The sequence below is a fragment of the Aquila chrysaetos genome, chromosome 25, assembly GCF_900496995.4.
Source record: "Aquila chrysaetos chrysaetos chromosome 25, bAquChr1.4, whole genome shotgun sequence".
Lineage (NCBI taxonomy): Eukaryota > Metazoa > Chordata > Aves > Accipitriformes > Accipitridae > Aquila > Aquila chrysaetos.
Window position 1 is genome coordinate 16,879,435 of NC_044028.1, and position 230,404 is coordinate 17,109,838.

The following is a 230,404-nucleotide window of genomic DNA, read 5'->3' on the forward strand; positions in this document are numbered from 1 at the left end:
ACTCCTTTCCTCGCCTTGCCCCTGGATTTCGCTCCATCCCGAGTCACCTCTGCCACTCGGCCACCTTCTGCCTGACTGGCCTGTTAAAAAACATACACCAACGCTTTTTTTTTTTTTTTTTGCAAGTCAGAAAACTCCACAGAGGAAGCTCTGACTCCAGAGTGCACAGTAAATAGGCAGGCTAGCTGTGGCTGTACTCCTCTACAGAAGAAATCAGTCCAGATTTTCCACTGTTGTGTTTACACCCGGTATCTGATCTGCAAAGGTACTAAAACCAGACTTGAGCCCATCTTAGAAATGTGCTCCAGCCAATTTGATCATCCTCACAAAGATGAACAGCTTTCAAAATACGCAGATCAGGGCCAAATTTTGTCTGTCTTGACTCAGCTGGAATCGTGAGGCAACTCTCAAATGCTGGAGACATAAAAATGAGGTGGCTAAGCGCTAAAAGGAAAAAAACCCACACTTCTGAATTTCTTTTAACAGATATAAACAGAAGGAAAAATTAATTAAGTGAGAACCAGCGCTACTGGTGTGCTCACAAAGGGTCAGGTAGATCTTCTGGAAAGGGCTGAAGCATTACAAACATCACAGCAGCTCAGGTCTCTGACCACAGCACTGCCCCTGACTGCTGCGTTCGCTGGGTCAGGACAAACACAGTGTGTCAGCCACTGGCCTGAATTGAAAACGATCCGTCCAGATTTATTTATTCCTACTAAAACAAAATCCTGTTAAACAGTACGTAACTCTGTGTCTCTACAAACTCACAGCTATCTGCCAAACAATAAAAATTCCAAACTACAAAAGATGAGTTGTATTCAGTAAATATAAATGGGAAATTTAGGCTTTGTGTAGAATGTTTATCAGACTATTTACAGTGCAACACAGATCGTTTGAGTTCAGATCTCGCCAGCTTCTCTCTCTTCTGATCTCTTGGAACGAGATTTCCCATTTGTGCTCTCGTGCCGTCTCTCAGAAGAGCTCTTCTCTTTTCTCTCTCTGTCTCGTGACTTTTCTCTTGAAGATCGATCTCTAGAAGATCTGAAGTACAAAGTAAACCATCGCTATAAGCTTCACAACTAAAAGAATTTTCAGATATGCACAAAATGACAACATCTTTCCCTAACAGGGCTGTGGCATAACACAAGTTTCTTACAGAAATGTGCCTAGGTACTGCGACGTTGGGAGTGGCGTCCCCAAGACAGCAACTCTGGGCCCTCTCCGAGCTTTATGTATGAGAACACCCGTTTTGCAGCACCAAGTGCACGGCACAGCCTTTGTTACTCTCTCCTTGGAGTGATCCTTTCAAGCTGTTACCACAGAGGCTCTCTGAGGTCTTCCCTGGGCCCCTTATTAGTTTACTGGGCCATACTAAAGTGCCTGCAATTTCTTCCTCGTCTATCACTCAGCTCTGTTTGTGTCTTCTAGAGTAATTTTTCATTATGCTATAAGTTAGTGACTTTCTGCTCAACTGCTTTAAATACCAACTGTATTCTTTGGACTCAAATGCTCGCTCAGCCCTGGGCTTTTTTCTTTGCATCCTGACAAGCGCTGTCCTTGGCAGCATCCTGGGTTCAAAGTCAGGATGATACAGATTTATATTCTCAGCCCACAACACAGGCAAATCTTTTCACAGCCTGCCCAAATGACAGCTACAGATTTTCAGCAGTGCTTCACTCTATCAGCCCACACAGAATTAAGCAAAAGGCTTCATGTTAGGTCCAATCTGAAAAGGCTGTTTTCCTGTATGATTCATGCCAGCTTATCAACTGGCAGCCTTCAAAAGGTGCTGATCCTGAATGAACTCTAGCAGCCTGCACCCCTTCAGAACTAGGCAGAGGCTTTCACAGACCCTTCAGAGCCAGCACATTTTACTCTAGGACTCAGTACACAGGTTTGTCTTTACAGTCACAAGGAAAGGACCTGGCAGGTACCTTAGAGGTTCTAGCTTTCATTTGTGTCAATTGTAAGGTTTGGAAATACTGCACAATTGATGCATTAAAACCTTACAGCCTCTGTATCATGAGCCATTTCATTTTCATTAAATTGTGTCATTTAACCAGAAGACAACAAGAGTCTGTCTGATGAGATTAACCCTTTCCCTGTTCCCACAACTGCTTCCTGCCAGTAGTCCTCCTACCCCAAGACCTCCAGATCCTGTGGCAGGCTCTCCATTTCTTAATAAAAGTGACACCTCAGACCAGCAGAACCTGAATGCAGGTTTCATTAATTCTCAAGGTGAAAACAGAAGCTACACTCTTTCAGGGAACAGGGTTTTTCTGTTTGTTCTCTTGGTTTTGTTTTATTTTCTTAAACTGATCCTGGTTTCTCCCCAGTTCTCAGTAATTTTGTGCAAGTATGTCAGCTAGCCAATCCCCCTACAATCTCGATTGGCTAATTTGAATGTGTTCAAGGTTTTCGAAGTAATCCCTTACCTGCTCTTTAGTAATAGTTATTACAGGGTCTTCCTCACTTCCTAATTGTCCAAACTTCTTTTCTTTATTTTTCATGTTCAAGACAGATTTAAAAAAGGACTTTAGTATCTCAGCCATTGGAGAATCAACAGTATTTACATACCCCCCTCAATTATTAACAGACTTATTTTTTCAGACCATTATTTCCCTCCCCTTCATCAGGAATCTTTAAAACCTGTTCTTACCCCTTAGCTAAAGTGACACAAGACACCCAACAGTAGATTTGTTTCTAGAATTGTACTCAAGTGGTGGTGCCTAATTGGGTAAGACAGTGCTAAAGCACTCCCCTATTAATTAGGAGCATTTAAAAAAAGCCAGATCTAACTTCAGCAAGCACCTGGCGATAGACTTGCTCCTGGGCTTAGAAGTGCTGTAAGGAAACACAATGATTCCTTTCAATTTTTCTAATACTCCTACATATGCTTGCCTCATCCTTCCTGCAACACGGTGTTTTGCTGAGTTTCAGAAGAAACTTAAAGCCTTTCTTCAGACTACAGAACTCGTCCTCCATGACAGAAGAATGGTATACTCCTCCTCTTGGCTGCCTTTTCCCCTCCCTCCACTGCAGATTCCTAAGCAATTCTCTCTCTCTTGAGCAGCCTTCTAACAGAAGACTTCCCCCAGATCCCAAATCATACACTTCCTTCGCCATGCCAGCACTGAGAGAAAGAACCTGGGAAGCAGAAGGTAACCATAGAAATGTAACATCAAAACTGCCTCTCAGTTACTTGGCTTTTACAGGCCGGGGGGGCTCAGTTAGCTTAAGCAGGCCTTTGTGCTGTTTCTTGTACAAGAAAACCAGCAATTTCTCAAGGCTCAGCAGTGCAAATCAAGGAACCAGTTCTATCTCTTAGACTCTCCTCTCAAGCTGGGATCTCACTGTACAGTTACTACCCTACTGCTCGCACATGAGGCCATCTACAAATGGCCACTGGGAAATCCTGCTTTGGCCCAGGAGCTGGTACAGGACACTGCAGCTGCTAACTTGAGAAACCGTTCATACTCCTGCTTGCTCTAAGGGACTGGGGAGGCTCACTGTGATGCCAAGGACTCCCCTTTCCAGAAGCACTCATGTCAGGAATACATACTTGTGTTTTGAACTCCTGTCTCTGGACCCCCGTCGGTGACCTCTGCTATGGCTGCGGGAACGGCTCCGGTGGCGTCTGTGTCGGTCTCGGGACCGGGAGCGAGACTTCCGCCGTTCACGGGAAGCTGATCTCGAGCGTCTTCGCCTCCTATCCCGAGACCGTGATCTGAAGAGGACACAGATTGCATCAGGCTCAGGAGAAGGACCAGTACATCGGATCTGCATACCTGAGCCCATCTCAAACATTCCCGAGTAACAAACATCCAGAGCACCAGCACCCACCGCTGCCAGCCACACCCATGCCAACACAGAAGGCAGATCACCCACAGGGTGGGCATCTCCCTCCTGGGCATCATGCTACCAACAAAATGCCAATGGGGAAATTCAATTTGCTTGGAAGCTTTTATATAAAGCTCCCACCATTAATGTAAGCATGTGCCGATGCCTAGAGCAGAGCTTATCAACCGTGCCTCACTCAAGATGAGACCTGTATAAGTAGAAGAGAGGCCAAAGTAAGTGGCATGTGAAATTACCATAACCCATATGGCAGTCAGCCAAAAGAGAGTCTCCCTTGTGAAAATACTGCACTTTAGAAGCCGATTTGTTTCAATCTGCTCTAAAAGCAAAACAAAGGATGCCAATGTATATGGGAAGCAGTAGACAGGAAGATCTCCAGGTACATGATCACAGAGAATGCTGTCATACTGTTAAGGCAAGCTTTTCACAGAGATGTGGGGGGCTTTAATCTTGAATCTCTGTATTTTTACATCTGAGGTATTATATATGTAATAGATATATTTCAGACATTAAAACTATGAAAGTATACTACACATTTATTGAAAGAGGCATCAAGTACATTCTTAGACTCATACTCTGCAGCCCACAGCACCCTCTGTCCTGACCAGGCTAGCCAGCATCTGCTTTCTAGCCCAACGAGTGACATTAAGTTGCACAGCACCACTGAGGTGCCCAAGCAGTAGTTCCCATTTCTTTCAGAGAGCAAAACAAAGAGACTGGGGCACTGAGTGAACTCCATTTGTGAGATCCAGGAAAAGCCTCAGGAGCTAGATAGAAACACAAATATATATTTGGGAGAACTGTAGAACTGTGCACTCACCTTCGACGATCTCTATTTCTTGATCCAGACCTAGGAAGAAGAAGAGAGTTAAGCAAAAGAAAGTATGATATAGCCAGTGGGTTTTCAACAGAACCACCCATCCAACCTGGCAGGTCTTCACCAGAACACAACAATACCCCAAGTAATATGTCAGTTAAAAAAAAAGCTTGCCATTAAAACATTTAATTAGACTCAATTTGGGGGGCAGGGAACTGAAGAACTCCATAGAAACACTAGTTTCTACATGCAGAGCTTCCCATCAGAACAGAAAAGGTCTACAAACCAATTCAGTCTCTGTCAATAAAGCCCCACAACAAACCTTTCTGACTTTACGTTTGCTGTGCATATTTGTTGTATACTCTTTACCCTCTGGCAGTCTAACTTCAACTAGATCAACTCTAACATTTTCAAGAAGAAGTTGACAGTTTTCTGATTTTGGTTCCTTTGAGGTAGTTGCACATTAAAAGGGTTTTAATAAAGAGAAAACAACATTTTCTCACTCATTGTATTTATTTAACAAACATTAGAAGGAAATTTGCATCAATGACTTTTTTTTCCCCTGTTTGGGAAAGATGAGCTAGAAAAAAAAAAGGGAGACAGACACAAGGGAAGAACTACTACTGAAAAGTAACTGATATACTGAAAATCCTTCATCTCGGCCTTAAAGCCACTTGAGAAGAATCATCCAAGCCTCACTATTCCTTCTCACATTTCCATGGCTTCAGAGCTCATGGGCGGCGCTCTCAGCTTAACGCTGTAAGCATTAAGCTTTTGACAGCCTGTAAATAACAATGTCACAATTCTTTCAACTTCTGAAGCACCATTACTCAGCATCAGTTAAAATACCACTCCATGTGAAAGATACGCTCTCCCTCTTTCTCTATGACCACATTACACCAAACCATCACACGCTGTCTGAACGGTCTCTTTTTGCTTTAATTGAGAAGTGGCCAGTCTCCCTGTTTAGTGACTTAAGAGACTCACTCTCGTAACCGCTCCCATCTCCCCACTGCATACGACTCACAGGGGATGTTCCAGTTACATAGCCACAGAGCTATTCTGGCACTGTAACAGGAGATGCGGCTGAAAGCTACGCACAGACAAAATTTTAAAAAGCAATGGAGAAGCATCTATTTTAATAATATCATTTAAAACCATACCTGGATAAGACAATATTAAGAGAATCAACGTGCACTGATATTCCTTCACAATGAAATGGGATTGCTCAATCACAGTAGAAAGAAAAAAAATCCCCAAATTTAGAAAGGAATTCAGGTAGAAGGACCATAAACAAGGTGGAGCTGAACTTGGAGTCAGGCAAATGAAACATGCTCTGAGGCAATACACTAGACAACCAGATGAAGGAAAAGCTGATAAACCAGGAGAGCAAGGCAATACACACCTCCTTTTTCATGTAACAGAACCTGAAAGAGCAGCAGAACCTCCTGTAGATGCCTGGCAGGCAGCTGAATTTTTTTGGTGGTTGTAATTACTCCAAGTTCTTAATGTTCTTTTCCTCCTGATAACTTTATTCTGGATCACCGGTGCACACATCCACACAAAGCCCTTCTACATCCCCTGAGAAGCCTGGCTGCCCTTCCATGCCTATGATCTGAGCAGGAGTATGCATAATAAACTCCTGGTAATCACTCCCTAATGCCAGACTTCAGAATTCAGGAAGCATCCAACAAAACAGCACTTTCCTTACTAGCCTGAATCAGTATACAGCAGGAAACAGTAGAATACTGCTGTCCAGAGAAGCAAGAAGCTGAGCATATTTATTTTCTTCCTCTTTTTTGTCCCTGCATCACAGAGGCTATATACTGAGTTTCATAACCTGTGTTTTGTCCAACTTAATACAAAGGAAATCCATTTGGCAACTCCACCTAAACTTGTTTGCTGGTGTACTCTGGAAGCAAATACCGAGGTCTGCACTTTCAAGCATGCCACCTCTCCACAGAATTTCAGTCTTAAGAGATTACTGGGTAGCCCGCAGTCACTAGCAATACCAAACAAAGGTCTTGTGTTTATTTACCATTAGAGGTGACAACCCAGCTCACTCATTCCTTTGTCGGAATCACAGTTTAGTTGACAAACTAATAAAGCCTGTGAGAGGCAGAGTTTCACAAGTGAATCTACAGGTTTCCATAGTATGTCACAGTGCCTGTAAGTCACCAAAGACTTCTCAGTCAAGCAGTACTCTTTCTCTTCCTGAATAACACCATGAAGATGTCACATATGAAGGTATGACAAGAAGACTTAGGAAGGAAACATGTTTTCTATGGTTTCTTAAAGTATCAAGCTCTAGTTAAGAGAGGCAGACTGAAAGGCAGAAGTCACCAATTAGTTTTTGATGGAAAAATGCTCCTGTAAGCATGGTGTTGCACAGCTCCCAGCAGGTAAGGTGCTGAGAAATCAAGAAATCTGGGCTCTAATCTCAGTTCTGACACTGAGTGTCCACTGGGAAAACTACTTTCCTTCTTTGGGTTAACTTCTCATTTTGGAGAGGCAAATAATTTGACCTCCTCTGTATGACACTCTTGGCTCCTTCATAATAAGTTTTTCTTTGGTATCTGAACAAAGGAGCATACAGATGCCTCCATAGAGAGAGAGAGCAAAGTCTGGCCACAGTCTCTAAGTAGTGCCACATAGGGAACCAGCAAGAACTCAGACTTCAGGCCAACTCAATGCAGTTCTTAAACTCTTCACATTTAAAGCATTAAATAAAACATTCAAAAGTCATCTTCAAACCCCCTCATCAGATGCATCCATATATGGACTACCTCTGAACACAAGAGGTTCCTTAGCTCAACAACTGAGGGTTTGGTTTTGGGGTTTTTTTTTGGTTTTTTTTTTTTTTTTTTTTTTTTTTTTAACAACCCACAACCACAAAACCACAGGAGGAAGAAAATGAGCATTTGGGGAGATGCAGACCAACTAAGAGATCCAGAGGACTCTTCTTGAAGGCAACTCTCTTGAGCAATTTTCATGCAGAAAGGACCTCCACGAAGAAGAGGCACCATGGAGACAGACACACTGAGTCCAGGTTAGATATGGTCCTACTGTGGGTCTGAAAGAGCCTGCCATGAAGCAGCTGCATGTGAAGACACTTCTTGTTTCATTTCCATCTTTCTGATGATAGCAACAGCATGCTATGTCATAACTGCAACAGCAGTCCCTTTCGATTAACTCCTGCGCTCATCTGCCAGTTCCAGATTCTCCAGCTCCCAAATACAACTGCATTACTGACAGTCTTGCATGGATGCCAGAAAGTTGTGAGGCTCTACATAAAGTGCTGCTGTTCCGGAGAAAGCTGCAGCACGAACTGGCGCTTCATATGACACCAGGCAATCCACAGAGAAAACCCACATAAAACACCCTAACTGGAGAATGCGTAACAATTTGGGGCTTACATCTTCACAATACACCAAAATCACCAACCTGCAGACCACAGAAAACAAAGCTGCTTTGATTCTGGTATTCATTTGCTAGCATTTCCAGCAATGTATACCCAGAAGCCAGCACCATCTTAGAGCATACTGCAGTTACATGTCTCATATGCCTCAAACATGGATGGCCAAAACACACTCTTCAGTTAACACTGAGGGTCAAGAAGAGCACAGGCAGCAAGGTTGGTTTTTTTGACACAAGAAGTATAAGAAACACATGAGGTTAACTGGGGAGATGCTGTGACAACAAGAACAGCATTCCTACTCAGCCACTTCCTCTGCCTGACCACTGCAAATAACTACCCTCTCCACACCAGGCTGTTTAACTGAGCTGTTTGCACACAAGACGCCTGTTCGGTTCAAGTACAGAAGAAATAGTTTTTCCAGTTCAGCTGGCAAGATGCAGAAGAGCTTGTCCTGAGAATACCAACGTTGCAGCCACTCCCACTGCTCAAGGATTATACATATATGAGCAGAAGGTGACACATATGGCCACAACCACCAAAAGCAGCCACTCCTTGGGATCCCTCAGATCCCCTAGGAAGTGTTTTCCAAAGCTGTGCCAAAAGCACCTCAGTGTTATTGCAGAAAAGTTTTGGAGCAAGACAGGCAGCCCACCATCTGCCTCACAGATACCAGCTCCATTCTGTTGTCATCTCCTAGCCTAAAAGTGAGGAAGGCTGTCCAGGGAATTTTTGCATGACTAGTGCCTTTTGAGCAGACCTAGCCCTCACTCATCTTAAACTTTCCCACTCAGATGCATTGGATGAGGGCATTTTATTCAGATTCCCAAATATAGGACTCACATGTTTCAGATACACAATGGAGGTTAAAACAACACACATAAAATCACTCTAAGGTGGGGGTTTTGTGCATTTGTTTTCATATTTAACTGAATGCCAAGGTGCTCACACAGCATCCGGAGCACGTCCAACAGCTACTCCAGCAGCAGATGCTGCTTTCCTGCAATGCTCAGATACAAGAAATCAGACTATTTCAAAACCAACTTCACGAGCCAGTTACCAGCTTCCACTTACCGTCTGCCCATTCTCTCCTCTCGTTCCCTCTCCTCTCTCCGTCTCAAACGATCCTGGTTTCTCTTCTCTTGCTTTTCTGCCACTGTTTTCTGGGAAAAAAGTCCACATTTCAGCCATACAGTAACAGGTCAGAGAGATCTGCAGGAAGACTATTCCTACAGTAAGACAAAGGTAGTAAGACAAAGAACCGTTTCACTGCATTTTTATGTGCTAGTCAAGATCTCTACTGAGGTTCTCATTTTCCTCACAACTTCACTAACATACATCAGGGCAAGAAATGCCACTCCCTACTCTGCTTTGAGTGCTTGTGCTCTAAGAGACAAGCCCATAAGCTTTGAGGCAAGGACTGTCTCACCATCAGTGTACACAACACACAATGAAACAGTGCTCTGGCCTTGCGCTAATGATCAAATCGAGGCACTGACCTCAATATACTGCCTAACGAATAGGGCACAGGAATCACAACTCTTACTCGAGCAGGCTAGAGGTCTCTGTTTGCAAGCAAGGCCAGTACCATAACTCCAGTACAAACCATTTCAGAAAACTTCTAATCACTTCAGCTACTGAAGACCTTTTTCACTGACAGCACTATGTGAAACTTCAGTTCAAGCATTTCGTTAAGAGGTCTCAAAGTCAAAAAACCCAGAATGACAAATTTCAGCCAGATTAATGAGAAAAATACAGGCAACTATACTAATGTTCTAAGGAATAAATCACAGCAGTGATCCAGTTTGACTCATTCTGAGGGTACATATTTAGTTACCCAGAAATTACAGAACAGATCCCAAGATGAGGCTACAGGCAAACCTCCACCGGAAGTTTCAGGGATTCTGCAATCAGAAATTTCTGGGCTTTTACAAGCACTCTGCAAAGAATTCTGTATTAATTTAATGGAAGTGTTGAATGTCTTCAAAACTAAAAGGAGAAGGTTTAAAACATGGAGGATTACCCTCAGCTGATCCAGTTTCTCACGAATCTGAATGAAACCCAAGTGTAATTTGCCTCCAAAGTGGTCAGCGAGACGGCGGTCGTTGTCATGGAGACCCAGATATGCTGAACAGACTTCACACACACGGAGCTTCTGCTGCTGGAAACTGGATGCAGGCATTGAATTTCGGTATTCTTCCTAAAGGGAGGCAAAAAACCATGCAAATGTCAGGAAACCCTTGCATAGTCACAACCCTCCAGGGAAATCCCTGCAAAGAACTGCACTGCCACTTTCAAGAATCAAAAAAACACCCTCAATATAAAGGAGGTGCCATACAAAATGCTTTGCAAGCACAGCTAACCTGACAGCCTATCCCTGCAGTGACTAGTGACCAAATATTTCAGAGGACAAATCCCTTCCCGCCCCCAGTCAGCTCTAGATAAAAGTTTCACTTTATCTAGTTTCACTAGATAAAAGTTTCTAAAAAGCTTTTCTTCATCTACCATAGTACACTGCCAACTGCTTGCTGGCACATGGCTGAAACTGAAAAAGGAGGTGCTGGCAACATTGGAAAAGAGGTAGGAACCACCCAGCTGTTTGTCATGTATTCAGCCTAGCCCAGTCTGCTATTACAATTCATAGGAGAACCAACGCCATACCTCCGCCTCTTTCTTTTTTGCTCGGACTTTCTCCACTTCCATCAGGATCTTTTGAGACTCATCAACATTTCCTTCAGCTCCCAGCTGTTCAGCTTTAGCTAGGAGTTTTCCAATGTCTTCATTCAGCTCATGTACTTTCTCTGCCTAAAGAGAATAGTGTGCTTTTAATAAGACAAAAATACTTGCTAAAGCTTGCAGGATGACTTTTCCTTTTTCTCTAAAAAATATCATTTAATAAAAGCAGTTGTTGGAAGAGGCCCATAAATCTCCGAAAGTCAAAGGAGTCCCAACAAAATTTGTGGGCCAAGTACAGGCAATGCAGTCACAGACACATAGCAAAGAGAGAAACTGGACATGGAGAGGACATCATCAGTTCTGCTGCAAACAGTGGCACATTTCTGGCTTGCAGGACAGGATAGAGTCCACAAAACCAGCTTCAGAAATGCTTTGTATTGTTCCCATGAAGCAAATTCCCAAAAAGGAAACTCCATGAGCATTTGCTAAGTGAAAAGACAACAATCATGGGATGCATATACTATTCTAAGCTATTACATTAACACTGAATAGTGTGGTGGGAAACCAATATGCTTTATTGCCATGCTAAAGCAACCTATTTTAGAGCTCATGTTTTACGCTACTATGGTCCTCTGAACAAGTAAGTTTGTCACAAGAACGGCCAGAGCAGCATTTGAGGAGGATGGCTGGAATCCACAAAGCCTTTAATTAATGGTGTCAGAGACAACACAGCACCAGTGCTCTCACACAGACTTGCAGAACAAATGTTTAATGAGAGGACAACACCTTTGCAGACACTTCGGCACTGATCTCTTCCTGTGTCTCAGCCAGGCGTTTCTTGGCCAGCTCTGTTCTCCTATCACACTCTGCGATGAAGGATTCCAGGTGATCCATTGCCTGCATGTTCAGACAAAGAATTGTGAATAAAAGTACTCTCCATGCCAGATCCAGGTTTGACAGCCAACAGCTAGCTGGTAGAGTCCCTGTATAATGCACAATCAACCACAAGAACAGATGCCTTAAGAAAAAAAATACACGACACTTTGCAGAAAAAGTAAAATTTGATCCCTGCCCTTAAGGCTGTCATCCGTCTGGAACCTGACACAGTCCCTTTACTCGGACACAAAACAGGATGCTCACATGAAGACTGCTTTGCACTGGAACTTTCAATGCTAGAGCAACAGGTGCAAAGACAAAAGCAGTGGAATAACATGAAAAGGGAAGACAGAATTGTTCTTCCACTTGATTTGTTCCATTATAGAAAGCTAAATCTGGCAAAAGTGAAACCACAGAGGTTTTAATGTCAAATCTCCTTCTGGGACAGGCCACCAGGTTACAATGACCTGGTACAGAGCAGCAGGTGTGGGATGCAAGGAATGTCAGAGGAGCCTCCCAGCTAGCTGGGCTAATGGGGTTACAAGGGCCGTAATTACTTCTACAATTTCAAGTCAGCAATCAAGCTGGCATTCAGGAAGGGGAAGGGGCTGCACATTCTTGTTAGATAACACATCAAATAACATGGCTAGCTGAAATGCCCACTGAGTTCTGCTGTTCAGCCAAATAACTTCATGAGGCAGTTTCCACAAAAGTAACTTTGTACTCACATCCAGCTCAAAAAACAGATCTCTCTCTTTACTTGCAATCTCATAATCTGCTCGCAGTGCCAAGTCATGGATCTTTGTACATTCTCCCAGGTCCATTCGCTGTTGAAAAGAAAAAAGAAAATCAATGTAAGAACCCTCCATTATGGAAACAAGCAGCAGATACTTAACTCTTGCCAACTGTATCATATCAAAACACAGCTTCTTTAGGAAGAAGAGCTTCCTCTTAACCTGTCAGTAACAGAACTAGCCAGAAGAACATGCTTGCTAGAACCCCTCTTTTAGGTGTTCCTGGAACAACATTAAAACACCCTAAATGCATTAAGTCCAGCCGTACTCGTGCTCTACGTCACAGCACAGCCTTAGAAATTGCTGGGAGCTGGGAAGGCGCAGCACGCTGCAGCAGCAACTCCTTCAATGGGCACTAACTCCAAATGCCTCCTTTTATATAGCTTTGTACCCTGTTTAAGGGTAAAGCACATCTGTGTCAGGACAAGCCCTAGTAACATACTGAAAGATACCAAATCATAGAACACAGACAGAATGTTTCCTATCAAGAACAAGTGGACTTAATGGAGTAAGGGCGATGGCCAGTAGAAAAGCACAAACCCACACTCAGCAACAACAGATTCATAATTCTGCAGCTAGCCCCTTCCCACTTTCAGCTGCTGCCTGGAATTTTAAAACCTGCCCAGCAAAGCTAGTTCCTACGCATAAGCCCATCTATCGAGAGACTTCTTGAGACCATCTCCCTTCCCAGAAAGCTCTGACTTGCATGCTGCCCTTCACTCCCATTGCAGTTGATGCTATTTAAATTTGTTATTTTTCCCCAACCTAGTAGTTAACAGCCACATGAACCAAAGTTAATTATGCTCTCAAAACATGGAAATTGCATTTCAACATTATCAATATGTAACAGAGAACATTTCTCTTATTCTTAAAATAGAAAAAGAATATGACATTTTGAAAGACAAAATAATAAAAGGTCTAAATGTGAGGCACAGTACGAATGGCATGGTACAGGTCGTTGCCGGCCATCCTCTTCTCTCCCAGTCACCACCAGTCCCAAGGAGCCCAAACCTGAACCCAGCACAATAGGTGTCAACTCACTGAACTGCAGAAAAAGCTAAATACATCTAAATCAGGATCAACACAGAATCCCTGCAGAACATCACAAACTAGAGCTGGGGGTGCCAGGGACACCTATGTGAAGCAATGCACTCAGACAGCAGCAATGGACGTGTTTAGAATAAAGCAACTAAAGCAAGCTCCACCAGGTAATGCTCTGGGTTTCAGCAGCTACTTGTGTTATTAGCGTTTCTTTTTTAAACAAAGAAAACAATTCCGGATGACTTGCCACTATTTAGTCTTCCTCATTTTGCTCAGATTTACCAGAAACAGGAGGCCTCAGGCAGCAGGCTACAGAAACAGACACTGTATCCAGGAACAGTCCTGCTGAGCTCTCTAATGGTAGAAATTTAATGCCTACAAAAAAAAAGTGTTCGGTACTTTCAAAGCTTGATCATGTTCACCTTCAGGCAAGCCTCTTCAAAGAATGCTAGCGAGCTACTGTTATTTTACCACAAAAACAACTTTCCATGATGCAACTTAAATCTTTTATTCTTATGGCTATTCTACTGAGATCCCTTTCCAATATAGGGAGAAAATAGCAATATTAGATGCGATTGTCACACATCATAAGTATTCTTATCTGAACTCTTCTTGCAAGCTGAGCCACTAGCTTCAATTCCGAGAAGGGGCTCCAACCCACAACTTCAGGAGAGCCAACAGTGCGCTCCATATTCCTCTCGCTGTTTGTTAAAAGGCAACGAATCCCTCAACCTCTTCCTCTGGAGGAGAACATTCAAGTCTCACCAGCATACAAACCTCAAGTCTTCCTCCATGTCCTTGGAGATGATCTAGGTGCAAGGAGATTTTCACAGGTATTGCTCACTTGAGGTAAGACCACTAGCCCTTCTGTCTCAAAGAATCCTCTTGTCTCAGGGAGGCCTGTCATCAAATACTCACCCTTTACAGCAGTGATCATGACTTCCTCCAGTCAACGCTCATGGCTGGTTTATAATACAGGTATTTGAGACAGGTAACCAGCAGAGCCTGAGTAAAGATTTAACACCCCCCACCCCCCAACACACACAAATATTTAATACATTTAGATGCCACTGCTAATTAGTCCTGCTCACATTTGCTGAGCAATCCACATTCTGAGGTATCTCTTAGGATCTCCACTAAACCGCTAACTCACCAGAAAGTCTATTTCCATGAGGAAGGCTCTTTAATAGTAATCAGAGCTACAGAGTTTCACCCAAGTGAAAAAGGAAAGCAGAGACCCCCACAAAACAATTCTGCAAACTACAGATTTCAGCTCACTCATAACTCCCAGTGGGGGACACAATAAATTCCCTGAATGTAATTTCCAAGCTATGCTCTACCTGGGCAGCTTTCAGCCTCGTCTTTCAACTTATTAGTGGTGCTAAAATTCAGGAGGATTACCAGCTGATGTCATCTCTGAATGTGCTGCAGTACTTCCACTGACAGAAATATGCTTACCATTAGCTGCAGAGCTGACTTGGTGCAGGCCACTAACGATCTAGATGACAAGTCCCCTGATAACAGCACATGGACATACTAAACCAACTTGTGTTCTCCTGGAATTTTCCTCCTTTCCCATGGAGACCAAAAAGAGAACCATTGTAGCTTATTTAGTGACAAGTTTAGACAAGTTTCTGGGGCCAAAGGCTCTTATGACCAGGAACATAGGTGCACCTAAACAAAGCAAACATCAGCATGCCTTCTGCAGCTCTGAGGAGTATTCCAGAGCTTTACTTACAGTCTGGACTCCTTCTCTTACCCTGCACCTGAAGGCCAGTGAATGGGACTCCATCACATTTCACTGAGCACAGCGACCCAAAGGATCCAGCTTCCTGCTCGTCTCCAATCAGCCTCCCACTAAGGAATATCTGCACGCATGAAGGATGCAGCAACAACAGTGCCTTTGGGGGGAGTATGCAACAAAACCAGCACCAGAAGGCTTGGAGCATCTGTTGGAAATTTCCAAAAAGATCCAACGTCCTGATTTCTGCAATAGTACACATCCAGAGATGGACACTACCCTATCCAGCTGAGGCTGATTCACCCACAAAGCTCTTTCCTTAATGGAGCACTGTAAAATGTCAGTGAACCTGAGATCACGAGGAAAGCCTGCACGTTCCAGTTAAGTTTCATTCTGTGCTGGTAACACTGACAGCTGAGATGCTGTTCCCGTTCCAGACATCACATGTCCTTTCAGCACAGATCTGTGGCACCAATACTTTTTCTTGCCCCCAAGAACCCACTGACAGCAGTGTAGAGAGCTCCACAGCCACTTAAAGGCCACCACAAGACTCAGTGATCCACAAGATCATCTTCACAGAAGCAGTCTTCCTTCCTGCTCCTGTATGAGATTTCTGAGCACAAATTCCACAGCAAGAGGGAAGAGACGGACTCACTGCAGACAAGTAACAGCAGAAGCAAGAGAAACAGATTTCTGAACGTGCTTCTCTGCCCCAGGAGACTCACAATGCACCTGAACACTTTAGACTTCCTCCGTGCTTGGGCACTAGCTCCAACAGCCATGCACATCACTTAATTCAACCCCTTCAACTCATCATTTACCTTCTTCCTGGAAACGTGCCAGAAGAGGTAGAAGGCAGCCTGAATCTTCAAAACACCATTTGCACCACAAAAAACTGTTGTAGAATCTCGTATCAAAAAACATATGCTAAGCATAGTGACCTGCACAAAGGATGGAGGTGGGCAGAAGGTGATTTAAGCAGCTTTAAAATTCTGAAACAGAAGTGAGGTGATAGGGAGGCTGATGGAGCGATTGCTGGAAAATACATCTGAGCTTCAAATTAATAAAAAATAAATACAGAGATATATAGAGATTGGTACTCAACTCTTCCAAACCTTATTCTGCAATTGCAGCCATTGAGAAGCTAAAGTTTAAGCGCTCAAGCCAAGGCAGCTTTTGCTAAAGCTCTTTATACTAGTGCTGCCACAGAGTCTTTCTATTGCAGCGACACAAACAGAGGAAGGAGTGCCAGCCCTCTGCTTTGTTGGTATCCCACTGTGTCAAACCCAGCTCTTGAAATAGCACCAGGAAGGGCTATAAATAACGAGTTATCTTTAAACAATCTGGTTAAGTGGATGGACAATGTGAATCGCCACAGTATATAGTGTCAAACAGTGAGGGTAAAGACGGATTTCAAACATCTATATTCATCTCCATCCTGCAGTTCTCTAATACAGCAACAATTGCATAAGACATGCACTGTTTTCTTTCGAAAGTTGGACCGCATCTTTCATCTGGGTGCCGAAATTGAATACTTACTTTGCAAGATCTCACTGTTAAAAGCCCATATCACCTTTTGCTCTCAGAGAGCGTGTGAGCCAAACCTTTGAAAATTGGCCAGCTCTGTCCCCAGAGGGCAGCAGCAAAGGAGCCGACTCAACTGTTTCAAACCAGTCAGGCAGAGTGACACTGCTTAGACCAACCAACTCTAAAAGACAAAGTCGGCCTGAGCTGTAACCCTGCCATTAGCACGCCAACCAGTAATGATGAAAAAGCTGCCGTTCCATCAGGAGAATATCACATGGGTTGAGAGAGGAGACTGACAAGCTCTGAGGATTATTGCAGCTGGCAAAAAAAAAACCTTGCTAACCTGAAGATGCAACAGTGAACTAGAGCGCCCAGAACAGCAGGCTAGCTACGATCTTGCAACCTCCATAGGACAAGTTTCAGGCCCTAAACATCTCAAACAGATAACAGAGAAAAAATCTTGCAACTTCATGTAGGATTGTGAGAGAAAAACCACTGCAAGCAAATCCTAAGCGCTCCTGACTTCAGCAGTTCCATAAAGAGCTCACAGAAGCTGAAATTAAAACTGTGATCACTCCTTGGGCACAGCAAGTCTGACCTCTCCTAGGAGTTACCTACGATGCACAGATGAGCCCTGAAGAGCTGTACCAATGTCTGCCTCACCAGAATTCCTTATTACAGAGGATATACTTACTGTTCCAGCCAGGATATCATGCGGACAGCAATCCAGAAGGTGGCTCTTGCAAACACGATCGTCTGTAAACTTCACCCTTTGTCTGGTTTCATCTCCTGAAATTCATTTGTGGTTTTAAATAAGGAGACATTAGAATACTGATAAGAGAACAAAGATGACGGTATGATCATTTCGCCTCAATATGCAGATTAAAATACTTGGTGTTCCTGCTCCCCAAAATTACTCGAAAAAAGCTTAGAGGGTAACAGGATATTCTGGAACACTTATAATTGGCAACAAACATTATTTTAGCATTTATTCATCCAGTACACCATGTTAAACACAGTGTTGGCGAGCCAAGTAACGTCCAAGGCCTGTCATCCATATAAAGAGACAGCACAGCCAGAAGAGAAAAAAGGAGACAGACAGTCTGGCTCGCAGCCAAAACCTTTTCTTTCTTTCCCCCACCCCCCACCCCCCTTTTTTACTGTGAGGAAGGGGCAGGAGGTACTGAAACCCACGCTATCAGAGGGCTATGAATCACAAAACAGGGCTGTGCTGGACAGTTTTTATAGGCGATTGCTATTTGCTCATCTGATAATTAAGACATCGGTCCGTTTGGTTTGAAAACCAAATATGCAGTGTGCTTTCCAAGGCCGTCCAAAGACGAATCTTGTAGGTCTTGGCCTGGAACACGAAGCGTGCTTCCCACCCACGTCCCACCCTCAGAAGACATTTTACACTCAGGAGCCACTTAAACAAGACAATATCAGAAAAGCAAAAAAATAAAAAATAAAAAAAGAAACAAAGTTAGTCAATACACACTGCGAGCTCCAACATATACTATACCCATCTGCATTCTTCAAGACCTCAGCTGCAGAATTTTATGCCCACTGTTGAAAAGTTTTAAAGGAAAAGTTTTCTTGCCCACACCTGCAGTAAGGAAGTCAGGGGAATGATACATAAAAGTAAAGGCAAAGTGGTAATGGTATGTGACAATTTTAAAGCTCATCTGTGTATATGACACAGGTATGTGTAACACTAAAGTATGAATATAGTTTAGGATTCGCAAGCATCCAGGAATAATGTTGTGTCTACTGAAAATGTTTTTTTTTTTATTTTTTCTTTTCTTTCTAAGCTACACTTTTAAAGTTACTTGTGAAAAAAAACCAAACACTTTTTTTTTTTTTTGTTATAACAGCTTTAAAAATTGGTTGTGACTCACGGCTCGATGAACATGAGGCTTTTCTGCAACTCCCTTGCAGATTGATGTAGGCAGGCAAAGATACACTGAACCTTTATAAATAAAATAGAGGGGCCACAATTGTTCAGTTTGTATGAAATAAAAATATGGGAAGCAATTCAATAGCAACTCAATACACAAAGAAAGAAAAGCACTTATTCACTTACGAAACAAAGTGCAAAGTACCTGAACAGCCCTGCTAACGTGCCAAAGGGAATTTAAGTACTCAGCAAGTCGCAGAAGGGAGGTACAAACCGCAGCGGGAACATATTTTGCACAGGCTGTCACATTTCTTTTCTTGGACAACAAACTACAACGGCCGGCTCCTGCAGGCACACCTACCTACATGCCTCTGTACGCACGGCGTGGCCTGGGCACGGAGCTTTCCCTAAAACCTCTCTGCGGCAGCCGGGGCCCGGAGCGGCGGGCTCCTCCCGCGGCTGGGCCACGCCGGGCGCTTTCTAGGGCCAGAGCCGAGGCGGGCTCCTCCGCCGGGCAGGCCTACCCCTACCGGGCTCCCTGCGCCGAGCTCGCTAGGCCGCCCCGAGGCGCGGCGAGGCCCGGGCCCGCTCCGCACCGCCCGCTCGGCGGCGCCGGGGCCGGGGCCGGGCCGCGGCGGGGGCGGGCTGGGGCTCCGGCTCCGGCCCGCCGCGTCCCCCGGCGCGGACGGAGGCCGATCGCGCCGCAGGTCCGGAGCGGAGGCGGCGGCCGGGCCGGGCCGGGCCCCGCGCGGCTGAGGCGGCCGTCAGGCCGCGGCGTTTCCTGCAGGCCCCGCCCGCCCCTACTCACCGTCCCGGGCCGTGCCCATGAGCTGGTCCAGCAGGGCCCGCATCTGAGCCTGGGCCGACATGGCGGGCGCGGGGCCGGGCCACGGGGCGCGGCGGGCGGGCGGCTCCGGCCTGGGCCTGGGCCTGGGCCTGGGCCTGGGCGGCGGCGGCCTCGGCGGCTGCTCCGGCCTCGGCGGTGGCGGCGGCGACAGCGGCGCGCGGCGGGCGCTGGGCGGAAGCGGCCCCTCCCGCCACCGCGCGGCATGCCGGGACGGGTAGTCCGCCGGCGGGGCGGGGCGGGGCGCGGCTCCCGTCAGACCGGAGCGGAGCGGGGCGGGGCGGGGCGGGGGGGGCGGGGCCCGGCGGCCGCTCCGCCCTGGCGCCGAAGGGCCCCCCCCGCCCGCCGGTGCGCACCGGGACGCCTCGTTAGCGGCGGCCTCGGGCAGGGGGACGGGCACCCACCGGCCGGGGGGCACCCGCGGCCTGGCTGCTCGCCGGGCCGCTGCCATGGGCTCGGCCCCCATCAACGGTGCTGCCCCTGGGTGCCCCGGCACCCTTCCCCGGGGGCTGACCGAGCACGAGCCCGGTAGCCGGGCCACAGTGGCTGCTGAGCCGTGCTGAGCCATGCCAGGCCGTGCCAAGCAGTGCCAGGCCATGCCAGCCTGTGCCAGGTCGTGCCAAGCAGCGCCAAACCGTGCCAGGCCATGCTGAACCACATCAAGCTGTGCCAGGCCGCGCCAAGCAGCGCCAAACCGTGCCAGCCTGTGCCAGGTCGTGCCAAACAGCGCCAAACCATGCCAGGCCATGCTGAACCACATCAAGCTGTGCCAGGCCGTGCCAAGCAGTGCCAAACCGTGCCAGCCTGTGCCAGGCCATGCCAAGCAGTGCCAAACCATGCCAGCCTGTGCCAGGCCATGCCAAGCAGCGCCAAACCATGCCAGGCCATGCCAGGCCATGCCAAGCAGCGCCAAACCATGCCAGGCCATGCTGAACCACACCAAGCTGTGCCAGGCCATGCCAAGCAGTCCCAAACCATGCCAGCCTGTGCTAGGCTGTGCCAAGCAGCGCCAAACCGTGCCAGGCCATGCTGAACCACATCAAGCTGTGCCAGGCCGTGCCAAGCAGTGCCAAACCATGCCAAGCTGTGCCAGGCCGTGCCAAGCAGTGCCAAACCATGCCAGGCCATGCCAGACCATGCCAAGCAGTGCCAAACCATGCCAGGCCATGCTCAACCACATCAAGCCATGCTAGGCCATGCCAAGCAGTGCCAAACCATGCCAGCCTGTGCCAGGCCATGCCAAGCAGCGCCAAGCAGTGCCAGGCCATGCTGAACCACATCAAGCTGTGCCAGGCCATGCCAAGCAGTGCCAAACCATGCCAGGCCATGCCAGGCCATGCTAAGCGGCACCAAGCCATGCCAGGCCATGCCCAGCAGCGTCAAGCCATGCCAAGCTGTGCCGTGCCAAGCTGTGCCGGGCGGGCGGGCAACAGCGGGTGACGTCAGGGAGCAGACCGAAGGGTGCCCGGGGCTTATCTGCTCCCACCCGCCCTGTTTGCCCAGCGGTGCCCGGGCGGGATGGCTGCTGCTCCCGCCCCGGCGTTGCTGGTGTGAGTGTTTGGAGAGGGGAGAGGGAGCACTGCAGAGCCGGTGCCGGAGCCGGTGCCCAGCTCTGCCCCCACAGGGTGCCCAGGGCTGCTGGCCCGGGGAGACGGGTGGGTGACAGCCGTGCCCAGGCTGGCGCTGTCCTCGCCAGTGCTGCCCTATGGCAGGGGCTGGGGATCCCACCTCAGCACCTGGGGACAGCTCAGCCCGGGGTACTCAGCCCAGGGTGCTCAGCCCAGGGTGGCAGGGAGGGCTCCGGGGGAGCAGACCGAGAGCTGCGGTCACCCCAAGGGCAGAGGGACAGGACAGCTCTGGAGCAGGGCTCCGGCTGTCCCCAGCCCCAATGGCCGGTGTCCCACCCCCTGAGCGTCCCCAGCACAGGCGGTGATGGGGTCCGGGCACTGTGTCAGGCCCCCGCCACCCTGTGCCCCCCAGCTGTCACAGGCAGGCTGTCCTGCGTCCCCTGGCCGTCCGGCGTCCCCCAGCCACCTCCAGTCCCCCAGCTGTCTGTGTCCCCTGGCTGTGCTCTCTGCTGCCCCAGACGTCCCAACCGGCACGTCCCCCTGCCAAAACAGAAATGGCACCTCTGGCCACAGCTGCCTCGGGACCCAAGCTACTCGCCATCGCCACTGTCCCCAGTCCGCCACGCGCTGCGTGGGCCAGCACGGCTGCAGGCCGTAACGGAGACACGGGGCACCCCAGTGCCCCATCCGTGGTGACAATGCTGCCGTCCTAGGTGCTGTCCCCACCGCGGGGCTGGCCCAGCCGCTGTCCACATGGCATATCCCCATCTCTGCATCCGCAGGCGCTGCCTGGCAAGAGCCGCTGGCCCTGGGCACCCAGCCCCACCGCTCCCCGGGGAGCGCAGCGCCCTGAAGTGCCTCTCCCGCCAGCCGTGCCATCGGAGCTGTGTCCTGCCACCTTAAAAGGTTCCAAACCCCATCCTGGGGCTGGTCAGAGAGCCCCGCATCCACCTCGGGGAGGGGGACGAGGATGGAGATGGGGGGTTTGGACCCACACGGGGGCTGCACAGCACCTGGCCCCGCTCTGCTGTGCGAGGGACCGGCGCTGCAGGACCCCCACAGAGAGGCTTTGCCCTCTGCAGCCACGGCAGCAGCGCCTGTTTGCAGAGGCATCGCTTGATAACACAGTATGTTCTTCAGAAGATCCCTACTCCAGGAGTCAAAATAGCATGAAATTTAATTTTACGCCTATTTGACAAAGCTTGATTTCGCCTCCAATCAGCAGGGAGATAAGAGCCCTCGGCACAAGTGTGCGGGCAGTTTGGCAGCTGGGGCTGCCGATTTAATAGGTGAATTTACAGGAACAACACTTGAAAATCCCCTGGCTAGTGAACCATTAAGGTGAGCCCTGCCTTCCGTCCCCGCGTCCCTCCCCACGCCGCTCTCCCGTTGCTGGGTGCTAAAGCAAACCCCAGCTCTGTTTACTGAGTCTACTATTACAATACAGCTACCAAATATTTGCCAGCCGTCAGCTCACTGCTCCGCTATAAATACTTCAGGCCCAGGTGGAGGGACGGGAAGGGGGAGCGCCGCGGGAGCCTATGCATGGCCGGGCGGCAGCACCAAGGTGAGTGCCGAGCCGCGGCCCTGGGTGATGCCTCCCTGCACCGGGGCTTTTCTCTGTCTGAGGGTGGTAGCGGGGCAGGCTGGCTTTGTTGCCGGGGTGGCCCCGCTCCCTTTTCCCCACAGCCCGGAGGTGCATGGTGCCTCAGGAAGCTAAGCCCCCCACCGCCCGCCCCAGGGCAGCACGGAGGCCGGACCGGGGGTCCCACGGTGGGGACGGCACAAAGAAAGACGCGTGGTGACCCCAGACATGGCAACGATGCTGTCTCCTGCTGGATGCAGGGCCCAGCACCGTGCTTGGCATGGCAGGAGCAGGGCTTGTCCCCCAGGATTTGTCCCTTGTCCCAAGACCCTCTCGGGGCCAGGGCTGGGGTGATGGCAGTCCCAAGCATGTGGCCAGGGATGGCCTGCAGCGAGGCACTGCTGGGGACCCCAGGGCACAGGTATCACTATCCATAGAGGGGCCTCATCCAGGTCAGCAAGACCCAGCCATGGCTGGAGCCCACCAGGGTGGTGCGAGGAGGTGGCTGGGTTTGCCCCGTCGCAGGGAAAACCACGGGGCCATTGTGTGGGCAGGGCATGGGGCTCAGCATCCCAGGTACTCAGCCCAGGGTGGCAGGGACGGCTCAGCCCAGAGTGGCAGGGTACTGAGCCCACGGTGGCAGGGTGGGTGCTGAGCCCCATTCACCTCCATGCACAGCCCCAGGGTAAAGGGGAACATCCTGCTGCCCCACAGCTCTGGGGGACATCCCTGCTGCCCCACGGCTCATGGCTCAGGAGGATCAGGGCTACATCCCATGGCTTGGTGGGGACATCCCTGCTGCCCCATGTCCCATGGATCAGTGAGGACATCCCTGCTGCCCCACATGCCATGACTTGGGGATGTTCCCATTGTCCCACATCCCATGGATTTGGGCGGACAACCCCGCTGCCCCATGTCCCATGGCTTGGTGAGGACATTCCTGCTGCCCGATCTCCCAGGGCTCGGTGGGGATGTCCCTGCTGCCCCATGTCCCATGAATCAGAGGGAGCGTCTCCACTGCCCTCTGTCCCATGGCTCGGCGAGGACATCCCCCCTGCCCCATGGCTTATGGGGGATGTCCCCGCTGCCCTGCAGCCCCACCCTGGCCACGGCCTGGCATGCCACGGTCCACCGGCCACCTCAGGGCCTGGTGCCACTGCAGGGTGGTGGGTCGGGGAGGGTGCCGGGGTGCATGCCACCCTCACCCCACTGTCCCTGCCCGCAGGGTGAGTCCGGGCCCTGGGGTGCCCCTGCACGCTGACATGGCTGCAGGCGTCATCCAGCCCCTGGCCGAGCTGCGGCTGCCCTCGCCCTTCCCGCACGGCCTGCTGCTGCCCACGCGCCCCGAGCCCGACTTCCCCGACCTCTCTGAGGAGGAGGAGGAGGAGGAAGAGGAGGAGGAGGAAGAGGAGGCTGCAGAGGAGAGCATGAGGCCGGAGCTGGCCATCCCCAGCGCTGCTGAGACCACCCTGCGGCTCCTCAAGTTTTCAGAGCTCATCAGCTGTGACATCCAGCGGTACTTCGGGCGGCGGGGCCGGGAGGAGGCCGCCGGCAGCCGCAGCGCGCCCGAGGACTGCGGCTCGCCCCGGCACGCCGAGGCCCAGCCTGAGACCGCGGCACCGCAGGGCGGCCCTGGGGCCGTGCACAGGCTGGGGCCGCTGGCCGAGCTCTTCGAGTACGGCGTCCACCGGTGCCTGCCGCCCCGGGCAGCTGGCAGCAAGACGCAGCGGCTGGAGAGGAAATACGGCCACATCACCCCCATGCACCGGAGGAAGCTGCCACCCTCCTTCTGGAGGGAGCCGGGCCCCAGCCCTGCCAGCCTCCTCCACGCCGGCACCCCCGACTTCAGCGACCTCCTGGCCAACTGGACGGCGGAGCCGGGACCGGAGCTGCCGGGTGCTGGGCGGGAGCTGCCGCCCGAGCCTGGCCGCCCAGAGCTGGAGGCTGAGCCCTTCGTTGGGCTGTGACCCCACCGCGGCCCCAGGGGCCTCCAGCCCCGCCACGTGCCACCCGGTTAATGATAAACCCAGTGGCCCCGGTGCCAGCGCCGGGGCACCTGGAGCTGCCGGGTCGGAGCCGGCGATGGGACGAGTGAATAAATGACTCCCGCCAGGCACCAGCGCATGCGGTGTCCTTTGCTAGCCAGCACCGTGGTGTCCCTGCCGCCAGTGACAAAGGGGCCCCGCTCGGCGTGGCCCTCGGGGGGCCGCCGGCTGCCCCGGCAGCAGGAAGAGGAGGGAAGCGCGGTGCCGGCAGGAGCCAGCAGCCCGTGTTTACTCTGTGGCCCAAGTCAGTGGATCCCATCTCCTTATCTCGGCCGTGCTGGGGCAAAGGGCGACGCGGGGCCTCATAAAGCACCCGGCTGCCAGCACCCAGCAGGGACCCGTCACCGCCTTGGGGACCCGCTGCACCCCGCGGCTCCCCTGCCCCATGGCAGTACCAGGGAACCAGACCCACACAGGAGAGCAGGGCCGTCCCGCGGTGCCAGGGCAGCTGGCCCTTCCCCACAGCCCCCGCCACCAGACCTGGCTGTTACCAAGGCCCAGCCGAGGCATTTTCTGCTTTGTGGTAGCTCTTTGTTGGGCTTGAAAAGGAAAAGCACCCGGGAAGGGGCAGCCGTCCCCCACCTTCAGCGCTCCAGCCCTGCCAGAGGGCCGAGGAATGGGGGGCCTTGCCTCCTCCCATACAGCCCCCCAGCTTGTGCCCTCCCAGCACCAGCAGTGGCAACGGGGCTTGGCTCAGCCCTGGGGGGACACCGACAGGCACGGCCCTGAGTCTGGGCAGCAGCTCCAGGGGAAGAAGGGAAGCAAGAGACAGGCAGCACCACGATAAAAGTACAAACAGGCTTTATTTCAGCACAGTATCCCGCAATCAAAAGTCCCTCCAGACCCCAGGTTGCCCCTGCCCGAGGGAGGAGAGCGCAGCCCCAAGCCGGGGCAAGGAACAACGCCAAGGTGAGGAGCAAGGATGGTGGGAGGTGGGGGAGCTGAGGTGCTGGGGCTGGAGCCCTCCTCATCACCCAGAGGAGTGCAGGCTCTGCTCCCTGCCCAGATCCAGGGCTGGTGGTGGGTTTTAGGGTGCCTGGCAGGGCCTAGGCTGCTGGAAAGGGCCAGAACAAGCTGCAGCAAGTGCAGAAACACACCCGGCATGACTCTGGACCCCAGCATCAGTAGAGGGGAGAGGCAGCAGCAATGGTGGGAGGAGAGCAAGAGCGGCAGAGGGGCACACGCTAGAGACACAGGCTGCAGGACCAACACTGCCCCAGAGCAGGCAGCTCTCCCCTCCCCACCCCTGCCCCAAACCCCACAGATGTCCCCCCACAGGCAGGTTGGGGTCAGAGTGGCCAACGGAGCCAAGAAAGAGCAAGAGGCGGCAGCTGCTGAACCATGGGAGCCCTTTTATTGCACAGCCGCGCAGGGCATAGCCCCCTCCTCCAGCCAGAGGTGCAGAGACGCAACCGCCTGCCCCAGGGCTCAGCCCAGCCCAGCCAGCAGAGGCACGGGGCAGGGGGGACGGGGCCCTGAGAGCAGGAGGGAGCCCCACCATGTCCCCTCTGGTCCCCACACAGGCCCTGCCGCAGGGGCCAGGGCAGGGCTAGGGCTAGGGCTAGGTCCTGGGCAGTTCAGGCTGGGGGCATAAGGCGATAGAGGCCACGTACCATAGCAGAGGACTGTGCCCAGCTCAGCCAGACGCTTCTGCCCCCCCGGCCCACTCCAGCCTTCACCCAACCCTCAGGCAGAGCCTATGCCAGGAGCTAACAGAACCAAGGGTACTTTTTGATCCCTCGGGCAAGCAGAAGAAGGGGTGAGAAGGAGGCAGTAGACATGAGAAGGCAGTGACGGGCAGGAGAGCCAGGGCAGCACGGCCATGCCGGTGCTCCAGGCACCATGATGCCTGCACAGACTGGCCCAGTCCTCTCCCCACCTCTGCAAAAGGGTGTCCCCAGCTCCAAGGGGCCAGGGCGCATCTCTGCTGGGCAACGCCGCCCCACATCACGTCTGTGCCAGCGAGAGCTCCTCCAGGCCTTCCTTCCCCAGCCGGTACCTGGCAAGGTCCTTGCGGGTGACCATGCCCACCACCTGCCAGGAAAGGGACAGGGTACAGCCCACACTGGCATGCAGAGCCTGGGGACAAGGTCCCCCCCCACCCCTGAGGAGCCTAGGCTGCCCGCACATGGTGAGCAGGGACTCACCTCGTTGCGATTGTCCACAACCACCAGGTGCCGCAGTCCCAGGGCTCGGAAGAGCTTGAACACCCGTGGCAGAGATGCCTCCTGCAAGGTAGAGTGGGGCTGCATGGGCTGCGGCATCCCCAGCCAGCACCCATCACCCACCCGTGACACCTGGGATGCTGGGGTGTGGAGGGGTCCCTGGCCATTACCTGAGGCACAGTGTAGGGCGAGGGGTTCATGAACTCGCTGAGGTCGATCATGCACTCGCGCTCGTCCTGAGAGACATGGATGGACTGGATGGGGGGGAAGCGGGGGTAGGCGTCCCGAAAATCCTTCAGCTTCAGCCGCCGCTGCACCAGGCTCAGGTTGGCCCTTTCCACAAAAACCTTGGGAGGAAAGAGACCGTCGGGGACTGTCCTGCAGCACCGACAGGCACCAGGGCCGGGGCAATGCACAGGGGCAGATGAACCACCTGCAGAAGAACAGCCTGTTTCCCGTTTACTCAGGGTTTGTGAGCCCAGTGGGGTGCAGGATGATGCTGGGATAACCCCAGCATGGCACAGCAGCCCCCACCATCTCCCTGCGTGAGCTGAGGGAGATGACAGGGACCCTCTGCCAGCTCCGCCCAAGCAAGGCAGGGAGCAAGGGTCCTGAGGCAGCAGTGGGACAAGGGCAATGGGGCTCAGACACAGCCCAAACAGCCTCCACACAGCATCACCCACCTTGTGCTTCAGCAGGACAATGAGCTGGGAACGCAGGATCAAACCCCGCAGTCCTGCGACCTGTGACAGAGCACTGTGCATGAGATGGGGCCGGGAAGGAGGGGGGAAGGCAAGGGTAAGGGTCCCACACCATAGCCAGCCCTTGCGTGGCCAACCCCCAGCTGTATCCCCTCATAAGCAGCACCCAGCCCACCTGCGTGGCATCAGGGTTGCTCTCCACCACTGGGAAGCCATTGTGGTTGGAGGAGGTGTCGCTGAGGATGTCCACAACCGTGCCCACTCGCTCGATCCTCCGCAGGCAGGTGACAGGAGTGCTCATGACCTCCCTGCAAGGAAGGCTCGGTGTGAAACACAGCCCCACAGCAGCATGCCCCAAATATCCACCCCAATACACATGCCTCTGCAGCCCTGATGCCTCCGCTGTCCCCAAAACCTGCCAGGGACATGGGGAGGAAATCCACTGCAGGCCATGTTCCCTGCTGGGGAAGGAGCTGGGCTGGTGGTACCAGGGGACAGCAGGCTCCCAGGACCAAATTTTGTCACCACCTCCGTTTCCAGCTCAGGCCAACAGTGTGGTCAAAAAGCTGCCACCCTGGGAGTCACGAGCGTCCCCCAGCACACCTACCTGGCTGTGAGGGAGTGGGACGTCACTGGGGCTTCCCAATGCAGGAAGGGCACGCTCTGCAGCTGAATGTGCATGTCATAGAGCCCCTGCAACGAGAGGCAAGCCATCAGGAGAAGCCTGCTGAAACGCTGAGGGGTACAGCCAGGCAGCAGCTCACCTCTGAGAGGGAGCACACACTTGTCCTGGCCCCCCTATGGCTCCCCAGCATCACCAACGCTGACCCACAGGCTCTCGCTATGTCCTGATGGGCACACCAGCCCTCACCTCCACAAAGTAGTCTCCCACAATCTTTGCCGTCATCAGCACAAGCATGATAGGGAAGCCATAGGTGACATTGCCTGTTGCCTCCATCATGATGACCGTGAGACTCAGTGTCATCCGCACTATCCCACCTGCAAGAGACACCCAAGGGGTTTCGGGGTTTAGGAGGGCAGGGAAATGCAGGGTGAGAGGATAGCAAAACACCCGAGGCCCCTGAGTCTCTGCATGGCAATCCAGGACTGCCCAGACAGGCAGGGGTGCCCTGGATGAGTCCAGCCCTCACTAGTGCCCCAGCACTACCTCTGCTTGGCAGGGTCATTAGGAAGCCGACAGCCAGGCTGAGCTTCAGCTGGGGAAGAAGCTGCACCAGGGAAGCAGGGATTGCTTTTTTCCATGCCACCTTCACGCCGACATGAGCAGGTGGTGGCCAAGACTGCGCCATGGGGAACTCACCCAGCTGCGCGGCAGCTCCCATCAGGGCGTACTTCCCAGGGTCAGCCCAGATCTGAGCACAGGAGAGAGAAGAAGCTGAGTTAGCTGCTGTCTCCAGGGCATCCAAAGATAGCGGTCAGTGCCCTGGCCCCCAACCCCCCCTCCAAAGTGGGAGAGAGTGCCTGAGGCTGCCTGCACAGCTCAGCTGCTGGCAGGGCTCTGTTGGGACACAGGAAAGTCCAGACTCAGCTCAGGAAGACATCAAGTGGGGAGCCAGCCCTCTCCAGACTGCTGTGCCAAGCTCTTAGCCAGCTTCATGCACATTGCCTGCACATGCCACCTGCCCAGCGGCGAGGGAGGAGGGCTGAGTGCCACGGCTCCCACCGCCCAACACCCCTTCCCACCGAGGACTCACTGAGCCTTTGGTCAGGTACGACAGGGAGATGCCGAAGAGCCTCCCCCAGGCAGCGCCGATCAGCAGGGAGGGGATGAAGACCCCTGCGGACACCGTGAGGCCATAGGTCCAGCAGGCCAGGAAGAAATACATCAGGGTGAACATGCCCAGTGTCATGGGGTTGTAGGAACCTGAGGTGGAGAGAGAATGGAGAGTCAGTGCTGGTCCCGCAGCCCAGAGGACACTGCCATGGGCTGCAGCCATGGGAGAACAGACAGCAGCTGCCCCAGCGTGAAAGCCCCTCTCATCGGGTACACCTCCTGCCCTGGCAGCACAAGCGTTTCAAACCAGCTCTTTAGGTTGTTTCTGTCCCCTCAAGGGCCCCACCAGCTGGCCAGTGCTATCCCAAGCCCTCCCATCCCACTGAGTCCAGCACGCGCCTTTCCTCCATCTCGCGACCCGTGATGACCCATCCCCTCCCAGCCCTGTGGTTCCCAGCCTCCCATGAGGCAGCGTGACGAATTTCAAAGCCCCGAGGGACCACCAGTGCTGGAGGACAAGGTCAGGAGGACAGAGGTGAGCTGGCAAGGGTCCTATTGCCAGCTTTGGGATCAACTCAGCAGAGTAGGTCCTGCAAACCCCCTCCCATCCCGCAGCTCCCACGGCTGCTCCGGCCAGTCCCAAGCTGCCCCAAGGCACAGGCTGTACCATCACAGCAAGACCCTGCTGTCCCCAGCACTCAGCCTACTGCTATTTTAGGACTGCTGAGCAGCTCAGTCTAGTTTAAGAGTACTTTGCAACCTCTCCTTCAGAGAGAGGTCAATGGACTGAAGCCCTGAGCCAGGGAGGACCCAGCACTGCAGGGAGCAGCCTTGAGACACAGGACGATCATCACTTGGCTTCAGGTGGCCAAGCTGCACTGTCTGGGCTGACTGTCTAGAAATTTGGAGCTGTCTGCTCCCTGCCCACATGGAGCTGAGCATGAAACTCAGACCAGCAGGCAGAGGGCACACTGTCCTTATACTAGGTCCAAGGGAAATGGGAGCGGGAACCTGGGAGCCACATTGCATTTCTCAAGCAAATCCAAACCCCAAGATCCACCTCCACAACTTGCCCAGAAGGTAAAGTCATTCTGGGGCAATAGGCCCTGCTAATTAAGAAAACAGCCAGGGACATTTCCAGGACAGACTTCAGACAGCCAGCGAGGGTCATACATGCTCCCACACAACTCACAAGCAACAGCTTGCAAACATGCACAAACAAAACCAGGTCCTTGTCCACAGGCTCGCAAGACCACAGCCCTTGGCCGAGCTCGTAGGTGCCACCAGGTGCAGCATCCATCCCTCCTCCTTCCACCACCACAGGAAAGGAGCAGGCACGGTGCTTGGCTGGATCCCATTGTGCCCGCAGGGGGCTGTGCTGATCATCCCCTGCCTCGTCCCACAAGCAGCCACGGAACAGGCTGGCCACCTCACACAAGCCCAGCCCTGCTCTGCTCATGTTCAAGGACCTGCTCGCCGGGTGCACAGACCTGGAGGGTCATGGAAGAGGTTGACGACGCTCTTCTCAGGTGTGTTGAAGAAGGCAGTGGCCATGGAGTTGTACTCTCCATCAGCACAGAAAAGCTGAGGAGGAAGAAAAGAGAGGGTTAGAAGTGGCAGATCTGGGAAGGCTGCCAGGCTCAGAGGAACGCGTGTCGGCGAGGCAGCAGCTCTGGGCAGCAAGCACACCAAGACTGCGCTTGGGTCTCCAGCTCTGCTCACAGTGGAGGGCATTGACTGGGAGGTCCAGTGCCACAAAACCCAGCAGGGTCTCATCTCCCTGCTCAGCCCTCAGCCTCTGCCCAGGCTCAGGGTGCCCCCCACTTACCTGCAGGGGATATGCCACCGTGCTCCCCTGGATGGGCTGGCAGTCTCTCGAGCAGTAAATCATGACGAACCCCACAGTCGCTGTCACTGCTGCCACCAGCATGGCCTCAACCACCTGGAGGCAGGGCCGGTGGATGTACCTGTAAAGGGAGCAGAGGAGTGAGGGTGTCACCCAGGGGTGCAAGCAGGATCACCCGCAGCCTGGCTTGGCACATCACATCAGGCATACAGACAGGCTGGCTGCCTCTGCTCCCTTCCCAGATCCTGCCAGGCTGTCCTGCACTCTGTCCTCTGGCAAAGCTGTCATGGTTACCCAGGGCAGGAGGCCAGCAGCAAGAGCAGCTTTGCCCAGCCAGCTCCAGCAGACCTGCCTGCCTCCCCTGCATGGAGCCGGGCACAGCTCCCGTGCAAAGGTTGGCGTGATCTGGCTGGGGGGACAGGGCAGAGCCAAGCCCAGAAAGCTGCGGCCCGTGAAGGCCCAAGAGGAGTGACGCCCTGGAAGCTGCTGCAAGCCCTTCACCGCTCCACCTCCATAGGTCACCCCTCCCTGAGGCCACAAGGCTGGTCCTGGTGTTTGAAAAGCTGGTGACAAGTATTATCTGTGCCAGGCTGGGCTCGGGTGGCTTTAGCAGCTCCCTCCATTCTCTTGTTACTCTCAGAAGCACATAACAGTCAGGTCTGTGCAGTGTTTGCACTCCTTTGGGCCCTCGAGTCACTGAAGGGAATACTTAGCAGGGTCAGAGCAACGGTAGGATGCTGTGGGTCACAGCCTTGACTGCAGGCAGCGAGAGGCACGTGGCATCTTTGCCTCCCAGCGTCCAGGGGCTGCTGTTGCTCACGTTAAGTGTGAGATTACAGCCTTGCTCTGGCTGGGCATGGTGCTCTGAGGGAGCGTAAAATGTGCCAGCCAACCCATGTCAATCCCCTTAGTTACCCATGAGCTCTTACCTGATCCGGAACATCGTTAACCAGTAATTGAGGGCATTGAACAGGGCCCCGAGGATCCCGCCTGTGAATGCAAAAAAGCCGTGAATGAAAAGCTCAGCATGAAGGTCCCAGGCTGTCCTATGGCTGCCCAGGACACAAGGAACCTGTGAATCACAGGGAGACATCGACAACCCATCCAGCATGACCAGCAGTCCTGGGACATGTGGACACTGTCCCTGCAGAGACAGCTAGGACCTGACACCAAGAGGAGCCAAGCACCAGCAGCAGGGTGGCCAGGGGCCAGTGTCACAGCCCTGGCACTCGGGAAACAAGGGACAGGCCAACTCCGCAGGGATAAGAGCAGCTCATTTGAAAGCAAGGGGCTGCCCATGACTGCGATGCACTGACCCCACTCAATGACTTTAATCCAGGTACTGCAAAGGGGCTCGCCTTTGCTACAAGGGTAAGGGTTGGGCCAGGATCCAGCTCTCATCCCCGTGTAAGCCCCACAGCCTCTGCTCCAGAGTTTAATGGATTTCACATTCTCCCCAGGAAACTGGATCCTAAAGCTTTTTAGACCCAGACAGAACAGAGGAAATTATTCAGACTGATCAAATTGAAATAGCAGCACTCTCTTACCAACCACTCCCATAAAGATGAAGATAGGAATTTCCTGGATCGTGTATCCCATTTTCTGCAAGCAAGAAAGAAACGGGTTTCAGATCTCCTGGCCCATCTGCAGCCCTGCAGCTGGTCACTGTCTGCTGGGACAGCACGAGCCTGTGCTGGCAAGCGGCTCCCAGAGCTGCCCCAAAGTCTCCTCTGGACACCCTGCAGCCCCCAGACCCAGCAGTGGCTGCAGAAAAGCCTTCTGCTGGGATTGGTGGAGCTGGGATCTGGCCAGACCCCACAGCCTGCTAGGGCAGAGCCTGCCTCAGCCCCTGGGTGATGATTTAAGACAGACCGGTGACTCCAAGCTGCCATGGGTTGCTTCTAACCCCCCCAAACAGAGCCCTACATGGGGAGTATCTGTGCCATACCTCATTATCAAACCTGCCGAAGTTGATGAGCCCAGGGCTGGAGAGATCCCAAGCATTGCCATGGTAAACACTCAGGACAGAGTTCAGAGTGAACGTAGAGATCATGGAGGCAAAGAACTGGAAGGAGATGCAGCCCAGAGTCACTGCCAGATGCCTCCAGCCCTGCTCCCTCACCACTTGCCCCCCGCACTACCTCGAACCACCCCCTCCTAGGCCCTTGGGTAGGGCTTGGTACCCACGGTGTAGTGGGGACAAGAAGCCACATTCCCTGTGGCAGCAACTCTGGACAGCTTACACCAACCAGGGGCTTGCTCCTCTTTTCGCCTTTCCGTTGCCCCGGAGCACAGCCCAAGGCTGCTCCCTTAGAAAGTAGTTGGCAGCAAGATGTTGCTCAGCCAGGTCCAAATTCAGCCCCTGACAACCAGGGCACAGAAGGGGAGCTGAGATACTGTTCCCTGGGATGTGTTACACATGGCTGCCCAGCTGGGGCAGGGATGGCAGGAGGCCTGGGGCTGTGGGGCATCGGGAAAAGGCAATGCATCACACCAGAGCTGGCAGCCCTCAATTTACTGCTCTTGCTTTCCAGCACTTACGATTCTCCATGTCAGGAACTGGTTCCAGAAGGAAGCTCCTTCCTCCAAGCTGAAGAGGACACCCCCTGGAAATGCAAGGCACAAACACCTTGACAAGGGGCACGTGCCACAGACCCTTGGCTCACAGCACCAGCTGAGGCACCCAAATTCATCCCAGCCCACGTGCCCCACACTGCGCCGGACCTCACAGGCTCCAGCGAAGGGACCAGCAAGCCCACCAAGCCATCAGTGATGTACTGGTCGCAGTGACTGCCTTCCTCCATTGCAGGGAGGCAACATTTGGGATCAGAGACAGATGACCCCCCTCTTGTCTTCCCAAGACCTGCGTGGCATGGCAGGACAGCTTGGAGCTGGGCTGGGCACTTTGCAGGAGGGCTCCTGCAGTGCCCTAGGCAGATCCTGGCAGCTGCCTGCATGCAAGTGGGAGCAACCTCCTAATGAGATCCACGTGCAGGTACACCACTCAGCATCAGAAAGCTAAGATACATACCCACGGGGGCACCAAACGCAGCCGAGACACCAGCAGCAGCTCCAGCCGAGACAAAGTCCCTCTTTTCCGTGTCTCTGCGGAAGTACTCGAAGATCTGAAACACCGAAGCGAAGGCAGGTTTAGGGCTGGCCACAGGCATGAGTTTAGGGGAAACACAGGGTATGCCATATATGACCCCAAGTCACCAGCGTGACCCCGAGGAACAGCCCGGTTTGGGCACAGGAGGGTCACCTGCAGTTCAGCCCCTCAGCACCAACCTTGAAGTCTCGCTTTAAAGATGTGGATCTTCCCTGGGAGATCCCAGCAGCAATCACCGCTCCAGAGTGAATCATGGGTCCTTCCTACAGGCAGGAGAGCAGAGTCAGATCAGAGAAGGAAGAACCCCAGGGACAGTCAGGGATGGTTGAATGCTGCACACCAGGTCGCAGCCCTGAAGAAGCTGGCCAGGAGGATTTTCCTCTGGGAAGCAGACCTTGCCATTTTCCCCCCTTAAACCCTCGTTCTAGCAAGCGGCTCCTGTGGCCACCTCCTCTTCCCAACAGCACTCTCTCCAGCCGAGGAGACAGGGGCTTCCCTTGCCTGCCTTCAATCCCAGCAAGCTAGAAAGGTCTCAGGGGGGCACACAGGTCTCCCCCATCTAACATTTGCAGGGACAACCACCGATGGATGTAGGCTGCTGCTCTCCTGCCCTCAGCTGAGTCACACACAGGCTGGCTCGGTAGCACCACACACCCTGGGGGCCGGCACTGCGTGCCCTGGGGGCTCCCCAAACCTGGCCACGCCACAGTCACCTTGGCCAGCACACCAGGGAATAAAACTGGGAAGTCTCTGCAGCGCAGGGCTGGTGACGGGCTGTGGCACATGTGCCGGCAGTGGGTAACAACATGCTAGCATCGTGCCAGGGAGCGCTTTGTGCACATCACCTTCCCAACGGCCAGGCCGCCGACCACCGAGAGGATGACTCCGCAGACTTTGATTACCAGGGTCTGCAAAACAGAGACGACAAGCACAGCACATCATGCGTGTGGCACAAGGATCATGACTGCAACACCCACGGGGGACACAGACCCAGCCAGCCGCAGGGGCAGGAGCCAGCGACCCTGGTGAACTTGTGATTCTCAGCCCTCCATTGTGGCAACAGGGTTGGCCAACTTGCTTCTTGGCCAGAGCAAAAAATTACTTAAGGCTGCTCTTCCCAGTGCCAGCTGCCGATCCCAGGGCAGGACATTTAACTGCCTGACACCGGGGGGAACAGCTACGGAGCCGGGCAGGGCAGCAGGGTGGTCAGGAGCTCGTACCAGCTCCTCCTCTGCCGCAGTGCAGGCAGGGACCACCCCATCAGGACACAACACGCCCAGGCCAGCCCAGTGGAGGGGGCCCCATCACAGGCAGAAGACACGCATCCCACCACCTCCCGCTTCCTACCTTGAGGCGGACAACGTGCGGGATCTTCACGCCGTTGAGATAGCATTTGATCTGGGGAATGCCGCTGCCAGCTGCGACGGGCTGCAGGGAGCAGGGAGAGCATGAGTGGCTGCCATGTACAGGATGGGGACACGCTGGCCACCTTACCCCTGTCTCTCAGCACAGGGCGCACCAAGCACACCCTTGGGTAAGCTCAGAGATGAGGCCAAAGCCTATCTACAGGCTCTGGAGGTGGGCTTGAGGGAGGCACCCACTGCCTCTAAGGGCAAATATGGCAGGGAGAAGGAGCTGACTGGGTTCCTGGGGGACACTAGGGTGTTCCCACCACCATGCCATGGCAAGAGGCCCAGTGCTGCAGAAGGCTCACGCTTGGTGGCCAGGGAGAGCAAGTGTAAAGCCACAAGGAAGACACTGCCGACTCAGAGTGGCCCATAGGGAGCCATCGCCCCCTCCCAGCCATAACCGGCCCCAGTCTCTGGCTTGTCCCCCAGACCACGTCCCCGAGGCATCCAACCAGCCTGCTCTCTGCTGGCACTCACGTAGCCCCAATGTGGAGAGGCCAAGCCAGGACCAAGGCTTGCGAGAGCTGCGCCTGTGCCCAAGGCTGGAGCACACCCTCTGCCCCAGGCTGCGGCTGCCAGCGAAGGCCAGCACATCCCATCAGTCTGACGAACCCAGAGAAACTCGACAGCACAGCTGGAGCCAATGCCGAGGAACTGGGGCTACCAAGAGCCAATTTGGCAGAAGTATATTTGCTATTACACAAATTTGCATGTTTTGTGGAGATGCGATCCTGCTTCCCCCATGTAAGGAGCCATGGCAGGAGGTACAGAGATACCCCAACCCAGACCAGTTCCAAACACTTACCTCTATGAAAGCAACGATCATGGAGCCCACCATCACCACGCTGGCATTCAGGGTGGCCCAGAGCAACAGGGAGAAAGACAGGCCCCCTTTCTCTGTGAACTTGTCGATGTCTGGGGAAGCAGCTCAAGGAAAGGCAAGTATTGGTTGGGTACCATCCCTCCCACTGTGATAATGCGTCGCTAAAACGCTTCTTCAGCTGTGGCAGCGCAGCAGATCCTGTGCTCTTAGAGCAGCAGCCTGGGCTGCTGCAAGGAGCCTCCTCCGTTACGGCAGTGCCCAGCCACAGCTCAGCCCCACAGAGCAGCCAGGCACTTGGCAGCACCTTGGGCGGCAGGGTCTGTGCTGACAAACCCAGGCAAGGAAGCGCTGCCGCCTCCCCCAGCATCCCTCTCACGGCTACCAAGAGCAGAGATCCCACAGCTCCCAGCTGGCTGGTGGCCACAGCTCCATGGGAGGATACTGCCCTTCACCACCCGGTATTTCAGCCCAGCCAGGTTCTCCACCACGATATCGATAAAGCAGGCGACGAGGCCGGTAAGGATGCCGATCATGGCACAGATGACCCAGCGCTTTATCTCCACCGTCCGGAAAGCCTGAGGGGCAGACAGCCGTCAGACCCTGCTGCCACCCAGCCCAGCCCCTGCCAGCATTGAGGGGACTCAAACCCACCTGGCCACCTTCCCCAAAACAGCCCTAAGCCTGGGCAGCTCCAAGGAGAGCTGCCCAGGGAAAACCAATTCTGGCTGACCCAGGATTGCAAAGCCTGGCCACAATTTACTTGCCCCTCTGTGGGATCCCTAACAGCAGATGTGCTTTTCCAGCTTGCCTGCCTCCGTCAGGCCCTTCCTGTTGGGCTTCTTGCTGTGGCACTGACTCCCAAAGCCCCCAGGGCAGATGCTTCACATGGCTCCAGAAGGCCAGGGACCTGCCCTGTGCTGCCCAGCAATGCCACCAGGCACACCCAGGCTAGTTCCCATTGGCACCATCCTATGCTGGGTCCTTGCTCTTGAGGTTTTACAGCTTTTCACAAGCTGGTCAGTGCCCATAAATCCACCCCAGCTCAAGCGCTGCTTTAAGCACAACCTCCCCCATCACAGAGAAGCCCCCCAGCAGCCAGGCAGGGGGAACAGCTTCCCTGGGCCATCCTGGCTGCGGGGACAGTGGGCAGCCAGGTCACAGCAAGACTCACTGCGTGGTTTATCCTCCTCTCCTCCTCCAGGAACAGCTGGTTTTCACTGTTGTCATAGTCCAAGCTCTAGTTCAGGAAAGGGAGATGATGTTACCATCTAGCACAGGGGAAGATATTCCACACCCCTGTATCATTTTCCTCCCTTGATCTCGCTCCTTCCCCATTGAAAACCCCCTAGCTGGGCAGCCACGAGTCCTTGCCCCATGTACCTTACCTGCTGCATCCCAGGGAGCAGAGCTGAGACCGGGGGAGATGGGCGCTTACCTCATACTTGAGCGACAGGAGCTTCTCGTTGTGGGGGATCTCATTGGGATGCTGCCGAGGGAGCTCCGTCTCCTGCAGGACGTGATGCATGAGTTAGGATGGCCAGGTCCAAGTCCAACCCTCCCCTCTGCTGCATAACTGCTGGTTTAACACTAGTTTTTACACTCAGGAGAGGCAGTGAGGACTGCAGAGTGCAAGCTGCCTGGCAGGCTGGGATCTGCGATGATTTTCCACCAGTTGGTGGATGTATGGGATTTAAGGCAGTTGGAACAGGCGGTTGCGTGTGCACCCTCACCCACTGCCTCTCCACCTCCGGGCAGGACATTTCCCCACGAGCAGATGAGGGGTTTGCCCGGCCGGGTACCACGCTGCCATGTTGATCCGGCATTGCCTCCAAGCGTCTCCGTGCTCCGGCTGAGGGCAACCTTTCATCTCGGCAGGAAATTCCTTCAGCCGAAAGCAAGGAGCTATTTCAAGCAGGCTCACGTTTTTGGGCAGAAACCAAATTCTGTTTCCCAAACGCCTTTGACCGTGCAAGCTGTTCCCAGCTCCAAATTAGGGCATTTACCAAGGATGCCGGAGGGGCCCGTGGGGCAGCAGCACCCCGCACCCTTCCCCAGCCCCACGTTACAGCTACAGCCAAAGCAGGCCCAGCCTGTCCTCTGAGGCGCTGGATTAAGACATATTCCTTCCCATTTAAGAATTCCACAAGAAATATTTAGCAAAAGTCGTCGTCTTGTTTGCTCTTCCTACAGCTCTGAAGCTGAGGCAGAAGCAACTGGGGAAGAAAAACTTTTTGGGGGTGGGGGGGGAATAACTTGAAACCTGAGAGTTTTTGCAAGATGCCCCCTCTGCCGCCTGTCCTGTCCCCAGGGCTGAGATGTCCCCCCCCAGCTGCTGTCACACTGCTTGTGCCCTCCCCTGCCTTCACACCGAGCTGGGCAGCAGGCAGGAGAAGCAGCTTTAAGGAGCTCTCATGGCAACAAGGAAGAAATCCCTTCCCACCCCACCCGCTTGTGCGTTTGCGCCCGCGGGAGGAAGGTCCCTGTGCCGGCGAGCTGGTGCTGCCGCCCAGAGAGGTGCAGGGGACCGCGATGTCCTTGGGCCAGTACTGCGGCTAAGGGGAAGCGGCGACAGTCGAGGCAGAGCAGCAGGCAGCCCATGCCACAAAGGTCACCCAGCCCAGCAGGAAGCACTGGAGCCCTCGTGGGACAAGCAGGATGTGAGCGGGGGGGAACAAAAACAGCCGTTAGTGCCGTTAGTGGAAGAAGGGAAGGGGTCTCGGTAATGGCGGGCCCCTTTCTGTGCCACTCACCAGCTCACGGACATCCTCGTTGAGGTCCACATTGCTCAGCTGCCCGATGCGCAGGAAGGAGGAAGGAGTGAGCTGAGGAGAGAAGGAAAAAATGGGGTCAATTCCTGAACGCGCTGCAAGCCTTGGCAGAAGCAAGCACGCGGGTGCTTATGCTCTGCCCCCCTCACCGAGCTCTACCTGCCCACAGCCCGAGTCCCCCAAAGCGCAGCACCCACAGAGGACTGCTCTCGGAGGACACACCGAGGAGGTGGGACCCACCACCCCAGAGGGAGCTCGAAGCAGCAGCAGGGTTTGGGCAAGCCGCTCTAACCTGTTAGCTGGCAGAGCTGGCTCACCCAGGAAAGGTGCCAGCCAGCAGTGGCTCCTTCAGGACTGGCAGCCAGCAGCCCCGAGAGCTGGCGGCAGTCACCAACAGCCTCTGGCCGACAAGTGCAGCACCCCAATGCAGCAGCCATGCAACCAGCAAACCCATGCTGAGCAGCACATTCCACGCTCCCTTGGAGCTGGGGAGGGACAGACCCCCCCAAACAGAAGGCGCCATCTCCACAGTCACAAGCACACCAAGACATGCCGGGGCCATCCCCCCAGCTCGCGCGCCCAGCCAGCGATAAGGGACGGCCAAGGGCACGTTTGGCTCTGCCATCTGCTCCACGGGAGCAGTTCCCAGCCAGGGAGATGAGCACATCGGTGTGTTTGTCTCCCTCCGAGCAGCCAGGACCGGAGCGATGGCTGGGCTGGCTGCCGGCCAGCACACAGAAGAGGAAGCGGGGACACCGGCGCCTCTCCGAGCCGGCCCCCGCTGCGATGCTGGGAAGGAGCATTTGCATCTCCCTCTGGGGAGCAGGTTCTCCTTTCGCTGGTGACCACTCGGGCTTGTTACCGGCAGTGCAATTGCATAACACGGGAGTTTTTTGGACTATCTGGGGCACCTCTCATCTCCTGGCCGATGCAGGCAAGGGCTTGGGCTGCAGCCGAGCCCCCCTCCAGCTGGGCAGTGCCATGAGGGGATGCAGCACAACCAGGCAAGCTGCTGTCACCCCTCTGCCATTGTGAAACACAGGGACGCGAGCAGCACTGTCACTAAGTACAGCCCAAACATCATTTCTCAACCTTAAGATCTTCCCCTCCAGAGCCTCATCCCTCCCTAGCTGTCAGGCTAAAGGACTGGAGAATAAAAGAGGGATGGCAAGCAACGGCGGGGCCCTGGCATGTTGGTCTCTCTCTGCTGGCAAGCCAGCAGATCCGAGATCGAGCCCCTGCTGCTTTAATCCCCACCGATCCAGTCTGGAACGTGCAGGCCAGAGCGGCCGGGAGCCACGCACGTCACTGCAGACAAAGAATATATCCCTTTGTGTTTGCAGCCTGACCTATTTTCCCATTTCTCCGTCTGCTCCACGTTCTTATTCACTCCCTGACCTGCAGGCAGGTTTCGCCCCAGCTTCTCAAACCCTCTTTGGCGCCCTTTTGTCCTCAGCAGCCTGAGCTCACAGGAGGGGCTGAGCACAAAATGCTCCATGCAGCTGTTTTTGGACACTGGTTTGGTGAGAGCAGCCTGGGCTTTGGTTCTGGTCCGCGATGGCTCCAGGTGGACCCTTCTCCTGACAGTCAGAGCAGACCACTGCAGGCTCCTACGAACAGGGCACACCCAAAGCTGTCACCTCCCTGCGGGGACATGGATGGGAACTTACGCTGAGTCATGAGCTGGAGGCAGGAACTGCCCGTTTCAGTGCCCACTGGTGCCCAGCTGCTCTGGTGGCAGGCAGAGGTCCCAGCTGGGCCCCCACCATCCTGGGGAGGGGGGAAGGACACGGTCCTTGCCCTGGGAAAGACAAAGCTGAGACCTTGCAAGTGAACCAACCTCCATCTGGCTTCATGAAGCACAAAGATTTAAGGCTCCTATTAGATGCCACACATCCAGGGCAAGATCAAGGCAACGAGATGGAAACGGTCACTCATGCCATTGTCCCCTACTCAGACATGGGCTCAGACCTCAGGCACCAAGACCTCAGACAGGACCAGTCCTTTGGGGAAATTCTCCTTCTGCTAGCCATGGGGATCTGCAGAAAGACCAAACGTGGCTGAACTGGTGACACCCCCCCAGACACCCCTTCCCTATGCAGCAAGTGGCTAGGGCACGGCAGTTCCAATCCCAACAGATTAGGCAGCAGCAGAACCCAAGCACAGATGAAAGGAAAGGAATTGCAATTGAACCTGAACTTTGTTAGACAAACAGCATGTTTTTAATATGCCCCACAGCTCCTCCCCCTAAGTCCTGGCATCCCTCTGGCATCCAGATGGGCTGAGCCGCTCTGCGAGCGGAGGGCTGGCTCCTGTCTCACCCAGCACAGGGATCACATGCCAGGAGGACAGGAAAAAAGCTACTTCCACCAGTGCCCAACTTTTATAAGAGTGACAAGGGGGATTCAGGCAGCCAGGAGCCAAGACAGAAGGTTGTTTGTGCACAGCTCAAAGATTCACCGAGCACACAGACAGTGCTACCCTCCTTTGGATGTTTTTCAAACTCAGGCCAAGACAGCTGCTGATCTCGGGTACATATGATGTTGGTGTGACCGTGGTACGATTATCTCCACATAACAACATGCACTGTTGCCAAAACCCAGAGGACGCAGATGAGTTAACAGCTCTCCTGTCCCAGGAGAGGCTCTTGGGCCAGCTGAGCCTGCCTCCAACTGCAGCACACGAACAGCAATGGCACCCAGCCCTCGGCACCTGCCCCGTTTGGGTGGTAACGCTATTCCTTACCCATTTTGAGCTCTGCAAAGAGATGCCTGGAAACTTGATCTGGACCAAAACTGCTTAACATCTTTGTCAGCAGGGCAGTTGGTACGCTGGCAGGCAGGGCTGCTCTTAGAGGGACCTCACCAGGCTGTAGGGAACCCCCCAAAGTTCAACAGAGGCAAATACAAAACCCTGCACCTGGGATGGATGTGCCCCAGTGGTTAGAAAGCAGCTTTGCTGAAAAAGTCTTGCAGCAAGCTGGTGAACAAGTTGAAGAGGAGTCGGTGGCACAAACCTGCAGTGGAGGTGGTTGACCACCTCCTGGGTGGTGCAAGACCATAGCCAAGAGGTCCAGGGAAGAGACGCCATGCCTCTGCCTGGCACATGCAATAGCACACCTGGGACTTGGCATCCAGTTTGGGCTTCCTGGGACAAGAAAGGCATGGAGACACAGGAGCAAGTCCAGCAAGACAGTCAGGGTCTGGAGCACATGGGTAAGATGTACAAGGAAAGCTGGTGCTTCTCAGAGAGATCCTCTTGCCATCTCCGGACACCTAACAAGAAGTTATATAGAAGACGGAGCCAGACTTTCCTTGAAGCTTTGCACTGATGGGACAAGACGCAGCAGACGAAGCTGCAGCAAGGGAACTTCTGCTTAGATATCAGAGACAAATGTTCACCCTGAAGGTGGCGACACACTGAACCTGGGGCCAGAGAGGGTGCAGAGTCTCTGTCCTTGGGAATACCCAAATCACCACCAGACATGGACCTGAGTGACCTGGTCTAAAGAATCCGCTCTTAGCAGGGGCTGGGCTAGACACCTCCTGAGGCCCCTTCTCCCTTCATCATGCTGCCACCCACGCCAGCACTGCTCTGAGCAGACGAGAGCAAATTCAGGATCAATCTCAACAAGAAAAAAATCTGGCAGATCTCAGCCACCATCTTCTACTCATGCCCCAGAAGGATCATCTCCAAGGTCGGGCAGTGGCAGCTGAATGCAGATACCAGCACCAGCCCAGAGCATCGCAGGTCGGGGTGGGAGACAGCAGCACTGCTGCCAGTGTCCTCATTTGGCAAAGTTGACAAGAAGCCACACTGCTATACATGATGCCACAGCAGTGTTTTACCTCCAAGCAGAGCAGTCAAAGAGCAATCCCTGTTTGTGAATAGCAAAACGACTTCAGTCAAGGCTAAAATGCCACAGAACCAACCCGGGCTGTGTGCACGGTGACCTAGCAGTGCCTTCCAAATGTTGCTCTGAAGAACTGTAAATAGGGAGCATCTGACTGCTCCACAGCCCATTTCCACAGGGATGAGCCAGAAAAGCCACTCCCTGCAGGACATCACTCACCCCCAGCGACCACCACCTGGCATGAAGACACCCCCCCATACGCTGCCCCTTATCACCATCCTGCTGCTCACTAACGAACTGGAAGCACATGGTTTTCTGTTATCAATGAGATAAAGCGTGGCGCAGACCACATCAGGAGCCCACAGCAGTATTGCAGAAGCAGCAGGAGGGAAGGAAGAGGATTCCCAGCCCCCAGGGCCCTCTTGGCTCCAGTGCGCTCTGCGAAGGAGCCCCCGGTACCTGCTTGGGTGGGAAGAATGGCTCCAGGCTGCAAGGCTGCATCACCGGGTGACTGGCAGGGGAAGCCCTGTCACCAGCTATGGCAGCGTATGGAGGAGATGAGCTGCAGAGCTTTTGAAATCCCCCTTCTCTGACACACACCCAGAGCTGTAATGGGCTTCAAACCAACACAGCCATCGTCCCTGAAATGCACCACACCAGGAGACAACAAGGCTCCTCACCTCCAGGCCCATAAGGTGGGAGAAAGCGTCCAGACTCTCCCTGTAGCGTCACCACTCAGCTACGATTTTGCTTCCAGCCTTCCGCTGCCACTCCAGGGCACAGTTGCTCCTTGCCCCAGGAGACGCCGTTATTGTCCTGGCCCACCTGCCTTTCTCCGGGCACTTTGTCCCACGTGGGCCCTCTGCAGAGGAGCAGCGCAAGGTTAAAGCGCTGCTGCAGTCCCCGACGATGTGAGCACCCAGCAAAAGGGACTGGACTTGCTAAAACCCCTCTGCTTGGGGAAGCTCCTGCCACCACCCGAGGACAGTGGCTTTCCAGGGAGGCCAGCTCCAGGCTCCTGGCAGCAGGCAGGCAGGGGACAGGCAGCCTCTCTGCCAGCACCCAGCAGACACGCAACCTGCAGCCCATCCGTCAGAAATCGGGGCTCACCCAGGGGACTTCTCTTTTTCTCCCTCCCCCATCAAGATTTTCCGATTGCAGCAAGTGTGGCAGCCCTCCGGCATTGCCAGCCAGCCAGAAAGGCTGCATTTTGCACCCTGTTACTTAAAGTAAAAGAAAACAAGACCAACAACATCTAGAGATGCAGAACAAACACACAGGGGTTAAGAAGGATGAGCCACTCAGCAGCTGCAGCAGCCTGGTCCACATTTTGGTGACCACCTGCCCACACCCACAGTTCCAGGCACCCTCTGGAGCAGGAGAATTATACCAATCCCAAAGTCAAGGCGTTTTAGCACAAACACAGAGCATATCTTCGATGGGTAGTGAAGGAAAAGTGTTCTCTTTCAAAAAATGCCTAATGATGGAAATCCACTGCTCTTACTAAAATTGTCCACCCACTTTTCAGCCTGAGAACCGACATGCACGGCTCAAGAATGTGGGAAAGGGGCAGCCCGTGGCAGGCGTGATGGTCAGACACACAGGCAGCCTCTCGCTTCTCGATATACTCGAGGCACTAGAAAGTCCTGGCGAGAGGACGAATGCTCAGTCAGCTCCAGAGCAGTGCTCAGCTGGCCCCAAAACCAGAGAAGACCTCAGGCACAGCCCTGTAGCATCCCCTCTATAGTCACAGGCATGTTTATCCAGCCCCTCCTCACCTCCCACCCATAAGCACTCAATCTCAGTCTCTTGCAGCAGTCGGTTGGGGAACTACAGACCTGTGTTTCCTTTTGTCACTTTAAGATCATTTCCATTGAACAAGCATCTGAGAAAGGAAAGAAGCTCCGCTGGGGACATTTTTATTGTATTACCACAACCCAAGTTTAAGTCTCTTGTGAGCTAAGCAGCTCCAGTCTCTCTTTGTTCTCTGCCAAAGCTGTCCTGCCTTCCCACCTCAATCAATACGACTATACAGCATCTAGGTCAAAGGACCATCTGAGGGAGAGAAGCAGGTGCCCTACACCGAAAGGCAACCCCAGCACTACTGTGACAACCCAGCCACCACTGCCAGGTCGGTGCCACTGGCAGGGGTACCCATGGTCCGGGCAGCTGTGGGTTCAGAGCTCCAGCAAGGTACTTGCTCTCCTCCTTTGCTAAGGAAAACACCACATAGCGCCTTGTCACCAGCCAGGACCCGAGCTGTCTGTGCTGTGAAGGGACACAGTGACAATAAATCAGATTGGCAGTGCCAGGTCTCCACCACCAACTGCCCCTGCTGTAGGGTGGCTCAGGCATTTCTTCCAAGCCACCAGGAACACCCTTTCCTAACTGACCTGCAGCCACGAGATCTGGTTAATCCTTATTTTAACACCCTTCAGACCTGCAGAATTCACCACGTGGTCTTTAAAGACAACCCATGCTGTAAATACACAGGGTCCTGTTGTACCGGCTGGGAAGATTATTTTTATTTTTTACACCAGAACAGCTGCAATGGCGCAGGCAACTTCTTCCAGCCGCCATGCCCTGCTCCCGCAGTACCACGTTAGGCACCTCCAGCCTAACAAACCCTGCATTTCCCTCTAATTAGCCACTGTTCTGACTTGCCCAGGAGCAGGGCAGCACAGAATCACGTTCAGCGAGACATCCCTGCTAACAGCTGCCAAAGGCTGGCACCGCTCCTCCCTGTCTCTGCTCAAGTCTCCCAGCAAACTCTTCACAGGAAATTCAAGGACATCACCCGGAGGCACCCCCTCTCTCACCTGGTGCTGCCACAGAAGTGCCCCGTGGACCCAGAGTGACGTCCCGCCCAGACCATGACCCTCGCCTGGCACGGCCTGCCCAGCCACAGCTTCGCTCTGTAACAGGCACCGAGTGCCTTGGCCAGAGCCATGGCGTACTTCAGTTAACTGCACTGCATGTGGAGGAGAGACTGCTAGGCAGACTGCTTGAGTAACAGCCTCGGGGTACACTGGAGAGAAGTGTCTCTTCAGTTAATTACCCAAGATTAATTTGCAAGAAGGAATTGGCCTCCCTGCGTTTGCAACACGGCCCACCCTGGACTTGCTTTTTGCCAGCGTAGTTCCATCCGTACTGCACGATGTCCACCACCACGCCAGCATTAGAGATCGGCGTGTTTGAGCCCGACCTGTTGGCTTGGGCAGCAGCCACCTGCCAGGCAAGGGACTCTCCTACAGAACAATGTTTTTAGTAGGAAGGAAGAGGGCAGCCCCAGCAGGCAGGAGCAGGCCCCTGCTCAGCGCGAGGTCCTGCTGGCAGGGACGGCTGAAGAGCGAGCAGGAGCTGGCCCCGTGGAGTTGCGGCGGGGTCCTGGCGGGGCACCGGCATCGTCGTGTGCCAGCACCTCGTGATGGGAGCCGGCCTTGGCGGGACTGCCCAGCTGCACGGCAGGAGCTGGGCAGTGAGTCAGTCCCCACGCTCAGTTTTTCCCCCACGAGTGACCCGAGGGCCCATGGCTCCCTCCCAGCTTCTCCCCACGCCGGGCCCTGCCAGGTTCTGCTTTCCCTGGCCTGGGGGAGCCCGGAGGAGCCCCAACCTCCCCCCGGGGCTGCTCAGAGAGCAGAGCCCAGGCACCCCGCGGCTCCCTGCCGGCAGCTGCCGCCCAGCCCCGGGGCAACGAACACGGTTAAACGCTACAAGAGAGGGGGACGCGGACACGACCCCAACTGCCGGCCCCAGCCCCCTTCCGGCGGCCTCTCGGCGCAGGAAGGCCCGGGACGGGGCAGATCCCCCCTCCCACCCCGGTGCGCCGGTACCCACCTGCCGGGTGCCGGCCGCCGCCCCGGGACCGGTGCCGTTGAGTAGCGGGGTGGTCTCGCCCGCGCACTCGTCGTCGTCGTCGTCGTCGTCGCGGTCGCGACCGGACCAGGACACCTTCTTGGCGACGTTGGCCATGCGGGGGGGGGGGGGGGGGGGGGGAAACGGCGGCGGCGGCAGCAGCGCGCACCTCCGCCGGCCCCTGCCTCACCGGCCGGTCATGTGACCGCGGGGCCACCACCCTCACGTGAGCGCTACGGCGGCCGGCGGGGGCCGCCCCGCCCCGCGGCACCATGGGAGTTGTAGTCCCGTCCGCAGGACCCCCGCGCCCCTCCCCGGGACAAGGGGCCGGAGCGCGTCCCCCGAGGCGGCCGCGGGACGGGCCGGGGACGGGCTCTGCCGCGCTGGGGCCTGACGCGGGCGTGACAGCGGTGACGGCAGCCCGGGAGGCTGCAGGACCGCTGCAAGGCCTTGCCCCACACCGGGCCCGGCCGCAACCTCCAGCTGTCAGCTGTGGCCGGGCAGCAAGGCCCCGCCGACCCCGGGGAACACGGGGCTGGGGGAGCAGCCAGAGCCGGTGCTGCTCCTACTCTCCTGGCAGAGAATTTCGCAGGGCAGCCGTTTGGGAGTGTTTTGTGTGCTTCACCCGAGCCCCCCAGAGCAGCACAGCTCGGCCCAAAGCTTGGCACCGCCCGAGGAGCCCCTCTGGCATGGGGCCGGGCACACGGGACAGGCGGCACTTGCTCCGGCACCTCTGGCTCACTCACGGTCACGGGCTTTTCCGTGCTACAACTTCCCCTCGGGTCTGACTCAGTGGCAGACAGCGGCAGTGGCAGGGGACGGGCAGGGGTCACCTGCGTGTGACCCAGCCTGGGGCTCCGGCTGCCTGTGCCGAGCAGCTCCTGCCTGGCTGTAAGTGGCAGCGAGCGTTACAGTGAAGAGCAAGACCAGAAATAAATGAGGCTTCTTCTCTGCCCGGAGCATTTTAATAGGAACGATGAGGCGGTACATCCTCTGGGGGCAGGAGCTGATGACCTGGCTTTGGGACAGGCCCCAGGACTGGGTCCCACCTCTGGCTGCCCCTTTTCCTTTTCCCCATGTCCAGTGGTCCCGGTCCTGAGACACCCTCTCTGCCAGGTGTCCCATCACCTCAGGAGGATGCAGCTCGTGCCGGCATCGGTACCGTGAGCCAGCTGTGAAAGCTGGCAGCTGGCACCGTTCCCGCTGCCAAGCTCGTCACAGGCAGTGCTGGAGGCAGGGACACGCCACCCTCCGCACCCCACCCTGCAGGGAGGCATCGGCCAGCGTGAGGAGGGGGCTGCAGGGCAGCCCCTGGCTGGTCGCCATGCTGGCCACCTCCCCGGGCAGGAGAGCCCGGCTCCAGAGAGCGAAGCCAGCCAGGTGACCCACAAAAGCTTCTGCGGTGCCAAAGTCCCTGCCGGGTTGGTCCTGCTCCTGGCCCAGCACCAGCAAGCCACCAGCGGGAATTTCATAGCCCTGCTGGAAGCCGGAGCCGGCAGCCAGCAGCTGCCTGTCCACGTAGAAACGGTACTGGCCCTGGCCAGAGGACCAGATGAGGCAAAGGTGATGCCACTTGCCATCCAGGAGCGGCATCACCGGGATCTCCCGAAACTGCCCATCCCCGATGACGAAGCGCGCAGAGCCAGGGAGGTCCCCACAATGGCTACGCACACCCAGCTTGCTGCCGCCGTCCTCGGTGGCATAGGAGAGGAGGGCACCGAGGCAGGGGGCTGGGGTGGCCAGCCAGGTGCAAAGTGACAGCGCCTGCAGCCCCTGGTGTGGCCCCAGCCCCAGGACAGCCAGGTGCTCAGCAGAAGTGTTGGGGAAGAGCAGGACGGCACCGGTGCGGCAGGCTGGGGATGTGGGTCCCAGGTCAGGGGGCCCGTACCTACCCTCTCCTGGCTGCTGGGGGGCTGGCGGCTGCTCCTGGGGGACCGTGGTCACGGTGGGGAGTGCCAGCGCCACAGCTTGGGGGCCTGGTGCTGCACTGCGAGGGGCCTCTGCATCCTCCCCAGGTGCACCGCTGGCCCCGGCACTGGCCGACAGCTGGTGCCCTTCCTCCTGCCGGTGTTGCTGCCACTGCCTTGCCTTCGGGCGCCCAGGCCTGGGGGTGCTGGGGGCCACCCGTCCCTGCGGCTCCCACTCCAGCTGGCTGCCCCAGCTCCGGGCAGCATCCGGCAGGCTGTGCGGCTTGGTGCCAGTCCCTACCGGTGCACCCGGTGGGTGGGTGAGCGGGCGGTGCGGCGGGCTCAGGGCACCCACTGTCCCCTCCAGCCTCTTCAGCCTGCGGTGCAGCCGCCGACCGCTGGTGGCCAGGCGGGCAAGTTCAGCGCCCAGGGTGGCCCGGGCAGCAGCAGCCGCCTCTGCCTGCTCCGCCAGCACCCGGAAGCGTCCATCGATGTTGTAAGAGATGTTGTAGTTCCTGGCGATGCTCTGGAGATGGTTCAGTGTCACCTCCTGGAGCCGGTGAAACTGCAAGGGAGCGGGGCAAGATGGGGTGAACCTCCACCCCCGTGCCAGGCCCCTGCGGTGCCGCCGACCCCGAGCCCGGCCCGAAACGCCGAGTGTCCCCCTGGCACGGGCCGGGCTGCACCCCCTCCCCAAACCGGGCACCCACCTGCTCCTCCAGCCGCCGCAGCCGCAGGAGCAGGGGGCCGGGCCGGACCCCGTGCCCTGGCACCTGGGTCGGGGCACCAGGCAGGGCAGCAGCAAGGAGCAGGCAGAGGGGCAGCACTGTCCCCGCCATGCCGCCGCCAGACACTTTCTGCCTGCACAGCAGGGCCAGCGCTGGCCCCCGCGGTGCCCTCCCCGGGACGGCCTCCACCATGATGAGATCCGCAGCCACCGCTGGCGCGCCCCAGCAGCCGCCAGCACCGGGGCTCCCAGCCCTGCGGCCCCGGGCCAGGCGCTCTGCGGAGGCGGTTGGTCCCGGCCCAGGAGCTCCCCGGGGCTCTGGCTGCCCGGGTCAGGGACCGGGCAGGGGGTGCTGAGCTGTGGCGTGGGGGAAGGTGTGGGGGAACCCCTGGGCGCACGGCCCCGGCGGGCCCAGCCGTGCGGGGCAGCTCCCGGAGGGCAGCGGCGGGGGGGGGGAGTCTCAGACTAATACGCTCGATGCAAGGCAGGGTGGACAGGCAGGGCAGGACAGGGCAGGCGGGGCAGGTGGGGCAGGACAGGGCAGTGCAGGCAGGACAGGATGGAGCAGGCAGGGCAGTGCAGACAGGGCAGGACAGAACAGAGCAGGCAGGACAGGACTGTGTGTGCAGGGCAGTCAGTGCAGGCAGTGCAGAGTAGGCAGGACAGGACAGGACAGAGCAGGCAGGACAGTGCAGGCAGGGCAGTGCAGAGCAGGCAGGACAGGACAGGACAGTGCAGGCAGGGCAGTGCAGAGCAGGCAGGACAGTGCAGGCAGGGCAGGACTGTGCGTGCAGGACACGACAGTGCAGGCAGGGCAGTGCAGAGCAGGCAGGACAGTGCAGGCAGGGCAGGACTGTGCGTGCAGGACACGACAGTGCAGGCAGGACAGTGCAGGCAGGACAGGACTGTGCGGGCAGGACAGGACAGTGCAGAGCAGGCAGGGCAGTGCAGAGCAGGCAGGACAGTGCAGGCAGGGCAGGACTGTGCGGGCAGGACAGGACAGTGCAGGCAGGGCAGTGCAGAGGAGGCAGGACAGGACAGGACAGTGCAGGCAGGGCAGTGCAGAGCAGGCAGGACAGGACAGGGCAGTGCAGAGCAGGCAGGGCAGTGCAGAGCAGGCAGGACAGGACAGGACAGTGCAGAGCAGGCAGGACAGTGCAGACAGTGCAGGCAGGGCAGTGCAGAGCAGGCAGGACAGGACAGTGCAGAGCAGGCAGGGCAGTGCAGAGCAGGCAGGACAGTGCAGGCAGGGCAGGACTGTGCGTGCAGGACACGACAGTGCAGGCAGGACAGTGCAGGCAGGACAGGACTGTGCGGGCAGGACAGGACAGTGCAGAGCAGGCAGGGCAGTGCAGAGCAGGCAGGACAGGACAGGACAGTGCAGAGCAGGCAGGGCAGTGCAGAGCAGGCAGGACAGGACAGGACAGTGCAGAGCAGGCAGGACAGTGCAGAGCAGGCAGGACAGTGCAGGCAGGGCAGGACTGTGCGGGCAGGACAGGACAGTGCAGGCAGGGCAGTGCAGAGGAGGCAGGACAGGACAGGACAGTGCAGGCAGGGCAGTGCAGAGCAGGCAGGACAGGACAGGGCAGTGCAGAGCAGGCAGGGCAGTGCAGAGCAGGCAGGGCAGTGCAGAGCAGGCAGGACAGGACAGGACAGTGCAGAGCAGGCAGGGCAGTGCAGAGCAGGCAGGACAGGACAGGACAGTGCAGAGCAGGCAGGACAGTGCAGACAGTGCAGGCAGGGCAGTGCAGAGCAGGCAGGACAGGACAGTGCAGAGCAGGCAGGGCAGTGCAGAGCAGGCAGGACAGTGCAGGCAGGGCAGGACTGTGCGTGCAGGACACGACAGTGCAGGCAGGACAGTGCAGGCAGGACAGGACTGTGCGGGCAGGACAGGACAGTGCAGAGCAGGCAGGGCAGTGCAGAGCAGGCAGGACAGGACAGGACAGTGCAGAGCAGGCAGGGCAGTGCAGAGCAGGCAGGACAGGACAGGACAGTGCAGAGCAGGCAGGGCAGTGCAGAGCAGGCAGGACAGGACAGGACAGTGCAGAGCAGGCAGGACAGTGCAGAGCAGGCAGGACAGGACAGGACAGTGCAGAGCAGGCAGGGCAGTGCAGAGCAGGCAGGACAGGACAGGACAGTGCAGAGCAGGCAGGGCAGTGCAGAGCAGGCAGGACAGGACAGGACAGTGCAGAGCAGGCAGGGCAGTGCAGAGCAGGCAGGACAGGACAGGACAGTGCAGAGCAGGCAGGGCAGTGCAGAGCAGGCAGGACAGGACAGGACAGTGCAGAGCAGGCAGGGCAGTGCAGGCAGCGCAGGCAGGGCAGGACTGTGCGGGCAGCGCAGCCAGCCTGGGGCGCGCGGGCCACCACGGGGCGGCAGCACCCGCGCGCAGCAGCGCCGACCGTAGGCGGAGCTTCGGGCCCGAGGGCGGGGCAGGGGGCGGGGCTTCCAGTCGGGAGCGCCGCTTGTCGCTGGGGTCGTGTCCCGCCGGGGGGTGGGGCGGTGACGCGCTGCCGAGGCCCCGCCCCGTACCCTTGACCCGGCGGCAGAAGATGGCGGCGGTGCCGACCCTCGCCCGTCGGATCGCTCGGTCAGGTGCGCCCGGCCCCGCGGGCGAGGTGGCCCCGCGTCCCCCCGTCTCCCTTCTCTGGGGGTCAGCGTGTCCCCGTGCCCCCCGACGCGAGTAGGGGCGTCCCCGGGGCCCCTCCCTGTGTCCCCCCGCCGTGGTCAGGGTGTCCCCATGTCCTCCCGGCGTGGGTCAGGGTGTCCCCATGTCCTCCCTGCCGTGGGTCAGGGTGTCCCCATGTCCCCCTGCCGTGGGTCAGGGTGTCCCCATGTCCTCCCTCCGTGGGTCAGGGTGTCCCCATGTCCTCCCTGCGTGGGTCAGGGTGTCCCCATGTCCTCCCGCCGTGGGTCAGGGTGTCCCTGCACCCTCCTTCAGTGGGTCAGCGTGTTCCCCGTGTCCCCACCCTGTCTGCGCTGAGCAGTTTTGGGGAGCACCTCCCACACCCCTGGGGGCTGTGCCCTGCACGGCCCTAACTGCTTCTGTCCCCCCCAGGTGTGCGGCCCCTCTGCCGCTGGCCACTGGCATGGGGCAGAGCCGCCCGGCAGCCCCCTGGCCTCCCGCTCGCCCCGTGTCGTGCCTTCAGCAACAACAAGATCCTGGTGGAGCTGGATGAGAGCTCAGGTATGGCGGGTGGCATCACTACGGTGTCACCCTCAACCAACCGGGCATTGTGGGGCACAGGCAGGGCCCCTTCCATGCCTGCCCCACAGCACGTGTGGCCTGGGGCCTGGAAAGCCACCAAAGCCCTGGATGTTCCAGCTTCAGCTGCTTAGCACCCTCAGAGAGAAGCGTTTGGGGATGGGAGTCTCACCGGTCATGGGCGCTTCAGGTGGCTGGGTGCTGCTTGGGTGCCACAGGTAAACCCTAGCTGTCACTGTGGGCAGACCTCGTGCTCTGTCCCCTGCCCATGTGTCGTCTCCTCTGTGGGGTCCATGCTTTGGGGACCTGATAGAGTGGCAGACGCTCCTTCAGGGAGCAGCTGTCGGAGTTTTCTGTGTCCTGGCTGCCAGGAATAGCTGTCACAAGGCCACGTCACCGCACCGAACAAAGGGTGCCTCTTCTTGAGGTTTCCCAGGGCCTGCCTTTGGCTGCCAGGCCCCTGGCTGAGTCTTCACGCTGTCCCTGGCCTGGGCATGGCTGCAGCACCCAGACTAAGCACTCGGTGAGGACCTTTTGGGGTAGGGTAGTGCCATTTGGGAGGAGGCAAGGGCTCAGAGCCCTTCCTGCGGTGCTGGCCAGGGTGGCAGTGCTGCCGGCAGGTTCAGAAAGGTGTGTGATCCCCTGGGCATGGGATGTTTGCTATGACAGAAGCTGGAGACTCGACCTTATCCAGTGAGCCCAGAGAGAAGGGAACTGCTGGGCAGCGTGACCCCAAAAGTGCCTGGTCTTTGGGACACACGACGCGCCACGGCACGCATGCTCGTTCATGCTCCAGATTTACCGCTGGCTGAGTGAGCCTGGCTTGCGGGCAGATCTGGGCAAAGGCAGGGCCCTGCTCTTGGCCCCACCGCTCTGGGGGCTTTTTGAAGAGCCAGGAGTGGAAGGACATGATTTGGGTGAGCAGGGAGGCAGGTGAAGCTCCCTTGGGTGCATGCTGCCGTGATGGGGAGTCCTGATGTCTCTGTGTTTACCATGGCACAGGCGTCGCCATGATGAAGTTCAAGAGCCCTCCAGTCAACAGCCTCAGCCTGGACTTCCTCACTGAGTTTTGCATAAGCCTGGAGAAGCTGGAGAATGACCGGGCCTGCCGGGGCGTGATCTTTGCATCTGTATGTGTTGTCCTGAGCTTGGGGTGCGAGCTGCGGGGCAATTTGGCAGGCACGGGTGCTGTTCCCTTGCTTGTGTTTGGTCTCTTGGCTCCCTGATCACTGGTGTGGGAGGGCCGGGAGGCAGCTTTTATTGGCTCTGGAAGGAGGGGAGGGGGTTCCTGGAATGGCTGTGCTCTTTCTTCCATGCCCTTTTCTAGCCGAAGAATAACTGCTGAGTATTGTCATTTGTTATTAAAATCAAACTGCTTATCTGCAAACCTGACACATCCCTTGACATCTCTTGAACTGCCTGGAGGGAGCTGCTAGGAGATGCCACTGTTTATTTTCAGACGTGATGTGGTTACAAGGTGGTTCCTAGGAATGGTACAGGACAGGTTTTGTGCAGCGTGGCTGATGTACCCACACAGGGACCCTGATGATGAGAAATTGTGCTGCAAGCAAAGGGTCCCAGCCCTCCGGGCCATGGTGATGGGATGATCCAGGCTGTGGAAGCACTGGGGAGATTGTTTCAGAACCCTAGAAGACTCGGGTTTATGTCATATTTAATTAGCACTTTCCCTTTCCTCAGGCTGCCAGGCCGAGTGCGTTAGAGGGCTAAAGGGTCATCCCTGAGCAGTGACTCTAAGTGACGTTTGTGTTTTCCCAATTCCAGGCTGTCCCCAGAATCTTCTCATCTGGACTGGACATCACTGAGATGTCTGGGAAGAGCATGGAGCACTATGCCGAGTTCTGGAGAGCCGTGCAGGAGATGTGGCTCCGGCTGTATGGCTCCAACATGGTGACAATCGCTGCAGTCAATGTATGTCCTTTAGATGTGCCTTCCTAGTCACCCCGCATGGTCTGTCGCTTGCTGTGGCTTGTTTGCACTGCGTGAGCAGGGACAGCCAAAAAATCAGGCTTGTCAGTGCTGAAACAAATACAGGCATGTATTTGTTGGGATGTCTGGGCAAAGTACCTGTCTGTTGGTTCAGCGCATTGGGGTGTGGGAAGGTATAGAAGCATGGGATGTTGCAGGCTCCATGTAAGCTGCAGGTGCTGCTGGGGTACAGCAGCATTTCAGCTGCCGTGGAGAGCTTGCACAGCACTCATGTCCTGCCGATGGGGGCTGAGGTGCCCTTGGCAGTGTTTTGTGCAACAAGAGCCATACGCTGCTCCAAGAACTCAGCTGGGAGTTTGTCCTCCAGGCTGCAGGACCAGGAAGAGGGCTGTAGGCCAGTGGTAAAGCCCAGAGGGGCGTCAATGGCAGACGAGTACTGGAGAAGCCAAGCAGTTGGCGTAGGAGTCCAAAGGACGCCTGTCACGTGCCCACCAGCTGCTTTGTCACTGACGAGACTCATAGGAGTCACCCAGGGTCACTCGCGTGGCCGTTGAGCTGCTTTGCTAGAGGGGAGGAGATGGGAGGCAGCCCTGCAGTACCGCAAGTGCTTGTCCTCGGCCCTGTGGGCAGCGATGCTTTGTGCAGTGCGGTTTGTCATAAGCTCTTTTTTCACCTGGTTTTACTCCTCCAGCCGTGGTTCTTGGCCAGCAGGGAAGTGCTGTCTGAATCTCAGTGTCCATAGATGGGTTGTTGCCTGCTTGGTGTCTTGTTTTCATTTTTTAGTGCAGTGCTGCTTTGGCAGCTCACGGTTCTGTGTCTGTCCATAGACTGTCTTTGAAGGCAGCTGGGTCTCTGAGCAGCTTCCCGCAGGCATCTTGTGCAGGGCTAAGCAAGCACTGAGTCGTGGCAAAGGTGGTTGCAAGTGGAAGTTTTATAGACAGAAGGTGTTACAAAGCCCCTGGACGGAACTATTTCTGTGGCATTTAGGGTTGCAAACTCAAGTAGGCTTAAAAACTCGTGTAAGCTTACAAGATAATGCCGTAGCAAATCTGCGCTGCAGGGTTTGCAACCTGAGTAACACGGATTAATTAACTAGATTTCCAGGCTGGAAAATGCAAGAAACAAAGAGCATTGCAAAATGAAAGGATAATCCCTGGTAAACCTATCAGAAATCTTCTTTAGGGCTGTTTTGAATCAGGTAATCAGAGACTTGGGGGACATCTGCTCTGTCACCCTGTGTCATAGAATAGAATCATAGAATCATTTAGGTTGGAAAAGACCTTCAAGATCATCGAGTCCAACCATTAACCATGCCCACTAAACCATGTCCTGAAGTACCCTGTCCACTCGCTTTTTTTAATATCTCCAGGGATGGTGACTCAACCACTTCCCTGGGCAGCCCATTCCAATGTTTGACAACCCTCTCAGTAAAGAAATTTTTCCTAATATCTAACCTAAATCTCCCTTGCCTCAACTTGAGGCCATTTCCTCTTGTCCTATCTCCAGCCACCTGACAGAAGAGACCAGCACCCACCTCACTACAACCCCCTTTCAGGTAGTTGTAGAGAGCGATAAGGTCTCCCCTCAGCCTCCTCTTTTCTAGAGTGGACAGCCCCTGTTCCCTCAGCTGCTCCTCATAAGACTTGTGCTCCAGGCCCCTCACCAGCTTTGTTGCCCTTCTCTGGACACGCTCCAGCACCTCAATGTCTTTCCTGTAGCGAAGGGCCCAAAACTGAACACAGGACTCGAGGTGCGGCCTCACCAGTGCCGAGTACAGGGGAACCACCACCTCCCTGTTCCTGCTGGCCACACGATTTCTGATACAGGCCAGGGTGCTGTTGGCCGCCTTGGCCACCTGGGCACACTGCTGGCTCATCTTCAGCCAGCTGTCAGCCAGCACCCCCAGGTCTTTCTCTGCTGGGCAGCTTTCCAGCCACTCTTCCCCAAGCCTGTAGCGCTGCATGGGGTTGCCGTGACCGAAGTGCAGGACCCGAAGTGCAGTGTCTTCCCTGCTCTGGAGGAAACGGCAAGGCTGGGGGCGCAGGGACGTTTGTAACCATGACCTAGACTCACTCCTTCCTTCTCTTTGCCAGGGGTCCAGCCCGGCGGGAGGCTGTCTTGTTGCCTTGTCGTGTGACTACAGGATCATGGTGGAGAACCCCAAATTCAGCATTGGCCTGAACGAAGCCCAGCTGGGCATTGTGGCTCCCTTCTGGTAGGCCAGTGCCTCCCACATCTAGTGTCATGTGTAGGCCTCTAAAAAGAATTAATCTTCAAGGAATTTATTAATCAGTTTAACTGGCTTCTGAGATACAGTTTTATGTGTCGGTGATCAGGTAGTTGCAGCTGCAGGAGACAGCACCTCGTTTCTTTGTCCTATCCTGCAGGTGTCTGAAAAGCTTTCAGGCTGCAGAATGTCCTCACATCCTTCACCAGCGAGGACCTTAGCTCTGACTCTGCAGTCAGCTCCGAAACTAGCGCTGGTAGATGTCCCTGGTCAGGCTCAGTCTGGGAATATGCTTTTCTCTGGATACACGCTGTGTACCTGCAAAATCCCATAGCTGTGGAGATCTCTGAAAGCGTAGGGACACTAATATACTAAGGCACAGGTCCTTAGTTGCCCTAAGAACATGTAAATGTACTGTTGGAAAGGAGCTTTCACATCACAGCAAGTGGGCGCAGCTGCGACCTGTGCGCTGAAGGTAAATAGAGCAGCTCTTTTGGAGAGAAGGGGGAACTCTGTTGGGATAGTACTGAAAATGGCTCTGCTTGCCTTTGCACAGTGTGGCTCAGCTCGTGGCTACTGTTTAGAGACCCGTGCCTGTGGAGTGGGGCCAAGTGTGCTCTTAGCTTTGTTGTCTGCGTGCAGCTGCTGCAGGGTGTTTCTTCCCTGACCGTGGCTTTTCCTCCCATCTCTTCTAGGTTTAAGGACACATTTGTGAATGTTGTGGGACACCGAATTGCTGAACGCTCCCTCCAGCTGGGGTCCCTCTACCCTGCACCTGAGGCCCTCAAGTTTGGCCTTGTGGACGAGCTGGTGCCAGAGGAGAAGCTCCAGGAGAAGGCTATGGCTGTTATGGCACAGTGGCTGGCCCTTCCCGGTAAGGGTGGCACCTCTAGCAGAGGAAGAGGGGATTTGATCTGGGTGGGAAGGACAGGTACCGGGGCTGGTACCTGGGACCTATGTAACAGTTTCCTTTTAAAGGGAAGGTGTGGATGGCTGGGAGGTAGGAAAGCTCAGCACAGTGGTCCAAGCAGCCTTGGGCTAACAGAGATGGGCTTGCCAGTGCCCCCGTGTGGGAGGACACAGTGCTGGGTGTGCAGGGCATGTGGCTGCAGCTCAGCTCGCCCTGCCAGCCCTGCTGAGTCAATCCGGAGGTGTCTGAGCTGTGGATACAAACTGAATCTCTGTCTGTCAGTGGAGACGTTACCCCAGGAAAGCTGCCATGGAGTTAAGGGAACAGGCTGGGCCAGAGTGCCTGGGTGGCAGCCAGTCCGCCTTTGTGGTCTGGATCAACTCTCGGCACTCTGCTGAGCTGGGGATAGGGACAGGGGCGTGAGGACAGACAGCAAGCGCAGACATCACATGTGTGTTTGGGCTGTTCTGTGACTGGCAGCACGTGGTTCCTGGGTTGGGAGAGGGATCTCCACTGTCCTGGGCTAGGTCTGAGCTATCCCATCCTGTGCCACCTCCTAAGCACTGCAAGGAGGTACAACTACGTATCACCCTTCAGCTGCTCTTTCTGTAGAAACCTGAATGAAACTGCGCAGAAATGGATGGGTCACAGGACTGTCGCTTTGAGTCCCAGCCTTGGAAGAGGGTTACTAAACAGCTCTCTCCCCTGCTGTCCTGGTGTTAGAGTGATGACTCAGCCCCTAAGAGTGGGGAGCACGTCTCAGCTGTGCTCTCTCCTGACTTCCAGGAGGCACCACGCAGATCCTTCCCCAGAGCCCTAAATCAGAGCCAGGAGGAGTCTGTCCAGCCAAGGGTGTCTGTAGCACACAGGTGCTGGAGCGATTCGGGGTTCCCAGTGCATGGGGGGTTGGTCATCATTTCATCACCACAGATGAAGCACACCAAGAGTGCATATGCAACACTGCACGTGGCTCTGTGTGTGTGTGAGCAGATGTGTGCTCGAGGCATTGGTCAGCTCCAGCAGCCAGCACTGCTCCGGCAGCATCCATGTGTTTGTGTGGAATGGCACAGGCCCAGAGCCTGTTGTCGGGATGAGCTCGGGGGGACTGTGCTGCTGGCTTTTGTACGCTGTGTTTGGCATGAGCAGACTGTCTTGCCAAAAATCGAAGGGGTTGGGTTGGGGAGCTTAGGGCCAGAGCAGTTTCAAATAGTGGAGAATATTGTTTGGTTACCACTGTCCTCAGGCCGGTGGTGTGTATTAGGATGGGGGCTGGACTCCGAAGGGCGCAAAGAGAAGGAGGTGCACAACTTCTTGTCATCTGTCCCAGTAGATTGGTCATTTCCCAACTGAGCGGTACAGATCGTGATTTATTGTATGAGAATTTATCCAGTTCAGCTTCCAGCTGGTGGGTTTTTCTTACATCTTTCCCTGCTGGTTTAAAGAGCCCTTTGGTGTGCGGTACCTCCCCATTTGGAGGCACCTGCACATGGTGGCACTGGCTGAGAGCTGGTCAGGGGTGAGGACCATGCACGTTCCCCATCCTCACTCTCCTCTCCGCAGACCATGCCCGTCAGCTCACCAAGTCCATGATGAGGAAGGCGGTGTTGGACCGCCTGGTAGCTCACCGGGAGGAAGACGTTCAGAACTTCGTCAGCTTCATCTCAAAAGAGTCCATCCAAAAGTCACTTCGCATGTACATGGAGATGCTGAAGAAGAAGAAGAGCTAAGGAGGCAGCCGCCCGGGGCCCAGTCCCAGGAGCTCGAGTGACCCTCTGAAACACTGCAGTAGCTGTAGACTTTCACAGTGAAGCTGTCTGCAGTGTCAGCAATTGGTGATATGCTGCCCGCTCCCATGGCCGCCCCAACCTCCTCTTCCCCTTAGTCCTCGTAGAGTGCCTGACACCACCACTGCCTTTCCTGAGAGTGGGTAGAGCTGCCTGCTCAGCTCCCTGAGGAATGGACAGGGAGAGGGTCTTGACACTGCTGTGGCTTGAGCCCGCCGGTCCTTGGATATCCTCCTTCTTGTCCAACAGCTAATTGTGAAATGAGATTTGTCAATAAAGTCTTCGATGAGGTAGGAGATGGATGCTTCGTTCCCCAGCCTGTCTGTGGTCACTGCTTCCTGGCTGGTGGCCTGTCCCTGGGCTCTGGTTTGTGGTGGGCTGGGGGAGCTCTGCCATGAGCCACGTGGGCTGGGGGGTCTCGGCACGGCCAGCGGCCGGCTGCGACCCTCCTCCAGACTGGGGCCTGGAGCAGCTGACGCAGAGGGCTCGTGGATGGGGCTGCGGGGAGCGCCTTCCTGGGGGTTGGTGGTGGGAGCTGGAGCTGGATCGTGGTCTGTGGCCGCAGGACGAGCTCAAGCCATCAGCTTCACCTCGACTGGGTAGTGGTCGCTGACTGCCAGGGCCTGGAGGAGGGCGAGAGGTGGGGAGGTGTAATGCAGGGGTTCAGTGAGCTCCTCGCTGTGCTGGTAGGGCTGGCAGGGCAGCTGTGATTGCCCTGCCAGAACCTTCTGCCTGCTGGAGGGGTTGCGATGTCCCCAACACCGAGACACTCAACACACAAGGCTCCAATTTTGACACCTCTCATGGAGAGATGCCCAGATGTGGCCTGGGGTGGGTGCTGGCAGGGGGGTGCCTGCCTGTCGGGACCCCTTGTGTCTCGCTCAGGAGCTATGTGCCAGCTATGGCTGGTTGAAGATTGTCTTGGATTGCCCCACACCCCTGGAGTCCTGCCTGCACCTGCCCATGAAAGACCACGAAAATCCCTGTGCATCTCAGCTCTTCCCCATGGGGACAGGCAATGACCCCAAATCCCCTCTCCTGTTTCCACCCGTGTGTCCCTCGTCACCCCGAGCTCCCCGTTAGCTGGCTGCAGGCTGCCGTGTCCCGTGAGGGGTGCATGGCTTATGCAGGGGCTCTGCTGGCATCCCAGCAGGCAGGCACTGGTCAGGGGCACACGTGCTGCGGCCAGAGCCAGCTCAGGCTGCTGCTAGAGCTGCTTCAACTCTATTTTTGAGCTGATACTTAAATGCGGCAGCTATGTGGCTGCACCAGACTGCCTAATCCTGAACAGATGTCGGCAGCCCCACAGCTGGTGCTGCCCTGGGCAGCTCAGCTTTGGTGCCTGTTTGAGCCCTAGGTTTGCAAGCCCGGCTCACCTCCTCCTGCTCCAGCTGGAAAGCACGCTGGAAATTGTAGATGGCAGCTGAATTTGGCACGATGCTTCTCTTCAGCTTTGCGCCGCACACCACGATCCTGCCAGGGAGATGTGGGCAGTGGGTCCCACTCCTGCCCCCACGCTCGGCTGCTGGTGGTGTGGGATGGGCAGGGGGGTGCCGGGGACAGGGATGGCGGTGCCGTGGTGGTGCTCACCTGTCATAGGCACAGTCTGACTTCCCCACGGTGGTGTCGGTGCCATCGGGGAGCAGCCACTTGAAGATGTTGCTGGTGCGCAGGCGGATGGCCGACCAGTCGCTCGGCTGGACGTAGGCGCAGTCGGCGTTGAAGTCCCCCAGGAACATGATGTTCTGCGATGGGAAGATGGGGGGGGGGCTTGTGGCGGCTGGGGAATGGGGCTGCCCCTGACACCAGCCCTCCTGTGGGGGTCATCCCTCGGTGCCAGGGCATCCCCTGTGGCAGGGGACAGCGCAGGAGCAGGGTCCCCATCCCACCACCCTTGCACCAGCCATGCTCGCCTCAGAGCGGGGACCCAGTGTGGGTTGAACGGTCCGCAGGGCTCAGTGCCCACCCTCGGTGCCACCCCTGGTGCCGGTGGCACTCACGTCAGTCCCCCACTTGCTGATGATGGCCAGGTAGACGTCGTAGAGCGCGTCAATCTCAGCAACGGCATCGTGTGGAGCCGAGTGCAGTGGCACCAGCACAAACTCTTCCACCTCTGCCAGGGGAGAGGGACGTCAGCCTCGCAGCCACCCCACGCCACCACCTGGGGCCACTCGTCCCCCTGCTTACTGGTGTGAGGTGCTGAGACCCTCAAGATGAACGGCTCCCGGCTGAAGACATCCTGGGGGTCCTCATATTGGTAGGTGTCCACCACGGACACAATGTCTGTCCTGTGGGACGAAAGGGATAGTGACCCTGGGGCTTGGCACAGCCCCTGTGTCCCCTCCATGGTGTTGGTGGCCCTGCAGTGCTGCAGGACAGGTGGCAGCACGCCGAGCCCCGTTACCTGTAGATGAAGAGGTACATCTCCTTGTAGTTGTCCCGTCCCAGGGGGCCGCTGATCTCGTAGTCATATGGGGATGTGGACATGCTGCAGAGATGCAAAGGCAAGACAGTGACATGGCTGGTACTGTCCTGGGGTGGCCTCAGCACGGCCAGGGGCTGGGCGGCCACGGGGTTGGCACCAGCTTGTCCTGCTCTGCTGTCCCCATGGGCCACTGTGCCCCAGCTACGGGGTGACATGGGCAGTAGTAGCTCCGAGCCAGCCTGCTGTCCCTACCACGCTGGGGTGGCTCCTCGGGCATGGCGAGCTGCCGGCAGGACATGGGGCAGCTCCTGCCACCCCTTTCTCTGCAGGGACGCTCCCCACCTTCATTTGCAGCAAAGCTAAATTAGGTTAATGAGCAGCCCGGGGCCCCGCAGAGCCTGGCGTCACCCTCCCTGCCCTGGCTGCTTTGTGGCCATGCTGGAGGGGACACCAAAGGGGTGAGGACATGGGCTGGGTGTACCTGCTCAGGAGTACTCACTGCCTTTCAACAAGGCAGTGGCAGCCTCCACCCAGCCCCAGCCTGCGCCCTTGCCCAAAATGGGGTCAGCACCCAGCTGGCGAAGGGGCTGCCACCCTGCAGTGGCCAGTTTTAGCCCACCCCAGCAGCTCCTTTTCCTTCCAGGGTGCCTGAGCCGCTCGCTTCAGAGCATCATCTGCTGCTGGGTCCATCCTGGGGTCCCCCTGCCACTCATGGGGTCTTGGGGTGCAGGGGGCTGCCTGCCCCTGCCCCCTTCATTCCCCATCTTGTCTCTGCCCTGTCCCGTTGGATTTTGGAGACAGAGCTTGCCAGTGCCGTAGTTACTTTCCATCCTGTGTGCTCTGGTGGGATTGTAGGTTTCGGAGGCGTTTTGTGCCACTTGTATCCCTCTTCCCCTCCCCGGATTATTCCTGGTGGCTTTTCCAGTGCCTGCTCAAAGCTTCAGCCCCAGCACTTTTCTCCTATTCCCCTTTCCAAAAACAAACCCTCTGCCGGTGGACTACTTTTTTTTGCCTTTTGCTGCTCAGGCAGCTTGGCTTTCCCTGCTAATACTGGCGTCTCAGCCCAGGCGCTCTCGGCCCCAGCCCCGCTCGTACCTGTTGAGCTGCTCCATGAGCTCAGTGACGGCGCTGAGGTCGGAGTCGCGCACCTCCTGCACCAATGCCACATCGTAGCGGGACAGGATCTGCGAGGCCGACAGGGATGGTGATGGTGAGTGGGTGCCTGCCACCAGCTCAGGCCACTGTCTCCCACCCTTTTCCCAGCTGGTCACCCTGACACGGTGCTGGGTGCAGCACCACGGGGACCCACATGTCCCTTGGTGCTGGGGCAGATGTCCCCACAGAGGGCTCAGAGGGACTGCACGGTGTGCCTGGTGCCCCACCTTGGTCCCCACCAAGCCTTCATCCACTCAGGACATCCCCAGCACTGGGATGCCATCCCATCCCCATCCCCATCCCCATGTGTCCCTGGCACAGGAGCCACATTTTGGGTCTGCCCTAGCACACAGCCCATCCCTGCATGGCACCGGCTGCACTCACGCTGACGATGATGCCTGCCACTCCCTCGTTGGACATCTTGGTGTCACCGAACGCCTGGATGTTGAAGGCACCGATGCGCAAGGTGGCGGTGGCCGGGCACGGGAGAGCCGCAGCCAGCAGGAACAGTGCCAGTGCCATGGTCGCCATCCTGCCAGGAGGGATGCTGAGCCGCAGGGATGCAGTGATGGGAGCCGAACTTGGAAAACTGCTTTGGATTTGGGGACAGAGCAAAAAAACCCATGTAGGTCCTTCTTAAGTCCTGGTGTGCAACAGTGTGCCATGGTGGGCACTGCCTGGAGCAGCCTGCGGAGCTGGCACGGGCTGTCTGCTGGCTTGCCAGTCCCAGGGGAATCTAAATCCCATCCTGCCATGGTGAATCCGCCCGGCAGTGCCTCTTCCAGCCCCTGGGATTGCCCAGCTCCACTCCCTGCCAAGATGTCTCCATCGCCCGCCAGCCCCAGCCACCGCCACCGGCACCCCGGGCTGCTCCGTGTCCTTAAACTTGATCGCAGTCCCCGCTGTTGGGGTAAGGGAGTGACTCCTCATCCCAGCTCGTCCCGGCTCATCCCAGTCCCTTCTGGTTCACGGCTGAAGGTGCTGAGCCCAGATCTGTCCTTACCTTGCCGAGTGCGCAGCACTTCTGCCCTCCCGGCAGCAGGACGGGCGGCTTTATTCCCGATGGAAGTGCCGGCAAAGCAGGATGAGTCGGACACCCCGTGGGGGTTTTGGCACGGCTTTGGGCTCCTTCCTACATTGGGAAACCAAAAACCCACGGGGCGGCAGGGTGGGGCCGGCATAGCCGCTCCCGTGCCGACGCGGTGAAGGGCGGCCGGGGAGGCATGGCGGTGCTGGGGCATCCCAGCAGGGCTGGGTGGGCGCACGGGACTCGAGGTGCTGCAGCTGGGGCGGCCCCCCCTGGTCGCAGTACGGGGCACGGTGGCCGGGCAGGCGGCGAAGGGCGATGGCCTTAACGTGGGTGATTCAGACGGTGTAATTAGAGGGGAGGGAAGGCAATGGCGGGGTGTCTGGGTCAGGCAGGCTGAGCACCACCAGCCTTGGCGAGAGGGGGCGGCTGCAAACCCCTGCAGCAGCCCCAGCGGTCACCCAGAACAGTCCCACTCGTGCCCCAAAGCAGCCCCAGTTGTCACCTAAAGCAGCCCCACTGGTGACCCAAATCAGCCCCACTGATGACCCAAAGCAGCCCCAGCAGAGCTGGCATCTCCCGCGCCTGCACGTGGCGTCACCCCAGCCGGGGGAGTGGGCGGCTTTGCCGGGGTGCCGGCAGCGGGGCGGGCAGGGAGGCGATGGCTGCTCATGCTGGGGCTTGCCAGGCTCTCGTGTGCGCCGCCAGGTTTTGCATCCTCACACCCAGTCACGGGATGAGTCCGGTGTCCCTCAGCGCCATGATGGCACCGAAACCCCCCCAGGAGGCACCGAATCCCCCAGGAGCTGACTCACGTCCCCTGTCTCCCCCCACCCTCACCGTCAGCGCCCTGTCAGCTACCCTGCAGCCAGGCGGGCTCCAGCAGGTTGTGGCCCTGCAAGCCGGTGGAAGAGCATCCTACAACCCAGCAAGGGGGGCCAAATCCTGCCTGGATCCTCCCAGGCCCTGCCCATTGTCCCTGCTTTTGCTGCCAGCAGCTCAGAGGAGAGCAGTGGTTGCCACCCGGTGGGTCCGGGTCTCTCGATGGTGGGAGGGGAACCCCAGCCCTGGTGGGGCTGCCCCTGGCAGGGGGATAGGGGGGCTCAAGCATGGGGGGTGGGGGCTGAAGGGACCTCCCTCCAGAGCTGCAAGGGCTGGAACAGGCTCATTTTTTAATGGAAGCAGAGAGCACCCCATTCCCCCAAGACCCCGAAGAGCGGCTCCTTGCGGAGACGGTGGGCAGCCTGGCTGGCACTGGTGGTGCGTGGGCTCCCACGAGGGATGCAGGTGTATGCTGGAGCACCCTGGTAGCCGCCGGCACGGGGACGGGCTCAGCGGGCTTTCAGGGTCACCTCCACGGGGAAATGGTCGCTGACGGCCAAAGCCTGGGTACAGGGGAGAAAGCAGAGAGGCAGCTGAGCTCATCTGGACCCACCACGACACTTGTGGCTGGCTGGGATCCAAATGCGCCACTCCAGCCCCAAAATTTAGAGCGTATCCCAAATTGCTCAGGCTGGAGGGTAGCATCGGTGCAGGGGTTGGGGTCGGGCCACCCTTGGGCACACCCTGGGGAACAGAGAGCCCACCCACACTCCCAGGAGATGTGGTGGGTTGGATCCCAGTGCCAGTGGGCTCACGTGCCCCGGCCCCTCACTCACATCCTTGTTCTGGAGGTGGAAAGTCTTCTGGAAATTGTTGATGGTGGCGGAGCCAGGCTCGATGTCCTGGCGCAGCGCAGTTCCGCAGGCAATGATGCTGCCGGGGCATCGTAGGGGTGTTAGCACCCGCCAGCCCCCCCGCACCAGCCCCCACCACCCCACCACGGCACCCACCGGTCATAGGCGCAGTCGGTGGTGTTGGTGACGGTGGTGTCAGCACTGTCGGGGATAAGCCACTCGCAGGCGTCAAAGGAGCGCAAGCGGATGGATGGCCACTGGGCGCTGGTCACGTAGGAGCAGTCGGCATTGAAGTCACCCAGGAGGAGGATGTTCTGTGGGGCAGTGCACTGTGTCCCTGCCCACGGACCTTATGGGGCACCAAGGGCTCCCTAAAATCTTAAGGGGCAGCAAGAAACCCCTCCTGGGGCTCCCCAGCACAGTGGGACAAGCCCCCAGTAATGGCAGCAGAGCCACCCAGCAAATCCCTGCCCGGACATTGCCAGGATGGCACCCAATCCAATGGGTATGAGAGGTTTCCCATGGGACACATCCATCCCAGGACAGCCGCCAGGATGTGCGGTGGCCGTACCCTAGCCCACCCAGCTGCCCCGGAGAGGAGCCAAGCTCCCCGCCACCGCTTACGTTAGTTGCCCACTTGTTGACGACGTCGGTGTAGACGTCGTAGAGCGCGTCGATCTCGTCCGCTGCGCTGCTGGGCTCGGCATGCAAGGGCACCATCACGAACTCCTCCACCTCTGCCAGACAGTGGCTGTCAGCCCCCGGCTTGGGTGCAGCACCCAGGAAGGGAGAGGGAACCCCAGGGGACGCCCCTGGGCCAAGCCCCAGCTATCAGCCAGGAAAAACATGCTGAACGGAAAGAGTGCGTTGGCTTTTTGTGGTCTGCCTGTCCTCCAGGCTGGAATTTCCAGTGGGGACCTGCATCCCTCCATGTGTGGTTTGGGGTTTGCTGCTTGTTTCCTATCAGTTTTTCCAAGCTGCCGTGGTTTGGGGAAGGAGACAGGGGTGGGAGAGCAACAGGAGAGTGTGTGTGCCCTCGGGAGCTTCTCGGGAGGTGGAGGTGATGGCATGAGGTAGGGGTGGCACAAGGTGGGAGATGGGAGGTGATGAGAGATGGCAGGCGACGGGACATGGCACATGACGGGGGATGGCGCGTGATGGGAGATGGTACATGACAGGAGATGGCATGTGATGGGAGATGGCATGTGATGGGAGATGGCATGGAACTGGAGGAAGCAGATGGTGGGTAGCAGGTGATGGGATGTGGGACACAATGGGAAACAGCTGGAGACATGATACGGCATGCAACTGGAGAGAGCACGATGGGAGATGACAGGCAATGAGAGACGGGAGATGGTGGGAAATGGCACATGGTGGGAAGCAGCAGGCAGTGCTGGCCATGCTGGACAGGTACCCAGGACCCCTGGGCACCCATGGGTGGGAGAAGGCCCCACAGCAGTGAAGGACCCCAGTGGAGCCCCTGAGCTGGGCTCCAGAGTGCAACCCCCCACCTGGCAGGCACAGCTCCAGGCTCAACCCCACACAGAGGGTACCCCATGCCAGAATCGGGCAGCCCCCAGCGCTGGCTCTGCTCACGTGTGGTGGGTGAGGAGAACTTCACGATGAAGGGCTCCCTGCTGAAGGTATCAGTCCCACAGGGCTCGCAGCCGTCGTCGTAGTAGTAGCTTCCCAGCACGGAGACCATATCCGACCTGAGGGAGGAGAGCAGGGCAGCCCCCAGCACCGCTCCTGCTGCAGCCAGGGCCCCCAAAGGTACCCACCACCCTTTGGGAGCTGCAGGGTGGGACAGCGGGTGACACAGGGGATGCTGGGCCCTGGCGTCATCCCTTACCTGAAAATGAAGACATACTGCTCCTTGTAGGTGGTCCGACCCAAGGGGATGCTGTCCAAAAAGCTGTATGGGTGTGGGGATACACTGGGAGCGAGACGCGGAGAGGGTGAGAGGAGGCTGCTGGTGTCCCCCAGCACCCATCGGGCTCTCTCTGGCAAGGCAGAGGTGCCCCCGCACGGCAAGACACCAGCTGGGATCTATCCTGGCATCCCATTTGCAGACACCCCCCGCCCTGCGCCATTGGGGTCACCTGTTGAGCTGGTCCATGAGCTTCTTCACAGCACTCAGGTCGGTGTCCCGGACCTCCTGCACCATGGTGATGTCGTATCCCGACAGGATCTGGGGGGACAAGCTCAGAGCTGCTCACCCCTGGCTGGGAGCTGCTCGTGGAGGCACCCGTGGGTGCCTGGGCTGGACTGTGAAGGCTCCCAGGCTGGAAACGGGGGCAGGTAGCAGGGACCCAAGCGCCCAGAGAGGGAGCTCCTCTGCTGATGCCAGTGTTCTCTGTCTTGAAAGAACCCTGAGGTGACGCAGTGCCCTCTAACACCTGTCTGTCTACCACCCACCATCCCAGCAGCTCCTCGCTTGCAAGCTGCTCTACGTGAGGAACCTGGGCAGCACCGAGCATCACCCATTCTTGGCTGAGGACCGGCAAGAGTGGAGATGGCCCGAGGTTGGAGATGGAGATGGGGGGAAGAGCAGATGTGTGGATGGATGGAGGCAGGGATGAATGGATGGAGGTGTGGGTGGATGGAGTCATGGATGGATGGACGGACAGATGGATGGGTGGACAGATGGAGGCATAGGTGGATGAATGGGGGTGTGTGGACAGGTGGATTGATGGGTGGGTGGATGCACGGATGGACACATGGATGGACAGATGCCTGAAGAAAACTAGTGTCCGACTGCCCCAAGCTGGCTGCATCCCAGAGACCAGAGAGTGGCCAGGACTGCTTCTCTCCCCCAGCACTCACAGAGACGATGATATCTGCGATAGTCTGGTTGGACATCTTGCTGTCCCCAAACGCCTTGATGTTGAAGGCGCTGATCTTCAGCGTGGCAGCCACGTGTAGCAGGAGAGCTGCAACAAGCAGCGACAGCACCAGCTTCGAGGCCACCATTCTGCATGCAGTGGGACAGGGATGGGCTCAGCCCCCCTGGCTGGGAGGGGAATTTGGCACAGACAAGGAGCGTGACTAGGGTATTATTCCCACTAGCCGAACTGGTTTTCCTAGGAGGTATCCATTTTCCAGTGAACTACCAAGACCCAGGGATGGTGCACTACCTTCCAGCCATCCAGCTCCTGCCTCATGCGGGGCCTCATCCTGCCTGTGCCTCCTGGAGGGAGGGAGGCCAGACGACCTGTGAGGCTGGAGCGGATAATTCACTGGCAAAGGAGAAAATGCCATTTCATGGTAATGCAGAGCAGTCGCTTCCTCATTCACTGCACTCAGCCCAGACACCTCCCCTGGCCCAGGGCGGGCGGCAGCAGCCGGGGACACCGAGGTCCTTGGCTTGCGCCTCTCCCATTCCTTCTCGGGTCTGTGCCAGAGACCCAAAGGACCCTACAGCTGCCGTGCTGGGACAGAGCAAGGGATGGATCCCCCCCCAGCATCCCTTCCTACCTCCTTCCCTGCCTGGAGCATCCTCACCTGGCATATCCTGCCCCCCCTCTCCCCCAGCACTGCCCCTGCCCCATCCCCACCCACGCTGGAGTCTCCCGGGACCCCCGTCGAGGCAGCGCGGCAGCTCACGGGGAAAGGCATTTGGGAAGTATTTCCCGTGCCGCTGAGCTCCCTGGGGTTATATTTCACCAGCGGATGGGATCTGAGCCCTGCCCAAGCCCAGGCACCCTGAGCACCTGGCGCTGGTGGGAGCCCTGATAAGATGGGCTGAGAGGACTGGCAAACACCCCGGCTTTTGGCACACCCGAAGCCTGACCCGAGGAAGCGCTTGCTGCCCCCGGGCCCGCTTTTTCTTCTGGGGCAGCTGCTCTAGTTAAATCCTCACCTTACCCACTTGCACCCTCGCTATGACTGCAAACGCTACCATCCGTAATGCTGCAGTCTCTCCAGTTGGTAACGCAGCGATTCGGTAACGCCACCATTTGGTAATGCTATGATTTGGTCACGCCACAAACTGCCCAAAGCCCCGCAAATCCTCCCCGCTCCCAGGGGCACACCAGCTTCTGCAGCCTCCCCAGCAGAGGCACCCGTAGAGGACCGTATCCTCCTCAGGCGATGCCTGTGAGCTGTGCCCAGGCTCAGTCCCAGCAGAGAGTCTCAGCAAAATTAAGCCAAGCTGGAGAAGGTGACATTGGAGAGGTGAGGTCCTGGGGCGAGGGAGGAGAGGGGAGCGGGACATACCTTTGGTGTTGTCCAAGGTCTCTGGAAGGGGAAGGAGCTGCACCTGCATTTATGGGGACGGACATGCTCACCTTGCCAAGTGGTCACCCAGCCAAGGAGCGTACGAGGCCGCAGGCTCCATATGGCATTTTTCACGGAAATAAAGGTCTGCTCAGTGAGAAAAACAACCCTTTCAAACAGTGCCAATACCTGCCGACACAGGTAAGGCTGAGAATGTGCTGGAATCGATAAAAACACCGACAAGAGATCTGCGAGGTGTAAGTGAATCCCAGAGACCACTCGTGGGGAATGGCAGCTCCCCAATACGGGGCGTGGGCACCTCTCACTCATCACCAGCTCCAATTTCTCTTAAAAAGTGTTTATTTCACCAACACCAACCATTCCCATCCGCCACCCCACATTTCCAAGACGCCGGTTTCGGGTGAGCGTGCCAGGGCCAGCGGGAGCCCGGCGCTGAGGGCTGGGGGCAGCCGGCACGTGCCGGCGTGACCCCACCAGCTCCCGTCTTCGGGTGCGGAGCCGAGCTGGGAGCCCCAAAAACCGACGGGTCCCTGCCGTGGTGCCTGTCCCCGAGACCCTCCTCAGGAGGTCCCCTGGGGCAGGCCCCATCCCCGGGGGGGCCCGGGCGGAGCCGGGGGCTGGCGGCCCCCCACCCCGCACGCTCCCACAGTTCGCCCCGGCCCTGCCCCAGCGGCCTTGGCCGATGATGTCCCGGTGTTTCCCCAGCCTCCAAAAGCAGCTGCCGCCTTTCCCAGGAGGGCCGGGCCGGGCGCCTGCAGTGCGCGGTGCTCCTTAGGGGCTGGGGGGGGGGGCCCTGCCAGCACAGCCCCGGCCCCTCCCCGGGGCCAAGCACCCCCTCAGAGCAGGGCCAGGGCCTGCACCCCGCTCCCCACAGTGGGATCAGGGCTGGGCCGAGACGCCCCCCTCCCAGCAGGGCTGCGGCTCCGCAGGGTCAGGCCCCCCCCAACAAAGGCCGAGACCCCCCCCAAGGGCCCAGACCCCCCCAGGCCCGCCCCAGGGCTCAGCGCCTCCCCCGCCGCTGCGGGCGGGGCCGCCAGGGGGCGCTGCCGGCGCCGGGCGCGCGTGCCCCTTTTTTGTCCGGCGCGGGCCGCCGTAGCGCCCGTCGGCTCCGCGCCTCCGCCGTTGTGGGAGGCCGCGCCGCGCCGAGCGGGGCCGGGCCGGGCCGGGCTGGGGGGGGGACGGCGGCGGAGAGGAGGGGAAGGGGAAGGGTTGCCGGTGGGGGTCGAAGCCATGAGCGACATTCGGCACTCGCTGCTGCGGCGGGACGCGCTGAGCGCCGCCAAGGAGGTGCTGTACCACCTGGACATCTACTTCAGCAGCCAGCTGCAGAGCGCTCCGCTGCCCCTCGTCGACAAGGGCCCCGCCGAGCTCCTGGAGGAGTTCCTCTTCCAGGTCCCCAAGGAGCGCGGCGCTCCGCCCAAGGTGGGCCCCGACCGCCGCCCGGTTGCGGGGCGAGGCCCTGAGAGTCCGGACAGGGTCGCCGGGGGCTGGTGGAGGCCGAGGCCCGGGGGGGGAGCAGGGCAGGCCCTGGGGGCTGGCGACGTGAGGCCGGGCGGCACCCTGGGAGGCTGGACGCAGCCCCAGGGAGTGGCTGTGGAGGCCGAGGCCCCAAGAGCTCCGGACGGGATCCCTGGAGGGACTGCTGCTGGAGGCCGAGGCCTCAGCAGGACAGGATGAGGTCCCTCGGGGGCTGCCGCTGGAGGCCGAGGCCCCAAGAGCTCAAGATGAGGTCCCTGGGGGGCTGGTGACTGAGGGTTTTTTTTGGCGGGGAGGGGGCTGGCTGGCAAGAACCCAATGTACTGGCCAGGACTCTGGGAGACCACACAGGGCCCCAGAGAGGTGTGGTGGGCTTCTGGGGCTTGCTCACAGTCTGACAGTGCTGTGCCTGGGCCCCTGCCAGGGGCTGGGTGTGGGATGGAGCTGGGATGGGGCCCTCCCAGAGAGCAGTGAGCAGAAACCACAGTTGCTGGTGAATGTCAGAGTTCATGGGCCTGGGGCCCGGTGGGCTGCTGTGCCCAGCTGTGAACCCCCCAGCTGCTCAGCAGCACCCTCAGTGCTATTATTTGCAGAGGGAGGAAATACTTTTCACCCCAGTATTGCTGTCTGTCTCATCTTTCAGTTCATGGGCAGCACTTGGAGGTGCAGCACGCACCAGTCTTGGGTATCCAGGTATTCAAATACAACCTAGAGCTTGTCAGTGTAACTAGGTAAATGCAGTGGTGGTTCAGGAAACTTTAATATGTGTGCTGTGCCTAAAGATTGAGTCTCCAACACCTGAGGGAAGCTCAGCCTTTACCGTTCCTGTCTTTTCACCAAAGCAGCTCTTGGTTCTTCAAGAGCCCCAGTGTATTTTGCAGCTTTGCGTTTGTTTTCTTTCAGAGATTGAATTCACTTCAGGAACTTCAGCTCCTTGAGATCATGTGCAATTATTTCCAAGAGCAGACCAAGGATTCAGTCCGGCAGATCATTTTCTCGTCTCTCTTCAGCCCTCAAGGAAACAAAGCAGATGACAGCAGGATGGCTTTACTAGGAAAACTGGTTTCTATGGCAGTGGCTGTGTGCAGGGTTCCTGTTCTGGAGTGTGCTGCCTTCTGGTTGCAGGTACAGCTTCTGTGCAGGCAGGGCAGTCTCCAGGTAGGAGTGAGGGAGTGTGCCGCAATGGATAGCGGCTGAACTGAGGCAAAGTGTCACCTAACGGTTGGTGACAGCCAGTTGCAGTCAGTGGCAAGTTTCAGCTGATACAACAGCTGGCTGCTGCAGCTATGTTCACCCCATGTCTGTGCTCGTGTCCATTCCCTTGCTCCAGCATAAAGGTAGAGCTTTTGCCAATCCATTTATGTGCTGCACTGGCAGAAGAAAACCTGTTTGGGTTTGGTTTTTTTTTTTTTTTACTGTGGGTGAAAGTTTTATTGATTTTTTTTTTTTTTTTTTTTTTTTTTTCCACCCAACCAACCCCAGCATGTCGAAAGGGATCAGTGGAGGGTTTGACCAACACAGGGAACAAAATCACATCAGGGCAGTTCATGGTCACGTTGCCCAAAGAAGCCAGCTCTGGAGTTTGGGAATTAAACTGTCCCTCATGTGCAATTTTGCACATGGCAGAAGAAGCAAACCTCTTTCTTGAGATTTGGGTGCAAAATAATTGTGTCTGGTATTCATATCCATGAATGCAGTATGTCAGGGATCTTCTATATCTCCTCCTTTCTTATTGAGATTCCCCACTGTAGACCTTGGGAAGTGCATCTTTGTTCCTGCTGCGTCTGCAGCATGTGCAGAAGTCATCTGCTTTACAGAAGGGGAAGAGCAGAAAGCCTGTGCTGGGAGGAAAGGGTGGGAGAAGGCAGACTGGTACTGTTTCTGTGGGGTCCCCCTTTTCCCATCTGGTGAGCCTTGGTAGAGGAGGAGGGGATGTAACCTGGATAGCAGAAGAAGGTGTATTTTTTTGCAGATTGCAGCTCTTAAGCGACATGACAATTGCACAGAATTTTTTCCACGTTAAAAATGTCAAGTGTAACTGATTGATTACTGAACTTGTTGTTCTGGTACTGAACTAGATGAACTACAGAACTATGTTGCTGAAGTAGTAAAAAAATCTCCATCTAAGTCAAAATATTGATGTAAAAGGTTTTAATTTTAAACCACAGGTATTGTAAACGTGAAAGATCACCATCTATTTTAATATTGTGAAATAGTAATTTTATTTCTGTCTGAGTGGATCTTTGATATGCAGATTGAGAGAGAAAGCATGCTTTAATTTTGGGAAAGTGGAAACACAAATGTTGAAACAGCAAAGTGGCATAGTGTTTAGGCAGTGTAAGCTTTAAAGTTGGCTCTGTAGAACTTTCTGTGACTGGGTTTAATCTGCTTTTCCTTGTGTGCTGTCCTCCACCCCTCCAGCGAACCCCTGCTGTGTATTGCGTCAGGCTAGCCCGAGCCTTGGTCGATGACTACTGCAACTTGGTGCCAGGGTCCATCCAGACCCTGAAGCAGATATTCAGTGCCAGTCCTCGCTTCTGCTGCCAGTTTATTACATCCGTCACAGCTCTCTATGACCTCTCTTCAGGTAAGTGTTTCCAAGCTGTGTCATTCGAAGTAATAGGTGCAGTATAATGCAACACAAATTAACCGTTGCAAGTGAATTAACTGCTGAAATTCTAAAGATGCTTATTACCATGTAATTCTTGCCAGAAGCAGCTCAGGGGTGTGGCTGTTGCCTCATCTGTCACTGAGCTGAGAATAAAAATAACCACTCTGGCTGGAGGGAGAGTCTTTGCTGCAGAAGCAGCCAGGTAACACCTGACACATTGGTAACTTCCTCCACAGAGGGCAAAGGACACGGGGACCTTACTGATGGAGCAGCTTTAGGAGTGAAAGCTGATCTGCCTGGGCTGGACAGTTGGACCTCCGTATTGTGTGTCCCCTACCCAGCAGATAGACTCAGGGCTGTCTGTCAGTCTGATCCCTTCCAAAAAGGGGAGAAACACAAATTCTGAATGTTGGCAAGCTGCACCACAATTTCTGTTGAGCAGTGATGAGAAACACAATCAACAGCGTACCTCCAACATGCTCTTTAAGTGTATGTGTGACCAGCTAGTGATATGACCTGTCTCAGGTTGTTGTTGCTCAGACGCTAGAAATGTGTAGGTGTCTAAAATAAGGTTGATTTACCTTTACTCGGCTAGAGAGGCAGAGAGCTCGTGGTAGACTAGGGAACAACCACACTAAATACCCAACATCACATATAATCCAAAAACCAAATACTATTTGTTATCAATAAAGGAAATGTTCTGCATGGTCTTCTCCAGATAAGCAGCTTGGCATTAGTGAGAGAGAGGTGCAGGCTTAGACTTTTTTTTTTTTTTTTTTAAGTATTTGGTAGAGTTCATAGCATATTCTTCCTCATTATTTTATATCTGTTTTGTGCAACCACTTGGAAGTTCATCCAACTAATGAAAAGACATGTCAGAAAGGAAATAACATGAGTTATAGGAAGTAATTTTCTTCAATTCCTTAGTTTCTTTGAGATTATATTGGTGACACAAGAAAAGGAAGCTTGCTCTTCAAAGAGTGATCTGTAACTGGGCAGTCTCCACCATGTCCTGAGGACAGGAGTCAATCACACAAACAGCAGTATCTGTGATACTCGGAGCTTTCAGAAAAGCTAGAAACTGGAAAATACCAATTCTGTATGCAATGCACATTAGTAATTCAGTAGTCCAGACGATTCGTCCTATAAGTCATTTCAGGTACAAAAGACCTGACTGGATAGTTCTGTGCTGAGCCCTGTATTGACACTGTACACAACTCACAACAAAAGTATGTTGCTCAATCCAGTAGCCTGCCCCTGTGAGGGGATGATGTGTGGGAGCAGCTCGGAACACCTGGCATTTGTTTTCAAGAGTGAACATTAGAATTTGCTGTGCTGCATGTTTGCCAAGCCTTTGAAGAACTAGTTTTACGAGGTCGGGTCGGAGGATGGCCTGGTGTACGCCTGGGAAGATGTGGCTGAAGACAGTCACGAGTATGTGTATGGAATGTTTTTATCTTTAAGTGTTCTGAACACTGGCAAACATCCCAGCTGAGCCAGATACGCACTCCGGTGTTAGTAATATTGACTGTATGCCGTTAGTTCTTTCCAGATCCTTGTTGAAACATATATAAGTTTGATTCTTTTGTGAAATAAACAGAATCTTGTAGAGATAGCTTGAGCGCTTAATTCAGTCGCTGCAATGATGCACAATTACTGTGAAGTCAATGTTTCTCTTGTCTGTGACCACCTTTCACTTCTTACTTGAAGCTTTACAGAATCTTATAATCCTTTATGACTCATGTGATCGTGTTGTTGCATTAAGTTTTTCCACAAGACGTGCTTGTTTAAGTAAGTCTTAAAGGAAATGAATGATTGAGGTGAAGAGAAAGAAGTGCCAACAAGTTTTTCCTGTTCCTTGCCCATTGTACCTCCTGTGGCAAGGAATAAATGGAGACTGAACTTAGAGAAAAAAAGAGCAGGTGATAGGTGGGAGAGAAAAAAATGACAGAAGAAGCTTTGCTGGGAAAGGGGATAAATGTTCGCATTTGGTGGTGTCTTCAGAATAGGTGAAGAAGGTGAAGTTGACAGGAATATGGTTGTGTCTTCCCTGGGGCAAATAAGCATCTACCTTTGGCGTTCTGAAAAAAACAGCACAGTTGGTGAGGTTCTGAAATTGTAGTTGTGACAGTGCAGGAGGGGTATGTGTGAGATTAATTAAACACTACTGTCCTTTGCTTCAGTGCAAGGCTCAGCTTACCCAGCAATAACTTTCTTATCTTCAGATGACCTCATCCCTCCTTCGGATCTGCTTGAGCTGATTGTTTCCTGGATCTTCGAAGACCCCCGCTTGATCCTCATCACCTTTCTAAACACTCCTATTGCAGCCAACCTGCCAATAGGGTTTTTAGAGCTCACCCCACTGACCGGACTGATCCGTTGGTGCGTGAAGGCCCCCTTGGCTTATAAAAGGAAGAAGAAAGCCTCTCTCTCAAATGGACATCCCCCCAGCAAAATTGCCAAGGACTTGACTTCAGGAGAAGACAGAGATTGCCATCAGCTATATTCAAAACTGCATCTAAGTGTCCTGCAGGTTCTTATGATGCTTCAGGGGCATTTAACGGAGAAGAACCTTTATGGGCGCCTGGGCCTAGTACCCTTTGATCACGTGGTTCCGCTTGTTGAGGAAATTAACAGACTATCTGATGAACTCAATCCCCTCAATGCATCCAAAGAGATTGAACTGGCTCTAGACAGACTGGCTCAGGCTTTGCAAGTGGCCATGGCATCGGGAGCGCTCCTGTGCACTAGAGGTAAGTTGTTGGTGAGGCTGGCAGAGACCCTGGCATGGGATTCTTTTCCTCCAGTGTGTGGATGTTGTATGAGGGAGTTTTGGGATGGCGAGAGTAAAGATCAATGTGTTCACAGCAGAAGTAGTAGTTTGCCGCTCTTAGGAAGCGATAGTGCAGGAAATAGTTCAGGAAAAATAACTGGATGGGGAGTAAGAAAGGAGAGATCATCGATGCAGGTGACTGGTGCGTTGCTTTGCAGACCCACAGAATTGATGTTCAACCTTGCAGTGTGCACAAGGGGGTTATATGTGGGTGTCCAGCACAGGGACATATTTGCCCCTCTCAGAATTTCTTGTAACTATTTAAAAAGCACTGTTTAATTGTGCTTCAATTTGACCTCTCTGAGTTTGCCTGCTGGAGGAGAGTCCATGAAGCAGATAAACCCATGGGTGGGTGTGCTAGACAAGGAATTTGAAAAGCAAACAAAAACTCCTCATCTGGAATTTCTGGGCCTTCAGCTCTCCTGTAACGAGACCCCATTACAGTGTGTAAGGTTTCAGTTAAACTTAGTAAGGAAGCCTGCTAATGTGGCTTTTTTCTGCCTTTCCTGTCTCCAAAACCAGTTCTTTTGGAAAGACCTGCAGAGGTGAAAAAGGGAAGTGCCTCAACACAGCGCAGGGCCAGACAGACAGTTTTCTTGATACATTCTCTTGGAAACAGGCGATTTTTAGTGTGACCAGAAGGCTTAAAGCTCCCCAACAGTCAGGACAGTTAGTGCAGATCCCAGCTGCAGAGAGCTGCCTCTGCCTAAGCAGGTGCCTGAGGCTTTTGCCCTGGCTGAACCAGTGCTGCTTCTCAAATCTCAATGTTTTTCTTTCTGATTTTTTATAAAGTAGCTCTGGGTGTAATAAGAACAAGCAGAAAAGTAGAGTTTTTCTGAGTTGATGGCTTATTTCAGCTGTGTTTTTTCTTAGCTGTTTACCTGGTACATCCTGAGTGCTTGCTCTTACTGTAGAAGTAGAAGGTAATCCAGTATAAGCAGCTGCTGAAATACCAGTTATTTCAGTGTTTTGGGAGTGCAGTTATCTACAAAGGCAGGAGTTTGTTCTCAAGCTGATCCTGAAAGGACTGTAGCAACAGGGTATGTTGTTAAATACCTTGGTTCTAGCTATTCTGCTTTAGCAGAAGTTTGGAGATGGTAAAAAAGGTGCAATTTCTAGTTGATAGACCTCAGCAAAAAAAACCTCAACCCTTTCTTTACACTAGCACTGTTCAAAAAGTCCCAAACCAATACAAAACAGGTATTGCATAAGCTTTGCCTTGCTTTGACCCGATGCCTTTCTCATCATAAATGCCACATTCAGTGGGCAGAGTCATACCTTGTATTTCCTGTGTCTGTCTGTGTTCTTGTTAGTATATTGGTATTGCAAATTCTATACTAAGGCTTGGTCTGCCTTGAAATGAAGCTGCATTTCCTATATGGCAGCATAGGTTAAATGTCAAACATACAATAAAGCATCTGGTGTGGCAAGTTGAGGTAATGACTAGTGAGATGGAGAAACATTTTCTCTCCTGTGGAAGTTTTTGGCCTGAGAATGGGATTCTGGATCTGTTGATGACTGGAGCTTTTTCAGTAATCCTCCTAGAAGGGAAGGTGGAGAGGAAAATTGCTCTAATTTCTGCTCTACTCTTATTGTTATGTCTTCTGTCCTCTTTCAGATGACTTAAGAACTGTGTGCTCCAGGCTACCGCATAACAAGTAAGAGACCTTTCTACAGCTGTGTTCGTTTTGGTGCATATTCCAAGACACGCACTTGAGGGCTGCTGAGACAAAATCTCTTCTAAAAATTTGTGTTTACTTTCTGGAAGTCAGCCTTTACTCACACACAGTTTAGTGCCAGGGTAAAGGTGCTGGCTACTTCTTCCCTTGCAAGCTGGACTTTCGACTAAAGGAGACTTCAGTGACTCCCACCATATAGGTGATCTTGCCTGGCCTGTGTTAGAACAAATGCACAGAAAGGGAAAATGAAATTACAGGATGGAACCTGCCCCAGAGTTGTCCTATCCCCAACTCCCCACTTGTTTTACCTGACCCTAAGCTGAACTGCACTTTGCTTCTTGCTGCTTTGGAAAGAGCAACCAAGTTTTTTAAAAAAAAAAAAAAAAAAAAAAAGGGAAAGGTTGGGGGGGAAAGTCTTCTGGAAGCTGTAAAGAGCATAATTGAATCACTGTCCTCTTGCCTCTCAGCAGTGCTGTGTGTTGGTTATGAATTGTCCTTGGAGCCAGGCCCTTGTGGGCTGGGCATAGCTGTGACAAAAGCCTTCTCTAAATAATCCTCATGCTTGTCTCAATTTCTCTCCACAGCCTGCTCCAGCTGGTGATTTCAGGTCCAGTACAGCAACCGAGCCATGGCACTCTGCCACCAGGATTTTATCCTCATATCCATACTCCTCCTCTGGGCTACCCCGCGCATGCTGCGCACCCTGCGCTACCGGCTCACCCAGCGCTCCCGGCTCACCCTGTACAAACATTTATACCAGGAATGACATTCCCATACCGACCTATTCGCTAAAATGCTAAGACTGTAGAGTGTACCCAGTTTCCCTTAGTTTGAGGAAGCCTTGCAGATGAAACCAAACATCTTGGGAACCACATTTTCCTCTTTGGTGTAAGGCTGAGCAACGCCCGCGTGAGGGATCAGCCCTTCGGCAGTGGTGAAGACACAGACGGGGAGACTGCAGTCAGTTTGGATGTGGGATGTGGATACTAAGGCAGATCATAGGGACAAAAGGAGGGGGTGGGAAGAGGCAACAGAAACTCCAAACTTCTGCAGTGTGTGGGAATTTTTTTAATCCACATTGTTTCATATAATCCCCAAGGGCATGATATTTCTCAATCATGTGTTTTTTCTGTTTATGGCACGGTGAGCCCAGCTAGTCTTGCTCCAGGAGGTCCAGCAAGAAAGGCGTGAGATTTTTCAAGCTAGTCCACTCCAGCCTGCTGGTTTCTTTGTAAATGTTTGTATCTATAGCTACAGAGTATGTGTACACTGTATATTTTTGGAACACAAATGTTTGTTTCAGAAGCACAAGGTAGAGTAAAGCAGCACTTCCTATTAAAGGAAACAATTTAAGAAGCATAAAATAATTCTGGTGCTTTATCTTTCAAACAGCAATTAGAAGGTCCAACTCGTTAAGGCCTATACTAAGGAAGGAACAAAATCCCTTTGTCCCCATCCATCATCCTCCATCCAGGCTCCGGAAATGCCTTCTTTAGACACTTCGATCAGTGATTCATGAAACTTTGGGCTGAGATCTGGTGCGTTTCATTAATGCTTGCTAGAAAACTGGCCAGCAGCCAGCTGTGGCATGCTGGCCAGCTCTGAGCGAGGCGCAGGCGGGTGTAGAAGCATCCGGAGAAGGGCAGCAGAACTCGCTGCTGTTAGTGCCACACCAAAATGCCCCATCCAGCCCGATTAGTTGAGCTCTTCTCTGTCGTCATGCTGTGATCCTCTGAGCCCCCTCTGCTGGGTGAAAAAGCAAGAAGGAAGGGTTCTTTCTACACATCCGTGACTATTCCAAAGACCTCCGCTGCTGTTGTCCTCATCGGAGGAGATGTGGTGGCTGTCGTTACCTGTTTGCACACTGGCTGCAAAAATGGGAGAGATTAGATGGAAGCTGTGAAAATCTGATTTGAATGAAACAGCTGAGAAGGAAACTTGTGTTTGCCCTTCTCTGGCAAAGGAAGCTAAGCAACAATAATATTGCAATAATATGCTTTAACTTTTGGTCAGCCCTGAAGTGGTCAGGCAGCTGGACCAGATGATCGTTGTAGGTCCCTTCCAACTGAAATATCCTATCTCATCTCACTTTGTAGAGCTTCAACGACAAGGAAAAACCCTTTAAAAACTTCCAATTTCAGGATCAGAGTCGCTATTGGCATCAAGCCCAGCAGCGTAATGGGTCACCCCTATGCCCCTCGCAGTGTAGTACCGGGGGAAACTGCAGGAGAGGCGTGTGACCAACCCGCGTCCTGTTTCTCAAGCGTTTGTGCTCACGGATGCATCGCTAATTTTAAATAACCCCTTTAATTAGCAGCTTCGATAGCGCGCTGCTCTCTGCTGCTCGTCTCCGCTCGCAGCTGCCCACGTGGCCTCAGAGAGCGGGGCTTCCCCCCTGCGCCTGCGCGGCGCCCGCCGGTCACGTGCCGAGAGACAGCCTATGAGGAGGCCCCTTGCTGCGCGGTGCCCGGGGAAAGGAAGTGCCCGCCGGTGGTGTCTACCGCGGCCGTCGGTTCTTCGACCGCCTCCGTTGACCCGGTATGCGCTGAGCCACCCCGCCCGCCCGCGGCGCGCCCGCCGCTCCTCAGAGGTGAGTGGAGAAGCGCGGTGGGATCTCCGTCGCGGAACAGGGCGGCGGGGGGGGGGGTTTGCCATGGCGACCTGCGCCCGGGACGGGCCCGGGCTCGGGCCCGTCCCGGGCGCAGGTCGCCATGGCAACCCCCGCCCCGTTCCTAGGCCTCTCTGGGTTGTGCTGCTGCCCGTCCCGGGAAGCGCCGTGCTGGTCCGTGATCCGGAGAGCCCCGTGCGTGCTTGCACTCTTGGTGGAAACAACGCAGTTATGTTGGTGGAGCTGTGTCGTTTGGCTTAGTACAAAAATAATCCCCAACTCCGGCACCTCTCTGTGCTTGGGTACGATGGTGCCAACAGAAAAAAAACCTGTTCCTTGGTTCTGGTAGAGAGGCGGGAGGTCCCGCAGCTATGCTTACAGCTCTTCCTTCTCTTGGCGTCTTTGGGGGGCTCAGCCAGCAGTGCAGGGGGTCTGTAGCATTAACTAGTGTGTCTCCATTTTCTCTGTAGCAGAATTTCCTTTGGAAGGGCCGGGAATATGTCATGCTTCCCTAGATCCAGCTCCCTCCCTTGCACAGGAGCTGCTCTGGCTCTCCCGGCTGCTCTGTGTCTCCTGAGAGCCTGGGTCACAGCTCACAAACCGTCCTGGCTGGCTCAAAGCTAACAGGCACCACGACAGCTTAGCTTTTCTGTGCTTTGCCCTACAGAAGTGTTATGTCTGTTTGAACCTGCCTGTAGAGCTTTAGCAGAGAGAAAGCAGTTGTTCAACTTCATATCCAAGCGGGATGACAGCTGAATGTTTTTACAGGGTGTATCTGGAGGCTTTTAATTGCAGTTGATCAAACTGAGCCTCAAACCCTGTCCCAAAGACTGTGGCACAGTGCTTCCTTCCGGGCGCGGTGGCAGTTGGCTTTGCCAGGAGCGTTTGAGCTGCTGTGCCCAATTCCTTGGGCTGCGCAGCGGGAGGTTATACCTACGCTATCTATATGGCGAAAATAGGATCTCCATTTCTGAGACTGCCGAAGCTGCATGCTGAAAGCGCTGCTTCTTTCTGCGTCCTGTCAGAGTGACTAGGGCTGGTATCATCACCACCAGGATTGCTATGTCCAGCCATGTACCAAAGCGTGTGTCTTAGATGTTTGCTTTTGATTATAGGCATAAAATTATTATAATCTCCTGTGGTAAGCTGTTTAAATATTTAATTATGTTTTCTGTGTTGAGTTTGAACTCTGTTAGCCTGCTCTGTATCTGTTGTAGTTTATCCTGTCTTTGTTATAGTACAGCACCTCCCGAAATCAGCTAGCCTGTGGTAGGTGACCCGTGGTGAGCTCCTCTTAACCTTGGCCGCTCATTGCAGCTATCCTCTCCAATCTTGAGAACTGCATGAACATGGCTGAGTGTCTGGCCTTTTGTTGACAGATATATAGAGGCATTAAATATGTGTAGCTAGCTCAGACCAAAGGCTTTCTAAATGGTTGTTTTTCTCTCTCTGTTTGTTCTGATAACTCCCACTGTCCTATTTTTGACCGCTGCTGAGCAGCAAACTAATGTTCTCAGGGAACTCACTGTGAGAGCATGTTTTGGTTTTGTTTTTTTCCCCTTGCAGTGGTTAACACAAATTGGAAATGTTTGCCTTTCTCCAACCTGCATTCCTTTTTTATCTACCAACTTACAGACTTTATCTGCCATTTTATTAGTCTTTTGGCATTGTGAGAGCTTTCTACAACTGTGAACAGCTTTAGATTTTACTGTCCTGGAAATCTGTGCCCAATCCCAAAGGATCACCAGCCAGTTTTGTTGCATATCTATTAATCTCTTCTTCCATCTAGTTTTTATGAATCTGCTGAATGTATTATAGCTGGAATCTTTTTTCACTATGGATTCATCCTAGATTTGCTTCCTTTCTTTTAATCTGCCATAGATTCTCCTTCATCCAGTTTAGTTTCCTCAAAAGCCTTTGCGGGCGACCCTTCTGGTAGCTTTTTGGTGCTAGTGCATGGTATTTTTTCAACTAAATCAATTGCATGTATGAATAAATTCTAGCAGATTTCTCAGAAGTGAGGTTCTTTTAAGAAAAGCTGGTGGCTCTCTCCCAACGTGTTATAATTAGAGTGGAAACTCTTCATTTACAAGATAACATTAGAGCAGCCTCACCCCCATCAGAAGCAGTGATACTGTGTACTGCCTGGTACCAGGCTTTTAAAGTAGGTGGTTTTCTCTTGCAGGTTAAAAAAGTACTTCTGTTATGTCTTGTAAACTGGTGCTTTAGTTAGTCTTTATATGCCTAGTAGCAAATAAAGAAACATCCAGTAGTGTGTAAGCATTGTTCTAATATGTCGTTTTGTTCTTTGAAGTAGCTGCTGCTGTTGTTTCTCTCAGCTGGTTGGTTGGTGTATTTAAAGCAAGTTGACTTAACATGTCTGAGTAATTTCTAAGTGGCTTAAAACCTGTGGTGTTCTTAATTTACGTTTCTTTTCCTAAACCAGAGTGGTATCATTGTGTCTTTTGATATCTGGGCTGGCCTCAGAAGTCATGAAATGTTGTGGGAGCTGCCAGTGGAATTCAGAAAAATGGTCTGTTGTAGTTGGGAGCTCAAAGAGCCTTTAACATAGTATGTGTATTTATTTTTGCTGATGAAGTGTGGTACTTTTTTCATGTCTGTTGTTATTTCTTTCCCAGTAAGGATGATCTTTTTGCATGTGGGGGTGTGTTTTTCTTTGTGGACGGTTTTTTTGGGGGAGGTGTTATGAATACAGGTGTTGGGCCAGTACAGTCTGATAGGTTGGTCAGTGAGTCAGTGGTGGTATCTTAGGCCGTCGGGTGATGTGAACTGGTCCTGCCACCCAAGAAGCCATCCTCCCTCTTCCTGGCTATTTTCTAGCTCTCTGCCCAGCCACTCCCAGTGTAATTTATGGGGTGAGCAGGAGCAGGTGAAACTGTGGTTGCAAAGGCTGCCCCTTGGTGACAGAGCTGTTGTAAATACCTGAGGAATTACAGGTAGCAACCTGGGGACTTCCTTGTGAATGGTTTGCAGAGTTGATTCAGAAGTCCTCATGGCTCTGCCTTCCTGCTCACCACAGGCTACTGAGCTGGAGGCAGCCTTTGGTAATGGACAGGAATTCCCTTCAGTGACTTGGTGCCATCGGCTGCTGTTAATGCTTTGTTCCTCTGATGTTAAGATGCTTTTCAAGAAGAAATTGAGCTAACCTGTTCAGTGTAGCAGCAGAGAAAGTTCTGTCTTAGCCGAGCACCTCTTCTACAAACTTGAAAGTTAACTGCTATCTAAAATCGTTATTAGAGTGGTATCACTCCTGTCTTCCTGTTTTGTTTTTTTTAACCAGCCATAGCATGTCTGATGACTTCAGTGCAGGGTGTCGCAAAAAGACTTAGAGCTTCATGTCTCACCCCCCACCCACACTTTCCTCCTCGCAGAAAGGTAAGAACAGGAGCTGTACAGTTTTCCAGTGTTAGCTTTTAATTAAGTTTTTAATTTCTCCTTTTCAACTTATTACTGTGGATGTAAGAGCAAACATCTATGCCAGAATCCATTTTAAACGTTACTAGCTTAAAACAGTAGCAGTGGGGTTTTTGAGTTGAACCTGTGTGTCTCATGCTGGAAAACACCATTGAGAAAGAAAAGGAAAAGGAGCCATGTTGGCTCAAATTTTAAATTTGGAATCTTGGAGAGCTGTGAGTTTGGGGTGCTTGTCTGCCAACTACGGAAGGAATGTTCTTTTCAAGCCTTTTTTTTTTTTTTTTTTTTTAAAGCACCTTGTTTGCAATAGCCTCTAAAAAGTTACTTGTTAGTGTCTCCTATGATGTAGGCGGAGGGACTGGGTTTTATCGGCAGCCGTGTGTTGCTGCTCAGCAATGAGGACAGTGTCTAGGAAATGGAGGCAGGCTCGAATTCCCCTCTCCCAGTGTTTGTACTATACTAGGCTGAATTTTTGGCTGTTTTTTTAGTCACTACATACATTTTCTGTGTAGCCGTTTATTCTAATTTGGGAATGGCAGCAGGCCCGCATGTATGATGAGTTGTTTGGGGTTGTTTTTTTTTTTTTTGTTTTCTGGAGGAGCAGCTGCCTGTTGGAAACTTGCCGTTTGGCATTTGCAGGGTATTAGATCTCTCCTCTAGTGAGCTTCTTGTAAATGTGCCTCTATTGTGACCCTTTGGTTTTAACTCCCTGCAGTGCTACTGTCACAAAGCAGATTTTCTTTTCCACGTCTTAACAAGAAAAGATTTAACAGCAAAACCCTCTTAGAGATTCTTGTTCGCCATTCCCTGGAGGAATTGCTGTATCTGGGGCAGCAGGAAGCCATGCCTTTTGCAGTATGCTTTAGAGACACTTTATTTGGGTACCAGCTCCTGTGAAATCTAAGGCTTCAGTAATGTATCTAGAGCTGTAGAGTAAAAGAAGGAGGCCCAGAGAGCTACTCATTAAGATTTCTGCTGCTGGGAGGCTGACAAGGCAAACTTCAAATGTGCAGAGGATCAGGGATACAAGTATAAAAGGATTTCACTAACAGTAAGTGTTTTCATTTCAAATAAATAACTGCTGCTTGCTGCACAGGTAGAACTATGTTTTGCCTTCTCATTTCTTAATATCCTTTTGGGGTCTGATTCAAATCCTGATCCTTCATGGCAGGAGGCCAAAGTGTTAATTACTGTGATTCTGTGGTTTTGGCTTTCAGGCTTTTAGCCCTGTGGTGTGCACACCTCAGTCTGGGCATAACGCAAAATGAAGTGCAGAGCTGGGGACAAGGCACAAGTGTATTTCTTAGAATGATGTTTTCAGAATTTCAGAGCTGAGGAAAAATTGGCTGAGCAGCGTGGGGTGAGCCTTTGGGAGGAGGGCTGAATGCCAGGTTGGGTTTTCCCAGGTTGTGTGTGACAGTGCTGCCTTCCTGGCTGTCCGAGGCCGGTGTGCTCTGACCAGGCTCTTGTAGATATTCCACATGAGGAGGGTTTAATATCAAATTTACTTGTTTGGTATATTTGGTGTTGCCCTGCTAAATCAAAATCCCATGTGATACAGCAACATACTGAAATCGCAGCACAAGCATAATACAGCAATTGCAGCGTACGGTTGAATCCAAATGCAAACATGATGTCTGTTACTGGTCTATATACTCACTGTCACGGTGCTCGTTGCCTGCAGTCACTGGGAAGGAATATGCAGATTGAAGCCAGCTTGGGCCCTTTGTTTTCTTCAAAGTTTTATTTATTAATTGTCTGGTTTTTATACTTTGGGCTCAGCCATGTATATGAATCCCCCATCCTGGTCTGGCTAGCTCAGGAAGACATTGTTCTTTGTTAATTGTCTCAGGGCACCTGATGATTCACTGGTGCAGCTGTCTTATCTAAACCCAAGGTTACCCTCCAGTCTCCATGGTGTTGAGATAAATCCAGCTTTCTCTACAAAACATTTTTCCCCAAGCTCACTGTTTTTTTGCCCTCCTCCACTGTGGGGGGTGTGCTGGTCGGGCACACTGCCCTGGGCAGATTTACTGAGAAGAAAGTCCAGGCACTGACAAACTCCTTTCTCCAGAGTCATGTCCCTGAGAGAAGCTCGTTAGTGCTAGGGTTATGCTTTGGAGGCAAACGGGATCCACATAGCAGGGCTGGGCTAACAGCATATGTTCAAGATGTGGCAGACTAGGAGGTTGTGCAGGGGGAGGCAGTTGAGGAGGGCAGTTTTCTGCACAGGAAAGGAAGCTGCTACTGAAGCAGTTGAAATAATGAGGAGCTCAAAGTCTTGAGAATGCTCGTCGGTTTGCATAACATACCAGAAATGGGGAGAACTGTATCTTATGGGGTTTGTATGTTGCTTGTCCCAAATGAACCTGCGTGGGATTCCTAGAAGGAGCAGAAACATTAAATGGGATAAATAGAGTGTAACAAATAGCATATAGAGGTATGCTTGTATGGCATGTGTAGCAGAGGACGTTGTATTGGTGTAGGCAGCACGTTTAACACCCCAGCTTTCCAATTGGGCCTTTGGGTGCAAAGGAACTAGTCTGAGCCCAGGCAGGGTGAAGAGATTTGTTCCTCACTGATGTTATGTGGGACTGTGGGCCTGAGCAACCTGATCTAAGTTGGGTTAAACCCCAAAGGGTCCTTCCAGCCTAATTTTTTTTTATTCTATGACCAGACTTGAAGTAGTACCTAGGAGGTATCAAGCAAGCCAAGTATTTAAATGTCTTTAAAAATTTGGCTCCTATTGCTTTGATAATGTTGCCCTAAGTCACAGAAGCACCTCTTTGAGATTCTTAGTAATGAATTAATGATGTTTTCAAATCCAGTCACAATTTTGTTGTGTTAAATGAAAGGAGCTTGGTAACAGGGGTGTCTGTGTGGAACATTCCCTGCGAGACCAGTAACCTAAAAACACAGTAAGCTTGAAATGAAATGCAGAAGGGAAATCTTTACTGCTTTGTTGGAATTAGACCTTTGGCTAGTTCAGATTGAATGGTTTAATGTAAATCAAATCCCCAGTGCCAGATGGCACAAGGTAGAGAGACTTATAGCTGTGAAAGCTCCCGCTGGTGCTCTTGAAGTGATACTCCCCAGACAATAGCAGAGTTCGTGTCTGTTTTGAGTATGGTGATGCTCGGTCACAGCTAACATGTGCCTGTCCTGCATTTTGAGTAGCTCTTAAAATTCCATCTGGACTTTGTTTGATCCTATTTATTTACAAGTGAGAGAGGATGCCAGGTGTCATTAAAATTTTTTTTCATGGAAATCTTGTCTTGCTGGGATTTGAAAACTATCCACACAGAAGTTGCAAACAAGGATTTGGTGGTGACATTGGAGCAGCTCCTCTGGTGAGGGTACCAGGCATAAGGAAATCCAGCTCTGGCCCACTGTGTGCACATGCAGATCTTCCTGGGAGTATCTGCCAGTCTGTGTTTGTGCTGAGCAGATGGTCTGCTCATGTAAAGTAAAATACAGCTACTGTGTATATGTCCATTGCTGAAATGCTGGGTAGAAACATGCAGCCATAGGCAGAGGGACGTGACCTGACAACCAGAGGAAGGGCCAACTCGCATGCTGCCTTTGCAGAGCAGGCTTGTTTAGCATCGCTGCAGTTCCTCAGACCTGCCCCATGCATGGTATGTACTTGGTAGTTGTCTGGAGGAACTTAATCTTTTCCTTCTGTGGAACTACAGCAGATAATCCTTAATAATCTAGCAGGAGTGTGCTTGAAGAAAATGCTTTGAATTCCAGAAGATTAAAATCTTCAGCCCAAGTAAATAAGGGTCTGCACCGTTTAATGACGGAGGTGCCTTCGATACTGGGGTGGTTGGCCATGTGTCTTTCAGGACAGTGCTTCCTGAATCGTAGGATCACTTTGTAAAAATTGCTTTTAAAAACCAAGCCTGCCAGTGCTTGCTTTTCTTTATTCTTTCCTGCAGGTTTGCTTCTTTCTGTTCAGGATGAATTGATTTCAATTAGCTTTTAAATTGGAAAGTAAAAGATTTTGATGAACTTCAGTCTAGCTTTGTTTCTGCAAGCGAGTAAGATTCCTTCACGTTGGTTTTTGTGTGAACACTAAATTTGAAGCCAATACACCCCTTATTGGAAGTTATATATGTATATGATTCTAGTTAGTATTGGTTTAGCTTTAGTCTTAGATTACCTTTCTTTTATTCTGCCAGGAAATTCAGTGATATTTGTTGCTAGATGATAAAATTTTTATTTGAGATTTTTATGAGCTTATCTGGATGGAAGTTGAAGTCCAAATAAAAATTCACAAAACCAGCATCTTGTGATGGTTCACTGTGGAAATCCAACTCATTTTTGCAGAATGCACAAGGCAGAAACATGGTTAAAACATGTCTAATAGTGCTAAACAAGGGAAATCGTAACTTGTTGAACCACTTGGCCAGGCTTTTGTAGGTATGGAAGTGCTCGAGGGATTTTCAAATGCATTGAAGCAGCTGCCTGCCAAATTCTAGTAAGCATCATGATTTATCTTGCATTTGAACACCCTGTTGGATTAAGAGTGCTGATTCTGTGTGGCTACCTCAGTTTCTCTAGAAATACGGTATTATGTAGATTTTATCTTTTTTTTCTTTCTTTTTTTTTTTTTTTAATACAAGAGCTCTAAGAGGGAAAGAAAACTTCCTGCTCTTGAGAAAAGCCTGAGTTGAGGTTTCTTAGCTGTGAAGCATCTAGTTCAAGTAAAGAAACTGTCCCTGCACCTGGTAGCTAACCTAAACTCAAAACAGGACCTGCTCTTGCACAGTAGGACCTGGAAGTACTGGTGGTAGAAATATGTCAGTACCCATACTTGGCTCATTGCACTGAGTGAACATTGATAATTCATGGAGTCCCAACCATTGCTTGGCCTGATGCTGGAAGCTAAAGGCTCCTCTGCCTTTCGGACAGAATTGTGAAATATTGTTCTTTAGCTCAGTAAAGCTAGAGCTTATTGATGCCAAAGATTTATGACATTATTTTTAAATAGTAAGTTTAGGCCTTAGAATGTGCTTTAATTTAAAATTATATGTTAAGTTGGCTTATTTAGTAATGTACTTACTATTTCTTTTCATCCACCTTCGTTACTGCTAAATATTTGTAATGAGAATTTGACGGGTTCCTCTGCAGCTACCCAATACACCTAGGGCCAAAACATTTTGCTAGATTTGTTTCAACAGTGCAAGGCAGAAGACTAGTAGAAATGCTCAAAACCTTTATACTTTCCTGTAGTTTTTTAAAATTAATTTGTTGTGTGTTAATATCTGCAGTTTTTAGGTAGGAAAGGGAATTTAATGCTCAGTTTCTAGTTAGACTCACTGCTACCTTTGCTATTTTGGAAAGGGCTGTCCTCAGAACTTTTTCAGATGTTTAACTGCATGATCCCTTCATAAGCATAAAATGCTGGCTCCTTTTATAATCATCATAAGCAAATGTTTCCCATTTTGACAAAAGAGTGAGGTCACTGTGCCCCGCTGGGTGGAGAGGCAGTGGATGGTGTTAACCATGCCACTTCCCAGCCTGAGGCCATCATATGAACAAAAGCCTGACACCTGAGAAAAAGATATTAAAAGAAAAAAGATAACTTCACTTTGGGTTTTCAAAAATTGCTGTGGACCTCCTTCAGTTAACTGCATGTGGCTGGAGCCTATGTTTTGCTTCACAGCAGCCACTGCTTTGTCTCAAAGGTGAGAACTTGGTGGTGTCAGTGTTGCAGTGGTGAGTGGAGCTATGCTACCTCTAAACCCCTAAAGGCCCTTTTAATTTCCATTGAGTCCTAGGGTTGTATTTTACACTGATACTGGGGTTTTTTTGTTATTTCTTTATGCTTCCAAACATATCTTTTGTTCTCTAAAACCAAGTTGACTCTAAAAGTGATACTGTCATCACTGTGCTAGCTGAGGCTTTTGTTCAGGACTCTGGCTCTGCTGATTAAGGCATGCCACAGGCTGTGTGGAGGGTAGGACTTGGGTTTTGGGTGTTTGCCCAAGTATCTGTGAAGAGCCAGAGGCTGTCACCTGGGTATGAAGAGAATTGACTTGCCTGGGGTTTCTTCTCTCTTGGTCATAGCAGCCACTTACTGCAGTTCCTCTGGCGGCAGCAACACCTGGCCAGGGAGGAAGGCACACAGGTCTTCTCTCCTAAAACCTTGTGGCAGGACACAGTGCCAGGTGGGTGTCCTAAATGTTCTTTAAATGTGCAAGAGCATCTGGATTGAGTCACATAATGCAAAGCAGATGGAGTGAGTCCCTGCAAACACAACTGGTGCTGGGAACGGCTGTCTGAATTTGAGGGGAGGGGAATTATCCTGTTCAACAAAACAGTCATGGATTACTTTTTTTTAAGGCTGGCTTCAGCTACAGGATAATGCATAATGCTTGCCTAGCTCTTTGAGAATATAGTGTTAAATAAACATTAACTAATCCTCGCAAGAATGCGTCCTGTGCTGGCTCTGCCTCTCCTGCAGCAGCTGCTGGCTAAGTCTGCTCCTAGGCCCCTGCCTTTTCTACTCATTAGCAAAAATAGGGCTCTATCATGGTGGTTTCATTTATCTCTGATTTATTAATTCTGATAGTATTGACTGAGAAAGGGTGTTGCCTTACAGGAGCATCGAAACTTCTCAAGAAAAATGTGTGAGAGAGAGCACTGCTGTTGCAAACCTGAGTGCAGCTTAATGCCCACTAATGAAGCAATGTATTGGGGCTTGGAGCTTCGCCATGGCCAAAGCAGCTCTGGCTGTATGTGCCTGCTTGCTCCCCTCTCCTCTCCTCCCACCCCCCCCCCCCCCCCCCCCAGCCTATCTTACGCTACCCGAGCTTTTGCCAAGCAGTTCTGGCCTACGAACAATTTTGGCCTCATTTTGTGATCTTGTGGTGGGTCACTGCTCTGAAATGGCTCAGCAAAGGGTCCAGCAAGGGTGGGAGGAGTGCGTGGGTGGGATGGTGGTACTGGGGTCCACACCGCTGTGCATCAGCTACCTCAACCAGCAGCGGTGTGGTTCAGATCAGCCAAAGCAAGTGAACATGCCCTTCCTTCAGGGCCCTGCGGGTTAAAGCTGAGGCATGTTAAAAGGTCACCAGGGGCTGGTGGTAGAGAGCATGCTCACTGCTGCAACAGGGTACAGATTCGAAGTCTAGCTTCAGAGGGCTTGAGCCAGTTCTAGAAGTGTAAAATTAGCTTTAAAAGCAGCAAGGAGTATTGGTTTTGTGGGTCTTCTATGTGCTTAAGTTGTTTTGAAACTAGCATCTGGACTGGTTGTGAAAGCTGTAAGGCTGCTTAGTAAATATGCAGCCACAATCCTAGAACACGCTGTGAAATAGCTGTGATTCTTTTTAAGGACTTCTTTGGAGAAGAACAAGCAATACATATCAATATATGGATCCCCTCGGATGCCTTTCTTGGGAAAATATGTAGGACCGGTCACTGGGAGGAAAGCTGTGTCTGGGAAGGATCCCTTGCTTAAAGAAGCCCATTCCATTTCATCTTTTTCAAGAGCTGTAGGAAAACGTCATTGGACCTCTGCTCTATCAAAGCATTTGGTATTCTTTCTGCCTGCACAGGAGAAGGGCTGGCAAAGATTTCTCTACATAATAGCGCACCTTAGTTGTATCCTTTCTTCTCTTGATATATCGGCTGTTTGATGTGTTCCAGGTTGCAGACAAACCAGTGGTAGAGTTCGTCCTTCCTCCCTGGGAGATCCAGGCTGATGCAGCATAGGGGCTTTATGCTACTGTCTGGGAGAATGGAGGAGTGGGAGCTCACATTGCTCTAGCTAGTGCAAAGGAGTCATACAACGTGTGTTGCAGGGAGAGTGCTGAAATCAAGGCGAACGTTGTTCTCCTTAGCAGTGCTAATTACCTCTCTTTCAGCATTGATGTTGAGTTCCAAGGACCCCAGCATCTGGGGACTCTCTGCTCTCTGACTATGATCATGTTGTGCTAACTGGGAGTTGCTCTCTACCAGTTCATCCAGGGGACTTGCAGAAGAAAGCTAGTTTATGTACCTTAAAAGAGAAATTTGTGGGTGGAATGTGGATTTTATGGCTTAGCCTGGTTTTTTTTTCTTAGGGGTACAGTGGAAGGAGGTGTTTCCAAATTCTTAGGAGAGAAATCGCACACAGTTCTGTGCTGTCAAACATGTCAAACTGGGATCATTGCTGTGCCTACTCCTTTTGTGTGTCTTTGCCAGTTACAGAGTGTGTTATGGAGGTGATGTGATTTTTGTGTTGAAACTGCTCAAATGGCATATCTAGTCCAGTGGGGAGTGTGTATAAATCTGTTCCTTCTTGAGTGTCTGAGCTTCAAAGCAAAAGCACGGGAGAGCTGAGCATCCCTTTCAACAGGAGGGCATACATAAGTGCTGCTGTGTGCAGCTTTTTCTTTATAACTCGGCATTTTGAAACCAAGATTTGAGACTCTTAAAACTGGGAAAAGAAAGTAAAAACAAAAACAAATTACTTTTAAAATTAAGGGTGGTGGGTTTGTTTTTCCTTTGCATCCTGGTCTGGTTCTTTGACCTGGGACTAGGAGGGCTGCAGTGAGAGAGACAAAGCTGTGGAGGGAGAACTGCAGGTGGCCTATGAAAGGGAACAGAGTCCCGCAGCTGCCCTGTCTCTGCCTGCCTTGTTTGCTCTGTGCGCAGTGTCTCACAGAGGGCTTTGTCCTGCCTAAAGCCTGTTCTCAAGATCTGTTCTTCATTCATGCGTCTGCATTACAAATGCTTTACAACCACTTTAGTTATTGCTTGCTTCTTTCCCTCTGGTACCTTGTTAAAAAAGGCCGAAGACATTGGAGTGTCCTGTATGTGGTTAGCAGGAATGTGGTAGTGCTACGGTGAAAGAAAAGGGTATCTTGGGATTTCTGTATTTGAACGCTCTCTGCTGGGCTGGAAAGCCAACCCTCGTGGAGTCGTAGCATGTGGGAATGAGGGGAAATGAAATTAGATCTCATTTCATCAGCATAAGTTAAATAAAATTAGCATTTTAAAGAATTTGAATCCTCTGCGTACGTACTAACTGGAGATGATGGGATTGTGTAAGAGGTCTTTATAAATGTTCTTCTAGCAATGCTTCATTTTTTAAGCTGTTTGTTCAGTTTTAACAAAATGTTGATCCTGCATAGAGATTTGAAGAGCTCCATGCATCATAAGGTACTCTTGGTGCATTGTTGGCTTATTTAATGCAGCATCCTGAGCTCTTTTTGGAAGTGGCTGGTGCCAGATGCTCCTTCACACGCATCACTGGACTGCTCGCAGGGAGCGGGGTGCGTACAGATGTAGGGCTGGCCGGGTCAGTCAGGCTGAGAAGTGAGCTGTGCTTATCCTGTGGGCAACAGGGCTTTGAATTGCTTCTTGGGTTAACGTTGCCATATTTTGCTTCATCTCTTTTGAAAACTCGTTCTGTCAGGAAGAGCAACTTTATTGAACTGAGAACCTCCTGCTGCCTTTGTGCAGATGCCTGACTGAAGCTGAGGGTCAAAATCCATGCTTCATCATTCCTAATGTGCTTTCTTTTCTTGCAGGTGTGAATGACAGAGGAGGTGCCCCCGACTGCACTTACGGACGTAAACTTGCGTCTTCTCTGCCACGATGACATAGACACAGTGAAACAGCTCTGTGGTGACTGGTTCCCAATAGAGTATGTTACCAATTTGGGGTGTGAGATGATGGGGATCTGGAAACAAATGGTGTGAACCTGCACTGGTCCAGTTCAGAGCTGACACCAAAGGCTCTGCAGCCATCTGGACTGTTGCTAAGATAGCAGCAGGTTCTGAATCTTTTATGTACTGTGGTGGTGTTCCTGTTAGTGGCCTATTGCTGCCTGCCTGCAGGGTCCTAAACAGAAAGTTCCTGTGTGCAGATTTTGGCAGAGAAATGGGCTTTGTAGTTAAGTGGGTGGATCAGCTTCTTGGGAAAGACTGTGTATGAGATGGGGAAAGGAGCATACCTCCAGGAAAAAGGACAGCATCCCTGTGCTTGTGAAAGAAAGTTGTGTTCTGGAGTGTGTGCCAAGAAGCACCCTCAGAGCTGAACCAAACCGACACGGGGCAACTGTTCCTAAGGGACTGTCTTTCTGAGTGTCCCAGGAGGAGACTGAACAGTACTTGCCTGTGTACTCGGGATCACTGTTGCTCCCAAAGCTCTGTCAAAGATCTGGCTTAAAGCTGATCTCAGTCTGTCCTAGGTCAGTTTCCCAGGCCTCCATTTGGTAAATGCTTGTGTCTGCACAAGCATTGCAATAAGGAGCTTTTCTGGGGGACAGTGATAGCTTTCTGGCTTAAAGCATCCAGGGAAACTACAGCTGTAGAATTCAAGGATTTTTTTGTTTTTCTTTAGCTTTGTTGAGAAGGTTTATAGAGGATTTTAGTGGATTATAATTAAGATTGCATAAAATGTAACAAACCAGCAAAATCATTCATAATATTTTGAATTTGTAGATTTCTTTTAAACACAAGGCATGCTGAACTCTCACTTTGAAATAAATCTGTGTAAGCTAGTTTCCCTTTAGTTGCTGCAGAAGGGGGAGGAGAGCTTAAGGTTGGTGATGTGATTTTTTTTTTTTTTTTTTTTGTACCAATATGCAGTATTTCTTTCACATGTGTATCAAATTAATGAGATCCTTACGCTCTTAGATGAGGGCAGATGGATCTTGCATTTAAAAATAACTTGCTAAAGATGGAAGTGAAAGCTCTGGGCAACAAATGTAAAATGAAAATGTGGTTGCCTTAGTAAGGCAGGAGGCCATTACATGAGCAGCCTGCATTGCTGCTTAGATGCAATTGAAAGAAACCATGCTACCAAATGGGGCACAGCAGCTGTTTGATGTTCATTGGTACCACACAACAGTTAAGACAGGAAGGGCGAATAACTTCCTAACCCAGATTTCATGGAATAAGCTAAATTAGTAGCATAGAAAGAGCTTTAGATTGACATATGGCTGAGCTACCTGGCTGTATGTCTTTGCAGAAGACAGCCCTTTCAGTAGTAAAGCTTCCCTCCCTTAGTCTTGTGTAAAATACATTGGCCTGCAGTTCCAGTGACCGGCATTTAAAGATGTTGCTTCCCATTTCCAGTTGAGCAGCATCTGTGCACAGTGTTGGCTGTGGCACTGCCTGCTTCTGTGGGCCCTGTGTCCCCAGACATTCCTGTTTTTTTTCTTCCTTCCCAGGTACCCTGACTCATGGTACCGAGATATCACTTCCAACAAGAAGTTCTTTTCCCTCGCAGCCACATATAGAGGCTCCATCGTGGGAATGATAGTGGCAGAGATCAAGAGCAGAACAAAGGTGCATAAAGAGGTATGCAACTAAACTGTGCTTCAGTATGAGATAGTCCACCTCTTGCCATGGTTAACTGCTATGGAACCTGTTCAGGGTATTTTTTTTTCCCCTTCCATCCAGACACTTATAAGAGCGATCCTGAGTTAAGAATTTAAGAATTCCAAGAACATGCCAATTTCCAGCTAACAGAGCACGGGTGGTGGGATGTGTCTGAACATGTGGGCTGCTGCGCAGCCTGGTACCACAAAGGCTCTTCCTGCTGGGGCTAGGCAGCCGTGGCCCGATGGGAAGCTTGCTGCCTGATGTGCTGTGCGGAGAGATCAGATCATGCAGGCATAATCCAAAAGTGACTGTGTGGCAGGCCATTTAACTGCTGCCTGGCTGTTTTCAGTATGCCTGGTCATTGCTGGTGACTGAGGTATGCGCAGCTGTGGGAAAACGAACCTCTTCCTTCCTTACGTAAGGCTTGAACTTCCTTAGCTGTGCTGGGCGAGTCACTCCTGTGACTTCCTGCAGAAGCTCCCCTGTTTACATGGTCACTGTCTCGAACACAAAGCAGAGGTAACCAATCTACAGAAAGCTCAGGCTTCAGGGATAACAGAGCTTGGAGGCCAGGAGAGACAACACAGTACAGCAGAGAGGTGAAGAAGAGATGGTCACTGAAGACAGTATGAGAAAAGACTACTGGGTTAGTGCAGGAAAAACAGCATAGGCAAGTGGATTAAAAAAAAAGCAGGGGCAATGCAGAGAGTGCATAACTCCTGAAAGGCCATCAGTGTTATGATTGAACAATGATCTTGACATTTGTAGGGACTGAGAGCATTGAGTGGCATGGCTCTCTGAGCTTCACGTCAAAGCTAGTCAAAGTCAGAAACTGCATCTTCAGCAACTCTAACAAAAGGCTCTTGTTCCAGCCAAGCTGAAAGCCAGGGGCTTATTCAGGCACTACTGCAGGCGACTGAGCCTGTAGAACATGCTCCTTGTCCTCTACTGCAGTACAGAGATCTCCAGCTGACATGAAGCTCAGATGGAGCATGCAGACAATAAAGACTGTTGCTGGATTGATCTAGATACTGATGGGTAACTCCAGAATTGGCACTTTAAATCCTTCCTGGTAAAGAATGCAAATATATTCTGTCCTTAAGCCCACAAATAATTTATATAGTCAGGAAAGATGATGATTTGTATTCTGCGTCTGGGAAGATGATATGAAAGTAGGAATAACCCCTAAGGGACCATGCTTGAATTTTTTAACTCTGCACATCCTTTCCAGAAGCTTCAGCTAAGACTGTTCAGTGAAGAGAAGTTTCCTGCTGTAGCCTTGTTTTCAGGTGTTTCAGTATGGCATTCTTGCTTTCTCCTGTGCCTCCCCAGGTATCCTATTAAATAACTTGTCATATCTCTACTTAGGATGGAGACATCCTAGCTTCCAATTTTCCTGTGGACACTCAAGTTGCTTACATCCTAAGTCTTGGAGTGGTGAAGGAGTTCAGAAAACATGGAATAGGTAAGATGGTGCTAAGTGACAACTCTGTTTCTGTTATTTGCCACGTGTGGCTAGTGGGCATGACTGAAGGAGCTTCACCATTTCACTGGAATACGCTTTTGAGACAAGCTTGTTGCTGACATGTAACCAGCAATTGGGAAGGTGATGCACTCACATCCCCTTCTTGGTGTTAATACAGGTGCACTGAGATGTTTTTACTGGTGTAGGCACGACACAATGTGCAAATGTTTCTGAAGAGCATGGGGCTTTGTCTGTCTTGTTCCCAGGGGACAGCTGAGCACACCAAAAACTTTCAGTCAGTCTCAGCAGCAGGACTGCAAGTGCTAGGACTTCACTCTGGAGCAGGGTTTGAAACAATTTTTCATGGCTATCAGAAGCCTGGTCCCTGAGGCAGAAAACATAGCTGCTTTTAACTGTTCAACTTCAACAGATCAAACAAACATTTAGAAAAAGGCAAAGGGAACTGGAAAAAGTGTAACTTGGACCTGGTTAAATCTGTCAAATGCATGTAAAAGTCAGCTCTGAATGCCTGCTGCAACACACAGCATTTTTGCAGCCATTTGAAAATCCTGCAGTCAGAAGGGCTTATCTCCATTTAGAGCAGGATGTGTTTTGTCCTCAAAGTGCCCTTCTGATCCAGTTTTAAGTATCTTTGATCTGCAAAAGGAAATAGGCCAGGTTTGGCAGCATGACCCAGTGTTGCACATCTGGAGTCTCTTCAGTGGATACAGGTGTAACTCATTTTCTTCAAGTCCTCCCTTCTCCCCCAGTCATATTCAGAATGGTACAAACTGATAGGATACATAAAAATGACCAGAAGAGACCTCAGTGAGAGCACTGTGTTTAAAACTTGCATTGAAATGCTAGTGGGGAGAAATTTTCTGTACAAAGAAGAAAATACTAGCACAGGATGTTCAGAGAAGGTGGTAAAGAGGTCTTCTGTTCTGTAAAATTGTGGTGGTTCTGAGTCTCCTTTCAGTTTCCAAATCCTAATATTTTTTTTTCCTAACTCCATCTTGCTGGAATTTTCTCCTTTCAGAATCAGTATTTCCTGTATCCATTACATCTATACAGCATGTTGCTGTGCTGTCTCAAAAACTTTGGACCTGTACCTGTAGCAAAACAACCTAAAGCAGCTGCTGCCTGCTGCTGCTTTTACTGAGACCTTTCTCTTGAGAGTTTTTCTACTTGTTTGAAGCTGAAGTCTTTAATGCAGGAGGCTTTTCACCCCAGGCATACTTCTAAGCACTAAAGCTCTGATTTTTCTCTGGCAGGCATTAAAAGGCTTTGGTTTCTAGTTCTCTGCTATTCTTAAACCAGAGGGCAGTTGGATTTCTGTGAGATAGAAGAGTGGAATATCTCATAACAAAATTAAACTGCTCTCCTGTTGATGTCTCTCAGTGCCTTTCTGTGCTTGGCTGATATAAATTCTCACTAAGTATCAAGTGACCATGAAGTCAGGGCTGTTGACTTATGCTCTGAAATCCTGTGGGTCCTGCTGAAAGTCTTACGTGCCCTGCAGATTGTGAAACGGCACCGTAATTTTCATCTCTATGTTTGTATTAGCTAAGCTATTTCTTTAGCCTGTTGTTACCACATCTGATGGAAGAAGTTCCCCTGCAGGTTCTGCTGGGTCCTTCATGCCATGTTGAGGTGGTTTGGATGAACCTCCAGGTCTCGTCTCTTGGGGCTAGAGTATCCTCTGTGCTCTCCTCTGGTTTCTCCTGCTGACTAGTGGCTGCAACAAATTCAGGTTGAATGAGACTATGCCTCAGCTCTCTTCCTTAGAAGGGATCTTAAAATCCCACCAGTTCTTAGATTTTAATTCAAGTTCAGCAGACACAATGCAATAACCTGCTTGTGAAGTCCTGTTTTGACACTCTGCTGTTTTAAATGGCTTTAAAATAAATAAATGTGATAGAACAGATACCACTGAAAATGACTCACTGACCTTCCCCAAAGCTGAGAGCTGCTTGGCTGGGGATGGGCATTATTGGCAGATTCCCATGTCTGGCTCATCTTTGTGGTTATTGAATCAGAAGTTTGCGTCTTTATAAAATCTGTTTTGTGAAGCCATAGTCATAGGTGAGATGAGATTCATATTAAAAACATGTAGTGTGGTCCTGTTAAATTCCTCAAGAAGGTCTGTGAGAACTGGGTGGGATCTGGGGTCTTCAAGTGTGTGCAGCAATCGCTGCATAGACACTGGGTGCAGATCTCAACTGGGACCTATGAACCCTTGTGCTAGCCCTGAGAAGGCAGCTGCCCTGTGTGATTGTGCTGCTCTTTCCTTCAACAGGTTCGCTCTTGCTTGAAAGTTTAAAAGACCATATATCAACGACTGCCCAAGATCACTGCAAAGCCATCTACCTGCACGTCCTCACGACTAACAACACAGCAATAAACTTCTATGAAAACAGGGACTTTAAACAGCACCACTATCTTCCCTATTATTATTCCATCAGAGGTGTCCTCAAAGATGGCTTTACCTACGTCCTGTACATCAATGGCGGACATCCACCCTGGACAATCTTATATCCTTTACCTTCAGTCTGATTAGCAGTGGAGCACGCTAAGCACTCGCCAAACCATGTTTTGGGTTAACAATAGCAATCTAGCAAAGCATGAGCTGGCTAGGTCTGGGGACTGATGCCTGCTCAGATGAGAGTTTAATCTGAAGCCAGCAGGAAGGCAATGTTAGAGGGATTTGACAATGATCCATTTGTGCCCAAGCTCCCCTGACTCCTCTGGGAACAGTTCAGGGAGGCAGTGTAGGATGGTACATTGAATTCTAAGTTGGAGCAAATTTGATGCCGGTGATGGCGAATGCTGGTGTTAAGCCAAAGTGCTAGGTGTGCTTTGGCTTGTGGGGTGCAGGATTTGGCCAGGAGCATGGCAGAGAAGCCCTTGGTCTTTATTCCTGTGACCTAGGATCCCCTGTGACTCTGGCCTGGCCTGGATCTCAGCAGGCTGCTCTCAAACTGACTTTGGGAGTTTGTTTCAGGTCACGGGATCATGGAGAAGAAACTTGACCTTTCCTGGGTGTAGGTAGTCAGTCCAAACCTCTCCAGGCAGGTGGATGGATTGCCATCCCCACGGGAACTTGCTGTGGAGTGCAAAGGGAAGTAGCAGCTGCTTGGAGGAGGTATTTCCCACACAAGTTGGAGCCACTGTTCCCAAATTGCCGCCTTTTTCAGTGCAAAGCACACCTGCTTTTGATAGAAAGGAGCAGGCAATTAATACAAGGAGCAGATCTGTCTAGCTGAGCAGAGCAGCTTTCACTGTGTCGTGGGGTCTCTTTAGGGAGTGCTAGTCCACAGAGTATTTTGTTATTTCTTAAGTTATAGGATAGATTGTTGTCCTTAACTGATGGCCACTGACTACCTTCAGCACATTGGATCAACGCTAGCCAGCCTGAGCCCGTGTTCAATTCCCCAGAGGATATATCGACAAGCCCAGAGCCTTCTCTGCAGCCTTCTGCCCTGGTCTGGCATTTCTGCCAAGAGTGGCATTGAATATAGCCGGACGATGTGACTGGATCAGAAGATGTACAAAAAGCAGAGGTAGGTACCTGGGGGAAAGTTCCCTCCTCTGCCCGAGGCCGGCAGCGATGCGGTGGCAGTGCCCCATGGCTGCTGTCCTGGGGCAACTGTGAGAGTGTCCTCAAGCAAGGGCTGCTGAAGCTGCAGCTCTGCTGCTGGGCGAGCTGCTCTGTAAGGTGTCGGGGGCATCACTGTGCTCTCGTCTCCAGCTGGTGGCCAAACTCCTACTGGTTTCATTTGAAAGGGATTTGAACTCTGATCTTGTTTACTTGAGCCCAGAGCCTGACAGCAGATTGAATCTGTCCCCGGTGTCTCTCTCCTTTTCCCAGCTGTGTTAGACCAGCTTGCGAGACCCAGAGTGACTGAGTCCTCACTCTTTCCCCAGCTCAGTGTCCCAGCACAGTAACTGGTAGCCCATTTGCTGCACATTGCATTGCACACCTCTGATAACAGGGTCTTCAGGACAGTGGCCCCCCGGTATGCTTGAAGAGACCCATAGCGCCTGGTTTCCCTAAGACAGCTGCCCTCTTTTCTTTCCATAGGATTGTTCTTCCTTTCATCTCCTGAACCATCCGGCTCTGTGATGATTCCAGTGATGACGGTTCTTGGTCAGTGACCCAGCCCCTGGACGGGACTCCTTGTTCCACAGGTTGACCGAGATTTGGTAGACTTTACACTTGACAGGCTGCAGTCCTGACTTACCCCCGTGGCCTGGAGCCCGTGAGCGCTGTCTGGGCAGGCCTGGCTGTCATGCGAGGCATCTGGCTGTGCCGTAGCTGAGGGCCCTTTGCGTCACCAGTCTGTGTGCATGTTGCACTCTCCCTGCCACTTCCCTTGCCTCTGGTTTGCTCCTATTTGTATATGTGATTTAGAGGGGTTCAGCTGCTGCTTCCACACCATGGCTACTGAAAGCAGCATGAATGAGGTTAATGAATCTGCACTGACCAACCATGTAAATGAGCCGTAAGCGCCCTGGCAGGCCACTGCTGGCAGAATATACAGTTGTGCCCTTGTTGCTGGGGAAGGGGAGAACTGGGTGAGGGGAAGTGGAGAGCGAAGACCATGTCTGGGTCCTGCCAAATCAGCTGCTGGTGCTTCCTGTGGGTAACTTCCAGGGAGGGTAACTGCCTCGCATGAGAAACTACCCAGCCCCAACAGCCCTCTGGAGTGACTTAAAAAGCAGCATCTAATTCAGGATGCATCAAGTAGAAGGCAGGGAATGAAATTGCTATTTCATAGTGAAATATATATATTATACTGTATAGATCTTTCTGCCTTTGTCCAAGTTGGAACGTAGCAGGGGAGGGGAGCTGGGGATGTGGAGCTGCTGCTGCAGCCAGAGCCCTGCGGAGTCTGGTCCAGAGCCCTTCTCCTCCACTGCATGCACCCTCCTTTGACACCAGAGTTGGACCCCTGCAGCGTCTTTAGGGATGAGCTCTGTGCACAGATCACACTGCCTTTTCCTTGCTGAAGAAAAGCCTCCCCAGCTGCTCACTGGTGTGCTTCAGGCTATAGTCTGGGCATCCCCTGGGGCTGTGCCGGCCCGTGTCCTGGCTGCAGGACCTCTCCATGGCTGGGCCAGCCTGGGGCTGAGTCTCAGCTCACTGGTGTTAACATCTAGCTTGTGTGCTGCAGCCAGGCCAGGCACTGTTCCTGCGCCTCAGAGCAAGGTTGGGCGAGAGCTTTGCTTTTAAGGTCGGAGTCTCTGCAGCCCACCCAGCCCGGGCACGTGTCAGAGGCGCAGGTATCCCTGGAGCCCTGCCACGTTCCCCTGGTGAATCCCCCTTCCCTGGCTGAGGCTTTTCCTCCGCTGAGCACCATGTTCCTCATTCCTCTCTCATTTTGAAACTGGGGCTTGAGCAAAGGAGGTCTAAGCTGCAGCTGGTGCGTCGCCTGTCTGTGCAGGCAGTGCCAGTTCTGGCAGTGGGTGTGGGCAGGGCCTGGGGATGAGACACAATACAGGTCAGGCTTAGACTTAGAAGAGAAAGAAAGCATGTTAAGATCTTGCAGCCCGGATGACTGTACAGTCATGTCAGTGTCTGTAAGCCCCTGAGGTGGGAGTTAATTAATAAAAGGGTGCAGGAGGTGAGCTTGCTGTGTGTGGTACTATGCTGGTTCCTGAGAAGGGTGGCTGGGACTAGCTTCCCCTTCCGCTGCTGCTGCCACGGGGCTGGCACTGTGTGCTGCTGCTCAGCTCGGAGGCGGCTGTGGCACAGAAAGCCCTGGTGAGCGCAGCTTCCCCTGCGGCCCTGGCCAGCCCTGCAGCCTGGACTGCAGGAAGCAGCTTGATCTAGCCTGAGGGGCTGGCACATACCATGTTTTGGAGCAGCAGAAGGCTGTTCTGCTGGGAGGTGCCGGTACCCTCTTCTGGGGCTGACAGAGGTCTAGCTCAATGACTGTTTGACACAAAGTAAGAAGGTGTCTCTGTGAGGACAGAAAAGCTTGGACCTGTTGGAGAGTCCATCCTCAGAGACATTCAAGCCCCAAGAAGCCAGGGCTGACCTCAGTGTGGGCCTTGCTCTGAGGCTGTTGGAACAGAGCACTTCAGAGGATCCTTCCAACCTACACGTCCCTGGTTCCCCTTCAGTTTAGAAGCACAAGCAGCACGCTGCAGTCAGCTGGGTGCAAAGTTGCGGCTGCTGCCCTGCACGCAGCAAGCAGGCTGAGGAAGGCTCAAGGGACCGTTTTGTGGCAGAGGATATGCGATGGGGCAGGGAGATGCAGGCTGAGCTGGGGCAGATGCAGCTTTGGCTGAGGTTCCTCTTGGGGTTTTAGCTGGGCCACAGGGTGGGAGAGGGGCTCTGCTGCCGGGGGACTGAGAGAGCGTGGTGTGTTGGCAGCCTGCTGCCACCGACATTCCCCTCTGCGGGGCTGTGTGCTCCTGCCTGGGAGTGATGTGCTGGAGCCGCTTGCAGAAGAGCGGGGCAGGTCTGCGCAGCCAAGGGCTCAGCTGAGCGGACAGGGGCATCCTGTGCATCCCCTTCTGTGCCGTGGAGCTGGCTGGGTCCTTCGGCCGGGCTCTGGCTGCCACCACCTCACCGAGGTGGCTTGGCTGCCTCCAGCCTGGCCTTGCTGGCTCAGCAGGTGCCCTGGCTGTGCTCCCCTGCCTGGCCTTGCTGCCAAGCAGCTCACCTGCCGAGGCCCTGGCGGGGAGGCTTTGGCTGGCCCCCACTGGCAGGGGAGGTAGCAGCAGGGGCTACTGTGACCCCTCCTAGCCACAGCACTATCCCAGGGGAGACCTGAAGCACCCTTCCAGCCTCACTTGTGTTACCACTTTTTGGTCTTGGGGTTTTTTGGGTTTTGTTTTTTGGTTTGGGGGGTTTTTTTTGCTTATCCACTTTTTACTTAAACATGTCTATTGGTTTATATGAGTTTCTTTAGCAACTCAAGCCCCTGGTTTTCCTCAGCACTTGCTTTCTCTGGACCAGAATGAATCTCTCTCTTTTCCCTGATTGCTTGGGACTGATGTTTCTTCACTTTGTATCCTGCCCGTTATGCAACCCAACTCCACTGCTGCAGCACTTGAGCACATCCCAAGGGGAGCTGTGACTGGTCTGTGTGTCCTTCTGCCACCCTGTCCTCTGAGGCATCAGCCACCTCCCCACCTCACAGCCCATTATTTATTGAAGAGCATTGTGCTGCCACCATCAGTCTCTCTCTAAACGTCTTCAATTAAACCAGACCTCTTCTCCTGAGTCGTTTGTCGCTCTGTGCAGGAGCCTGCCTCTAATCGGCTGCTTGAGCACCTTCACCTGACCTTGTGCTCTGCCATGGTGCAGGGTGACCACAGGCCCTCTTCACCAGGAGTGGGGGTGGCTCCTGCTGGCCAGGGATGGATCCCCAGGCCAGGGATCAGTTTGGGATAGGCAGAGGGGGGGACAGGGCAGGGCCGGAGGCTGGAGCAGGGGGAGCAGCTCCTCTGGCACAGAGCCTGCCCTGTTGAAAGGGGGCTGCTGGATGGGTGGAGGATTTTACTAAGGCTCAGCTGAAATGCCTCCCCAAGCAGAGACCAGGGCCATGCACAGCAGTGGCTGTGCAGGCTCAGTGCAGCTGGGCTCCTCGCTGGCTGCTCCAGCTGCAGCTGTGTTACAGCCAGGACAAACACCCCATGCACAGCCAGCACCTGGGAGGAGCTCTGGCACCTGCAGCAGTGCAGACAGCTTCTCCTCAGGCCCCTGCCTGAAGCCCAACAACAGCTTGCAGCAGTGCAGCACCCTGCCAGCCCCCTCTGCCCCAGGTTCCCCCAGCTGAGAGGGGCTGCCATCAGCAGCTCTGGGCTCTGCCCTTCCCCTCCAGCTTCTCGCCCTGGCACAGTCCAGCAAGGAACAGGGCAGGGGACAGAGCCCTGAGGCAGAGGGAACCGATAGGTGCTGCGTGACCCCAGCCCCTGCGCCCCCAAAGCTCTGGGTCACCGCACGGTCTGCACCAGCGGTCAAGAATGATCCTGACTGCGAAGCGTTCAGCAAAGCCATTTATTCCGCTTTCCTGCTCCCACAGATCTCCAGGTAGAAACCCACATGAGCACTCCCCCACGCCCCAGAGGGAATTCACGGTGCACGCCATCCTGCCACACCAGCACCCTGAGCGGGAGCCCGGCCGCACCGCCGCCGGCAGAGGGGAGCCATTCCACCGACGCTGGCAGAGGTGCTTGACCAGCAGCCCCGTCCCTCAGCTGTGTCCACTGCCCACACAGCTGCATCCAAGTCAACACAGGGCATTTAAAAAATAAGATGTTTTCTTCCTTAAAAATGAAACGGGGACCTGACAGCAGCAGTGCGTCCCTGAAATCAAAGCATAATTCTAAGGCTTCGGCACCCTCACGTAAGCACATGAACTCTCTGCAGGGCGCTGTGCAGGTTGATCTGGGAAGCTCGCTAGAGTTTAATGGCCATAAAAATACATAGCTTTCCCCTGCTTCAGACAAACCCAAACCCTCCCAGCTGGGCAGTGGAATCACGTGGGCAGCAACTGCAGCCAGCGACGGGTCGGAAAGTTAGAAGAAAGTCTCTAGTCTCACCCACTTTTAATCAAGTGCAAACATGGCGGCGTCACTCCATCGGCTCAGCCACCGGCTGCTCTGCCACAGCGTCTGCCCCCAGCCCCGCCGGCTGCTCCACCGCCTCGGCCGCTGGCACAGCCGCCAGCTGCTCCACTATGGCCCCGCTCTCCAGCCCAGCCACCGGCTGCTCTGCTGCCTCGACCGCTGCCTGCGCAGCTGCCTGGTTCTCTGCCCTATCTGCCAATTCGTTGCCTGTTTTAGCGGGCACCGCCAGCTCATTCGCCGGCTTAGCGGCAGGCAGGTTTCCTGTCACCCCTGATGCCTGGTCGATGGCCGGCTTCTTCGGCTTCTGCGTGGCAGCCACAGCCTCGGCCAGCTTCTCCTCCGGCACCATGTTCAAGATCTTCAGGGCAAAGAGCAGCTGGAATTTGGCGGTTCCAACGAAGGAGTTGCCCAGGAAGTTGGGCAGCCCGCCCATGCGGTCCTTCTGGGTGTAGAGGGGGACGCGGACCATGCCCATCACCTGCAACAGCACGGAGTGCAGCTCAGCAGGGGCCACGGCAGCACCAGCCCCCCCCCCCCCCTCCACCTCCTTCTGCCCCCACACCCTCGCCCCAGCACCCCGCCAGCCCACGGCCCAGGCCCACCCTGCCCCGGCTGCCAGATCCTGCCCGTCCCTCCCCGCACCGACCCCTGCCCTCGCCTGCCTGCCCTCGCCTGCCTGCCCTCAGCCCGGCTGAAGCCCCTGCGCTGCCCCTCCCCGAGCCCCGCCAGGCCCCTGCTCTCCCTGCCCAGCCCCTTGCGCCCAGCCCTGGCTCCGTTCCCCCTCCTGCCCCTTTGGGGGGGATCCCGCTGCCCCAGGCCGCTACGGGGAGCCCCGCTTCCCCCTCCACACCCTGCCCTGCCTGGGGACGCCACGGCTTACCCACGCGTCCCCCTCAACCGCGCCACAACCCAGGGCCAACTGCCTCCGTTCACGCAGCTGCCGAAACCTGCCGAGCGCCTCGCGGGCGCGCTGGGAGACTCTAGCTCTCGCGCTCTAACCCGGGGCGTCAGCCGGACCCAGCTACCCGGGAGGAAGGCTGCCTCCCGCACTGCCTCCGTGCAAGCCTGGGAGAACTCGGGTTGGAGCAACACATCACCGCGCCGAGGGTCGCGATTCCGGTCCAGGTTACTCAGCCCAGGGCGGGGGCAGATGCCCACCGGATGCGAGACGGACCTCACCCGCGTCCTGAGGCTGAGCGGGTAAATAGGGCTCTTCCCTACACGGGCGGTCGCCGGGAAAGGCCGGAGCTCGAGCTCGCTACGCTCCGCAGCCCGAGACACAACCCCAGCCGACAGCCAGACCTCCTAACGCCGGCGCTACGCGGCGGTGCGCGGCACTCGCCGTCGGTAGCTCTACATGCGGTGCATTCCCCCGCTGGGCTGCGAGAGACGGCAGCCCAGCAGACCTAGGAGGGAAGCTTCATCTTCCCTGGGGCTAACGCTCAGAGCTCTACACGCCCCCTCCCTGGATGTCCCACCTCCAGCCCGTGGTCTCGGGAATGCACCGCGCTGATCTCGATGGTATGCAGCTCCTCCAGGGTCAGCTGCCTGGCGTAGAAGTGTGCCACCACGCGATGTGGCCCCTCTGTCAGGTGCGAGCACAGATAGTCAGCTTCCGTCAGGCGCACACAGCCCAAACCCAAGCCCAGCACCCGATTCAGACCGTCCTCCAGGGACCAGTAACGGCGATCCACGAACCCCCCGGGAAAGCCCAGCAGTCCGTCAAATCGCATCTGCATCTGCAATAGAGGCGCATGGTGTTAATGGGGCACAGCGGAGCCCCCGGAGGGGGGGCGGGGAGGGGACGCGGGCGCCCCGGCCCGGCGCCACGGAGGCCTCTCCGCGGAGGCGGAGGGGCGCGGGGAAGCCTCCCGGCCGCTCCGGCGCGGCCCCTACCAGCTCCAGCGCATCCAGGACCGTTTCACCGACACCGTCTCCGAGAGCTCGCCGCGGCCCCGGGGCCGGGGAGCCGTGGCGGGTCCGCCCCGGCCGCACAGCCCGGGTGTCCCGGGGGGGGGGGGGGGGGGGGGGGGTGTTCCCCCCCCCGGGCTCGGGCCCGCCGCCGCCTCGGCCAAGCCTGACGCTACCGCCCTGCACAGGAACTACCGGACAGCCAGAGCCGCCGCGCCGCCCGGCCGGGCCCGCCCGCCTTGCCCTCAGCCCGCCCCCCCCCCCCCCCCCGCCCCGGAGCCCGCGGCCCGCCCCAGCCCGGCCCGGCCCGCCCCAGCCCGAGGGCCCGCCCGCCCCCCTCCCCGCTGCTCCCGGCGCCCCCGTCCCCGTTCCCCCGCCCGCCCCCTCCCTCACCAGCACGGCGTAGCGCAGCGGGATGCGGCCGAAGAGCATGCCCGGGTTGGGCGCGTACAGCATGGCGTGGCAGGAGTGGCTCCAGCCCGGGCCCAGGCGCATCGCCTCGTACCGCGTCAGCGGCTTCAGCTCGGGCACGCCCGGCACCCCCAGCGTCGGCAGCGGCGGCAGGGCCCCCACGCCCGCCGGCAGCGTCCCCATGGCCGCCATCGCCCCCATGGCCGCCATCGCCTCGCCGCCCGCTCCGGGAGCCCGCTGCGCGCAAGCGCGGCGGCGACGGCGACGAGAGGGCGGGAGCGGCGGCCGCGAGAGCCAGTGGCGGCACGCCGCGCGCCGCCGGGCCAATGGGCGCTCGGCGGCGCCCCGCAACCCCCGCGCCCGCCCTCGGCGGGGCGGCCAATCGCGGCGAGCAGCCAATGGCAGCGGACGCTGCTGCCCTCGTCGCTCGCCACATTAGGCAACGGCCGCACGGGGGCCGGCGGCGCCCGCGACCAATGAGATCAAAGCTGAGGGGACGGGCGCGCCGAAGAGCACGCCGGGAGGGAGGCGGGCGAGGGCAGGGGGACCACCCCCTCTCGCGCGTCCGCCACGCCCTCCGCTCCCCGGCCCCGCCCCTCCGCTCCCCGGCCCCGCCCCTCCGCTCCCCGGCCCCGCCCCTCCGCAGGCAGCCTGGCGCAGCCCCCGCGGGCGCCGCAGAGGGGGGACGGGTCCCCGCTCCCCACGAAGCACGGACTCGCGGGGCTGCTCCACGGGTTTATTACTACAAACATAAAGGGGGAAGGGAATAAGGGATGGGGGGGGGGGGGGGGGGCTCGCCCCGCGACCCACCGCAGAAGCAGAACAAGGCACACGGCGTGGGCAGCGCCGGGCTCTGCGGGGAGGCGGGGGGGGGGGGAGGCCGTGGGGGTCAGCCCCGTCCCACACCCGAACGGGGGTGGGACGGGGCTGACCCCCACGGCCTTCCCCGCCCCCCCTCCGTGGAGCCCTGCGCCCCGGCAAGGCTCACCCCAGCACCCAGAGGAGCTGCCGGGACAGGCGGGGGGGTGGGGGGCCGCAGCTATGTACAGGGGCAGTGACAGCAAAGGGCTGTGCTCGGTGTGTACAAAATATACAACGGTAGTGTCCTTCATCTGCCGATTTTAACCCCGAACCCCCCCCCCCCCCCCGGCTCCCACCCCCCCACGTGAAAACACGACGCCAGCCCCTACCCACCGCCGCCAGGAAACATGCACGTCTTTAAAAAAAGCTGGGCCGTGCCGAAATCGCGCCGGTGCGACACGCCGCATTGCATCCCCGGAGCAGTGAGCGCGGGCCAGTCCTGCTGGGGAGGTGGGGGAAGAGGCTGTGCGTGGGTTCTGGGGTCCGGTGGCGTGGGCAGGGAGGTCCGGCCCCCGCTCACGAGAGGCTCTGCTCGTCCTCCAGGTGAAGACGCGTCTGCTCGAAGAGAAGGGGCTGCGTGGGGCTGCCGGTGCCGCGGCCGGGGAGCGTCTTGGTGAAGTCGGATGAGCCTGAGCGAGGAGAAGGGGGGGGTTCAGCCCCAATAGTGCCAGCTCTGGGGTCAGACCCAGAGCCCAGGCAGGGTGCTCGGCCCTGGGGAGAGGGGCAGCGTGGGCCAAGGAGACCATCACCCCTGCCACCCCCTCCTACCCTGGACTGACCGCAGGAGACGGAGCTGGAGCCCACGAGCTCCATCCCCTCTGCCCCTGCTAAGATGCAGGTTCAGCAAGCGCCAGGGGTGGGACACAGGACACTAAAGGAGACACATGATCTGCCACCAGCCTGGGAGAAGCCAGCAGGAGCCTGGATGTTCATGGTACCCATGAGGCAGCAGAGCCCTCACCCAGGAGCCCAGCAGAAGCTGGTGGGGAGGGCCGGGGTTTCTGCTGCCCTGCCTGGGGTCCTCGCACTGCGGGAGAGCAGGGCCCCCCTGTGGGGTGCAGGGATGGTGGTGCCAGGAATGGGAACAGAGCCAGGACAGGGCCAGCAGTGCCGGCTGGTTGGTTTGCTGCCCCCTCCTTCCCTGCCCCAATGGCCAGGATCAGTCCCATCCCCGCTCTCGCCTGGCTGCCGGCCTTCCCAGGAGGGGTCCTGCTGCCCCACACAACAGCAATGCGTAAGAAGAACAAGACGACGTACCAGCTTACTCCTCTATACCAATAGAGCAGGAATCAGGACCCAGTGCTGCCCAAGACAGGAGGGAAGAAGGCAGACAGAGAGGGAAGGAGACATTAGAGAGGTACTCAGAACAGACTGCGACTCTACGGAAGAAAACAGGCTGCAACGACAACAGTCGGGGGTCAGGACAGAGCAGCGTCCCACGGCCACGCTTGCCAGCAAAGCATGGCACTCCACGGCCCTCCCCGCCGCAACACCGCCCCACGGCAGAGGGGTGCCCACTGCCCCCCACATCGGCCCAGATGGTTCCCCTCCCTTGGCCGAAAGCAGGAGCGCGGTGTGGGGGCAGGCACTTGAGGCCACTGTCACATAAACTGTTCCATCGAGCAGCTGCAGCCCAGAGAGGAGAAAGGAGGGGAAGGACAGAGACAAAAGGGTGAGGGAGGAGGAGAGAGAAGGGCGGGGGGCAAGTTACCTCTGTGTTAGCCCCCCTCGCCCACAGCTCACTCTGCCCACTGGGAGGTAGCGGAGCCCGTGCTCCAGGCAGGTGTGTTCCTGTCCCATCCCAAGGCTGCAGCACGCCACCCAGGCTGGGGAGGCTGCCCACGGTCAGGCACACGGTCCACAACCCTCCCGGGCCCCCAAACCGGAGCCGCGAGTGCAGCCGGTCAGCAGTGCGCCTCTGACCCCAACGGCGCGGCCATTACCTGGCAGGTAGACGTCTACCGGAGGGTCGCTCTCCGACTGCGTCAGGCTCCTGTGCTCGCCGCAGCTGCTGTCCTGCAGGACGTCTTCAACGGAGGGCGGGCGGCTACCTAGAACCAGCCGAGAGCACAGCCCCTCAGTCCCCAGACCAGCTCTGCAGGGGCACGTGGCCAGGAGGACAGGTTGAGGTCTTCCAGGTGAGGAAGGTCCCCCAGCCCCCCAGAGGTCTCAGGAGAGCCGGTCAGACTGGCCCAGGTCACAGTGCCAAAGGGTCAGCTCTGTTCACATGCAGGCTCATGCCCCAAAACGCACCCAGCACCCCCCTCCCACCCCATCTTCATGCCCTCTGGATGCTGAGCGAGCTCCAGAGACCCATCCGAAAGACATGGGGCACATCCTGCATGCCCAGTACTGCAGCCATGGTCTCACCAGGACCACACTGGTGCACGCAACCATCTCCCCCCTCAGCCGTGCAAGGAGACAGCCCATGGCGTGGACAGCTCTATTTGTGGAGAGCTTACAGCAAGAAGAGATGCTTGGCAAATACACCAGGCAGATCTATTGATTTTGTTCCCTCACTTCCCAGGAAAGAACAGGGAAGTAGTAGAGACCTGGTGAAGCACAGCAGCTCAGAGACGGGATTTCAGGGGCTAGATGTTTCTGAACTCGTATGTCCACTCCCCAGCTGTCCCCATCCCACCACAGCGGAGCTGGACAAGACGACAAGGTCTGGCTGCCCCCACGGCTGAGCGCACACTCACCCTGCTGCAGGGATGAGGCCTCCTCAATCTCTTCCCCTGCCACACTCTGTAAAAGAGGAACCGCACAGGTTACTTCTGCGGGCTGGAGGCCCTTGCTGCGCTTGTCTCCTGCTCTGGCGTTCTCCAAAGAGCTGCGCGCAGGGCCACGCATCTCCCTGAGCGACCAAGGGGCCACGCATCAGTCCTGTGGCACCGTGGGCCAGGATGGAGGGGTTTTACAGGCAACAACAGCAGGTGCTGAAAGCCCAGCAATGCCCAGCTTCCACCCCTGCCCCAAACACTGCTGGGCTCCTCCAAGAAGCTGGGGGAAGGTCAGCTCTGACATGGCTGCAGCCAAGTGGCTTTCCAACCCCCCAGCTCCCAAAGACTTGTTAGGGGCACAGGGAGCGGCTACGTCCTTCCCCATGGAGTCCTACGGGTAAATAAAGGCAGCTGAGACCGTTGGCTCCAGGCCACTCATGCTAAGCAGCTCATCTTTGTCATGTCACTGAGGAAGCAATGGCCCTTCACGAGGCACCTCCGCTGTCCCAGAAGAAGCCCCCCCCCTAGAAGAGCTCTGGCTCAGAGCAGCTCCCCAGCACAGCACAGACTTACTTCTGGAGAGCTGGTCTCTCTCAGGACCAGTTCACCCCCGCTCAGTGCTGGCTGCGAGTCAGAGTCCTCGGAAAGCTTCTCTTCATCCTCCTCGTGGATTGGGGACGAGGGAGACCGTAGTGTGCTGCGGCAAGAGAAACTCCATTTGCAAGGAGCCGCAGTGCTGCCATCACTGCACACCCTGGCAGATTTGGTGGCAGCAGCTCAAGTTGTCACCACCCTTGCCCTGTCCCTTCACCAGCAGTGTAAGCCAACATGCATGAGCAGGAGCTCAAACTATTGAGCTAAATTCACCAGGGCCTTCCAGTAACAGCTAAATGGAGAACAGCAGCAGCAGCCTTTCTGGGGCAGACCCAAGTGGTGCAGAGCTCCGGCACAGTAACACAACTTGGACAAATCTGCCTTTGCATGGAAAGCAAGAGGCCCAGGTCCCATGCTGCTCCTCACACCTGCAGGGGCTCCCTTCCCAGAGGGAAATTTGGAATGGGGGACAGCAAGGAGTGCCAGGAACAAACCCAGTCTGACCCCATCTGTACAGCCCTGCAAGGGACACGTGAAGGACACCTACGGTGGGCTGCCCACTCCATGGCGTCCACACCTACATCCTCCATCACAAGGCCAGTAGAGGAGGCTTCAGACAACTAAAGGATCTCATTCAGCATTTTGTTCTCTGAAATTCAGGTCACTTCTCACCCCATTCTTTTGTTCCTGGGAAGCTCCATGGAAAGCTGAAATCCAACAAGGTTTGGATGTCAAATGCAAATTGAGGGACTAACTGCATTGGAAAGGAGACATTTCCATCCAAAGTCTGGATTAAATTCTTGTTGTTAAAAAAACTCTTTCTTTTGGTGACAAAACCAGCCCTTAAGGGGACACAAGATGGTAACCTCAGGCTGAACACAGGGGTGATGACCCAATTGTCTCACTGGCATGAGTACCTGTTGGCCTCCTAAAATTCTGAGTTAGCAGCGCTACCAGTGATGAGACCAGCCAGAGCCCTCTCCTGGCTCCCAGTGTGTGTGGCCACAAGCCCTCAGGGCTTGCAAGAGGAGTGGACCCCTGGTGCTGACCTATCTGGAGACTTGCTCCGCTTCCCCTTTTGGTGGCTGCTCTCTACAGCTCTGTCCATCCCAACAAGCGGTCGGCTCGCAGGCGGCATCCCATCCACCACACCAGAGTAGTTGATTTCGTCATACAGCGGAGCTGACGGGATGGACGGGGAAACAGAGCGAAGGCCATTCAGCGCTTCCAGCAAGGAAATGGGCTCGTAGCCCGGAGGGATGTTGTCAGAGCTCTGTGGGCAAGAAAGAGAGGAGCACATTAAGAAACCCTCACTAGGCTGGAAGCCCCCCTAGAAAGGGGAGGCCTCGCTGCAACCCAGCCCTGCACCTCCCACACTGCGGTCCCAGGCAGCCCATCCCCACAGCCACCTCTCCAGGGACCCTCAGCCTCCTTTCCCTGCAACAGCCACACATTCCCCTTTGGGTTGTAACGCTCATGATGTTCCAGGTAAGTTTCCAGAGCAATGCTTGAGAGACTGGGCATCTCAGCAAGCTGGAACATGGCTGGACACCCCCCCGCCGTACTTTCAAAAGCTGGGCAAGGAGGGTGAGAAAGCAGGTTCCTAACAAAGCTGCTAAGAAATACATATGGATTTTTTTCCTAAAAGTTCCTCTAATGGTTCAGAGACCCTTCTAGCTCAATAAGCACCCTAATTATGCTTCCAGCCCTGGTACACACAGCTGTTTCACAGCACCACCAGTGTCACTAAGAGAGAGACAAAGGAGGGCAGTATGTGTGCCCCAGCTGACAGCTGGTCCTTGGAGCCTACACCACTTTCACTTCTCCCATGGTCTCAGTCCTCTCAGCTGCTAACGCTGGCTTTCTGCACAGTCGCCTCTGCTAAAAGGTAGGAAAGGGATCACAGAATCACTGACCCTGTAAGGGTGGGGAGGGCAAAACTCCACCAATTCCCATTCCCTCTGTAACTCACTAAGCTGCCAGTCAAAGGGACTCTTGCAAAGCCATTAAACCAATACTGGTTTAACTCCAAAAATCCTCCTAATCATAAAGATCCTGTGGACTCAGAGGCAAGTGGGGTTTATGCTGCAACCCAGCAAGCCATAGGCAGCTCAGCCCAGCCAGCTGCAAACAAAGCGGCAAGACTGCAGCAGTTCAGGCTTACATTAAATTGAGCTGTTTCAGTCCTGTGTCCTCAGGGAGATGGTTCTATGTTGTACCTAAGATGGCGTGTTGCTGCTAAGCCTGGCCATGAGCTCCTGTAGCTTCTCTGTGCCTGATCTCCCAATCACACAGCTGCAGTTGAGCCTGCCCAGTAACCTGTTCCAACAAAGCCATTAATTTGGTGGGAGTTGACTGTTGAACTGACTCACTTGTGGTCACAGAAGGAGCTAGATCTGACAGGGAGGAAAGAACAAGTGGCAGCTGGGGTCAAGCATCAACCCACATCCCCCAAGTATTGGTCTTGTGAAGGTTATGAGCTTGCACTGAAGACCACAGCTGGTGATTGCAAGATAACCAAGTCAGCGGAACAAGGAATCAGTTCACAGTTGCTGCCACCTGTAGGTGGTGGGGCCAAAAGCCATCTCCACAAAAACATTTCATTTCCAGACAGCAGCTCAGAGGTGCTATTTTGTGGATGGAAAAGTCAGGGAGACAAAAACCCCTAGCTCATGTTTGGGACATTTTCTCCTGACTGTGTAGACTAAGGCCTGAGGGTTCAAAAGCTGCTCATTTTGGTTCGCTGTGGTGAAAGCTCAGGGTCTGCAACACAGCTCAAAGGCTGGAGGAGGATTTCTCAGCCAATGGCTACAACACCCTTGCTGCAAGTTACTGAGCTTTTAAACAACCCTAAGAGACACAGCTCTTTCCTGGGACACTTACCACTAGACCACCCATAGAGCCCACTGCTCCAGCAGCACTGCTAGTCAGTGTAGGAGGCTTGTAGAGAGCCAGGATCATGCCAAGCTTGCAATAGCCTGATTACCTGAACCCAGCCTCAGGTTTTCTCCAGACGTGACAAGCACAGCAAGCCACATTCCTCATAAGGCCAAGAACCTAGGCCGGCTTGAGCAAAAGAAAACTGCAGACTCCTTGACACCAGTGACAGCTGTAGCTGCCTTTGATGGGAGTACACAAAGAGGGCACAAACAGACCTTTCCTGGCCTGGGGCCCTCGCTCACCTTTCCCATTCCCAGCTCCTGGTCCCCCACAATTGCCATTCATCCTGTCCACAGCACAGTGTTCCAGTTACACACTCGCACACCAACTCTGAGAATCCCCCAACAAAACAAGCTCCATCCTTCCTGTGTCTGTAAAAGCAAAACAGCCCATTGCACCCAGTGTTCCTGAATACAAGACCTGGTCCAACTGCGTCTATTTGTCTACCTCTACATCCCAGCACCGGGGTGTAAACCACAATAAGATGTGCCCAGGCCAAACTGCCAAGGGGATGAGACAAGTGCAAGGAAACTTTTGGGTGAGCCAAGGGGACAGCAGCTTGCCCACAGTCCTACAAAGCTATGAAAATGTCTTGGCTAGGAACTATAAAGCAGCCAGGCTCAGGACCTGGGGACAGTCCCTGAGAGTCAGCATCAGACCCCTGTGGCAAGCTGCTTCCATCTTGCTTATTACTCCGCACGCAAACCAGAGGTTAGTGATCGTCCATGCAGGGTGTGAGCATCTCACCACTAACATGGAGGCAGTACATGGAGTGTCGCAGCCCGTGCAGGGGCACAAGTCAAACCCAGCGTGTTAGCAAGCCCTTGCATGTGTAACGTTTCCATGTGCTAGTGACACCACTAGCTAAGAATTGCCATAGGAGCAAACACAACCAAATCCACTTACTGTTTCCCTTCTAGGTTTCCTGCTGGGCAGTGAGACAGTGCTCACTTTAAGGGGTTTAAAGGGACACTGTCAAGAGAAAACCATGTTTTAAAGAAGTTGTTTCTTGAGATTAGTGACATGAAGAGACACACAGCATCTCCTCACCTCGCTCCAGCTGACAGCACCTGCTTCCTCTCCACACCACACTGCTTCACAAACACCCTCCGGTTTTCTCCCCTGCCCTATTTCTTAGCCCCAGTTGAAGGCAGCAGGGCTACAACGCTGCAGAGGGCAGATGGATAAAGCCAGGCTTTTTCTGTGACAGTATCTTTCTCCTCCCATGAAGTCTGTAAGATGATCTAGATGAAGATCTCCCTCTCCTCACTCTGATCTCACGTGTCTTGTCAGTCAGCTGTGTAACACCACTGCTCAGGCAATGAGCTGCTGCCCTCACCACACCAAGGATGTGCGACCTGGCCCCAAGGCCACCAGCACCACACTTTCCATCCCACGCTCCCTCAGCTGCCTGCTGAGACCCCGATCACTCAGGGAGGCTGACACAAAGAGGTCTTTCTGCTACCATGCTGGGAACCCCAATGCCAAAGGCATTTCATCAGAGCATGCTGCCACGCAGATGTGCGTGCAAGTCAAACTGTAATCCTCCCCATTTTCCCAGCTCCCACCCTGTCATGCCCAGAGTCTGCCACTTTTCTGCTGGGACAGGCCCCAAGAAACCTTCTCAGACTGAGGTTTCTGTGGATTTGTTTCCTCCAAAAGACAGGAGGGTACTTGGCTAAAACCAGTCATATTATTAACCCACAAGAGAAGAGATCCTGGCTCTCTAGCAGGGTTGACAAGAGAGGCTGCGCTGCTCAGGAAGATATCGCTCCAAGGCCTGAGCACACCTCCTGAGACCCCAGGGATGCCAGCCATCAGGCCAAGCAACTCGTGCACACACAAGCTGCCTGCTCAGGCTGAGACGAGCGCCCAGGCTTTGTACACAGGGTTGTGAGGTACTTACAGAGTGCTCATCATGGTCAACACTCTGTGCCAAGACAGGGCTGAACGACACCGGCGACAGAGCCCCCGGCTTCTTCCTCACAGCCCGGATCTGCAGCAGGGCACGGAAGGCTAGGAGAGAACAGTAGGCAGGTAAGCACATGGCCAAGCAGGACCAGGCCATGTCAGCTGCATGCCAGAGCTCCTTGGCTTGCTGCAGACACACTGTCGGTATGGGGGAACTCCCTGTGTGCATGGGGAGCAGGGCCATGGAGCATACCAAAGCCAAGTGCTGTGGGCTAGCTTCTGGTCAATTGATCTAGACAGGAAAGAGATCTGCTGGCCAAAAAAGGCTGGGTACATGCAGCCCTTGCGGAGAATAGGCACTGCCTGCCCTGCTACACTCATGTGCAGAGGTGCTTCGGGCCTGATACTGTACAACACAGTAAGAAAAACATGAGCTTGGCCCTGGGCAGTGCACTGCAATAGCTGCAAACCCAGCCAGAGGGTTAGTGGCTATACTCCTGTCTCCAGCACAGCGATCCCTTGGTCCTCCCACCACAACAGCTTTGATCTCCACTCCCTGCCCACAGTCCCATTTTCTATCTGCAGATCTTTAATATTGTTAGTTCCTCTGTGCCAAGGGCGCATAGGAATGAGCCAGACATCTGTTCTGATGCAGCTGTAAGAACTTGCTCATACATAAGGAAAAGCCCAGGCATTTCTCTAGTTCTTATTGCACCCAGCCGCTTGCAAGATCAGTGTAGAGCCGGAGGACAGAGGTGCAAATCTATCCTTGCTGCCTCTGCACTCCCCAGAAGCAGATTCCCAGGAAGTCTTCCATGGGGGCACTTTCCAAACAAATACAACCTACTCTGCTGCAGCATGCAGATGAGATAATGCTGTTCCTGTGTTTTAAGTTGTGCTACTTATAGTCAAAGCTGTCTGGCACTTCCTCTGATAAGATCTTCCTTTTGGTTACTGTATCTTTGCCAAGTTTGAACTGTTTAGACTTAATTTCTCAGGCCAAACATCTGTCTTAAGCTCCTTTTTCTTTTCCTGAGAAGTATCCATTAGAAACAATCAAATACCTCAGAGACCAAGCACAGGGTGAAACACACAATCTGTCTATTCCAGCAAAAACATAGGCATTTTCTCAAGAGACTCCTGTGCCTCTGTGCTATTCAGAAAGGACATGGAATTCAGCAAGTGCTGTCTGAGTGTCAGAACAGGTATTTTTTTCCATCTTTTGGGAGCTGAGCAATGCAGGGGTTAAGTAGATCCTCCTAATGCTCCTGGCAAAGCAAAAGATTCCAAATTGACTGTTATCTCTGCCTCCCTGGTGAAGTCAAAGTAAGGTTGTCAGAGGGGGAAAAAAAAAAAAAAGTCACGCAAAGTACTTGGGCAGCCCTCTGGTGAGGATGGCTGCCGTCTCAGCCAGATGCTCTCAGGACAAACCACCCCCCTCCTTTGGGGGATTTTCTATCATCTTCACCAAAACACAAGAACTGCCTACATGGCACAGCTCAGAGCACCTGCACCTCCAGATCCATCCCAGGGAGAGGCCAAGTGGCCAGGGAGGCACTGGACAAAGGGCCATTCTCCCATGTGCTCTCCTCCTTCCCTGTTTAAGGACAGTTATTTTAGGTGCCAGGAATCTCCAGATGCCAGTGAGAACAGCAGCATGTTTGATGCTGAGCCTTGGGGTAGGGTATATAAAATACACGATGCCTCTCGCAGGCTGTACTGACTTAACAGGAGCCTAGGAGGGAGAAAGATGCCCTTGTTTCCTGGGCACATACTCACGCAGCCTGCAGATGGGGCAGTTGTTGGCCTGGTAGCGCAGGGTGTCAGCACAGGAATTGCAGAGACAGAGGTGTCTGCAGGGCAGAATGAGGGTGTCGCGCAGGTCAGACAGGCAAACCACACACTCGTTGCTGTTGTCGCTGTTCTCGTCATCTGAAGGCTGCAATGAGAGGCAAGATGTTGTCATGTGAATGGAAAGGGCCACGCCGAACTGCCAAGGGACTCTGGAGCCTGGGAAAATTTCCCACCCAAAAGTCTCTGAGAGAGCTGGCATCCTCTTTCCACAGCTCTCAGCAGAGTGTTTCTCAAGGAGAGCAAGCTCCAGCCCACACAGCCCTGCTATGGACACTCCTTCCTCTCAGGGCTCTGCTCTGTGCTCACTAAAGGCCAGAGACCAGAGCACTGTACTGTGAATTCACAGCATTGCTGTGCTTCCCCAGAGCTAGGCTGTGTGCTGAGGGGAGCCCCTTTGGGGTAGGGATGCCCTTGGCTGAGGGGAACCAACGACAAGCTCCTGCCTGTCAGCCTGGTGGCTCCTAGGGTCAGCAGGGAAGCAGGCTCTTTGGCAGTCTGGCCTTTCTGCCCCATGTCCACAGGGAGAGAGCAGCCCCCCAAAGGAGGGGGCACAAAACTGAGGCAGGCAGCAAGTCAGGCTGCCCCTGGGCTGGACAGGAGGCGGCACTCCGGCCATGCCTAGCCCATTTTCCACAGATCCTCTGAACAAGTGATGGAGTGAGTGGTTCTCCTGCCACAGCATCTCCACCAGGCTCCTGTGCTGGCACAAGCATCGATGCAGCTGCAGAAGAACCAGCCTGGGATGCTCACCTGCTCACAGCTACCCTGGTAAAAAGGTCAGTGTGAACCCATTCAACATGAACATGCATCACACTAATCTTTCAGTCACTCAGAGCCCCACAAATTGGATTACAGCCACCAAGCTGTTGCTGGGAGGAGAAAGCCACTCTCCAACCACAAGAGCTCTCTTCACTGACACCCGAGAACCCCAGTCTCCCCACCAATGCCACAGAAGTTATGCCAGAGCCCACCAAACTGATGACCCAGCATGGGCCACCCTCCACCTTCGCCTGGTCCCACTTCACAAGGCCCCTTTGGTTACCAGGGCTAAAACATGCTAGACCACAGGCAACCTTGGTGTAAACAGCAATATACAGCATCTGCTGCTGCCACATCTGCACCCAGCCTCCTGACTATGTCAGCAAAAGGCTGCAAGCCTGTCTGCCCCGTCACATGCACTCCTCATCTATTTTGGGAGGTAGGGAGGGCAGGCTTTTTGCTTTCCCATTCATACGGTTTGCTAAGTATACTAGGAAGAACAAAAATGGCTCCAGGCCACTTGTCTGATGGGCCACAAATGTATGATTGCTGGATCAAGAGAATCATCACAAGACCCTGGAGGACCCAAACAGAAGCCTTCAATCCTCTTAAACAGATCCTGTGCAAGAAAAATCTTTGAAAAGACTTCTTCCTCCTGCCTCTTCAGGTGCTACCTGTTGGAACAGACAGATAGAGATCACAGGATGCTTTGGGCAGGACACTGCATTGCTTGGAGAGGAAATCCTGCTTGTCTTGCTCTGTGGCTACTCCTCTGTTTGCAAATCACGCACTACACGCACCAGAGCCATCTGATCCTCAGGTCAGCACTTGGTACATTCTGCAGCCCAGGTGGCAGCAAAGGGCAGCTCTTCGTAAGGCTAAAGCAAACATAAAGCAGTCCCATAATCTGCACGGGGCTGTGCAGCAAGCTGGGATTCAGCAGAAGGTCCTGCCTAAAGATGGGTAATGTTTCTGGTTACAGCATTTGCACATATACCCCTGTGCTCCCTCTTGTTGGGGAATGCAGGCTGCTCTCTGGACACCGGCAAGCCCTAGAGAGCTCAGTTCCCTGCAATGCTACAGGACCATGCGGTCCCCCCCTAAACAGGAGAACATAAAGGAACCGCAGGAGCAAAGAACAGACACCACGCATGACTGCCTTGACTGCAGAGAGGCAGCGACACTGTCCCACGGCTGTCTCTACAAGCCTTAAAAATCAGTGCTCTGAAACACCCACGGGGCACTGATGCCCTTCTGTCCCAGCAATCCCAGCCTCAGGGAACATCCTCCAGAGTCTCACACTATCTAAAATTATCTCAGCACAACTCCACTGACTGTCTGGGCCTTACAACAGTGAAGACTTGTGATCCCTGGGCTTCTTCAGTGCCTGCAGGAATGACACACACTTGACAGTCATTCTGGGAAGCACCTCCACATTGCCCTGCCAAGCCCCATAGTTAAGCTCAAAAGCAGGAGCCTCCTGAGCACCCTTACCTTGGTCTCTTGGTTGTTTTTGTTCTCAATGCCGTAGATCTCCTGAAGCAGATAGCTCACCCGGTCAACCTAGGGAAGAAGACAACAGTTGGAGTGCCAGCTGCTCTGTCATTGCTGTTTCGTGATCACCTTCCCCCTCCCCATGTCAAAATGTCCATGTTACACCCACAACAGCCAGCTCCCCTATAGCTACACGAAAAAGTTAAAAAGTATCGCAAAGGAGAGCTGGGAAAATGAGTCTCTCCTTGCTCAAAAAGTGGTGCCCATCCTGTCTGGTCTGAGCAGGGAGCCCAACTGGCCACTTTTGCCACTTTCAAAATAATCTAAAAAACAAATACTCTGCTTGTCTCAGAGATCAAGAGGGAACATGCACCCATAGATTAAATAAGCCAGAGGCAATCAGCCTTCCACAGTCCTTTCCTTCTGTGAAGTACTGCTTAACTTTAACCAAGATGAACTTCCACCCATCTTTGTAACCTCAGCAGAGGTGCTGTGCCAACAGCTCGTTACTGGCATATCAATGGCTGCACATCACTTCCCTGTTCGTCACCTGGGAGCATAAGTTCAAGCTACTGAAGAGAGACAAACCATCTCCCTTAGCATGAGAAGCACTCGAGGGACAACCCTACATTAGTGCAGTGTCATTTATTACCATCCCTAGGCCCTTGGTGGCATCTCTAAATCGGGGTGTGTGGTGGCAGAAAGTGCTCTAGGCACAGATGGAAGTTGCTCACAGCCCCAAACCTGGGGCATACTCCTCCAAGCCATGCCTTTATGCAAATGCTGGCACCTGCCTGCAATCTCACCCAAGCAGCTGAATTAAAGCACTAAGGCAGGAAAGGCTGACAGTTCAAGTGCCAGCAAGGCAAGTCCCCTCTGCACTGCGGGGTGTTCTCCCCTGTTCCTTAGCTTAGCCAGCAAGTACAGCGCAAGACTCTTACAGCTGTGAGGAACAGCCTCTACAAGGATGCACAAAGGTACCGGTCCCCCGAGATTTGGTGCTACACAGCAGCTTCCCCAGAGCAGGGCATGCTCCTCCGCAAAAAAACCCACAACAGGTGGGTGAAGGGTCTGCAAGGTATCAAACTGACACATCTTGCAAACAGGGGAAGGAAACGCTTTCCTGCCATCCTGTAACTGTCCATTTGACACCATGCAGTGAAGCCAAGCCACCGGGAGCCCAGTACTTCAACAGCTCATCAACCCCAGGGCTTTTGGCATTTCCACATATAATTGGCCTCTCTCCTCTCCTTTTGTCAGGCCAGGTGCTCAGAAGAGCAATGGCTTTGCCATGGGATTTCAGTGCTGCAGAAGATGTCACATGCCAAGATGGGTGCAGGAGCTAGCTACATCCAGCCCGTTTGCCAGTTCAGAAATGCTCTGAGCTGGGACACAGCAGCTTTAACAGACTAATTCCAGAGCCTCCCCGTTTAACTCGGCATGCAGCTTACAGACAATCTGTTCTAGGCCTGCATTTCATGGCAATGAGGTCAGCTGTTGGACTGCTGAGCAAAATCCTCTGCAGTAGCTCACAACTCACCCAGGAAGTTTGGGAACAATTACGTGGGAGATGTCCTTTTGTAACTTGACATTTCAAAGAGAGTCTTGTTACAGCATCCTGACTCCTCAGGGAATCATCATGAGTGACAGTGAGTGCAGAAGTGGTCAGCTCAAAGCAAAGAGGAGGTCAGGAAGGAAGAGACCAAACCCTCTACATTTGTTTTAACTGCTTGCCTCTAAAAACCCCAAGAAGCTCATGTCCCAGTAGGAAAAGGGTGAGCAGTGCAACATGGCTCTTACTAGAAAGATCTCTAGGTTTTAAAAGAGTAGGAGTAAATAAGGAGTAGGTGATTGTGCTCAATGCAGTTCAGTTCCACGTTTCTCCAACCCATCCCGCACCACGTCATCCTTCCAAAGGCTTCTGTTGCTATATACAGCCTCAGCTGATGCACACAGGAGCCACTGGCCAAGTCCAGGTCATGTTTTTCTGCTGATCCATCTGTTTGTATTCATCCATGCTGAATTTCTTTAAACAGGTTGGTAGATACATTATAACTGATCTCAGCTGAGAGAACAAAGCAGTTCAGCTCATTAGCTGCTGCCTCCTGCTCCCAAAGAGCTTTAGAGATCGATGCACACAAAAGGTACCCGGCAATCCAGGCAATGGCAAGGAGGGAAAGGCAAAAGAAAAGCAGTGATGGGGAAGAATGTACAATGTTATACAGATGGTTTACTCCAGACATATACTCTATACCTCTGCTCTATGCTCTCATGGGTGCAGATGCTATCTCAGTTTCAGTGGTACTGTGTGTTCTTCTAGCAAGAGCTTCCTTCTATTTTAAAAGCCATAGGAGAGAACATACAAGCATTACATTTTACAAACTGCCAATAAAAAAAAATTACCCACAACCAAACACTGAGTGGGAAGGTATACGCTCTGCCAGTAAAGACAGACAAGCACACACTGTTTCACTGCAGGAGTCAGCTAACCATGCTGTGGTAGGGTGGGAACTTCCCTAGAGAGCACTTCCAGCAAGACAGCCCTCCATTTGGGGAGTCCAGAGTGCTAAATGGAGAATGCTACACACACTGCGCTAGTGTGCACAGTAACCCAACACCGGCTCAAGAGAGCTCACAGCCATGTAAGCACTGGTTTGTTTTGTTTTTTTTTTTAAACCACCCCCCCCCCCCCCCCCCCCAACCCACAAGCAAGATAAATGAGTGGCTTTTCATCAGCTCACGAACGCTATTCTCTGATCGGAAGAATATGTGAGAAAGAGGCACCACTAGCATCACACTGCTCTGCTCCCTTAGCGCTCAGGCAGCCTCTTCCAGCACAGCACACAAGCTCTCCCTTCATGGGATGTTCCCATTACAAACCTGCCTTCACATGCTCGATAGACACCATTCTGAAATAGTCTCTGTCTCTCTGTATTAAAAATACCTGTGGGACCCAGATCGATCAGCTAGCCTGTAGATCATGCTGCAACACAGCCAAGTTAAGCACCAAGGAAGGGAGGGGAATGCAGGTCAGTCTAGGACACGCAGGGCTCAGAATAGACGTCAGGCTGGAGAGGCAAGTAACTCACCACTAGCACTGGGATAAAGCTCTGGCAGCGAGGGCTAATATTGCTGTCACTAGGCATGAGCAAGTCTGAAGGACAGGCCATGAGTCTCTGCACAGCACTGGTGAGGCAGATAGTGAATTACCAAATGTGATTTTGGTATATGATTAACTGATACTGTTTAGTGGCTCTTTTCTGACCTGGTGTATTGGGTCTGGCTGAGATGGAGTTAATAGTCCCCATAGCAGCCCTCATAGAACTGTGCTCTGCATTAGTAGCTAGAGAGGTGTTGATAACACACCAGTGTTTTGGCTACTGCTGAGCAGCACTGGCACAGCATCAAGGCTGTCTCCCCAACATTTTTGCCCCCTCCCTCAATGGCAGGCTGGGGCAGGGCAAGATCTTGGGAGGGGACATAACCAGGACAGCTGACCTAAACTAACCAAACAGATATTCCATACCATATGACGTCAGCCCAGATATAAAAGCTAAGTAAAGGGAGGCGGAAGGGAAGGCATTTTTTTGTCTTCCCGAGCAACCACCACGCGTACTGAAGCCCTGCTTCCCAGGAAGTGGCCAGACATCGCCTGCTGATGGGAAGTAGAGAATAATATCATTTGTTTTTCTTTGCTTTCGCGCGCGACCTTTGCTTTCATTTTATTAAACTGTCCTTATCTTGACCCACGAGCCTTTTGTTATATTTTCTCCCCCCTGTCCAGCTAAGAAGGGGGAGTGATAGAGCGGCTTTGGTGGGCACCTGGCACCCAGCCAGGGTCAACCCACCACAGTCCTTTTTGGCGCCCAACGTGGGGCAAGACAACGGCAGTTTTGCATTAAGCGTGCCTTAGCTAGTTATTAAGTGGCAAGCTCCTGTGCAGGTCACGGAGCTTGTTGGCTGCTTGCTTATCTCTATCTTGCTGAGTTTGGGAACATGGTAATGCAAATAATGGCTGTGTGCTTTGCCTTGGCACTGATGGTTTTTTTGTGCTGCGGGAGCTATCTTGTGGGGAGAATGAAGGAACTCGGGAACATGCTAATACAAATAATATCTATGTGCTTTGTCCTGGCACTGATGGCTTTGCTGTATTGTGGAAGCTATCTTGTGGAGGAGATGAGGGAACACATCTCCCTCTCCCTACCAGGCATTGATGTGAATGGTTTTATTATGCAGGCTCCTGAGGTCCTTGTTCACCCTTATGTGAGTTGTTCAATATTAATAATTAATACTGGTGGTGTATTATGGGTATTGTGGAATCTGGTCTCATCCTGGTATAAGAGAAGACAAGTTCGGGTGAGGCAATACTGAAATGTGCCCTCAAGCGACCGGTCCCTGGGTGGCAGGGTATATGGAAGGATTTGGGCAGATTCCTAGGACGGTTATCACCTCCCATAATCTGGGACTTTACACCTGAACAGGCAAGTAACCCTGGCAAACTGGCGCGCCACCTGATAGAAGGGTGCCTTGCCTATCCCAATGAAAACCAGCAGCTTCTGGCACTGTACTGGGGCTTGGCCTATGCCTACCGAGCCATAGTTCAACACTCTCAGAGGACCATGGTTGAGGCAGGGACCCAGACTGCATCTGAGGACACCATGCTTGAGATAGGGACCCAAACAACAACAACCACCACAGTAATTGCCCCAGTAGTGAAAAGGAAACAATGGATAAGGAGATCAACAGGTCCATACCATCGATTAGTAAGGGAAGAAGAAGAAGAGGAAAGCCTTAATTTAGAACCTGGTCCTTCAATAAAGAAATTGGAGGAAGGAGTGAAGGAACTTAAACAGGAAGCGGAAACTACCCGGTCCCTGACGTCCTCAGAACTTCGGGACTTGCGGAAAGACTACAGCCGCCAGCCAGGTGAGCGGATCCCTGCTTGGCTGCTCCGATGCTGGGATAATGGGGCCGACAGTCAGCTACTGGAAGGCAAGGAAGCCCAACAGCTGGGATCCCTCGCTAGAAACCGGGGAATTGAAAGAGGAATTGGAAAAGAAGGAGCAATTTGCAGTCTCTGGAGCCGGCTTCTCTCAAGTGTGAGGGCAAGATATCCATTCAAGGAAGATCTTGTGAATTCCTCAGAAAAGTGGACTACCGCAGATGAAGGCATCCAGTACCTGAGAGAGTTAGCAGTGGTGGAAGTCATCTACAGTGATCTAGATGATGAGGAAGTCTCAAAAGATCCAGAGGATGTCCTGTGCACACGGGCCATGTGGAGAAAGGTGATTCAAGGTGCCCCAGCGTCGTATTCTAACAGCTTGGCAGCAATGTATTGCCCAGATATGGAAACACCAACTGTGGAGAAAGTGTCATCTTGGCTCCAAAACTTTGAAGAAAATCTCTGTGTCTCCTCATCCCTACAGGACAGTGCCTTGGCTGTTAGGGATGCTCCAAGAAATCAGTCCTCTCCTGCTCCGGTCAGAGGGAAAGGGAGCCCAGGGCGTATGCCACGTGGTATGCTCTGGTTCTTCCTGCGTGACCAAGGGGAGGACATGAGGAAGTGGGATGGTGAACCCACCTTTAAGTTGGAAGCCCGCGTACGTGAACTGAGAGGGAAGACAGCTGTTAAGAAGGGGTCGCCCAAGAAGAAGGCTGTCAGTGTTGTTGCTGTAGAGGCCCAAGAAAGCAATCAGCGATCCTCCAGGCATAAAAGAACTGAAACCACCTCCCTTGATTCTGGTGAGGGGACTTCTGGTCTGGCACCGCAAGGGTCAGACAGTGAATACTCTGATGAGGAACAGCAATAGAGGGTCCCTGCCTTCGGCCAGGAGGAGGAAAGGGATGACCGGATATACTGGACTGTGTGGATTCGATGGCCTGGCACATCAGACCCACAGAAGTATAAGGCTTTGGTAGACACTGGTGCACAGTGTACGCTGGTGCCATCAGGGTACAGGGGCACAGAACCCATCTGGATCTCTGGAGTGACAGGGGGATGCCAAGAATTGACTGTATTGGAGGCTGAAGTGAGCTTGACAGGGGACAAGTGGGAAAAGCACCCCATTGTGACCGGCCCAGAGGCCCCTTGTATCCTTGGCATAGACTACCTCAAGAGAGGGTACTTCAAGGACCCAAAGGGGTACCGATGGGCTTTTGGTGTAGCCACTGTAAACACAGAGAAGATCAAACAGCTATCTACCCTGCCTGGCCTCTCGGAAGATCCCTTCATTGTGGGATTGCTGCGAGTTGAAGAACAGCAGGTGCCAATCGCTACCAGGACGGTGCACCGCCGGCAATATCGGACAAACCGAGACTCCCTGGCTCCCATCCATGAGCTGATTCATCAACTAGAGAGCCAAGGAGTCATCAGCAAGACTCATTCACCTTTTAATAGTCCTATATGGCCAGTGCAAAAGTCTGATGGAGGGTGGAGGTTAACAGTAGATTATCGCGGCCTGAATGAAGTGACACCGCCACTGAGTGCTGCTGTACCAGACATGTTAGAGCTCCAATATGAACTGGCATCAAAGGCAGCCACGTGGTATGCTACAATTGATATTGCCAATGCATTTTTCTCCATTCCTTTGGCAGCAGAGTGCAGGCCACAGTTTGCTTTCACGTGGAGAGGTGTCCAATACACCTGGAATCGACTGCCCCAGGGGTGGAAGCACAGCCCTACCATTTGTCACGGACTAATCCAAACGGCACTGGAACAAGGCGATGCCCCTGAACATTTACAATACATAGATGACATCATCGTGTGGGGCAACGAGGCAGAAGAAGTGTTTGAGAAGGGAAAAAGAATAATTCAGATTCTTCTGAAAGCTGGTTTCGCCATAAAGAAAAGCAAGGTCAAGGGACCTGCACAGGAGATTCAGTTCTTGGGAATAAAATGGCAGGATGGACGCCGTCATGTCCCTATGGATGTGGTCAACAAGATAGCAACTATGTCTCCACCAGCTAACAAGAAGGAAACACAAGCTTTCCTAGGCCTTGTGGGGTTCTGGAGAATGCATATTCCAGGTTATAGTCAGCTTGTGAGCCCTCTCTATCGAGTAACGCGGAAAAAGAACTATTTTGAATGGGGCCCTGAACAACAACAAGCCTTTGAGCATATCAGACAGGAAATAGCTCGTGCAGTAGCTCTTGGGCCTGTCCGGACAGGACCAGATGTACAAAATGTACTCTACACTGCAGCTGGGGAGCATGGTCTCAACTGGAGCCTCTGGCAGAAAACTCCAGGAGAAACCCGAGGTCGACCATTAGGGTTTTGGAGCCGGGGGTACCGAGGATCAGAAGCCCACTACACCCCGACTGAAAAAGAAATACTAGCAGCATACGAGGGGGTTCGAGCCGCTTCCGAAGTTGTTGGTACAGAAGCATATCTCCTCTTGGCACCACGATTGCCTGTGCTACACTGGATGTTCAAAGGAAACATCCCCTCTGCACATCATGCAACCAGCGCTACATGGAGTAAGTGGATAGCATTGATTACGCAACGGGCTCGACTGGGAAAATCTAACCGCCCAGGAATTCTGGAAGAGATCATGGACTGGCCAGAAGGCAGAGATTTTGGAGCAACGCCTGAGGAGGTACCTCGTGCCCAAGAGGCACCACCATATAATGAGTTATCAGAAGACGAAAGGCGTTATGCTTTGTTTACTGATGGATCCTGTCGTGTGGTAGGGAACCATCGAAAGTGGAAAGCTGCTGTGTGGAGTCCCACACGACAAGTCGTTGAGGCCACTGAAGGAGAAGGCGAGTCAAGTCAGTTTGCAGAAGTGAAAGCCATCCAACTAGCCCTAGACATTGCTGAACGAGAAAAGTGGCCAGTACTCTACCTCTATACCGACTCTTGGATGGTGGCTAATGCCCTATGGGGGTGGCTACAGCAATGGAAGAAGACCAATTGGCAACGCAGGGGTAAACCCATCTGGGCAGCAGCATTGTGGCAGGACATTGCTGCCCGTGTAGAACACATGACTTTAAAGGTACGTCATGTAGATGCTCACATGCCCAAAAGCCGTGCCACTGAAGAACATCGAAATAATGAACAGGTAGACAAGGCTGCCAAAATAGAAGTAGCTCAGGTGGACCTGGACTGGGAGCGTAAGGGTGAGCTATTTGTAGCTCGATGGGCCCATGAGACATCGGGACATCTAGGGAGAGATGCAACATATAGGTGGGCTCGTGATCGAGGGGTGGACCTGACCATGGAAGCCATCACACAGGTCACTCATGAATGTGAAACATGTGCTGCAATCAAACGAGCCACCAGAGTAAAGTCTCCCTGGAACAGAGGGCGCTGGCTGGGTTTTCGATATGGTGAGGCCTGGCAAATTGACTACATTGGACCACTGCCACGAACACGCCAAGGCAAGCGCTACATACTCACGATGGTGGAAGCAACTACTGGTTGGCTAGAAACGTACCCTGTAAACCATGCCACTGCCCGAAACACCATCTTAGGCCTCGAAAGGCAAATTTTATGGCGACATGGTACCCCAGAAAGAATTGAATCAGACAATGGGACTCATTTCCGAAATAACCTCATAAGCTCCTGGGCAAAGAAACATGGCATTGAGTGGGTGTACCACATACCCTATCACCCGCAAGCATCTGGAAAAATTGAGAGATATAATGGACTGTTGAAGACTATGTTGAGAGCGCTAGGCAATGGGACATGGAAGCATTGGGATACAAATTTAGCAGAAGCCACTTGGCTAGTTAACACCAGAGGATCTGCTAACCGTCCTGGTCCTGCCCAAACAAAACCCCTACATACTGTGGGAGGAGATAAGGTCCCTGTAGTGCACATGGGGAAGTGGCTGGGGAAGGCAGTGTGGATTTCTCCTCCCATGGGAAAAGGCAAACCCATTAGTGGGATTGTCTTTGCTCAGGGACCTGGGTGTACTTGGTGGGTAATGCGGAAGGATGGGGAGACCCAATGTGTGCCTCAAGGACATTTAACCTTGAGGGAAAAATAATCTGTGATGTGAGTTGTATGTTGTAGGAAGTAATGTAGCAGGAATGACCTGAACTGCAAAGGAGTGAACTTCGCAAGGAACCAGACAAGTGCATCGGTGACCCAAACCAAGCCGGTGTTGGTGCCCAACGATCGAACATACTGCTTCTCCTGCCCTGACCACTCATCTTGATGGATGGGGCCCAAGTCATAACCTGTGTGTGAACATCTGGAGGAGTGGAAGATCTATCTCTTAAAGGACAGGGGATAGTAATTAATAAGAATGTATAAATCTGTATGTTGGGTATAAAAGTGGTTTAAGTATGTAGTTACAGTTGTAAGTGTTGGTAAGAAGGGATTTCAGTAATGAGAATTAAATACAATGGCATGGTTAGAAGACATCTGTATTAAATTATGTGGGACCTGAGCATGACGCAAATGGTATGGAATAAGGGGTGGAGATTGTATTGGGTCTGGCTGAGATGGAGTTAATAGTCCCCATAGCAGCCCTCATAGAACTGTGCTCTGCATTAGTAGCTAGAGAGGTGTTGATAACACACCAGTGTTTTGGCTACTGCTGAGCAGCACTGGCACAGCATCAAGGCTGTCTCCCCAACATTTTTGCCCCCTCCCTCAATGGCAGGCTGGGGCAGGGCAAGATCTTGGGAGGGGACATAACCAGGACAGCTGACCTAAACTAACCAAACAGATATTCCATACCATATGACGTCAGCCCAGATATAAAAGCTAAGTAAAGGGAGGCGGAAGGGAAGGCATTTTTTGTCTTCCCGAGCAACCACCACGCGTACTGAAGCCCTGCTTCCCAGGAAGTGGCCAGACATCGCCTGCTGATGGGAAGTAGAGAATAATATCATTTGTTTTTCTTTGCTTTCGCGCGCGACCTTTGCTTTCATTTTATTAAACTGTCCTTATCTTGACCCACGAGCCTTTTGTTATATTTTCTCCCCCCTGTCCAGCTAAGAAGGGGGAGTGATAGAGCGGCTTTGGTGGGCACCTGGCACCCAGCCAGGGTCAACCCACCACACCTGGGGACTGGAAGGAACATCTTAGAGCAATAAGTGTCTAATCAAGGCACTTAATTACCTTCTTGGTAGTAAAAGCCTTTTTAATTCAGATCAGAAAACACTAGCCATCAATCACAAGCAGCTGAAGTCAAACACACTTAAAGCAGAAACACAGCACACATCTAAAGGTGAAGGATCGACCACCAAAATCTCATCTCTTTCTCCAAGGCATTTTAAACTGATCCTTGCAGCAGGATCACTACCAGATTTCCTTTCAGAAGCTGAAATTCTTGGCAATCTTAGCAGTTTGCAGTTGCTTATGTATTTCTCTCTATGCAAGACTGGGTGCAATTTCAAACTTGGTAATGCACTACACAGCTTCTGTGCATCACACCACACCAGAATGGGCTAAAAAAGGGCTACAGATCCCTGATGTTTCCCTGTTTGCCAGTCTCCCTTCTTGCCTTCCCCTCATAATGTGTGCAGTCGGGTACATAAACAACAGCTTCAAAGCAAGACCATGTCTGTGACTGCTCAAGTACCAGGCTACTTGTAGGGGACAGGCAAGATGAACCAAAAGGTCTCAGGCCCTGGGGCTGCTCCAGAGATACCATAGGCACAACAAGGAAGCTTGTGCAGGGAGAAGACAGTCCCCTAATATCTTAACGCACGCGCGCGCACACACACACACACACACATGTGGAAAACTAACAGTTTTCAGCCTCCAGGTAGGACACTGGGAGCCCGTAAAGATATCCTTCCACACCACAAAACACAGAACCTAAGGAGATCAGGCAGTCTCAATGAACAGACGTGCTTCACACTACTTAACACGTGTCAATGAACAGACGTGCTTCACACTACTTAACACATACAGCACTTAAGCTCACTTATGCAAACGTAATTTACTTGCACCTATACAGACATGGAAGCATCAGTACTGTGCTTTGCCAGTTTTGTATTCAAGTGCCAAATGCCAGCAAGGCAGGAACATATAGGGAGGACTGGATCGATATATAGTGCCTGCCTCCCAGAGGAGCACAGAGACCTGCACCATTGCTCTGCCAGTCCCACGCTGCCTTATTTGTTCCCCCAACACACATCTGGTTGTGCAACAAACAACCCAAAGTTAAGGGTTGCTAGCAGCTCACTGCCTTTGCTTGTGGTATCTGAGCTAACCAGGTGAGGTCTCAGGCTCTCGGTGAGCTAACGCTGAAGGTTCCCACTGGGTACAGTTGGGCACCTGTGGCACACCAGCAAATATCTTTAATCAAGCAGTAGACAGGAAACAGGTACTTACGATCTGCTTCTGTTTTAACGGCTTCACGGAAAAACTGCCATCAACGTGCTAGCAGGAAAAAAAGGAAATGCATTAAATAGCTGAAGTGTACCAATTAAAACAGACTCATGATCAGAGTTGGTGTCTGCTAGCTAAGGGGACAGTGGCATACGTATAACCAGGACAGCCTGAATGGCAATCATTCCTAGCAGAGTTAGTGGAACAGGGCATCGGAGTGCTCCTTGTCTGCTCCAGTGCAGAGCTAGATGGACTTGGCTCAAGTTAAACCTGGCTGAAGTGGGTCAGAGCAAACACAAAAATCCCCTGGCACATTGAATGCTTTCAGACATTGGAATAGGCTGCCCAGGGAAGTAGTTGAGTCACCATCCCTGGAGGTATTCAAAAAGCGCACAGACGGAGTACTCCATAACATGGTTTAGTGGGCATGGATGATGGTTGGACTTAATGATCTTGAAGGTCTTTTCCAACCTAAATGATTCTATGATTCTATGATTCAGGTTGCAAGCAGTCCAACTGTGTGCAAACTCTTCAGCCAGTCCAGCAAGACTTGTTAACACCCTAAATAACACCCAGTTACAGAGCCACTCTTGAGGCCAGAGCCCTGAGAGAGCAGGGGGTTGGCATGAGGCTGAGAACAAGGCTTGTCCACTGGATGGAGTCAGAAACAAGTCACACATGCTCCACATTGCCATCTTCAGAGCTGTGGTGACTGCCTCGAGCCTTTCATTTGCTGAGTAGCAGCAGGCATGGCTGGAACAATTCTGTATATACCTGGTGTCAGAACTAATGATAGGAATAGCGTGCTCTTTCTATTTCCTCCATCAACCACAAGGGCCAACTAAACTGAAAGAAACCAACTCTCCTGCCACAGTCTAGAGAGCAGGAAAGGAGACTTAGGGGAAACTGCAGCAGGCCCTCCTACTGTGAACAGTTGCAGACATACATCTGTTTGCTGAAGGAGTTTCAGAAGGAAGGGACCACATTGCACCAAAAGACAAAACAGTCTTGTTTTCCAGGCAAACAAAGCGCTGAGTTTCTGCCTGTGGAAGAGCTGCAAGGCCAGACTATGCATAGCATCAAAGTTACTATTCTGATCTTAAAGATACATGTAAATAGCAAGTTACCAAGGCCTGCTGGTCTGTCTGTCCTCTGAACATGCTCTGGTGAACAGCAGCAGTGGTATTAGCAAGGGCCTCTTCTGGATTTACAGACCTACATTTCAAAAGCTGCCATTATTCTACGGATGGGGAATATATTTTAATCAAACAGGGAGGAGAAAGAACTCAACAAGCATTTTCCCCTGTGACTTTTTATTAAAAGAAAAATTTTTATCTTGTTTTAAGCATTCAGTGGAAGATGAGAAGTAAGAAGTGCCCCCACCGGACAGCACCTCCCTCTCATAGCACAGACAGACTAGAAAAAGAAGGGAAGCACTTTCAATCCTTGAGCTCAGACCTGGACACAGGACATAACCCAGCATTGACGGAATGGCTTGACCAGCTTTAGTTGGTTTCCAGTTTTGCTGCATACATCATTCAGCTCCCTGAACATTACAGGGGCTTTTGCCATCACCTTTGTGCATCCAGAGAGCTCAGAGGTTCTGCACAGTAGGTGGAATTTACCTGTAATCCTTGCAGTTCAAGCCACTTTCCAGTCTGAGACAGAAATTTCCAAAGCTTCGCTTCCACCCTCATGCTAATACATTCCCAATGTGTGTGTATTTTCCTGCTTTCTATAAGGTGCTATTACCAAGTGCTGGCCACAGGATGCTAGAACGGGAAGCTGGGACAAATCCAGGTCCAAGCGAGAGCTCTACTCCCTGACCACAGAGGCTGGGCTTACTGCAACAGCACTATGTTTGGGTACTTGGAAAACAGCAACTAAACACACTCCTTTGTAAGTAAGAGTCATACTCACATCATCAGATCCAAAGCCTAATCTGAACCTAGCTACAACCAAAAAGCTATGAAGGCAATAGCAAGGGGAGCACAGGTGAGTCTCACAGATGAGGAAGGCAAACATGCATAGAATACTTCAAAATCAGGCTGTAACATGCAGGCAGGTGGTGGTCTTATCTATTTTTCTCTCCTCAGAAATTGCTGAACAATCATTTTGCAAGGCTAGGGGGTCTCTGCCTACAGTACTCTCCCACCAAGATGACAGATGGGCTCCAAACACTCGAGCCTTCCCCAAGGACCCACTGCCCACATTGTCCTCTCCAAGGTGCTGTTGAACAATAACTGAGGGATATTCCAGTGTGTTTTGGTTTTCCAGATCAGCTGGAGGAAGAAACTAGAAGAATAACATCCCTGCCCTAGTACCAGGGGTGCTGCAGCTGCCCATGTCATTTCTGACAGATCTCTAATTGCCAGGAGTAGAACCACCTACAGAGCCAGTGCTCAGAGCAGCCTTTCTAACACATGAAAACTCATTTTCTTCACATACTAAGTCCAATAAAAAAGCAACCTAGAACACTTAGAGCATCTCCCAGCCACAGGGCTTCCTTAGGACTGACTGTGCTTCCCATGCGCTCTGACTCAGCCATCCACATTATCCACCTAGGAAGAACAGAATAAACCTGGCAACTTGCTCAGGGATACAGCAGGAACAGAGCAGATTGAGAAACAGAAGTCAGCCGCATGTCAGCCTGGAAGTGAGGAATTTCTAACAGCACAGCATTGATGATGCTCCTCTCTACATGCCCAGCGCCGCTCCAGCATCTCTTGCCTCATCTTAGCATGTCACTACAAGTATCACTTGCCCAGGATATGCACCTGCAGTATTACCACAGCCAGACACAACATGGTGCAGTTATGGGTCTTGCAACTGTTTTCAGGGTCCAATTATCATGGGAAGAGATTTTGCTATCAAGGCTTGTGCATACAGCTTGGCTTAGCCTTACCATGTAGGCAGCAGTCAGCTACATCAAACATGCCACCAAAAAGTAGTGGAGCTCAAAGTCTTTATGCAGGATGTATCCTAATTCTTTAAAAGGGCTTGGTCCTAAGTGTAAACTAAGGCCAAACAATGGTGCAAAAGGGTCTGGACACAGCAGATCCGGTTCTGCAAAGAGATCACGAGGCCCTGGAAAACTGCACAGTAGCAGCCATGGTCAACACCTTCCACCCTCAGACATCACAGCCACTGAAGCACACCCTCTCCCCACACACAGGAAACACCAGCTACAATTAGCTGAGTGACCAGCTCAGGTACAGATGATAATTACAGGCTGCACAGGAGATGCTGCAAGCAATTATTTGTACTACAATAGCACTCAGGAACCCCAGTCACAGGCCAGGACTCCGTTGGGCTAAGTGTTATATAAATACAAACTAATGACCCATGTAAACATTTACATATACAACAACAAGGACAGAAGGAAAAAAGAACTCATTTACCTTTTCAAATGCAGCCAGAAGAACATGGGCATGACCCGTCACCTCAACTACCACTGCAAAAAGAGAAAGAGCAGTCATGGTTAAAGCTTGAAAACAGCACAAGCATAAAACTACCCCGAGCTGAATTTTAGTCCAGCCACAATTTCTAAACTGCCATCTGTTCTATTTTCATCTCCTCTTGCAATTTAAAACTTTTCTTATCTTGTTGGCAGATTGGTTTATCTCACACTCCTGCAGAGCAAGAACATAACCCTGCTGTGCTCTGTGGTGGGCCCTACACATACATGGCTTCGTTATCGTGGGTGCTCCAAACTATCCCACTTTGTTTTCAGCGGCTGGAAAGGGAAAGTAAAACAAAGTGCTCAGTGGGATTCTGCTCTCCCCTCAAATTCCTGTTTTTAATTATCTGAATCTATCACAGAGATTAATAAATCCATCTGGTTTAACAGCAATTGGCAGCACTTCCAGCCCCGGTACTTATCACTTTATTTCACTCTAATCTGACATGCTTATAAAACATTTATTTCTCATACCAATTTTGGACACTGAAACATCTCTGTCCAGTTCTCTGATTTTTTTCCCCAAAGACAAACATCACGTCTTCCCTCTTCCAAACTCGAGGCCTCCCTCTTAATCCAATAGCATTGAGAAGGGGCTGTCAGAGGTTTCTGTACTGCATTCATGGCTCCCTCAGCAAATAGAGAATAGAGGAAGCCAAGGTACAATCCCAGTCTCTCTGGCTCAAGACTCTAAGGTTCTGTTCAGCTCCAACTGGTTGGACCCTTTTGCTTAATTGTGTTCAGACTCATCATATGGAAATGGGAGACAGAGGTTGTGGAGTCGTCACTGATGGAAGGGAAAGCATGTAACCACCTCACCCTGCCTGGACCGACGAGTACCCACGCTGTGCTCAGCACATCTGGAAGAGCTGGCAGACACTACTATCAGCTCTATGCCAGAAAATTAACAGCTGAAGGAAGCAACTCCTGTGTTGTCTAAAAGGGAGAGGACCTCAACAGCTTCCTTTGGGCCCCTAGAACAGCAGAGACAACAAGAGGAACCATTCACCGGACTATGGCACAATGATCACATTTGGAAACAGCAGTATGTGGGAGAAGAGAGTCCATGCCTGCAGATCTGCTGGGTAACTGAGACTGGTCATGGCAATTTGGGTGCAATTAGGACCATAATGGCATGCAGAAAAAAGGGCTAAAACTGGGAATTCATCTGCTTGCTCCCCACACTGTCAGCCAAGAGTAAGGCTGTTCTAGCTCACTCGGTAAATTAAATTCAGGTCCCTCCTCGCAGTTTGAATAGCCAAGTAAGAGATAACAGGCATTGCTTCCCTTCATATCCTCTGGCATTCAAGCAGCGCGTGTGGCTGGAGCTGTGCTACCCATTCTGTGCAGCACCTTGCCTCCCAGAAGGGTTTCTATACCTTTCCCTGAGCGCAATCCCGTTAGCAGGAATGGGAGAGGGCTAACATTGCAAGCTCACATTCTTCAAGGCATGCAAACATCTCCTGGCAGAATTCAGTCCAAACCAACATCTCGCTGACTGCTATTTTAATTTGCCATTCAATTTTATTTAACACAAGCAGTTACAGGCCAGCTGTAATTTTCCAGGTGCTCCAAACACACAAGGCCAGCTCCTTCCAGTCCCATCAGTTAAAAAAGAACCAAAATACACAACAATTTCCTCAAATCTCGCCTAAGTGTCACATATTTTTGTGCTGATATTCTTTCCAGGAGAGGATTTAAAAGCAATTGCCTTTCCAGGTTATTAAAATACATGACAGTACACTATTGGCTAAGACTGGGCATGGTATGTGCATAAATGTATGCTTCCCATGCTGCCTCCTGTTCTATTTTTGGTCCTTCTAGGCATGCCCAACATTAGAAAGTACAAATACCTTGCCAAAATCTCCATAAACAGAGGAAGGTGTTTTATATTTATGGTCAAGAAATATACATGTATGTCAATTTTGCTAACAGTGCCTGAAATCACTAAAAATAGATGCACTTTAGAAGTAATTTCCCTTATGTTGCACTGTGCTTTGTTAGTCACACTTTAAATTGGTTCATCCAGTTCTATTTAACTCTGCTTGGAGGACTATAAAATAATGCAGTGAGTTTCTGGGCACTTTCACATCTACAACATAAGAAACTGAGCAAGTGACTACATTAAACAATGCAATCAACAATGGATTTTTTCCTTTCTAATTATTCTTAAATTTTGTACAAAATGTTACAAAATGCAGAAGTGAAATGCTGGTCCTGCTGACCACCACAGCTCCCAATTTTAGAGAAAGCATGGCCTTTTCATTGCTGACACTCAGAATGAGTGCAAACACATGGAGCTCAAAAGCACACACCCCCTAAGGAAAATACCGTGCAAGGTGAGTAACAATCTAAACATTTACTGGACTTCCTTCTCCAAAATGGCAAAGTGCTTTAAAAATAATCAACAACATTATTTCTCATCAAAGGTTATGCGCTTTTATTGTAACCATTCAGCACCCTTCAGAAAAAGCAGGAGAATTTTAAACTGCTGAATGAAGCTGTATTTGGTTGAACAGTGGCCTGAGCATTTTAAAGCCTTTTCTTTTTCTCTGACCATTCCTAGGGGAAGGCCCACCCTACAGTTAGCTATAGCTTTTATGAAGAGAACTTACCCCTCAAAGAGGGGGAAAAGACCCACTCCTTCCTTGCCTTACAAACTGCAAATGCAAAACCCAAAGAGAAAGGAAGTAATTTCTCCAATTTGTGCCTGGCATTGGTGGCAGAGCCAGGAGCTCTCCTAAACGCTATTCCAACACTAAATAACTGGCCATTTTTCCTGTAAAAAAAGGAGGCTATTTTTAAAAGCGTGTTTTTATATAAGAACCCGTGGTTAGCTGGGCCCTTTTAACACAGGGAAGTTAAGGTGAACTCCTGAAATATTTTTATTCTGGAAAGGCTCCCCAAGCCTTTGCTACAAGTAAAATGTTTTCATCCTTGCAGAAGGAGGCCTGCCCTTTAGGAGTCACATAATCTCAAAGAGCGCTAGAAGACGACCAAGGGAGCACACCACCATGCTTACCATCCCCTTCATCCACTACCGCTCGGATGACCACAGGGAACACGCCACGATCCAAGTCAAAGTTCAGCTGAGGGAAAGAAATGAGATAAGGTTAGACAACTGACACCAGGCTTGCCTGAAGGCAACACTCGAGATAGTGTTAACATCAGAGGAACGAAGGCCCCTTCTGATGGGCCCCCAGTCCCTGGTCTCAAAAGGACATGACAGAGCAGGAGGATTTAAAATTCAGGCACCAACTTTCAAAGGGACTCAACCAGAATAACTACAACATGTATACATTGACATGGCACTAAACACCAGCTGTGCCTAGCAAAGCAAAGGCTCTCCATTTGAATTTTATATGGTATTTAAATCTCAATAATTCGTATATCCCAAAAGTCTCCTGAGTGATTTGTAGTAGGACAAATTTCTCCAAATATATCTAGTGCCACAGTTTTGCTTGCATATGGCAGGATTATACCACAGCAGTACGCATTATGCTCCCTACACCACAAAAGAAACCCTGACTCTTATATGAAGTTCTTGAAGACATAGAGAAAAATGTGTAAAACTTCAAGCTCACAAAACACTTTAAGGAAACACCAGACTGATTTCCATCTCTTGGCATATTATTAAATTCAGGTCCTTGACCTTCTAATCGGTGAGATTGAAAATTTAAGATCTCACTTGAGTGCAAGGAAAACAGACTCAATTTCTTGCTTTGCCCTGCACTTCATTAAAGCACTTCAAAAGCTCCATGTCATCTTACAAACACAAGAAAAATGCAACCTTACAAACACTGTCCTATGCCAGGAACAGAAGTGGCTCAGAAACCGGATTTCTGGTGTTTTTGTTAATTACTGACAGGTTTTTTTGTCTCATCTCTTGCCAAGAAAGAAAAAGATGTCATTTCACCATAGTGCTCCAGGTAGTCTGTTTTCAGTTTTCCAGTGAAAACTGAGACCCAATTCAATGCACCATAGCACCATTCACGTAGTGCTTCAGGGCTTCCCTCACTTTCCCACAGCCCCAACATCATCTGCAGTGTGATTTTCTCCAGCCAGTCCCTCAAAAGATAAACTATCAAGATAGCCATTGGCATTGGCACAAACAGCAACCCCAAACACCCAGACTGGAGGGAAGGTGACCCTCACCGTGAGCCTTAACATAGTTGAAAATAGCTCCTCTTCAAATGAATTACAACCTAAATGTTCATCCTGAAATGAAAGATACCTGTACGCTGGGAGACGATATACCCGGTCAGCCACCAGCCAAGTGTGCTGTAGCCCATTAGCCACACAGCTGTGCCTCTGCCAAGGGCTGCAGGCACCTGCTTTGGACTGCAAGAGCTCACCAACCTTTCATGGCAGGTGTGGGGGGAAGAGGGAATTGCAAGTCTCCTGCTCTTCTGTCCATAGCTGCATGCTCCTCATGCAGGCTTCATACCCTTGGGGCCACTCAGCTTCTGCAGTGCTTTCTAGAAGCAACCCTTAGCTGCGTAACAAAGCTTTGCACACACACACACCCCCACCCCCCGTTCAAATATGCATACCTGATACCAAACAGAAAGCATGTGCTGGAAGACCTTATGATTTGACCTAACTAGTCTTCAAACCTGAGGGATACTGACTTTCATCCTCTGTATGATGGTTTTACATTTTATTCCTCCTTTAAACTACCAGAATCTATTCTCTTTCCAAAACAGCAGAGTAACAGAGCGAACACAAAAATCTCATTTAACCTCTCAGTATTTGTTATAGAAGAGACTCATTGAGCCACTATTTTCCAGCCTGCATTTTTGAACCATTATGGCATGCCACAGAGGGAAAATTCATCGAGGACAATTGATTAAAATTGCTGAAAGAAGCTTATGGTTTTGCTTTGCTTCCTGCTCTGATTTATTACGGTACGACAGCAGTTACTATTTGTCCATTTGAAGGGAAAGTCACATCATAGAATTGTGGTTGCTTTACGATATAAACTTTTGCATTCTGAAACAAAAGGCCTCTTTAAGGGTTCATTTCACATTCATTTTTAGGGACCTGAAAACAACTGTCTCAACACAAGCCATACACTATAACTTGCAAGCAAACCAGTATATTACGAAGACAAAGTAAACTTTTATAAAGCTTTCCACATAACAACCCAACATAACATTATTTTCCCTTCTGTTGGCCAGCCAAGAACTACATCATATGTGAGTATTACACTGAGCAAAAATATGAAGTAAATCTGGGGTTTTTGGACAACACCAATAACAAAGCTGGAAAGCAATCTGAAGCATGCAATTGTACACAGCTGAGTGATAACACTCTGCCAGCTGTCTCAGATAAAAGTACTGCATTTCAGTGGCCAGTTGAGAAGATTTAGCTGTATGCATGTTACTGGACTTGAGAGGACAAGGACTGATATGTACACAGAGCCGAAATGGGAGAAGAAACTCTTCTGAATCACAATGTTTGTTCCATTTTTCTCCACAATCAGAGCTCCCAGTAACACCAATGAAAAAAGAGGAGACAGAGGATGCAAGCAAAGGGAGCTAGAAGCTTACTTTTCCGCAGCATCTTTCCCTTTAAGCTATCAAAGGGACATGACTTTAGTACTCAAGTTAAAACCTTGCTGGCAGGAACAAAAGTGAAAATTAAGCTTCTCAATTCTTTAAGAAGAAAGGGATCTGAGCTCCTACTTTCCAGATCTCTCAGACGACAGAAGGGATTGAAAAGCAGCTCTTCCAGGCTTTTGTAGGCTGAACTTGTGAAATCATATATTGGCAGAGAAGCCAAGACATCAGGAGACCAGACTCTGCAGGCTCTTGGTAACCACCATGGCATTTGTTAAGGCACAGGACTGATTATAGTTACAACTGTAACTTCAAGACAATAGCTATTCAATCTTTTCAAAATACATGAAAGATTACTTTTTTCTTTCTTTTTTTCGTTTCTTTTTTCTTTTCTTTCTTTCTTTTTTTTTTAGGGTTTTTTTTTTTTTTTTTACATAGGTAGAGCTACCTATCAGGGTTCACATACACAATACTCTTATATAGGCTTAGGTCAGGAAATGAACACTTTATCAGTGTTGACCTGGGAGAGGGGTCCACAGGAACAAATATATTAGCAGTAGCTACAGACTGACTCCTCTGCATCAGAAATCTCTTCTGGCAATTCTGCACAGAGCAGGGGAAAGACCAAGGCCTTCCTGCCCTGTGTCATGTGCAGAGGAAGCCCTTGGGCCAAAGCTCAGAGGCTCAAGAAGCAGAGAGTTACTGCCTGGGTTGGAATTTTGCAAAGATACCAAAATTAATAGGACTCCACAGATCTTGCTATGTAGTAAAAGCCACAGAGCTTAATTAAAACCAAGCCCTCGTCTGTTTGCAGTTATGGGTTAAAATAAAAGGAGGAAAGCATTCCCTTATTCAGCATTAATGCATCAGTGTGAATCTGCCCTAAAAGGGAGAGTATCCCCCCACAACACTGTGCTGCTACAGTTAATAATGCAGGATCTGGCCCTTGAACAGAACAGGAATCTTCTAGAGCAGAGGTCTCCAAACTATTTTCAGGATTCATCCCATCATTGAAAAATTTTGAGCACGTACTGCCAATATATGTATATTTATTATTTATAAGATATACACATGTACTACTGAAGTTCTTCCTGCACCCCAACGAATTGTCTTGCATGCACCCCACTTTGGAGACCACTGTTCTAGAGAACCAGCCAAAAAAACAAAAAAAACCAACCAAAGACCACCAAAACAGAGAGATCAAGACAGACATTTGTTCCCACAAGCTCTTTGGCTGGTAGGGAGAGGAAGGCTGAGGAGTGGCGGGCTCCTCCAGGAAGAGCTCCAGTGCCAGTCTCTGCAGTTTCCCTCCTACACCAGATGTTGGGATGCCAGCTGATCAGCGATATCAAAAATTGCTTCTTTGGGTTTCTTCCCTGTTTGCCTGATCTACCTGCCAAGTTCCCATACAGTGTTCATACCTGCTCCTCCCAGGGCCCCATTTGCCTCATACCCACAAAACATGCCATGGCAGTTGGGAAAGGGTGTCTTCCAGCCGTAACTTCATGGCACTAAATGGAGTCCAGTGCTTCTGGGACAACAGGGTTGTGGAAAGAAGGGAACACTGAGAAGAGACTTACCTCATCATCCTTCCAGTCTGAGAAATCAATCTTGAAGGAAGGCAGGGAGAATTGCTGGCTTACCCCTCTCTTGTAATGAACCGTCTCCGACTGCAGAGAGGGATTCTTTGTGCTGTATCTGAAGAAAGGGGGGAAAAAGAAAACTTGCTGTAACAAATGATTGCTCTCTGCTAGGCTCTCATTCATTCACGCCTGTCCGCCTTTCAGGAATCACAAGTGGCAGCTCTAAGACGCAGAGCTGGCAGGGGCTGGCAGCCATTCAGTGGGGATACAGAAAGGGAAGGGAAAGGTCAAAGCAAGAAGGTGAGCACAGGGAAGGGAAAGCAGCGCAGACAGGCAAGGTCTGTGGATCCATACTGACCTGCCTGGAAACACTGGGTGTCAGAGGAGTACAGTGCGGTGCGTCAGCCTGGCAAAGGCTAGCTCACTAAATCCAGGGCCCAGGCAACGCTGGCTTTCAGCCCAGCACACAGTCTTATTTTCTGCAGAAAACCCAGGAAGAACGAGCAGTGATCTAACAGTGGCAACACACAACCCAACACGGTGCTGAAAGTTCTCCCGTGCCTCTGTGGGACAGCTCTGCAGGGAGAAACGCTGCTTGGCTCTCCGTCATCCTAGTAAGCAAGAGCCATTCCTGGCTAGAGGCACCATTCCTCTATTCCTCATGTGCTTCCCCAGAGGTGTTGCAGGGCTACCAACACCTCTAGAGACACACCAACCAGTCCTCCATGCCAGCCACTTAGAGAAGAGTCACAATTCTTCCACTGTCTCAAAGCCCGGCACTGAAACACCAGCACTGCCGGGCTGGGATGAACATCTCTGGAATGGGACCATAGCTACAATCTGCCATCTTCTGCAGCCAGAGCCCACCCAGTGCTGTCTGCCCCAAGAGAGATGTGTCACTGCCCACTGACCATCACTACAGACGGTGTGATTCACAGTGGGCTTCAGCGGCAAAACAGGATCAAGAAGTTTTCACCCCTTTCTGGAGGGTGATTTCTGACATGGAGGTGCACGGCTTCTCGCTATGCCAATTCTGGCACAGGAGAGCAGGCAGCAAACTGCAAAGCAGGGTGGGAACATCTGAAGCTGGTTTTACCACCAAAGCCTTTGTTGTCGAGCTACCAACCATGTGTTCAGAGCATGTTGACAAACTGGAGAGAAAGTGAGAGATCCCTTGCCCAAGAGGCTTACAGTGCAGAAACAACCACCTCCCCTGGCACAGTGACGAGACAGGTCTAGCTCCAGCTCTACAAGAAAGACTTTAACAGCTGGTCACAGTAATGGGATGTTATCTCTTCTGCACACTAACCATCACTTCTTAAGCAGAGCTTCACACAGTGAGATTGCAAGAGCACTGGCCTCCTGCCACTGCACACTGAACAGCTACAAGCTCAAAGCCTTGTTGACTGTTCAAACTTGATTGCCACTGTTCTTGACCAACCAGACAGCCTGGGGACAGGCTCCAGGGACAGGTGTCACATTAGTACCAGGAACTCTAGGCTGAGTTTTTCCTTAATTCAACTTGGGATATCACACAGGAGATCAAGGCATTTGATGGGGCCGATTCAGTACAGAGCCCGGTCAACCAGAGCAGTTAATAGAGTGTGCACAGAGGCAAAGAAAAGAGAATCCTTGCTTGATAAACAGGATTCCGTACTTTTGATGACATTCAGCTGTTCTGAAACACAGGCACAGCTTACAAATCACCAAGTACGTAAGCAAAGGTTGGAAAGCTCCAAGTTCCTTTGGCCTAACTACACTTTGTGGAGGAGCACAGCATGCCAGAAGGGGATGGCAATACAAAGCTTTTCTACATCTGAGGTAATGCCTTCTGGTTTCTGTAAGCCAGGAGCAAGAGGGCTGGGCAGCTCATTTCCAGAGGGGGTGAAGCAAAAACTGTGGGAAAAGCCCATGGGGCAGAGTCAACCAAGAACTGCAGAACTGAGCATCACACCAGAGATGGGAACACTGGGCTGCAGGATGGCAGATGTGATTAGAGACAACATGCCTGAACCTTAAAACTCAGCTTTAAGCGATGCTGTGGAAACTTTACACTCAAGAGCTATAGCTTTGGCAGCTACCTGCTGCCAAAGTGCAAGAGCCTACAGAGACAGCGGGCTGCCCTCCAGGCCTCAGGCCAGCCAGCGCTGTAACACAGAGCCTTAAAGAACAATGATTAGGATGCATTTTGCAGCTGAAGCTATAAGAACCTGGATACCAGAAGATGATAAATATTTATTAATTTCTCTCAAATGCAAGGAGGAAAAACCAGGCTCCCCACTGGTATGAACTGCTGCCTTTCTCTGGAAAACTAGTGTAGTTCCTGCATACTCTGAGGATCGAGAAGGCTCATCAAGCATCACAAGATCCACGTTAAATTCTGGAAGGCTGTGACGAAGGCCAAGTTCACCACGTGCACTCCGCTCTTCCTGCCAAGGCAGGTGCATTACGTTATTTATGACAATACCTTACCCTCAAAGACCATTCTGTACTGCACTGAAATTGTGCTGCTTTACTAGAAGGTCTCACTCCATACTTTGCATTTAAAGCGTGGTGTGGGAGAGATCAGAATGACAGGTCTTTTATGTGTGAATTACAGAGCGAGCAGTTGAGTGAAGTTTTATTTACTGAGTTGTCAAGCACAATGAATAGAGCAAGCCTGTATCTAGCTCCTTTTGTGGTGTTCTCAAAGCTTCCCAGCTCTGCAGAGGGGCACAATTCTCCCTCTACAGCTGGGAAAGCAGAGGATGGAAGAGTGACTTATCTAAGGTGACAGCAAGTCAGGAACCTACTAGAAATAAACTGCAGAGGAGAGAGTGGAGGTCAGAGACTGCCTGGATGACATGCACCACAGCAGTGCTGGGAAAGGGGTGTAAACATGCTGATGATGAGTGCCAGAAGTCTGGACGACCTGCACTTACGGCACCAGAAGCCCAAACCAGTCTACAACAGCAAAACAAGTAACACTGTTCCAAGAAGGATAGGGTAGAACAATACTCGCATAGACTTGCTGCTCTCACTGCCCCTGAGAAAAGAAATAAACCAGGTACATAGATTTTCAAAGCTGAAGAGTATGACAAAAATTATCAAGGAGGCTTCCCCAAGTGAGCTTCATGGCTCAGACTGTGTGACTGCCTAGCCCCCATTGCCAAAATGCATGTCAGACTTGAATCTGAACACCCAGACAATGCTGGAGACCTCCAGTCAGCAGCCAGGGCTGAGGCTGCCAAGCACAAGCAGGCCAAGAGCCTGGAGAATTCCCTGGAAGTGCTGGTGACCCCACATTGTCACAGAGATCGACCACCTTTCTAAGGTGATGCACAGGATCCACCGCACAAGTACACACTTCTTGTGCTGCACAGGAGGACAACTTGGCAAGCTGTTACAAAGCAAGTATCCTGTATATTAGTGTCTAAGTGGTGTCTACCCATCCCCAGCCCTTTTGGTTAGCATCTGCTGTATTCGTAAGTCTTCTATTCCCTGCCTATGCTGCTGTGAGCTTACAGCGAACAATAGTGGAGAAGCTCTGTAGAGCTGTGGAGATGTGTTACAGAAAAAGAGCGTGTATTAAGAATAAAGGATAGCAGAGAAGCAACATGCTGCCTCTCCCTGCATAAAGGCTGAAATCTGAATGTTTGGGCTGCTATTTCTCAGACTGTATTGGGCCAGGTCTCCATCCAGATGGGAGGTCTAACAAAACCACCTTGCGATCACTGGCACCTCAGGATAATGGAGGAGCGGGGTCTGTCCTATTTGGTCATGACCAAACAGAAATCCCTGGTCACTTTTTTTTAAACCTGTTTGTTTGCTCAGGTACCCCTGACAGCATGAGAATCACCAGCAACACAAGATACCACACTGCTGACTGCAGCAGCAGTCCCCAGCTCTGTTCTCAGGATTCATGCAGCCCACTTCCTCCTATAAGCTCTTTGACACACCTTTACTCCCACAAAGCAAAGCTTACCCTCTCCACTGACTCCTTCCTCGCCCACATCAAACCCTTCCACCCCCCAAAACCAGCTGTGTATCAGAGAACCGGCAGATGAGAAGCCCTATGACTACATCACAGTAATTTTTGAGAGAACAGGAAACAAACTAAAATTATTCCCCAGTCTCACTCCTCCACCATCAGCTGAGAAGCACTCACTGACTTCACAGAGAAACCCAAGCCTGTGGCTCATGCAGGCTTCTCCCTGTATGCAGTCCAGACTTGCTGCCAGGCACCTGTACACCTTAAGTAGCTCTCAAGCTACCAGTGGCATACTAGTGTTCGGGAACCTCTGGCTAAGCAGAGTTAAACTTCTGTTGCTACATGCTCACTGGAGATGCAACACGAATGTGTGGGGGTGTTTCCTCCCTCTCGCTCATCCCTGATCAGCGCCTGGGGAAGTTCTCAGCAGGGCGCCAGTCCTAACTCCTGCAGACTTCTTCACTGCTGTGTTCCTCACACTCAGCTTCACCTGGCACTGGGGCTGCCTTGGACAGTCAAAAGACAGTTCCTCTTACCACAAGCACGCTGGGACCCCTGACCAAGAAGCACCAAGTGAGGATCCTAGCCAGCTTGCCTCAGAGTTACACAGAGCACTGCCCAGACCCTATTCCTCAGGGAAAAGCAGGATGCACACAGCAATGCTGCCCTAAGGTAGCATTTTTGACTAGTAACAGCTGAGAGACAGTCTGCGCTTTGAGGACCCTGTGGACAAAATAAGAGTCCTCTTTCTTTAGTAACAGCTACGCACGTTGCATGGCAATTTGCAATGAACCAAGGACAAGGCATAGTTAGCGAAGGCAGAGTGACACAAGAGCTTTAGAGGGTACTCAGGAACCAATTCTTCCACTGCTGCAGGCTGTGACTGCCTGGCAGGCTCCATGTCCTCTTACAGGTGACGAGGAGGGAGCCAGTCATGTTCTGCTGGTGTTCAAAGGGGCCAGGAGTTATGTGGAGCAAGCATGCTAGCCCCCCACTCCCTCCCACCCGCACTCTCCCCTTTAATTTTGGGCCAGGATCTCACAGGTCAGCTGTTGGGGGAAGAGGGAAGCTGAACAAGTGTCTCAACTCACAGTGATTTTTATTGATAAAAGAAACACTACCAAAATATGAGAAGGCCATAGCCCTGGGTCTCAGTCAGAGTTAGGCGAGATCCAGCCCAGAGAGGCTCCCACACAGAGTTTGGAGGGTTAACCGCATGCTAAGTTGGTGCACTGCAGTCCCTGTCAGTCTTCTCCCCTCCTGCTTCCTCCCGGGACTGAGTTTCCACTCCAGGCCAGGAGAAAACAAACACCTTATCATGCAGCTGAAACCCTGCTGCCCATATCCTACCCCAGCACCTGCAGAGGTCTGCCTTCAGCTGCTGAACTTACTGGTGAGAGCACTGCGCTCACGACTCCAACCAGGCTTCAAAGCTGGCGGCTTACACAACAGCTACACAGAGAGGCACAAAGGCCAGAACTCTTATTAAAGACAGAGGGTTTGTCTGCTCGGTGAAATCTATAGAACTTAGCTCTCCAGCCTGTGAACTTTGCACACTACAGCGTTCCCTTGGGGACTGGTGTCTGCCTGGATCAAAGCAGGCTTCGGCTCTAAAGGCTTGCGCCTAGCAAAAAACAGCACTCGCCTCCAATTTCTTCACACAGAAGAAATCTCTCTGCACAAAGAATTCATATTAATCACCACAGTCCACAGCCAAAAGCAGCAAGAGCACCTTTCAAAGGCCCTGAATAGACAGAGGCTATTAAATAACCAAAGGAATATCTGAGTGCCTCTGTCTCTCCTACGCAAGCTTTAGTGAAGACAGCCATGCACTGAGCTACCCATTTCAGTTGGATTTCATTTTGTGAACCAACTATTCAAACTTCCACATGCAGACAGAATGTATAATCATTGCAGTGTCACGTCCACCATCAGCTTAAAAGACTGCGGTAGGATGTCTGCGATGAGTGTAGCAGGCATTGCAAAACAAACAAGGAAATGAGATTTAAAAAAAAAAAAAAAAATCCAGTACACCCATTTGTGCATCAGCAACACAAACAGGACAGCCCTGAAAAAGGGCAAGGATTGCAGAGCTAGACTGACCTATTTTCGTCCTGTTTTCTCTTTATAATGAGAAAACAGCTTGGCAACATTCCTAGGATACGGAAGAGAACCTTTTCTGTCCAAAGAGGAAGATCTTTTTCATAAGAATGGGCTGCAAAACTCAAACCTCTCATGTCATATTTATCATCAGCTCCTGATCCGCCTGGATTGCTCATGTCTTTAGAGCTGGCTGTTTTAAGTGCTTCCAGCTACAGGGCTGGTTTGACTTCTTCCCCTGAGGAAACAACCGCTGCTGTCATGTTTTAACTACACAATCCTTCCTGCTAGTCAGCAGGATACCTACAGCTGGAAGAGTCCCGGGGGCCCTCCCAGGAACAGGCTAATAGTGTGCACATCAAGGCTTTTGCCAGAAAAGGAAAGGACACATTCGTAGTGCACACACAAAAAGAGAATATGAACATCTCTGCAGCCTGCTCCAAAAACCATACCTGTCTCCTAAACCAAAGACATCTAACGGTACAAACACATGAACCAGTTACTGCAGAAGGTGGCAGGCTATGAGCTGGGAGTCCTTCAACTATTCTCTAGGAGCTGCTGAAGAGTACTGCCAGGCTTGCAATGGAAATGCAACGTAGAGTACCCTCTCATTTATCTGGGGGGAAAGTACATGCTTATGGGCAATCACTAGCAAGTAGTCGACGTACAGCTTGCACACCTCCATGTTTGTGCCTCCTATATGCTAAGGCAGAGATTCTCATGCCATTTAGACAGGGCCCATCCTGGTCACCCTTCACCTTTTGGCTGAGATGGCTGAACCCTTCCTTGCTGCACATGGCAATCACCTCTACCACAGGCACAGAGCTGCCTCTCCAGCTGGCTAGTCTTAAAACCCAGTTAGCATCATGGATTCTGACAGCAAATTTCTCTTTGTTTGTAGGACATTTTTGAAGCTGGCAGGTACTGCTGTGCCTCAGCAACACTGAGCAACACAAGGCTTGTCCTCACGGGTGAGCACTCAAGCTGTTACAATGGTTTCCGCAACCAGGGTCTTCCCTGCTTTCTACCCAGCTGCTGGGAAGTTGAAGCCAAAGAAAAGGACAAACTGAGAAATGCTACTCTCTCCAAGCCAGCCAGATCACAGATCAACTCCCGAGGAGCACACCCACCACTAACCACAGATGAGAGAGGATCCTCAGGGAAGACGCTGTGCTAAAGCTCATTTGGGGACACTGCCCCAGGAAACAGAAGCACAGCGGAACAGTTTGCCAATTTCCAAAACCAAAGAAAATGGACACAACCAGAAAAATAAATAAAACTGAGGATATCAGGGTCTTGACCTGTTCAGAGGCAGGTCACCACTAATTCCATGCTACTAAAAAGAGTCTGGACATAGGCAGATCTGGTCTCTGTTACCCTTGGGATAATGCACCAGCTGGTCCTCTGAGAACTAATGCACTTTAAAGAGTCTTTAGGCTCACCACAAAGTAACGAGGCAAAAGGTATTCAGAAGGTGAGAGCAGCAGTCCCCTCTAGATTTAAACTAATTCCCATTTCATCCAAGAGACTTCTACAGATATCTGCACTAGCACCAGAAAGTGCTGGGTACCTTCCCGTGGGCACGGGGCTGCTACCATCACCAACAGCCACACATTCGCCTTCTCCAGACTTTACTGGTCGACTGCAGTCCCACAGTGGTGATGATTCAGCTCCCTGTGAAACTCCAAGTTCAACAGTTCAGGCCAAGAGGCAGGCAGCAGTTGGGAGCTATGTGTTCCCAAGATCTTGGCTGGGAAACGGTATAGCTGAGCATATCTCCCAGCACGATTACCTGGGAAAGTCTGCTGAACACTCCTTTGAGACGGGTTAGGACAGGCAGCACATACTGATAAAGCCACCAGCTTTTAAATGGAGCCCAACAACTCCAGGAGGAAGCTTCCTGGCTTGCAGAGAGAAAGGCTTCCCTTTGGTCATGGAGACCAGCTAATCCTGAAGGCAGGCCCATGACACACAGAGCGTTGTGGCTCTTAGATAAGCAGAGGCTCTAGAACAAGCAACGCCTCTGCTCAGGGAGAGCCACCTTCCCTCCCCTCCCTCCTCTCACCCCAAATTGTATGAACATAACAATGTTCCTAGCAGGAGTTTCACATGAGCAGGAGCGCTGATACTATCAGGATCAGTGGTTGTTTCAGCAGAGAAGCAAGAATAACTTGTTTAGCGCTTCTAAGGAGCCATGCTGCAGCCTGGGGACTAGGAGAAAATTTCTGCTTTTGACAAGGGTCCAGAAAGTTTCTCCCATTTTAGGATTTAGCATCAATTTAGGAGAGTGGAAAAAAAAAGTGTTTTATTTTAAAGAGCATCTTCTTCCCAATCAAGTGCTGGACACAGCAATAGAAAAAGTTTTGAATTTATACACAGTGCAGCTTCTGCACATGCTTGTTCCTTGAATGTAGCTGTTAGCACCAAAAGAAACTGAGAAAAAGGAAAAACTACCAGCCCAGGCAGGGGGAAGCTGCATTCCTATTACTGCACTAAAAATGCACTCGCTCCACTTAGAACTCTAAGAATGCAGCCCAGATTTTTTTTTCCACTAGAATTTGAAAAGAATAAATCAAAGTAATTATAGCACTGCCCTTTCAGAATTGCTTTGCAAAGCTGAAATCAGAGCTTCAAAAGGTTTTTACTAGCAGCCAGCAAATCCAGAGAAGCAGAGATGCCTACTTCAGGCAGCTGCACTAGCCCCAAGACGTGCTTCATGAGCCACTTCCACATGGAAAAATAGCCTGGGTTGAATTAAAGCAGCTTATAAAGTCTATATTTGTATCTCACTTCCCCCAGCCCTTATTACCTACACATCTGCATGAAATCAGGATCATGCCTTCCAAAAGGTTCCCTGGCTTCTGGTGCAGCCCCACACACCCCAAGCTTATATAACATTTATTGTCCAAGAACTCCAGAGCAGAGACAGACAGTTCATCACTCCTATGCTATGGGGAAATTAAAGTATGATTTATTAAATGAAAGGCCAGCAGTGGAAGCAAGAGCTGAATCTGAGTGCTTTGACTTTTGACGTAAAGATTTAGCACACTGGGGACTGCTGCCACCCTAGCAGGGCAGCACAGTATCGTCAGCTACATTTCATTAGTGAGGTAATGACTGCTGACTACTGATCCTGGTTTCGTGCAGAGGCAGGTAGGGTTCATGAACAAAGGCTTCTCCTCTGCCATCTGAACAGAGATCCGTCTCTCAGTGAGCCATGGACAGGGTGGATTAAAAAATTCATATTTTAAAAAAAATATTTTTCTTTGAAGTTGACAGTTGTGTTAACTTTCAGAAACTCTACCTAGGAATTGTTCAAATTAAATTTAAAAAGCAATTAGGTAGTTCATGTTTGCTGCATATGCTTTAAAGAACAGACAACAGCACTGGTGACAGTCACCAGCTTCGTTCATGGTGCTAAATTTCAGTAAAACTTGTTCTTAAGTGAACCAGAAACTGTGTTTTCCTCCTCCAACCAACCAACAGAGTTCTGAGAGGAGAACTACTAGTTACAGAAGACTGAAAACACGCTCTGTCCAGAAACAGTTAGTTATATTCAATAACTATAATACTTCCATGCAGCAATTATTATTACTCAAGGCACAACTTGACAGACAGTCTCTTAATAGTCCAACATAGAGCAGTTTAACCAAAAAGAATGCTACACTGCTGGTCAGGTGATAGAGTTGCACTTCCACCCCAACACAGCTTGGTTCAAAACACAGGTTAAAAAAAAAAAAATATCTTTTCTTTTTAGAATAACTTTCTTTTTTGCCATTTTGACATAAAATGCAAAACTAGGAGCTTGAAAAAATTTTAAACTATATGCATATTCTTTACAGACTTAAGCTCTTTGTAAAATGTAGCATAAAGTTTGATATGAAGCTTACACTGAGTTGTAAATGCAGATATTTCGTTGTTACTGACCAGTGACAAAGAAATTCTCCATCAAGGTAAACCAATAAGCAAATATGCAAAACAACATTAAAATCAAGATTTAAAACAAGACTTCATGATTTAAGCCATGGCTGAAGTCTTGCAATGTAAATATATCCACCCTGGCCATAGAGGCCCTCAGTTCTCCCCATTAGCCCATAGATGGTTTCCTCCTTAGGTCAAAAACCAAGGAACACTGCAGGGCAGCACAGGGGTCACTGGCCAGCTCTCCACGTTGTACCTGTATTAGGAAAAGAGGACTTCAATCTCCAAGGCTGCCATTCCAACACCTTCACTAGCACTAAATTCACAGGAAACCTAAGGACCTAAGAGACAGAACATGGAAACTTTATCAGGACTTCTAAGGTATCCTGCTGCATTCAGCTCTGCTCAGAAAAAACTGATCTAAATAGAAAGTGTTTTCAGAGTTTGCCAAGAGATATTTTTCAAGCACTTAAAAGGAGCTAATTTATTACCTCCCCAAAATAAAGGCAGTCATAGGCTTCAACAGAAGAAGAGAAGGGGCATAAACAAAAATTCTGGATCAGGGTATCTTCCAGTTTGGAGAAATGCACATCTGGATGCAAGCATTGACCTTGTCTCATTTCTAAAAATACACTATTCATTGATCATTATTGGGATGTTTATACTTTGAATAAAACACATAAGCCATTTTATGGTTTGTCATACATATTTCTCCCTGCTGAAACCTCTGCAGATCCCTGCAATAAAACATAAATTTACCCCCAAATCCAGAGCACCACTGCAGAAGCCGTCAGCGATATGTGCACAGAGCCGCTGATTAGCCAAAAGCCTCTACTAGAGGAAGCCAAGAGCTTCTGCAGCCTGAATCTTCCTTTACCCATAGAACAAAAAGAATTCTTTGTCCCATGGCCATCGGAAGCCTGCCATAACATACCAGCAGCTCACATGTACCCAATTCACACCAGGGAGAGCACATTTCAGCCACCTTAGCTCTTAATACAGAGAGGAAAGTTTTCATAGTCTTAGGGATACAGTGTTGATTGGAATGGTTTAAATGTGCCGATTTAGATAAAAAGGTTTTGAAATCTGTAGGGATGCACTACCAGGATATGAGAAAGACTCCACAGATGACATGTTGACCATTCTTTCTACAGCTAGCCAAAGGCTAACGTGTACCTGGCAGGAAACACACAGACAGGGTTTCAGGCAGTAAATCCTCCTGATAGCCATCTCACAACAGCCTGTTGAGGTGGTCATTTATCCCAAAAGGGGCTTTGGGTGGGCCTCAATTCCACAGACTTGCTATGTAAATGTTACACTGAACTTTACTTTGGTGGCCCAGATGTTCCTGTCACAGGGAACACAGAAATTCAGTGAGTTAGGTGATCTGGAAAAAAACAGGTAGTATTTGAAGGGAAAGGTGGTTGTTTTTTTAATTTCATAGAACATCTTGCTGACCAAGGATACAGCTGCGAGTTTCTCTCCTTTGCTGCACACAGAATGGCTTCCCCACACCCAAAAAAACAAACCAAAAAGGGAACAAGAGAAGATATTGGCTATGTGGGGGAGGGAAGTGAAAGTAATATTCAAAGCTATCAGAATATATAAAACAAAACAGAAAAAGAAGAGATTTCCCTCTCCACCATCTGTGGCAGCACTGCCCTTGGGGGTGACTAACGAGAGATGTCTGACAGGCTCATCACCTGACAGCTCCTGTGCCCCTCCACACACCCACAAGCCCAGGACTTACACTGCCATGCCACCAACAAACTCTTCTGTAGCCTGGCAGTAGATTGTGATGGCAACACGGGCATCCGCATCAAATGTGAACTCCAGGCTGTACAGGACTTTCTGCTTTCCATTCTCCTCAGTAGGACTGTCAACATCATCTTTATACCTGAAAGACAATGCCAGAGGATTAGAATGTATATTTATGAGATATCATCAAGATCACTCTGGAAATCAGAACAAGAGTACTCCAGTCTAGGTGTTCTGGGCAGTCAAGGCACCATGGGCTTCCACCTGGGGCTTCCCAGGAGATTTCCATTCTTTCCTCTGAGGAAGGTTCTTCCAAGATTTGACTGAAGTTATTAAAGCGAATTATGTAATGACAGGGTTGAGGGATCTCACCCAGCCTTACAGTGCCAGGACACAGAATGAGACAAGAAAGTGAACTCTTGAATGTCAAACCCTTAGAAGAAACATTCTCCTTCCTTTTAAATCTTCACATTAGGCTCAGTATTTGGGCTAAAGAAATCCTCCATGGGCCCGAGAAGTCTAAAGCCGAATTCTTTTAACTCTGCAAATGAAATGGTGCGTGACAGGCAAAAAACAAGGTTTCTGTAACACAAAGAACTCCTGAAGTTCAACAAAAGGTACCTCCAGTATCACACAGATAATGATATTCAGATCAGAAAGCATCCAAATATAGGAACTTCAAATACCTTTAAATGTACAAATCATCAACTAAACCTTTGATGCTGCTAATGACTGAAGCTTGTACACCTTTATTGTATGAACAAAAACTTACACATTCAACTGCATAACAGACGCATAATAACCAATACAAGAACGAGTTTAGAAGTTATTTCAGTTAACAAAGGTGAGTCCTAACTTGGCTGTGGGCTATGGTACAGCTGGATCCCACTCTGTGATCACCACTGCCCAGTACTACTCCTCCCTACTGCTGGAAAAGGCAGGTAAAAAATCCGGTGAAGAAAGTGGTATGAAGCAAGCTCCATGGCAGTGAGCTAAGGCGTAGATGAGCAGTCAGTTATGGCATGCCAGAGTGGCCAGGGAGACCGGCAGATCCTGGAACAAGCAGCCAACACAACACACCATGAGAAGATCTCCCCTGCCTTGAAGTGGAAAGTGACGGACAGAATGGACGTGATTCACTCGCAGGGCAGAAACAGATTCTCATATGTAAATTCAAATCCCACTGTAATCCTATGACTGTAGGTAGCACCGTTATTTCACGCGCTGTGTAGGAATGGTGAATGCAGCAGGTTGCCTTTGAGAGGTGTACACCGCTACGTGACTTGCCACCCAGCTCCAGCCTCACTTGTCTATCGGTATTACCTTAATTTCCACGGTGCCTGGGTCAAAGCCAAGCAGTTAAACTATTCAGAAAAAGCTTGGCGCTGTCTCTGACTTCACAGTATCAGTCGGCCTCTCCCTTCATTAAATAGCCTTGATGACTATGCTGCACTGTTGAAAATACTCAGAAATGGGCTAGGCATACCTCCATAATTCAATCTAAAAATTGTCAAGGGAATCCTTATTTACTGAGTTCACTGAGATGTAGTAACTGCTGCCTAATTAAGACAGTTCCAGCATGAATTTTACTTAACACTACACTAAACAAGGATGAAATGTTCAGCTTCAGCAATTTAATACAGAAAGTGCAAAATAAAATTTAAGAGCAGTATAATCAAATACCTAACACACATACTTGTACTAATGTAACCCTAGTGAATCACTATAGCATACACTTGCATTCCTGTCTGAAGGACTTGGAGCACTCCAAACAAGACTTTTGCCAGAGGTTCACCTAGGTCAGAACAGCAAATCAAACTAGAATGCACCCAACATGCCAGTATAAAAAAGACAAATCCCAAGAACTGAGAGTTTGAACATCTGCAGCAGCCTCGATACAATATACCGTATAGAGCAAGACAGTATTTTCACACAAGCTAGTTGTATTCAAAGAATAAAATCATGGCACTTGAAGGCTGTAAACAAGAAACACTTTAGCCAGCAGGGCAGGTTTGCTAGAAAACACAGTGGTAGCATCAACATTTTGTGCTGGACTGACCCAAGAACACAGATGGCAACAATCCACTCATAAGCATTGTGTGTGTTCAAGAAAGCAGCAGCACAAGCTTCTGCAAATTATCTCTTGTGGCACTGCCCTCCATTGATCTGAGGTGGGCAGCAAAGGATCCAGGCTACAATACACTTGCCACTTCTTCCAGAAGAAGTAGGGTGGGGGAGAACCAGCACCCTTTCCAGGCAAGCACCTGTGAAAGCTACTTCATAGACCTACACTCCCTGCATATATAGGTAGGTATTAAAATAGAGGTGCCTGGCACATGCCTGAGTTACAGATTGACAACACAGATCTAGATACCTGTAACAGACCCAAGTAACGAGGTGGGAGACCTGGAGGTGGGGGCAGATCACACAAAAGCAACATGTCATTAGTAAAACCATTGCCTGTTTTGTCTTCTCAGTGAAGTCACAAAAAGCGTATGGGTTCCCAGATCACCCTCCTGCTCCCAACTTCACCTCTGCACCTCCCTGCCAGCACTCAGAATGTGCTTCCATCCTTTCAAGAAGAAAAGGGGTTAAACCTAGACTAGAATAGATCTGTTGCCCTGGGAAACCACTGAGGGGCCACTAACAACTGCAGTGCCTGGAGAGAAGGTTTCTGGAGGATGCTTCTGCTGGAAAGTAGGAGAGTCAGAGCCCTGTCTGCCTGGAACAGCATCACTTGAGCAGGGAGCAAGGTATATGTGCCTAAATGGTGACAGTTACAGCACGGCTGTGTACGCATCTTCATGTTGCAACATGGCTGACACTGGAGATTAATAAAATCGCCTGCCACATAGCAAGGAGTTCAGGTGAGAGAAGACTGCATAAGCAGCTATGCCGGCTGGTAGCTGGACCAAGGAACAAGCACAGACTACTTTGGTGCATACTTTGAGAGGCAGAGGCATCTCATGTTCCACCTTAAGGTGCAGGAATGGTGGGATGTAGCTTCAGGGGAGTAACAAGACAAAGTCATACATTTTGCATTCCTTCTTTCTTTGCAACAGAAGTGGCAGACAAAAGAGGCAGTTCAGGAGTGGTTCAGGTGGTTCAAGAGCTCTTCTGTCTCCACCTGTACTTGGAAGTTTACAGCGTACATTTAGTCAAGCCCTACAGACAGTGTTGATGTGAGGTGGCCACAGATGCATGCACAAATTTAGAAACCAGTGACTTTGGTAGGTGTGCCTTTTCGGTCATGCACACAAGTTAATCACATAGCCTCCACAATCACGTGTATAGAGCAGAAGAGACTGACCACCTTTGAGAACAAATAGCTGATCCAACGTTATGATGAAAAAGGCAAAGCAGGATGACCAAGGGAGCTGAGGCCACTTGGTCTGACATCACTTCTGGATAAAACAATGGAAATGCTGGAACTTTTTGTTTGTCTGTTAAAGAATTGAAAGATAAAAATATAATTAACAGCAGCCATTACAATTTTACAGAAATAGGTCAAGGCAAACCCAATTTCATCCTTTGAGGAGGTTAAAAAGTTTGACCAACAACTTGGTAGACATGCAGGATAAATGCTAAGTATTGCTTGACTTAGATACGCATTACAACAGTGTTAGAGCAGGCATTAAATGACGTGAGAACTAGCTGACATCTATGTCAGCACTGACTTTCATAGGGGCAGATCATCATCAAATGGAGGCTTTCCTGTTTGAGGGTTCTGCAGAGATCTGTACACAGTTTAATGCTATCCAGGGCTGCAGAGCAGGCAGTCCCAGCACCCTCACCATCACCACCTCCACCACAGGATGAACAGCTCCAAGGATCAAGGTCAGCCCCACCGGGCTGGAGAGGGAAAAGAAGTGATTTCCCTTCTCTCACTCACAGCAACTCACCTCTCTCCCCTCAGTCCCTATCATCTGCCTTCCTCTCAGGCCCTTATCCAAAATGCGCACTGGTCTCACTATTCTCCATGATATTGCTGCTGTTTCAGACACATTCTCAAACCACTACAGCTGCTGATTCTTTCAGCACTTTTGTTCCATGATGCTATCCAAAGCCCAAAGCCCATGCTGAAGCAGAGAGGCTGTCCCAGGATGCAACTTTTCCATGAAACACATTGCCTCAGGAGTTGATCTTCCTCCTGCAACTGGAAATGCTCTCAAGGTAAGAGTAAACAGCCAGTACCAGCCTATCAGGTACTTCAGTTCTGAAATAAAGCTTCCAATCCAGGGCCAAAAGAGGGACACAAGATAGACATGAGGCAGTCTTTTTCTGTTAGTGGTTAACAGCAAAACTCATGCTACCCTCCTCTGAGGTTCATAGAGTCTCATACTGCTAGAAATCAAGCACTTACACGAGGAGTCGAAGACTCAGAACTTCAAAACCAATATCCACAGGTTTATTGCTTCTCTCCAAAGCTGCTGTAAATATTTGGCATTTGGCAAAGCTCAGAATTTTGACTCGTCAGAGCCAGGCAGGAAGACCAGAGTGGACATTTCCTCATATTCCTCCATAAAGCCCTACACTCCACATTATGGATCAACACCCTCTTCACAGATGAACAAGGAACTTTCAATTAAACACAAGGAAAACCAAAAAGCTTGTGAGGACTTTACCATCAGAACCTACTTTACACCTAGACACTTGGCTCAGTCTCTTTGTATTTTGTGAAGGAGGTGGTAAATTAAACTTAACTAGCTCTGGAAAGAATGTGCAAACCTCAACCACTGGTTGTGAATAAGCCAAGCTGGAGAGGGCACAAAGTGTCTTTACATGCACAGAGGGAGAAAGGAAAAGCCTCTAGTCCAGAACAGTAGAAAAGCACGGGACAGAATGTGCCTTTGGAGACTGGCAATTAAAATCTCATTTTGGGTCTACATCAGTACAAAATTAAATAGAGTAATGTTGGCGGTGTTGTCGTCAGCACTAACACAGCAGCAGCAGCACAACAGCCTGTGAGAGCTCATGAGGCAGAGAAAGAACCGATAGTACCAGGAATTAAACAGATGCAAACCTAGACACTGTCAAGGAGCATGGACACTACATTTCAAATAGTCCACAGCTGCAACTCTGCTTGGGGGGACAGGACGTGCAACCACAGAAAGCAGAATGACAACTATATGTACTAAACCCCACCAACTGCTGCATTCACAGCAAGACCTCTCCCAGTGAAAAAGCCACTTCCCATTTGGCTTCTGAGAGATGTTACACTGTTTACGTGGATGCCTGCAAGGAGAACAAGATACCCTTTCCACAGCAAGTGTGGGAGGAAAGCCAGACTTTCCTAGAGAAGTACTTTACCCTTTAGCTGTAGCTTTATGCACCATCCCTGGAACTGTTCATGGCCAGGCTGCATGGGGCTTTGAGCAACCTGGTCTAGTGGAAGGTGTCCCTGCCCATGGCAAGGTGTTGGAACTAGATGATCTTAAGGTCCCTTGCAACCCAAACCATTCTATGATTCTATGAAAAAGCCAGACAGCATTCAGAGCAGTTCACCAATGATTACTTTTGCAGAAGTTCTTCCCTCTTTTCCTATTCAATCAGTTTTGAAGCCACAGGTATTGCTCATTTAAAAAAACAAAACAAAACAAAAAAAATAACCTTCAGTTTTCACACAAAAACAAACCGAGGGTTTTGTGTGGTTATGACTCAAATTACTTACGTTACGCCATGCTCTCAGAACCACTGTGGCTGAGAGTTGAAGCTGGCCCCCTGCCAGTACTGCAGCCCTGCGCCTGAAATGCAGAATTCAGAGCGACTCAAGGATCTTTGAGAAATGCTCTGCTTGGACATCTGCCTGGTCACTCAGACCAAAACAAAAGCACTGTATGCTGGGCCCCTGCACTTCAGCTATCTGCTTGAAAGAGGGCAGCTGCAGGTCAAAGTGTTAGCTATTGCGTTTAATCCAGCTAAGTGCTGGTTTAGATCTCACTGTAGAGCAGTGAGAGGTAACAGATCTCCATGATTATCCAGACCTCCTTCCCCTATGCGTAGGACACAAGCCATCCAAACGAATGTGCAACACTAGGACCAAACTATCTTGGCAGCAGGAGAAACCTGAGGAAGTTTCACTCAAGACCAATCAGTCTTCCTGGCCTGTGACTTGCACCAGAATCAGCTACTTTCTGGCTTCTTCTTGCACTGGAATGCAGAAAGGAATCTGTCTGCAGGGTTTATTGACCTGACTAATATCTTCCATTCATGCTAATGATTTCATGGGTTTGTTTACCACTCTAGTCTGTCCTGTAGAGACAGATACATCACTGGTCCTGTTTGGAAACACAGATTGCTCAAGTCTAGGGATAAGGAGCATATAAACCACATGAAAAGCTCTGATCACAAGGGAACACAGAAACCTCTAGACATAACTAGCAACAAGGATCTGGAATTCAGCTATTTCTCCAAAACCTTATCAAATACATTTTGGCTCTGGATGACAGATCGCTGGGTTGAATAAAAGGAAAGGTTCAGGCAATAACAGTACCTCACAAGCCGGAGAGAGTCTTTGCGGATATTCACCAAACTTCTCAGTGTCTTCACTGGCTCATGTGGAGCTGGAGTTACGTAGGGAAACTGGAACAAAAAGGCAAATAATTCTCCTATTATTATACTATAAAAGGTAGCAACATGTTACCTAGCATACTATTTATCCAAACCAAGAAACATCTACCTTTAAGGGTACTCAGTACAAGAGCCACAAGGAACAGTAATAGAGAATTCTATTTACAGATAAATCAAGCATGTTTCAGGGTGAAAATCCTGCTCTGGCTCAGCAATAGCTCATACTGGGAGCATGCACTTTAAGAAAAGGCATTTTCACAAACTCTTTTTCTGCACCCTGAATTCTCAGTCTGGAAAGCCTTGCTCTCACAAGCTTTTATTTCCACTAAAGAAACCACCTCCAGCTTGAGCAGAAGAAATGCAGCTCTTTCATGTGTGTTACAGCATGCAAACAGTGACTTGACTGCTAATCAGCATGCTGAAGCCCTGTATTACTGGGGGAAACTCTTTTTATTCTGAAACAATGGGGCAAATGTTCTGGAAAAGAAAGAGACAGGGATAGGGGGCCTCATTCTATTCTACAGTCAAGAGACCTTCTCTCACAGATTGTCTTTTAAATAAAGGACGATAATGCTTCAGACTGTAATTCTCCTTACTGGTCACAGAATCTCCAGCAAGAAATGCAAAGGAAACTGCTACTGTGGTGACCGCAACCTGTACAGCTGTGGACCTGCCTGCTGGATCTCCCATCTGCTGGGAGAAGTCTGAAACTGGAACATCCACTCACACAACTGCCAAATTTGATAGGTGCTCAGACTGGAACCACAGCCGTGCTCCAAGTCAGAGCAATGGCACGACACAACGGTACAGAGCTACAGGACAGGTTTTCAGGCAGAAGGTTACCCTGAATGTATCCAGCAACAGTGCCACCACACAGCCTCATTAGAGTTGAGTCCTTCAAAAACACATCTACCAGGTGCCCTGCAGTGGTGTAGAGAGTGACTGACATGGAGCAGAAGTACCAGGGACCACCAATATACATGTTTCCTTAGAAATGAGGAGTCTGCTGAACAGGAAGCCAATGCAGCTGAACTTCAGGGCAGCTCCTGGACACAACCCTTCAGTGTTGTCCCCTCAGGCCACAGAAATGTATTGGTGGGGCAATAGCCAAAGCCCGAGGGAAAACATGCTGTCTCCTGTCTCCAACAGGAGAACGCCACAGAAGACCCCATGCCACAGCCACAGGCAGCAGAGAATTCACAGGGCAGCAGCAACTACTTTCCTTGCACCCTGACTGCTCGGTACTGTGGCTGGTAGCAGTGCTCTACACAGAGCAGTCAAGACGTCAGTTACTCCAAAGTGAGAACTTGGCCCATGTACAGAAAGCAGTTTTGCTGCTCTGTGTTCAAGTGGTTTTTTTCCTTGAAGATTAATCAGAGCTGCCAAAGGGCATTAACTTTACATAGGCAAACTATATACCACAACAGCCTCCCTCTCTTAAACCTATTTGGCAAACATCCCACTGTGTTAATAGCATTCTCACCCACTCCCCTCTGAAGAAATGATGAAATTCAGTGCCGGGATGTCTGCAAGGAAACCCAGGCTGAGACACGCAAGCAATTTAACTCTGCAAGGTTAGTTCCTACAGCCACAGCCACATGGGATATTTAGCTAACAGCTGCGTCTTCTGCTTTTGTTGGAGTGCTGTGCAGCTGCTAGTCACAGAGCAAAGGAGAAGCGGTCAGTTTTTAACCACTGTCCTGTATGGGCCCTGTATCCAGACATCATGTAGGGTATGTGGTGAGCATCCCCATGCCTGCATAGCACTGTTACATCCAGAACCATTTCCATCTAAAGTCCCTCCTTCATAATTCTGTTGCTCATCTGCACTTTCTGCTTGAACAAGGGCTTTCCAGATTCAACCTTGTTCTACCCTGCAGAGTCTTGTTAACTAACTGTGGTGCTGAGAAGGCCAATGGCACAGCCCGAGGACAACTCAGAAAGCAAAACGTGCTTGTCACTAGTCCAATTCAAACATCGAGTCACCTTGCCTCAGTTTCCCCCATCTGTAAAACAGGAATGATACTGAACTGCCTCCAAGCACTACCAGCATGAATTAACTAATAGTCACAGCTTTTCTGAGGATGAGAACCATGACATCAATTTTTCATTTTCATGTTTTGAAGCTGCAGAAACAACTAGGAAAATAGCTGGCAAAGCAAGCAGCAGTTTTCCCTTTCCTCTCCAGCACTCTGAAAACATCTCCAAAAGGCTCCTACTCTGTTACCTTTTGGTTCTTTTTAAGTTCTGAGATGCAAGAGAAATCCAAAACGTAACACTTGCATAAAATTCCTATCTGTCCCTCACAACTGTGCTATTCCCTGTTCACAACAAAAGAACAAGCCAACCACTCGAGCAGGTAGCTTTTCACAGTCTCATAAGATACCTGTGAGCCCAGAAAGACTGCTCCAACTGGGAAAACTAAAGGAGAGACTTTCTGAGCAGCCCACCAAAGCAAACAAAAAATCACCAAATATCAAGATCTGTCTTAACACTGCCCTACGCCCAGTCAGGCCCCTCGTTTACACAGAGAACAGCATGCATTGAACACTGGCTGGAATCCACCCAACGTGCCCAGGAGCCCTGTGAGGTTCAGGCTCTGAGAGTAGATCTGCTTCCCAGCCTTCTCCTCTCTGCAGCATGTTTTACACTTGCTCAGGCAGGCAATCAGAATTAGTGCCAAAATCTGTGCTCCAGAATCCCTGTCCTTCTTCCTTCTGCCCTAAGTGAAAATAAGTCTAGAAGGTGAATACGGCTTCTTAGAAAAACTCTGCTTGCATCTTGAACAGCTATGTTAGCCGGCAAGCTGGAACGTGGGGTGGGGGAGCGCTCTTGCACCTCAGATTGGAATGACACTCCCCAAGTAGCGAGGGTCTCTTAGGTCTATGCTATCCTCTACAAGCCCTACACAAGATTTTCTAAAACAGGCAGAAAACAAAAGGGCAAAATAGACAGCATATAGGAACTTGCCTGAACAGGTCTATTCCCAAGGAAGTTTAGATCCATGTTCTCGCCAAAAAGGTAGCCCTCAGGGTGAGGGGTGTCAAACTTCTCGCCTCCCATAAAGAAGTGACTTGCAAAGTAGTTTCCTAGAAAAAAAAAAACCACAAGGGAATAAAGAAAAAACTCTAAATGACCGCTTCCCAGAGAGCAGCTGGTCTGTGCAGTTTTTAATTCACAAGTATAAAAGAGCTTGCTAGTTCACTCCTTCCCTGTACTACTGACGGCCACTGCCAACAGTAGAAGCAGGGAAAAAAAGAAAAAAAAAAAACTAGAATAAATCATTACAGTAGAGATAATTCCATTTTAACTTGTTTTCCAGAGAAGGGACAGTGAGCAGTAGGAGTCAGCTCTTTCTAATATTGCTCAATTGTGATGAACTATTCCTCTTTTCTCCACCTTCCAGTGTGAAGTCCAGTCCCACAAACACCACCGACCTGCTCAGAGAAGGATGAGGCTTCCCCACACTGCAAAGCCCTGCACAGCCAGAGTGGCAAAGTTTGCCTTCCCTCCCCTCTTTCACTCCCATATCCCAGGGTGAGAACCACACAAAACCTTTACTGTGAGCGCTAGAGACTATACACCTTGATGCTGAATTTAATTAATAACATTGACAGATGTTAAATGCAGAAACATGGATGTCTAGAAGAGATAAACCCTGGGACTGACTAAACTGAACTTCAGCTCTGAAAGCTTCACCACAGATTTGTTTCATTCATCTTTAAGGTGATGCACTACAGTGCATATTTCAGGAGACAAAGTGTGTGCAAGGTCACTGGGATTCTAGAGCACTGGATTAACTGCAAAGTCAACTGAATTGATTCAGATGTATGAGAGCACCACAAATGTAGCTTCCTCCTAGAAAGACTTCAGGAAAACACTCTCAAACATGAACTTCACAGAGTTACAATTTCAGAGAAATAAGTATCAGGAGAGAACTAAAATAAAAGGCTCCACCCAAGCTATTTCCCTTGAAGTTTCCGAGTGGGGGTTTTTCATGCACATGATGAAAGGACTGAGCCAAACATACATTCGCCTCCCTAGGTGCAATGCATAGATGGTACAAAATTTGTTTTAAAACGAGTCATTACAGAAGCAGTAACTAATCATCTGAATGGTTATAGAGGCATTATGGAAGGATTTGCAGTCCCTCCAGCTAGGAGCAAGCACAATTTACTCTGAAATGGAAGTGTTTTCATGAATGGCTCTGTTTTTTCCATTAAGGCTTTTTTTTCCTTTTTGCTTCAAGAAAGGGTCTTCTTACTCTGCACAGATGGTAGTGCTTTAATGCTGATGGTAGTGCTCAGCTATTGCTGAGCTCAGCTTACAAGCATCCAGATGTTTATATTATAGAAACACTTCCTTCTTTCCAGATACAACAATCAACTTCCGCACAGGTTCAGAATCTACCTAGAATCTGTCCTACAGAATCAGCACAACAAAATGTAGGTGCTCCAAATGACAGGCAACCTTTTCCCACACCTCCCAGAAGCAACAAATTAAAAAGCTAATCTGCATACAATTTCCAAGCACAGCTAGCTTGATACAGCCTCTCCACCTGAGATACACTGTGGTGGTTTATGCTTATACTAAGGTTCAGAAAAGCATGACGAACACTGGGGATTAGGAATAGATTTTGCATTTTACGTGGGTCAAGTAGAATTCTGTTTTGGAGCATTTTATCTGATGAACTGTGAAGACAACGCTTGTGCAGGACATCTCAGTACCGCAGCAGCTGATTATCTGGGATCAGAGTCCGGCAGCTCCCTTGTATCCCATGATCAAGACACCCTGGGGCTCAACTCACCTCAGTAAACCTGTATTCCACAAATTCAGAGCAGAGCTTTTCTGTGGAAGAAGTTCTGCGTCCCACGCGCAGAGGACACAGAGCCCCAGCAGGCGAGGACTGCTCACCACCACTGAAACCCCACACCTGCGGGGAGCCAGCTGTCCAGGAGAGCATCGCCAGGCAGCCTCTACAGCACCTTGGGATAAAAAGGTCTCTCTCATACAACCAGAACGACACTGAGATGCATAACTAGCGTGTTCAAGGCACCTGCCACACTGTCTTTGCTCCACTAAGAACAACCTTTGGGATCTCTAACAAATCGTTAGGATTTCTCACAAACACACAGTACCCCCTGAAACACAGCAGCACTTATCTAACTGGAAACCAGTTTCAATTCTACGTTCAGACTGAAGGCTCCATTCATCTTCCTGCTAAGTCACCTCCTGCAAGGTGAAGGAGGTTTTTTTCTCACAAAGGCACTTCCTTCACAAGCAAACAAGAAACCTAGTCAGTGCCAGTCACAAAGAGCACAAGGAAAAATCACTTTGAGGAGCTCAGAGGGAAATACGCTGGTGAGCAGAACACCCCCACGCTCTGCCAGTGCTGCTACGGGTACAAAAGCCGCCACGTACACAAGATCTCAACAGCAAAACTAACAAGGATGGCAGTAAACTGTCTTCACAAATTTATAACACAGTTTTTAGCAGCTAAAAAAAGATATTCTATTGCAAGCTTTCAGAAACCAGTTGCTACAACAACACATTAAGTTCAGAGCTCTCAAGGTATGACCACAGTTATGCATTATTCCTCTCAACCACTGTCACAAGCAACTCAAAGTTTGCCCAAGTTGGAGACAAAACACTTTAAGAAAGCACTTCTGTAAATATCATACAAAGGAGTAAAAGGACAAAGAAACTTCAAGAAGGAAAAAATGGGGTATCCTCTTTTCCAGTCACCATGACGTCCACACATCTAGCACAAGACTGATAGGATTCTTAGTGTCTCTAAAATGCTTATATGTATTTTCTACGCATTAAAATCCTACTGCAGCTCCACCTCTAGGTTCTATTTCAAACTCCATTACAAAGACAGCTTTAGGATTTTAGCCAGAACACCATGCCTCTTGAACCCTGTTCCCACATGTCCCCCCAGCCTATAAAACAACCTTGACCTACATTATGCAGGTGTTGCAAGGCCAGCTTTACACAGAGTTCTGCAGCTATGGACACAAGGGGGATGCTAAGCACCATCCTCTTTGGCAGGAAAAAAAAAAAAAAAGCAAAAAATCTTTGGATTAACCCTCCACAGAACTGCTACAAAAAGAAATCCTCCAGAAAAATGCAGCGACACACTTAAGAGGAAAGAGTCATACACAAATAACCAAGGACAGAATATGAGAAAAATGCCAGAGCAAAGAAAAACTGTGGCTTTACTTCCCCAGAGTAAATCAGCACAAAACATAGGAGAGCATTAGATAAAAGAGAACACGAACGGGTGACATTGCTAAGGTAGATGAAGTATAAGCAGTGGTTTAAGAGAAATTGTTGTGGTGGAAAACTTTACAATGGCTGGAAAAATACCACTGGGACACCCAGAATGGCCAAGTCTGACTCATTAGTTTGTCCCACACAAAACCAAACTGGAACCCAAGGCTTCTCCAAGGCATCCAATGACACCAAACTACTTAACATTTAGTCCAACATGGTGGTGGGATTTTGTTATCAGACATGCACCAGCATTAAGCACCAGACTGCTCCAGTCATAATTATTTCTCCCTAACCCAGCGTCCTAATCCTGTGACCATGCAAACCCAACACATGGATGTGATGCACAAGTGACACACTGGCGGGGGACACAACAACCTACAACAGCCAGAAGCAGAGTGTCAACAGCACAACTGTAGCCCCATCAAAACAAGGGCTGTATCGTACAATGTTAATAAAACAGAAAGCAATTAGATGTCTATTTAGGCTTCTTACTGTTATTAGAATTAATGGCAAAGTGATAGAAATCGAGTCTGTTTTAATTACTCAGCCAGACACTCACCACCACAGCATGCCGAGGGACAGACTGACAGCACAGTCCTAGACACAGCCTGAGCCTGAACCAGCACCGTGGCTGGATGAGGCCGTCTCGCCTTCCTCATTGCCCATCCCTGTTGGGCCACCAAAAGCAATCACATAGCAAATGGGAACATGGCTCTGAGCTGGGTTAAATATAATCCAGCAACAAACAAGTAGCAAAAGCAACTGCTTGCGGCCCATAAGTGCTCCAGTCTGGTGCTCTTGAGTAGCTGGGGAGAAGGCAGGAAGGGAATGCTCCAGTCAACGACAGGCGGGTGGTGGCTATCACCAGAAGGGTTGGGCTGAAACCCCTACAGAACTACAGCAGGAGTAACAGAGACAACTGCCCAGCTGTGCTTTGCAGAGTGGGTGAGGAAAAAAAGCTATCCGTGAAATACAGGAACGTATTTCTGTCTTGACACTGTCACAGTACACACGGCTTATGAGCCGAGAACAAGGTGATGGACTGGGTACAACTCTGGGTACTCTTCCCCTATTTAAAATTGCTTTCTTTGATTAAAGCATCATTGCCAAACAACAAAGCAGTTCAGCTTCAAAGAGGAATAATCTGCCTCCTTTTTTCCCTCCCAAAAATGTCCAGGGAATTCTCTTTCAAGAGCCTACTCCAGAGGAGAAAAGCTATCTCAAGGGCACGTGCTCCCTGCCCTGCTCCACACTGCAGATGAGCTCACTGGAACAAGAGACAAGCTGACGAAGGAGCTGCGGAAAACACTGGTGCATTGCTCACTGGTTGCTAAAGCAATAGGGGCATCATGAGACCGCATGCAAGAACACGGATTGTTTTACTGCTTCAAGCACAGAAGCACAGCAAAGATCATGACTGTTCCTTGTGATTACCCATTTTTAGCCCACTTCACAGGGGCACTAATTCTTCTGTACAAACTGGGCACTTCTCCCCCTTCCAACTGGTCAGGCATCTGCAATGCCAGCACAGTCTCCACAAAGCAAGCAAGAAAGGTTAAAAGGTACCAGTGAAGAGGGAGTAGAGAAGGGAATCAGGTGTCGCCTTACAGCATTTCAGCAACCTCAGCCCCCCAGATGCAGGAAGGGAAACGCAGATAATACATACCCAGAGCCTTGGAGGAGTAAGCAGGGTGTTTTCAGAGGACTTTTAACTACAAAACTGCATACCAGTTGCAACAAAGCTGTTAAATGATCTGTGGATGCCTCATTAGGGACTCTGGCTCATAAGGACCAAGGTGGATTCCACAACAACCTGCTCAATCCTCCACTGAGCATGTGACTGAACCAGCAATAACCACATCAAAAGTCAATAAATGAGAACCAAATATTCACCACTGCATTTGCAACCAGCTGTGACTCAACAAGGTGCTGTCACTTGGTACAACCTGATAAAATAACCGTGTTCGTTTTCACAAGCAGGCTGACATACTGCTTAAATTACAGTGAGAATACCTCTATTTTGTGTTTATTTCCTCACACAACATGTCCTTCTTGTGAGGTGGTGTATTTGCTCCAGAATGCAAACCTGCATCCTTCAAACCGATGCCGACCATGGACAGCAGCTGACCAGAGCTGCAGCATCTTGCCCAGACACTCACAGTAAGTCACGATCCGCTTAAACCAGAGACTCGGAGGGAAAGAACGTAAAAGGTGATGGACAGCCCTTGGTGCTGCACAAGACTCCAGCGGATGGGTAACCTCAGGTAACACTCTCTCACCACATCTTCCAGCCTTTCAGGGGTAATCTCTAAGCAGCCAGGAGACTGCCTGCATGTCAGGCTAACATTCCAGTGCACACATTCAAATATCTGACACAGCCAATGGAAAACTGGCTTCTTCCAGTCAGGCAGTCAGTAGCAGTACAGGGCTCGCAGTAACAGTGTCAAGTTAGAAATAATTAGCAACCATTTAGCCTAAGAACTTTTTGTACTACTTCCAGCTTGCTTCCTGAAATCAAATAAAACCATACACACTCACTTCCAGTCACCTTCACTGTCAGGTTTTGTACCAGTCATAGCCAATCTTTCCAGCCCCAAGACAAACACACTTAGGATTGCAGGACCAGAAGGGACAGTGTCCTTCTGAACACATTCCACCTGAAGAAGGGAGCGGGGGCTGCCATCCTAACAGCCCTTACTGTTCTGGTGTTTAGTAACCTTCCTTGAACCTCCGCCTTAAAAGTGTTCATGACCTCTTCTGCCTAAAATGATCTTGAGCTTGAACAGCTCTTCTCCCTTCCTGAAGTCAAGAGGATCCTTGTTAGAGAAACCTGAAAAAGCAAAGAGAAAGGTCTAGCCTAAAGCCAGTATGCTTTCAGAAAGAGCACAAGCAAGTGCAACAGAAAATTAATTAACAAGCATCTAATTGTATCCAAAGCCTTTAAAGGAAATACCAGTATTTTTCTTTAATCAGCTGCTTGAAAGCATTAGCTGTTCAGTTTTACAAGGGAGGTACCACGTGTGGAACACTCTTTGGCAGCATCTAGGTCAACAGACCCCTTCCAGGGTGCACGTGAACACACAAACCCAACCTCATGTGTGTGATGGGGCTACCTTGGCAAGCACATCGGCTAAAACCCAGCACGCCGTTAAACTCTAGTCCGGGTAATTACAACAGTACAGAAACAACAGGATGATGATTTGAAAGAAGCAGTTTAATGTTCGTTGCATATGGTGGTTATGATTAATCCAGTCCATATCTAAAATCCTATCTAAGTGTCAACAGAAATCAGGTGCAACCTCTAGGCTGTAAGAAAATTGCCAGTAGGAGCCATGGTACCATAGCTACAGTTTAGCAGGCAGCTCACATCAGCCCAGTCTCCCACACTGGGACAGCGCCCCAGCCACCCAAGGGACATGCAGAGTCTTGCTGTAACCTAGCAGTGACATTTGCCTTTCCTAGCAGCCCAAGAAACTAGTCCCCACCCCCCCTAGAAAGGCGAGTTCCATTTTCTAAAAGAATCAACACGACTGAAGAATTTTTCTGGGCAGGTTTCCCCCTTCCATCTCCTCCACACCACCATTCTTGCTGAAGGCCAACCTGCAACAAGTCAAGGTGTAATGATGGTAGGACTCTGTTTGAGAAGATCTTCCACCCCCTCCAAACAAAAGGGGGGGACCTAGCTCCCTCCATCACACAGCCCTGAGGATGTCACAGCCAGCAAGTCATCGGACACACACAGAACTCAAGTCTCTGAACGAAAAGGCTGTGCTGCACCTGTACCTGAGAGTGAGGGAACCTGAGCTGCTGCCTGCAAACTCTTTACCCTGCCTGGAAGAGCCCTAGTAGAACAGAAACTTAGAAAAATTTGGAAGCGAACAGATACTGTAGGAGAAAAGAGCATCTGGATTTCCCCAATGACTTGTTTTGTGACAAGAATAAATAAAACTCTTTAAACAAGTTAAACCAGGCCAATCTCAAAAGCCAGTCTAGGACAAGGTGAGTCACGGGCTCATCTCAACTTCACAAAAGTGGCACTGCTGACAAATCTCTAAGTTTTCAGAACGTCTCTCTTTGGAAAACAAACACGTATGTAGGCCATGTCAGTCCAATGGCTCCTAGGTGAGAACCACTGCCATTTTAAGGAGTTAAAGAAGGTTGTCATGTGGGAGTTTTTCCATCCCACATTCCACCAGATCTGATTTTCCTTACAAGTCCCCACCGAACTCCACCGTCGCTTCCTCTTTACCAGCAGGAGATGCCCCACTTGCCACACACTGACGACTTGCTGCATTCACGTTTCCGGAACAGAGAAGCAAAGCGTTGCTCACCTACCATGACCAAAGGGCAGCGACTGAGCCGGACGGCCACGGACACTGACAGCCGGATGGACCAACGCCTCCAGCTGTTTCAGGGCACAGGGCCCTTCTGGACCATTACACTTCAGCCAAACGGTGCACCGAGACGGCCTCATACCATAGGTTTAGCCCAACAAAACGTATCCATCGGCTCTCCCCACCAGGGAGGCCCCGAAGCCGGGCGGGCAGGGCCCCGAGCAGAGCCAGAGCCAGCCCCGGGCCCCGCTCGGCCCCCGCCGGTGACGGGCGCTCCCGCAGCCTCTTCCACCGGGGACCCCGCGGCCCGGCCGCCCCGGGACCGCCCCCCGCTACGCCTGTCCCCCTCGGGGCGGCCTTGGGGGGGGCACGAAGCCCGGCGAAGGCCCATCCCCCTGCCCCCCTCCCCGGCGCTGAGGGGAGCGGCCCCGCGGCCCTCACCGGACTTGGGCGGGTAGCGATAGGCCGAGTTGGCCTGGATGTCGATGTCCTCCACGCCCGCGATGCGCCGGCTGAGCAGAGAGCCCATGGCGGCGGCGGGCAGGGCGGTCGGACCGGGGGACGCAGAGCAACGCGGCGGCGAGCGGCCCGCACCCACGGCGGCGGCGGCGGCGCGGGGCACGCCGGGAGAGCGAGTCCGCCCGCCCCGCGACTACAGCTCCCGTCAGGCACCGCGGCGGCGCCTACCAACAGCGGCGCCGCGGGGGGACGGGAGGGGACGCCGCGGGAGGCGGAGGCAGAGTCGGAGTCGCGCGCCCCACGGCCTCCCCCGGGGCGCAGAGTGCGCTCTGCCGGCAGAGGGCGCTGCCAGGCGGGGCCCCGGCCGGAGCTGCGGCCGCGGGGAGCGGTCACGGAAAATACCCGGGGATCCGGCGTGGGTGGGGAAACCCGTGGGAGCCTGCACAGGGGTGCACAGAGGGGATGTCCAGCGACACACCCTGCAGAGGGATGCACCTTGCAAACGGCGCGAAGGCAAAGCGGGGAGACGGAATTACGCTGAGGGTGCCCTGCCAGGCTGTTGTGCTCAGCCCCGGGAACGATTAACCTGCTGGTAGTTGTTTTGCAGAAAAGAGCTTCGTGCAGCAACACCACCATCATCCCCACCAGCCTCTTTTCCCCACCGGCTGGCGGGGCCCAGGACGTGGTGCCGGCGGTGCATCCCGCCGGGCACGGCTGGTCCCTGCTGGGATGGGGGTGTGCAGGGAGCCCACAGCCCCGGTGGGCCGGCTGCGGCAGCCGTGCACCTCCCGGGAAGTTTGGCATGGGGATTCGTTATCTGGGCCAGTTCTCAGAGGTGGTGTCTGCTCCTGGGCGAGGCTTGCTGCCAGCAGCAGATGAAGACGATCGGCCTCCCCAGCTGCAGGGCTGTGTGATGCTCGCATGGGGAACCCTCTCCTGGGTTCCTCCTCTCACTGATAATCCACGCAGGAAAGCGCACGGAGGTGTCTGAGGTTCGGACATGAGAGCGGGGAACGACTGAAGGCTGTCTCGCATGCATGACGCAAGAGCCGGGAGGATGGTGTGGAGGAAGAGGCACAAAAGAGCACCCACCAATGTCCCAACACTGAGCCCTGTCCCCTCCGGCACCGAAGTCTTGCAAAGCTGCAGGGAAGAGCCCCCAGGCTCCGCTTGTTAAGGGAGGCACCTTCCTGCACACGCGCTACAGACAGGCCCACGCTCCAGAGGAACTGGGAACCCAAATTCCCAGCGGTGGAGTTGGGGACCCCCGGGAGACACGAAGGTGGCATATGTGAAATATCTTAAATTGGCCTCAGGGGCAGGGAATCAGCAGGGGAAGAGGGCTGGGGCGCAGGGAGACAGGACGCTGCAGAGAGCCAAGCCTGCCTGCATGGGAGGATTTTGTGATAGTGAGCAGGCGGTGGGTGGAATTTGCTGGTCGTAAACACAAACTAAAACACACCCGGCGGGAATAAGCAAACAAACCCGCGGGGAAACATGCTTCCAGCCAGTTATTACCCTTGCAGTTGTTGTGGCCACCCCAAGCACAGCAGCTCTGCGCCGGTGGGGCTGTGTGAGGCCCGGGCTGCGGGGGGAACGGGTGCTGGGGGCGAGGACAGAGCAGGACCGGACCTTGCTCTGCTGAGTCCCATGGTGCAGCAGGGCTGGGAAGAACAGGGAAAAGCCAGGAAAATAGCAATGGCCACATCCTGCCAGCAAACCACAAGAGTCGGCTACCCTGCACCTGGCACAGGGGAGACCTGGGCTCTGCCCGGCAGTGCCTTGGCAATAAGTGTGCCCGGGCGCTGCCCGTTGTGTCCCCCAGGATCCTGCTGGCACTGGAGCAACGGTGCCTCTTGCTCAACCAACCTCTCCATGCAAGAGTTTCTCGTGACAGAAATTGCACAGAGAGGGAGGAATGGAGCCTGCTGACCAGCAAAGCAACACCCGGCCGGTATGCTCTGCCCCGGAGCATGTCCTGGCTGCTCCCTGCCTGCATGGGCAGCTCAGAGATGCTCCTTGGTGCTGGGAACAAGCGCCCGGGCAGTACCCTGGCAGCAGCGAACTGATGCAAACAGCTCATGTGCCACCAGCAGCCCCAAACTGAGCACGGTGAACCCGTAACCCACCGTGGCCTCACCCTGCACACCAGCATCCAATCTGGGACTCAGCACAGGAGCAGACCTGGCATGGCAAGGCTCAGCGGCTCCATCTCCCCATGCCATGCTGGGAACCGATTGCCAGCCAGCAGCCAGTTGGCCGCGAGCACGGGGGTAAAGCAGAGTCGTGTTTGTACCACGTGGCAGCACGAGGAGGGGAATTTGCACAGGGACAGAAGACGAGGGTCCCTCTCCCTTCCCTCCCATGTCCTGAGCACCAAGAGCATCCTGCCCTTCCCTGGCCCAATGAGATGCCCGGAGGCAACCACCCCAAAGCTGTCCCCTGAGCTTTTTTGGAGACAGAAGCAGCCACCTTCCCTCTGCAGCTGCCTGTGCTGCTCACCGGGAGCCCGGCGCCGTACGGGTTAAGCGGGGAAGCCAAGAGGAGAGCCGGCGTCCCGGCAAGCAGCGGGGCGCTGGCACTGCCGAGCACCGGGGCCGTCTGGGGAAGCGGCCTCGGCGGGAGGTTTTTGTTCGTGCAAAACCTCCACCAGTGGGAAGGTCCCTCCCGGGCTGCACAGCTCTCTGGAGCTCAGAGGAAGCGGTCAGGCCCCCCAAGGGGGTTATTGTCATCTGGGAGGGCAGGGGCCTTTGCTAGAGAATATCTCCCTCAGGGCCCTGCTCGGTGAGACGTATGTGACAGGCAACTACAATAGCAGCGGCGTGCCAGGGACGGGCTCAGCCCTTCCGCTCCGAACCCCAGGGCCCAGAGCGAGCGGTGGAGCTGAAGGGCAGCACCTCCAGCGGACGGTGGCTCCTTTACCCCCACCCGGCCCGTGGGATGCGGGCACTGGCACACACAAAGGCAGGATATTACACCATTTGCCTCCTCCGTCCCTCGCAGGAGCTGCTGCCAGCAGCATGGGAGAAGGAGAGTGGGTGACTCGGGGCCGGAGCTGCTGCCAGCAGGGCACGAGGGCAGGAGGCCCTCCCTGACAGCCCCCAAAAGGATGAAAACACTCCCACGAGGTACGAGGGAGCCTGAAACCCTGCGTGCCATCATTGTGTGGCATGAGAGCAGCCAAGCTGGGGAGGACCAGGGTGAAACTGGGCCGGGGCTCCTGCCCCTGCGGCCCTGCAGAGCCCCAGGAGTGGTAAGGAGGCCTCAGCTCCTGCCACTGTCTTCCAGCTCGGCCATCTTTCCTGTTGGGCAAAATCCATCCAGGAAAAGGTGAACCTAGAGCCATTCTCCAGCACAATCTGGAGAAGAGCAGCAGGACAGAGGAGGGATCCTTCGGCTGTGAGCCCACCTCCTCTGCTGGCTCTCAGGGCTCCCTACTGCGCCATTTGCATGCTCGCCATCACCAAGGGTCATGTCACCATGTCCCAGACCCAGCTGGCATCAACTACATCGCTCCTTCCTACAAAATGTGGATGAAAAAGTAGTTCTGAAGCTCGACTTCAGTTAGCAGAGCATAACCCCGGGGAGCACGACTCCACAGAGCTTCAGCCTGGTGATGAGGCAGACGGGCCAGAGGGACACCCACCCTCCCACTGCCACACACATTTCTCCAGCTGCCACGACCTGCCCTTCAGGAGTCTCCTTGGATGTCTCTGCCAGGGAGGTAGCTATGACCATGCCCGTGTAAACAAGAAATTATGTTTGCCTGCAAATCTTCCACTCACCAGAGCAGCTCATCCAAAGTTCAGCTGTTCAGGGGTTTATTACCCAGTAAAACAAGTTGCTTTGTCTCAGTTGTCCCCTCCCCGGTGCTGTCACTCACTTTGTTTGTCAGGTACGTGTAGAACAACAAGGTTCAGGAGCCCTGGAGACTACACGCAGAGTTACTCCTCACCAGAAGGAGTGGCAAGCCCATGAACTTTGCCTCCCTAAACACTGCCCTGCTCCAAAGGGCTTGCAACCCTCCCTGAAAGCCCTGCTGAGCCAGGGCCAACCCGTCTCGCTTCAAACATCCAACTGCAACATTTCTAAAAATGTCTGGTTCTCTCTGATTAAAATAATCCTTCAGGAGATTTGTTTTTCCAGCTGTATTTACACCTTGCTGGCTACAAATCTCCTCTTGCCACTTTCCTCTTGGGGTTGTCACAACCTTGTAAAAAAGACCGGTCACCGCTTGATGTGTCCCACTGCCACCACTGTACAGCTGTGCTCTCACTTTGATTTAGGCAGTGACACACATAGAAGGAGGAGGAGAACCCCCTGGCCCTGGGATCCTCCAAGACTGAGAATACTCTGCATGGTTACTAAAGGAGACACTGAAGACCGTTACGAGGCAGTCAGCTTTGGACAATAACGGGGCAATTTGTGTCCGAGCAGTGGAGCTTGCAAACCCCTCAGGTCAAACGCGTGACCTGCCTGAGCTTCAGCCGTTAATCCTCACGGCTCAGAAATATCTGCAGCCGTACGCGAAACGCCAGCCAGGGTCAGAGGTGTTAGCGAGCAAACCGCTCGCGGCGAGGCTAAGCCCCACACGAATTGCAGGAAAGAGCCCAGAATCGCTCAGGAAAGGTGGAGGAGGCTGGGAGCCTTCGCAAGCCCTGCGGAGCAGGCAGTTCCCTTCGTCTCACCGCGCTTTTCCCTTGCTTTATTAACCCCGCGGCCACTCAACCGCGTGCCCGTGCCTGCCTATCTTCCCCGGTACTTAGCAACACCATTGTGTCCCCCCCCCCGGGCGCTGCGGCATGGCCGTGCAGCGCCCGCCTGGCTGCGTGCTTTCATCTGCTATGGCAATGCCCTGCTCTCAAAGGATCCTTTCATGCCGCCGGCAGCCCCTCGGCACCTTCCAGAACCTTCCTCCGTACGTCTCGGCAGCCATGTCGGGAGGGGGGTGCAGGGACACCCTCTGGCCGAGGGACTGAGAGGAGCAGGTCTGCGGAGGGGACCGGGCAACCCCCCCCCCATCTTTTATTAACGCTGCCGGAGAGCCCCGTGCCGTGCCCGGGGCCGGCGGGCCGCCGTTCCCCCGCCCTCAACTCAGGCCCCGGGGCTGTGAGGCGGCGGCGGCTCTGCCCGGAGGCAGCTGCGAGGCGAGGGGCCCCCCGCGGACCGGGGGGGGGCACACACACGGCACCTCCGGGCCTGCAGGGACGACTTCTCCCCCCCCCCTCCGGTTAAACGTTACCCGCGGGCCGCGCGCCACCGCCCGCCGGGACCAAAGGGCAGCGGCGGCCCCGCCGCGGCCGTTACCCCCCACCCCCCCCCCCCCGCGCGCCGCGGCCGCTCCCCGCACGTCAACAGGAAACCGCACGCGGCCGACTGTAAACACCGCCCGCGGCCCCCCCTCCCCTCCCGCCCACGTGACCCGCCCCGCCTCAGCCCCGGCCCGCCCCCGCCGCCCTCTCATTGGGGGCAGCGGCGTTGTTGACCATATACGGTCAGGTACTACCAAGCCGCGGGAGACGGTTGGTGGGTCCGACGCGTCACTCAACGCGCGCCGGCGGCCGGCGGCCGCTCCGCAAACAAAGCGGGGGCTGCCGGGAGTTGTAGTCCGGACGGAGCCAAGGCGGCGCGGCGGCGGGGCGGGCGGGAACTACACCTCCCAGCGGCAACCCGCGCCCCGCCCCTGCCCGCCCCGCCCCTGGCGGCCGTCGGCGGGGCTCGCCGGGCGCCGTGAGTCAGTGCCCAGTAAACATTGGCGTGAGCCGCGCCGGCTCCGCCATGGTGGCGGCGCCGTGAGGGCGGGGGGCGGCGCGGCGGGCTGGGTGCGGCGGCGGCGGCGGCGGCGGGGGGCCGGGGCCATGGACGAGCTCAAGCACCAGGTGATGATCAACCAGTTCGTGCTGGCGGCCGGCTGCGCCGCCGACCAGGCCAAGCAGCTGCTGCAGGCGGCCCACTGGCAGTTCGAGGTGAGGCCGCCGCTCCGGTACCGGCCCCGGTCCCCCGCCACCGCCGAGCGTCCCCGCGTGGGTTTGGGCAGCGCGGGGAGGGTGGGGCACCCGGCCCGGCCCGGCCCGCCGTTGCGCTCCCCCCCCCCCCCCCCTTCCCTTCCCGCCCCGCGCGTCGGCGTGGGGCGCGTGGCGGCCGGCGCATGGCGTGGGCCGCGCTCTGCCCCCGCGGTGGGCGTGGGGGGGGGGGCGCGCGCGCGCGCGCGGCGGGGCAGGGCCCTGGTGCGTTCGCGTGGGGCGCGCTGCCCGCCCGGCCACGAGCGCTGAGCGAGCGTGGGCTCCACGCGGGGGGGGGGGGGGGGGGGGGGAGCCACGGTACGCGGGTGGGTGCAGAGCCCCGCTCCGGACCGCGGAAGGGTCGGGGGCGCCCAGCCCTCCTCCTCCTCCTCCTCCTCGTCCTCCCTCTGCCGCCCCCCCCGGCCGGCAGCGCTCCTCCCCGCCGCACCCCCCCCCCCCCCCCCCCCGCGTGGCCGTGGGCTGGAAAACCCCAGCCCAGCCTTTCCCACGTCCCTGCCTCGGAGAGTTTGAGTCCTCAGGCAGCCGGGGGAGAGGAGGCTTTGTAGGTCAAAGCTTTTCTAGCTCCAGACGCCTTTTCCTCTTGCTTGCGGGCAGGATACTCCGTGGCATCGACGGGGGTTAACGTCACGCGTGGGGCCGGGGTTGCGGGTGGGGAGCTCTGCAGCAGCCTTTCTGGGTGCTCTGCTCCTCCAGAGATCCCCGGAGCTAAAGCGCAGGGAGCAAAGCGGGGAGTGCGGCGGCTGTATCAAGCAAAGCTCTTGCTAAATAGGGCGCTTTTGTTGGGGGTTTTTGTGGTTTTTTTTTTTTTTTTCCTTCTGCAGCCCCAGCAGCTCTCTAGTCTGGAGCTGATGGATTTGACGCTAATGGCACCTTTGTAATTGAAGTGTCTGTTTTGTGATGCAGGAGGAGGTCTGAGTCAGTCTGGAGAGCAGGAGGTTCAGTTTGTATTCATCCCCGTGGCTAGGGCACCTCTCGTTCAGCACACAGCACGGCACGGCCCGGGTGGGTGCGAGCGCAGCTGGCAGGCCTCCTAGACGTTATTCGGGGCTTGTTCTGTAACGTGATGGCTGTCGGATGGATCGGGCATGGAGGCAGTTCATTGCCATGCGATCTGCGTGCAGTCACAGGATTTCCAGATGCTAAATCGGAGGCCAAGAGGCATTCAAAGCCAAGCCGTGCGTGGCCAGGGAGCGAGTGGGTGGGTGTGCGGGCATGTGTGGAAAGCCGAGCCGGTGTTCCCCTCTGCCGTGCCTGTTTAATTCCACGGTCTGCTGACAGGAGCACCACTGACAGTGGATGTGTTGCATGTGTAACGTGCTCTGGGTTTTGTTTACTAATACAGTTTGACAGTGGCCCTCTGGGACGGGCGGGATCCGCTTCCACCACCTCCGCGCGTGTCGCAAAAGAGCTGGGAACGGATGACAAAAGTTTAACTTTTCTTTCAAAAGGCTTTTTGCAGAACTTTGCCACCGTTTGGCGAGTTGCACAAGTACAAACAGCCGTCTCCTGCCGGCTTGGCACTCACATGACTCAGAGGAAGCTCGGCTGTAAACAAACGCGCTGCGATGAGCAGTTACCATGTTCCCACTCACTTTTGGTGCAATGGTCAGATAATTCCCTTTGCAAAATGGCCACTGGGCATGCCTTCTGTGGGGAGCCACGCTGGGGAGGTGTCATCTCCTGACTCCAGTGTGCTCTCACCTCTTGCCTCTGAAATTCTGAGGCTTTTGGTACTCTAGTGCAGTACCCGTTTAGTGACTGGCCCCACATCTGCAGCAAGGATAAATTGGTGGAGTTCAGGCAAGTTCAGTGGTAATTTACACTGTCTTCACTCATAGTCTCCTCGGATTCAAAGTGCCGCTCCAGGGGTGTGGTGTGAGTCGGAGCGGCCCGCTTGCACCCTGGGGACATTGCATTCTGGTGTAAGACCACCACAAGGAGAGGTGTTCTGCACAGTGGAGCTGAGGCAAGCTAGGTGGCCTGGTGACAAGACAGCAGGGGTTGGGTTCACCCAGCTCTGTGCCTCTGTCCTGGCATCTGTTTGCCCTGCCCAGGACCTTTCCTACCTGGACACGTGCCCCGCTCGCTGCTTGTGGCAGCCAGAAAGGGAGAAGGAGCCTGGGGCTTTGGGTCACTGGCAGGAGGGAGAGGGAGGCTGCTGTGAAACGCAGACACCTTCAGGCTGGTGGGATGCTGATGTTTTGGGACCATTTTCCTGGGCTTATGCTGCTTTGGGGCTGCTCTGGGGCCATCTGTGGCTGGTGGGGGCTGTAGAGAGGGTTTGCTGTGCACAGGGTCCTCCGAGCCCTGACAGACCTGGAGTTTTTCTGGGGGAAAGGAACTCAATCCAGGACAGCCTGCGTGAGCTGGATGGGAGGTCGGGAAGCTGTGCCGGAGATACAGCTGCCTTCGCTGCGGCGTGAGCAGATCAGAACCTGTACCGTACTAAGGGGTCTGACAAGAATGCCATTTATTTTGCGTATGCTCCATCCCCGGGGGAATGGGGCAGCTTGTGGGTAGCAAGTGGATTGCCTTTCCCGCTCACCATGACTCCACTCTGTTTCGTAGGGACCCAGGGCAGGCTTTCTTGTGGCGCGCCCAGTGTAGTTTGCAGCTCTTGCAGTGCCGTGAGCTCTGCTGTGCTTCCCAGGGACAGCCGCTGTGGGTGCCAGCAGGGATGGCGGTGCCAGCCCAGCCCTCTGGCAGCTGGAGCAGTGCCATGGCTGATCAGAGGGGGAGGTTTACAGGCTGAAGAAAGTGACTTGGAGTGTCTCTGGGTGAGGGCTGGCACTCGGCCTCTGGGGCCGCAGGTGCCGGCTTTTTGGGAGAAGCCAGGGAGCGCAGCAGGTACCTCCACCACGGCTGGAACACGGCAGGCTACCAGGGAGACATTTCAGAGTTTGCAGAGTCTCATTTCGGGCTGAGTGGTGGATCAGGCTCCTTCCCAGGTAGAAGAGTATTATTTGGCTTTGTTATGTGTTGATTGCCCCTGGGGCTGCTTGGGAAGGATAAGAAGACATCAGCTTTAAAAAAACCCACCCATTCCTTCCTTTTTCCTGGTGTTAAGTGTCGGTCTCTGTTCAGTGTAGTGAGGTTGTGTGTGGGGAACAAGAGAAGGAGCAGGTGTCTGGCTCTGCCCGCTATGTTCATGGTTGGATTTCCACTTCCTCTTCTGATTTATTTGTGTTTTATCGAGCCCCTTTCCCTTTGTGGCTCAAGGGCAGATTGCCCCCAGGGCTGCTCTAGCGCTGTGGGCTCCCTGCTGCTGGATCCCCTGTGCTGGCATCCAATCCCCAATGCTGGCAGCTGCTGCAGTTCACACATGCAGCGGGGAGCGGGTGCGAGCGCAGCTTGAGCAGCGATCGGCAGGGGATCAGGCAGCACCCAGGGTCCCACCTGAGTGTCTGCAGAGGGCTGGGTGTCCCACTCCACCAGGCTGAGCTTGTTCTGCTCAGCACCCAGGTCTCCTTGCGTTCGGCCCCCCACCCAGCCCCTGCAGCCATCCTCCCTCTGACTCGGTCACCACGGGCCTCTCTTGGTGCCCTGGCAGGGTGTCTGTGTGATCCACCTCCTGCGAAGCTCCTGGTTTTGCATCCTTGGTGGGGGGATGACGCGCAGTGGCCCGGTCGCCCGCTGAGCGTGGCCAGGCAGCGGGTGCGGGGCTGTCTTGGTTCCACTCACACCCAGGGCAACACGGGCAGTGGGGCCTTTGGTCCAGGGTCAGGGCTGAGCTGGTACTTGGGCACCTTCTCAAGCAGAGGAGCCTTAATTGGCTTTGCTGTTGCACCGGTTGCCCCTGGCACTTGTGATGCTGGCTGGAGACCAAGCGGCATCAGCAGCTTCGGTTACGTGTGTGGCCCTGGCACCCCGTGCCACCGAGGGGATGGGTGTGCGGGCCTCTCGCCCACCTGAGTTGGGGCTGCTGCAGGTCCTGGGTCCCCCTGGGAAGTGGCAGCCATTCCCTGCGGGCAGTGGACATTGCGGTGGCCAGAGGGGTTGCTTCTGCCATGCTTGGAAAGGGGCAGATGGAGGGGAGGAGATGCAGTGTTTTAGGCAGAGGGGCTTGCGATGGTGGAGTGCTTCCTCCACCCAGGTCACGGCTTTCATCCTAGCTTTATCAGGGATTGGTGGGTGGCTCGGGGACAGTGGGGACCTTCTCTGCCCCGATCTGCTGATGGCACAGTCCCAGATACGAGGCCATTTGGAAAACAGGAGCACAGAGCAGATTTAATCAGCTTATGGTATCTGGCTGTGCCCACACCTCTGCCTGTGCTTCCCGTTCACTGTTTCCTCTCTTTCTTATCACAATCCTTTCTGTCTGAGCGATAGGGCCTGTGGGTGTTGACATCAGACCTCACCCAGGACAAAGGGTAGCATGGCGATGGGAGTGTCGGTGCCTCAGAAGTGTCCGTGTCTCCGTCGGCCATTTCCTTGATTCACAGATGTGTGCTGGCCTGTTCAGAGCAGGTCTCCGTGGACACGGACCCTCTTCCCGCTCTGTGGCCGTTGCTGAAATCTGGCAAGTCCTACCCGTGGGTGCTGAGGACTCTCAGGTCACAGTCTGGCTGGCTGCAAGGTTTGGGTGCTGTGTTATTAAACACAGCCAGAGAAATGCAGCTATCGCGGGGAAGAGCCTCGCCAGCCCAACTATTGCATGCTCCCCCCGAGGTCTGGGAGCTGCCAGCCTCTAGAGCAGCAATTGCTTCCCCCACCCAGGTCTGGATTCCTGTTTTGTTTGCAGGTAATGCTCCTGGCTGCCACCTGGTCTGGCCGATAGTTTACTCCCGTTTAGCCAGGAAACCAGAAACGTTGCTGCGAGCTGCCGGCACCGGCTCCCCAGCTCCCCCAGTGGTGCGAGCACAGCCCCTTCACCTTTCCAGGGCCTGCCAGCCTGGGTGTTTGGGGACAGAATAGTTTTCCATTGGATCGGTGAACGGAGCTCACTTGCCATCGTTCATCCCATTCCTGCATGGGATACAGGAGCGTGTGGCTGTGGCACCGGGTCGAGGAGTGTGTGTGGTGGTAGGACCGTGGCTACTGCCGTTGCATAGGGTTTGGTACAACCTACCTCTGCTTTTTCTGGGTGTTTATAATTTTTTTTTTTTAAGCAGCTTGGGTAACCCGTCACTGGCTTGCAGGAAGGGAGCAGTCTGGGGTGGTGTGGCAGTGCCTGGCCGCAGCCCTGTGCCTCGCACCCCAGCTTGTAGACCTGCAGGCCAGGCTGCCCCGGGGAGGGGATTGAATGGGGGTTGATGGGGGCTTTTCCTCCAACCAGAACTGAATCCAAACCAATTCTCTAACATTTCTATCAAGTCTGATCTGCAACTGAATCAAAACATTGTTTTCTAGCCCTAACTCAGTTAAAGCCTGGCACAGAACAGGATTCAGCTTCGCCTTCGCCTGTCCTGCGTCACCCCAGCCCCACATGCCCCCAGAGCTCCCACTGCCTCTGCTCCTCCCAAGCCTGGGCTGGGTGTCTGCCTTCCTGGCCAGCCCGTGCCCCTGACGCTCCCTCCCTGCAACCACCCTTGTCCTCTCACATGCCTTTGGCATGTGACATTTACTGGATTATTACTGGTCTGAACTGGAAACTAACCAAAATTATGTCAGTCATAAGTGTACCCTGCCTGTGACTGAATTGGAAATGCTCTGGTATATGGGGTGGGCTACCTGTTGCAGCCCCACCCCAGGGATCTCCTGGCACAAATATGGTGACTGTGATCTTTTCCTGTTAAGGACATGCATCTAACCAGTTCCTGCTGGGCTTCCCCTGCTGGGTTTGGATTTGGCTTCCGTCCTCTCCCTGCACACAGCAGTTGCTGAGCATTGCTGTGAGTTGTGAAATGCCTGCTGGGGTCCGCTCCAGCAGTGGCTGCTTCTCAGCAAGGAGCACGGTGATCCCGAATATGCGTGATTGCTGCCTGCCCCAGTGCAAGCAGACGGCAGGCGCCGGTCCATGCTTGGGGACGTGGGAGCAGCTGTGCACAGTGCTCTCCGGTGCGGGCAAGGGGACTGTGGGCATGGTCCAGCCCCCCGGGACCTGTTTCGGATCATCTTTGGGGTGTTGCAAAGCCCTGCCGTTGTGCACAGGAATGAGGTGGGTGCCCAGCTTGCGTGCTGGTGGTAACGTAATCATCTTTTTTTTTTTTTTTTTTTTTTTCTTGCAGACTGCTCTCAGTGCTTTTTTCCAAGAAACAAACATCCCCTACAGCCACCACCATCAGATGGTAAGTGCTTTCCCACCTCTTCAGTGCTTGCCTGGGGCACAGCACCAGCTGGCGGGGGCTTTGGGCTGTTGCTGATGCCCAGCTCACTGCTTCACAGCTCAAGGAGTGCAGGCTGGGAGGTCTGGATGGGCGCTGCCAGAGCTGCCTGCTAAGGAAAGTTTTCCTGGAGAGCTGCTGGGGGTGGCATAGCCTGTCCTACGCAGTGGGACAGCAGGTCCGGGAGAACCTCAGAACCCTACAGAGAGATTGGGGCTGCTCCTCAGAGAGGGATGGTCTGACAAGATGATGCTTTCGGCATGGCCAGCAGTCCAGATCAGCCCCAACATGGCAGAGAGAGGCTGGGGGGATCCTGGAGCACTGGCCCGTTGTAGGCTCTGTAAACACAGGTGCAGATATGTGCATGCTTCCTGCCCCACAGCCCAGCCGCACATGTGAGTCCTCGTGTGCTTGTTGGAGTGACTGAGTGTGCAAACCCCTGGAGCCTCGCCGGAGCATGCCTCTAGTACAGCATGCACAGTGTCTGGATGTGTGTAAAGACAAGAGAATGTGCACATGCGTGGGGGCTGCCTGCCTCCGCTCTCTCCCATCTGTCCCCAGACTCGGTCCCTTAACTGTTGTGCCCCAGTAGCCCGTAATCTGCTTGGGCAGCTGTGTCTTAGGGATTTGCTGGCTGCTGTGGCCTCATTTGACTCTCTGGGACAATTGGGGATTTGGAGCGTGCAGTAAGCGTGCAGAGCAAGTGCCTGGCAGGGCCTGGGCACACCCAGTCTCCCGTGGGGTGGGAGCTGAGCCTGAGCCTTGCACCCGTTGAGCCAGAAAGCTGCAGGGCCAGGGTGGCACCAGGGTTGTGGAGTAGAGGGGGTCCCCACCTTGGCTGGGTGCAGCAGGGTCCAGGAGCTCTCGCCACACATGAGTCTTCAGAGCCTTAAATAACTGCTGCTTGCGGGCAGCATCGTCAGCAGAGCACGGGTCTGGAAGCTCCGTGTGCTGCAGCAGTGGGGACAGAGGGGTCTTGTGCTGGGCCCTGGTGGGAGGCAGAAGGTGGAGACCCCCCCGCCCCCCACACGCCTGACCCCGTGTTTCCTTCCCGCAGATGTGCACTCCTGCCAACACGCCGGCCACGCCGCCCAACTTCCCAGACGCCCTCACCATGTTCTCCCGCCTCAAGGCCTCCGAGAGCTTCAACAGCAGTAGCCCCGTGGCCTCCATGGCGACTTCCCCGCCGCCCCCGGCCCCGCCGCTGCCCCAGCATGGGGCCTTCAACCCCACCTGGCCCGCAGCTTCGCCCCCCGGCCAGCAGCAGAGCATGTGGACTCCGGCCCCCTCGGCGCAGCCCGCGGGCTGGCCAGCCGCCGTCTCCCAGCAGGCCACGGCAGAACAGAAGGCTAACGTGACCATGGAGGCAGAGAGATGAGGCCGCAGCGGAAAGCGAATGCGGCGGGGACCCCTGCCTATAAATATATATATATTTTTTTTCTTTTCCCCCCCCTCCCCGAAGAGGAGAGGAACTCTGCTGCCAGGGTGTCTGGCAGCCGCCAAGACACATGAGCAAATAGCTGCCTTGCATGGGTTTGGTTTGAAGTAGTTTTTACTTGTCCTCGAGCTGAACAGAGCTCCCCAGAGACAGCGGGAGGCTGCGTGGGATGCAGGACCAGTGCTGGCCTCTGCCTGGGACCCCGCCACTGCCGGGCTCTTGGGGAGGGAGCACCCCCTCCTCTCTTGGGACACCGGAGTTTGCATGCGAGTGACATTTACGGAGGAGGTCCCTTCTTCACGGTCCCCTGGGCCACCCCACCAGGCAGAGTGGGATGTGCCTGAGTGTTTCCCCCCCTCCCTCCCTTGGTCCCACTCGACTGGGTGCGGGGCAGACACCCCACACAGCTTGTTTTTGTAAGGGGGGGGAGAGAGCAAGGGCTGTTCTGCTTGGCCGCAGCCTCCACCCCGCATGCGCCGTGCTCGCTGGTGAGCAGGGCTGGGGGACACCGACTCCCGGGGGGGCGCCTGGCCCCTCACCCAGCCCCGGTGATGGGGAGCAGGGAGTGAGCCACGGGTGGCCCCACCGGGCCAGCACATGCTCCCCTTGCCCTCCTGGGATGGGGTTTGCCCCGGGGCTGTTTGCATGACACAGTGTAACCCTAGAGACTGGGATGGTTTTTAACCCCTCTGTTCTTTTCTCCTGGCGGCTGGAAGTCTCTCTGGATGCGCCGCAGCCGCTTGCAATACATGCTCTTCTGCTTTGAACCCGGTGTCTTTGCTTCGTTTGCAGCAGTGGTGGGACACAGGGAAGGCTGGCCTGGGCCTGGGGTGTTTCAGGATCCCCTCTCCCAGTGGCTCTGTGCGTGCTGTGCCTCCGAGCTGGGGCTGGCCACATCTCCGCTGTATGTGCGCTGCTCCAAACACCCTGTCCCAGCAATGCAGTGACTGCCAGCTGCCTTTGGCCAGGTGCATGCCAGGGCTCAGCTCTGCCCACTGCCCCACCGCATCAGCTGTGGTTGTGAGACCCCACCAGGAGCAGGGGCAGGCTGATGGTAGGGCTGCAGTGAGACCTCGGTCTCCCTGCGGGACACCCACGGGTCCTGGGTGTCTTGCTGTGATCTGGCTCCTATCCCCTTTTCACTGGATAACAGGGGCCAGGTCCCTTGGAGGTCACCATCCCTGCTGAGCCCTCTCCCCAATGAGGCTGTGCCCCTGCATCCCTGTGCTCACCAGTCAATAATTAATTTCATTCTCTTACTTGTGTTGCTAAAATAAACATGGTAGGAGTGGTGGTTTCACTCAGGCTGCCTCTTGTACAGCCTCAGCAGAGGCTGGGAGCAAGGGCTGGAGCTGGCGCTTGTGAGCTTCCCTGCGTGGGGTTGTGTTGGAGTTGTGTGCCTCGGTCCTGCCCCACCGAAGTGGACTGAACCAAGCTGGTGGCATCTCCAGCGAGCCAGGGCCGTGGGGCCTTGTGTTCCAACTGTGGTGGCCTGAGCACATCAAGGCCAGCGTGGAGTCCTGCTGGGAGTGGGGATGGTCTGCGAGGCAGTGGGTGTGCAGTACAGAGCCCACCCAGGGGAGACGGAGAAGGGATCTGTCCTCAACCTTGGAGGGAGGCACCTGCCTGTGAAACGTGGTTGAAGCCACATGGAGACCTGGGTGGTAGCAAGGGGAGCCTGCGTGTGACTGTCCCAGGGCCACCAGGACCCATGGGATTGGAAAATCCAGGGCCAGACCACAGACCTGAACATCTGACTGGTCAGAGAGAGCTCGCAGGGACATGGCACAGCCCAAAAGCGTCAGGCTCTGCTCGCCGAGTCCCCGGGGACGCCCCATGCAGCCCCTCGAGCCCAGGGCCTGCGCAGGAGAGGCGGCAGAGGAGGGAGCATCTTTATGGCCCGCGGTGTTACCCCACTGCAACGAGCGGCTGTCGGGGCAGTGGGACTCCCACTCTGCCAGTCCCTGAAGGCAGGCAGCACAGCCCTGGTGCGCCTGCCCACCCCCCCCCTCCAGATCCCCGCGCCATTTCCCAGCCCCCTGGCCAGTTCAGACACCTGACGTCCTGCTGCCACCCGTGGCAGCCTGCCACTGGTCCCCTGCGGAGCCTGTCTTTGTCCGCATGGCAGCACCTGCAGTGCAGAAGGACGAACAGCCTTGCATGGGGCACGACACCCCCAGCAGCACCCCTGGGAGGCCCCTGGGGAGTGCTCAGCAGCAGGCTGAGCCCCACCTGGTGGGGCCGGTGGCCTGGAGGACACCTGGGACAGGCATTTACATGAGTATGGGGACATGCAGCGGCTGCCGTACTTGGGGACACGGCACATCTTTCCTGCAGCGTGCCGGGAGCGGGGCTGGGGGGTCTTTGTTGCTTTGGGGTGAGAAACAGAGACGCTGTTAGCACAGGGCGATGTAAGGCTGCTGATGGCTCGGCCCCAGTGGGGCTCTGGGCCGTCCCAGGCACTGACGGTGGGACATGCCATTTCAGGTGGCTGTGCAGCCTGGCTGGAGCTAACGTGGTGCCCCCGGGGCTGCTCCCTTACCTGGGAAGTCCGCGTCCACAGCGACAGTCCTGTTGGCAGCCTGCGAGCTCAGCCTGCCTTTGTGGACGATCCCATTGATGCCCAAAATACCCACTTCTCCCTAGAGGGAAGAGCAGCCGGTGAGGTCGGAGGCGCCCCGAGGCTGCACCCAGCCCACAGCACTCCCACCATCCCAGCCTGCGTGGGCTTGGTGGGTTTCCAGAGTATGGGGATAGGAGCTTACGTTCTTGCAGACAAAGCCTGCAGGGTCTCTGCAGGGACAGACGGTGACGAGGGAGCTGGAGGCGGACGGACAGTGGCCCAGCAGGACTCGCAGGGCCCTGGGTGGCCCTGCTGCTCCCTTCACTCTCCCTGGGCAGGGAGCACCTGCGTTACCCTCCCACCCAGGGAGAGGGACCCCAAAGGGAGAGGGAGGGATGCGGTGGCACCTGGCAAGGCTCACCTCCCCGCTAGCCGCTGTGCCAGGCAGTTGGAGCCGCCGGCGCTGGCTGGATGGGGCTGGAGGAGCTGGTTGGCCTTTCGGATGGTCACCAGGTGCCTGCAGATGAGGTTGTGAAGGCAAAGTCAGGCAGTGGTCTCTAGTGGAAATGCAGCGGGGGGGTCTGTCCTGGGGGGGGCTGCACACTACTCACGGCGCTGGGGCCAGGGCCAGGGGCCTGTCAGAGGAGATGCACTTCACTGGATCAAAGAGCTGCCTGCAGCACAGGGGCAGCTGCTCAGCGCCCCGCCGGCACCCCAGGGACCACGCGAAGTCCCATGGGTGGTCAGCACCCCACGGGCAGGGTGGGACAAACAGGGTCTGGATGAGACAGACAGGGCAGGATGGGACAGCATAGGAGGGGATGGGGCAGTACAGGAGAGGACAGAAGGGGATGGGGTGGGATAGGGTGGGACTTGGTAGCCCTCACCTCTTGAAGCCGGCGGCACGGTTGGCACCGCGGCAGGGTCCCTGGCAGAGGCACTGCTGGGTGAGCCTCCACACCTGCTCCAGCTGTGCCTGCAGGGGAGCCAGTGCTGCACAGTCCAGCTGCAGGGAGGGCAGGGGATCTCGTTGGGACACCAGGCCCATTTCAAGGGATGCTGTTGCCTCTGAGGGACATTTGGGACACATGGCCAGCCTTGGCGCAAGGACCGTCATCTCTTAGCATTGGCAGATTCAGGGCTCACCCTCCCCACACAGGGATGTGCTCTCTGGCCTGGTGCATTCCTCTATGCCCACCACCCTCCCTGGGTGACATTGCTACCTTGGAGGCCATCTCGCTGAGGATTTTCTCCAGGCCTTTCTGCCTGTCCTCGTCCAGAAGAGACATTCTCTGCAGCAGCTCCTGCATCATCTTGCTCAGCTGGACCATGGCATGTTGCAGCTCCTCCTGGCTCGCTTTCGTCTCCGGCGCAGCCTTGTCTGCTTTCTGAGGGGGGCATGGTGTCAGCCATCCCCTTTGGACCCCCAGCCCCGCCACGATTCCTGCATGCGTTTGCTTGCTCACAACACCCAAGCCCTGCTCCAGCAGCGTCTTGCTCATGGCTGGGTGCTCCGCCATCCTGCGCAGGCTCCACACCTGCCACGTGCCCCCGGCCAGCTGCCCTCCCCTCTGCCTCCCTTGGAGCCACTCGCCATCGTTCATCACCAGCTCCACCAGCACAGCAAGGCCGCAAAATCCTGGCACACTGAGCTGCTTCGGAGTGGGGACGCACCAAGTCTGGGCAAGCCTGTACCCAGCCCGGTTCAGACACCAGCCATGGCACAAGTGGCTCCGGTGCTGAGCCTGGGGCTGTGCTCACCCGGGTGTCCTTAGTGTCACCCCAGAGCCGCTCCGCAGCTTCCTGCAGCCTCATGCACTGCTCCTGCAGCTGCCGCACCTGGCCCAGCACCTCCTTGCCGAAATCCAGCCCCTGGGGAGGACTAATGTGGCCCTGGGTGAGAAACAGGGTGGCTGCAGGACTCAAACGAGGCAGGGAGGTATGCTTATGGGTGGCCCCAGAGAGTGGCTAGCAAGGACATCCTGAGAGATGCCCCAGTGCATCCCCGTCAAGTGGGGGCCCTTGGGCAGCCCCCCCCCCCCCAAAGCCTGGGCAGCTGGGCATCTTCTCTCCTTCATCCTGCGGGTGCCTCATCTCGCCTGGCATCTTCTCCAGTTGGGCAGCCATGTCCTCCAAGGTCCCCAAGTCGTCTGAAAACAGACACCAAAGCTTTGCTCCAGGCAGTGCCAGCTCCTGCAGGCCCCCAGCACGGTGCCGTCCCAAACCCAGGTGGCTTTATGGCTGCAGAGACCCCCCGGCACTGCTGCCAGACCCCAGGTGCAGCCAGCACCTGAGTGCCACGGAGGGCAATGACGATGTCCCTGCCAGCCATGCCAGTGTGGCTGGGAGCAAGGCAGAGGGACGAGGGGGCTGCAGTGGCTTGGGGACCCAGATGGGATGGCTGAGTGTGGCCCCACCATCCACCAGTCCTGGCAAAGGTCTGGTGGCACAACCCGGCATGGTGGCCCGGCATGGTGGGGATGTCAGTGCTCACCGTGCTGCTGGAGCTGGCTCTCGTGGTGGCTGACATAGGTCCCCATGGTCCTATGCTGCTCCAGCAGCCAGCTCAGCCTGCATGGAGCTTTGTGGGCCAGCTCCTGCGAGGCCTTGGGACCAATGTCCTGGCAGGAGAGCTTCTGAAACAAAACAGCCCCTGAGGTTTTGCGGAGAGAGAAGAGCCCTGTGCTGGCCCGGAGCCAAGGGTCATTGCCAGCCCCCAGCAAAGAAGCCTGGCACCTGGGAGCCTGCACGTACCTCGCCAGCAGGGACCCCATAGAGAGAGCTCCAGTGCAGCTCCCGACGCACCTCTGCCTGCAACCAGGAGAGAAATCAGCCCTTCTGCCCTGCTCCAGGAGGGGAGAGCCTGGGCAGCCCCTGGGATGGGGAGGAAGATTCCCAACCTTGCCCCTACCCCCAGTGCCATCCTGTCCCCAGTCCAGCAGGTCTTCCAGGGCCTCAAAATCCAGAGGGTAAAATCCTCTTGGCACTGCAGGAGGGACAAGAGCAGTGGAGGTGGCCAGGACACGGGGGCACCCAGGGACAGATGCCTCTGCTCTGGTGGCTGGGAGGGTGACATGGACGCTGCCAGAACCTTGCGGGGCCAGATGCTCACCCAGGCAGGTCACCGCAGCCATGGCAGCCCTTGGGAGTCTTGAGTGCATTTTCCATAAGGATTTCCCGACCCTGGACAGCTTGGGGACAGTCCCAGGGACTGGGTGCTGACCGCCTCTGTGCACAGTGCCACAGACACCCACTCCCAGCCCCTCTGCCAGGGCTCCCCCCACTCACCAGTTGATCCAGGATGCTCTGCAGGAGGTGGCTGTGCTCGTTCTGCTGCACCGACTGCTCTTGCACCTCCTCCAGACCAGCCTGAAACAGAGGCATCGGGGGGTTCTGCATCTGCAGGGGCTGGGAATGGTGGGGATCAGCATCAGCAGGGGCAGGCAAGGATTGGCAGTGCCCAGCCTGGGTCAGGGCTGGGCTCTGTGGCTGCAGGCAGTGTCTATCCCAAACCACTGGACCCCAAGGTTGGCCTCAGGGTGGGAGGGAGCTCAAGCTCAGGACCTCATCCCTGTCACCCCATGCACCCTTGCTGTCCGTGCAGGTCCCCAGGGAGCCCGACCCCTCTGCCAAGAGCTCTCCAGCAACTGCCCCAGCTTTGCGCGTGCACCTTCTGGAAATTGTCCTTCAGGAGCTGCAGCTCCTCCTGGAAGCCCTCGATGGTGGTTTTCAGGGAGCAGATGGTGGTGAGCATCTTCTGCAGCATGTCCATGACCAGAGGAACACAGGTTTCGTCAGTGATGCTGGGTCCCCATGGGCTCCGGGGGACATGGAGAGAAGGGAGGCTCAGGTGTGCGCAGCAAGGACCGGGGGTGTCTCTGGGACCCAAGAGGGCTGCCACAGCATCAGCCACATCTGGCCATGCCCATGGGGCTCCCCCAAACTGAAGTGAAAGATGTTAAAAGGTGACAAACATCCCACCTCCAGCTTCCTCGCCCTGGCAAAGTGCTGTTGCCTTTTCCCTTTGCTCTGTGGTTGTGCTCAAAGCCACGGTCACAATGTGTGAGATGGGACTGGCCTGGGGCTGCCAGGTCTCACAGAGGATGAAGAAGAGTTGGGTTTGCTGTGGGCCAGCCCCATGCTGCCTGTGGAGATGACAGCAGGGCACAAGGCTGCCACAACTCATCCTTGCGCTGCAATGTGTGGCTTGAGCAAGGAAGATGGCTCTGACGTTACATGTTGCGTTTCCCACTTAGAGTCAAAACTTGAACAGCCAAATAACTTGAACTTGTGCCATGGCAATGCCTCCCATGGGGTCCTGCCTTGGCATGGGGACAGCCTGCCTGTGAGGCAGCACCGCTGTCACCCGCAGCTCAGCCATTCGCTGTGCTGCAGGGAAGAAAGGAGAAGAAAAGCCTGCCAGGGATGCTGCCGCTCCTGCCAGGGGAGCGGGGGCTGTGTGCTGCAGCCCAGGGTGACCGCAGCCCCCAGGCACAGCTGCCAGGGCAGGATGAGACCCAACAGACCTAAATCTCAGAGCAAGTATCACCGGAGTCCCAGGGGCAGCTGAAAAGTGACCGAGACCACCTTTGGCCAGTGGCTGTGTTAAAATACTGCTCTTCTTCAATTAGTCCCCGCAGTGGAGCTGGGGCCACCGGAGCCAGAAAGGTGCCTCCGCGCTTTGCCGGGCTCCCTGGTCCTGGGACAGCAGGTATCATGACATGGCCACGTCACTGTGTAGGGCAGGACACTGTGCAGGGCAGGATGCCACCCAGAGCAGTACATCGTGTAGGGCAGTACGTGGCATAAGCCAGGACACCATGTAAGGCAGGGTGCTTGTGTGGGTGTGATGGGTTGACCCTGGCTGGTTGCCAGGTGCCCACCAAAGCCGTTCTATCACTCCCCCTCCTCAGCTGGACAGGGGAGAGAAAATATAACAAAGAGCTTGTGGGTCGAGATAAGGACAGGAGAGAGATCACTCACCAATTACTGTCACGGGCAAAACAGACTCAAACTTGGGGAAAATTAACTCACTTTATTACAAACCAACCAGAGTAGGGTAATGAGAAAGAAAACCGAATCTCAGAACACTTTCCCTCCACCCCTCCCTTCTTCCCGGGCACAACTTTACTCCCAGATTCTCTACCTACCCCCCCCAGCGGCACAGGGGGACGGGGAATGGGGTTTACGGTCAGTTCATCACACGTTGTTTTCTGCCGCTTCATCCTCCTCAGGGGGAGGACTCATCACACTCTTCCCTGCTCCAGCGTGGGGTCCCACCCACGGGAGACAGTCCTCCACGAACTTCTCCAACGTGGGCCCTTCCCACAGGCTGCAGTTCTTCACGAACTGCTCCAGCATGGGTCCTTTCCACGGTGTGCAGTCCTTCAGGAGCACACTGCTCCAGCGTGGGTCTCCCACGGGGTCACAAGTCCTGCCAGAAAACCTGCTCCGTGGGCTCCTCTCTCCACAGATCCGCAGGTCCTGCCAGGAGCCTGCTCCAGCGCAGGGTTCCCATGGGGTCACAGCCTCCTTCAGGAACCCACCTGCTCCGGCGTAGGGTCCTCCACGGGCTACAGGTGGATATCTGCTCCACCGTGGACCTCCATGGGCTGCAGGGGGACAGCCTGCCTCACCATGGTCTTCACCACGGGCTGCAGGGGAATCTCTGCTCCAGCACCTGGAGCACCTCCTCCCCCTCCTTCTTCACTGACCTTGGTGTCCGCAGGGTTGTTTCTCTTACATGTTCTCACTCCTCTCTCCGGCTGCCGAATTCTGCCTGTCCCAACTTTTTCCTTCTTAAAAATGTTATCACAGAGGCGTTACCACTATCACTGATGGGCTCGGCCTTGGCCGGCGGCGGGTCCGTCTTAGAGCCGGCTGGTATGGGCTCTCCCGAACACAGGGGAAGCTTCCAGCAGCTTCTTACAGAAGCCACCCCTGTAACCCCCCCCGCTACCAAAACCTTGCCACACAAAACCAATACAGTGGGGCAGGATGCCACACCAGGCAGGACGCTGTATAGGGCAGCACATGGCATAGGGCAGGACCCCGCGTAGGGCAGGATGTGGCACGGGGCACAGCCTGCTGTGACACTCTGTAGGGCAGGACCGGTGAGCCAGCAGCAGGGATGCGGCAGCGTGACCGGTGCCCTGCCGAGGATGGCTTCTCACCTTCGTCATCCCCTCCTCAGTCGCTTCCATCCTCTTCTTCAGCCGCACCATTTGCCACTCCTTGGCGGCTGCCCTGCCTGGGGCTGGCAGCTCCGCGGTGTCCGGGGGCCCGCTGGGCTGGCTCGGCTGCCCCTCGGCCCTCCCCAGCCACGGCCGCCTCTGCTGATGGAGGCAGCAGGGCTTCCCCCCGGCCGCACTGCCGGTGGCTTCCAGGAGACCCCTCGTCCTCCCCGACCTGCGCCCCGGCCTCCTGCGGGCGGAGGTGCTGCGGGAGGCCCCGCAGGAGGCCGCCGCCATCGGCCGTGCCGAAGGCCACGTCCACCAGCTCCGCCCACGCTGCCTTCGGCCCCCCCCCAGGGACGCCGCGGGCCGGGGACGCTGGCGGGGGGGAACCTGGGGCCGAGGTCACAGGGGACGTTACGAGGAGACGGCCCCGGGGTTCTGCCGCGGCCCCTTCCCCGGAGCAGCCCGGCGGGGGGCAGCGGGCCCTGGCGCGGCCCGGTTGGGGGGGGGGGCGGTGGGGAAAGCAGCCCGCGGTCCGGCGGGGGCTGCAGGCCCCGGACCCGGCCTAGAGCGGCCCGGCGTGGGCGAGCAGGCCCCGGTGCCCGGCTGGGAGAGCGCGGCCCAGGCCCGCCCCGCCGCGGCACCGCCCGCCGCCCGCCCCGCCCCGCCCCGGAGCCGGCAGGTGCCCGGAGCCGCCGCCGGGAGCCGGGAGCCGGTAGGTGCTTCCCCACGAGGCCGAGGCGGGGGTCGGGCGCAGGGCCCGGGTGGGCCCCGGAGAGCGGCGGGGCCGGGCGAGGGAGGAGGAGGAGAAGGAGGCGGCGGGGAGGGAGGGAGGGAGGCCGGGCGGGGCCGGTGCCCCCCCCCCCAGCCCCGGGCAGGCCGCGGCGGCCTCCTGGCAGCGGGGCGAGCTGGAGGCGAGGGGACGCTGAGCCCGGGGAGGGGAACGCAGGAGAAGCCCAGCACCGTCCGCCGCTGATCAGAAGAAGAAGAAGCGGGTTGAAAATAAATCGCCGGTTAACTCTGTGAGGAAGGACCTCGGTTCTCCAGGCGGAGGGCCAGGTCTCTGTGCTCGGCCGAGGCCGGAGCGTTTGCTGCGGAGCCGGCCGTCCCGGGGAGAAGAGGTGTGGATAGACGGTAATATGGGCCGGGGAGAGAAGGCGGCAGCCCTGGTCTCGGACTGGTCTTTAACGCTGTCTGTAGCGGCCACAAAGTGCCGCAGGGTGCTACTAAAATCTCGCACAGCTTCAGCTTTGTACCGTCGGCAATGGAGGGAAGGGTCGGGACGGGAGGAGCGGGGTGGGTGTGCTGGAGGGCTGGGGCAGCGGGCGCGGGATGAAATTCGATCGGATGGGAAGCGAGGTCGTGTACTTGGGAAAAGACTTTCCACTGTAAGGCGAGCGCTCCGGCCCGACCGAGGTCGTGCCAGCTTGCGGAGAGGACGGCTGGGAGCTGCCAGCAGGGCACAGCAGTGAGAAGAGCAAATATGATCCCTTACCCAGCCAGATCCCCGGGAGAGGAGGGAGCCAGGCCTAGGTCCAAGTGTGTGTGTTTCCAGTCATCCCTGCTCAGGAGAGATGAGCTTGGGCTGGAACTGCCCGTTCAGTGATCAGGAGCGATGAGCCCATTTTAGAGGAGCTGAAAGAAGCTCGGATGTCTTGACGAGCAGGAAGAGAAATTATGATGATGGGGATGATATTGTCCATCAGCACATCGGCAGTGTGAACCCTCTGAAACAAGGAGAGCTCATTCAGCTAACGGGTAGCACAGCACAACAAAGAATACCAATGAATAAATGTTCGCGGGAGGCTGGGAGGTCTTTAACCGTTAGAGTGGTGAGATCTTCGTTCTGCTCCCAAGGGGACTGGAGAGGCAAAAGGGTAGGAGCTATTAAAGCAGGGGGTTGTGGTTGCTGCTAAATGGAGGGAAGGGGCTTGGGACCCCAGGAAGAGCTCCAGGACCGTGCAGGAGAGCGGGAACAGGCAGGCTGGGATGGACGCCGCCATGCCGACGTCCTCTGGATCGTCTGCAGGAGTCACGCTCAAGGTTAAATTTCCCCAAGTTGCTGCAAGCGTAGGTGTGTGCCCCTTGGCCCAAGGTGTCACTGGAAAAGTTGTTCAGAGATGATCTCCTTGCACCAGTGAGAACTGGTGAGGGTACTGGCGGTTGTCACGTTCCAGGCTGAGCGTAAACTATCAGGTGGTAGACTAGGTCAGGCGCAACAATTTTAAGTATAAATGTTTTAAATGATAATTATAGTGGTTTTGGGCTGTATGTAAAGCTTGCTGAGAAACACTTTGTGAATATGCGAGATATCCTCTTGTTTGTTCCCTTTCAAGCAACGTGCTTGAAATGGGGCTTTCATTTCAGCAGGAGCCCTTCTGCTTTCCAGAGTGTGTGACTGGAGTAGGCAGTAGGGGAAACCAGAGTGAGTATTATGTAGCGTGACGTATAACCATAGTATGTCATTCATTCGTTTTTAGGAACTAAACAAACTCAGGTCCATGTGGAAAGCGCAGGCTGAAAATTTGCCTTTCCCAAAGGCTTCTCTGTTGAAATGTATAAATGTTGTAGCAATGTGCATGTGCCCCAGGAAACCCCTGGAAGCGTTTAACGATGTACCTGCTCTGTTCTCCTTAGGTGTAACGCGAGGAAGGAATTCCTGCCTGGACGTAGGGAGGCAACAACTTTAGGAACTGATACGAGGCTGTCTGTTGGTGTGGCTTGAGCACAGATGGGGGATGAGGCTGTAACAAGGGCAGGGTGATGGAGTAATGTCCCCAGATGTTCGCTGAGTGATGCCAAGTGGAGCAAACATGCGTAGTCCTCCCCAGCTGCTATTTGTATGGGTGGTGGGGCTGCGGTGGCTGTGTCTGCTCGGGGCTGGACTCAGGGAGGTGCTGGGGGAGGGGATGTGCATGTTCATATGCTGAGTACTGAAAGAACTTGCCACAGGTGTGACTGGAACAGTTAAGAGAGAGGGAGCTTCTCTTTCAGAACCTAAGCCCTTCTTAAGATGGAAGACTGTGCTAAGTTTCTTGTTGTGTTCCCTCAACAGGTCCTGCACCTGAAATTCAGTTCTGAAATTCAGTTCCACGTGTTTCTGTTCTGACTGGAGCTCTGTCTCTGCTGCTGTTAGGAGGGAGGGTGTCTCCGTCAGCGCCTTGTTTTGGTTTATGAGCATGCTTTTGAAGCTCACTTCCTAATCAGCCATGCTTTCTGTGCGTGGGAAATCATGCAGTGATGCAAAGCACAGCGACTGCCTTCCTTCTGGATGAAGCACAGCTGGCAGATGCACTCTGGGAGCGCAGCTAATGCACTCCTGTAGCTGAAGGACATTCAGCCAGGGGCCAGACTGGAGCCTGTCCGCAACACCCACACTGTGTGTTTCAGGGGGTTTTGGGTCCTTGGCACAGTGTTCTCATCTGCAGAAGTGTTCCTATTGCCAGTGTTACTCACTAACATAGCGAGGGAAGGGATGAAAGTAACTTTATTATGTAGAAGATCATCTTTTTTCCCTTTCAAATGTGAATTTAGCAGATAAATACTTGTGTTTAAAGGATGTGGTTGATGCAGAGATCTTCCAGTATGAGGAGGAGCGGTTTTGGAAGGAGATACACAGACTTCTAGTATCTGCTCTGATCCAAGACCAGTTTTTTGCTTATGGGTAAAGAGAAGTATGAAATTAGGTGTTCTACATCTGTTTGTGGTACCATTGTAAAGCCCTACATTTGATGTCTTACAATTGCTTTGATCAGGAGAGAATATACTAGATTGAAAGAAGCTAAGTTTTTAAAATTCTTTTTAATAGCATTTTTTGTAGGGTCTGCAACGGGGCTGTGCATCACTTTTGCTGGTATTACCATGGCTCTGTATGTGTGCTGAATGAACTGTCAGTAGTGTGATAGTTTTTCTCCATGCAGGCTCACATTTACTCAGCTTTGCCACCAAGCCAAGGAAGAGATTGATGGCTGCCAGGTGAGACAAGGAGGAAATAATATTTGCCTAATACAGAGATTAAACTAATAACGAAGGCAGCAGGACTGAATATACCTTTAAGCTTCTAGACAGGTATGCCAACTTCTCATCAAACTGCGATGAGAAGGTGTTCTCCCAGACTGATGGGTGCAAAGCTGCTGAAAACAGGGAGGACAGGAGAGTTGGAAAACAACAAATAGATGCTGATATGCCTCATGGCTCTTAGCAGCAGTCAATGATGTTCTAAAAGGAAAGATTTTAATTGTACAGTACTCTTCCCTTATCCCCGATACAGTAAAAGTGATGGTTTGTAGTGGGAACTTAAGTTGTTCTGCAAGTTGTTGGAGGTTTTTGGTTGGTTTTGCTTCCAGGACCTGATTTTGCAACTGTTGTGCAGGTGAAGGACTCTAGCCTGAAACCGACTGACTCTCCTGAAGATTTCAGAGCAAGGCACCCGAGCACACAGATGTGTATGTACCTTTTTTTCCTTCAAAAAATACATGATTAGCAAATTCTGCCTTGGGATGTGATACTCACCTTGGTGTTTTCCTGTTGTTCCCAATTGGCACTTGGTATCAGTCTCGCAACTGGAGAGAAGCAATGCAATTTTCATAAGCAGTGTAAGATCTTTGCATGCTCTGCAAAGGACGTATCTCCTTCTCAGATCAAAGGGAACACAATTAGAACAGATGCCATAGGAAACCACAATCCGTATTCTCAACAGTATAAAGTCTCTGAGGCAGGGGGAGCGCAGTTTTTATTTCTGACATGAAATGCTCAGGTAAACTCCTGGCTGCTGTTACAGTTTTGCTTTGGGCTTATTCATTCAGAGCTGCCTTGTGGCCGCAGTCTAAAATTTGTTGTATTTGTGGTGGTGAAAAAGGGCTGTTAGAGAGTCTAGAGAGTACAGCAGGCCTGTGCTGGTCATAGATCTGCATAGGGGATGGAGGTAGGAAGGAAGCTGCTTCATGCTGCACATCTTGTGTGTGAGGCCCCACTTCAGTGCAGCTGTCTTTAATCTGAATTCTCTTAGCAGGCCTGCATTTAGAGTAACAAAATACAAGAAATAACCCCAAAAGATGGCAATGTAATTAACATCTTAGGAATTGTGAAGAACAGCTGCTGGCTGTGTGTGTTCGATGTTGTACCTCTTAGTCTGATGAAACCTGAGATGATCAGAGAATGAAGAAATGAGCTGGGGCTTTCCATGCAAATTAAGTAATATATTTCTCTATTACCTATTGTGATTAGTAAGGTAACTCTGCGTTAGTAATAGTTATGTTTCCTTTACCTCCTTCATATGTAAGAAAATGGAATAATACATAGATTAAGAGAATTTAAGATAAAACATTTGTGCTGAGATAATGGTCCCTCTGCCCTGAACCAGTGTGCTGGTAGACGTTCCCTATTGTGTTTGTCCTCGAACCTTCTTTGATACCCAGTCTCTGCATTTAGAAAGAAAATCTTCTCTACCTTGCCCTAACAGGCTGGTTACCTATTAATGGTTTTGGAAGATGTGTTTTTGGAAGGAGCATCCTAGCTTGAAGTTTACATACTTAATGTTTCATCTTGCATTCCATCTTCCGATCATAAATTCCATCTATCACATCTTACCCTGGTACATGCACATCCCGTGCTCTAGCTATATTTCATCTTTATTTACTCATTGCATTGCGCAGTCGCAGAGAAAAAGAATTTTACTTACAATTTGAACCATGAGAGCCTGTTTGCTTTGGGACAGTTTCCTTGAGTTGTCATTTTGGGAGTTAGTGTCAAGGCTGGGTCTACGTGTGAAGGCATTGTACTTATCCCAGCCAGTGTATCTGGGTGCGTCGTTCCCCTGCCCTGCCTGGCACAGGCGGTGGGAGACTTGGGGACCTGTGCGGGCTGCAGGGAGAGGCTCTTCGATTGCTGCAGAGGAGTAAGTTCGGCTCTCTGAGCTGCCCCCGTGGTTTATACTGGCTCCCTGGAAAAAAAACCAAAAATACAGCCCACTTTCAGACTAGAAGGACTTTCAGATGTGAAAAGAAAAAGCACAGAGGCTCTTGCTGTTGGGCTGCATGTGTAGGCACAGTACACTTCCCACCTCACTCCAGATTTCAGCCAGTATTGTTTTTTTGGGCACCGACGTCCCCAAATGGTATCTGCTGCACGTATCTTTACGAAGGAAGCCCTGACTTATGTCATTTCACAATTGAATCTTTTACTGAGACGAGATGTGGTGGCTGAGGCAGGGTTACACGTGTGCGCAGGTTATCTGCCAGAGTCTGGGGGATGGCAGGCACCGTCAGCCCCCTCCCTGCAGGGATGGATTCCGAGGGTCTTCCCACTTCTTAGCTTTGCATCTTTAATCTGACAGTACCTCACAGTGCAAGGTAAAATGAATTGGAGTGTTTTTTTTCCAAACATGTTTTAAGCACAGTTATTTGATTGAAAAGATACAGCCCTCTCCCTAGTTTGCGAGGGCTTGCTGAGGAATTGTATTAAAAATAAGCCCTCATTGCTCGGAAATCCCTTGTGCTTCCTCCGAGAGCCTCACAGCTGGAGAGCAGGTATAATCTTTTAGATTATGGGTGAGTGAATAAGATTACTGTCCCGGGGAGGATTATTGTAAAATTGATTTCATTTAGGTCACGGAACAAAGATTGTCATGTGGGAAGACTTGAGCAAAACTTAACTGTAGCCTGGCCTTCCTGGGGGCTAGACAGACAGTGCTGAGGCTGGCTGCGAGATGGGAGCACTTGTCTTCTGCTTGGGCATTCGCAGAGAGTCGTAGGAAACCTGTCCAAGCCATGCTTTACCTCACGTCCTTCCACTGTGGGTAAGGGAAACGGCTCTTCACTCTCTGCTAATAGCATCCCTGAAATGGACTGCACTTTCCCTTCTGGAAAGCATTTGTCCAGCCTGTAAGTCTTTGTGATATTGGGATGCTAATGCTGTAGAGGAACAAATAAAGGCAAAGTTCAGGGCATAAATGGGGAGCAGTTTGTGTCCTGGCAGCCGTGCATGGCCAAGTGGGTGTTGCGTCAAGAGGCTGGTGCTGGGAAGCACCACCAACTTTGCCTGATTCAACCAGAGCTAAATTTGCCTCTCAGGAGCAGAGGGAGGGTCGACTGCTTTTTATGGCAGTACCATGTGTTTGCAGAGCTTTTAAAAATAAAGATTGGCTAATAGGTTCTGGATTGACTTGTTCATATCTCCAAGACCCAGAACAGCTGCTCTCCATGTTTTTTCTCCTTCCCTTTTGGGTTGTTTTGTTGTGGTTTTTAATTTTTTTTTCAAGCGGCCATGACTCAGCCCTTCCCTGCTGCTCTCTGAGTTTCCTGGTTTCTGAATAGGCTATTCTTGGGACAGCGATTCCTGACAGATAGGAACAAGGGGAGTGTTGTGTTGTTTTTTGTTGTGTTTTTTTTTTTTTCTCCTCTGGCCTGTCTTAATGCTCTGCTTCCCTCTGATTTTTTCCTTGTTCCTGAATTACTGAATCGTCCTAAATTGTTGGATGCCATCTGGGGTGTGTTCTTGCCCTTGTACCAAAGCAGCCCTCTCAGGCATGATCCAGGCTGTGATCCTTACACAGCACCAGCTTTTCTTTTGCAGCAGGATGGTGGTGGCACTCCTAAGAGCATGGAGGGTTAGACTGGTATAGCTGTCTATTGTAAAGCTTAAACCCCCCTTGTTTTAGCCCCTCTAATTCTAAGGGGCTGTGCTTGGCTCTCCAGTGATGTACCTTGCAAGGGGTAGATCCAGGTGAGGACCACTTCTTCATGCTGTGCCCGTATGACACAGGTGATACAGTGACTCTCATTGCAGAGCTTAGAGGCAGCGCACGCTGGTGCAAGTGGCTAAGCGTGACTTTGGATGCATGCTGCCTCTGTGTGTGCTTTCACAAGTAAGGGGAAAATATGAACTAGAATTTAAAACCAATGAAAAAAGCTTTCTGATTGCTTAATTAATTATTGCCCTCCCCCACAGACAGCAGAGGCTGGAAATCGGAAGGATGCTCTCTCTGAAATGCTTCATGATACAGTTACACAGCTTCTTAACACGGAGGGCTTTTGAATTTCTTCTGAAGTTTATTACTCTGTAGTGCGGGTTCAGGAAAGTCACCTTCCAGTGGTAGGTAGTACACCTCAGGCCAGGCGTGCTGGCCGCCACTCTTGCTATACAAACATGCAGTTGGAAGTGAACGTGGTGTCTAATACTCAACAATCTTTGCTAGGTTTTAGTTTTATTAAGAGCACAGCTCTTTCTGTCAAGACACGGTTGTATGTGAGGGGGAAGTAGCCTGAGCTGTTGTATATTTTGCCTTGAAAATACAGCTGGCTTTTTAAAAAAAACAGAGGCACTCTATGTTTTCTCAAAGTCTGTGGTTACCAAGAGAAATTTCTCAGACAAAAGTACTAGAGGACTCAAAACACAGGGGTAGTGTTCTTCTTTAGCATCCCTCCACGTTTTTGGATATGCTGTATTGTTGTTAAGCCAACCAAGATAAAAGCTTTTCTGTGTGAGGAGGCTTTGAGAACATTCACTGCCAGATTAAATTAGCCTTTCTGAGAATAAATTAGTCGTCATGATGTAGGCAGCCCTCCTCACTGCAGCTGTAAAAGCCACTCATGCTAGTACCCACAGCAGATAAATTAAATGATAGATGTGATATCTGTGTTCAGGGTAGTGCTGTTAACTTGAGATTAAATTTCTGGCTGGTGATGAATGAAAATCAGTCCTTTGAATTTTATTGATTGTTTCTCCAAATAAGTAGCAGGCCACCCTTTTAAGAGACACAAAGGAACCCCTGGGGTTCAGCACAGCAATATTTTGGGAGGAAACCATGGGCCAAAGCCAATGCTGTACCTCTGCTGCGGTGACTCTCCAACCTGGGATGCTTTTGTGGTCCTCAGGGGTCCCAGTCACCCAACGCGTGGCAGAAGGGGAGCGTTGGAGCCTTGTGCTGGAACATGGAGTGGAGGAGAGCAGTCGTGGTGGGATTTCCATGCTGCTGCTGACTCCTTTGGGCTTGTGTTTTTAACTGAGCACTGGATAAATTGCTGCTAGCATGTGCGTGCTGCCCTTTTCTTAAACAGGTGTTCAGTTTGGCTTCCAATTAACTTAGCACCTTTTTCTGCTTTATGGTATATAAGGAAGTGCTCGCAGGAGGTATGGGTGTGTGCTGAAGGCTCAGCTTGCTCTTCCTGCCTGCTTTGCTGTGACCATTCAGCTCCTCCAAAATCTTAACGTAGTCTTTCAGCAAAAGAGTGAAGCTGGGACTAGAGACTGTTTCCATTGCTGTGAAAAATTCAGCTCTTCTCCTGGGCTTCTTGTAGCTCTTCCACAGAGATGTCGTCTGGAACATATTTGCATGTTGGGGATGGAGGTTCCCCCAAAGTTCTTGGCTTCCCGCTACAGGTGGTGTTATTTTAGCCATGCTCAGGCTTTCAGACTCCCTCTTGGGTGCCACAGTTCAGGATGCATTAGCACGGTGGGAGCTCAGTTTTGAGCTGGCTGCTGGGCTATTCTGATGAGAGAGAAAACAGTTCCCAGCTTGTTTAGTGTTGTAGCTATTGGAGCTGCTCTGTCTTCATCAGGCTCAGGAGAGGATTTCAGTCCCGAATTCTCCAGAGCACCTGAGCTATTTACCTGTCCTGAGGGCATCTTGGTATTACATGCTTGAATTCTCACCAGTCTCATCCCCTGCTGTGAGAGCAGTGACCCAGCCTTAGGACTGTTCAAAACCCTCTGACCAGTGATGCTTTTAATTTAACAGTAAAGCAGTGAGGTGTTGCCTTGATAGAGAGGCAGAGAAAGGGTTTAGAAAAGCTTAGAGCAGGGACTCGAGGAGGTGTGTTGCTGCATATTAGGGATGCTTTGAATCCAGCTGTTGTGTCTAGATTTTCAGCGAGGGGTCTTCTGCTTGCTTTGTCTGCAGTTCTCGAGTCGGTGTGGCTCGTATCCAGGTGATGTCCCATACATGCCAAAACTAGGATGGTGCCTGGAGCTGTGGCCTGGAGAGGTATGAGGACATCATCTCTCTTCCTTCACTGTTGTTTTCAAAGCAAAGAGAATACAGCTCTGCGTGCCCGATTGCAGATCTTGCCGAACTTGGCTAGCTGATTTGTATCTTGGTCAATGTTCTTGTCAGATCTGCTTACGTTTAAGTGAGCCAGGCTAACGATGTGGCTTTGTGTGTCTTCGTTATTGTCTCCCCTGGCAGGACTGCTGTGCGTTGCCTCTGAGCAAGCGGTAGTGGCAAATTAGGCTCATGGGGAAGTAGCTTTTGGCGTGATCTGAGGGACAGATACGTAGCAGCTCATTACGTGGCTTTGTTCAGCAGATAGCAACAGAGTTTTGGGGAAGGGGTTACAAAGGGGTTGGCAGGAACTTGGTGCTGCAAGGTGAAACCAAAGTCACGAAATGCTTTGGAGAAAAATGACTTCCCTGGATTGGGAAGTCAGTGCAGACTAGCCAAGTCTAGCTGGAACTGGAGGGAGAAATGGGACCGGCAGGAGCTGCGTGTGACTCAGGGGTGCGTCCCAGTGCTCCCTCTGAGCCACCGCGGTGCTGCTGGAGATGACCCAGCACTGGGCACACTCAGTGGCTGTTGATTAACCCAGGGGGTTTCCCCCTCTGGGAGCTGGGACATTGTCATCTGTCTTCGAGCAGCCCAGATGAGCTGGGCTTGGGAGCAGGGGAGTGCAGGGTACCCTGCTCCTGTCAAACTGCCATGAGACGAGTAAGCCCCACACTAGTGGGACCCTGGGCCACCCCGAGAGAGGTCCTGGTCTGGAAATGGGAAGGTCTGGTCGTGCCATGGGAGCAAGAAGGTGGGTGTGATAATGTGAGTGGCTTCAGCACGGAGGAGGTCCTCCAGTGCACACATTTCTGGATGTGCATGGGTCCTCCTTGTTGGCAGAAGGACTCAGGAGAGATCTCAGACCTTACACACACACTCCTGCTTAACCCCAAACCACTCTTCTTTGCAAAGAGTGAGCCATGGCCTTAAATAAAATTGAGTGACATAGAGCACTTCTCACTACTCCTCAGAAAAAAAAAAAAAGCAAGGTGACACTGTACCTGTTAAATCTAAATGTCAGCAGCTTCTCTGGCGCCAAGGCAGGGGTATCTGTGAGGATAGAAAATGCTAATGTTCTTGGAGGCTGGAGTCGGTCCTATAGCAAGCTGGTGCTATGCCTCGGATAAGAAAACATCAGTACTGTGACACATATTTTGTACATCTCTTGGAAGGAAAATGGATCTGGAATCACCACCAATGTATTCAAAAATATTTCATTGTGTTGCAAAATCTGCAAGGGAATTCTGAATAGGCTCTTGGGCTCTGATTAATTCTGAAACTGAAATGTGGCTACATCTCCACAAAAGTGCTGATCCTCTATGACTCTAATTTCTTCCTCCCTTGGAGCTTACTGTGTTATTTAATGGAAGTCACACATCTAATCAGTTTGATTCAGCGACGATGTAGCTGTACTATTTGACTTTCTCTCAAAAAATTCTATAGCATGAGGGAGTAATGAAAAAATGGAGTGCATAAAAGAATGAAATATTTTTAGTATAGTTTTGGGAAGGAAAACTACAAAATCCTGACTTCTGCTGTGAGACATAGTGGGTAATCATCCTGTATTCATCTTCTCTGTGCGCGAGCTGGGAGGTGCCATTGAAATGGGCAGGCAGCAGACTGTGACAGCAGGAGACACTTTTTTGTGTAGGTAACTGAAGAGCAGAACTTGCCACTGCCGTCTGTGGCAGAGCTCTGCGAGCTGGTGGGCTATAAAGGAGTTAGGGTGGTCCATGGAGAAACTCCAGGCTGCCTAATCTCTGAAACCCTGAGTGTTGGCAGTGGGAGGCACTGACAGGGCGGTCATTCTGCCTTCGCTTGCTTCCTAACTCGTCCTTAAGCATCTGCTATGGGCTGCCATTAAAGGTGAGCTATGGAGCTGTGACTGTCTTTAATGTAAGGAACTGTGGAGCTTCTTCCTGATCTCCTCCGGGACTTCTGCTCGCTGTTAAGCTTCTTGAGCTGGAGGTTTGTTTGTTTGTTTAAATGAACAACTACTCTTGTGGTACAGTTAAGTTTGGTGTTATGTTAAAACACTAGTATTGGAGTACATCTTGGGTTTATTTGCTCTAGATTATTGCAGGTTATGTTATTAACATTATTAACTAGATATCAAATGGATGAGGTAATACAGTATTTATCCTCTCAGGGAAAAAACTAAGTAGGTGCAGAGGACTCCAGGCAACACTTGCTGATATCCGTGGGTGCTTTCCCGTGGATGTTATCAAGCATTAGCTTGGACTGTTTGTGAACTTCAGTGAAAGTCTCACAGAAAAGCTCTCTGGTTCCCCAGAGATTTGGCTTGTGGCACCCTCCTTTTCTCATCTAAGTCTCTCTGGAGCAGATTGCTAAAGTGCAGAGGAACTCAGGTTTGTCTTTAATGTTTCTTTTAAATTGCATCTTTGCATCCTTGAGAACACCTGGCCTATTGTAGTCTCTCTTGTCTCATGAGGCCAGGTCACCAACTGGTAACGTCTGAATAGAAAATACCTCCTGAGTGGGAGGGAGTGTTTCCCAGGGCCAGTAGCAGCCTGCAAGGCAGCCTGGCTGCAGGTTGCTCTGTGCTTGCTCTGTGTTCAGAAAACTGTCTTTTGGGGGTTGTGTTCAGCTGCCCTGGTGGTCCAGAGTGCTCTGTGCACGCCTGAGCCTTCCCTGGTGCCCCTAAGTGTGTAAGGTCTGGGGTTCAGTTTTGAAGTGTAGGGTAATGGCCTCTCCTCGCTGGCAGCTCACAGGCTTCTTTGCAGCCCCTCTTGGCTCTTGTCAGATGTCGCCGCCAGCACGGTGAGCTCTGCAGATGCGTGATGCTTCCTGCAGCTGTGTGCTGCAGCTTGGGAGCCCACGACAGAGAGCAAAGAGCTACCCCAGTTCTTTCTTTTCATTTTGGCTGGTTTTTCTTTAAATGTTCAGGTTAACCAGGTCCTGGCAACGCTGTTTCTGCAGCCCTGGTGTGGAGAGCCAACAAGCGCTTGGTCAGCCCATCTGGAAGCGAATAGCACTGGAGAGAATCCCAGAGGCGGCAGCAGGTCCTGACAAACGCTCCTCCCGCACATAACCCTTTGTGGGTGTTGCAGATAAACCATCCTTGTCTTAAGCAGGAGGATTTTGTGTCCGGTTTTCCTGATAGCCATACAGAGGAGCTGCGCAAAGCAGTAATTTGAATCTCTGGTTGAGGACAGCTGAGCCTGGGCTGCGTCGTGGAGATTATCTGATTGTGCTTTGTATTTAATGCCCTGAGAAATCTTGCTTTGGACACAGCACCTGGCTTCCAGTGAGGATCCTGCTCTTAGCTGATTTGCCTATTGGGTGACGGTGGCACACAGAAGGTCAAATGACATGTCTGAGTCCCAAGGTAAATGACTGCAACGGGGATGCTCCTCCAGAAATTCACATACTGTAGAGTGGAGTGGGGAGCTTTGGCCGTCTGACGTAGCTGGATTGAATGGTGAATAACCTTGTCCTCCAGCAGTCCTTAATTTTAAAGGACTGCTTCTGTCCTCCTTTGCCAGCAGAGCTCTCTGTTCCCGCACTGAAGGAAGAGCCTGACCCTCCTGAAAGTAGCAGTTTTCTGCAGCTGAAATCTAACTGCAGAAGTGTGGGAGAAATCTGCCGTTCTGCGAGCAGCCTGGCTGTTTCTGCATGGTGGGTTTGCACTCCCTGGCAGCAGTGCTGGAGGCACAAGGGCTTGCGCTTTGGGAAACGCAGCTGAGTCGCTCAGAAAAAGAACAGACCTTTCCGTTAGTCCTTAACTTGGGTTTCCATCTGCGCCTTGCGCGAGTGTGTTGTAGGCATGCGCCCTCTTGCTGTCTTGCCCAGGACCAGGATGATGAGCTGAGGAGGTGCTGCTGGGGTTAACAGCGGGGTAAAGGAGGGGGTACAGGCCACCTGGTCAAGGATTGCCAGGGCATCCTCTTTCTAAAGGAGGCTGGAGCACTGTCATCTGTTTATTCCTTCCCTCCTGGCTCTGGGGAGATGGTGTGCAGGCTGGAGGCAGAAAATGCGCATGGGAAGAGGCAAGGCTGAGGGGGAAGTTTGGCTCGCTCACAGCGAAAACATCTCTTCTTTTTGTTCCGCGTAAAAACCAGGCAGAAGTAACCACTGATACTGCTTTTTCAGCAGGGATTTTTGCCATCTTTCCTTTCAAGGTAAGAGCTGTCTGCTGTGGATTGCGCGTGGTGCTTTCAGGAGCGGTGGGAGTTGAGCCACATCCCTGCAAGCTGTGTGCAAGCGTGCGAGCGGGCATGCGTGTGGAGGGGGCAGCGTCCCTGACTTGCTCTGTGGCACAGGTATAACACAGAGAACACGCTGCAGAGCAGGTCCAGGCTGGCTTTGGAGATGCTGCTCAGAAATGCCGTTGTGGAGGAAGGCAATTGTGATTGCCACAGTCAGGGTATGGCTCTTTCCACCTCTCATCCGACACTGCTTGGTTCAGTCTCTTCTTGGTACCCCTAAAGGCCTTTTAAAGGGTAACAGGCTTTTGGTCAAATGACATTTTGTCAGCATCTGATCTGTCTTTTGTGCTCATACCTCACATATTTGTCTGCCTTCCTAGCCTCAGTATTTCCCTGTTTCTAGAGCAGGTAGAAGCCTGGGGCACACAGGTAGTTTTCTTGGGGCCAGGAAAGCTGGGGTGGTGTTGGCCACAATGCTGTTCCTTTTTTAAAAAGAAAGAAGCTGGCCTCAGTGAGGGAGCCCAACTTCTTTGGAGCTCTTGACTTTGCTTTTAAAGATGTATTTACAAAAGCCTGGAAGCTGAAATTTGCGTCTGTTTGATGTGCGATGAAGCAAAGTGGTCATATCCTTTTCTCTTACTTATTCATTTAATTTTAGTGTGTTTTTTCCTTTTCTAAATATCGGAAGTTATTTTTTGTGGAGGAAGAGCTCCAAAAATGTGCAGTAGCAGCTTTTGAAGTGTCAACATCACTGAACGTGGCTGAGTATGAACAAATGCTGCTTCCTGTCTCAGTGGCCAGAGCCACTGCTCGCATAGGTAAAACAAAGCTGTGGGTCTCCAGTTATCAAATGCAGGAGGAGCAAGGACGACGCAGACCATGTTTCTGCTCGTGGGAGTGGATCTCAGCTGCGCTGTGAGGCTGACTCAGAGCTGCACGGGGCCAGGGCTGCACCATCAGGGTTTGCATGTGAGTTAGACTTGTCAGCGATCTGGTCTGTCCTTCTCAGATTTGTCTCACCCTTGGTGATTTCATCCGGGAGGAAGCAGCCTGAAGCGCACATGGCTGCTGTCTGGGAAAAATGGCGTTAACAGACCAAATCTTCGGGTCTCCAAGCAGTGCAGAAACCATCTGTGACTGTCCTCTTTGTGGAATTATCTATTTTATGGTGTGTTAGCATATTTTCAGCTAGGACCTGTTCTGGTGGTGCAGTGTTCCATGGTCCCGCTGCATGCCATGGTTCAGTTGTTTTTGACAAGTGGTGCCCACTATACCTGTTTGGAGAGCAGGTCGGGTGGGCAGACCTTTCCTCTTGCCATGTTTGAATCCCAAACTCTTTCTGCAGTGATCCCGTGTGATGTAGCAGAGGGAAATAACAGCCAGCGGGTAACACTGGACCCTAACACATCAGCTCCTCTCATCGCTGCTGTAAGCAGCTGGGAGAGCTTTGTGGTCACCAGTTTTGGATGTGTCAGTAATGGGAACTGCAGGCTTTGGGATATCAATCCCTAATTAACTAGAGCCGGGGTTGCTGAGCACAGGAAGGAGGCAGATTAGAAAGCCTTGTGTTCCTGCACGCAGGGCTGCCTGCTGCCCCACCGGCTCTTTGGCTGTGCTCACTGCTGTAGGGAAACCTTTCGGGGCTGGGAGTTACGCCCTGATCTGTGGGGGATCTAGAGACCTGTTGCCACGTGTTTGTTCCCCTCCTCACCGAGAAGCTGCCTGGAATGAGACCCTGGGTTGACGAGGAAGCACAAAGCCAGCCGTAGGGAAGGATGCACGGATCAAAGCCATAGCCAGGGCGGGCCAAGCCCTTTCTGCCTTTGGGGCTGTGATGGAGTCGTGCTGTCCTGGTTGTGTCTGTCACGCTGCTGTGCCCGAGCAGGGCTAATAGGAGCGGTGGGAATCTGGATATTTTCTCTTTTGTTTTCTTTAGCAAATCTCCAGCCTAGCCTGCACGTAGGCTCCCATGCAGCTGTGGTTTAGTCCCTTGTGTCCACACTGAATCCAAGCTACCCATAAAGGCCACAAGCCTTGAGACGGTGGGGGAGGACGAGGGCTGGCCAGGTGTGCCTGTGCAGTCCTGCGGCAGTGCCACAGGGCAGGTGAAGCTTGCTGGAGCAGCGAGACCAGCCACAGCTTGCTGTCCCATCCATATTGCAGCAGCACGCGCCGGAGAGCGTGCCAGCATGGGCGATGGTTGCCGTTGCCACAGCCAAGCACGGCTTCAGGTCGCCAATCTAGACTTGAGGGAGATAACGGGCTTGCACTGAAAACACAGTGCAGAATTATCCCGCCAGAGCTTGGTGTGTTCAGCCTAGCAAAACGAAGTCTGAGTCAGGGTATGATGGCTGTTTGCAGCAAGCAGGGAGTGGAGGAAAGCTGTTCAGGCTCAAGACTGGCTACAAATAAAGTAGAAACTGTAAGGCTGTCGGAGCAGTGGGGGCCTGGAACAGGCTTCCCAAGGGAATAGCAGGAGCAGGATGGCCAACACACCACTGGCATGTGAAGGGATGTTTTGGGGTATTGTTCCCAGAGAGGGAAAGAGGGATGGGCTGATCTAGCGGGTCCCCTCTGTCCTTTGATCCTTGTTCTGCTTCGTTTGTCACACTGCCAGCCCATGGGGGCCCTTTGCTTATCTCCTGTGTTTAACAGGAACAGTGTTTGCAATGAGGGCATGGTAGGTTCATCTTCTGTAGCTAGTTTAAAGTAGAGGAGCCAGTAAAAGCTGTTCTTCCCGTTGAGAACAACTAATCTGCATTTTTAGCTGGAAGTAGTGTCTCCTCTGTTCATCCTTTTACTGGTAACCAATTCCTTTTGAGTCTTAGGATCTTGCGATGGGTCCTTGCTCCCAAAGGACCTGCACTAGACATTGGTGACTCCATCAGATCTTGAACTTAAGCCAGGTAAACTTGGCCGAATTATTTGTAAAGCTTTTATTTTCCCCCCAGGTGTTCAGCTGGTCTATAAGCGTGGTTATTCCAGTAAGCTCTAGCATGGATGCAATTTCTGCAGTCTTTGGGAACGTTTCTTCCCATGTGAGAACAGCTAGTTTTGTGTAAGCTGTTCTCATGACACAGAAATGCACTGGTGGTTCGGCTTTAATAAACCAGCACGGTTAACGTGGGACAGCTTTGTCGTGTGCTGGCAGAATGGCTTGTCATGCTGGCATGGATGGCTGGAGATTCTGGGGCAAAGTGCAGCCTGCCAGGGGCATCCTCCCTGAGAAGGGCGCACCAGGCTCTGCTGTGAGCTCACACCGGACTCCAAGTCTGTCTCTCTGTGGCGGTGCCGTGGGCAGGAGAAGTCTTGTTTCTCTTTTGCAAGACAGAGGGAACAAGGTAAGTCAGCTTTACTGAAAGCTAGTGGGTAAAACCAGAAATTACCAGCATCAAGAGTCCTTGCTATGTGTTTGTGGGGATCATGTTTTGATGCAAAATACTGCTGTGATTTTGTTTAGCGGCTGGATCTTCCCAGCTCACCTCCCTGTGCGCAGATGCCATCAACCTGCTTCGGCCCAGAAGGGCTCTCCTGGCAGGGCACGCTCCAGGCTCCCCTCTCTCCTGTGGCGGGTGGGTGCTGCTCAAGGAAACTCTGCCTCTTTGCAGGGGTGCTGCGAGGTAGCTCCTGAGAGCAAGGTTGCCTCTCTGTGCTGCCATGAGCATACGAGGGGGAGGATCTGCGTTGCTGTGCTTTGGCTGCGTTGCTTTTGAGAGGGAATACTGCAGGGTCGTCCATGCCAGGGTGGTGAGTGATGTTCTGGGGTAGCTCCCATCCAGCGCTGACCCAGCACGGAGGGGAAGCCATACGCCCTCCACCTCCCCGCGGAGCTCTCTGGAGGAAATGGGCTGGGGCGGGTTTGGTGCTTCTCACATTAAGATAAAAGAAAGTACAGGAGAAACAGCTTCTAAGAGGCTTAAAAGCAACAGGCTTTCTTTTCCTCCTGGGAAGGGCATGCAGCCAACATCTCGCTCTTTACAGATCTCTCTTAATAAGCAGAATATTGCATTAAGAGTGACTGAGTCTGCCAAGTAAGAGCAGAACAGCTCTGCAGCCCCTGCAGCTTCCTTCATTCCAGTGCACGCATGGCTTTGAGATCCACTGGCCATCACCCACATGGCTGCCTTTTCCTGCTGGTGAAGGTGGCAGGATTAATTGCTGGCTCAGTCTGGGGCTGTTGCTTCATCTGATGGGTGTTTCTGGAGCGGCTGGTGGAGCACGTGGGTGGGATTGTCTCTTGGTCTCCTTGTCTCCTGAGTTTTCTCGCCAGCTGCTTTGATGACGGGGGGAGTAAGGCTGGGGAGTGTTGAAAGATGTTGCATTATGGGAAGGCAGCATCTGAGCGGTAATGGGAGATCTGTTACGTTAGAAAAGTCGTGGGCTCGGCTGGCCTGCGAGGGCAAGGAAAGCTCCCCAGCAGGCTGGTGTCCCCACGTATGGATGTGGGGATGCTCCGGTTGGGCTGGGCTCATCCAGGAGCCCTGCAGGCATGGGGACAGGAAGGTCTGAGGCTCCTGGGGGTGCTCAGGGTGGGTTGGTTGGCTACTTCCAGAAGAATAAGTCCTCCTTTTCTTTACATCCCCAGTGAAGCTAAAAAGAGCACGGCCCAATTTGTAGCTTTGTAGGTCACTGAAGGAGAAGGAGGGCTCTGCCGTGCGCTGCACTTCGGGTGCTTTCCTCCACCTGGAAGCGCTCTGTGCCGTGGCAGCTCTGCTGTATCCACTGCCCGGGCCAGCTCTCCTTCCCCTGGCTCTTAAGGAAGAAATTGGAGAGAAAAGCGGGAGGAAGATGACCCCCAGCTGCCCTGGTATTACACTTTGAAGCTGTGTGTCTGCAACACACCACTTCAGACCTCTGGGGAGAAATAGTAAATACAGACATCCTGGGGAGACCCTATGCCTGTCAGGGCTTTACTTAGCTCCTGGGGGGGTCTGCACGCTCCTCTGCGATCAGCAACAGGTAATGGTGCTCCTCCACAATCAGCAATGGGTAATGGTGCTCCTCCGCAGAATTGTGACCTGATTAGATTTCCTGCCACCTTGCAGGAGGCTGCTTGGAGGCAGGGAGCGTGAGCTAGAAAAACAGGAGTGGAATAAAGTGAAGCCAAGCAGGTCAGGGAGGGATGGGTCTTCCTTCCTGTGCTTGCTGAGGCTTTGGCTTCGCTCGACCCAGCAGCTGCAGATGGAGGTGGCTGTGCCCCACAGGCACCTCTCCGGGCACACCTGCAATGCAGGCAGGGCTGGGGCAGCGCTCGCTGCCTGGCCCGGTGCTCGTGGAGGCTCGTGCCGTGCCGTGGAGGTTGGCGTGTCCCAGGCGGCTTGCCCAGCACGTGGCGTTGGTGCCGGGGCCGGAGGGACCCTTGCTGCCTCTTCCTCCCTAAGCGGCGACCCCAGCGGGGTGCTGCCCATCTCAGCCCCACTCCGGCACCCCTCGGCCCCGAGCTCTCTGGGGCCGAGCAGGCGGTTTGTGCCTCGCCAGGGCTGCCGGGCAGCCTTGCCGGTCACGCCTCGGAGTGGGGTAATGTGGCAGCAGTGCCTGCTTTGGCCATCTCTTGGGGTACGGAGCTGCCCTGGTTGTGCCCATGGTATTTTTGCAGGCTGGTGGTAGCCTGGGTGTGTTTTTCCTCCTCAGTCGGGAGCTGCTGGAGCAGGACCTGTGGGACTGGCTGAGACAGCACCGTCCTCGCAGCATGCTGGCCTGCCTCGAGGAGAGCAGGAAAGCAAGGGCAGCGGGCCAAGCAGGGTCACATTTGCTCCTGGCCCATGGGGACGAAGGATGGGGGTTTCAGGTAGCTGCTCTGACCGCAAGGGGAGCTCCTAGCACTGCTCCCCGGGCACTGACAGCAGTGTCACCGTGTCCCATGCCTGATGGCAGCCTTCCCAAGCGCTGAGTGAACAGCCTTTCATTTGTGTTTCCCAATTTAGTCACGTCCTGCCAGATATAGCTGAGCCAGAGTAAACAGGGAAATCAGGTTTCTTGATGTTGTTGCACTCCCTTGGAGTTCAGAGTGTGTTGGTGGGGCTTTTCCATGTGTCGAAGACACATAGCCTCGTGCCTGCCATCGAGGGGGCACATGTGTGGAGATTCCTACCCAGAGCCACTCTCCCCATGTCTGCACCAGGGAGAGGAGGGGGTTTTGGCAAGGCAGCGCTGTAGCAGTGTCTCCTCTCCATATCTGTAACTCACTTGCTGTCTCCTTTCACGCAGATTCAGTAGGATAAGCTGGCTTCGAAACTACGCTGCTCAGAAGAATTGTTTTTCTCAGCTCTGTCGAGGCCTCTGAGTTCCTTGCTACAAGGAAGAGGACAGGTAAATTTTACTCCATGTAAAATAATGTCTCCAGCTGTTAAAGATGGTCTTACCTTAACTCACTCACTCGATGAGAGTATTTAGAGATGCTCTCTGTGGGTTTGCACCCTCCACTTCAGAGATTGTGCTTCAGGCTCAGGGTGTCCTGCCACCTCCTCGGGGCGCAGCATTGCCTGTTACTCTGCTGGGTGGAGTTGGGTGGCTGTGGGCAAGGTGGGCAGCTCTTCCCCATCTTTGGTACCGTAACGCTGCAGCCGAGGTGCTTCGCAGAGCAGCTTCTAGCCCAGTACTGCCCTGGCATGCGGGCCACGCAGCCGAGAGTGGCACCGGTGAGCTGCAGTTCACCACGTGTGGGCGTTACAGGGGAAGCCCTGCGGAGCCAGGGGGAAGATGTTACACCTTGGATTCACTGCCTGGGTTGAAGCCTGTCCAGCTTTGGGGCTGCGGCCTTGTTTCTGCCCATGGTGGGGGGAGCTGAGGCCAGTGCAGCGGTGGCAGCAGCCCCGGACCCCTCCGTTACCTGCCACCTCCTTCCCCAAGCACCGTGCAGCTCCGGGCGAGTGCTCGTGTGCAGCTAAAGGCTAGTATCTCTTCTGAAGGCTTCTGTCCTTGCAGGGCCACTCTGAGCCATGTCCAACGACCCTCCGCCACCCTACCCGGGAGGCCCCTCGGCACCACTGATAGAAGAGAAGCACGGTCCACCCCCTGCAACAGGTACTGGGGGGTGGTCCCAGCTGCACGGGGTGTTGGGGTGACATTGCTGAGCGGGCAGGAGCCAAGCAAGTGTGGTTTCCCTGGGAGCGGCCTGGCCATGGCCTCTCCTCACAGCTCTGCCCCGCGGTGTGCAGCGTGCTGGGGAGGGTGGTGTGATGCCGGCCTCCATCTGTCACCGTATCACCCTCCGGGGAGTCAGGAGGTCCTGGGGCAGTGACAAGAGCAGAAAGCATTCCCCACTCAAAGCCTGGCTCTGCTCGCTGCTGTGGGTAACGTGGGCTGAATTTGGGCTTCTTGTGGCCCGGAGGATGAGTCTTGGGGGTGTGCCCCCCCCCCCAGTTGTGCCGCCCTTCCCTGCTGGGGCCAACCCCCAGACCACTCAGCCAAGCCACCGTCTCCCCACCGTCTCTGCTGCCTCCTGCCCTGGCTGCTGACTCTGTGTTTCCTTTCAGATGGCGTCGCCCCCGTGGTGGGACAGCCCCAGGGGGTTCCCATCCCCCCTCCTGAATTTCCCCCCCCCCCCATATAAGCCACCCTCGCAGCCAGGGTTCGTGCCCCCCCACATGCCTATGGACAGCTCTGGGCCCTACGTGCCACCTGGTGAGTACTGCGAGGGGCTGGGTGAAGCAGGGGGTGGTGATGGGCAAGGACCCCCCCCCCAGGAACCACATGGTGCCTGGGGGAGTTGGGTGGGGGACGCAATGGGGGGGTTGGGGCTGCCATTTGGGGGTTGCAGCAAGGCTGCTCGGGGGGGTAGGGGGGGACAGCGCCTGCAGAAGGGTTGGCCCCAAGTCCATACCCCAGGTGGTGGTGTGGCAGCAAGGTGGGCCCCCCACCCGCAGTGAGGATCTGGCCTCTCCTGCCACATAGAAGACGTTCACCTGTGCATGTTTCTCATTCCCAGCAGGTTACTACCCCCCTCCAGGCCCTCAGCCCACCATGGGCTACTACCCTGCCCCGGGACACTATCCCTCTCCCGGTGGCCACACGGCGACGGTGCTTGTCCCGTCAGGGGCTGCCACCACGGTGACGGTGCTGCAGGGAGAGATCTTCCAGGGTGCCCCCGTGCAGACGGTGTGTCCCCACTGCCAGCAAGCCATCACCACCAAGATCACCTATGAGATTGGGCTCATGAGCTTCCTTCTTGGCTTCTTCTGCTGCTTCGTGGGGTAGGTGCTGCAAGCAGAGCTGGTGGCCTTGGCCAAGCTGTTGGGCATGGCGGGGGCCTCGGCAGGGAGGTGTTATTGGGGCAGCAGCTGGGTTCCTGGGCTGACAGTGCCTGGAGACCCAGGCTTCTGCCAGGGGAGGGGAAGGCGGCACCTCCAAAGGCCTGGTGTAGAACCTGGCGTCAGAGCAGGAGCTGTCCATCCCCTGCCCAGAACCTACGGCGCTGCAGAGAGCCACGGTCTCTCCTCACAAGGGCTGACAGCGACGGGGGCTGTGGGAGGAGATGGGGCACTTGTCCCAGACCCCCGCCCCAGTGGTGGAGGTAGGTCAGGCCTCAGTGCCTGCGTGCATCTCACCAGGCTCGCCCTTCCCTCTGCGAGGTGTGTGACTGCTCACTAACGCAGCTCTTGCCCTTCTAGCAGTGGCAGCAGCGCATCCCAAGGGGCGAGGGCTTTGTGCTGCTCTTCGCAGCAGCAGCAGGGGGTCAGGGTTGGCTCCCAGGGGCAAGTACTCACCTCTCTTGCCCATACCCCAGAGTGAACCCCACACATGCCCCCCCCCGCCCCGGCTGCCTCAGGGGTGCCCAAGCTCACCACGCTGTGTCTTCCTGTGCTCCAGGTGTGATCTCTGCTGCTGCCTGATCCCCTGCCTGTTTGATGACTTCAAGGATGTGACACACACGTGTCCCAACTGCAAGGCCTATATCTACACGTACAAGCGCATGTGCTAACAGCACCCCGGGAGCCTGAGCCGCTGGAATGATACCGGCCCCTCTCCCGTTGCCGTCCTAGTCTATGCGTGTGCAACACTCCTTTGCTTAACCCTCCGGTGGCGTGTATGTGTGTATCCCCGGCTCCCTCCCGCTCAGAGCTGCGACCACCTTCCCCAAGCTCCAGTCCTCGCTGTGAACGGTTGGACTGGCGATGCTGGCACGGGTGCACAGGGGAGGTTGGCCCAGGGCCCAGATGCTGTGGCGGGGGTGGGGGGACCGCCCTGCAGCACACAGGAGTGGAGGGGAAGGGGGGGGGTATTGCTCTGCACCCCCTTACACTCCAGGATGCTAGCGAGGCCCCTCATGCCTGGAGCAACCTGGGGAAGGGCAGCAGGTGCTGGAGACGCCCACCCCTCAGTCCCCCGCGGCTCAGGGGGCACCTGGCTGCAGGGATGCGCTGCCGTGACAGGGAGCTGCTGCAGGCAGGGGGGCACCTGCTGCCCAGGAGGGGAAGGGGGGGACCCGAGCAGCCCACAGCGCACACGGGAGGCAGCACAGCTGTTGTGGCACTTTTAGGAAGGGACCCAGTGGCAAGGAGAGAGGGTAGTGCCACACGTGCCAGGCTTCAGCGTGGTTCGTGGCCCTTTCCAGCCACGTCAGCGTGCAGCCCATAGGCAAAGCCCCTTCCCGAGGAGAGGCGGGCAGAGCTGCCTTCGAGGCGTGGCGGGAGGGGAGGGGGACCGGCAGCAGCACTGCACCCTTGATCAGCACCTCCGTCCTGCCAGAGCAGCTGCCAGCACCTGGTGGCCTCGGCTGCTCCAGCTGCATGCGCCTCCCCCCGGCCCCTGCTGTGGCTCTTTTGGGGAAGAAAAACCCCTGGCAGTTCCTTGCCCACCTGGCAAACCGTTAGCGAAAAATGCATCCAGCATGTCGCTATCTGCCCTGGCACTGTAGATTAGATTAGAAGAGTTTGTACCAGGCCGCAGCTGGCTCGCAGCTCTGGAGCAGACCCATGCCCGCCCACTGCAGAGCCACGTCCTGAGCCCGGCAGGGTCTGTGGGCACGCACCCTGCAGCACCTCTCCTGCCACCACCACAGCTGCACCCTGTCGGCTTCTTTGTTGCATGTGGGTGTAGGGGTTTATTTTTAGCTCACTTGATATGGGGCAGAAGGAATGGGGCAAGCAGGCAGCGACAGGAGCTGCCAGCAGCACTCAGACGGACAAGGGCAAGAGGACCTGGGAGCCGTTTTCAGCCCCTCTGTGGCTGCTCCTCCTCCTCCCACTGGCCCCAGCCCCTGCAGCCAGGGCAGCTGGAGCATGCAGCCCCCAGAGCGAAGCAGGGGGTCTCTCAGTACACAGGTCTGCAAACAGCCTGGCCTGCACAGGCAGCTGCTGTTTGCTCAGAGGTGGAACTGTGGCACTAATCAGTGTTTTTATGTAAATAAATAACAGACCCTGAACTCTGTGTACATCTTTTCTCCTCCCCCGCTCCAAACCCACAGCAGATCTACCCGCAGGGGAGCTGAGGATGAGGAGGGATGGCATGGGAGGGCAGGGCACAGCACTGCCAAGCACTGGAGGAAGATCAACAGCTTCCGTACCCCGGCCCACGGCAGCAGAGGCACCCCGGGGTTAAGAGGAGCTTTCCCTGCTCTAGCACTCAGACAGCCCCTCTCCTTGTGCCCAAGCACTCGGATGAAGAGGAGAAAAGCCACCAAGACTGGGCTGGAGGAAGGCAGAGGGATGTCTCTGTTACCAAGCCCAGGGCCTTTCTGAGGCCCAGCACAGTGCCAGGAAGCAGGGAGCAAGGGGCAGCTCTGGGACCCAGAGCCCCTCCCCTGCCTCTGGGGAACCACTGCCCCCAGCAGAGCCAGAGCCCGCTCACCAAAGGAAAGCCCCGGGCTGTCACAGCGTCTGGCTGTGCCCTTTGAGCAGGGGCAGGGGGTCCCCTCCCCACAAGGAGCTGGGGGAAACGTAAGGGGAGGCAGCAGGGACAGAGTGGGGTGTAAGGGCAGGAGTGTCTTAGCATGAGTCAGAGACAAGTACAATAGCGTGGGAGCCTGTACCCCCTCCGCTTCTCCCTGTTAACCCCCTCCCCAGCCTTCCGCATCCCCCCCCCCCCCCAGTTTGCTCATTCTCCCAGGGATGTGCTTTTGGCTTTCCCCAGCTAACACGATTGCAACTTTTTATTGCCATCAAGGCTTCAGAAAAAAACCCAACCACCCTCAATCCCAGTGTTGCACAATACACATTTGTCACCTTCATACCCCCCCCACATAGTCCTGTCCCCACCCCCAGGGAGCTTCCTCCAACACCAGTTAGACTTGGTCCCCAGGACACTGCAACACTCCCCTGAGCTAAGAGCCCCACAGCACAGCTACTGCAGCACGACTGAAACATTAGTTTCTCAGGGTAGGAAAGCAAGTGCTCTCCACTGAAAAGACCGATGACACATTCTCAAGGTTCCAGCCCAGGGCAGGAAACTCCCTCCAGCGACTGCTCCTGGGAAGGAGATGAAAAGCCAAGCACATGGAGCTTTTGCCAGTACAAGACAAGACATCTCTAGCCTTAAAAGCTGCCCGCCCCAGCCCGGGTAGGGCAGTGCTGAAGTGGAATCCTCACACCAGATCAGTCCTGTACACTAGTCAGCTAAAGACATTATATTACAATGCTTGCATTATTGGTGTGGAAAGTCTTTGACAGTCCCGCAGGATTCCTGTTTATTTTCTTACTTCCACCCTGCAGCCAACTCACCACCAACAGCAAGGGAACAGTTTGAAGAAGAACAGGGCGCATGCCTCTCCCCTTGCCACCATTTAGAGCCACACGCCGCTCTTCCCATCACATGATGTACCAGGCTGCAGCTCCTGCTGCCACAGCCACGCAGGCTGCCAGGATCAGCTGCACTAGGGGCTGCTTTGCCAGGGCCATGGCAGCGTGATAGGGGCAGCCGGGTCCGGCCTTGCCTGCCAGAACACAGAAAGCACCGTTAGTGCTGCAAGTCTTGTGCCATACGCGTGTGGCAGCTCTGTTGTTGCCCCCGACCTACCTAGTTTGTCTGTGTAGTAAGGGCATTTGCGTACGTCTCCTTTTCCGTCATGGATTGGAAGGCCTCCGTCCTGGGCTTCTTCTGTCAGCGACCTGCCAATCTTGTCCAGTTCATCAAATACCTGCAAGTGGTCACAGTGAGTAGATGAAGTGGGCAGAGCCAGGCAGCTTTCATCCGGACCCGTGGAATGATCTGGAGAACAGGCAAAAGTCACTTCTGCCTCCCTCCCCTCAAAGCCAGCATGTGCTACTCATTTCGGAGCACCTTGCAGGCAGACCTGTGGTGACATCTGGCACATGCCACAGCTCCAAGGAGGCACAGCCCATTCCAAGAGCGTCAAGTCAGACCCAGGAGTGAGACAGATGCAGCATCACCCTGCTGTTCACCTCCCAGCCTGCTGTGGGTGGGAGTATGAGGTAACACGCTCTCCACTCCCTGCTGCAGACCCTCCCTGGGGATCAGTGCAGTGGTCAGGCAGCCCCTCCACCTCCGCTGCCAGGGGTTTCCCTAAGGATCCTGACAAAGGAGCCAACAACATCCCACCACGTTTCTGGCCAGCTTAAACCACAGTGACCTGCTACAGGCACAGATTAAAGCTTCCATCCAGTAGCTAAGACTACATTCATCCCCCTAGGGCAAGTGGCAGCTCAGTCAGATTTTATGAAAGGCAAATACTGTGGGAAGGAACAAGAGGCTACAGACATATTTGGCCATTGGGCAATGTCAGACATGAGACGGGATGAACTGTAACCAGTGCACTGCAATATGCTCAAACCGTTTGAGGCCATCTTGGAGCAATAGCTCTGCTCCCCCAACTGCTTCAGAGCCACACAGCCCACGGGAATCTTGTAGTGAAGTCATCTCAATTTTGCCCTAATCAAAGGCTCGGCTGTGGTGTTGGAACATGGGAAGAATTCCTGCCCAACACCAGCCATGTCTCCTGAAGTTAGCGGAAGAGCCATTCAAACCAGAATCCCACCTGCACCAGATGGAGGGGCTCAGGTGGTCTCAGACCCAAACCGTGTTGCCTGGATGAGCAGTTTGACTGAATTAATCCGGGCCTAAGAGTTGGTCCAGACCTGAAAGCAGCAGCACCTACACATACAGGGGCTCAAGGGAGTTAGTACCTGCATGTTGAGTCTGAAGGCTAGGTTGGCCTCTTCCACAATCCTTTCCCTGGTGTTCCTGTCCAAGTCTAGAGCATTCATCCTTGCTCTGTAGAGCTGCTTGAACTGCTGCGCATTGGAAACATTGTCAAACATGTAGAATTGGATCCCTTCCTCAGTACTGGGCAACTTCAGGGCCCTCTGGGCTACCTTCTTCAGCACTTGGCCACCCGAGAGGTCTCCCATGTAGCGTGTGTAAGCGTGAGCCACTAGCAGCTCTGGCTCGTGCTGTCCCACATGATGGATTCTATCAACATAGTGCTGAGTTGCCTCTGAACACTGGATCTTCTCTTTCCAGTCTTCTCCATAGAAGTATTTCAGGTCTTTGACCAACGCTTCTCTCCGGTGAAGCTCTAGGGGGAAATACAGAGGAGCAAAGACTGGGTTGTCCTTGTTGCGATCTATTTCCTCTTCCAGAGCAGAGTATGTGAAGTAAAGTGCTGCCGTGGCCAGCTACGGACAAAGCACAGCTAATGTGAGAAGCCATTCACTAGATCGGCACATCCCACCTTGTGACTACTCCCACCCTGCATGGAGCTGGGGCAAACAAGGAAGAAACACCCAAGCTTGACACAAAACCAGCCTGGAAAGCCCATACCATGTATGGTATGTATCACTTGAAGGACCAGAGGCTCTTTTCTATCTACATTCATAACAGCAATGCCTGCAGAGCACAAGCTAAGAATCAGTCTAATGTTGCCAACTGTGTGCTCTTGGCCTCCTGTCACCTTGACAGCAAGGCACAGGGACAAACTTAATCCAAAAGGTACAACTAGCACCAACAGCCTTATGCTACAGGAGACTAATGTATATATGAAGACCTTCAGAATCAGACAGTGCTGCTCAGACCCAGAATACCATCTCTTCTGTACAGAAGAGAAAGCAATCCAACCTGAAGTCTATGGAAAACATCCTAGTCTTCAGAGGATGGATTAAGTGCTGTAATCTCACCAGGATTTCACTCCTGAACAGCTTAGGCCACCAGTATCTGTGCTGCAACCACACCTGCCTTGAGCAGCCAGCAGACGCGTGGCCAGAAGCCCAGCACTTCCACCTAATCAAACTTGTGCTGGGGCAGCATGTTCCTCACCCCGCTGGGTCCCAGCTGTAGGACACACCAGGCAGAAGTCCTGGACAAGGGCCCTCCTCTAGTTATGACTATACCACTTAGAAACTGGACTCCTCCCCACCCCCTACCCATAGGGCTGCGGGGCTCTGCCTCAGTCTGCATTAGTCACTGGGTATGTCAGAGAGCTTCTCTGCCATAGGAGCAGAGCAGCACTCACCTTGAAGAGCTCCTTCTTGATCCGTCCTTTCAGAAAGTCTTTGACAAACTGAGTGTTCTCCGCACGGTCGTGGGATTCCTTAGTCCCCTCCTTCAGCAGCTCTGAAAGGTCAGTGGGACTGCAGGCAAACAGGGAGAGCTCCTTTCACTCCACTTCCACATGCAGTAATGAGTTTGTCCCTGCTGTGTTTGGAGGGATCCCCCCACTCCCTACCATCTCGGGCCGAGTTTGGAGAAGGTACAAGGTGGGATCCCTCAGGACAGCCCCACAGGCTGGAGCTGGCACCACGAGGAGGAAGCAGCAGGATGGCAGCAGCCAGAGGCTCCTTCCACAGATGCGGGTGCCCACGTGCCAACCAGACTTGCCATTCTGGGAGGGTTGGGGCTTACCGGGGTCTCAGACCCAGGAGGCTGAAGCAATAGCCAAGGATCCTCTGATCCCTGCACCATTACTTTTGCTTCTCATCCATGTGAGCCCCAGCAATACTACAAAAGGAGGCCCTGAGTACATGAAAAGCAACTATTGGGGCAGGCTAAAGGGCACAGGAGCCTTGGTGGTATCCTCCGTGGTTACTCTGGAGAAGGAGAAAGGCTCAGGTAAGAGCAGATGCATTCACAGGCAGGACCCTAGCTTTTCCGACTTGGGTATCAACTGCAGGAGAGGACATGAGAGCCAATGGCAAAACAGGGCAAGAACACCCTTAAAAAGTTTATGTATCCTGAATCACACTGTTTTTGCAGGTTTCTACAAGTTGTCTTTCTAAAAAACCAACCAACCAAACAAAAAAACCCCAAAAAACCAAAAAAACCACAAACCACTGCGATTTTAGGTTATAGCCACTGCACCTACCTGGAGTTTGGTACAGTGTTATCAACATCTACACTCACTCAAAATCATGCCAAAGTGCACTGGCTTGCTACAGATAGCATGTTCATGTTAGCTGTAAAAGAAACAGACTTTGAACACTCCAGACCTACCAAGTGGCTGAACACTACAGCCGACAGGCTAGACAAGGCCTGGACGTGCTGGGAGAGCCAGGTAGCATTGACAGGCTCAGTTTCATAAAAAGTTAAGTCAAAGAGAAGTCAACCAGCCTATCTAGGTATTCTGGGAAGCACCGTATTCACTCTTCCCATTTTCCAAGTCTGAAGCCCTGGCTTTTAAACCAACCTCCAAGAAAAGAACCAAAGATCCTTGCCTAGACCAGCGCGTATTCTGCAAAGGCAAGAGGGGCAGCTCACTGGAGCACAGTTCACCTCTAGAGTCATCTTTCAAAACAAGAAGCTGCTGTCATATGAGACTGCCCAGCAAGCCATGGAAAACTGGCTCATCTTGGCCAGGAAGGTACAAATGTAACTGCCAAACAGTCAAAGTGTTTCTGAATGCTACTTTGATAGTAGAGACTAAAAAAATAACTGCTTGTTGTCAGCCTTAGCCAGACAGCTCCTTCCATCCCTTCCACCCTTCCAGTACAGTCTGATTAAACACATTTTACTGCACATATATTTAATTGTTCACCTTTTGGAGTCCCTTGCTCCTTTTCAGATGAGGCGAAAGATCACTCCTTTACCTGGAAGGTGTCCTGCCTTGCCCAAGACTGTGTCTGTGCCGTGTTGCGAGGCAGGACTCACCTGACATTGTCATCTTCTGTTTCCTCATACTGCAAGATTTCCCCTTCTTCTCCCCTCTCTGAGCCCTCCATAGCTGATGGCATCGCTGGTCAGTGCTGGAGATTAGGCAATCTGAAAGGCAAAATTAGAGAGGGGTTTTAGAGGGATGGGTATGAAATGCTGAGCAGTCTAGCAAGGAGCCTCTGAGCTGCTCCACCATGCAGGGCGGTGGGGAACAGCCACAGGACATTTCCACTGCACACCAGGCACTTTCAAGGAAGCAGTCTTGCTTGTTCAGTTCAGCTACCTCAGATGAACCTCAACACTAGCACCCAGTTCACAAAATATTAACCTCAGGGAAGACCTACAATGCAGCAAGCAGCCTGCGTTAGGTTCCGACTTCAGGATGACTCCTGGCTGAAGACGATCAGAGACCTTCATGTCAGCAATCTGCACTGAAATTGTGAGCAAGCTGCCTTCCACTGGTGCTACAAAATATCTCATCCAATGTTAGACTCTGAGCAGAGTAACTGGAAAGGGAAGCACCTCTCCTTCAGTCAGGAGGAAGAACAAGCTACTTCGTTTCCACAGAGCCTCTCCTGGAAGAAAGCAGCAGCAAATTAGGGCAGCTGAGCTCTGAAGTCAGGCAGCTTACAGGGGAAACAAAAGCCTTCCCTGCAACTGAGTATATGAAGAGGAACTTCCAAAGCAGGGGCAAATTTCACTGCTCTGCCTTTCCTGGGCTGTACTGCATGAAGAGTCAAAGAGGCTGCTCTCTGAACAGAGTGAGCTACAGATAGCTCCTGCTACCACTCACACACTCCTCTCCTGCCTAGCAGGGTTTACTTCAAACCCCAGAAGTAACTGGGTTCTTCCTCCTCTTTTGCAAAAGGAAAAAAAATCTCCTCAGATGTAGCAGGATGCACAAGACTTACCCAGAAGCAGGAGCAAGACACCTGGCTTATGTTAGCTGAGTACCCCTGTCAAGCCAGAAATCCAGCCACCTCATTTATAAAATGGACCTGTAATCAGCTTTCTGCAGAGCACCACCACCTTACAGGCAGCCTTGCCAGATGAGCAAGGAACTAAGCTGCTTGCTGGCTCTTCAGAAAGCACTCATGTCATGGTTTAACCCCGGCCGGCAACTAAGCACTACGCAGCCGCTTGGTTACTCCTCCCCGCTCCCAGTTGGATGGGTGAGAGAATTGGAAAAAAAGTAAAACTTGTGGGTTAAGATAAAGACAGTTTAATAGGACAGAAAGGAAGAAAATGATGATGATGATAATAAGATGACAATAATAATAATAAAAGAACTGGAATATACAAAACAAGTGATGCACAATGCAATCGCTCACCACTCTCCGACTGATGCCCAGTTAGTTCCCGATCAGTGATGCCCCTCCAGGCCAACTCCCCCCAGCTTATATACTGGTCATGACATCACATGATATGGAATATCCATCCCTTTGGCCAATTTGAGTCAGCTGTCCTAGCTGTGCCCCCCCAAGCCCTTGTGCCCCTCCAGCCTTCTGGCTGGCTGGGCATGAGGAGCTGAAAAATCCTTGACTTAGTATAAACACTACTTAGCAACAGCTGAAAACATTGGTGTTATCAACATTATTCTCATCCTAAATCCAAAACATAACACTATACCAGCTACTAGAAAGAAAATTAACTCTATCCCAGCCGAAACCAGGACAACTCACTACAAGAGAGCTTTCCCACTTCAGTTCCATACCCCTTGGTGGGCTGCATCCACAGGCTTGCTGCTCAGCCCATGCCTGGGGGCTGGGAGAACAGCAGACAAGCAGCTGTGAGCTCGCCAAGCTCATTAGCACAGGGCCAGCACCAGCACATCAGTTGCTGGCTCCCAGCTCACATGAAGCATACCAGTTGTAAATCAACTGCCCTCCAGTTCCTCACCCCTGAGTTTCTAAGCCCTGTTTTACAGCCACTCTCTGGCACAGGACTCATCCAGGAGCCGGGTCTGAGCACCCATCCCAGGGTGCAGCACAGCAAGGCCCTCTGGCTCAGGCACAGCACTCAGTTTGGAGGACACATCACCAGGGCGAAGCTTTCCCCTCCGTGATCACACGGCCTTTGGGCTCACCAGGACAGAGCCTTCCCCGAGGGGAGGACTAACTAAAACACATTACTTCGTGATGCCAGCTAGCCCCGTGCAGTAGCAGAAGTCATGAGGGGTGGCAGCCCTACATCCCCATTGCCCTGCCCCACAGGACAGGGCACAGTGCAGTCTCCACACCCCGAGGATAGAGAAGTTTAGGGCAGGATAATGCAGCCAGGGCAGAAAAGCACACCAGCACAAGGGCTTGGAGATATCCGAGGAAACCACGTTCAGGTGCTGTATTGTCTGTTTGATCACTCACTAGACAGCAAGCACATACACACCAGGTCAGCAAACGGGACCTACCTTCACTCACTACACAGTTTCGGCTTCAAACATCGGAAAATGCCCGCCATGAGGAAGGGAAACTAAAGCAAATAGACAAATTACCTGCCCAGGCTCAGCCGGGAGCCTGTCACAGGGGGAAACAGCCTGCTTGCCTCACAGCACAGCCAGCCAGCCTCCTGCCAATACAGATGCACAAGTTCTCATGACACCCTGCCTTGCTGCTCAGCTTATTTCAGGCCAGGCACTTCAAGAAATGCAGATTCCAAAATTAAACTAGATGAACTGTTTCCAATTTATCTTATACTTCCAGAAAGCTAGAGTCCTGGAGATAGGGTGTGCTGCCTCTGCACACTGCCAGGCCTGCAACAGCCACCGGTACAAAGCACCAGGTGAGAGCAGAGCTTCAAAGAGCACCTCAGCACCACTCATCCCTTGGAAAAGGCCTGAAGGCTGACATTAAATCCAGCCCAAAGGAACACACCAGATCAAGCCTCAGAAACTAGTAGTTAACAGCAGCAATGGTTCAAGGCTCCCAATGGCCAGACGTGCATGGCATGGCTCCTGAGATCATCATTGTACAAGGCACATCTGCTAACTTACTGGTTAGAGCCTCCAGACCCACGCCTCACAGCACACTCGTGTTTAGCAGCACTCACCAACACTGGAACTCTGCTCTCCGTGCTACACAGGGGACATCTGATGGGGTCTCAGAAGCCTTTACCCAAGCCTGTTATAGAAGCACAACTGATCACAACAGTGAATTGTTGTTCCAGTAGCACTGGCTGCTGCTGGAAGAAAGGGTTAGAACGCAAAGTCATTTAAGGACTTTGGTGCACTCTCAGATTTTTATCTCCCACAGCTTTTTTTTTCTAGAGGCTCAGTCTGACACATTCATCTCTATAGCAATACACCGGGCAGTGGCAACACGAGTCCCTTTAGCCCAAGGTGAGGACAGTACACATATGGGAAAATATGAAAGCTTAGATTTTTCCCAATACCTTCTCTAGTGTAGGCACCTCCCTGATGAGCCATGAATTCAAGAGACAAGTCAGCACAAATCAAATGTCTGTCCTTTTCACTATTAGGATATTGCATGAGAACTGGGAGGAAGAGAAGTCAAAATTATTGTATCTCTTACCACCACACATCATTGCTTTTATTCAAAAACTGGCAACTGAAAGCCCACAGCATGGTCACTGGTCAAAGGCCTGGTTTCTCAGGGTGTTCTGCTCCTCTGAGAGAGCCAGTGTCGTACACACCGAGAGGGAGGTTCAGGCAGCTGCCTACCTCCACTGCACAGGCTGGAACGTCATTTCATTTGCTACGAGGAGCTCTGCTCATCAAGACCCTGGCTGATGTTCAGGGTAAACACATACCTTCCCAGTGGCCTGACAGCAGACTGCTTGGGAGAAATCCAACAGCTACAAGAGTCAGGATAGCAGGGCTGGAGAGTGGAAAGAAGGTTTGGTACAGAACACCTCAGCACTCCAAACTTTTATTTCCCAATAACGGTGTTCAAACCCTCCAAGAAAACATGCCTATCTCATCTAGCCAGCAATCAGTTTGCCCCTACACACATTTCCACAGCAAGCTTCACACTCAAGATGCACAGCCGTTCTTCTCAGGGTCAGAAGACACTTAATCGCAATAATCCCATGCCTTTTGAAGGAAGTAGACACTGCTGCTGCAGGGAAGCAGGACTGGAAGTCCTGGCTTTACTTGGGCACCCTCGGAAGAAGTTCAATAATTTACAAACACCCAGGCAGTACAGAGTTCATGTTTGCTGTTCAACTAGCATGCAACTTCAAGGTATTTCCCCACATGCAGAGCTTACATCCTTGCTTTAGCAAGCGGCAGAGTGTGGCTGGACCTACCCAAGCATCACTGCAGCAGAGACAAACCCCAGAACTCCAGGCCTAGTGGCTTGAAGAATCATCACAGGGGTAACCTGGCAATCACATCAGGAGAGCTTCACATCTCCTTCTCCCTCTGGGGAGGTATTTGGCACCGGCTGCTGCTGGAAATGGAGCCTCACAGAATAAGTTACTACATTACCTGCTGCCAGGTAGGTTTAAGACTTCACCTGGACACAGCCAAAATTTAGGCAATAATTCAAGTCTAAAACACTTCTAGCAGTGCCCATGCAAATGATACTTCTGTCCCCCAGAGCTGCAGTCCAGCACCTCAACAAACTGATCGAGGAGGGAAACTCCTAGTGAGTTCACAGGTCTCGTCCAGTTCTGCACTTTGGTAAGCAGCCCGTGTCAGGCAACGCATCAGGAAATCTATTTTCTCACACTGGTTAGGAGAACAGAGCGAGGGGCAGGCAAGTCAGTCAGTCAGGGTTAGACCTGGGGGAGAGGAATAGC

The 230,404-nt window shown here is 53.0% G+C and overlaps 15 protein-coding genes and 1 long non-coding RNA gene across 34 annotated transcripts; 6 read left to right on the forward strand and 10 right to left on the reverse strand.

Annotated features, from left to right (window-relative positions):
- Positions 1 to 681: 681 nt before the first annotated feature.
- LUC7L (LUC7 like) lies at positions 682 to 19,627 on the reverse strand. Of its 5 annotated transcripts, none has more exons than XM_030002497.2 (11): positions 19,451 to 19,627; positions 18,644 to 18,714; positions 17,440 to 17,534; positions 12,371 to 12,469; positions 11,553 to 11,663; positions 10,752 to 10,895; positions 10,114 to 10,290; positions 9,165 to 9,253; positions 4,679 to 4,708; positions 3,563 to 3,727; positions 682 to 1,041 (listed from the first exon to the last, which is right to left on the reverse strand). In XM_030002497.2, the coding sequence occupies exons 4-11, from the start codon at positions 12,464 to 12,466 to the stop codon at positions 900 to 902; spliced, it is 954 nt and encodes a 317-aa protein (XP_029858357.1). In that variant the 5' UTR covers positions 12,467 to 12,469; positions 17,440 to 17,534; positions 18,644 to 18,714; positions 19,451 to 19,627; the 3' UTR covers positions 682 to 899. The 5 variants fall into 5 exon arrangements, with proteins under 5 accessions (XP_029858357.1, XP_029858355.1, XP_029858351.1 ...); XM_030002495.2 differs by lacking the exon at positions 18,644 to 18,714 and adding an exon at positions 2,436 to 2,497 and having other exon boundaries at positions 19,451 to 19,626; XM_030002491.2 differs by lacking the exon at positions 18,644 to 18,714 and having other exon boundaries at positions 19,451 to 19,626.
- Positions 19,628 to 22,419: 2,792 nt separating this feature from the next.
- Positions 22,420 to 24,753, forward strand: PERCC1 (proline and glutamate rich with coiled coil 1). Its single transcript, XM_030001885.2, has 2 exons — positions 22,420 to 22,621; positions 23,865 to 24,753. Exons 1-2 carry the CDS (start codon positions 22,596 to 22,598, stop codon positions 24,604 to 24,606), a joined length of 768 nt encoding a protein of 255 aa, XP_029857745.1. The 5' UTR covers positions 22,420 to 22,595; the 3' UTR covers positions 24,607 to 24,753.
- A 715-nt stretch (positions 24,754 to 25,468) lies between these two features.
- On the reverse strand, positions 25,469 to 47,139 carry CLCN7 (chloride voltage-gated channel 7). Of its 2 annotated transcripts, XM_030002227.2 has the most exons (25): positions 46,931 to 47,139; positions 39,223 to 39,294; positions 37,908 to 37,979; positions 37,644 to 37,709; positions 36,915 to 37,047; positions 36,455 to 36,564; positions 35,588 to 35,668; positions 35,086 to 35,148; positions 34,420 to 34,503; positions 34,163 to 34,256; positions 33,673 to 33,737; positions 33,080 to 33,196; positions 32,679 to 32,733; positions 32,061 to 32,121; positions 31,114 to 31,252; positions 30,776 to 30,869; positions 29,266 to 29,435; positions 28,872 to 28,923; positions 28,422 to 28,549; positions 28,158 to 28,243; positions 27,726 to 27,858; positions 27,533 to 27,592; positions 27,020 to 27,196; positions 26,832 to 26,912; positions 25,469 to 26,718 (listed from the first exon to the last, which is right to left on the reverse strand). In XM_030002227.2, exons 1-25 carry the CDS (start codon positions 47,063 to 47,065, stop codon positions 26,632 to 26,634), a joined length of 2,415 nt encoding a protein of 804 aa, XP_029858087.1. In that variant the 5' UTR covers positions 47,066 to 47,139; the 3' UTR covers positions 25,469 to 26,631. The 2 variants fall into 2 exon arrangements, with proteins under 2 accessions (XP_029858087.1, XP_040976254.1); XM_041120320.1 differs by lacking the exon at positions 33,080 to 33,196.
- Positions 47,140 to 47,734: 595 nt separating this feature from the next.
- Positions 47,735 to 50,102, reverse strand: PTX4 (pentraxin 4). The gene is made up of 2 exons (XM_030001915.2): positions 49,566 to 50,102; positions 47,735 to 49,420 (listed from the first exon to the last, which is right to left on the reverse strand). The coding sequence occupies exons 1-2, from the start codon at positions 49,773 to 49,775 to the stop codon at positions 48,164 to 48,166; spliced, it is 1,467 nt and encodes a 488-aa protein (XP_029857775.1). The 5' UTR covers positions 49,776 to 50,102; the 3' UTR covers positions 47,735 to 48,163.
- Positions 50,103 to 52,048: 1,946 nt separating this feature from the next.
- On the forward strand, positions 52,049 to 59,951 carry ECI1 (enoyl-CoA delta isomerase 1). Its single transcript, XM_030002278.2, has 7 exons — positions 52,049 to 52,177; positions 52,641 to 52,769; positions 53,790 to 53,917; positions 54,570 to 54,716; positions 56,828 to 56,949; positions 57,657 to 57,835; positions 59,432 to 59,951. The coding sequence occupies exons 1-7, from the start codon at positions 52,135 to 52,137 to the stop codon at positions 59,596 to 59,598; spliced, it is 915 nt and encodes a 304-aa protein (XP_029858138.1). The 5' UTR covers positions 52,049 to 52,134; the 3' UTR covers positions 59,599 to 59,951.
- A 12-nt stretch (positions 59,952 to 59,963) lies between these two features.
- Positions 59,964 to 69,541, reverse strand: LOC115335982. The gene is given in 18 exon segments (XM_030002387.1): positions 59,964 to 60,278; positions 61,032 to 61,128; positions 61,246 to 61,400; positions 61,656 to 61,799; positions 61,802 to 61,943; positions 62,060 to 62,143; positions 63,176 to 63,264; positions 63,620 to 63,827; positions 64,239 to 64,264; positions 65,603 to 65,647; positions 65,921 to 66,017; positions 66,095 to 66,252; positions 66,563 to 66,675; positions 67,535 to 67,650; positions 67,791 to 67,874; positions 68,041 to 68,129; positions 68,765 to 68,912; positions 69,496 to 69,541. Coding segments are annotated over 17 exon segments (1,845 nt in total). The 5' UTR covers position 68,912; positions 69,496 to 69,541; the 3' UTR covers positions 59,964 to 60,227.
- Positions 69,542 to 71,334: 1,793 nt separating this feature from the next.
- Positions 71,335 to 80,140, forward strand: C25H7orf26 (chromosome 25 C7orf26 homolog). Its single transcript, XM_030002315.2, has 6 exons — positions 71,335 to 71,599; positions 72,557 to 72,778; positions 74,075 to 74,240; positions 76,490 to 77,017; positions 78,716 to 78,755; positions 79,361 to 80,140. The coding sequence occupies exons 1-6, from the start codon at positions 71,408 to 71,410 to the stop codon at positions 79,566 to 79,568; spliced, it is 1,356 nt and encodes a 451-aa protein (XP_029858175.1). The 5' UTR covers positions 71,335 to 71,407; the 3' UTR covers positions 79,569 to 80,140.
- A 1,083-nt stretch (positions 80,141 to 81,223) lies between these two features.
- Positions 81,224 to 104,845, forward strand: NAA60 (N-alpha-acetyltransferase 60, NatF catalytic subunit). 3 transcript variants are annotated; one of them, XM_030002144.2, is made up of 7 exons: positions 81,224 to 81,366; positions 94,344 to 94,459; positions 95,990 to 96,119; positions 97,512 to 97,608; positions 99,908 to 100,142; positions 100,986 to 101,171; positions 101,693 to 104,845. In XM_030002144.2, exons 2-6 carry the CDS (start codon positions 94,350 to 94,352, stop codon positions 101,140 to 101,142), a joined length of 729 nt encoding a protein of 242 aa, XP_029858004.1. In that variant the 5' UTR covers positions 81,224 to 81,366; positions 94,344 to 94,349; the 3' UTR covers positions 101,143 to 101,171; positions 101,693 to 104,845. The 3 variants fall into 3 exon arrangements, with proteins under 3 accessions (XP_029858004.1, XP_029858006.1, XP_029858005.1); XM_030002146.2 differs by lacking the exon at positions 81,224 to 81,366 and adding an exon at positions 83,901 to 83,917; XM_030002145.2 differs by lacking the exon at positions 81,224 to 81,366 and adding an exon at positions 85,598 to 85,870.
- A 763-nt stretch (positions 104,846 to 105,608) lies between these two features.
- On the reverse strand, positions 105,609 to 108,770 carry NUDT16L1 (nudix hydrolase 16 like 1). Of its 2 annotated transcripts, XM_030002284.2 has the most exons (3): positions 108,499 to 108,766; positions 107,673 to 107,933; positions 105,609 to 106,672 (listed from the first exon to the last, which is right to left on the reverse strand). In XM_030002284.2, exons 1-3 carry the CDS (start codon positions 108,724 to 108,726, stop codon positions 106,199 to 106,201), a joined length of 963 nt encoding a protein of 320 aa, XP_029858144.1. In that variant the 5' UTR covers positions 108,727 to 108,766; the 3' UTR covers positions 105,609 to 106,198. The 2 variants fall into 2 exon arrangements, with proteins under 2 accessions (XP_029858144.1, XP_029858145.1); XM_030002285.2 differs by lacking the exon at positions 107,673 to 107,933 and having other exon boundaries at positions 108,499 to 108,770.
- Positions 108,771 to 109,238: 468 nt separating this feature from the next.
- On the reverse strand, positions 109,239 to 173,104 carry MGRN1 (mahogunin ring finger 1). 9 transcript variants are annotated; one of them, XM_030001874.2, is made up of 18 exons: positions 172,917 to 173,103; positions 164,836 to 164,954; positions 161,789 to 161,877; positions 155,288 to 155,434; positions 143,544 to 143,661; positions 139,425 to 139,491; positions 136,344 to 136,396; positions 132,946 to 132,993; positions 121,653 to 121,721; positions 119,325 to 119,484; positions 117,541 to 117,650; positions 116,541 to 116,606; positions 113,744 to 113,967; positions 112,674 to 112,797; positions 112,080 to 112,125; positions 111,321 to 111,428; positions 110,635 to 110,646; positions 109,239 to 110,006 (listed from the first exon to the last, which is right to left on the reverse strand). In XM_030001874.2, exons 1-17 carry the CDS (start codon positions 173,002 to 173,004, stop codon positions 110,639 to 110,641), a joined length of 1,644 nt encoding a protein of 547 aa, XP_029857734.1. In that variant the 5' UTR covers positions 173,005 to 173,103; the 3' UTR covers positions 109,239 to 110,006; positions 110,635 to 110,638. The 9 variants fall into 9 exon arrangements, 7 of the variants coding, with proteins under 7 accessions (XP_029857734.1, XP_029857733.1, XP_029857730.1 ...); XM_030001873.2 differs by having other exon boundaries at positions 110,635 to 110,679; XR_005931445.1 differs by lacking the exon at positions 112,674 to 112,797 and having other exon boundaries at positions 172,917 to 173,104.
- Positions 173,105 to 178,669: 5,565 nt separating this feature from the next.
- On the forward strand, positions 178,670 to 187,425 carry UBALD1 (UBA like domain containing 1). Its single transcript, XM_030002277.2, has 3 exons — positions 178,670 to 178,900; positions 185,125 to 185,184; positions 186,278 to 187,425. The coding sequence occupies exons 1-3, from the start codon at positions 178,793 to 178,795 to the stop codon at positions 186,596 to 186,598; spliced, it is 489 nt and encodes a 162-aa protein (XP_029858137.1). The 5' UTR covers positions 178,670 to 178,792; the 3' UTR covers positions 186,599 to 187,425.
- Positions 187,426 to 187,879: 454 nt separating this feature from the next.
- On the reverse strand, positions 187,880 to 189,992 carry LOC121232624. The gene is made up of 3 exons (XR_005931455.1): positions 189,629 to 189,992; positions 188,936 to 189,300; positions 187,880 to 188,789 (listed from the first exon to the last, which is right to left on the reverse strand). It is a non-coding gene; the product is annotated as an uncharacterized LOC121232624 (long non-coding RNA).
- A 3-nt stretch (positions 189,993 to 189,995) lies between these two features.
- LOC121232623 (uncharacterized protein C16orf96-like) lies at positions 189,996 to 191,228 on the reverse strand. 2 transcript variants are annotated; one of them, XM_041120325.1, is made up of 3 exons: positions 190,983 to 191,228; positions 190,445 to 190,609; positions 189,996 to 190,227 (listed from the first exon to the last, which is right to left on the reverse strand). In XM_041120325.1, the coding sequence occupies exons 1-3, from the start codon at positions 191,034 to 191,036 to the stop codon at positions 190,105 to 190,107; spliced, it is 342 nt and encodes a 113-aa protein (XP_040976259.1). In that variant the 5' UTR covers positions 191,037 to 191,228; the 3' UTR covers positions 189,996 to 190,104. The 2 variants fall into 2 exon arrangements, with proteins under 2 accessions (XP_040976259.1, XP_040976258.1); XM_041120324.1 differs by having other exon boundaries at positions 190,445 to 191,228.
- Positions 191,190 to 194,044, reverse strand: LOC121232633. Its single transcript, XM_041120371.1, has 5 exons — positions 192,892 to 194,044; positions 192,510 to 192,629; positions 191,976 to 192,032; positions 191,716 to 191,857; positions 191,190 to 191,371 (listed from the first exon to the last, which is right to left on the reverse strand). Exons 1-5 carry the CDS (start codon positions 192,991 to 192,993, stop codon positions 191,190 to 191,192), a joined length of 603 nt encoding a protein of 200 aa, XP_040976305.1. The 5' UTR covers positions 192,994 to 194,044.
- Positions 194,045 to 196,051: 2,007 nt separating this feature from the next.
- On the forward strand, positions 196,052 to 219,971 carry CDIP1 (cell death inducing p53 target 1). The gene is given in 7 exon segments (XM_030002461.1): positions 196,052 to 196,112; positions 215,816 to 215,917; positions 216,533 to 216,631; positions 217,084 to 217,139; positions 217,141 to 217,231; positions 217,539 to 217,800; positions 218,417 to 219,971. Coding segments are annotated over 5 exon segments (606 nt in total). The 5' UTR covers positions 196,052 to 196,112; positions 215,816 to 215,917; positions 216,533 to 216,546; the 3' UTR covers positions 218,529 to 219,971.
- Positions 219,972 to 220,679: 708 nt separating this feature from the next.
- Positions 220,680 to 225,754, reverse strand: HMOX2 (heme oxygenase 2). 2 transcript variants are annotated; one of them, XM_030002459.2, is made up of 5 exons: positions 225,644 to 225,754; positions 224,013 to 224,130; positions 222,688 to 223,179; positions 221,561 to 221,681; positions 220,680 to 221,477 (listed from the first exon to the last, which is right to left on the reverse strand). In XM_030002459.2, the coding sequence occupies exons 1-5, from the start codon at positions 225,724 to 225,726 to the stop codon at positions 221,353 to 221,355; spliced, it is 939 nt and encodes a 312-aa protein (XP_029858319.1). In that variant the 5' UTR covers positions 225,727 to 225,754; the 3' UTR covers positions 220,680 to 221,352. The 2 variants fall into 2 exon arrangements, with proteins under 2 accessions (XP_029858319.1, XP_040975993.1); XM_041120059.1 differs by having other exon boundaries at positions 220,680 to 221,480.
- Positions 225,755 to 230,404: the final 4,650 nt, after the last annotated feature.

Excerpts from the sequence above, each read along its gene's own strand:
- LUC7L (XM_030002491.2), bottom strand. The coding sequence starts at position 19,511 with ATGTCGGCCCAGGCTCAGATGCGGGCCCTGCTGGACCAGCTCATGGGC. Across the intron at positions 12,470-17,439 it reads ATGATATCCTGGCTGGAACA|CGAATGGACCTGGGAGAATG; the intron begins GTAAGTATATCC and ends TCTTTTCAACAG. Across the intron at positions 9,254-10,113 it reads AGAAACTGGATCAGCTGAGG|AAAACAGTGGCAGAAAAGCA; the intron begins GTAATCCTCCAT and ends CTTTTTTCCCAG.
- PERCC1 (XM_030001885.2), top strand. The coding sequence starts at position 22,596 with ATGCATGGCCGGGCGGCAGCACCAAG. Across the intron at positions 22,622-23,864 it reads GGCCGGGCGGCAGCACCAAG|GGTGAGTCCGGGCCCTGGGG; the intron begins GTGAGTGCCGAG and ends CCCTGCCCGCAG.
- CLCN7 (XM_030002227.2), bottom strand. The coding sequence starts at position 47,065 with ATGGCCAACGTCGCCAAGAAGGTGTCCTGGTCCGGTCGCGACCGCGAC. Across the intron at positions 35,669-36,454 it reads TGATCGTTGCTTTCATAGAG|CCCGTCGCAGCTGGCAGCGG; the intron begins GTAAGTGTTTGG and ends TGCTCCCTGCAG. Across the intron at positions 26,913-27,019 it reads CGCCCTACACTGTGCCTCAG|GAGGCATCTCTGCCACGGGT; the intron begins GTAATGGCCAGG and ends TCTACCTTGCAG.
- PTX4 (XM_030001915.2), bottom strand. The coding sequence starts at position 49,775 with ATGGTGGAGGCCGTCCCGGGGAGGGCACCGCGGGGGCCAGCGCTGGCC. Across the intron at positions 49,421-49,565 it reads TGCGGCGGCTGGAGGAGCAG|TTTCACCGGCTCCAGGAGGT; the intron begins GTGGGTGCCCGG and ends GCTCCCTTGCAG.
- ECI1 (XM_030002278.2), top strand. The coding sequence starts at position 52,135 with ATGGCGGCGGTGCCGACCCTCGCCCGTCGGATCGCTCGGTCAG. Across the intron at positions 52,178-52,640 it reads CCGTCGGATCGCTCGGTCAG|GTGTGCGGCCCCTCTGCCGC; the intron begins GTGCGCCCGGCC and ends TGTCCCCCCCAG. Across the intron at positions 54,717-56,827 it reads TGACAATCGCTGCAGTCAAT|GGGTCCAGCCCGGCGGGAGG; the intron begins GTATGTCCTTTA and ends TCTCTTTGCCAG.
- C25H7orf26 (XM_030002315.2), top strand. The coding sequence starts at position 71,408 with ATGAGCGACATTCGGCACTCGCTGCTGCGGCGGGACGCGCTGAGCGCC. Across the intron at positions 71,600-72,556 it reads AGCGCGGCGCTCCGCCCAAG|AGATTGAATTCACTTCAGGA; the intron begins GTGGGCCCCGAC and ends GTTTTCTTTCAG. Across the intron at positions 78,756-79,360 it reads TCCAGGCTACCGCATAACAA|CCTGCTCCAGCTGGTGATTT; the intron begins GTAAGAGACCTT and ends TTCTCTCCACAG.
- NAA60 (XM_030002144.2), top strand. The coding sequence starts at position 94,350 with ATGACAGAGGAGGTGCCCCCGACTGCACTTACGGACGTAAACTTGCGT. Across the intron at positions 94,460-95,989 it reads GGTGACTGGTTCCCAATAGA|GTACCCTGACTCATGGTACC; the intron begins GTATGTTACCAA and ends CTTCCTTCCCAG. Across the intron at positions 100,143-100,985 it reads CATCCACCCTGGACAATCTT|TGACTACCTTCAGCACATTG; the intron begins ATATCCTTTACC and ends ACTGATGGCCAC.
- NUDT16L1 (XM_030002284.2), bottom strand. The coding sequence starts at position 108,726 with ATGGCGGCCATGGGGGCGATGGCGGCCATGGGGACGCTGCCGGCGGGC. Across the intron at positions 107,934-108,498 it reads CGCTGCGCTACGCCGTGCTG|ATGCAGATGCGATTTGACGG; the intron begins GTGAGGGAGGGG and ends CCTCTATTGCAG. Across the intron at positions 106,673-107,672 it reads CCCGAGACCACGGGCTGGAG|GTGATGGGCATGGTCCGCGT; the intron begins GTGGGACATCCA and ends GTGCTGTTGCAG.
- MGRN1 (XM_030001870.2), bottom strand. The coding sequence starts at position 173,004 with ATGGGCTCTCTGCTCAGCCGGCGCATCGCGGGCGTGGAGGACATCGAC. Across the intron at positions 143,662-155,287 it reads TTTGTTGGTGGCATGGCAGT|ATACAGCACAAAGAATCCCT; the intron begins GTAAGTCCTGGG and ends CCCTTTCTTCAG. Across the intron at positions 121,722-132,945 it reads CGTTAAAACAGAAGCAGATC|GTTGACCGGGTGAGCTATCT; the intron begins GTAAGTACCTGT and ends CTTCTTCCCTAG.
- UBALD1 (XM_030002277.2), top strand. The coding sequence starts at position 178,793 with ATGGACGAGCTCAAGCACCAGGTGATGATCAACCAGTTCGTGCTGGCG. Across the intron at positions 178,901-185,124 it reads CGGCCCACTGGCAGTTCGAG|ACTGCTCTCAGTGCTTTTTT; the intron begins GTGAGGCCGCCG and ends TTTTTCTTGCAG. Across the intron at positions 185,185-186,277 it reads ACAGCCACCACCATCAGATG|ATGTGCACTCCTGCCAACAC; the intron begins GTAAGTGCTTTC and ends TCCTTCCCGCAG.
- LOC121232623 (XM_041120324.1), bottom strand. The coding sequence starts at position 190,825 with ATGAACGATGGCGAGTGGCTCCAAGGGAGGCAGAGGGGAGGGCAGCTG. Across the intron at positions 190,228-190,444 it reads TCAGCGAGATGGCCTCCAAG|CTGGACTGTGCAGCACTGGC; the intron begins GTAGCAATGTCA and ends CCCTCCCTGCAG.
- LOC121232633 (XM_041120371.1), bottom strand. The coding sequence starts at position 192,993 with ATGGACATGCTGCAGAAGATGCTCACCACCATCTGCTCCCTGAAAACC. Across the intron at positions 192,630-192,891 it reads TGAAGGACAATTTCCAGAAG|CCCCTGCAGATGCAGAACCC; the intron begins GTGCACGCGCAA and ends CACCATTCCCAG. Across the intron at positions 192,033-192,509 it reads AGAGCATCCTGGATCAACTG|GCAGAGGTGCGTCGGGAGCT; the intron begins GTGAGTGGGGGG and ends TCCTGGTTGCAG.
- HMOX2 (XM_041120059.1), bottom strand. The coding sequence starts at position 225,726 with ATGCCATCAGCTATGGAGGGCTCAGAGAGGGGAGAAGAAGGGGAAATC. Across the intron at positions 224,131-225,643 it reads ACAGAAGATGACAATGTCAG|TCCCACTGACCTTTCAGAGC; the intron begins GTGAGTCCTGCC and ends GTTTGCCTGCAG. Across the intron at positions 221,682-222,687 it reads CCTTCAGACTCAACATGCAG|GTATTTGATGAACTGGACAA; the intron begins GTACTAACTCCC and ends GACCACTTGCAG.